At 49.8% G+C, this 243,793-nt stretch overlaps 14 protein-coding genes and 2 long non-coding RNA genes across 31 annotated transcripts in view; 10 read left to right on the top strand and 6 right to left on the bottom strand.

The window, feature by feature from the left end:
- Window positions 1–24,489: 24,489 nt before the first annotated feature.
- On the bottom strand, window positions 24,490–31,182 carry SLC2A10 (solute carrier family 2 member 10). 3 transcript variants are annotated; one of them, XM_064673671.1, is made up of 6 exons: window positions 31,097–31,162; window positions 30,373–30,850; window positions 27,487–28,863; window positions 26,329–26,451; window positions 25,586–25,721; window positions 24,490–24,926 (listed from the first exon to the last, which is right to left on the bottom strand). In XM_064673671.1, exons 2-6 carry the CDS (start codon window positions 30,416–30,418, stop codon window positions 24,830–24,832), a joined length of 1,779 nt encoding a protein of 592 aa, XP_064529741.1. In that variant the 5' UTR covers window positions 30,419–30,850; window positions 31,097–31,162; the 3' UTR covers window positions 24,490–24,829. The 3 variants fall into 3 exon arrangements, with proteins under 3 accessions (XP_064529741.1, XP_064529742.1, XP_064529739.1); XM_064673672.1 differs by lacking the exon at window positions 30,373–30,850 and having other exon boundaries at window positions 31,097–31,182; XM_064673669.1 differs by lacking the exon at window positions 31,097–31,162 and having other exon boundaries at window positions 30,373–31,041.
- Window positions 31,183–31,201: 19 nt separating this feature from the next.
- Window positions 31,202–34,783, top strand: LOC135423450 (uncharacterized). 3 transcript variants are annotated; one of them, XR_010434821.1, is made up of 3 exons: window positions 31,202–31,338; window positions 31,491–31,572; window positions 33,635–34,783. It is a non-coding gene; the product is annotated as an uncharacterized LOC135423450 (long non-coding RNA). The 3 variants fall into 3 exon arrangements; XR_010434819.1 differs by having other exon boundaries at window positions 31,217–31,338; window positions 31,495–31,572; XR_010434820.1 differs by having other exon boundaries at window positions 31,222–31,338; window positions 31,495–31,572; window positions 33,690–34,783.
- A 1,543-nt stretch (window positions 34,784–36,326) lies between these two features.
- Window positions 36,327–37,881, top strand: TP53RK (TP53 regulating kinase). The gene is made up of 2 exons (XM_064673673.1): window positions 36,327–36,660; window positions 37,275–37,881. Exons 1-2 carry the CDS (start codon window positions 36,342–36,344, stop codon window positions 37,751–37,753), a joined length of 798 nt encoding a protein of 265 aa, XP_064529743.1. The 5' UTR covers window positions 36,327–36,341; the 3' UTR covers window positions 37,754–37,881.
- A 6,235-nt stretch (window positions 37,882–44,116) lies between these two features.
- On the top strand, window positions 44,117–69,562 carry SLC13A3 (solute carrier family 13 member 3). Of its 2 annotated transcripts, none has more exons than XM_064673684.1 (13): window positions 44,117–44,270; window positions 53,507–53,772; window positions 54,130–54,293; window positions 58,099–58,165; window positions 58,899–59,084; window positions 59,964–60,089; window positions 62,426–62,521; window positions 63,826–63,930; window positions 64,866–64,963; window positions 66,212–66,324; window positions 66,662–66,823; window positions 67,174–67,311; window positions 67,910–69,562. In XM_064673684.1, exons 1-13 carry the CDS (start codon window positions 44,160–44,162, stop codon window positions 68,093–68,095), a joined length of 1,818 nt encoding a protein of 605 aa, XP_064529754.1. In that variant the 5' UTR covers window positions 44,117–44,159; the 3' UTR covers window positions 68,096–69,562. The 2 variants fall into 2 exon arrangements, with proteins under 2 accessions (XP_064529754.1, XP_064529755.1); XM_064673685.1 differs by lacking the exon at window positions 44,117–44,270 and adding an exon at window positions 45,029–45,179.
- Window positions 69,563–70,772: 1,210 nt separating this feature from the next.
- Window positions 70,773–80,110, top strand: OCSTAMP (osteoclast stimulatory transmembrane protein). Of its 2 annotated transcripts, none has more exons than XM_064673695.1 (2): window positions 70,773–76,275; window positions 77,260–80,110. In XM_064673695.1, the coding sequence occupies exons 1-2, from the start codon at window positions 75,232–75,234 to the stop codon at window positions 77,599–77,601; spliced, it is 1,386 nt and encodes a 461-aa protein (XP_064529765.1). In that variant the 5' UTR covers window positions 70,773–75,231; the 3' UTR covers window positions 77,602–80,110. The 2 variants fall into 2 exon arrangements, with proteins under 2 accessions (XP_064529765.1, XP_064529766.1); XM_064673696.1 differs by lacking the exon at window positions 77,260–80,110 and adding an exon at window positions 76,401–77,253.
- Window positions 80,111–83,131: 3,021 nt separating this feature from the next.
- Window positions 83,132–90,876, top strand: LOC135423457 (thyrotropin-releasing hormone receptor-like). Its single transcript, XM_064673697.1, has 2 exons — window positions 83,132–83,946; window positions 87,533–90,876. The coding sequence occupies exons 1-2, from the start codon at window positions 83,170–83,172 to the stop codon at window positions 87,917–87,919; spliced, it is 1,164 nt and encodes a 387-aa protein (XP_064529767.1). The 5' UTR covers window positions 83,132–83,169; the 3' UTR covers window positions 87,920–90,876.
- A 3,460-nt stretch (window positions 90,877–94,336) lies between these two features.
- Window positions 94,337–122,477, bottom strand: JPH2 (junctophilin 2). Its single transcript, XM_064673682.1, has 6 exons — window positions 121,673–122,477; window positions 114,802–115,585; window positions 101,751–101,869; window positions 98,802–99,595; window positions 97,627–97,724; window positions 94,337–96,853 (listed from the first exon to the last, which is right to left on the bottom strand). Exons 1-5 carry the CDS (start codon window positions 122,049–122,051, stop codon window positions 97,644–97,646), a joined length of 2,157 nt encoding a protein of 718 aa, XP_064529752.1. The 5' UTR covers window positions 122,052–122,477; the 3' UTR covers window positions 94,337–96,853; window positions 97,627–97,643.
- Window positions 122,478–125,813: 3,336 nt separating this feature from the next.
- Window positions 125,814–131,817, bottom strand: LOC135423459 (oxidative stress-responsive serine-rich protein 1-like). 6 transcript variants are annotated; one of them, XM_064673703.1, is made up of 5 exons: window positions 131,730–131,789; window positions 130,384–130,593; window positions 129,125–129,238; window positions 127,342–127,455; window positions 125,814–126,612 (listed from the first exon to the last, which is right to left on the bottom strand). In XM_064673703.1, the coding sequence occupies exons 3-5, from the start codon at window positions 129,202–129,204 to the stop codon at window positions 125,922–125,924; spliced, it is 885 nt and encodes a 294-aa protein (XP_064529773.1). In that variant the 5' UTR covers window positions 129,205–129,238; window positions 130,384–130,593; window positions 131,730–131,789; the 3' UTR covers window positions 125,814–125,921. The 6 variants fall into 6 exon arrangements, with proteins under 6 accessions (XP_064529773.1, XP_064529774.1, XP_064529771.1 ...); XM_064673704.1 differs by having other exon boundaries at window positions 130,384–130,591; window positions 131,726–131,787; XM_064673701.1 differs by lacking the exon at window positions 131,730–131,789 and adding an exon at window positions 130,689–131,175.
- LOC135423460 (oxidative stress-responsive serine-rich protein 1-like) lies at window positions 131,775–136,634 on the top strand. The gene is made up of 4 exons (XM_064673706.1): window positions 131,775–131,882; window positions 132,711–132,831; window positions 134,315–134,425; window positions 135,038–136,634. The coding sequence occupies exons 2-4, from the start codon at window positions 132,755–132,757 to the stop codon at window positions 135,720–135,722; spliced, it is 873 nt and encodes a 290-aa protein (XP_064529776.1). The 5' UTR covers window positions 131,775–131,882; window positions 132,711–132,754; the 3' UTR covers window positions 135,723–136,634.
- Window positions 136,635–140,664: 4,030 nt separating this feature from the next.
- On the top strand, window positions 140,665–154,256 carry GDAP1L1 (ganglioside induced differentiation associated protein 1 like 1). The gene is made up of 6 exons (XM_064673698.1): window positions 140,665–141,132; window positions 143,983–144,175; window positions 147,487–147,660; window positions 149,680–149,777; window positions 149,900–150,014; window positions 152,870–154,256. The coding sequence occupies exons 1-6, from the start codon at window positions 140,953–140,955 to the stop codon at window positions 153,211–153,213; spliced, it is 1,104 nt and encodes a 367-aa protein (XP_064529768.1). The 5' UTR covers window positions 140,665–140,952; the 3' UTR covers window positions 153,214–154,256.
- A 5,826-nt stretch (window positions 154,257–160,082) lies between these two features.
- FITM2 (fat storage inducing transmembrane protein 2) lies at window positions 160,083–167,201 on the bottom strand. Its single transcript, XM_064673707.1, has 2 exons — window positions 166,990–167,201; window positions 160,083–164,511 (listed from the first exon to the last, which is right to left on the bottom strand). The coding sequence occupies exons 1-2, from the start codon at window positions 167,160–167,162 to the stop codon at window positions 163,869–163,871; spliced, it is 816 nt and encodes a 271-aa protein (XP_064529777.1). The 5' UTR covers window positions 167,163–167,201; the 3' UTR covers window positions 160,083–163,868.
- Window positions 167,202–181,197: 13,996 nt separating this feature from the next.
- On the top strand, window positions 181,198–185,512 carry R3HDML (R3H domain containing like). The gene is made up of 5 exons (XM_064674472.1): window positions 181,198–181,547; window positions 182,857–182,975; window positions 183,502–183,634; window positions 184,697–184,812; window positions 184,918–185,512. The coding sequence occupies exons 1-5, from the start codon at window positions 181,287–181,289 to the stop codon at window positions 185,048–185,050; spliced, it is 762 nt and encodes a 253-aa protein (XP_064530542.1). The 5' UTR covers window positions 181,198–181,286; the 3' UTR covers window positions 185,051–185,512.
- A 1,477-nt stretch (window positions 185,513–186,989) lies between these two features.
- On the top strand, window positions 186,990–221,619 carry HNF4A (hepatocyte nuclear factor 4 alpha). Of its 5 annotated transcripts, none has more exons than XM_064673668.1 (10): window positions 186,990–187,198; window positions 207,617–207,791; window positions 209,602–209,696; window positions 211,458–211,564; window positions 214,087–214,246; window positions 216,536–216,619; window positions 217,136–217,291; window positions 217,572–217,808; window positions 218,447–218,569; window positions 219,216–221,619. In XM_064673668.1, exons 1-10 carry the CDS (start codon window positions 187,150–187,152, stop codon window positions 219,356–219,358), a joined length of 1,329 nt encoding a protein of 442 aa, XP_064529738.1. In that variant the 5' UTR covers window positions 186,990–187,149; the 3' UTR covers window positions 219,359–221,619. The 5 variants fall into 5 exon arrangements, with proteins under 5 accessions (XP_064529738.1, XP_064529737.1, XP_064529734.1 ...); XM_064673667.1 differs by lacking the exon at window positions 186,990–187,198 and adding an exon at window positions 203,746–204,028 and having other exon boundaries at window positions 214,087–214,242; window positions 216,532–216,619; XM_064673664.1 differs by lacking the exon at window positions 186,990–187,198 and adding an exon at window positions 203,746–204,028 and having other exon boundaries at window positions 207,614–207,791; window positions 214,087–214,242; window positions 216,532–216,619.
- On the bottom strand, window positions 196,173–200,178 carry LOC135423446 (uncharacterized). Its single transcript, XR_010434818.1, has 2 exons — window positions 199,802–200,178; window positions 196,173–196,645 (listed from the first exon to the last, which is right to left on the bottom strand). It is a non-coding gene; the product is annotated as an uncharacterized LOC135423446 (long non-coding RNA).
- Window positions 221,620–227,943: 6,324 nt separating the features above from the next.
- Window positions 227,944–233,769, top strand: TTPAL (alpha tocopherol transfer protein like). The gene is made up of 5 exons (XM_064673659.1): window positions 227,944–228,068; window positions 229,151–229,603; window positions 230,344–230,537; window positions 232,401–232,511; window positions 233,227–233,769. The coding sequence occupies exons 2-5, from the start codon at window positions 229,165–229,167 to the stop codon at window positions 233,500–233,502; spliced, it is 1,020 nt and encodes a 339-aa protein (XP_064529729.1). The 5' UTR covers window positions 227,944–228,068; window positions 229,151–229,164; the 3' UTR covers window positions 233,503–233,769.
- A 3,761-nt stretch (window positions 233,770–237,530) lies between these two features.
- Window positions 237,531–243,793, bottom strand: part of SERINC3 (serine incorporator 3) — an 8,160-nt gene continuing 1,897 nt past the window's right edge. Inside the window, exons 4-10 of the mRNA XM_064673658.1 lie at window positions 243,530–243,609; window positions 242,684–242,821; window positions 241,679–241,848; window positions 240,864–240,954; window positions 240,282–240,459; window positions 239,235–239,462; window positions 237,531–238,472 (exon numbers count right to left, since the gene is read on the bottom strand). Coding sequence (XP_064529728.1) covers window positions 238,334–238,472; window positions 239,235–239,462; window positions 240,282–240,459; window positions 240,864–240,954; window positions 241,679–241,848; window positions 242,684–242,821; window positions 243,530–243,609 — 1,024 coding nt within the window. The 3' untranslated portion in view covers window positions 237,531–238,333. The remainder of the gene's footprint in view (window positions 238,473–239,234; window positions 239,463–240,281; window positions 240,460–240,863; window positions 240,955–241,678; window positions 241,849–242,683; window positions 242,822–243,529; window positions 243,610–243,793) is intronic.

The raw sequence follows: 243,793 nt of genomic DNA, 5'->3' as shown, positions 1-243,793 counted from the left end.
ACTGTGCTTTAGCCCAGGGCTGTGTCCACCATGTACATACATATAAACCACTGGCCCTGACTATTACACCCAGAAATAAAAAAACAAAAAGGTATGGCTGGTGATATGAGTAAATTCTGTTCTATTCCCACTTGTGGTCAGGTCTAACTTAATTTCATGGCAGCAACTCCTGATTCATGGTGGAGTAAGGCAGAAAAAGGCCCTGGTAGAAGTGTTTATGAACTGAACTCTAACTGAAACCCTAGAGATGGAAGTCCAGCCACAAGCTTCAGATCTGGATCCAGATTTGACATGCCCCAAAGTTTCTGTGGGGTCAGGTCCAGGCTTTTGTTCTGAGCCCACAAGAGCCCAGTGAAAAGTCAAGTACAGTGTTTGTTCAACGCTCCTGACAGCACTTATTCACTGCTCTGCTGAGACTGCAGATATGAAAACAAGCACAACATGCCCTGGACAGCCTGGCTGGGCTCCAGCAGGGAGATTCATCCCCCTGGAAGGGATGGAAAGATGGCCTGAGCCAGGGTGCTGGGTGAGTGCCTGTGCCTGCAAAAGTACCTGAAGGGCTTTTGGCTTCTCTTTTTGAAATGAAAGGCAAGAGGAATATAGGGTCAAAGTTCTTTAAATCTCCACTGATTTTGTTTGTGTTTAAGCTGTGGACATTTGAGATGTGGGAATGTCAAAAATGCCTGGTGCAAGCCAAACTTTCTTACTTATCCCTTGCATATTTTGAGAGACTTTTATCTTTGTCCTCCAAGTCCAACTTTGGTCCCAGATGACAGGCAGTGAAACCACTTGCTGTTTATCCTTGCAGGGTGAGCTCTGTAGATAACTCTTGGTACTAAGGGATTCCTCTAGTTATTAGTCAAAGATCCTCTGGGGACAGAAGTTTTATATATTTATGTTGCTGTAGCAGGAGAGAAAGGGAGGCCACTGTGGAGGAATGTGTTGCTCAGCCCCTGGTTGCCCCAGGCTGTGGGATGCTGGCAAACACCAGTGGGTTTTCCCTGAAGAAAGATGGATCAGTCTCCTGCTGTTGTGTTGTGTTTTCCCAAACCAATAGACACCCCAAGACTTTCTTATTAATTACACATTTGTGTCTAAAAATAGGCCAAGCCAGAATGCAGCTCTAGGGTTGGCTTTGTCCCCACCATCTGCTGTGTTAGAGAGGAAGGGAGGCTCATGGGGAACTGAGTTGCTTCCATGGGGACTTGTCTTGATCTTATTTCCCAGTCCTCCATTTTTTTTGCCTGGTCTGAATCATATATTTCAGGTCAGCTTGTACTCCTGCAATTGAAAGAAATGTAAAATAATCTTTACTGTAGAATATATCTACGGACCTAATTTCTCTGTGCAAAATGACTTGAGATTTTGTTGAGTGACTCACCCAGCTTTATTTGGAGCAACTTATATGGCCCAGCTTTGCTGTTTTAAGCTTAAACTGTTCAAACAGCTCTGTCTTTACTTGGCTGTACCAGCAGCATCAAAGTCTGTCAACACTTGATAAATAAGATAGCACAGAGCCTGTAACTTTTAATGATAAATACTGCCAGTATCCTGTGATGGGCTTTTTTGGGGAGTGATGAACCATATTGTCATTGCACACAAGGAGAGAATATCCTGCAACTAAGAGCAGCTATATTTAGAAGACAACTGCAGCAGGCAAAGGGGAGTGCTGAGGTGGCTGTAACTGATACCCCAAAATAGAGGTCAGTAATTTGACCTTTCTGCTTGGCAGCCAAGCAGCTGAACCTTTTTGTTGTCTTTTTTGGACAAATTATAAGAGTGGAAGAGCTACTGCTTGTTCAGAAATGCTCTAATCAAGTGGCTATAAATAAATAAAGGAAGTATTTACAGCAGATTCAGTGAGTTCCTCATGTGCCAGGCATAACTGCAGGGCTTCTGCTGAAGGGGCAGCACAGCTGTATTTCCCCACCACCATGAAAATAAGCACAAAGTTAGAATAAACTTTATTGTGGGAAACAACTAAAAGCAGATATTTCCAAGAAAACCTTGTCTTTCAAATATTCTTTGTAACACCATGAAACAATCTATTTTGATCAAAACACGTTTCGTGAAGTTAAACTGCTTTTAATTTTTCTTCCCAGCTTTAAATTGAGAGATTGGACACGTTGGTTAGAATTGGCTTTTCAAGCTAAAGAGCAGATGTAGTTTTGGTGGTAATAATAATTAATAAGAGGAAAACATCCTTCCAATGTGGCCCAGCCCCAGAAGTTCTCCAAGTGGTTGGAGAAGGTCCTTGGGCCCACAACAGACATGGAGAGCAGTAAAATTTCCTCAGTAAGCCTCTGGCTGAGCATGGCCTGTAGGTGCACAGCCCAGGGAACCACTGCTCCTGCCAGCACAACCAAAATGGGAGAAGTCACCCAGTGCTTGTGCCCGGTGTGGTTCACTCACCACGGAGGTGACGTGGTGGTAGCAATAGAGAGGCATGCATATATCTGAAATAATATTGTTTACCTTTTGTACATGTCCAGGTAACTCTATTGCTGTGCTTTTCATCAGGTAAATTTGAGAGTATTGTAAAAGACCTGTTTTTGAGGACAAGAGGTCCTCATACTTAGCTGTTACATCCTGTACCATTCCCAGCCTTTCATAGACTCATTAAGGCTGGAGGGAGGTCCTTAAGTCTGAGGTCCTTAAGTCCAACTGTTAACCACTGTGTTCACCACTTACATGGCTAAGATTCATGGAGACATTAAAGAAATCACCACTTAGCCAAACATTAAAAAAAAAAAAAAGAAAACAGGGCTGGCAGGTGTGCAAGGATCACACGCAGGTTCTCAGAAGAAATATCTTCTCCCCTTTCATTGCATACTTACTACACTGACTTCTCACATACATGCTGCTGCTGGATTTCTTTTATTGGCCTTGTCCCTCCTGTGCTTTTGAACCTGAGCTCTAATTTCTCACAGTGCTCCTTGTGCCACTTCCCTGCCATTAATTGCCTCGCCCGTGAGCCCTGCGTGAGTGTCACCGCGTTGAGCTGCCAAGGTCTGTGGGATATAATGCATCTCTCTTGTTTTCTTTTCCTACCCTCCTGGCCCCCAGCCAGAGAAATGCCATCACCTCATCACTTGCAGCTCGCCCTTCTAATATCTCTCATTTTAAATTAAATCTCAAATTTTATTTCTCGGGCACGGCAGGAATTTTGTGCTTTAAAGAGGCGGCTTTGGCCGTGCCACAGACAGAGACGTGTCTCTCCAGGTGTCTGTGGCCCCTTTGCTTCATGTGCAGGGGTGGACAAGCTGATCCCCTGTGGATTTGGCAGGAGCAAACACTGGAATAGGATAAACTGTATAGGACAGCTGACTGAGCTGGCTAACCTGACTGGTGCCCAGCTCCAGGGGTGAGAAACAAGCCACGTTTGCTGCACAATTTCAGCATCTCTTCAGCAGGATCTGACAAACACTATTTAAGAGAAATTTAGGATATTTTTCTCTGTTTTTAAACTGGAGTTGGTGCTACTACTCAGCATTTCTTCATGTGCCAGTGGCTGCTCTCTGGGCATTTTACCTTCCTGCTTGGTAACCCAAGGAACTGAAGAGCAGACTACTGGTGGCTGAGTTGTGCTGTTAAACTTTTAATGCAGAGATCCAGGACTGGGCTAGGCTGAACTTGGGTTTGGAAAGTTTTTCTGTACCATGCTGGGCAGATATATGTTTGGATTCTCTTCTTGTTTATGTATTTTTCTTGGCCCCTGCAACTGCGTCTGCATTGTGATTAAAAAGTATTTAATTAACATACAAAAATAAAATTTAAAAGTGTAATAGTTATTGTAAAAATAAAACTGTACCAAACCACTCAGGCAAACAGCACCCTGGGGAGCTGGTAAGCTTGGAAAAGCTGGAAAAATACAACTACAACTGTAACAACTTCTCTCAAGAGGGGTACAACAAGCCAGAAAAACAAAACCCACCATCTACTACAGCCAACAACCACCCTGAGGGCATCAAGGCAAGGCAAATAAAACGCACACCCAAAGCTAAATAAGAGAAGTGCCTTTCCACACGCTTGCTCCCAAGGCTGGGGGTGTGACTGGACAGTAAAGCCAACTGGGATTTTCCTGGTGTGGCAGCTCTGGGAGACACAGAGGTGGAATTGTGGCCCTTTGAGCTGCAAAGCTCTTGCCACTTGAGAGCCAGCTGCTTTTGTCACTGTTGTGTTGTGCCTGGTTCAATGCCTTTGCCTCAGACATTTCCCCTCAGTTCCTCTTGTCTGTGTCTATGATGCAGCTGCAGGATCAGGGAGCACTGTTGTGTGACCACCCCTGCAAGCAGCAGAAATGTTGTGCCCTGAATTCTTGCAGTCTTCCAGAAAATCTTTGTCAGAGCTGTGTGACACTGAAAGGCAGTTTGAACAGTTGTAGTATTGAACCCACACTGCAGAGAGGGGCAGCATCTCCCCCAGGTACCCGAGGGCAACATGGGGCATCCAGGTCAGGGGCCCCGAGACCCTCTAAACCCAGAGATCATAGCCCTTGCACACCAGCAGCTCTTCCCTCGCTGCATTCCTGTATTTTTACTAGCTTTATTTCCAAACAGCAAGTTCTTATTTTTCTGTCCTGGCAGTAGGTGGGATTAAAATGCTTGAACAGAATTAGCAAGTGAATATGAGAAGCGGAGAAGGGCTTAGAGTGGGAAACCCAGGTCAGGGAGATGGGCTTTGCAATTAGTCTTGCATGCTGTGAGGCTGGGGATTGTCATTATCTCCCAAAGACCACGTCTTATCTTGAGCCCTTTGAAAGCACTTTTCTCCCTGGGCCCCCCCATCCAGGATGTTTCTGTTGGCCAAAGGCTCCTGGTCATCCCAGGGGACCAAAACTGTGCAGGGCAAGGGACCTCCCTGGTGCTGAGAGAGGGTGGATGATGTGAGGGGCTGCTCAAGGGGAGTGGGGGGATCTGAGCCCCTGTGAAGGGCCCTGACTGGTGGCACTGGGGCTGGAAGGGACCTGGGGAGAGTTGGGAGGATGCTCTGAATGTGGGGTGTGAGTCAGGGAACCCGTTTATGGGCAGAGCAAGCTCAGAGCACTCTCTGCCCAGAAATGCTTCTGTCATATAATTTCTTCTGGCCTTTTGCATTGCCTGAAGTCTCACTAATGCACCAATGCATCTTTCTTAACTGAGTGATTTAAACCTCTCTAAGGCCTGAATACATAAACTCTTCTAAATTGCTATAGCCACATTTTTACTCCCTTTAAAAAACAAGTGTAAATTCCTCATGGCCAGCCACTTTTTATGGATCCCTTCAGTGCTTTTGTGAATTGCAAGGTCCTTGGGCCCCAGCCATGAATATCAGGTTTGCAGCAACTGAATTATTTTCATGATTAAAGATAGTAAAGGATTTACAGGCCTTTTTTTTTTTTTTTTCCCATAGAAATCTCTGTTGGTTGCAGTTGTCCCGAGCTCTGTTGTATTTCACAGAAAATGAGATGGGAATTCGTGCCAAAGCAAAAGGTTAATTTCAAAACCACAGTAGAATTGGGGATATAATGACATAAGATTAGGTTTTATTTTTCCACTGGTGGCTCTGGAAGCAGAGTCCCTGTCTTCTGTGGGCAGAAACTCAACTTAACATGAACAATGAGAAAACATTCCTGCCAGGGGCATTACAATTAATGTCTTTTACCTACAAAAAGGAACGTTACCTGTCTATGCCCAACCCTTTTCTATAAACAATGTGCAGTGGAAATTATGTTATATTGTACTTTCCCCACACACACACACAGTCTTTGTGCTATTACTTTATTTTAAAACCTTTTCTGATGGGTTACTACTGAAAGGCTCAAGGAGGCACCTGCATGAGGGCTGAGTACAGAACAAGTGGGATGGGAGAATCAAAGCCTGGACTGCTGACTGAAACAAATCAGTCGTTTGATGTGACAAAACCATTTGGTGATTAATATCTCTGGCAATATTTGTTCCTGCAGCCTCAGGCCTTTCCTGGTGCTGGTCCAGGCTGGAAGCTGATGTACCAGGTGCCAGAAAGATCATGTAGAAGTAACCAAAGCCCTGTTGTCCCCTGGGGGCTTGATATCACCCTGCAGGGACTGGGCTGGTTCAGGAAAAGCATCCCTCAGACAGTGTGGCCTCCTTTCCAGACAGGTGCTACTTTTGGCCTCCCTACTCTATGCTACTAGAAAGCAGAGATTTATGAGTGAGCTCCACAATATATGGCATTTGATCCTTGTCCTGATGGCTTGCAAGAACTTGGACCTTGGATTGTATCTGATCCCTTGGCCCAGCAGTGCTGTGCTGGCACACCTCCAGGGCAGAATTTAGCAAGTCCTGCAGCTCAGGCCAGTTTAACTTTTTAAACTACTGACAAATGTGATCTTCCTTTGCTCCTTACCCTTGATTTGCCTCCATTTATTTTCCTGTCACTGAAATCCCTCATTACCCCCAGTCCAAGCCGTTCACAAACCTTGCTGAAATTCTCCTTTTTTTTTTTTTTTCCTTCTTTTCTTTTTTTTTTTCTTCAGGCTGAAACTTTGGTCTGGCCTTATAATTACAGCATTATTAATGTATTTTTATCATTGTTAATTATTTTTACATGCTGAAATTGATTCAATATGCCTGGAGCTGCCATGCTGGAACATGCCTTGATTCTTTTCCAAGCTGGAGCCCTCGCGCACCGAACGCGGAGAGTTCCAATGGCTTTAAATCACTGCAAACCTCACTGAGTGATTTAAGTTATTGGAGCGTATTCAAGTTTTTATAAGCCCTCGAATGTGAACCCTGCTTGAATTCTGGGTATGTACAGTGCAGAGGGACCTAAAATGGTTTGAGTGCTCGACATACTTTCTAAGCCCCTGGCTGGCTGGAGAATAATCGAGCTTGTCGGGCAGCGCGCTGCGCAGGGACCTCGTGTGATGGGAACCATCACGTTTTAAAAATGCTTTTAATTCCTTTAAATTGAAACATCCCTGCTTCATTTAAGGGGCTTTGGGCAGAGCTTTCTGTGTGGCTTGGGGGACCGGCAGTGCCACGAAGTGGGTTTCATCCCAGGGATGATGGACTGACTCGTGCACGAGGTCAGTCTCAAGGCGAGCCATCACCCATCCTGGGGACAGCCCAGGGAGTTGTCATCTGTGCCAGGACCCCACTGTGGGGTGAGCACGGGGCTGACCCCTCCTCTGATCTCCAGATCAAGTCCAAAGTCTGGGTCAGGTGGTGTCCATCCTGATCCTGGTTCCATGCACCAGGACAAGCAGTCCCTGGGGCATATTCTCTAGTTAGGAGGGCGGCAGGGAGGGTCATCAGAGGCCAACAGCTGGATGTGCTGAAACTTTTCAGCTCCTTTTTATTTGAGAAGGCCTCAGGTCAGGAAAAGACTGTGAGGGGTTGGCCACGTGGTGGAGGGAGGAGACCAACGTGGGTGTGAGAGAGAGCAGGGCAGAAGGGCTCCCTCTCACCCTGACTCTCACGGACGTTGCTCAGCACTACTTACACACCACGATAAACTTCCTGGGGACTCTCATTGGGCCACCAAGTGCAGAGTCCCGAGGTACCTGATAGAGCTCGAACACCTCCCTGAACTCTTTCAGGAGAGCCTGCAGCCCTCAGCTGTGTCCATCACGGTTTGTGATCCCCCATTCACCACAGAGCCCAGCCCAGGGAGGGCAGGGACAGGGACACTCAGCTGCAGCTCCAGCAGGCACAAAGGCAAGTGAACATGAAAAATCTTCTGAAAGCTCAAAAAGGGTCTTGGAGGAGACTTACAGCTCCAGAGCAATATGGTTCACAGCTCTGAGATGCTGACTTTGAGGCTGGTGGATTGGAGACAGCAGAGAATCCACAATACTGCAAAATATTTAGTGGTTTCAGATTTCATTTTTTATGGACAACTGTATAACATCTCTGCTATAATTCCTTGTCCTTGCAATCAAATAGCCAGCTCTTTTTATAGTCACAAGTGCAGCTGCTGAACACATTGCTGTAGTTGGGAGTTTTGCCTGGATGAATCGTTTCATTTGGTTTGATATCATTAGGTATGGATGGGGTTGTGTGTTAACCTGGGCAGTAAAACACCCAAGGTTTGTCCCCATAAGGCTGATTCCTGCTGCTCCTGCTCAGTAAATAATGACAGCTGTGAGACCTGTGAGTGCTGAGCAGTTTGGGTAATTCAAGTGCTTTTTGTTATGTATCTATATGGATTTAATAGTCTCAGTTGATTAAAGAGTAGTCTTTTAATCCTAATGAACTAAATTCTGCCCTGAATTGCTACACTTGAAGTAACTTATAATAAAACAGAGAAAACCTGGGTTTACCCACCTATCAGTGAGGGCAGAATTAGGCCCATCTTGCTGCTCAAATCTCATTTTAATAGTAAGAGAGAGTTTTATTAGTCGTCTTAATGACAGTGCAAACCCCAAACTACTGTACATTCAAGGACCAGGTTCTTATATTTTAAACAACATTTAATTCTCCTTAAAACCTCTTTTATTAAAAAGTTTTAAGAATAATATTAAATACATAAACAGCCATGTTAATTAGATTATATAGTTAATGTACATTGGAACTATGACTTATTGCAGAGTTACTGACCATGAAAGCACATTTTGATCATTCCAGGCTGTAATCCCCACTTAATCCATCCCCAGTCTGTCAATCAGTCGAATACAATCAGGATATTTATGATCACATCAGACCAGAGATCTGGAAGAATTTAGCAACTTTGCAGAGCTGAATCCAGAAAAGTAGAGGGGGAAAAATGTTTCCACTGGCAAAATGAACCGTTGCCAGGAAAAACATTATTGTTGACTTGGCCCATGTAATTGAATTTTCTACTCAGAAGTGACTTACAAACCAGTAACTAGGAGAAATTATCAATACTGGGAACTCTCACAATAACAAAGCAGAGGAGTTTTACCTGGCACAGCACTTTTTAAAATCATGTTTTGTTTTGGCTTTTTTCAACGTAGTGCTGTGGTTTTTTCCTCTCCCAGTTTTCTGCCATCATGAAATAATTCAAATCACTAGGGCAGCAGGGAAAAGCATCCCTTTCTTGGGCCTCTGCCTCCTGACATCCACCACAGGCCCTGCTCCAGTGATTGCAAGCACCTCCCAGCAAGAGCCAGGTCTCTGTGGACAGGGAGACCTGAACAGTGTTGGGGCACCTGATCCCCTTCCCTGGTTGGGGAAGGCTTTGGGATCCTTTAAACACCTGAATTGTATCTCAGTATTTCTGTAAGGGATCTGCAATTCAACAGCAAAATACGTGGCAGGAGTGAGGGTGTCCTACAGGAACGTGACACCTCTTGTGATGGGAGAGACAAGGGGCTGGTCATCATCTGGGATCTGCAATGGTTGTCTCTTTGGCTATTTCAATACCCTCCACCCTTGGAAACATTTTCCATGGAAAGAAATGAAGAAACAGAGACTTAGGAAGAAAGGAGGGAGGGGACTGGCACTGCTCAGCTTGAGGTGGGGGAGACTGAATGGAATTTTACAAAGATGGGGCATATGCACCCTCTCCATGCTTTCCATCAAACCCAGGATAATTCCCCTGTATCCATGATTCAGCTCTGTGACAGGATGTAGTAAATATCTTTTGTTATGGTCACCTTATTCTCCCAGTTTGAGAGCCAAAAACTGAGGTAGGAGGCTGTGGCATCACCTTCCTTGCAGCTGTTCATAGCTGTACATGGGGTGGGGTTTTCATGTCTGTTTAGACAACCAAACTGGTATTGCCCACTCAAAGCCACATATAAGAGCTTGATTTGGCCATTCCTGCCCTAAGTAATGTTAAGCAATATTATGAAGACTTTCACCCACTGATTGACTCTAAGCACATTTCATGCTTTGTCATTTGGTTGTGGTTTGGTGCTTTGCCTGGGTGGCAAAAGGCTGGATTCCAAAAATGTTTCTTCTGTGAGCTTCAGTGACTGGAGCTGTGCTGAGCTTGGATAGGCAATCCTCTGATGAACTTTCCAAGTTCCAGTTGGCTTTTTAACAAGCTCCTCCTCATTAAGCTGAGGAGGCCGTTGGAGATTGTGCTCAAAGGGTGAGCTTGCTGGGCTCTTGATGTTGCCTCCTCCAGGGCATGTTTTTTTCAGTTGCTGCTTTATCACCTCTGACATAGAACTATCACAATAACATTCTCTATGAAAAGTGGACAAATATTTCTTAGGGGAGGGGTTTGGTTATTTAAGAGAGAAATGCAAAATAGAAAACAGCAGGATAATCAATAATCCCTTACAGTTCACCAGGATCCCTCTGATAGAGGCTCAGTCAACATCCTCTCCCAGCTCTGATAGCAATAACTTAGTTGGAATGGAGCATTGTCAGGGGATTAGTCTTCTGCTTGTAAAAGAAATGCTTTAGCAGTTCGTTAGCAGCGTGATGCCATTATCTTGTTGACAGTGCTCTGTGTCATTGATACTGTCTCTGATGCAGCTTCTGTTCAGCCACAATTTGTTTTCATTAAGCTTTCATCTAAGCTCCCCTTCCTATAGAATGTTGGCCTTCATTTTCCTACAGGTACTAGAGCATCTCTTGGTAATTATGTAAACTGAAATTGCAGTGGGGGTGTTTGTTATTAAATAAGCACTAGAAAGAAAAGAGGTACCCAACAGCTTGGGACACTTTGCTGCCCGAAGCACGACACGGCTCCTCACTTGGGAACTTGAAATATGTCAGTTGCAGTTTGTTTCTATCAGAGTAATGTGGTAGTTGTGTACATGCCACTTTCCCAGGAATGTAAATGCTTCGTTAGTTCTGTCCCTGTCCTGAAAAATCTAATATGGCACAAATAAAGTGCGGTTAATGGCTTCATGGAAAGCAGATGTGAGTGGAAGCCCAGACTCCTACCAAGGCATTAGGGGACTTCAAAGACTGAAAGAAAGAGCTGAACAAAATATTCGACTGTGCCAAATTTTCACTGTTCTTGATGAAAGAGCAAAAGTGAGGAGAAAAAAAAAAAAGGGAAAATCTGGCTCCTTGTTTTAATTTTCTGCTAGCCTAGGGCAAGGCTTTTAGAAGGAATAAATTACAAGCAAACAGGGAGAGAGACTGAATGGAGCAACCGCTGAACAAAGGGCATTCTTGGAAGGGTCTGGTTTTAGAGAACCTAGAAATTGTCAGCTCGGTTATCAGGAGGCTGTGTCCCTCCCTCCCTCCCTCCAGCCGGCTGCTTCTGAGCAGCGCCGCGGCTCCCCGGGAGCTCCCTGCCTGCGAACGCTGTCACTGCAGGGCCACGGGGAGCGCTTGGAAAGTGTCCTCTGCAGGCGTGTTTTGTAGCACAGCCAAACGCAGAATGCTCTGAAAGTTTGGCAGCAGACGCGAACGCGACATAAATGATTGCAACCTTTAAAGTTGTTTTCCAGAACGAGCCGTTTGGGCTGGACTTGGAAATTATGGAGAATATACAGGATGGTATTCAAGAGGCTGAAACATGCCAGCTCTGAAAACTAGGAGAATTTATTCCTGTTGTTTTGGGTATCATGTACTACATAAGGATTAAAAAAAAAAAAAAAAGCCATGCACAGAAACAATCAGAATTTTTTTCTTCCTCAGACACTGTGTGGGAGTAAAGGCCATGACTTAAAAAAAGTCAGTCAGAAAACAGGGGAGAAATGTAAGAAACTGAGCCAAGTTACTTGTGGCAGTTTTATGAAATGATGCTTCATTTAAGATCTCTTCCATCCTTAATCCTTCCAAACTGCCCTGTAGGCTCCCTCCCTGGGGAAGGTTTGGTTGGCACAGTCTTGCTGGTGGGAGCTGTGGGGCTTTGTCTGTCTTCTCCACCAGAAAGTACCTCTGTTGTAGGTGCAATTTATGGAGCTCAGCTCCTGGTTTCCCTTGCCCCATGTGGGAGAAAGCTGCTGGAGAGTCCATCTACATGGCCAAGGATTTCTATGCAAGCAGATAGTGATAGGACATGGGGAAATGGTTTTAAACTAAAATGGGTAGATTTAGATTAGAGATTAGGAAGAAATTCTTTACTGTGAGGGTGGTGAGGCCCTGGCACAGGTTGCCAAGGGAAGCTGTGGCTGCCCCATCCCTGGAAGTGTCCAAGGTCAGTTTGGACAGGGTTTGGAGCAACCCGGGCTAGTGGAAGGTGTCCCTGCCCATGGCAGAGGAGTGGGAATGAGATGAGCTTTAAGGTCCCTTCCAAAACAAATCGTTCTATGATTCTGAGATCTGAGCTATGCTAGCTGAGATAAATATTACTCTCTCCACTTTTCCTGCTTTCTTTTACTTCCTTTTCCATCCCCTAAAAGGGAATTGCCTTTTAAGTAACGTTAATCCACTCTTAGTCACACAATTCATTGTTTATTCATATAGATGCTCATTGTGGCTGCACATGACAATGAGCTAATGGTTTGCAGAAATTAGGTGGACACATAGCTGTGAATTAGATGCGGGACCTCAAGGTACATTCACTGAATATATTTGTGTTGCTGAAAATAATTACATTTGCTTGAGTTTGGGCCAGGCTGCCTAAAGATTCTCCACATTGCAATGACCTGTTGCTGACTCAGCCTATGGTTTAGGTCTAAATATGGAGTGTTTTTTAATTTTTATAAGTTGTTTGTTTTTTTTTTGGTACTGATCATATAGCACAGAAAAAAACAAAAGGGAAAATAAGGCAGCTGAAGTGGATGAACTGAGCAGAAGAAAAACCTGGTAGTTACTGACTGCTTAGCTGATTTCCCACCCCATTTTCTGCAGTAGCCTGAATACCAGGCTGTATTTGTTTGCCGCTGCCTGCTGAAGCCTTCGACCTCAGCCTGCCCTTCTCTCCCTCAGTGCTGACAGTAAGTGAAGAAATGCGAAATTCATTCATCTGCCTGAGAACCCTTTGAAGTCCACCACTAAAAGCTCTATTGTTTTATTAGCTGTTAATGCAGCACGGGGGAATTGGGCTGTGCATAGCAGAGCCTGGGTGCGGGGGGGCCCTTCCTGGTAATTTGTCACTCTTTAGAAGTATGACACGCTCTGCTCTGCGAACAGGCTGGCAGGCTGGAGTGCTGGGGGCTGAGGCTGGAGCTGCTCGGTGCAGGGAGCTCCCACTGCCTTGGGCAGGAGCCCTGGGGCTGGGGTGGCCGAGGGATTGGGACAGGCTGAGGTCACACACCCTGGTACTCCCTGCTGGATGTTATGCAGGTCAAGGTCAGTGATAAATTAGAGATGGTGCACAGAGCCAACCATGCTGGCTGCAGCTGGGTACCTGCTGTCAAGAGCCTGCTTGTCAGAGTGGGCAAAGTGGGGGCTCAGAAGGGTCACGGAGGGGAGGCAGAGGTGGCTGCTGGGATCAGGGGTGTGTTGCCTCTTCCCTTTCCTGCATCAAGATAGTTTGGTAATGAATGCTTGAACTCAGCTACTCTAAATCCTTTTCCCGCCCTTTCTCAGACACAGGCACGTGGAGCTGCAAGGTGGTGCCCATCTCCTGGAAACTCTCAGCACCAGTGGTGCTCAGGGTTGGCATCACAAGCCAGGGGTGGCTGGGGGCCTTTAGGGGTGACCCAGTGCCTGAACATCAACACAGCTTCCTAACTAAACACAAGTACGTGCTGGGAATGCTGCTAAGCTGCAGGATGAAGCTTGTCTTTCTCCAGGCAAACAGTCGGTGATCCATAGGTAGTTGATAAAACACCCATTGCCTTCTCCTTTTGGCTTTATGTCACCTCTCTTCGAAGAAGGAAGGAGCTGCAGGAAGTTTCTGGTGTGTAACCAACTGGGCACACACACACTGTACAACCACGAGCTGGCTCCTGTGCAGGGCCTGAGCCCTGGGCACGACACACTTAAGGTGTGATGGAAATGAAGGGGGTGCAGCCTCGGGCTGTTTATTGCTCAGCCTGTTGGCAGGTACAAAGGGTCCCTGCAGAAGCCATCCATCACTGGAACTGCTGCTGCCCGCAGCACAATGCAGCTCATGGCAGGAGCTGTGTCCTGTAAACACAAACAGGAAGGCCAGCACAGCCCCCCAGCCCCGCTGCCCGCAGGCAGCTGCTCTATTTGCTTTGCTCTGCTCTGATTGCTTCTCACTAACTCAGCTGATCAGCCTGTCCCCACAGCCTTTCTTTTCGCCCTTCTTCCCAGAGCATTCTGTGGCACTAAAACTAAGTCAATAGAAATGCAAAACTTCTGTCTTATTCCCTCAGTCCGATGAATCTTGAGAACTGTGCCTGTAGCTCGGAGGTTTGCACAACTGCTTAACTGCACTGCAAAGTGAGCTCGTGTGCTGAAACACAGTCCTGAACAGAATGTTGTCCTGTGATGTAAAACTGCTGCTGATTGTTCTTGGGGGAAGTGACTCTCCCAGCATTTTCCCATGGCAGAAAGGTGAGGGGTCATGGGGAGCTTGTCTGCTAACACCCATAACGTGGGAGCGTGCAATCGATTTGAAATGCTTTGCCCTCACCTCTGCGCTGGGACGCAGGCAGGCAGGGTGGCACTGGAGCACAGGGGACAAGGGCACCTCCGTGGTGAGATCAGTGTTCCTCTTTGGCAGGGCATTTAAAATTCAGTGCCTTATAAAAGCACTAGGCAGTGACACAAAATAGCTCCTATTTTTTAAGGTCCTGATTCAGCAAATCGGCTGCGAGAATTATGCTTGTGTTCTGCACAAAACACATCCCTTGGGTTTGAAATGTATATTGATGCTGAAGCCCTTTTATAATGTTTATTGTTACTGATCACAGTTTTGCTGAAGGATAACCTTGCCAGGCAGTTGTTATACACCTAAACTCAATGCACATTAAGCTGCTCTTAAGTAGTTTAAAAACCAGTGGTCTCTTAAGGCTCTCTCCTTGCTCATGGATTTGACACTCTTACCAAAACCTTTGCAACCACTTTGGTACAATATCAGTATTTGTGAACAGCAAAAAATATTATAATAACTAAATAATAATAATTATTAAACTATTTATGATGTTAGAAAGCGTTCCTCTTTTGTTTAAATGGTGGCACTGATTAATCAACACGATATGTGTGTAATTGCATCACCAACCTTTGCATGTGGCCACAGCTACTGCAGACACAGGCAGGGGAAGCACCTGATGAGCTGTTGCTCCTTTAGCAATTAACGTGTTCTGGGCTGCTGTGGGACACCCCACGCTGCTACCATGCCCCTCTGGGTTTGTAAAGCCCCTCTGGGTTTGCAATGCACCTCTGGGACATGCTGCTTGACACCAGGAGGCAAGTGTCCCCCTTTACTGATCAAATCCACTGTGTTCCCAAGTCCCTGTTGTTGGCCTGGTGGTCAGATGGGAATTAGGTGTGCAGAATGCTCACACACTCCCCAGCTGCTTTTAATTACAAAAGTTTTAGGCTGACACTTCCCCTGTGAAGCAAAAAATGTCAGCCAGCCTTGGAAAGATGCCGTTCTGGGACAAACCCCTGCAGGCACTGTGCCACAGCTTTTGTGGCTGTGCTGGATTTCAGGGTTTTTATCAGAGCACACGTGGGTGCTTTGCTTCCCACTCAGTCAGCAGTGGGTGCTGACTCCCAGTTTGCCCACTGCACAGCCTTCAAGCCCTGAACTGGAGCATCTCTGCAGCAGGGCAACAGATTGTTTCCTCGCCACTCGCTTTCCAGAAGATTGAGAGAGATTTGAACTCTATCCCAAATTTTTCTGCTATAATGCTTGAAAAATGCATTTAAAGGAGGCATATACTCCGAATGCTGCTCTATGAAATGGCTCTTTCATCACGTTCCCATTAACCTTAGAATGCTTTTAAGTACTTTTTCTTCCGTGGGAATGAAACTGGTGAATATTTCCAGCTACTCAGAAATTTTTTATTTCAGCTCATGGGAATTGGTCAAACTCAAGATATCAGACAGAAACCAAACCTGACTGGCCTTTTGTCCTCCAAAAAAAACCCCTCTGCCCCATTGTTATGGCTGTGCATTCAGAGGCCTATTTCCCAATATAAAGCAGGGGTTTTTTGAAGGTCACCAACACTTCTGGTGCCAGCACAGTGCACAGAGTCTCTCTGCTGCGTTGGAAAGGCAGGTTTGTGCTCACCACACTGCTTCAAAACATGATATAGAAGACATTTTTAGAAAGCAGTTTGGTACTTTGAGCATCTGGCTTCCAGTGCAAAAACAATGCCATGTCCCAGGTGATTTGTGCCTCCAGAGCTGGGGAGGTGCCACTGCAGGGTCCTGGCTTTCTCCTGGAAAACAACCAGTGTGTGTGCTGGGGTTTTCTCTCTCTTTTTTCTCTGTCTTTAATCTTACAGCTACTGTTTAGGGTAACTGGAGGTGAGGCAAAGGGGAAGGCTGGGTGTCCTCTGGTGTAGCTCAAGCTGTAATGGCACCAGAAGGTGCCATTATGTGGTTTCTCCACAGACTTTGGTGTTGTCCTGCATGTTAAAGCAGAGAGTGAAGAGTGGAACTGATTCCAGCTTCCCTGATGTCTTTCAGAGAATTTGCAGTAAATGGAAGCATAATGTTCAAGTGGTCTGTGGTTGTAGGGGGTGTGAGGAGGCAGATTTTAGAGGGCTGGTAAAACCATGCTGCCCAAGGCAGGTATTTACACATGTTTCTCTGAGTTAGTTTTAGAAGAAGTGGAGCTGAGGAGTGAGGGAATTCAAGTTATGGAACTGCTGGCATCCAGCTGGGCTGCCTGGCACAGGGTCCATCCTTCCTCTGTTGTCACTTAGGAGGCAGCAGCTCCTTCCATGGGAGCTTTGCTGAGAGCCAGCTCACTCTGTGGGGGACTGGGAGCCGTGAGGAACCTGTGACGCATCCCATGGGGTTGCTGGGGGTTTATACCCACGAAATTCTTCTCTGTTTCAGTGGAGGGTTTGACGAGTTTGAGCCAAGAAGAGACATTTCCATCCTTAAGCCATGAACCTTTTGCAGTTGCAGCCAGCCATATTTCCAGATGGGTAAAATTCCAGAGAAAGGATGATGGATTTGACGCATCTCAAATGATGACAGCAGAGGTGCTGACTCCCCCTTTAATTCCTTCCCTTAACAGACAGGGTCTCTGAACCTGGCCCACTTCACCAACATGTGCAGTGCTTGTTTCTCTCTTGCTGCATGTCTGGTTGGCTTTGCCTCCCTCCCCTGACTCTTAACTCCCTGCTCCTTTCCTGCGGGAAAGATTAGGGAGGATAGGAAGTCGTCTGTGCAAAAAGCATCCCTAGCCAAAATAAATACAGGTCACAAGATTAGGCTTCATCAGAACTTTAAGCCTGGCCCAAGCTAAACAAATGAGCTGTCATGCCTTGGTAAAAGCTCCAGTATGACTGAACTGGCATGACTGCAAAAACGGTAAAGCAGTTAATAGGTTTTGCAATATGGAAGCTTTAAGTTTTGTTTTTAATGCCGCATTCCTGACAGTCAAGACTTGCACTGAACTTCAAATGTCACTAATTTTGTGTGTTGGCCTCTCTTGCTACTATGCAAACACCCTTCCCAAAGTGCAGCAACGGCAGTAAAACAGTACCATGGGGCTGGTCCACCCTTACAGTGCAGAGGAACAACATGGGGTGGTGAGAAACACCCTCTTGCAGCTTGGCAGCTCTTGTCTGTTGACATTCTGAGACTGATTCTTTGAATGAATTACAGATCTGTTTTGGAAAAACGTCTAGATGTTCAAATATCTAACTTTTCAAAGTCCAAATACCTACATAAAAAGTACCAACATGGTCATCAAGGAACAGTCCTTAGGCATTAGGTAGCTGTTAATGAAAAGGTTAGTTGAAGCAGTAGGTGGGTGCAATCTTCCCAGTTTCCCTATAAAGAAGGTATTTGCACTAAGGACTGTGAATTTTTTCTCTTGCAAGGAGCAGAGTCCAGGACATGGGACTCAGGTGTTGTCCTCTGGCTCTGGCGCTGCCCTGTTATGCATCTCTGGAGATGTTAATCCTCCTGAGCACTTTGGTTCCCTCACCAGCACAGTGGGGATGTCCCAGTGATGGGACAGCCACTGTGCTGGGAAAAGTATTGATGCTGCAAAGCCCACAGAGGCAGCAGCAATCTGGTGTCTCCAATAATTACTGGTAATAAACATTAAAAAGAAAAAGCCAAAGCCAAATCAACAAGCATTAAAAGTCTTCATGAAACAAAAGCCAGGCTTTTAATAATGTTTTAACATACTCGACAAAGCTTTAGTTCAGAGCAAAGGCCGGCCTCTTGCAAGTGTGCAAAGGCTGAGACAATTGAAAAACCAAAATACTTCTCCCAGTAGAGACCTTGCAGCTTATCAGGTAACTACAGACTGTATTTTGGCCATTTTTAACTGGGCATTAAAAGTCTTTTTGACACTTGCTTTATTCCTCTACAATAGACTCTAACAGCCCCTCCGAGGCCTTCTACAGCCCAATGTGTAAAACGTAATGGGGATTGGTTTAAAGAGTGGAATTTGACCTGAGAGAGATGTGAGTATTCAGGGACTACTTAGTCCTCAGTAGCACTTGGGGGCTTTTTAGTTTGTGGGGCACTTTATTACCCATTAGTGCTCGGGGACGCTGCGCTGTTCTCGTTACTGTTCTCTCTGGTGGCTTTCTCTGTTCAAGCACTGCTATGTTGTTGCAGAGCATATCCACCCTTCCTCCTCCTCCTCCTCCTGCTCATGGAAGGAGCAGCCAGGCCTCGGGCTGCTCAGGGATATTAGGGCATCCCTGAGTGGGTTTGTCCCGTTGACCACAAACATGACACCCATGGATGCAGGAGAGAGTCTGGTGTTCACACAGCTCTAAATACATGGATGAGAGACCAAAGCATAAGCACAGAGGAGTTGTTGGGGCTGTGCATAATCCCAATTCAAAACTACTTATCAATACATTCAAGAGAGGTACTTGTGTCAGCCTTGTTCTTCTGCTTCTCCTCATCCTGTTGGAAAAACCAGGAGCAAAGAGCAAGTCGGCTGCCCAAGCCAAGCCCCTCCAGTCCCTGCTCTGGCTGTGGTCCTGAGCCCTACAGCAGCCACTGCTGAAAGCAGAGGGGATGCCACGATGCTGGCAGACTCTGTTATTTTCTGTTTCTGCAAAAAAAGTTTGAATGAAACTGCCAAAACAACGAGCTGCCACTCTCTTGCTTTCCAGCAATGGCCAGCTGTGGAGACGTGGTTGTTCCTCGTGCATGGCTGTTCTCCCAGGCAGGGCTGCATGGCAGAGGGAATGAGGTGGGCTCAGGGATAGTAATTGTCTTTCTCACTTTTACTTTTCCCCTTAGCGTAAATTATTCCCAGACGTGTGAACTCAGCAAACAAGGATCAAGTTTTCTCCACAAGGCGAGGTTTACTCCAGGCCTGGAATAGTGCCTGAGCTTCCCAGCGGTCAGGAAAAAGCTTGCAGGGAGCAGATGAGCGATTCCTTTTGTATTTTCCATCCATCAGGAAAAGCTGCATCTGAAAAAATAGCTGCACTGGAAAATAAAACTAGACAAGTCTGAACAAATATGGAAACCATCCCTGGCCTGGTATTGGAAAAGTCTCAAATGCTGGAAAGAAGAGAAGCAGAGAGAGGGAATGGATAAGTTTTGGCTTCTGTTAGGAATATGGAAGGAATTATTTCATTCTTTTTCCCCATCTATTTGTTCTCTATATGGCACTCTGTGTGGTTAACCCTCCGTCTTTGTCATAAATATATGTGGCAGAGACAAGTTTTTTCGGAGGTCCCAACCAAACCATCTGTTTTGCATCTGTGGTTTTGCATATGTAAATATTATTATTAATAGTAGCAAAAGCCATCGTAGTGGCAGCAGGAATAGAAACACTATTAATAGCTGTAGTACTGACATTTTTATTTGTGTTGCTGCAGGAGGTCACATCGTGCACCAGCACTCAGCTGTGAGTTTGAGCGAGAACAAAAGGATGGTTGTTACCCCCAAGAGCTGTCAGTGAGCACAGGCACTGTCACGGGTGTGGTGCCAGGATTGTCACAGTGACACCGTGGCACCTGAACAGGATGCTTTGCCCCAGACCCTTGCAGAGGACCTTCACAAGGGGAAATGGCTCTTTGCAGCTCCTGTCATTGAGGCAAGGGGAAAATGATTCCCAGTGGTCAGAGTGGCTGAAAATACCTGGACACAACTGGGAAAACTCCCCAGTAAAGGGAATTATGTGATTCCTGATTATGGAGAAATTGAATTTGGCCTGGTAGGTCCAGGGGGCAAGCAGTGGTCTCTGTGTTGCTCAGTGCTCAGTGCTGAGGTCTCACTCCAGCCCAGCCCAAGATATCTTTCTCCGTACAGACAACAGGCTTTTCTGGGTGGGTGACCTGTCAGAGCAACTCATTCTGCAAACCTTTAGCACTCAGGTGGTTGAGGGAGACCTTCTTTCTGTCCCTGCTTTACTCCTATGATTAAAAGTGACAGCAACTCTCCTTCTTCCCTCTGCTTATTGAGTTATTAGACCACAGGGCTGGGGGAGCTGGGGCCAGAGGGAGGAGCAGTAGGAAGAAGTCCAGGTAGAGCAGGAGGAACAAGGGGTACCAAACCTGGGGAGCTTGGAGGTGCTCATGCTGGAAGCAGCACTTTGGAGAGGAGAGATGCAGTTAAAGGAGGAAGCACCCAGCACATTTTAGGCTCAGGTCTGATCGACGCAGTGCCTGGAGACACACAAACTAACAAAACACAGCTCAACACACCCATCTCCTTCCAGGTTCTCCCTGGGCTGAGCTGGTATCTTTGTTCCCATACAAGGACTGTTTTTTGTTCGGCTCTGGTTGTTCTGCTGGATCTGCAGTGCATTAAACAGCCCATCTTCTGGTTTGTATTTTTTCCAGTTATCGTATTTCATGTATTCTGGTTCCTTTCATCCAGCTCTGTATCCCCCCCGAGCAGAGACTAAGCAGGATCCAGTCCTTGAGCTTGCTGCCTTCACATGCACAAGCAGGATATGGATTCATATCCCACATTTCTCTGCTGAGTTGTGGGAATATTTGCAGCAGGGACTCACACCTTCCTCGGTGTTCAGTCTATCACCTAGATCATGTTACCACAGCTGGAGATCAAGGGCTCAAGGATGGTACATGCTGCCACTCAAACTTTACATCACCTGTGAACAAGCTGGTTCCTGAAGTCACTCTGGACCAGCAATAACAAGCCAAGGTTTGTACTTATTTTTCACATCATTCAGATTTTGATTATAGCACAGTACAGCAACACATTAAGGGGAGGGGGGGGTGGCCTGTAGGTGTTTTTCAAAAGCCTGCCCTGACAGCCACCTCCCCTGGGACACCAGGCTTTGCAGAGTCCTTCTGCCCGGCCTGAATCCTCCTGAAGACTCTCCTCTTCTGTTTTCCAAGAGATGCTCCACTAATTTTTTCCTGCCCACTCCGAGGAGCAAGCGGTGTCTGTGGGTGGGCTGGGCCCGGTGGGGCTTCCCCCCGAGCAGCAGTGATTATCCAGCAGCAACTCGGGGGGGAGGCAGGGCAGCCACTGCCTAATCCTTCCCTGGGCTGGATGTGTGCCTGGATCATTTCAGCGGGGCCCGGACGATGCGCACGCTCGGAGCACAACCCGCCTGCTCGGGAAGCTCATGGCACAGGCATCTGTCACCCAAACCTGTCTGCATGAAAGGCTGTCTGCACAACTGGGGCAAAAAGAAAGGCATGACAGCACAATTAGTGAGAGCAAATGAAAGGCTGTTTGAAGGGGAGGAGGGAGGAAAGGGGAGAGCCGCATAAATCCCTGGTGGGGTTTTGGGCTTGACATCAAAACCCCTTAACAGTGTATTACTTCAGCCCCCAATGTGGACAGATGTTGAGCTGTGGCTCAAAGGAAGTCAGAAATCTTTCCTTAGAAAAAATTTGGCTGGGAAACTAAAGAAAATATTGTGAAAGAAAAGGAAATAAAGGCCCACTAAAGAAGATTTATCACTGCCTCAAGCATTTCTGTATCCTCTAGTCTTATGAGGTCTCAGCCTCGGGGGAAAGCAAAAGAGAAACAGCCTGTTGCTATGTTAATGGGTCCCAAATTTGGAGTGGGGACACATTTGTCCAGTTAGATGATGATGATGGAGGGAGCCAGCTCACCCAGCCGAGCACTCCTCCCATCCATGCTGTCCCCAGCCAGCCCTCAGGGGCCTCTGGCACCAGCCTGCAGTGTTCCCTATCACATCCTTCCCTGCTGCCCTTTTTGCTCACACCTTTCCTTTTGCCAGGGTTTTATGGAGCCCTTTGTCAGTGGCAAAATGTTTTAGTTCCTAAAAGAGCTCAGTGTCATCCACAAACCTGGAGATTTTGCTGTCTGTTCCCTTGCCAGCGCAACAGCTGAAGGTGCCGAATAAAACCAGGCCCAGCAGAGATTCTGGGGCAACCCAGTTGCTGAATCTCATTCATTCTCAAAAGCTATCTGTTAAACCCTGCACTCTGCTACCTGCAAGACAGGAATATCTTTAAAGAGATTCCAATCCATAAAAGAACCATTGCTCCAATCCCATGGCAATGTAAATGGTTTTAAACTAATTTTGCCAAAATCTTTTCGAAAACATCCATCTGTTCTGTCTGTTGGGTTCTTCCTATCTGTGTGAACACTTGATACATTCCTAGAGTCCCAGCATGCTGGCAAGGCAAGCTTTCCCTTTTCAGCATCCTTGCCTGCTGGCTCCTTCCCAGCTCCCTGTCTGCCTGCAGACCCCATCAGCCCAGCAGGGACGGAGGTGACACTCACCCCTGCAGCTCCCAGGGTCCCCTTCCAGAGCTTGGCTTTTATGTGGGAACTACAATAACAACCTGCCAGCCCTCTGGTACAGTAGCCACTTGTAAAGTCACATTGATCCAGTTCCTCTCACTTGCTGGGTGTGAGGTTCTTCCAAATACCTGCAGTAGTGAAGACCAACACAGTCCTGCCCAAGCTGCCTCATCATGCCTTATCCTTCCTGGCACCCTGTTGCACCTTTGTATTGAGCAATGGCTCCCTAGCCAGCTTCTTTCTTCTGACATATTTAAGGAAACATTTTTAAAAGGTATTTGTAAGATATTTGCAGTATCTTCATGCTCTTTTTTAGCTCTTTTTTCTGTCTGCACTTTACTTGCTATGTTTTATGGGGTTTTCCTTTTCTCCTCATGTGGGAAACCTTTTCAGTTTTCAAACACTGACCTTCTCCCTGTGATACCTCCTTAACCTTAGCAGCAAGTCAGGCAGGGTGTTTTTTAGGACCTCTTAGCTCTTTTTGAGTTGTGGCACATGTTTTCCTTGGGCTTTAATGGAGCATTTTTTAATCGCCGCCAGACTGCTTGCAGGCTCCTTGCTTTCTGCCTGTTCCTTTTGGGTTTGTTGTTATTGACTAATCACCTTATTTTTTCATAGTTCCCTTTCTTGAAACTGTAGAGCCCCAGGCTGGATTTATTTGGTGTGCTCTCTCCCACTACAGCATTAAAGGTTGTTTTGTGGTCACCAGCAGAGAACAGCTCTCCCACAAACACCTTGTGAAGCAGGTCCTGTGCTCTGCTCCCCACCAAACCCAGAGCAGCAGCCCTTCTCATGCTTCCAGCACTGCTTAGTCCAGGAGACCCTTTGTTGTATCCAAAACCAGTTTTTATTCCTTCCTGGTGGATCACTTAGCTGACTAACTTCTCTAATCTCATTTTATATTTGTATATTTATATATTTATCCTGATCAGGGGTCAGTTATACAGCCCTGGCTCTAAATTTTTTAAATTGGGATGCATGATTTCCCATCTCAGGAAATCTGTGCTGGTACTGGGGTTGTTATTCAGGGCAATTGGAAAGCCTGGCATTATCTTATTTTTCAAGCTTCTGGTATAGGCACAGAAGCACAACCAGGTTTTGCCCTTGCTTGGTTGCTTCATAATGTTCCTGTGATTCTGCTGGTACCATACATGGCCAAATTCACCTGATTTACTGCAGCTGCATCATTTGGTTTCCCTGCTGCTCTCCCCATGAATACTGGCCACGTCCTCTCACAAGGGTGCAAGCCTGAATTTCAACACCCACTGAATTTTCCTCAGCTTTTCATTTGAACACTCCTTTATGGCTTTTCCTCGTTTCAGTGCCAGCAGCCCAGCTCTGCCGTGATGGAGGTGACAGTCCTCTACCTCGGGTTTACTGATCCCCCCTTACCAGGAGCTGTGTCTCATCTTCCCGTACTGTCGCCCCCAACACCTGGCACTGTCACCAGCGCTGTTTGCTGACCCCAGAGCTCTCGTGTGTCCTCCCAGCACATCCAGCCCCGCTCACTGCCCCAGCAGCCAGTCCCTGGGCCCCCTCCACCCCTCCCAAAACCCCAATGTCCCCATCCTCTCCCCTTCCCCTTGTCCCAGCACAGCTCCCGCCGCCTGCCCCGCAGGGGTACCGTGGATTCCCATATCCTTCTTTTCCGGCTCCATCAGGCCCAGAGTCACAGTGAGGGGGTGTGTGTGTGTCCGAAGGGTGCGGGGGGGTCCGAGGGGTGTGGTGGGCTCAGATTTTGGGCGCTGTGACTGGGGGTCTGTCCGCAGCCCGGGGTCCGGGCGGTGCGGCGATGCCGGGGCACCCACTGGCGGCGGGTCCGGCGCGGTGCAGCGCCGCTTCTTCTCCAAGAACCGGAACATAAAACACACCTCGCTCACAAACGAACCTGGCCGATGGGAGAGCACCGCCGGCAAAAGTTGTGCTTTAATCCCTGCGTACAAAAAAAAATTAATCTCTTAAACGATGGGAGGTACAAATGATGAAGAATTAAAGACGTCAAAGGAAGGATGTGCTCCCTGCCGGGGAACAACGATCCTCCAAGGATCCGAAGGACAGCTATCTGCATGTCCCCACAGCTAAGACACTGCAGGGAGAACTGTCTGTGAGCAGAGGTCACCAGTTAAAGGCCATGGAAAAGAACTGTCCTGATGGCCCAGCCTGCTCCTCTCCTGGAAAAGCTGCTCAGACACGGTGCTGCAGGCACGTTGATGGTTTCATGGGCTGTTGGTGTGCTCCACTCTCTGGTACTGTGCGTGTGTGCAGCTCGCTCCTCGTCCACGTCTCTGCTTGAACACCTTTCCTTCCCAAACCCTGCAGGGCAATGGTGAAGGTCAGTGCTGTGCCCAGAGAGACAGGCAGGACCTCACAGCAGTTACCCCTCCTGCCCCCCCAGGGGTGTTTGCTCCCTCCCCTGGGCCTCTCCCTGCTCCAGCAATGCCTGCCCTGCCACCTCCATCCCAACCAGGATGGCATAAGCACCTTTTGAGCTTCCCTAACCCATTACAGGCTTTGTCTGAAAACTACCAGGTGAGAGCCCATGGCCTGTGTTACACCAGGAGATCTCTCTGCCCCGGAGGAGAAGGATCAGTCCAAGACTATTCTAAGGTGAAACAAGAGGACTATCATCCCCTCCTGTCTCCTCCCAGTCCTGACCCGCTTGTCCCATGTTGTGGTCCTGCTTTCCTCTCCTCAGCCACAAGCCCTGGTTTTTAGCCCATTTCCTCCCAAGTGCCACTAGTGCCCTCCCAGAGCACAGCCACAAGGCTCAGGGCAGTGACTTGCTGATGAACAGCACTGCAGCTCTCACAACTTGTCCCAAAACCCTGCCACAAACTTGAGATTTTCTACTTTCTCAGTAGCACTGACTAGATTTTGTAACAGCCCTGAGCTGCCTGGTGCCACAGACCTCAGGAGCCACTGATGGGGAGCTCCCAAAGCCAGCACTCACATTGGGACAACAGCACACACACCTTTTCCTGGAGAACTGCTGGTCTATCTCCTCTAGGGATTGTCCTTTTGTTTCCGGAACAAAAAGGTAAATGAATATAACAGACATCACTCCCATCAGTCCATAGAGAAGAAACATCCAAGAGAATCCAATGGCATCTGCAGAGATTCGAGTGCATGAAGGTAGGAGGTCAGTCACATCATGGGATACAAAGGAAACTGGTTTATTTACTGTGAGGTGGTCACTGGTGCCTGATGGGCATCTTATTTTGTGAAGCCTTCAATAGATCTGGGAAACTGCTTATCTGCAAGGCCTGGACTGGGAATCAGCAAAGGAAAAGGCTGGTTCATGCCAGGCTTTGCCAGCACCAGAGGGAAGGGAAGGCAGCCGAGCTCCAGAGCCAGCAGAGCCCACCGAGTGCCTCAGCTGAGGGCTCTGCTAGAAAGAAATGTGGTAAAGCTGCCAGCATAGAAAGCAATGTGGTAAAGCTGCCAGCACAGAAGCTGCAAACTCCGTGGTTTGCTGATACTGTGGTGCTCTAGTGCAGCCCAGTGGGCAATGGGTGACTTTTACAAACAGCTGACAGAGGGCTCAGAGCAGTGCTGCTGGTGCCTGGCTTTCCTGCTCTCAGGGGCAGCAGGGTCACAGCTACTCCAGCCCTAAGTCCCCACGGTTCAAAATGCCACCTCATCTCCAAATGGCTCGTGGTGGCCACCCTTCCCTAACCAGCCGTGGGAGGTGGAGGGAGGGGGAGTGCCTACTTACCAATAAGGTCCAGGAAGGAGAGGCTGATCAGTAAATTAGCAGCCCAGTTAAAGCTGTTACAGAAGGCAAAGGCTCTTCCTCTTATCCCAGCAGGGTAAATCTCACTGAGGACCAGCCAGGTCACTGCATGGATTAGAGAGATCAGAAAGACAGTGTGGGAGTTAAGCAATTTGTTCGGGAAATGGGCAAGGGAGGTTTCAGCAGGGGGTTTAAACTCGGGCTTCACCCAGCGCCTGCTGCTGGTGGTGTCAAACATTCATTGACCTCAGAGATAGGGCACAGGAGAACACTTCAAACCTCCTGTGTTCAGCACTGCAGGAGGAATGAAATAGCAATGAACAGGCACAGGGAGCAAAGAAGAAAGTGGAGGAGTTTGTAATTCCATCCACGGGATGTGGAAAAGATCTGCTGTCAGGACATGCTCTTTGTAAAAAAATGAGAAAGGGGTGGAATTAGGGAAACAACATTGCATTTGGGCTAAAATCAGAGTTAAAGCAACATATGCCTTCAAGAACCCTTTCCTATCCTGGGGTTATTTAGCTTGAAATAATTTGCAGGGTCACTGTCAAACCCAGAAGACTTGCCCACTTATGTATTTCTCTTGAGTTAGATGATGTTTTCTCCCATCAAGGCATTTAAATGTCAGAAAATAGTAGAGCTCATATGGAAGCAAGACCTAATCTTTAATCTCATCTGATGAAAAATAATGATCTCAGAAAAAAACCCCAACAAAACAACGAAACTGATACTGAGAAACTTTCAAAGAGGTTCCACTTCCAGTTCTGCACTGACTTCCCTGTCACACAGCAGAAGCCCCTCAGTCCCTCTGCCCTTAGCCTTCTTTTTTTCTCCTCCCCAGGGTGCAGCACTTGTGGGATACTCTGATTTTGCAATGAGCTTCACATAAAAAAAAAACATTACAAGGGTAGTTACAGCATGGAAGAGGAAGTTATTCCAGTGCTGTACCAGGCCTGTAGCTGGCAGAGCTGCAGTGCTAGAAAGTGATTCAGTGGGCAGATGGGGACATATTTCCAGTTCCCAGACACCAAGCTGCTTGGTACAGCAGACACATAAGGAATGTTTCCAGCAGGCAGCTTGCAGGTCAGCCCTAGTTTTATTCTCTAGGTCAGTGCAAAGATATATAAACACCACACTTACTTGGCCCAAATCCAATTGAGAAGGCACTCACGAAAGCCATCATGCTCAGCAGTGTAATCCAGTTTAAGACTGTATGTCGTGCCCAGGGAGCACCAGTGAGAGGAGGGCCAGTGCTTCCCACTGTCCCTTTTGTGGACTGACCCACCAAGCCCCTTTTCTGCCTGAGGGAAGAACTGGGAACAACCTCTTTGCTTTGGGTACTGGCAAAAACTTTTGTAAGGCTCCTTGTGGCAGCAAAACCAGGGGCTGCCTGACTTTTGACAGCACCCGATGCTGGTGGGAGGGGTGACACAGCAGACTGGGGGAATGCAGATGTCAGGGGGTGCTCAGTGAGGCTGAGGGACGCGTTGGGGTCGGTGGGTGCCTTGCAGTCCCTGGCCATGGCCAGCGGGGCCATGCGGCTGGTGAGGCCGATGGTGGTGACTGAGATGGCCATCACCACACAGCCAGCCAGGAGCAGCACTCTCCTGCCAGCCTTGTCTGCCAAGGCCATTGCGACCAGCGTGGCCACCACCTTGATCGCTCCCAGCCCAACTGAGGCCAGGATTGCCGAGGAGTTGCTCTGGAACCCCACCGAGTGGAAGATTTTGGAGGCATAGCCCAGCACATTGGGCTGCCCAGTGAACTGCTGGAAGAGCACCAGTCCCAGGCCCACCAGAGTCCGCCTTCTCATGTTGTCTCTGGTCCTGAAAAGGTCAAGGAATGAGTAATGCTTCCCCTGACAGGGCTCCCGCTTTGCTGCTGCTCTGTCCTCAGTGTCCTGCAATGGAATGAGGCCCTTCTGGCAGTCCGAGTCCCACGAGCTTAATTTAACAGGGTTCACTGGGAGAAAGAGGATGCTGAGGAACTGCATGGCTGTCGGGGCAATGGCCAGCCCAAACATGTACCTCCATCCCTCCTCCACGTCCGCAAAGACATAATTCAGCGCGTAGGACAGCAGGATGCCCCCGGTGATACCGGCTTCGTAGAGAGACACCAGCAGCCCTCGCCGGTGAGCAGCCACCATTTCTGAGACGTAGATGCAGCAGGCCATGGATGAGACAGAGATGGCAAAGCCCACGGTCATGCGCCCAATGACCAGCACCATAAATGACCTGGCCAGCGTGAGGATAAGGCTGCCAACCAACAGGACCACGTTGCTGACCAGGATCGCTCTCCTCCGGCCGTGGCGGTCGATGAGCACCCCCCCGGCCAGAGAGGCCAGCAGTGCTCCGATGAGGACGGCGCTCACGACAACTTCTTGCTTGAAGCAGCTGAGGTGAAAGTCCACCTGCAACTGCAGCAGTGCACCAGAGATTATCCCCAGCTCGTACCCAAATATCAGCCCGCCCAGGAGAGACACCGTTGCGGACAAGAGCAGGACCATCACTGCACGACCTGGAAGACAAGAAAGTAATGCCAAGTTCAGTTTTCTGATGCTAGCAGGGCAGCTATCAGCATGCACAGGCTGGAAAAAGCTCTCGCAGGACACCCACAGTTTTCCATTTACAAAGCCATGATGCAGCTTTTCCCCATAGGTCACCAGGTCACATGTAGAGAGACACTTGCAGACAGTCACACAACCCACCAGGCAGAGGCACTCATTTGGGGTGCAGAACTGTGAAATCAGGGCTTTGTTAACAAAGTTAAGACGTGTTTTTAAGTAGAGGGCAGTGATTTGTAGTGCCCGGAGTTGTACAGGGGGATCCTCTGTAGTCTCCCTGGATTCAAATTACAAAACCTGTTCTGAGCAGGAAATGCAGCTTCTGCTTTCAGGTCATGAGTTATTCTGCATTATCATTTTCATGTTTCAGTGCACGTGGCACTGAGCCTGCAGTCTCTACATTTTCACTTCTGACCTTGGCATTAAAAGCCCTGCTCACAAAAGTTTATTTCTCCCACTTAATCTTGCCCTCTTGCCATGACTTTGTGAGGTGGCCCTGATTTCTTCATCTGTCCTTCTACAGCCCACAGCACCCAGGATCCCTGAGCCATGCACAGCCTCCTCAGGCTGGTCCAGGACCACAGGACAAGCTTCATCATGAGCTGAAAACCCCACTGTTGCCAGCCCCGAATACAAGAAGTGACTTTTTGACCTTGCCCATCCCATACAGATGAGCGTACAAGTTAAGTTTAGCTAAAACAAAACAAATAAAAAAACCAAAAGCCAGCAGCAAAAGCAACCCAAACCCAAAGCAACCCGGCCTAAACAACCCTACAAAAGCAAGGTTCTGCCTGCATATGCTTCTCACCATGGGGAAGGGATGAAAGGGTGACAATGTGAGAACCATGAGCCATGTTATAGCATCAGGGATTGCACTGGTGCCAGAGCCAGCATGATGTAGGGTTCTCTGGGAACAGCAGTGGCAGTGACCTCCCCTCCAGTTACAATTCTGAAGCACAGGTAGAGTGCATTAGCTTTGAGGTTTGTGCTGGTTTCCAGCATGTAATTCTATCTGTACTCTTTTGTTTAATTAGAAATATTCACATTTTCTGTAGACTGCATGTGGAAAAAATGTGGACACAACCACCAGACCGTGGAAACTTTTCTCACCCTGCCTAAGGGCTTTTTTCCCCCTCACAAGCTGTGTTTAACAGGAAGTGTCTCTGCTTGGCCTTTAATTACAGCTAGCAATAAAGATTTCTCAGTGATGGTTGTACATAAATAAAAATATTTGTATTTATTCTGTAACCCTCTGTGTTTCATTTGTGTTACTTACGCCATCCCAGTTACCCCAGTCCCTCTCACCATGCTCTGTGTGACCACCCACACTGCTTTTAGCACTCCTTGTGCACATTATGCAGATAATTAGAAAATTATCTGCTGAGAACAAAAGGCGTAAGTGCCCATCCCATTAGTTCCAAGCCACAAATTCTACTAGTCACAGAGAGTCCCACTATAAATACCACAGCTGATTTCATCAGGTTTTGCTGCATTTCTTGTTAACTTCATGAGCAGTCATGGTTTATGAACTTTGACTGAAATCCAGTTTCTATACAGTCTGTTCTGACATAGCTCGGAAATTCGAGGACTCTTCAGATCTCCACTTGAGGACTGAAAGTTTGGTGGGTCTCGGGAGGAGCTGTGGCAGGCGATTCCCTGCCTATGGCAAACTGGTCACCGGGTCGTGCTCCGGGACGGGGCAGTGACCGCCGGGCTGGGACTGGGACTGGGGCTGACTTCGGACTCTGCTCACACCAACGCCAAGACCAGGGAGCGCCGGACCACTGCCTCCAGCAACTCCCGCTCCACAGCAAATCCTGGTCCCTCCACACTCCTTGTACCCCGCTCTCTCAGCCGCCGGAGCGCTCCTGGGATGGCCCCAGGACCGAGCCGCAGGAAATTCCTTGGCTCTTGCGTTCGCTGTATGTGCTGCTGGGAGCGCTAAAAAAAAAAAAAAAACCAAACCAAACCCAAACCAGAAAGAAAGGGAGAGGGGCGTGGGATGCAGTCCCAGCCTTTAGGAAAAGTTGAAAACTTTTCTCTTTTTCCTTTAGGGAACTTTTTTTCCCCGGGGCAGCGCGCGCCCGCCCCAGTCCCCGCAGAGCCCCGTCCCCGGAGGGGCTGTGGCACAGAAAACCTGCTTCCCCCTCCGCCTCCGCGCCCCCCGCCCGGCCCGGCCGCACTCACCCATGGCCCGGCGGGGCTGAGCCCCCCGCGCTCCGCGGCCCGGGAGCGCAGCGGGGCGGAGCGGGGCGGAGCGGGGTCCGGCGGCCGGAGCGGGGCCGAGCCACGTCGCTGCCGCCCTGCCCCCGGCCGGGCAGCCTGGGGCTTGTAGTCGCCCTGCCCGGGGGTCCCGGGCCGGGGGGAGCTGCACCGCCCCGGCAGCGATGGCGAGGGCCGGGGAGCGGGAGCCGGATCCCGCGGGATGGGTGAGCCCGGCGGGGAGCGGGGCTTGGGCGTGTGAGCGCGCCGGGAGGCTGCGGGGTGGCCGGGGAGGCTTTACGGGCTAATCGCTCTGGAAACGAGGATATGGCTTTCGTGGCTGGAATGACAACTCTGTCCCCATTCTGTCTCATTTGAGCCAGGAACAGGGATCTCCTCGCTACCTGCTGACCTGCTCTTGTGCAGAGCTTCTCCCCCCACCCCAGGCGAGAAAGCCTCTGGTAAGTCCACAGGAGATTGACAGTTTGTTAATGATTTGAGGTAGCTCGGCTGGAAAGCCAAAGAAGCCTGCTAGGAAAGGGGTGACCATTTCAAAGCTAAAACTAAAAGAGCAGCAGGGGAGGTTTAGGTTAGATGGCAGGAAAAGGTTTTTCGCCCAGAGGGTGGTTGAGCACTGGAACAGGCTCCCCAGGGAAGTGGTCACAGCACCAAGCCTGACAGAGTTCAAGAAGCATTTGGACAACACTCTCAGACACATGGTGTGACTGTTGGGGTGTCCTGTGCAGGGCCAGGAGCTGGACTCGATCCTGATGGGTCCCTTCCAACTCAGCACATTCTATGATTCTGTGATTCTGTGATTAAGTTTGCACTCTTAACTTTCACTGGGACAGAAAGGATCATCTCTTGAGCTGATCTCCTTCCCCCTGCACAGTGCTCTGTCAGACAAAGCATTTCAGTATTCAGCTTCCCTTGCAATTAACATTCTTTTTCTGCTGAGTGGAACAGGAACCTTCCTGCTGTCCTGCATAAAAGACACCGGGACTTGCACTTGGATGCAAGATTTTTTTCTGAGTCTGAGGCTAATTTCATGTATCCCAAAGTCCAGTTTGCTAAACAAAACATGATACACCTCGAAGTGCTTTCAAAACTCTTTACCACAATATGCAAACATTCTCCCTCGGTGCTGTTCGTGCAAACAGCAGCTGCTGGGCGGGTTGAGCTGTGCTGAGGTGCACGAGATGTTCAGAAGTTTGCTGTGACCCAGCTGGAGTGGGGACCAGCGAGGGAAGATGTGGTGTCACAGCATCCAGCAGGGACTGCCCCTGAAGGGGAGGTGCACATGACCATGAACCTGCATTGTGAGCTGGCACTTGACTGCTGGTAACATTTTGTTTCATACTTATACTAAATTTTAGTATTTAAGATGTTATAACCACACAAGCTCCAGAGCAGCAGTCTGTGGAGTCTGTGCTGGTCAAGCTCTTTGTCACAGTACAAAGTTGAATTGGGACAGGTCTGCATCCGTGACCATTGTGCCTGTGGTGCAGGCACACCCCTCTGACACAGACAAAAATAAACAGGTTGGGTGAAGAATAAAGAACACAAGAACACTTTTTTTTTTTTTTAAAGAGCCCTTTCAGTCACCCCACATTTTGACTTAATAGGCCATTTAAGAGAAATATTTAAATAATTATTATTATTCTAACTATGGGTTTACATTTCTTGTCTCTGCTCTGCAGACCAGTGGTACCAACTCTTTTTGTTCCAACTCATAGTTTTGGGATGCTTGAGATGGGCCATGTTGGATCATGTGTATCCTTTCAACTTTAGTCTGTTGGATATCTGGCTGCAACATGGGCAGCAGCTGATCAAATGTTTTGGCTTTGTTTCTTCTCCAAGTTATGTATGAAAAGTGTTTCAAACCATCTACCAGGTTTACAGATTAAATAAATGCTTCCCATTCATATGCTCTAATTTCAATGCAAATAAAGTATGTAAAAATAGTTTTTCTAAGATCTTATATCTGGTACAGACTGACATTTCGGGTGAGCTGTGCTGTGAATTGGAGATGTCACCCATGCATGGTTCCCTACTATGCAGAGAGCCAGAGGGGACCCAGAGTCCTCATCAGGCACTGGGCAAACCCACCCTTGGCTACTTGATCTGCAATTTCCCTGAACAATTCCTTCCTTCTGAATTAAATTCAGTGTGAGAAGGAAGAAATTATACTTTTCTCCATGGTCGCTCAGCTTTTATTTATCTGCCACCCAACCATTCTCTGGAAGCTTCCTGGTCTCTGACAGCACAAGAATTATTATTATTAGCACAGACAACAAGGAGGTGAGGTCCTGGGGAGCAAGCACAGGCAGAGCTTTATGGTGTGTTTACAAAAGGTGGCCAAAAAGGTGACATCAGTATGTACAGAAATGCAGCTGCCACGTCGACACTGTGTGTGGCTGTGGGTTGTGGTCGTCTAGGAAAAAAGGTGAAAACCTACTGTGATGAAAACAGCAGGGATAATTTGGGCAGGAAAAAAAAAATCTTCCTTTGTTGTTCTTAAAGCACACCTTTCTTATCGCAACATTTGTGATTAATGGGTATTCTGGGCCTGCTGAAGTCAGTGCCTTTGTCCCAAAGATCCACATATGAGAAGGTCTGGAGTGGCGGATCCACCAGCGGTTCATGTGTGCCGGCACGTTTCTGTCCTGGCTCCCTCCTGCGATGCCTTCCTCCTCCTCCTCCCCTCCAGACCGTGTGCTTTGGCAGTGCCGCTTCCCCCTCTGATCCTTATCTCGCTCTTGGCTGCCGGGCTTGCGGGGCTCGAGGGCGCGTTCCTGCCTGGCAGCCAAACAGCGCAACCCCAGGGCTGAGCCGCAGGAATGCGCTTCCCAGAGAGCTCGGCGTTTGGAACGGCAGCCTGTGTTTGGTAACACAACCCGGCCGTGACTGCTGGAAAACGTTACCCTCCACCTCTGGGCCGGGGCAGCTAGAAGAGGCTTTAAAATCACAAATTAAAATACAAATACAACGGGGAGAAGGAAAGCCATCCTGGCAAAGGGAAGACAAGGTGATCAGACACGCTCATCACACACTTGAGCTTGTTTTCTCTGATTATGATTGATCCCTAGGAAGGGGCTTGGGGGCACCAAACTGACCAAGCTCTATTCAGTTATTGATGAACACAACCTCAGAGCCAGCAAGACCCTTAGATGGGCTCGAGGAGCCGCCTGAGCCTGATTTAGCCCAAATTCCCCTTTTCCCATCTGAGCTCTGAGGATGGCAGCCTCCATCCTCAAATTAGCTGGGGGGTGCTGGGAGAGCTGCTTGTAGGGCCAAGAGTTCCACAGGACAGCAGGAGGAAGGAGCTCATGGGACTCGCCTTGGTTTCCATTAGCTTGGTTTGCTGCGCTGCAATTTTTGACTTAATTACATTGTTTGCAAAAGGAGAGTTTGTAAACGCTTGTCACCAGGAGAACAAAGTTACATAATTAAACTACTTAGCAGAGTCTGTGGCTTCAGTGCAGTTCTCTGGGGTGATTCAGCTTTCCAATAAAAATACTGTGTGATACCATAAATATTGTAAATGGCTCTAGATGGTTTCCAAGGGCTATGTCAACTGCTTTTTTGCATTCAAAGAGAAAAGAATAAGTGAAATCACGGGGAAGATAAAATTTAAATAAATAAAATAAATGGGAAAATAAAGCAAAAATATTTTCTTTCATATTTTGAAAGCTCTGGAGGATGTTTTTGGCCAGCATGAGAGAAGACTGTCATGTTTACCAGAATAATGAACTGAGGATATCTCTGTGCACTTGCTTATAGGTTGTGTATGTGTGTCCACGGGGGCATCTGAGCACGGATGCTTAGATAAAATCTGCCCACAACATGGGGAAAAACCTTTTTTGTTATTTGAGTGTTTGTGGCATTTGCAAATTCCAGCCACAGAGACCAGGAATGCATATCTTTCCTGGCCAAGCTGTCAATCTCCTGTCACAGCGAGGGCAGCTGAAGGAGGATGCCACGGGTGGCCAGACTTGAGGGATTGGATTATCTGTATCATTGAGAACTTGGAAAGGTTGTTTAAAAGTTGTTACTGAAGAAAGACAAATATTTGCCAGGCATGATCCCACCGTGCAATGACAAGTAAGCTGTATGGAATGTGTTAATAAAATATAAATGCTCTGGAAAGGAAACAAATGTTGTGGATGTGAAAACAAGGGCAAAATGGACTTGTGGCACCTCCAAAAGCAACAATTGAGAACATATTTACATGGACTGGGCTGAATTCTCTTGTGTCTTCTGAGGAACATAAATTGCAGTGTGTGCAGATCGGCCAGTAGAGCAGTGGTTTTTCAGGGTGCCATAAAAACCCAAATACTGCTCCAAATATATTGAGGTTTGTCCATCTTCTGCTAAGATGGAGATGTGGGTCTTGGCTGCTCAAGGAAGGGGAGTCACCTGACTCACTGAATGAGTGGCCTGTGACAGACCTGGAGCGGAGGCTTTGGTGCTGCCCAGCGTGGGGACCTGAGGTGACGCCACGCCCTGCTGCAGGCTGGCAATCCCCTGCAGCCTACGGGCAAATCCCTTCTCTTCCCCAGCCACGAACGGGGCAGCTGCAGTGGATCTGCACAGGCTCCAGCAGAGGCTTTTGGCACATGAAGGGCCAAGAGCCAGTGGTGGATCATCCTGCTGCTGATGTCCCAGAGGTGGAGTTGCCATGGTGATGCCCCAGTGCTGGAGCATCCTGGTGTTGTTGTCCCGGGGGTGGTGTCCCAGGGGTGATGCTCTGGCAGGGGGCTCTGAGGTGGTGCTGGGAACACCTCGGGGGGGAACCACGAGATCCCACTTGCCACTTTGGGAAGATGCACATCCAACATCTCCCTCAAAGCCCAGGGGCAGCTGCTGGACTCGCTGTTGCACTGGCAGAAACACAGAATGCACTGGCTGGGGAAGGCTCAGGAACGAGTTCCACCATCCTGCAGCTACTCAGTATCCCCCCCCACGGCCGAGGCGGGCAGCGGGCAGCAGGATTTACGGGGAGCAAGCACAGAGAGGGGTTTTGTAAGAGGCGACACCGAGAACGACACGGACAAAGCGGCGCAGGGCGCGTTATAGCGAGGGCGGCACAGCCGGGGCGGGGGCGGGGCTTGGGGCGTTCGTCGGTTTCCGTCCCGGGGAACCGAGCACTGACGGAGATCGCCGGAGATCGCCGAGCGTTGCCGAAGCGGCGCCCCACGCATGCGCGGTGTGGCGGCGCGTCGCGGCGATGGCGGCGGCGCAGGCGGCGGCGGGCGGGGAGCGTTCGGTCCCGGCCGGTCCCGCGATGGGCGCTGTGGGGGCCGTGGGCCCTGCCGGGAACCACCCCGAGGCCGCGGAAGAGGAGCTGTCGCCGCCGCCGCTGCCGGGGCTGCAGCTGGTGCAGCAGGGCGCCGAGGCGCACGTGTACCGCGGGCTGTTCCTGGGCCGCAAGGCCGTGGCGAAGCTCCGCGTCCCGAAGCGGTACCGGCACCCGGCGCTGGAGGAGCGGCTCAGCCGGCGCCGCACGACCCAAGAGGCGCGGTCGCTGCTGCGGTGCCGGCGGGCAGGTGGGCACGGGGAGAGGCGGGGGAGGCGGGGCTGCCCCGGCAGAACGGACGGACGGACGGACACGCCGGGGCTGTGTGATCGGGGCAGGACAGACACACAGACACCCCGGGGCGGTGTGAGCAGGGAAGGACAGATGGACACTCCCGGGCGGTGTGAGCGGGACAGCCCCCGCAGGACACCCCCCCCCCCCGGTGCTCCCCGGCTGTGCCCGTGGCTCAGAGCAGATCGCAGGCACTTGGCCCCTCCAGCGCCATCCTGACGGGTGCGGAGGGCTCTTCGCATCCCGGGGTGACCCTCTCTGCTCGTCCTGAGCGGCCCCTAAAACACAGCTTGTCCTCGGTGTGTCCCATAACATGTTTTCCTGGGGAGTCTCACCCCAGGAGGGGCTGATCCTGTTATCAAGCTGGAGCTGCCAGCAGGTTAAAAGGCTACCAGTGCAGATGGGTTGGAAGTAAGTGTTGGTAAGGCCCTTCCAAGGTGTGGATTGGCAGTGGCTGGGGATGATCTCAAGCGGAGTTTCTGCTTAAGGCATTTATTGGTTGTGTTTTGTTGTTAGAATAAAGTTTGGAATCACGTAAATTAACTGTTAGCATTGATTTGCTCTTTTAAACAGGGATTCCAGCTCCAGCTGTCTACTTTGTGGATTATGTCACCAACTCCATATATCTTGAAGATATTGTAGACTCAGTTACAGTTCAAGATCATATTTACTCTGTACAGCGGAGTGGAAATGATACCAGCAGCCTCCAGGACTTAGCAGAGAAGATGGGTGAGCTGTTAGCAAGGATGCACGATGAAGATATTATCCATGGGGATCTCACAACTGCCAATCTCCTTCTGCGGCCACCCGTGGAGAAGCTGGACTTGGTGTTGATAGACTTTGGACTCAGTTTTATTTCAGGTCTTCCAGAGGATAAAGGAGTTGATTTGTATGTTCTGGAAAAAGCCTTCATTAGCACTCATCCAGATACTGAAGTGATGTTTAAAGCTCTGCTGAAGAGCTATGCTGCCACATCTAAAAAATCTGGTCCTGTGATCAAAAAGCTGGATGAGGTGCGACTGAGGGGAAGGAAGAGATCCATGATTGGGTAGAAGAGGGCAGGCTTAGGAATGGGGAAATATTACCTTCTGCAGATAGGGCTATTTATATTTCTAGTTGGGTTTATTTCACATATCACTATTTTGATAACTGTGTCTTCAAATAAATAAATTTGAACGAGTTTAAGCGTCGTAAAGTAACCAAAGTAATTGTGAGATGGGAGCACAGCCAAGAGAGAAACAACTAAAGGTCACTTCTTTCCTAAATGTTAAATATTTCATCTACAAAGTAGTTTGCAGTGTCATTCCACTCGTGTTCCTTGTGTGGTTATAATCATTCAGTCATCTTGCTCAGCCTGCAGACCATGAATTTGTGAGATGTTCTTACCTGGGGGTACCTGAGCATCTATAAAAGGTAACTGAGAAAGAGAAATGTGTTATTTTAATTAAAAAAAAGTGTTATTTTTCTCAGAAGACTTTACAAACGAGGCATTTAAATCCATTATAAATGACTCTACACGTCCTGAAATTTTTCTGGAGACCTGAGCAATGCTGAAACACAGCACTAAACATAACCCGGGTTTATTTTCTTCTGGTAGTAATTTTGGCTTTTTTTTTTTTTACTTTCAGTCCATAGTACTTCCTTAAGGAAATAAAAACTTCTTAATCAAGAACACTTTCCTGCTGAGAAACTTCCACTTTAAGCAAGAAGTCTGCTGTTAATTTCCATTTTTGATGCTTTATAAGAGGGACTGCTCAGTTGGCAGAGACAGGTGGTAATACTCTTTCTTGCAATGTTTTCTCTATATCAGTTCTTTTTCTGGGTTACTCTGTCTAATGTGAATGTAAGATGTCCCAGAGGAAAAGCCTTACACACCCTGGGTGGGTTACAGGATAACTGGCCCTCTGTACTATGAGCAGGTTGGGGTGCGAGTTGTGCCCTCGCTGAGTGCGTGAGCTTTATCATCTACTGCAGGTAGTGGTGGAAAAGAGACAGTGAACTCCTCCCTGAGCGATTTGCTGTGCTGGGCAGCCTTTACCCATCGGGAAAATCCTCTGTTCTCTGGTGCTCTGTCTGAAAATGGATAAGAGGGAGCAAAGTGTGCCTCACCCCTCCACATCCATGGATGTGTCCCGTACGGATCTGCATCCCTGGGGGAGAAGGCAGCTGCGAGAAGCTGCTCTGCCAGGCAGGAGAGAGGGTTGAGGGCTTCTTCCTCCGCGCTCAGAGCAACCCGAGCAAAGGGCTCGGGGCCGGCGGGACCCCCTCGGGATTTCTCTCGGGCGTGGAGCGGAGCGGGCGGCGCCGCGAACCACAAGGCGCCTCCGAGGATGCGCCGTCGTTCCGCGCGGTGGCGCCGGCGCAGCGCTGCGGCCTCCTGCCCCGCCAGTGGCCGGTTCGCGTCCCGCAAGTGTCCTAGCGCGGCGGGCTGCCCGTGCCCGGCGCGCATTCACCTCTTGCCAGAGGAGCCGCCTGGGCGAGTGCCCGGCCCCGGCGTGGGGTTCGGGTTCCACCGCCCAGCCACAGCTTTGGCTGCCGCTCGCAGCGAACCGGCAGCGCTGTGGTTTGCTTTTTATCGCCCGCGGGCGAGGAAGAGCCGTGTGCCCGGGCAGGGGCTGGTGCTGCCGGCGCTCTCCTGCCTTCCCGGGGAGCGGTGCCCAGCACACGGGCACTCGGAGCGGTGCTGCTGGAGCGGGGCCTCGTGGCGCGGTGGGAGCAGGAGGATGTGAGCAAAGGAGACTGAGCCGAGCCCCCCGTGCCGGAGGAGGCTGCACCCTGAGCTCCCTGCCCGCCGGCCAACATCTGTACAAACACCGCTCTCGCTGTCTCCCGGTGATGCCAGGATTGAGTTCTGTTTGCAAAGCCCTTTGAAGAAGCCTGTTGCTAACTATCGTGGTGTTTATTAAAACGCAGCTCCCCCCGCGGGACAGCGGAGCAGAAACAAAGCTGATCCACGGGGAGCTTTGGGGGCCGGCGCGGTGCTCTGAGCCGGGGCCGGCAGCCCGTGGTGAGGCCAGTCCTCTCGGGGAGGTGGTGCGTGGGACTGGCCTTCGAGCAGGGGCTCCTGAATTGGCCTCTGCTGAAATCAGCTCTGTGACGGAGCTTCAAAACAAAGCAGAACTTTACTGGTCATGAAAAGCAAAAATGTTTTGCTTTCTCACTGCATGATAAACTCCTTCTCGTTATGTAAGTGTTACTTTCCGCACATCTGTGTCACGGCTTGTTGATAATTCCTCTCCATCAGCCTGATGTGTCGTTTGGTTTGTTGTAGTGAATGCTGAGCTATTGCTGTTTGAGGATGGAAAAATCTCAGCAGGTGCTTGTCCAGCAAAGAGGACACTCCAGACCTGCAAAATGTCCATCCCACGTCTTCTTGCAGCCTCAGCTGTATCACTCCACCAGTCCATCAGGAGCTGGACTCGATGATCCTTGTGGGCTCCTTCCAACTCAGGTTATTCTGATTCTATACCTGCAGCAGTTCACTGGATGAAAACCACTGCTTCCCTGGCTGGTTCACAGGGCAGGTGGAGTTTCCAGTCTTTGTTTGACTGGGAATAGCCTGACATACTGCTGTGTTAGCTTTCTGTGCATCTGTGTGGTCATAAGTGACACTGTATTGTTATTATTAATAATATTTATTATTATTATTATTATTATTATCCATTGCATTATTAATTCTCAGGCTTTATGTTCAGTGCATGTGCATTCTCATAAGGAAAATGGGATTCCTGTTTTCTTCTCTTTTTTCACATGAATAGTTTATCTGCTGCAAATACAATTTCAAGCCATCAATGTTCTTTCAGAGTTTGGTCTGACTTCATAAAAACAATCCTTGCAACCCAGTTTAGCTCATTTGAGTTTAACTGGAGAACCAATAAAATAAAAAGTACTCTTTTAAGTGAGATCAAAACAATAATATTTGGAAAGAGGTAAATGAATGGAAGTGGGAAGATGACAGTCAGTCCCACCCTTTTCAGAGTACAGGTCTGGACACTGAGGATGGTGACAGCTCCGTGTGACACTGGCAGAAGTGATGTCCTGCCCTGGCTTACCCAGAGAGGCTGTTGTCACCAGCCCCAAAGGCTGTGTTGGCCTTCAGCCCCTCCAAAACCTTCCTGCTTGCCTTTGGGGAGACCCTGAGACCGTGGGATGTGAAGGGTGATGGCTCGTGGTGCACCCAACCACTGGGGGTCTCTCTGCCACCATCACTAGCACTGGGAAAATCTGTATGTTTAGGGAAAATCTTTGAACAGAATGTGTTTCCAGCTGTGTGCTGGATGGACAGTTGGTCACTCTGGCTCCTTCTGCTGCTTGAATCTTTCCACTTTTAAGAACAAATTGTTGTCTCGGGAGACCAACTTCAGACCTGCCAGGAACAGCTTCATTTCCAGGGGCTTCCTCGTGCCTGCCTGGACCAAGGTGCCACAACACAACGAGGTGCAGATAAGCTGCAGAAAGAGGAGTTAAAGGAAAGAGGGAAGAGAAATGAAATGGAAAGAGGTGTTTCATTGGCAGCATTAGGATTTTAGAGGGAATCACGGGGGGATGGAATTTCCTTTTCTGTTTATTTTGGTATCTGACCATCACCAGTGATTTCTGTGGTGGGACTGGGAACAGCTTGCGAGCTCATGGATACCAGCCTGACTTCAGTTTGGGGTAATTATGCTAAGCTGTGTTTTGCCCATGGATGCCATGAGGGCATCCCTGAACTAAGGGATTTTTCGAGATAAATGTGAGTTGTAGACCTATAGGAGCACTGGGACGAAAAAGGGACATGAAAAAAACCCCCCACATACAAGCAAGGAACAGGGATGAAGATACCGTTGCATAATCTGGGAACGCTGTTTCCTTGACTTTTGGACGGTGGCAGCTCTGTGCCTGTAATTACTGTGTGGATATATAAAAACTGTGCATATGCTGTAGCTTTTTCCAGTGAACTTTTTTTTCAGTCTAGGCCTTGATGTCTGCAGGAAATTGATATTTTCCAGTTTTGCAAGATGCAAAACACCGATAACCTTTTGCAACCCTCCTCTCCCATCAGTGCTGATAGGAAACCAAGTTAGTGCAATAAAAGCATAAAAGCTCATTTGTAACCCAGGGTTCACTCTGTGAGGGTCACTACAGATAAATAAAGCCTCTCCCTGGCCCAAGCACAAACGGTGTCCCACAGTGGTCCCTTTGGGCACCATGCAGCACCTCTTTCTTTTGCTAACAAACCAAACTTACTTTAAGTAGCAGAGAATAATGGCCCAGGAGTGCAGTGAGGTCTGATGCCAGTGATAGGGTTAGTGATAGGGCACAGCCAGGGCAGCTGCAGCCACTGCTGGCACTGGAAATGGGGGGGATAGAGATGGAGCTTACAAGAAAACAAATTAATTAAACATTTTTTCCCAGCTGAAGTCCGGGAAGGCCGAGTTAACCAGCATGTAGCCCCTGCACAATGTGCTCGGCTGGGAAGCACTGGAGGCTGAGCCAGCATCCACCCCGCTGAGCCGAGAGGGGCCGGGTGGGATCGGGGAAGGGACTGTCCAGGCAGGGACGTGACTTGTGTCTTGGAGGGGAATGTGCTGCCGGTCCCCTCGCCCTCCACACTGCCAGAAGTCTGTATCCTCACAAGAGAAAGAACAGACTGTGACATTGGCAGCTTATTATTCTTTTGGAGCTTTTTTTGACTTACAAGGTTGATTTTGAGAGAAGAAGTTTTGTAGAGCTCCTTTGCTCTGGCATGTGACACACACTCATAGAGGGGCTCCCAGCCTCTGGCTCATGGGTATTTTGGGTAAGCTGAACCTGTTTTAGGCAATTCTGCTTTCAGGCCGTCAGCCATCCATCTGCCCATCCTCTCCATCACACACCACCACCCGAGTGATGAGGCAGCTACCCCAGCCCACTGCAGCGGCACCGAGGCAGCGCAGCAACCTCCTACTCTTTTTTTTTTTTTTTTTCGTAGTCATGATAACTTCTTATTCACGTTGTTGAGCAGTTAAAGAAAGGCAAGATGAAAATCCCTATGGCTTTCCCTCGGTCAGCTCTGTGCTTTCTCCCGGGCCCGGCAGAAGGCGCGTTTGCCAGCGGGGCCGGGCGGCCGCGGGGCCGGGCGCCAGGCGGATGCCGGATCCTCGCGTTGCCAGCGGCCCCCGGCAGTGCCCGGCAAAAGCCTTTGTGCCCGTTCTGCTGTTTGAAAAGAGCCGCGGTGCTGATGCCGTCACCCTTTAGCCCCTGCCCGGGAGGGCTGCGGGGATTAACTGGTTTGGTACTATTTGTGCAAAATTATGTGTGTGCCGTTAAGGAGAGGGAAGGGAATGGAGGACAAGGGTGCAGTCCTGTCTCTGATGCTGGTTGTAACACCACACTCTTCCTCTCTAGTTTCTTGTGCCAGTGATCCATGGTTTGTATAAAGAGGACAGAGCTTTCTGGGGTCTGCTTTTTTATCCAATGCATTTGACTCCAACTTCCATGATGCTCTAGGAAGTAGTATCAAAGAGTAGTAACTCTTCAGAGAGCTGACTATTGGTGAAAGAGAAGGGTTTTTCTGCTGAATGTGAGTTTTATACATCTTCCATATATATAGGGCCAATTTACCCAAGATTTCAATATGTTTGAAAGCACTCAAAGGATGCTGGTGAAGTACTAAGGATGCTATTTTGCTTTCCCATTTTTCTCCTCATCACCCAGCTGCACTTAGCCTCCAGTTGTGAGAATCCAGGTGATGCAAAAAGCAGAGAGAAAACCCAGCTCCCTTGACTTTGGTCTCTTGCTCATCTTGACAGTGCAGCAGCTCTGTCTCTTGGGATGTTTGCTGCTCCCTGCAGTCAGGTTGAGACCAGCAACCTCCTCAGTGTTAACTGAAGTTCACCGTGGTCCAGGAGAGGGGATCCTGTCCTGTCCCATGTATTCCACCATTTTCTTTCCTATGGCCCCGAGACAGGGCAGAGCTGGCAGGAAAACCCTCCCTCAGAGTTCAAACCGGGCAGCTTTTGGGTTTTATTTTCGACTCGTGGTTGAAGCATCCTTAAGGTCCATCCTGATAGGACACCCAAGGGATAATCATATGCTCCTCGCTTGCTTGCTTGGGCTCACACTTGTGTGAGCCAAGACTTTGCCTCCTGCTTTTCTGCCATTTCCCATGGCTCCATCCCGCTCCGCACCACTGACCTTTTGTTTGGTTGTGGTCGCTTATTTTTAATGAAAGAAAAAAAAAAGGCAAAAAAAAGGCTGAGAAACCGTTGAGATGGGGGAAAGGGGGGGATATGAGGGCCGTATAAAGGGGGGGTAGCGGGGATGGGGGTCAGTATAGAGGGTGCGAACTGCGGTGGGGCGGTGCGGGGGTCCCTCCCGGTGGGCGAGGCAGGGCGGGGCAGGGCGGTGGGGGTCCCTCCCACCGGGAGGGGGCCCCGCCCCGGCCGTTCCCGGGGGATAAAGCGGGTGCGCGGCGGCGGGTGCGGTGATGGGCGCGGGATGGCGGCGCTGGGAGCGCTGGTGAAGAAGGCGTGGAGCGTGCGGCGGTTCGTGGTGCTGCTCTGCGCGCCCCTGGCGCTGGTACCCGTCCTGCTCAGCCTGCCCGCCAAGGTACCGCGCCCGGGCACCGCGGGGAGGGAGGGACGGGCCGGGCAGCGTGGGTGGGCACTGCGAGTGGGGGACACCGAGTGGGATGCGCTGACCGGGGACACTGACTGGGGGACACCGAGCGGGGCCACGGACCGGGAGCACAACCCGGGGGCGCCGACTCGGGACACGGACCAAGGGAATGAAACAGCCCGTGGAACTCAGTTCCACACCCCGTGGAACTCAGCTCTGGGGACACGGACCGGAGACACAGCCTGGGTGCTCTGTGCCACATCTCGCCTCGGCCCCAGCAATATTCGGCTCGAGAGAGGGTCGCCCTCCTGCCTGCCAGGGTTTGCCCGTGGAAGGGGGGGGACCGCAAAGCCTGTGGGCTGCCACAGCTCCTCACCCTTCCACACCACCCTAGAGTTCGAATGGAGGGGACATCCTGGGGTTACTTCAGCTTTTTAGGGGGAAGAAGGGATAGGTAATTGAGCTGTTTGTTACTTATATAGACATTGGGAGGTGGAACGAACTTTGGGGTCAGCATCAGCTCAAGCTAAGTGGCACTAACTAGTGTTGCTTGCTGGTACCCCAGTGCCTTGTTGCAGTTTTCATTGGTGGTGCCCAAATGGCAGCTGGGGAAACAGAGGTGAGGCAGGTCTATGGCCAGCATCCCCCAGAGAGGGGCTGGCAGAGCTCGGGTGGAAGGTAAGTGCCTGGCACTTTGGGACTGCCTGGCATCGCTGTCCCATCCCCTTAGGGAGGGGAGTGGCAGCGGGCAGAGGTGTGGGCAGGGGGAGAGGGACCTGCAGAGCTGGGGAATCGTGCCTGTGCTGCAGGGCTGGGGAATGCCAGGGAGCCACGAGTGCCACCCGCACCCCTGTGGGTGACTCCTGGGGAGACCTTTGGTGCCGTATCCGGAAAGGTTTTGTGAGTAAGATATTTGTGTTGGTTTGTAGGCGTGGAAAGACCGTTCTCCTGTTAAGGTTTGTACTTTAGCATGTGCGTTAGGCTGCACATTAAGCAACCTGTTGCAAAACTTTGCAGGCTGAAGGATTTTTGCAGCTGTCCCACATACACATCTCTTGTGCACCAGGAGCCTCTGAACCTTGTGTGGAAGTCCACGGGACGGTGAAGTCACTGTGGAATTTTGCGCCGTTGACTTCAGTGCGGGCAGGATTTCACTCTTACATTCTGACTCAGATCCATTTGAGAATGACTTTGTTTACATCTGACAATAACTACTGATCAGTACTTAGTGATTACAGGATAGGTCAGGTGCTATAAGGACACAAAGTTGGCACTGAGTCTGTACAATGTTTGTCAGGTGAAACCTTTTCATTTGAGATACAAAATAAACCTTTGAAATTAAAAAATAATATAGAATGATCGTTGCTTTATTTAATGACTTTATATTAAAAGAGAAATTTATTTGGATTTAATCTCCCTTTGTTTTTCTATTTTACATTATTGGCTGAGTTCTGAATAGGACTATATTAAATGTCTGCCTCAAAGAGCAGAAAGCACATTGCACAAGAGGTATTTAATTACTTTGCCAATTCATAAATGGAGTGATAATTACATTTCTAGGTTCATTTACAGTAACTGAACAAATGACGTCAAGTATATTTAATGGTATCTTGTTTGACCTCGGCAACTGTAAAATTGTGAGATATGGTTAGAGGGTGAGGAGATGCACTGATCATACAGTGCAAGCTTGTGTCTGGACCGTGCAGGGGCTATTTGTGAGAATAAATCACAGATGAACCCGGTTCTGTGGCAAGATCTAAATGCTCAGTGTACTGGTAGAAGTGTATAGTGTCACATAGGCTGTGGAAAGATTTGAGTGTTCAGGAAAGGGATTTCTTCACATGTACAGAAGAAAATGTCTCTACTAGTGCTGTTCACACCTGCTCCACTCCTGCTGATCACTGTGGGGTGCGATCCAGGGAGGACCTCATGCACAGTCCAGTCTGATCAATGCTGGTTTATCAAAGGAAAAATGGTGTTGGGAAAGGGGAAATGTTTGCAGCTGAGGGGGTGGCAAAGCAGTGGGGCAGCTGTGGGCAAGGAAGGAGACCTTGGCAGGGCTGGCTGCTCTGCCACTCACCTTAGGGGTCTGTTCTTTATTTTCCATGGGCACTAAATGCATTACTGGTGGTAGAAGTGAGACTCTCCAATACCTGTGCTGGTTCCTGTCTAACTCCGATGCTCCCGTGGGTGTTAACCATGTTTCAAGCAAGTCCAGCTGCAGCTTCCACAACTTCTCCCAGAGTCTGGAGTAGGGGTGAACCTGTAGCTGTGAGCTGCTGTACACAAGTGTATCTGTTCATATTCAGGGGTCAATGATTCATCCACAGTTTCAACACTAAACTCTCTCACTTGTTCAGCAAGAAAGGAAACTTGCTGTTGCACCAACAAGGGATTAAGTTCTGACGTCTGGAGCTTGCTTGAGCCCCCGTCCACAGCCCGAGCCGAGGGGGGCTGTGGGAGAGGAAGGAGCAGGTTACGCTTTTACCCACAGTGTGAAAACACCAAGGGGGAGGAACAGGCGAGGAGTCAGCAGGCAGGGGATCAGGGGTGGCAGAGTGTGGACGTTCTCCTGGCGCGTGACAGGAACCGCGTGCCCTCGGCTGTGCCCCTCGAGTCAGGAGGTTTGGCCCGGCGTGCCCTGGGCAGCTAGAGCTGCTGCAGGTGTTCCACTGACTGGGCTGCTGCTGGTGTTACTGGGAACCTGTCCCAGGCAGGGCATCCAGGGAAAGCAGGCTGGGGCAGGAGGAGCTCCTGGGTGAGGTGAGGTCACTGTAACCACCGTGATGCTGCTGAGTGCTCACACGTCTGAAACTCGGGAGAGTTGGATGGGCTGGAGAGCCCCGTGTTCCTGCTGGGATGGTCAGTGTGCTGCCTTGCAGGGTGTAAAAGAAACTGGTAGGAGATGAGAAGCAGTGAGGCTCAGCCTTTGCTGGTCCCAGGGTGAGGTTTCCCTTGTGGAAAGGAATCTTACAGGCATCTCTGCAGTACTTTCCTGCTCTGGGAATGCTAAAATATATTCCCATGTCGTATCATCATTTACCTTCTCCCCCCTGGGATGCTCAGCAATTTTAATTCTCCAAGGGATTGCCACCATAAAAAGCCAGCTGAGCTTTGGCTTCAAGGGCAGTGTTTCGCTTGGATCTGAAGACCAAGAAATCTTGACTTGAAGCTGATATAACAGAGAACCACAAATAGGATGTGGCTTCTTGCATTAGTGTGTCCTTTTGAGTGACACCCTGTGGTGTGGTTGTACTGGATCTTCCAGTGAAACCTGCACCTAGGTGACATCTCCCTAGAGAAAAATCATCCATTAATTCTGGTCTTGCTTACTGCAGATGGACTCCAGCATTCACATCTGCAAGCTGCAATTAAAGCTCTGGCTGGCTTTCACCCTGCAGTGGTTGTTCTCCAGATCTCTGTGTGAGTCCCTTCACAGAGGGACGGTGACAGGGCTGGCACTGGTGCTGATGTGATGTTAATTGCCCTTGTTTTTGTTTGATGCCCTTTGTAGGTTGCAGTTGTGGACAGAGAGACTTGCATAAGTGCTTTTGTCTACAGCCTCCTGTCTCTTATGTAGAGAAATGAAATTTCTGCTTTGTGAGTGGGTCTGCCAAGACCTCAGGGTGTGCTCCCCAAACCATGGCTGGAACAGTGGCTTGTGTCTGTCACATCAAGCAGCAGAAGGAAATGCTCTGTGTGGAGCCTTCTCTGCACGAGGGTCTGTGTGTCACCTCCCGCTCCAGTTGCTGCTGAAATAGCTGAATATTTGTCCCGTGAGTGGAAGTGCCTGTGACCCCCCTGCTCGGAGGGCTGTGAATGATTGCAAAGAGCTGGAGCAGGGCAGGAGGGGCTGGAGGAACTGTTCTGCTGGAAGGGGCATGGGGGGCACTTTTAATGAGCTGTGCAAAGAGCTTGTTCCAACAGCTTCTAATGAACTCAATGTCTACAGCCTCTTGGCTTGGTAACAGCTGAGGCAGCCAAATCTGCTAAAAGGAGCTCTGAGCAGGCAAATAGGGCCCAGTGCCTTCAGAGAACAGACTTGACTTCCTTGGTGGCCATAGAGCAATTTAAAATTAACTCGGATGTAATGAGTCCTCCTGGTTAGAACAAGGAGACTTTAAGAACTTCCAGAAGAAAAATGACATTGCTTGCTCTGGAAAGCAAAGACTGTGAAGGGTGGCTTTGTGGGGACAGGGGTGATGCAAATGTAGGCAAGTGGGGCTGGGAGCAGGGTGTCCTGCAAGGTGGAGTGGAACTGGATCCTGGACTGGAGAGCACAGCAGGAGCACAGGCAGGCAGGGAGCAGTGTAGGGAGCAGCCTGGCAGGACAAATAAGTGATTGTAGCCTGATTATACATTTCATACGCAGAGTCCATCTCTGCTGAGTACGTGCTTGGTGGTTTAGAAAGGCCAGTTTCACAAAACTGGGAACAATGGTCAGTTAAAAGCTGAGAAGAAGAACTTCAGTGGGGAAAGAGGGGTGATCACTGACAGTAGGGTGACTACCTTTATGATATGCACTGTGAGTTTCAGTTTGGAGAGAGGGCAAGCCTGGAGAAAAGCGAGCTGGCACAGGGAGGATGTGAAAGCAGCAATGCTTGGGTGGGGGGAAAGGGAAGTAGACAAGAGTCAGTATTAATTGGATGCTGAGGACCACAGAAAATATGTGGTCATGTTTTATGATCAACAATCATAAAGGTCTTTTCCAATCTCAACAATTCCATCATTCTATGGAAAGGAAGAACTGAGGAAGAACACACTGGAGAGAGTATTGAGTGATGAGTGTAATGGTGTGGTACAAAGGAATCCAACCCATGGTAATCTGTTGTCAGATGCAGAAAAAGCCATGTTCAGTGAAACATTTTTGTTCTGTCTTCAGCGAAGTGCTCAAAGTGCAGTCCTTTAGCATGAGAAGTTGACTGATAATGAAACATTTTTACTGTGACAGTGACTAAAGAGAAGTTAAAGTACATATGTCCAAACCTGGCTACTTTAAAATACACAGGTTTAAGTAGCTTCCATACCATAGTTTTGTAAGAGCTGCCCGAGGAGTTTTGTGAATAATAAATAATAAAGCAGGTGCATTTCTACAAGCCCCAGGGTGGATGGAGATCCCCAGGAATGCTGACCACGGGTCAGGCTGATTTGTAGCCCCCTGTTGGGAAGTAGATTCCAAAAAGAAGTGTGAGGTAGCAATATGTAACATTGAGATGTCATATCTGAACACGTGTAATATGTTCAATATTTAATTAGTTGGACACAGCAACTGGCCTGGCTGCCCACAGCCAAGAGGGTTAACGTGATATCTGTGTGTGTGGGACACATGCAAGCTGAGCAAGAGTAGTGTGAGTCTACCAGGCTGCTTTTTGCTGGGGCAGTGGCTTTTTGCCACACATTCAATTTGCCCACTTTATCTGAGCTTCAGCTGTCCTGTTTTAAAACAGAGAAAATTCTTCTTTTTTTTTTTTTTTCAACTACTAAATACTTCAAGTTCAAATAAAAGTGTTTAATTAGCTTTGTCATTTTAGCAGAGCAAAACAGGTTCCCTGAAGCTCCTGCAGCTTGTGGCCTTGTGTTACTGGCCCCTTTCTAGCTACTCTGGAAATAGCTGGTGGGAGCAAAATGACTCCACTGGCAGGAAGGCTGGCAAACAGGGCTTGGGTTAGGTCCAGATTACATAATGTTTGCAGGAGCTGTGTTAGAAATCAGATTCACACATCCATCCCACTGGAGAGCAGGCAGTGGGAGCGAGGGGGCCACTAGCACAGTGTCAGCTGTGATGTGAGAACACTCAGTGATTTTTGCACCAAGCAGTTCTGTACACTGCAGGTAGAACGTTCCTTTGTGGTAGTGGTGGCACAAAAGGGCTTGAAAAGCTCCAATGCATCCAAAATATCTGTTGGTGTTGGGATCAGGGTCCTGGAGGAGCCCTGTTTGCCTGGGTGGGGGTGGTGAGGCTCTGATGACCACGTAGCATCCAGAAGTTGGTGGGGAAAACCCAAAGCTTGGCAGTGCCAAGGCAGGGCTTCTCTGAGCGCTGAGTCTGCCTGGTGGGGAAGCTGTGGGCACTGGGGCTGATGGAGAACAAGGTCCAGCTCAGGATCCTGGTGGCTGGCAGCCTGGTGGCTCATGCATGTCCTGGTGCTATGTCTGGGTCAGCCAGCTCGCCTTATCTGACCTACATTCCCTGCCAGAACCTCCTTTCCCTGGGCACCTCACCTGCCCTTCCCAGAGACCTCCAGCTCTCCTGCCCACAGGAGATTGCCTCATGGCTTGGCTCCCTCTGCCATGGCTCAGCAGGTCCCCCAGTGTGGAAAATCTCCAGTGCTTTCAGTGTAGCAAAGACAGGATCTGTGTCTGGAGGGGCAGAGGTCGATCCCAAGGCTCTTGAGCAACAGGAAGAAGAGCTGCTGCAGTCCAGAGCCATCAGCACTTCCCTGGCAATCATTAAATGGTTATAAAATTAACCAAATCACAAGACCTATTTTAAAGTTCTTAGGTGCCACTATTTTTACCCCTGAACTTTGATAAACTAATGGTTGAAAAAAATCAATACAAAGTTGCAGGGAGATGAGAGAAGTAGGAGTCTGACAGGGATGCAGCCAAGGGATTGAAGGATAAAGATCATGTGGGGGTGATGGTGCCACTCACAGCAGCAGCTGCAGCTCAGCTCAGCTCATCCTGGGGCAGCTGTGGCCTAATCCCTAAAGGACCATTCTCCTGGCATTTGTTAGCATTTATTGTCTGTGTACTAAATAATTATACTGGGCATTGGGGGCATTAATTAATTAACATTTGCAAAATATCTTGAAAGCAAAAAACTTTCAATGTCCTATAGAGTTTGGTTCAATTTTATTAATGGCTTTACTTTTTTTTTTGTTGTTTTGTTTTTGGGAGTGCCTGGTCCAAATCAAAGTTTTATTCTGAAGTGATTTTGTTCATTTTTTTGTTTGATGACGGTCCTATTTTAAATTAAATACTTGTTTATTATATGTGCAATTTGTCCTCTTTTGGGGTAGAATAAATTGGAAAAACAGCACTGCAGCTTTCTTCAAGTGATCTGCTGATGACCAGTACAGGTTTCAGAAATTCAGGGAAACCCTCCTAATAGCAGTTCTTTCTGCCCTGTTTCAGTTCTACCCCTTGGCTTTTGATCTTGCAGTGAAGAGGAGTTATTAGATTCATGCTGTATTTCATTGCAATGTTTTCCAGAACATTTTCCATACACTAGAGAACAAATATCCATTACTTATAATTAGTTTTCTAAATTGTACTTCATCTATTTCATAATGTCAATTAAAGCCTTCACTGATATGCTCTTGTATCAAGGCACTGTTAAATATTTTCAGTTGCTCTACTCCTGTAAGAAGCAAAGTGTCTTTATTTTGAAGTTGACTTTGGTGCAACTTTCCTTCCAGGAAACGGAAGAATATTTTGCCAGTGGGAGAAAAACAATTATTTATACAGCCCTTAGAGATCAAATGGAAAAGGCCTTAATGAGAGCAAAGCTATTTCTTTGGTGTATAAAAAGAACCAGAGTAAAGAGGAATTATCAGTTGCCACAGGAATGAAATCACTAATCTAGTGTGCAAACACTTTAAAACATGACCCCTTATTTTTGCAAAGTTTGGCTCTGCCAGGTTTGCTGCTCTGGTCCTGCTGGTCTGGGGGAAGTGAAGCTGCCAGGGCTGAGCTGGGAGCCTGAGGATTTTACTTCACACTGTCTCATATGTCATTTTACTGGGATCTAAAATTAGGTCTGAAAGCGCTCTTTAAATCCAGATCTTGGGAACTTCGTGTGAAGCTCTGGCACCACTATAATTAATGTATGGAGAAAAAAAAAAATCAAGTTGTGCTCAGCTCTGCAGCGTTCATGTTTCCACGTGCACTGAAGTGCTGGAGCAGTACTGGCAGAACCACTTGTAAATGCAAAGCTGAAGTGCTGAAAGCAAATCACAAATTCTGTCATTTTGGCCACTTTTCAAACCCTCACTGCAGATGTATTGAAGGACAAATCCATGTTGGTTTTGACCCCGCTCAGCCCAGGTCTGCACTGGGTTGTAGGCAGGTGGTGGCTGTGCTGCACCCTCAGGCACTATGGCTGAGACCATGTTATCCCCAAAACTCAGCTCCCCGCAGTCCCCAACCCATGCTGCTCCCAGCCATGGCAGGGAGCAGAGCCATCCTCTCCCTCGCAGAAGCCCAGCAAACCCAGACCCAGTCCAGGGCAGGGAGGTCCCAGCAGAGGGACAGAGGTGGCTTTGAGTAGCAATTCAACCTGCTCAACAAGCTGGAAAAGTGATAAAATAAATAGTGCCATGGCTTCCAAATGATTCTCAGCTGTTATTTATAGTGCTGAGGGCACTCTGCCACAGGGTCACTGACAATATCCCTGGTGACCAAGCCCAGCTCTGGGCTGGGTTCCCCCCCAGGGCTCTCCCCTCCTGGGCTTGGGGCTGCTCCCCAGATTTCCTTCCATCACTCATTGCTTTGGGCATGACTGCCATGACAAATGGCTTTGGTCTAGTTTGTGCCTCCCGGGTGGATGGATGGGTGGATCCACACTGTGGCCTGGGGGCACTGGGTCTCTGCCAGCCTTGGCCCAGCCGGGGCAGTGCCAGGCAGGGCGAGCTCCCTGCCCGCAGGAAGCCGTGTGACACCACAGAGCTTGATTTACTGATTTCCGCGGGCACCAGGAGGGGTTGCCATGGAATGGTTTCTCACAGATCTCTCGGGAGGCTCCGATCCAAGGAAAGAAACCTTTCTGTGCACTGCCTATTGCAAATGGGGGGAACACGCACCTCCCAAGGCTGTTTGTCCGTAGCCATGCAGAGCACGGTCTGTGGAAGCTGGAGGGAAAGCACAAACATTAAATGGGTCAGATCCTGGGACACCTGAGGATGTTACCAGCAGTGCCTGCTGAGGATTAGACCCCAAACATGGCTCTCCAGAGGTTACTTGGTTGAAGCCCCTGTGCACTGCCACCCTGCAGCCCAGGGGAAGTTCAGGCAACCAAGGAGGGTTTGGGTTTTTCTGTGGTCTCAGGGAGTCAGTGCAAGTCCTGAATGCCTACACAATGCAGATGTTGTGCCTGATGGAAATGATTTGGGAGGAATATTATATCCTTGAAGGAGTAACTGGTGCATTTTGCTTGTCTAAGTGCCTCTAAGTGACAAAGTGCCTCTGTAATGTCATGTCTCACTTTTCCTCTCCTCCTTTTGCAGGAAGGAAGATGCCTCTATGTGATCCTGCTGATGGCCCTGTACTGGTGCACCGAGGCACTGCCCTTGGCTGTGACGGCTCTGCTGCCCATCGTCCTCTTTCCCTTCCTGGGGATCCTCCCATCTAACAAAGTTTGCCCACAATACTTTTTAGACACCAATTTCCTCTTCCTCAGCGGCTTAATCATGGCCTCGGCCATTGAGGAGTGGAATTTACACCGCAGGATCGCGCTCCGGGTCCTCATGTTGGTGGGAGTGCAGCCAGCCAGGTGACTGCGGGAGCAGGGGGATCTCTGGGGGGGATGTGAGCTGCAGGGGCTGGGGAAGCTGCTGTGCTGGTCCCTGATGCAAGTGTCTCCCATACTGGGGGCTGTCCACACCCCCTTTTCTCCAGCTTGTTGAGTTTGTTCAGCTGTTTGCCTTTGCTCAGAGGCCGTGGAGCACAGGGAGAATCATTTGGTTCAGCCCCATGTCTGTGCCCTGTCCAGTTACAGGATGGTCTCAGAAGTCCTTTTTGCTATTGGTTTTGTTATCCCTGCTCATGAGCTGTTCCTCCTATAGCTGTAATGTGTCAGAGAACTTGCCAAACTGAAGATATTCAGCTTTTCCTTTTTTCTCTCTTCCAGACTAATTTTAGGGATGATGTTGACAACGTCTTTCCTGTCCATGTGGTTAAGTAATACTGCCTCCACTGCTATGATGCTTCCAATTGCAAATGCAATTTTAAAAAGCCTCTTTGGGGAGAAAGACACATCTAAGGATATGAGCAGGGAAAATGAAGAAAACCAAGGTAATTGAGACAGGGCAGTAGTATAAGCCAGCTGAGTGGATTTTGGATTTGCTGCCATCAAACACGCCCCATTTTATCCACCTCACTGGCACAAGTACCACTTTCCTTAGCTTGCAGCTCAGTCTCAGTGCTGGTCCCACTTTCATGCACACTATTCCCACGGTGGAAGAGTATAGACATAAAACTCCTTTTTATCCTGCCCCTTCCTCATGTCCTGCAGGAGGAAATGCTTATGGGTTGGCTGGAAAACCAGGAAGCACTGATGCCCAGCCAACCTGCTCCACAAACCTGCTGCTGGCACAGGTTAAAGTCCAGCTCTGTGGCACGGTGGGATTTGTGGGGGTGCCTTGCTGAGGGGATAGCAGGAGCCAGGGAGGGCTGCAGGCAGGGCAGTGATGATGAGTGCTGTGCAGTGGTGCAGGGACAGGCTGGGTCCCTCCCTGTGGCATGCAGGGCAGCCCTGTGCTTGGGGCTGGTGCATTCTCCTCTTGTTTTCCTGTTTGTTCCCCCGTGAAACTGGAGCCTGAGCTGGAAAAGAAAACAAGGACTCAGGGGAAGGCTGGCCGGTTAAATACCTGTTTATTAAGTGCTTTTTGATTTTTCCATCTTGATGCTACTCTTTGGTGTCATTCCTGAGCAGGCCGTGGACAGGCTGGGTTAAGGGCATGTGGTCAGGTAAGGGCTTCCTCCAGCCCTCTCATTTAGCAGAAGTCTGGGCTTCTGGCAGGCAGTGATGAGAAACAGCAAGCCATAAATGAAGTCCTGAAGTCCCCTTGGCAGCTACTGCTGATAGCTGGAGCAGCAGTCACAGCTTCTCCTTGCACTAATTAGTAATTAATCTGTCTCTGTGATTTAAAAGCAATGGCTTTTTGGTTCCCACTGAGTCCTAAGGCAGATAAATGAGTCCCCAGAAGAAGACTCAAACATGCACACTCTAATAAAGTTATAATTAATCATTCATCATTAACATCTAGCAATCATGAGATATTTGCACTCCAGGTTGCTTTATCACATTTACTGTATGAATTTTTTACTGTTCACATCTATTAAAATCAACCCCCCTGACTTTCTTGCTATGATTTCCTGTTCTGTAGAAGCATTGTGTTTTGTCAGTCTGCTTTTAACCTTCTTGACCCCAACCTCCGAAATTATTTGACTGTGTAGTTGTGACTGTAAATACAGCAGAGTTTTGGGAACACATAAAAGGAAGATGCCCCCTTGTCCTAGACACTGTCAAGCACAGAATTAACATCCTTGACTGACAACACTTGCAGTGGTGAGAGAAGCCAGAAAAGGCAAAGGGAGAGGCACTCAGGTAGAAGAATGAATAAAGTGATGCTTTGCAAATATCATGGGATGGCGTGATGATGTATTTCTTTTTTAAGGTAGAGACTTTCAAAAGTCAGGGCTGTTGCAGTGAGGTTTTTTTCACAGACCTGATGAAACCTTGCTGAATGTAAGGAACAAGCATTTGAGAAAAAGGTATACTTGTTTCACAGTTCTACTAAGTTTTTATAATCCAACTGAATTATAATCTCTGTTCCAAAAAAGACATTTATTTGCTAAGAGGGCTGCATGTGGAAGACAGCTTGTATAATGGCATATGATAAGGTCAGTTTTCAAATCAACTTGGTTTCATAACCCTGTGGTAGAGTCCAGGAGATGAAAAAATACTTGGGTGGCTAAATATAATAATTAAAAATATATTAAAGAATGTGTCATGTAAAAGCATTTGATTTTATAAAGAAATCTCAACAAGGGTATGAAACCAGCTTTGTGAAGGGCTTTGCTTACACACACAGTGCCAGAATTTGAGTGATCTCTGATCAGTTGGTCACATTTTTTTCCTGATGAGAGAATCCAAAATTATCTACAAAGAGCATTTCTGTCTCTAAGGTATATGAGGTATTTTGGTGAAATGGCCACAAGAATTCTGCTCTGTGAGAGGTGTGCACAGCCAGATCCAACCTCAGTTATCCTTGATCTCTTCTGACTTACGGGCTTGTAATCATTTTCAGCTCCTTTTCATGGGTTTCGTAGGAAAAGCTCTGCAGTATGCCTGGCTTTTCTTTGCATGGTTACCTTTGCAAACCTTCCTTGAGAGAGAACTCACAGATGGTCCTGGCCAGATGGGATGGGAGTTTGGGCTTAGCAGGGAGAAAAAGAATTGAAAAACATTGAGGTAGAAGGAAATATGTCTTTGCAGAGCCAGGAGTAGGCTTGAGTTGGGACAGGAGTGTAAGAGACCTTGGACTAAATGCATTGGAGGATCAACAGTCAACCACAGGTTAATGTTCATCCTTCTAATTACATCCTTCCATCGTGGCAAGGTTGGGATGAAAGCTCAGCATGTGTGTGCCCAAGCCAATTAACTCCAATTCAGTAAATTAACAATGTGTAAAACATGACACTGCAAAAATCCTTGGTTCACTGGGCTGGAACGAGCTCGGTGTCTTTGGCACACACATGAGTGAGTCCAGAGACTTTGACCACTGGCTACTCTCCATGCCCTGCTTTAGGTCTCTGGGGCATAGTGGGTAGAAGAGGATGGTGTTCCAGGCTGAGGAGGGGTGCAAGGAAATTTGGGAACTGCTGGGGTGGCAGCACCAGGAATTGGGCTCTGCATGTAGGGGCCTGCAGAGCCCAGGGACGTGCAGGGACACAGACCTCAGGACCCAAAAACACGCAGAGAGCACAAGGAAAGGCAGCAGAGCCAGCTGTGATGGGGAAGAGACACCCAGGCTGAAGATGGATAAAACTCAAAAGTGCTCCAGTCCTGAGAGGAACATGGAAAATGGGGGTTGATAGCACACCTCCCAACCTCAGGAGGTCAAACCATGACTCCAAATGCCATGAGCCTTAATGTCAGGTCTGGTAACAAAGGATGATTGTATTGCATTTCCATCTTCTGATTTCTGAGTTCTCCCATGGGTATCTGTGGTTGAGTGGTGTGTAACTCCCAGTTTACTGCCAGAGAGCATTGGTGATACTGGTCAAAACATCCCTTTCCTCAAGGGCTCCTGAGTCCTGCTTGTGTTCCCTGTGGTTGGCAATGAGGACAGTGAGGCAGAGCCCATGTGAAGTGTGCAGGAGGGTCCCTGGGAGCTGGGTATGCAACAGAGTTCCCCAGGGTGGCCCTAAACTTGTGCCAGGGGCTGGCTCAGCCTGTGGGGTCTGTCATTTGTGGAGGGGATGATGGGCTTGGAATGGTCCCTGCTGCCAGGGTGCCTTTCGGAGGACCTGGTACAAAACCTAATCCCCAAATATTTTTAAAGAGGGGATCACAGCTTTATAGTGACTGCACTGGATGTCTACAGGGGGTAAAATTTTCATCCCATGGGAATGAAGCTCAGTGACAGGAAGTGCTCCTGCTGTACCCTGGGGAACCTGCCTTACAGATACATCAGGCCCAATAGTGTTTCTTCCTAAGAATGACTTACAGTTAATCCTCCCCCCCAAAAAAACCACCTCAAACCCATGACTTGATAAGGGATGCCCTGAAACTCCTGACTGTGTCAGAAGATCCCAAAGCCTAACCTGTGGCAGAAGTAGTAAAGGGACCAAGTGCCTGTGGGTGTTGGAGGAGGAGCTGGTGCTGTGGTGGGACCGGAGCGCTGGCAGGAGGAGATGGGCTTGTTCATCCCTGCCAGGGGCTCCTGACCCCATCCCCTTGGTGTGAGCTCACCCTTCGTCTGCACAGTCCCTCCTCTAAAATGGTAGTTGTTTCCTCTGTCCCTATGTTTGGGTCAAGGAGAATTTTCTAGATGCTTTGAACTGTTTTAAAGTCCTCATCTTTCTTTTTCAGCATCTTTACAGCAGAATAAACTTTACACTGTACCAACTGAGATGCAGTTTCTGGCAAGTACTGAGGAGTAAGTTAACTATAAAGTTTGTATTAGAGAGTCGAGAGAGAATTATCCCCTGAGCTAGAGCAAGTTTTAGGAATTTGAAATTCAATCATTGCAATGTTTTGATTATCCAGAACACCCCAGTCACTAGCAGCCTGATGACAGAAGCCCTCCTCTGTGTGTCCAGTGTCCCTCTGCATGTCCAAATTGTTGCAGAGGTTTTTTTCAGCCACTCTGAAATCATAGTCAGAGGTGTCTCCTGCTGGGGATTTTTGCCTTGGTTTTCTCAGGAACATCAAATGTGTGAAGCTGATGATTTAAACCACCCCCCCCACCCCCAGGATTTACACACTGGTGATGGCCCTGCTTTGATAACAAGGATGGGAAGAAAGCATCTTTTCAGGGACATGGGAACAGATATTTCTTTCCTCTTGGTGCTATCAAATGTTAGGTGTTTTTCCTTTTAGCAGTCCTGTGGACTTTATGCTCAGGGTTACAAGTTGCTGAGGGGCTGGGCAAGGCACAGGCACCCTCAGCTCCTCCAGATGGGTGCTGGGGGTGCTCTGCCCTCTGCAAGGCTGCTGGTGCCACGTGGAGGTTCACTGAGCAGGACCCCTCTGCAGCTCAGGTGTCCTTGGGGACAGTGTTAGCTTGGATTTTTAAAAACTGGGAATTTTCCTTCTGTCAAGGCTCTGAAGTGGTTGCACTGTATTTAAACCAGGGCTTTCACCGGATTCTCTTTTGGACTGTTTTAAAGCAAAGATCTGTCGGAGGAGAAGGAGATTTCCAGCGATGCTCTCTCAGACTTAAAGAAAGAGGAGGAATACAAAGCAAATATATGGAAAGGTTTCCTCATCTCAATCCCATATGCAGCCAGCATTGGAGGTACAGCAACACTGACGGGAACTGCACCAAACCTCATCCTTCTGGGACAGCTGAAGAGGTATAGCAGGCTATCCTGGGGAGCTTTGTAAATCCTGGAAGACAGAGGCATGTTGTCCATCCCTGTAGGCAATTCCCTTCTGTGCTGAGAGCTGGTCTGGAAAAGTCATGCTGCTCCAGAACATTTTGGAAAATGAAAGCAGAGGAGTGGTTGCAGTAGCCTTAGCTGTAATAAGCAGGTTTCCAGTGTAGCCAGGCAGGCTGTCAGCCAAACTGGAGCATATGTGCTTCACCTCATTGATGCTCTTAAACCCACTGAATTTAATGGGACTTGACTCCACGCCTGCAATTAACCTGCTAACTGTTTTGATGAATCAGGCTGTGCAGTGTTTTGTGAGCAATTATAGCTACTGCTGTATGGTAGAAAGAAAAATAATGAACCCACTACTTCTGGCCTGTTTTCTTAGTTATGAAAGATTCCTCCTATGTGCATAGGAGCAGAGATTTGTGCCAGCCTAAGTGCCCACAGATAGTTCTTAACTCTGCTGGCCTCTATAAATAAGTACCTGCAGCCTCTCCTGGGCACTGCAGCATCCCTGTGAGGTTCAGACTCTTCAGCAGTTGTTGTAGCAGGTTTTAATCCTGGGTGTTCAGGAGTAGGAAAGCACTGAAGAGAGATCTCCAGATCTTTCCTTGCAGGCTCACCCAGCAGGGCAGGGTGAGATGGGGGTGGCAGGGTATCCTGGGGGGTTGTCCCAACACAACGCTCCCACATCTCCTGATGCCCAGGTGACTCCTAAGGCACACCCAGCAATAGCTTTTAAATGCACAGTGGCAGGTTTGTGGGATATTTCGCTGCTGATTTCAGATGTTTGCTTACCCATAAATGCAAGGCTTGCTTTCCCTTCTTGCATTAACTTGATTTTTCCCATTTGCTTAGTTATTTTCCAGAATGTGATGTGGTGAACTTTGGTTCTTGGTTTATGTTTGCATTTCCTTTAATGCTGATTTTTCTTCTCATGGGATGGCTATGGATCTCCATCCTGTATGGAGGAATTAACCTGAGGTATGTTGATATGCACTGTACATATATGTAGTCTGGTTATACTGGCATTGTGAAATACATGTTCATCCTGATTCTCATCCTAAATCTACTGATACCACCCAGGATCATCTCCTGGAAGGAGGGGATTTTATAATTAACTCCAGCATGCTCATCCTATAAGTCATCTACTTTTAAAAAGCTGATATACAATAGGAAAGTTTTAAAGATATCTTATAATTACATATACTTTATCCAACTGAAACACATACGTGTACAGAGTATGTACTATATTAATTTAGTTAAACATACAGTTTTTAGTGGTTGTTTTACTGCCTGAACTGGGTCTGTGGAGGTCAGGGGAAGACTTTCACTGGAAAAAAGAAAAGTAGGATCTAGCTTGGAGGACCAGGATGAAATCTTGCTTCCCCTGAAATAAGAACTAAAAATCTCCTAGAACATACAAGAGCCAGGTTTTGTTCCTGGGGCAGAAACTTGGGTTTGGAACAGATTACTTCACAACAGGGCTTAATTTTACAACAACGTGTTAATCTGTAACTGAGAATAACATGTTTTTCCAGTAAATCTTTGCTGGATACATGCAACCCCCAGTGTACAGGACTGAAAACAATTGCAGCATTGGCATGCTGCTCATGTGGAGCCCTTTTTACCCCTCCACACTCTCATGTGTAATAGTAGCAGGGACAGAGTCCTGCTTCCTCCGGGGACCCTACGGAATTTGTAACATTTAGAAAAGTCTGTAATTGTTATTTTGAGTTTAAAATGCAAATGGTTGGTAGAGATGAGGGGAGGAGAGAAGAGGACAGGTGTCCAAATATTTACACTGTCTCAGACACAGGAAAAAGAAATCAGTGGGAAAGTTTTAATCCAGAAGATGCCAAAGGCCGGTCCTTAACTTGCTGGTGGGGCTTCTCAGGAGGCTCTGTGTGCTGCCCTGGGATGCTTGGCTGGCTGAGACCTGCTCTGCTCCACATCACATGCCCAGTGCTCGTGGAGTGTGGAGCCTGAATTCCCGTGTCCTGTGGTGAGGGCTGGGGCATTGTCCTGGCACAGCCCCTGACCATCAGGTGAGGAAAGAGGCCAAAGCCCCTGGTGAGATGCAAAGTTGCTCTTGGGCTTGGAGAACGTGCTGCTTTGTGTTTTGTTTGGCCTGTCCCTGCCAGCACAGAGCTCGGCTGTATTGGGATAGCTGGGCCAGCACAGATACCAGTGTTCCCCAGGGGCAAGGCACGTGGAAGAGACACTGCAAAGCTCCACAAGTACAGCCAAGGCTCCACAGGAGCCTGTTGGGATGTTTTGGCTGTGATGACTTGGGGACAGGGGCTGGACTCTCTCCTTGGTGTCTGTCTGCAGCACAGCCCAGGCTCCAGCAGCAGCTCGGCTTTGCTTGAATCCAAAAGCCATTAAAAGCCTCAGGTATGGATGGGCTGGCTGAGCTGAGGCTGCTGTTAATAACACCCCTCCTCCAAAAAGAAAAACAAGACATTGAAGGGACAGACAGAGCTACTTGAGGTGCAGGAGCTTCTGAATGATCATCCATACAGAAGATCCAGCCACGCTATCCCTTTGAAGCAGTAAATGAATTAAGGAAGGGCAGGCACCACAGGGATGGGCAGATGCATCTGATGCAGCAAATTGGGTTTGTAGGTTTAATCAAGGTCACAGGCAGAGTTAGAAACCAGGTTTCATTATCATGGGGTGTGATGGGAGATGCAGTGTGAGATATGAATATATCACTTGTATGCACATGGTACAAAGGAGCAAACAGCGTGTTGGGTCAGTGCAGCCGGGCTAAGAGGCTTAGCCAGGAGCACATTAACATTCCCGGCCACTTAGAAATTCCTCACATTTTTGTTGATCCTCAGCAGCATCCTGGGATCACCCAGGAAATTACAAGTGACTTGAGAAACGAAGGGACAGATTCATTTTCCCTGTCACCCTATCCCTTGTCGCCCTGCCCAAGTAGGTAACTGCCAGAGTCGAGGAATGTTGGGGCTTTCATCTGGCAATCACAGCCCATGCTGGAGGAAGCAGTTCAGAATTCAAATGAGAGGAAACGTCCTCACCTCTGCAGGGTCTCCTTCCTATGAATGCAAAGACAAAGGATGTATAAAATAGGGCCTTATTGCCTTTATCTCACCAGAGACCTTCACTGTTAGTCTTGATAATCTGAAGATAACACAAACTGAGCTGCCAGAGATGTGCAGCTCTTTGGACCTTGCAGAGCAGGCACTGGAGAAGCACACTGAGTCATGAATGTGCTGCAGCAGAAAATGCAGCATTTACTACGTGTCACATATGTCAGAGGTATGTAAAAATGTAACTGTGTTTCTTGGCAGAGGCTGGAAAACAAAAAAGTCAAATATAAGAGTGGATGCAGAAGCCCGAGCCAAGGAAGTGATAAAGGAGGACTATAAGAAACTGGGTCCAACAAAGTGAGTTGTAAACTTGGGATGGAAATGAGAAAGAAATTGAGTGGGTTTGGAAATATCCTGTCTTAAGAGTGGAGGACTGGCGAGAATGGGGTTTTTTTAGAAGAAAATTATACCTGTATTTCCACTCAGCCTATTTGTAACATGCTGGAGTTTTCTTTTTGCATGCTCCAGCCTCTTCACCTTTGCTGACACAAATAATTGCAAACAGCAGCTTGCACTCAAATCTTCTCAAGAATGACCTTATTATAGAGGGAATTCATGCTGGGTTGTTTAATTACTGCTTGTGATTTTTCTACTCCAGGAGCAAACCCAGTCCTGTGCATTAGGTGCTAACCAACACAGTCTGAATTTCCAAGGTTTGTGAATACCTGTCCTACAAAGCAGGAGGCATTTTCTCGAAAGGCTGGTGAATCATATGATGGATATGAATCATATGGATTGTGGATATACTTTAAGAAATCTTAAGTATATGGAAAGTAGTCAGATCCATGTCATGGAATACATTATTTTTTCTGAATAATTCCTTCAACTGTGTTAGCTGGGTGAAGACAGAAAAAGCTGGTCCAGATTGCAATGATGGGGATCATATTTTGGAGAACAGCACCAGCAGAAGGAAACATGAGTTTTAGACTTGGGAGAAATGTCAAAAAGAGGAGGGGAAGCAGGAAAAGTTGAGTATCTCTAGAAATCAACCTCTGGATATGTCCAACCAGCCACTGATATTCTAGTCAGCCAGGGCTAGTGAGGGTTGTTGAAACTGTAGGTTTTATCCTTAAATGATCTGTGTTTCCCCATCTGTAAAATAATATTTTCATACTCGTGGCAATACTGTGAAGATTCAGCAACGTTTGTGCCGTGCTATTGACATTGTAATTATTGCTGTTGTGTGGAACATGGAGTGGCTCTTCAAAGACAATTGTCTGTGCCTGTGCTGTAAATGAAAGAAATTGGTTTATTTGTTCCATTCAGTACATTATCAAGCAGCCTGCAAAATGTCTCTGAAAGAATCAAAGTCCCACTTTGAGATCTAGGAGTGGGCAAGTCCATTAAGCTGAGCTCTACCAATTTGATTACAGCCCCATAACTAAAAATCAGCACAAGCCGCCTCTTCCCAATGGCTGATATGCCCCTGCTTGTGCTCAGAGAGATTTTAAACATCTATTCCAATGTTTCACTGTGACTGTTTTTAGAAAACCAGCCTTCTTTCTCACCCAACCTGCTTCAGCTGGAGTTGGGTACTTGTCCTAGCTTGGATCCACCCTTTTAGCACATCAGCATTTTAAACTCATTTCTTTCCATTTCAGGTTTGCAGAACAGGCAATTTTCTTCTTCTTCTGCATGTTTGCAATCATGCTGTTCTCCAGGGATCCTAAATTCATTCCAGGTTGGGCAAGCTTGTTTGCACCAGGGTAAGACTTTATTTTCATTTCACTGTCCCATTTTTCAATAGCATTTCCAAGTCATTGAGATTCCTGGGTTTCTGATTGTACTGCTTAACACCATTACTCAGGATTCCTGGAATGAATTAAACTGAGAATCAAGTAGCAGAGCTGACTTTGTTTCTGTCTCCCAGAGGAGGTACATGAAGCCAGTGAGAAGTTGGGATGTGTCTGTCTGAGGCCATCCCTAGGACTTAACGTTGAGAATGTTGTTTATAGGTACATTTACAATGAAATACTGAATTCTTTATGCAATATATCGATTTCACTGAAGGTCTGAAGACTGAAAAGAGATGGCAGGAGCTGACCCCTGGGTGCTCTCCTGTCTGTTTGACAAGCTCATGGATACAGCAGCTGGGGAATGCTAAAGCTCTGAGAAGGTGTTGCTATTTCTTAACAGAAAAGACCTTCATAGTTTTGTCATTTTGTCAAATAAAACCCTAGTTTAGTAAATGATTCCCTAATATAACAAAGTAGTTACAGACTTTTTCTTCATCAGTTAACAGCTCCTTACAATCTAACACATGCTTAAGCTCTTTACTGGATGGAGTCTGAGAGTTTGAGCATTTTCCAAAGAGCTCATATAAATAAGCTGTTTTGGGCTCTGCCTCTCTTCCTCCCTGCAGTGAACTGAGGAAACTCCACAATCAGAACAGCCAGAGCATCAGTGTGGTGGGAATTAGATCTTGGTTTTTACTTTTGTAGGGCAGCTTTTCTGGGGGTTTCACAGCCCACCATAGAAATGCAGCTCAACACGGAATTAGAAAAGAAAAGAACAGTGAACAAGGAGCATTGTTCAAACCAGGTGGAAACTTGTAATCTTCTTTGGTAAATCCCTGTTCTCATAAACTTTGTAATTCTACAGGCTTTTGCTTCTTACATGTGTCTCTGCTGCTTTTGGACAGGTTTATCTCGGATGCAGTTACAGGAATCACCATTGTGATTATACTGTTCTTCTTCCCTTCACAAAAGCCTTCCTTCAGGTGGTGGTTTGACTTGAAAGGTGAGCAGGAGACCCCTCTGGGCAGGGACTCTGTGCTGGCCTGTGTCCTGGCAGGGCAGGCGTGGAGCAAGAGCCAAGATAATCCCCCCTTGGACCTGCCCCAGTCTGCAGCAGCAGCACTGGCTGTCTGGAGCAGCGTGACTTGAAGGTGCCATTTGATCCAACAGAGGCTTTTTTTCTGAAGTACCAGGAGAGCTTTAGCAGCCACTGCCCTGCTGCTGATGGCAGGAATGACTCAGTTGCTCATGTAGCTGCCAGGGGTGATGCCATGGTGGGGTAAAGCGAACTGAAATCAGTGTTGATTGTCTGTAGCAGACCTGATTGTGAAACAGAGGTTTGGTGTCTGACTCTCCAAAAGCTCCTGTCCTTTGAGGGGAGCATGAACCTCTGAGAGGGCAGAGCTGGGCTGGTTGTCCATACTCAGAAATAGGTTCACTTCCTCAGTTCCTAGAATGATTTAGAATTTAAACTCCTAAAGCTCAAACTCTCCATCAGGTTTTGGTACCAGGAGCCTTTTGATGTCTTGAGTTGCAATGAGATCAAAATTTTAATTCATTAGCCTCTTGGAATAAGAGATGGTCTTAATGTGGAGAAGCAGCTGATGAAGGCCCTTTGCAGATGATGGAGCATTGCCTGGGGTCTGTGGGAACGAAATACCGTCTGCTCTGAGTCATGCACATTTGTTGTGTTGTCCATACACAGGAAGATGTTTAATCAGGCCTCCTGTGGATAAAATATGTGCCCTTGTTCAACAGAAAATTACAGTCCCATTAGTGCATCCTTCCATATGACAGAGCTCACTTCATCACATATTAAGGGATGGCCTTCAGGGGAGAGGAACTCTCTGCTATAAAAACTCGCCGGCTGTTGAATGACAAGTGGAAAATTAATAACATCTTTGTAATTCAAATGGCAGAAAATGTCCTCCTTCCACGGACTCCCATCTGCTGAAGACAATGTTTATGTTACAGAGAGAAAATTAACCTGATATTAAATGTTCCCTCAAGAAAGCCCCAAAGAAAACTCTAATGCTAGAATTTCTTTTCCTTTTTTTTTTTAAGATATGATACAATTAAATGGTCTTTTAATTGTCTTAATTAACTTGAGAGGCTCCATATGTATATTTTATCAACATCTCAGAGTTAGTGAGCTTCAGTGTTGCTGTCAAGCCCATGATGTCATTCTGCTGGGTGATGACTGATGCTCTTCTTTGGGTGGGTGTGACATGGGGCTTTCCTCTTTGTCCAGCACCAAACACAGAGACACAGCCCCTGCTGACTTGGAGGAAGGCCCAAGAGACCGTGCCCTGGAACATCATTCTGCTTCTTGGAGGAGGCTTTGCCATGGCCAAGGGCTGTGAGGTGAGACCCACCACAGATGCCACATGGCAGCCATCCTGCCCAGCAGGGTTGGATTTTATCCTGGTGTCACTTGGGGTTCTCTTGGCTCTGGGAAACTTGTGCCAGTGGAGTCACCCCACTCGAAGGATATGTTTCTCAACCCCAAGTGACAACAACACACAGCAGATAACCAAGGAGGTTACAACTCCTTGCAAACTATTTGCTGTTAGACACCCCGAGGACACAGCGCAGAGGGGCTGGTGAGGGTCTCGTGTGTCATTTGCTGTTCTAGGAGAGGACCACTTCCCCTGCAGGGGTGCAGGAGGACGACTCTTCTTTTTGCTGTCCCCTTCTGCAGGAGTCTGGTTTGTCTGTGTGGATTGGAGGCCGCCTGCACCCCTTGGAGGGGGTGCCCCCTCCCGTGGCCGTCATCCTGGTCACGGTTGTCATCGCCTTGTTCACGGAGTTTGCCAGCAACACCGCCACCATCATCATCTTTCTGCCGGTCTTGGCAGAGCTGGTAAGGTCGTCCCACAGCAAACCCAGCTGCTCCTCTGGTCCCCCCCTTGCCCTGCCCCTTGGGTGGGCAGGTTTGTGTGGGGTCTGTGCTGGGACAAGCACTGTGTAGTTCTCCTGCCCCTGGGCTTCAGGCACTTCGAAATCCTTGGCAGCAACAAAGCAAGTGCCTGCAGCACAACATGGACACTGGAGGATAACAATCCTTCAGACTGTTGGTGAGATACACGATTATTTATGACAGAGTGTGGGACAGGACTCCCTATGGTGCACTGGCTGTTTGCATTCGTTGATTCATCTGTCTGTGACTCCAAATCCCCAAGGTGCCATTTTTGTTCCTTTCTGTTTTTCCAGGCAATTCGTCTGAAAGTAAATCCCCTCTATTTAATGATACCAGGAACTATAGGATGCTCCTATGCATTCATGCTGCCAGTCTCAACACCTCCTAACTCAATTGCATTTTCTTCTGGACACTTGCTGGTCAAGGATATGGTAAGTTCTTTTAGATCCAGAAAATGCTGAAAACAATCAGCCCCAGTGTTTAAAAAGGGGATTTTCTGGATTGTTAAAAGTTCAATATGTAGTGAAGTGAGAAGACAGAAGTCTGATATTGTTCTTATTAGTGTTTGAAGGCACAGGAATGTGGAAGGTGCTTATATGAAGTTTGTCTTTGTGAAATTTGGAGCCACCGTGGCTCCAAATAGTGACAAAATTGGTCTTGAATATGCTCAGCTTCTCCCAAACCCTGCTCCTGTTCATCTAGTCTCAGCAACTCAACTTTCATAGGTTTCTGGATACAGGAAAAGTTCCCCAGCTCAGTGAAATAAAGCTTGTGAGTAAAATCAGGCTTAGTCCCAGTTCTTGCTCACATTCCTGAGGCTGAACAGATGTTAATGTTTTTGATGGATCAAAGCTTGGTAAGCATCTGCAGAATGGCCTTTGTGGCTTAAAGCCTGCTTAAGATGCTGCTAATATTAACGGCAATGAAGCCTCCCATATTTTATAATGTTTACATTCAAATAGCTTCATGCTTCACATGCTGTAGATGTCCAGTCTAAACTCAACAGTTGTCTTTGTATTTCTTTTGTAGGCAAGAACTGGGTTGCTCATGAATCTTATGGGAGTTCTGCTTCTTAGCTTGGCTATGAACACATGGGCCAAGAGCATCTTCCAGCTGGGGACCTTCCCTGCTTGGGCCAACATCCATGCAGAAAATGCCACCTCACTTGTGACAGCTGTAGAAAATGTCACCTTAAGTGCACTAAATAAAATATGAACAAAGCCACCCCCGGGGAAGGACTCACTCACTTAGGACTGGGGCACTGGAATCGTCAGAGTATGCACGGGAGGAAAAGCCACGTGGCTGCTCACACTGTGTGGGACCTTCTGGTTCAAATTTATTTTTAGAAACACTGGTCAGTGTCACAACATCCATTTGTTATTTTCTCTGGAGATCTTTCCCCACCTTCTGCAGGTACAAATCTGACTCTCCCAGAGTCCTTCTGTCATAGGTGGTTGTTAACTGGACCACCCGTAAGCATCGAGCATCTCTGGGTAGATGCCTGTCCCCCCATGAGAGCTGGAGAGCTTTGCTACTCTGGCTTCTGATACCCTACCTCGTTTTGGAGAGCAGCCCTGGGAACAGGGTGGAGACAACTGGATTATTTATGCACAACCCAATGTGAGTGAGTGTATCAGAGCCTGGCTGGGGGGAAGGCGGCGTGGCCGGGCGCTTCTGGCAGGATGTGAAGGATGGGGCCTCACTGCCATCTCATGAGTGATTCTCTCATGGAGGATGAAGACTATCTCTTCAGGTTTGTGTGTGAAGGGAGGATTCAGGAGGTGTGCTGGTAGGACTCGGTGCATTGCTCCATGCTTTGGAAACAGGAAGGCAACAGTTTGTTTCCAAATGTGTTCAATGTTTTGAAAGCCCGGGACAGCGATTGCTGGCTGGTTCTTTGCACTGAGTACACAGATGGGGGTTTGGGACCAAATTAATTTCTGACGTAACTTTGGACATTGGTGGTGTTTCACCATTGGTAAATGTGGCCAGTCTTAGGTTTGTGAGATTGACTCACTCACAAATGACCCGCTGAGTCACAGGTCAGTGGACAAGTTGCATTGGAATATTATTGACATTTCTGAAAAATAGGCTTTGATTCTTAACGTCTTTTTAAATCAGATTGCTTGGGTACTTTCAATGAAAGCATTGCAAATTGACTGTGATTTTAATCACCATTTTATCCAATTCTTTTTATTTTTTTTTTCTGTAAGAATCTAAAATATTACATTTAAACGATCAGTCATTGAAATAGATGATTGAATGATAAACAGTCTGGTTCTTGGTTTAGGGTAAGTGAGTGACTGGATCCCTGTGCTGGGACAGGTTTCTCTGATGATGTAAACTGGTGAAGCTGACAAGATGAACTGTCCCTGAGTAGGGATCCAGTGCATCCCCCCTGCTCCTGTGCTGCTGATAACCCCCAGGGCCAGGTGGGAGAGCTGGCAGGGTGATGCTCACCAGCCACAACTGCTGCTGCAGGGGGTTCCTCTATAGGGGTTACCCTATGGGGGTTACCCTGGGGTCAAGTGGCAGGTGAGGACTTGAGGGGGTTGTACTAAAATGGCCAAAACCAATTCAATATGGAATTTTGATCAATCGAATTAAACAAAAAATCCTTAATGTTCAACAAAACCTTTAATGATTGTGGAAAACGTAAAATAAAGCACATTTGTTAGCACATCTCATCGTCCTGTTTGCTCTGTAGGTTGAGGGGAGAAAAGCAAAGCCGGAGTCTCCCCCTGCCTCAGCTTCACCCCTGATTTGGGCAGGAGGGAGGAGCAGGAGAGGAGTGAGGTCTCCCTCCTTGTCTGAGCAAGACAGAACCCTGTTAAGCAGCTGAGGAATGGGAAAGCCCCTTGCTCAGCATCTCAGGGCTGCTCTGCCAAAGAGCCTTTGCTGGGCAGACCCCAAGTTGCTGTCCCGCCTGGCTGGGCTGGGCTGGGGCACTGTCTTTCTGCAAGGATGATCCTCACCATGCCTTAGTGAAGAAGGGCTGAATGGGGAAGGGAAAATTGCTCCCTGCAGTTTGCTTTCTCAGCCAGCTCTCTGTGAGCAACACAGGATTGCTGTCCTGGGCCAGGGAACAGGCTGTGCCCTGCGTGGCCGGTGCTGCAGGAAGGAGCCCCGCTGTCCTGCTGCCCTGCACTGCTGGAGCTGCTGCTGCTGCTGCAGGGGATCCACCTCAGTCACTGGGACAGAGCTGCCTCTGTCCCTGCAGCCTGGGGGACAGACAGCAAGGGCCTTGAGATTGTCTAATTCCGAGGCTCGAAGGGTAACATCCAGTCCAGCTCCACAGCAGACGTTGGGGTCACAAGTTTACTTATGGTCTCAGCTCTGATTTGGTGCATCCTCATCAAATCCAGGAGGATGGTTTTTCACTTGGGCTGGAAAGAAGAACTGAGACCACAGAGTTTGTGTAGAAGTCTCCAAAAATCACTCCCAGTGCCCTGGCACGTCTGTGGCACTGCCTAGGCAGAGGTCAGAAGGTATTTCACAAATGCAGCCAGGGCAGGTTTATGATCTCTGTGCCAGCATGAGAAAGTGAGGCAGAGAGGGGACCAGTGACTAACCCAAGGTCCACAACAGGGCCTAAACAGACCTGGGAAAGGCACGAAAAGCACCTGGATCCTAAACCTCTTCAGACAAAGACCTGTCAGCTCTGTCAGCAGCCTCTGTTTCCCAGGGCTCCCCAGAGGATCTGGTTAAAAGCGTGTGAACGACAATGTTACCTAATTCTGCTCTTTCATATCCAGGCATCTGTGAGAGCAGAACTAGTCTGGTATGCCTGAGTTTGAATTTATTTTTTTTTTTAAATAGAGATTTTAATATTTAGTGTTTCTGGCATTCAAAGGTGAACAGGGCTGCATGAATAATTTCTGATTCCATTTGCCAAAAGCAGCAGTCTTGAAGGGTCTGTGATACTAGTAGAGATATGAAAATTCCCAGGAAAGGGTATTTCAAGTGCTGTACTAACCTTCTATAACTTTGACTGTGTTATTTTAAAGGAACTCTGCCTGCCTATGCACCATTTCTCTAGGAATGTAAAAATGCAACAACCATCACAAAAGCCATTCACATCAGCAGCCTCCTTGTGAATTTTAATTAACAGGAAATGCCACTCACACATTGAAATTCAACATCCAGAATATCTCTGCTTCACTCCTTTGATGTTCCCTGTCCAATCCTGGACCAACATCCACATGTTCTCCTGAGACACTTGGAGGAAAATCATTTTGGTTTATTTACAGTAGGGAAGCATTTTGTAGTGTCTTTTATCCCAGAAGCATTCAAGTCACTTTACAAACCGTTCACACAGAAGAGCTGCTCTGTGGGTCCTTGGAGCAGGGAATGATTCTGGGGCTGTGCTCAGCTGATCTGCACCCAGCAGCGATGCTGGAAGTTCAGAAGAGAAAGGGAAAGATTCACAAAACAAACAAAAGCCCAACATGACAGGGGGAATTCAGCTGTTGCAGGTCAGACAGTTCCCTTATCACAGTTATGCCTCATGAGTAACTGAAGGGATATTGCTGGGATTTTTCTGTATTTCTATAGTAGAAACCTAAGAAGACGTGATGTGGCTCTGTATTACCATAAGTTGTTAATTTGAATGTGATCTTAACAAGCAAAGAGCCACCACTAATTGGCTAATCTTTCCCACACCCTCATTTTCTTGAATGGGCAAAATAACGTGATCAGCAGGTGCTGATGATATTGCCATGGAGAAACACCTTCAGCCTTAGTGATTCTGTTTTAGCCCTCCATTCATCTTCTTTACCCAGTCATTTTCTTAAGCTGTACAGTTCCTGCACCCCCCACACTACCTGGGATTCAGCTGCTCCTTTATGACACACCCTCTCCCGTCACTGTCACCCCCACAGGGTCACCACAGGTTGAACTTGCAGGTATCTTGGACAAACCCACCCTGAGCACTGCAATCTGCAAAGCAGGGCTGGATTCAAAACCTCTGTCCTGGGGGGTACAAGCTCAGTCCCCATACCTAGTTCAGGTAAAGCCAGGCTCTGCTTCCTGGCTACGATGCCAATGAAACCCTCTGCTGTGTCATAGTTCCAGCAAGCTGCCTGCAGGCATGTGGGGCTCTGTCTTCTCCTGCAGTGCTAAAAAGTCGAAATTGGTGATATTAGAAAACTTAGAGCTTGAACTCTACAGAGACTGGGACTTGTCAAGAAAGCAAAGTGCCTTTATACCACCTGGGAGCCACACAGGGCAAGAAAAGGCACCTCAGAGCATTTCTCCTAATCTTCCTCGGTTTTCCTCAAAACTCTCCCACCCACAGACAGACTTCTTTAGTTTTTGAGTCGGAACGAGCCAGACCTCGAGGCCCTTGAGCAGCGTGTGACCACAAGATGTCACAGTTGCTTCGTTGCGGGGCTCGGTCCTGCCCTGCCCGTGTCCCGCTCCCAGCTTTCGCCCGCCGTTTCCCGGGTATCCCCATGAACACACGAGCTACTGCAGAGGATCAGCTCTGGGTATAAAATAGACGATATCCTACATCTAGCCTGTCCTGTAGTGCAGCCTGCAGGGATCAATTCTGAGTTGAGCCAGAGGAAAAAATCTAACTCTGACTTTGCAAACAAACACTTGTTGATGCTGCCAGAGTTATGGCTCAGTTTCCCAACAGACTTCAGGTGCCTTTGCCAGATGATGTAGCAGAGTCAGAAAAACACTCACCACAATGCTGTAGGCTTGAGGGTTTTTTGTTCTTTATAGCCTATTGCTAATTTTTTTTTTTTTTTTTTTTTTTGCTGCCCCAGAAAGCTGCCTGTGTAGCCTGGATGGGGTCCCAGGGGCTGATGTGAATATCAGTTTGCTCTGAAGTAGAGCGAGAAAGAAGTTTAGTCTTAGGAGAAGCTGATGAGCCTTTGCAGGATCCAGCTATGGGCCTTTTGGGTTAGTCCCTTATAGTTGAATTCAAGACCTAATTCATGGCCTGTGCAAGCAATTGCTATGGATGCTCCAAACAAACAGCACTTTCTTTCCCGCCCGCCTGGCTGGTGCCTCTTCCCGGCTGGAGCCAGGCAGAGTTTCTCATCCGGCCCGTGTGCTCCAGGGCACCAGGAAGAAAGCTTTGCTCCACCAGCCACACGGGAAAAACAAAACTTTTCACTACAAAGCGGAGCTGTTGAGTGGAGCAGCAAGGGCAGAAGGGGCCTTGCCTGGTGCCTGCAGGAAGGGCAGAGGAGGCAGGCAGAGGTTGTGCTCGTTACTCCGTGTCCTCCATGGGGTCTGGCCACATCCCCTGGGGAAGGTGCTGCTCTCCCAGCTCTCTCTGGAGGGCAGAGCCCCACGTGCTTTTTCCCCAGGGGTGGCCGGGACAGGGCTGACCTCCAGCCCTTTGCCCTTTCCCGCCCAGGGGAGCATGAGAACATCCCGGGGGCCCGGCAGTTCCCAGCCGGCGGGAGGGCTCGGCTCCGCACGGGACAGCAGGTCCTGGTCAGGAATGGGCTCAGCTGGCTGAGCTGCGTCGCCTCTGCCCACACGTGGTGGCTTAGCATGAGAGTGTCTGCAAAGGGGCAGGTTTGGTGGGAGCCAGGGAAGTTTCCTGTAAATCCATAAATGAGGAGCAAACACCGTGGTTGGTTCCTGTCTCCTGGTGAGCAAGTTTGGCGGCTGGAGCTCTGTGCCCTGCACATCCTGGGGGACCAGGAAAGTCAGTCCCATGGGGACTGCACCTCCTGGCCTGTACATCCGAGAGTTTCTCCACAGTTTGGGAATCCTGACTGTGGCTGCAGGGGATTTGCTGGCTATAGGGAATTGGGAAATGTTCAAGTTAGAAGCTTCGTTTTCCTCCGCCAGGACTGTGAGATGAGCCTTGAAGCAGCCTGTGAGCCCTGCACACAGTTTCAGCAGGGAGCAGCAGCCTGTCAGAACAGAAGAACAGTTACCAGCACATGGTTTGCTGGATCCTGCCATGCTCTTTGTGCCATGACTGATGTCTGGAAGGGGAAAAGCTCCCCTTCACTCTGAGAGAGATTCCAACCCTGCTGGTTGCTGGTGGGCAGTGTGAGGAGTAATCATCTGATTTCCCAACAAGGGATGGTGACACCCCACTTTCCATGTGATGCTTGTTCCATCTTTGTCAGTCCATATGTTATTGACTCATTTTTTCAGCTATGTGTCATGTAAATAAGCCTTGTCTGCAATAACAGTAAGACCAGAAGAGGTGTAAAGCCCAAGCAGTGCTGTGCATCCTGGCCCTGTTCCACAGTGGTGTTATTCCCTGGGCTTCACACACCAGGTTTGCCCCACTCACTTCAGGAATTGCCAGTGTTGCTGATCTGAATTGCCTTAAAACACATTTTTTGAGTCCTGGCTCTCTGGTGCTGCCTTGGTTTTTTTATCCTGCCTCTCCTGACTGCCACACCCGGGATCCTCTCTCAGAGCAATAAGGCACTGGAGCATGGAGAGGTTTCAAGCAAGTCTGGGGTACCTCACTGCTGCTGGGTATGTAGTCTTCTCTAAATCTCTCTTTCTCTCTGTCTTGATAGCTCTTGTATGGTCTTTTTCCACTGAAAACCTCCTTTGCTAGTCAAAAATCTCCCTCAAAGGATAGCTGAGGCTGCTGTCGAGCAGTAGGAGATGGGAATTGCCTGGCTGGGGGCAGGCTCTTCTTCCCCACCAGGTTTTCTGGTCTCCAGAGAGTCACTCCAGATGTAAGGCCTGAGAAATTATATTCTTTCCCAAATGTTTGTTTCCCCTAGACATTTAAATAGCTTAATGGGACCTTTCATCCTGTCTGTAGTGGCCAAATTCTTGTCCTTGGAGATTTCCTCTGGCCCTGCAGCTTCAGTGTGAAACTGTTTTCTCAGATCAGTTCTCTGTTCGTCACATTTAAACCTGCAGATCTGTGTTTGGCCTCCTCTTAAGGGGCAGAGAGAGCAGAAACCCCCCTCAACTGCCTGTCATCCATGTACCACCTTGTAAATACAACTTGACTTGTAAATACAGCAGCCAGGAGCCTCCTTTTTCTCGCTCCAACTTCCTCTAAATAACCAATAAAGACACACTCAGCCACTGCCAATGATTTGACCCCTCTGAATGGCTCTATTACAGTTTTTATAGAATAACACAATGCTTTCCTGTGCTTACATTAAAGGAGGAGCAGCTGCATCGTACTTGTATTTGATCTTTCAAGAAATGCCTTGAACTTCCCTGTCCTGCTGCTTCCAGGGGAGATCTTGGTCCCAACTACTCATCTTAGCAGGGAAGTAGAGAAGGATGAGACCAGAAATACTCAGAGAAGGACATTATAAGACCCATGAGTGATTATCTTGCGAAAGCCCCCTAACCAGTGTGTTTATGTACACCCAGGTACTTGTTCTTTTTACAGGATGAGTGCCCGCGTCTACTGTGAAGACTTTCTCTTGCCAAAGGTGCACAGAACCATGGCAGACCTATGGTGGGTTTACTCCAAACCTGTCCCAGCAGATGGCAGAGAGCTGTGGACCTTGTTTCTGCAGTGTTCCTGCATTACAGCACTGATAGGAGGCCTCTTTTACAACTGGATGTTTGCTTCCCTGGAGTACTCCTGGCATCTCTCCACTGCAATGTCCATCTCCTTCAGCCTGCTCCTTCTCCTGACCCTTTTCCTGGTGCATCCTGCCCGCTGTGTCTTCAGTATGACCATGCCAACGCTGGGCACCAAGCAAGGCCGGAAACTTCTCCTGTCGACCTGCGTGGTGATCGCGGTGGTGAACACAACACCCAACATCGTCAGCAACATCCAAACCATCCTGCAGGTCATCAAGTGCATCTGCAAGAATTCCTCTGACAGCCTTCTGAACTCCACTGCCCTGCTGCAGGCGGCCTCCCAGGAGTTTGGGGGTGCAATCCAAGAAGCCGTTTATCTGCTAACCTTTTATAAGCCCATGAATGGACGTTTTAAGTTTTCATCGCTTCAGAACACCTCCTCCATATACCAAAAAATGGACCTTGCAGGTGAGAAAATCAGTAGGGACTTTTTGTCTGCTGAGGTACTGGTCAAACACTCTGTACGAGTAGGCAACAGGCTGGTTGCTGGTTTCTCCATGCTCTATCTCTGTTTTGAGTCCAGCTGGTACTTGAAAAATTATCTCACCAACCTCCGCTTCAACAATTTTTACATCACCGAGAAGCTGGAGCGTTTGGCTGCAGACAGAAAAGCAGCTCACCTGCTGGTGGGCTCATCCAAAAACCTCATCCGACCGACAGGCTTGAAGCTGTCCCGGGAAGAAGGGCTGCAGTGCCTCGTGCAGGCCGTGCTGCTCACCGTGGCCCTGCTGCTGATGCTGCTGCTGGTGGCGATGGAGCACTTTGCCTTCAGCGTGGCAGACACTGCGGTGAGAAAGGCAGCTCAGTTCTCCGTGGTGCCCGTCACCCTCCACATCAAATACAAGGTGGGTGCTGGGGTGCCCTGTGCTGCCCTGCACAGGGACCCCGCTGTGTGTCACATCACAGGAGGTGGTGGTGGGGATTACAATCTTTGTACCCTTATTTATCCACTCCTGACTTCCCTCCCCAGCAGCCAGATGGACGAGCAACAGGCTTGGAGGGGAGAAGGCAGAGGCACAACCTCAGTTGCTCCTTGGAGTGCATCAAACAGCAGCAGACACCTGCTCCAAACTGCAGCCCCTCGGGAGCGAGGAGGGGAGCAAATAGTGCCTCACGCTGCAAAGACACTGCCAGCAGCAGGCAGTCAGACCTCCCTTCCCTGGGCAAGGTGGAGGAATGGGAGTCCCTGTGGCACTGTCCCTCCACTGCAGAGCAGGTGCAAGCCCAAAAGGAAGGGGGAAGCTGATGAACGCTGAGGATATCTCCTCATCTTATTGCACTGGCTGTCTTTTAAGTAGAAAGCCCTGCTCCCTGGCTTCATTTTTACCCCGTGCAATCCTTTTCACAAACCTCTCCAGTTTGTATTTCAATATCATTTATCTGGACTAGTTCTGGTTTGGTGTTTTAGCTTCCCTTTTCTGTCACACAGCTCGCCTCCCTCCCCAGCCTCAGGATCCTTAGTGCAGGCACCTGCTTACGATGGATTTACATGAAAATAATCAGGGCTTAGGAAAAGTCTCTAATATTCAGATATGCAGACACTAATACTGCTGTCTGGATGATGCCTTTCACCATAAATCTCACACAGTGAATACCTGTTATGATCTCTGTAGCAGCAGATAAAGATGACAGATAGGACTGGTTCTCACCGTGCCCAGTACTCAGCACCTGCACTGTTACTCTCACTCAGACTGAAGTGTACAGACACTTCAGTGTCCTTCCCCTAGTGCTGTAAGGTGATTCCACATCCCCAGGCTGATGTTTCTGTAGAAACCAGTTGATTTTGGTTTGTTCAGACTCCATTTACCTTTTAACTCTCTCTATTTCAGGCTAAAATAGGGATCCTGCCCTCTTTTATCGAAGGTTTCGGGTTTCCTGCTGAGGAATTACCACTTCGGGATTTCGAGCAGAACTACCACCATTATCTGATCTCCAGCTCTGCCCACTGCAGGATCAGCCCCCCAGTGCCTCCCAACCCCTCTGTGCTGCTCGTTGTAGGGCTGCTCTTCTTCATCCTCTACTCCACTGTGTTCCTGGAAACCTACGCACGCCGCCTGTGCCGAAAAATCGCCGCCTCCTTCTTCCCCAGCTGGGAGGAGAAGCGAGTGCTTTACCTCTACAGGAAGCTGTCCAGGAGGCAAAACAAGGAGCAAAGCTGTGTGAAGAACTGAGGGTGCTTTTGGAAATCGAGGGGATATCTGACACCCATGGTAGTGGCTCGGCACAGGCTTCTGCAAGAGCATCACACACTTAATTTTCCAGGGTTAGAGAAGTGTTGGAGTCTGGGGAAAAAACATTTGACAAAAAAAAAAAAGAAAAAAAAATTTAAATGTCACATTTTGCATCAATTTGAGAAAAATGGGCTAATATTTTTTTTTTTAATATCTAGAAGTTCTGGAGTCAACTGTTCCAGGAGGTGGGAGATGATGGCTCATATGATTTGGAGCATATCTGCAGCATTAGCCAAGGCTAACTGCTGACTGGGAAATACATGGGAGCTGGGGTAGGGGAAGAACTCATTCACCTCCTTCACCACATCCATGCTGGAAGAAGTACACGCTTCCTTTCTCAAGTTATACCTTCAGGCAGCAAGAAAGGAAACTCATTTGACTCGATTAATTTAATTTTCAAGGTCACCATCCCTGGAGGGATTTAAAAGACTTGTACATGTGGCACCTGTGGACATGTTTTAGTGGTGGCCTTGGCAGTGCTGGGATAACAGTTGGACTTGATGATTTTAAATGTTGGGTTGTTTCAAACTCAGAAACTATGCCATTGTATCCAAAATGCATAAATCCATCACTAGGGCAGCATCTGAAGTGTGTTATTTTTGAAAGAGAGGCAGATGGGACACCTCTGTAAGGGCAGGAGCCAGAGGGGGGGGAGATCCATCTGTGCCAGGTTATAAACAAAGCAACTTCACAGCTTCATTTCTTCGAAGCATCCCTATTATTTTCCTCCCTTCTTCCATTAAAGTCTTCATTAAGGTAATTATTCGACATAATGCACCTCAATGAGATTAAATGACAGAAGTGAAGTGGCAGCTGCTGCCAGATGCACCGGATTTTCTCAGCTTCCGAGGTACTTGAAGCAAGTAGGTCTGGATTATATTTTTTTAAGCATTTATCTAAGAAAACCCTGGTGCATTAATCACCCCAGGTTTCTTAATTTCCTGCTGTTCTTATGATTAATCCAAGCACCTTTTTGCCTCTGCAGCAATGGGGGGCTTTGTCGTGGGGTTTCTCTAGGAAATACTACTGAGTAGCCAAAATTATCTGGAGTTAGGGGTTAAAATGGAGCTGGGAGAAGAGAGGAGCACCTCTAGCCAGCTAACCATCCCAGTAGCATCTCCCCTTCCAACAAGAACACCTTTTTAAAAAGTTTTTCCTCGGGAAGACTCATCTTTTTGGCAGGAGATGAGCATTGGTGATGAGCTTGTGCAGCACAGCAATCACGTCGCCCCTGGTGCCGACTCGGGCTGTCGTGCTTTCCCCGGGCAGGGGAGCTGGCAGGAGGCAGAGCTGCTGGAAATTGCTTTGCTCTCCTGAGAGGTGTTGTTCCTCAGATAAAGGTGTGACAAAATAGGAAACATTACCATTATAGAGCTATATTGTGCCCTGGAGAGGTCAGCCGCCTCGTCAGGGTTTGCTTAATGGTGCGACAGAGAAATGCTGAACAGATGAACCAGCAGGCAACATTCATTTATTCTCATATTTTTTTATTAAGTATGACTAATATACAAGCCTTGTTATTTGCTAAGGGATTTTCATTCCTCGGAGCCCCTCCATACTCCCACTCTCACTCCTGCTCATTGTGGCTCTCGTTGCCTTCGTTTTCCCTCAGCACATCCCTCCTGTCCCACAGGCAAAAGGACACAGGGACCAAGGCTTTGCCCTGTGTCACTGTCACCCACCAGCCCCCCATGCTGGGTCTGGAGCCCTCAAGGTGGGTCCTGAGTGTCCACCTCAGGGAAATTCCTGCTGGTCAGTGCTGCTCCTACTTATTTACTGTCCCTGACTGTGTTCTGCAGGGAAAGGTTTCACTACATCTGGTTTCCAGGCTTGGTTATTCATGAAGTTTAAAGTTCAGGGTCAGACATTCACATGCATTGAGGTAGAGGCAGGGCTGGGGTGCTGTCGTGGGGCTGGGGAGCTTCCTTGAGGTTTGAGGCTTCTTAATTACATAGAGAAAAGTGTTAATCACAAGAGAGAAAGGCCCCTGGGTTGCTCTCTTCTCCAGGAGTGCAATAAGCCCCGGGGGCACAAAGTCACTCTTACATGGGACAGCCCTGAAAGCCCTGATTGCCTTGGAGTTCTGTGGTGTGTTTTAGTGGATTTTTCACAGGCAAAACATATGCTAAGTTCCTGCCCATGGCTGGCTGGCAGGCAAGAATGAATGGCCTTAATATACTGAGGAGCAAGTGCACATTATTTCACTCAGACAGTCTCTAGGAAAGATCTCAAAAACAGCCACAAATCTGCATCTACCAGAGCAGACAGCCAAGCAGACAAAAACCTCTCTCCTCAGGTGTTTCCTGATTTTTAAGCAAACTCCATTTTTACTGCATTTATCCTACCTACAGTATTTGCACTGCTACTGCTATGGAGAAGCAACACTTCCATGCACCAAACTTTAGAGAAGGAAGTATTAATGACCACAAATAAAAGCAAATAAAAGCTATTTCATAGCGCTCTGTGTGCAATTCATAGCAAGGGTTTCCCTGGTCCTGGCTCTTTCTAATGCAGATCATGTTAGGGTTTCATTCTGAACTCAATGCCTCACATTAGAAAATTTCCAAATTAGTTGTAACTAATTTCCAAATTAGTTGTAACAGTCCTTCATCCTGCAACAAAAACAGTTGAAATGGGGTAGAAGCAACATTGGTTATCCCAGAAGGCTGCTGAAAGCTGGGATGTGGATACAGAAGCCAATCCTCCAGCCACCCTTCTCAGTCCCCTGATTTCCAGGTTTCACTCTGAAATCACTGATTTCTCACTCTCCAGGCACTCAGAGAAGCCCCTCCTCATCTGCAATATCTGTTTTCATCCCTTTACTAATTTCTGTGAAGTGAGAGGCTTTTCCCTCGAGGTCTCAGGCTGCGAACGCAGCAGGGAAGCAAGGAGAGGAGAAGGGGTCATTTTCCTCTAATGTGTGAAAGTAGCCTCATTTTAAGGTCTTTAAAATTTTGGTTCCTTCAAAATATATTAGCTGAAGTATTAGCTGCAGAAAGATCACCAGTTCCTCTGTGTCCTCAAGGCATTTTCAAGACACGGTGCATCACAGATTCAATAACAACATCTTTTAAAAGAGAGATTATACAAACCAGAGAGAAATGTAACCAAAAGCCATGAGGGAACTGTGCCGGCCAGATGGGGAAGAGAGGAGCCTGAGATGACCTGCAGAGCTGCCTGTGCTCCCCGAACCTGCAAGTAACTAACCATCCCTGTCCTTACTTGGGGCTGGGAAAGCATCATTTCCCTGTGACAGCACTGCCCTGGGCTCGATGCTACAATCAGTGGTTGGAGCTCCTTAAGCCTGGCACCAGCAGGTCCATCAGGCACCCCCTGCCCGGTGGGAAATGCTGCCTGCCCCATTCCCCAGGCAAAGAGCCTGAAGATACTCTTGTCTTCAAGCCTGAATTGGTTTTCACCCATAGAAATCTGTATCACTCTCTTCCTCTTCGTTGTTTTGCATTCCCTTGTCCTTCTCTTCATCCACAAAGTTTTCCACATGCTGTTCCCTCCCTCCCACATCGTTGGCACAGATGTGATGCAGCCCAGGTCCGTGAGCTGGTCCCTCTGGGGCTGCTCACAGGAATCAGTAGAAAACCACCAGGTAGTTCAGTTCTGTGTGCATGTGGCACTGCCCGGTTGCTTTTGCATCTGTTTAATTCCTTCACAACTGCCTTTTTGCTTGGGTTTGATCTCTGAGAGCATTAACCCGTAAAGCCCCAGAGTGATTTGCTTCTTGGCTGTGACTCTGGAACACTGAAGGCAATTTTGCCAGAACTTCCCTCTCCTTTGTCTTTCTGATTGAGCAATAACTGCTGCTTCTGTGAGACTGACTCATAGTCCATCTCTAATAGCACTTGTCAGCCCTCAGAGCCACGAGCACCTTCCTTCCTGGTCCCTGTTGAGTTGCAGGGTGCAAAAGTGGGAATTACTTCCCCACCATCACTTGCAATTCAAAATTTGGCCATTGCCTAGGGTGCTAAACCCAGTAACAAGTCCCTGAAAACCACTTGTGGCTTCTGTCATTCCATTTCTCCACTGGCACTGTGTGGATGCAGCCTCTGTGTCCCAGCTCTAACAGCAGAAGTTTTATGGGTTTAATATTTGTAGGTTATGGAGCTCTAGGGAATGGAGAGGTGTTTTATCACAGATTTGAATAAGAGGATCACTTTCTCCCAGCTTTGTTTACTAAATATATGAAGTCATAGAGGTCTTTTCAGTCTTTCCACCCAGGTTAGTACAGACCAGGCTTAGAAATTTGCCAGTGAAATGCTAGACTTGAATCACCCAGCATCGGGATGATCCTACATATTTTGGATATGCACCTCAGTGTCTGGGATTAGCAGGACACTTCTGACTGTAACTGAAATCTAATCTAATAAAAAAAAGCAAGCTCTCCCCTTGTCCTTTCCTCCATCCACAGGTTAGGGGACCTTTAGCATTTAGCCCTGCAAACACAATTGCTCTTTAAATATGAAAATGTATTTTCTGAGTGCAGAGACATCAGGAGCAAGCACAGAGCTGGCAGCAAATTCTGGCTCCTACTGTTCATCAGGGAGACTCTGGATCTCCCAACCTGACCATCAGGGAGATACCAGACACCCCAGCCTCATCGTTGGAAAAATACAGGATCTCCTAGTCCAGAACTGGGTAAGCCTTTTCCCAAAGAAGTAACAGTGATGTGCTTGTCTGGGACAGGGATGGCTACGGGAAAGACAGCACAAGGAGGTCACTACCTCATGTCCAGGGAAGGCATCCCTCTGCCCCAGCCCAAGGGATACAGGAAAGGCCATGGATCTCAGTGGCATCGCTCCGGCCCCAACCTCCTGAGGAGAAGGAAGGAAGGAAGGAAGGACTCCTCATCCTCAGCTCTCTTTGCCCGGGTGGGGGGAACAGTGGAGCCCGAGGATCGGCTGGGGACACAAGGCACCCACAGCCCGGAGCCCTGGAGCGAACACACTGCTGGGGGACTCTCAGCCCCTGTGTCGCTGCACCCTGGCTTCTCTAAGCTGCAACCCCATCCCCTGCCTGGGCTCCTTCCTCCTCCTCCTCCTCTTCGGCTCAGCGGTGCGCTAGGACCCGGCGGGAGAAGGTGGGGGATGCCGGGGGGAGGCGATGGGGGGTCCCAGGAGTGGAGGTATCCCCGGGGGGGCTGCGGGCGGTCCTGAGGGAGTCCTGGTGATTCCTGCGGGTCCCGGCGGCTGAGGGGGGTCCTGGAGGCTCCCGGGAGTTGGGGGTCCTGGGCAGTCCCGAGTGGTTCCCAGGACTGGGGACTCCTGGAGGGTCTCGGGGACTGGGGGAATCCTGACCGCTCCCCACCCCTCTCGATGGGGAGTTTGCAGGGGAGGGGGGTGCAAAGAGCCGGGTGGCTGCAAGATTTGGGGTGAATCGTTGGAAAGAAGGGAGGGAGGAGCCGGGGTGGGCGGGAAGGCGGGGAGGGGGCGCGGGGGCAGCCCCGGCTCTCGCCGCAGGGTGCGCGGGGCTCCGCCGCGAACGGCTGCGGGGACGATGGAGAACGGCTCGGGAGCCGCGCTGGGCGGCAGCGGCAACCAGAGCCTGGGCAGGATGCCCCGGCAGCCCCTGGAGCTGCAGGTGGTCACCATCCTGCTGGTGCTGCTCATCTGCGGGGTGGGCATCGCGGGCAACGCGATGGTGGTGCTGGTGGTGCTGCGCACCAAGCACATGGTCACCCCCACCAACTGCTACCTGGTGAGCCTGGCCGTGGCCGACCTCATCGTGCTGCTGGCGGCCGGGCTGCCCAACATCTCTGAAGTGGTGGCTTCTTGGGTGTACGGCTACGCCGGCTGCCTCTGCATCACCTACTTGCAGTACCTGGGCATCAACACCTCCGCCTGGTCCATCGCCGCCTTCACGGTGGAGCGGTACATCGCCATCTGCCACGCCATCAAGGCGCAGCTCCTGTGCACCGTGTCCCGCGCCAAGCGCATCCTCGCCTCGCTGTGGCTCTTCACCTCCCTGTACTGCCTCGTGTGGTTCTTCCTGGTGGACACGACCCAGGTCACCTTCTCGGATGGGGCACAGGTCAGCTGTGGCTACCGGGTCTCCAGAAGCCTTTACCTGCCCATTTACTTCTTGGATTTTGCTGTCTTCTACGTCATCCCACTGGGGCTGGCCACTGTCCTCTACGGCCTCATTGCCCGCATCCTCTTCATGAGCCCCCTGCCCGCCACCCCGCAGCATTCCCACCTGGCCTCCGTGCACCAGGGCAGCTCCCTCGGGCTCTCCTGCCGGGCCAACAAGGGGGCCCTGAGCTCCCGCAAGCAGGTAGGGGCTCCCCGCGGTGCTGGGACACGCTGGGCTGCAGGCAGCACTGTCAGGGGCTCGGGGCTTTGAGGGGCACCCTGGCACAGGATGGGGTGCCACAGTATTTTGCTTCCCTTTGTGGGGGGAGTGGAGGGGGTTGGTTTGCTGCAAAGAAGCCTCCCCCAGGCCCAGCTGGGGTCTGGCAGCCCAGATGGGCTCCCCCTGCTTTGGCTGGGCTTGGTGGAGCAGGACAGGGCTTCAGCACCACTTGGGAGTGGCAGGAGTGCAGGCATGTTTGCTGGCTAATTAATTCCTGATTGCCTCCCCAAGGAGGGGAGGGCTGAGTCACCTTATGCCAGCGAGACTTGCCTTCAGGCAGGGTCCTGGGCAGGTGACCTCGGATTTAAAGGAGCAAAGGGAAAGGAGAGCTTCCTTCCCTCTGAGCCCAACCCGGGCTGCAGCCCCCACAGTCTCTGCAGCTGGGGAAGGTACTTGGATGTCACAGTGGTGTGTTTGCCTCTGGGTGATTCCTCTGTCATTCAGCTGCCTGCTCACTGCCCATATCCCTCTCCTTCCACCTCCTTCTGTCCTCATTCCTCCTCTTTCCCTGTACACATGGACAATCACTGCCTCATGTTCCATCTCTTTGGACAGGTCAGTATCTAGACATGGGACACTCCTGCCTGCCTGTCCACCGTCCTGCTGTTTGCAGGAGCCCATCCCTTTCTGGATAGGCAGAGACATTCTCTGTTTTAAAGGGAAGGGCTGATTCTGGGAGTTTGGTTTGAGTCCTTGAAATCATTAGTTCTGTTGTGATGTCCAGACAGCCTAAAACAGGCAAACAAACAGGCCTGCCCTAAAGTCCTTGTGTTTCCCACTCAGTGTCTTGTTGCCTGCCTTGCACAGAAACCTCCATTCCCCAGAAGAGACGAGTCAGAGTCACAGAGGGGAAGAAAACAGCCCACAGAACGTGTATTTCTTCATGCACTTCTAAGTCTTTCCAGTTCAGCTTTTCCTCCCTTTTTCTCCAGCACTGAAAGGTTTAAAGCGAGTGCCAAGTTCTGCAGAAGTATCTGCCTGCTCTCCCAGGGCCACTGGCTGCTGTGGGAGCCTCAGGCAGGGTGTTCAGCAGTGAGGGCTCTTGATACAAAGCGGGTCAATGGATCTCTCCTTCCAGAGCAGCTGCTGGAGGGGCTGTGCCTCTCCCCCCCCCGGTGCTGTGCTGTGGAGTGGCTGGGTTGCACAAAGCATGCTCCAGCATCATTAGGACAAGTGGCTGTTGGGGCTGGATGAGGGGCACTCCAGATCCTGGAAACATTTTGTGCTCTTTTTTCCTTTACACTGGGAGTTCACTCAAGATCATCATTACCTCCTGAAATATCTCAGCATGCAGGCTTCTCCTGGATGGCCTGGCATCACAGAGCTGGCATCGTTAAGAATAAAGATGGCACTGAGTTTTTAAAACTATAAAGCAGTTTTCCAGGGCTTCCTGTAGCTGAGAGTGTGTAGCTCAGGCAGTCCCTCTGACTGGAGTACAGCCTTCTCCCTCTGGCCTCTCTTTATAGAGGAAGTGGTTCTTCCAGGTCCCGTGCCCAGAGTCCCCTGGGAGAGGTCCTACAGGGGCTACCTCAGAGGTGCCCATTTTTCTCCCTTGACTCTAAAGAGCCTGGATGGCTGGGGGTGTTTTGCTGTGGCTGTGCTCCTACACAGCCCCAGCACTGCACTGCTTTCAGGGTGTGGAGACGCTGCTCTTCCCTCACTGGTGCCTCGAAAACATTTAAGTCCAGAGCAGGACAACACAAGGTGTAGGTTTTACTGTGTTTGTCACTGATACAAACGCCAGCCACCTCCAAGCACTTATTTCACCTGCTGGGGAGGGACCACTAGAGGGAGTGGGATTCCTAAAAAAAGGATATGCAGCTCAGGATGATGGTGCGGGAACCAGGAGGGGGGACATTGGCTGGGGAGATGAGCTGCCCCTCAGCTTTGGCATAGGGACCCAGGATGTAGTCAGAAGTGTGTACAGCAGATATCCTTGGCCATCTAATAACGCTGGTTCACGTGCTTAAAAGTAGTTTTCAGTTTAATATCAGCTGATCTGGTAAAACATCCCCTTCTGTCTGCAAACCCGTGTCTTGCTTCTATCCACAGCTCATTTACAGCTGTTCCGTGTGCACTGTGTGCAATAGAGTTGTGGCAGAACACTTGGAAAATTGTTGTCCCTGAGCTGGTGCTACCCTGAAAGATGCTTGAAGGCCACAAAACCTAAAACCAAAAGCTTGTGAGATGTGTCTTGCTCTTCTGGATCCAGCCAGCCCTTGTAAAGGCATTGCAAAGCTCTGAAGCTTTTACTGACACCACTTACACATTCTCTCATATCTTTCCCAAAAGGCAGCATACTGTGGCAGCAAACAAGCTGGAGTCTTAGCAACAGCCTCCACACTCATTGTATCACTGTGAGATCTTATTCTGGGAAGTGTCCTCACTTTTCCATTAAACCACACACAGCAAATCCCTTCTATTTTGGCCTCAGCTTGATAACAGTCCCTTTCTTGTAGGGAAAGTTTTGTTGCCACTACCAACCACCCCCCAGTTTCTACTCACAGCATTACAGGAAGGCATAGTTCCTTGTGAGGAAGTAAAAAAAGCACTCCAAGAAAACTTGAGAGACTGTAAATGTGATCTATGATTATTTCCATACCGAGAACTGGAGTTATTGCACAACTCCCCTCCTGACGTTTGCAACGCCACTGCCTTGATATGTATGTGGCATCAGTGTTTAGTCATATTTTCCTCCATGGGAACGTGTGTATTTTGTAAGTATTCGTTGCATGAGGATTGTCACCTCCCAGAAATAGCTGTTGAAATTATTAGAATCACTGAGGTTTCGGTACAAACACCCATTTTCCCAAACAAGCTTGTGTCGAGCTGAGGGCAATTACTGCTCACTTCTGAATTCTCAGTTTCTTCTTGTTCCCACTATGTTAATGTAGTACTTCCCCAGTGTGCTGCAAATTAAAATAACCCATGCCAATTAGCTAAGTAACTCCCATATCAGCACAAGGAGGAATTTCTTTAAGACTCCTGACTGTCTCCCCTGCCCCCACGTGTTGCTCTGTATCAGGAGCCTATTTCCTGGAACAATATATCTGATGTAGGAAACCAGGAAACCCTAGGCAGGGAGATGAGATATATCCTATGGCACTCCCAAAACTTAGGTCTCCACCTTTGGACAAGTATTTTCCCCATTGATTTATTGTTAGGCACAACTGTCAACTTTTTTTTTTCCTGGTACAGAAATTTCTATGATTATCCTAGCCCTCTTCCAGGATGGTGGATGGTTCTGAAGCATTTTAGAGGATCTTCAAGGGTAGATGAAAACCTATAATTTAAGGGTTTATTTATGCAAGATTGTTTCCTGAGAAAAATAGTTTCAGAGACGAAGAGCTCCATGGTTTGGGTGCCTATTTTAAAAATGCTTAAAGAGAGAAAAAAGCACTGTGTAGACTGAATGAGCTGTCTGCAGCACTTCTCTAGGAGGGAATGTTCTGCCAGAGGTTCAGCATCACCTGACTATGTCTCTTTTTTGCATATCCCCACCGGCAAGGTGACCAAAATGCTGGCTGTGGTGGTGGTGCTCTTCGCCCTGCTGTGGCTGCCTTACCGCACGCTGGTGGTGGTGAACTCCTTCATGGACCCTCCCTACCTGAACACCTGGTTCCTTCTCTTCTGCCGCATGTGCATCTACCTGAACAGCGCCATCAACCCTATCATCTACAACCTCATGTCGCAGAAGTTCAGGGCTGCCTTCAGGAAGCTGTACAAGTGCGAGGAGAAGCGCCCTGAGCCCCCTGCCCCGTGCGCCGCCCCGGCGCCCTACAGCGTCGGGAGGGACTGTTCCCACGACAGCTCCGAGCACAATGTCACCCAGCAAGAAAACCTGCACAGGCTCCCTGCCCCTGCAAAGAAGAACAAGCAAATCCTGGGACCCTGAAGCGAATCTTGGGAGCTGTGTGGCTGTGTTGGGAAAACGCCAAGGGGAATCGCTTTGGCGCTGCAGCGAGCTGCATTTAACACTTCTCCGGGGCATTTAACAAAGCACATTGTTAAAGTCAATTGGTTTGCTTTTCCTTCATGCTAATTTATTCTTGTTTGGTGAAGTGTTAGGCGCAGATCAGTGTTTAGCATCTTTAAAGCATGTATTGTAAATACAGCAGTGCAATGCCATTCTGCGTCACATGCAAGTGCAGTTGCTTGTTGAGCTGGGCCAAAGCACCGAAAGGAAACCCAGGAAGAGAAGAACATTCAAGGAAATAAAAAACAACCTCTTCTTGCTGGACCCATTTTCTTAGAGAGTGTGACTCCCCTACCTAAATTTATATGCCTCTGACACAGACACCCTATGGGAGCTGCTTCTCTACAGACCTTATAGAGTTAATGGGGACAATTAGGCACTTCTAAGTAGTGTCTCCTCTCATCTCAGCACAGTCCTCTGGGGAATACACAGCCCTGCTGAGGAGATCAATGCCTCCTGAGATGTGACTACTTCTGGTTGTAAAGGGATTCTCTCTGGTGGGGACACCTGCGTTAGGAATAACCAAACTTGGGTGTCATTAACCTCACGTCGTGTCTCTGGAAGCATCACAGTGTTGGTAGCACAGAAACCCAAGGTCCAAACCAGTTGAATTTGTCACATAAAAGTGAACAAACTAATACTGAGTTTTCCTTAAGGTAACAGTAATACTTTCAACATTGTGGTCTAAGTTTCTTTTGGATAATTTTACCTTTCCTGTCCAAATTCCTCTAGTTCTTTCAGTTGGAAACTGCACCCTTGTCCTGAAAGCCTCAGTGTGGTGCAGTTGTGTAGTGGAGAGCTCTCCATCCCAGCACTAGTTGCATTTCAATGGCAAGTGAAGAAATTTTCTTATTTCCTGAGAATAATTTGTGAAAGTCCCTCAAGTGTTTTCTGGTAAGTGACACAATTTATTGCTGCTGTCATCTTGTGAGCAAAGTGGATATTCATAACCTTCAGCATCCAAGAAACCAGCCCAAGAACACTTGACCCAGACTTGCAAGAGACTATCTGGACTAAGAGTAAAATGAAACAGATTACACACGAGCCAAACCCTAAGGATCTTGCCAAGTAAAACAAGTCTCAGCCACCAGTAACCCTCAAGTGACTGCAAAAAATTATTTGAACAGCCAGTGCAACCTCACTAGTTAACATTGGTTTTCAGCAAACTATAGTGTCAAAAGATCTTAGAATTTTGCATCCACTCAGGAAAAATATCTGTGTGATATGTTTAAGAGCATAAGATGTGGGTAACCATTCTGCATCACTTCACTGGGGGAGTCAGGACAAGACCTGAAATTCCCCTGGTGTGTCAGAACTGTCCAGGACCTATTTCATTGTGTGTAGGGTGGTTTTGCTTGTATGATTATTATATTGTGAGTTATTAATTATCTACTTTGCCCCTAAAATTACTGTAGGACGAGGGAAGAGAACATTGTTTTTTGCAATTATTTGAAACACAATGGATTTGGAATTTAAGGATTCATGCCACTTCTGCACTCTTTTGTGTATATTGTGTATACTGGGAATTGAGGCACAGAGTTCTTATTTATTGTTGTTAGGGAGGTTCTGCAGAGACATTTGGGATGGAAGTGTTTTTGCTAACATGGGAGAATTTGCTTGTAACAATATTTTCTCTGGTACAGATTTTGTTTTTTTCCCCTTAGAACAGATTTTTCCTTAGCAGCTCAGAATGAGCCATTGATAAAAGCATCAAACCAGAGCAGCAAGGATCAGGGAGGAGGAAGAGGAGCAGAAGGAGGAGGAAGAGGAGCCCTGGGCCATTGCTGGGGCCTCCCTGGGGCCTCAAGCATGGGCAGCATCTCCTTAGGGATGGGCTGTCCTGTGTCCCCCAGTCTGTCACCCTGAAGCTGAGGGTGCAGAGAGCAGCAGGGAGGGCAGCTTTGCCCTGAGGCCATGTGGGAAGAGGATTTACTGTTCGAGCTTGGAAACCCACTTGCATCCTGACCTAAGGCATTTTTCAGGCATGGGATGTGTGTTTGACAGACAGCCTTGATCTCTGCCAACACAAGGAGCAGCTTAACTCTGAAGTATCTCCAGAAGGATATTTTCCACCTCCTCATCACGTTTCCAGTCTTCACTGTTCCCATTTATGTTTTTTCCCCCCGGAGAGAGACATTCTAAAAGCGCTATTCTCTTAATTAAATTTCAGCCTCAGGCCAACAGTTAATTGATAGTTCTGAAATTTCTGTTCAACATACTTAGGATTCAATTAAAACCCAGTTCTGTTCTCCCCCTTCTGCCCTTAGCTGCCAAGTACAGCATGACCCTGTGTTATTTTTTGAGAAGTAATTGGCAGATAAACTCCCCTGGCACCACGAGTTCTCCGGCAAACGCACCAGAGTGTTAAACTCTGTAGATGAGGAATGAGTTCCTGCTCTTTCCCCCTGCATGTATTCTGACACTTCAGGAGGAGCTGAGAGAGTTTTAGCTGGAAGTGGAGGCAGAAGGTCAGCACTCAGCTTGCTAAAGAGATGCTGGCTAAGAGGACAGGCAGCTACGTGCTGCTGGGAAATAAATCACTAGCAGAAAGGAATTAAAAGAATTAACTCACCACTGTAACTTCCTCTGGATATCCAGGGTCTGAATTCCTTGTAAGAAGTCAAAGAGCTCCCCTCAGGCTTCAGCCTTCAGCCTGCATTACCTTGTACCTTGCAACATCCCACCCTGCTCGTAAAGTCTGAAGCTGTATTTTACCCTCAGCATTTATTTGTCTCAGTGGCATGAGTGTAGGCTGTGAGTTTATAAATATGCCATCAAATAAAGAATCTATTGCTCCCAAATAATCTACCACATTGAAGCTGCTCCTCAGGTTAATCTAACCTGCTACATTCCTAATTAAAGCTCATTATTTCTAACCCCTGCCCTTCCAGTGCCTGTTAACCTGCTTAAACACAGTCTGGTTTCTTCAATTACAAACAAATAAGTCCCCTGGCAGGAAAGGAGGGACCTGATGCTGCTGCAGAGCCTTGGGGAGAGGGGAAGAATTTGTGAGCAGTGCAAAGAGGGGGATGGAGGAGGCAGAGTCTTGGGGAAGGGCTGCTGGGAGAGGGGTGAGTAAGGTTTCTGGGCCTGAAGGACCACAGGTTGGCTGAAGCTCCTCGCATTTCTCAGGGACTTTCAGTCTAGGAGACACCACATCCAGCATGTTTACCTGAATCTGGCTGGTCCCAGGGACAGAGCCCACACAGTAAGTGCCTCTACACAGTACATGGGACCTCAGCAAGGGTTATGTACTCCTGCAAAGCACAAAAGGTTAAATAACTTATCAAAATCTTTAGTTTAAGCCCCAGTCAGATTGTCTTCTCACCTTGTCTTTTTGAGTGGTGGAATATTGGGAAAACTGGGCATCTATGCCAGCCTGTGCCAGAGGAGAGCATGGCCATGCTGATGGCTCTCTGGGAGAGCATCTCCCCTACAACACTGGCCAGCACTCCAGAAGCCAGCCTGTCCCAGGGCCACGTTAGGAAGCGACCCACAAAACACCAGCAGGTCCCTTAACAAGGGGCAAAAAGGCCATGAGGGTTCCCAGCACCTCCCTGCAACCAGAGCAGGCTTCGAGCACAGTACAGAGATCAAATAGTGGTACCTTTAAATGAACAATGCTCAGGTCACTGAAGAGGATGCTGAGCAATTCCTTAATTTTTTCAGAACCACAAGAAAGTGTGGACCACACATTAGGGAAGGGACTGGATACAGCACCTCTTCAATCTGGTCTGGCCCCCAGCTGTTTCTTTGAGCTAATTAGTTCAAGCAGGCCACAATTAAAGAGATGCTGTTAAAGCCGGGGGATAGTCCTACAGCAGTATTAATGTAATCACTCAGTAGTTATTTATTTTGCACTTCATGTGCACTTCAAAGCTTCTGGAGGGCTCTTGGGCCAGCATTGCCCCCGAACCTGCCTGTTCTCTGCACTGGCTCAGGGGGTGCTTCTCAGGACTCCTCAAACCAAGGTATCTGTTCCAGGAGTGGGCTGGGACACTCAGCAGATCAAAGCTTGTCAGTCCTGCAGGACTGACTTTTACTGAAATACCCTCAGTTCAGCAGTTAACTAGCCCTGCACATTTCTGCCCTGCCAGGGTCTAAATGCAGGCTCCAGTGGGAGGGCATTGCCTGTGCCCCAAATCCCGGGTGCTTTCCCAGCTATTGCCCGAGGGAGGGAACGTGACTGTAACACCACAGGGTCCCTCTGACATGGGTGTCATGTCACAGAAGTATTAAGGACAATCTGCTTTATAATTGCTGAATTTTCTTTAATAACCACCTTATGAATTGAGCTCTGAGTGTGCTGTTTCTATAGAGACAGGGGATGCTGTGACTGCACTGGTGGCCCCTCACTGCTCCTCCAATAGGGAATGAATGCCTGAAGCCACAAACTGGGAAGCTTTTAAAAGCTTTTTCCTCTCAGGGAGAAGGTCCTAGGGTCGTCCTGGTGATAACATGATTTTGAATTCCTCAGTGAGAGCCCAGTGCTCCCAGGCTGGCTGATCCTCTCTGTCCTTGTGGGCACAGTGTGAGTGGCTGCTCAGAGGAAATAAAATAAAAGCAACTTTTTCCAGCTGTGCAGTGCCAGCATTTCTGGCAGAAGAGAAGAGGAGAGAGTGGCCACTGTGGGGCCCCTTGATGCTATCCCCGAGCTGGGCATGGCATGCCTTTGGCTTTCAGAGCAGGCTGGGGCCAGGCATGGGAAAACACTTCACTGGAGTTGCTGATGGTGTCTGTTACTGCTCCTGGGACTCACACTGGCTTCCTCCAGGAAGGGTCCTGAAGCAAAGGCAGTGGTGTGGAGCCAGCCCCATTCCTGGCTCCTAGGCCAGAAAGGAACCCCTCTCCACGTTCTCCCTGCACCTACTCCCTGCCAGGGCCACCCTTACCCCAGCTCTGGCCCTTCCTCTTGTGCAAAGATGAAGGCCAAGAGAAAAGGTTGCTCCTGAGAGCCCCGATGCCCTGCAAGGACAGTGGAGCTGTCTCCAGGGTGCCTGGGCAGGTCACTCTCAAAGGACACTGGGGCTCAGATTGCACCTTCCCTCCTGCCAGTGGAGGGCAAGGCTGCTGCCCTTCGACACAGGATCAGGCCAGTGCCTTTAGCCAAGTTCTCACATATCAGACACCTCCCTGCCCGCCCCTGGGGACACTCAGATGGACACAGTGGGGGGGACACTACCCCTGAAATCAGCAGCTATTGAGCCACAGACCCCAGCACTGTTCCCCCTACCCTGGGGAAGGTGCAGGCTTCTTTTTCTGCCTTTATTAGTACTTTTAAAGCAACATGTCATTGCTTTAGCAACTGACCCACCTCCCTGCTGTCTCTGCCACACATGGGCCAAAGACCTGCTCCATTCATCAACCTGAGATTTATGAGGTGCACAGGGCTCCAGTTACCCTGCTGTCCCCAACTGATGAATGAGATGCGGCTGGTTCCTCGCATACCAGAAGCAAAACAAGCCCAGAGGAGAGTAAAGCCGTCGTTTCATCAAACTCAGCTCCTTAAGTCTCTACCAAGGCATGAAATCTTCTGCCACAAGACTCCATGCACTGAACAAAGCCAAGGGTGGCACTCCTGCCTGTGAAGACTGAGCCTGCATCCTGCCAGCCTCTCTGCACAGCCCAGCTTTGCTCATGTGAGACACTCCAGAAATAGAAAAGGGATTGAAGGTTTCAGCTACTCTGGATTCCTCAGGCCCCGGGGCTCTGCTGCCCTAGGCTGGTGCTGGGCTCTGCTCTTCCATCCTCCCCCATAAATCACCCATCTGCCATCTCCCTGCCCCTCGTGTCTGGCTTTCCTCTCACTTGGGTTGTTTCAAGAGGCTGAGTGAGAGGACGGGTCACAGGCAAAGGAGAATCACTCCTGCCCAAACCCAGGAGGAATGTGGCACTGGAGGAGCAGCCAGTGACGCACAGCTTGGAGGAAACTTGGCAGCAGCCCTGGGGTCGGGAGGCAGCAAAGGGACCTGTCAGCGGCCGCCTGCGTTGCCTGGGCAGGCTTTGGGCCAGTGTCCCGCCTTTCCTCCCGGCCCAGGACAACCTCTGCCAGAGGCCAGCAGGATAGTGGCACACAGAGTGTGCTCAGAGAGCAGGGGGTGTCCTCAGACTGCTGCCACCAAACTCCTAAAGAGCAGTAAGTGAAAACAGCTCTCCTTGCAAAGTACCCCCAGTCAATAAAAGAATGCAAGATTTTGAAAAGGGACAACTGGGGAAAAGCTGAAAAACATCCAGGTGCCACCAGTGAAATTCTGCAACACTCTCTCCTTTAAGAGCGGAGTGAATGTGTCAACACGGGAAAAAACCTGTGGATTCCCCTGCAAAGATCCACGTGGATAAAGTGAGCAGATAACTGTTTATTATTGCACGTAATCCAGCAGAACAACCGACAGAAAACTCTGGACAGTAGTACACAGATTGTAGTAAACAGCTTGCAAAATCTGTGATGAAGGTATTTTTGTGTGAAGAGCGAAAGGTATCTGCATCTTTGTAAGACCTGAAAAGTATAACACAATATCCTAGTCAGTTTTGAAAGCATGCAGTTTGAGGTAAATCTGGTATTTTGCATCTAAGAAAATGAAACCCCTAAGGGGCTCTCTCTCTATGTATATATATCCATATCTCGGTGCAATATGGATATAGTTATATGTCACATAAAAGCAAATCTACCACCTTTTCTCAGAAGGTTACTAGGAGGAAAGCACATTAATGAGTGCATATCACATGCATAAAAAATTGGGGGGAGGGGGAATTACCTTAGCACTCTTGAAAAAGATCCATTTTTGTGCTTAGTGATAAGTAAAAGCCCCTCAGGTCTCTGGATGGAAATTCTCTTGGTGGTGAATAAAAGCAGCTGGCATATTGAAACTGCAGAGCTGGCAAGTGAATGCCAGCAAACTGAGATAAAACGTCAAAGGCAGCAGAGCCTGGGGTTTGCAATACATTTATACTTAAGAAAAGGAAAAAAATAAAAGAGAAAAGAAGCAAATTGCTACTAAACTACGCTCTGTGGAAGTGTAGATGATGCTGCACAGCTTTCTCAGGACTGGTACAGCCACATGGCTTTTAGGGATCACATTCACTTCTCCCACAGTTAACACCACGTATTTGCTACTGTGGCAAAGTTCCTGAGCTGAATAAGGTTAAAAAATAAAATTGGTTCACAAAGAAAAGTACTGAATTATTCTCACTCTTTTATGCCATAGCTAGAGTAGATAAATTAGGCAGGTTTTGCCCTGTGTCTCCAGTCAGTGTAAACCCCTGCGTGTCTGCCACCCCATCTCTGAAATCCTTCCAGATTGACCTTTGGAGCAGACTGGGCATCTGTTTTTTTCCTTAACCATCATTTCCCCATTTCTTCCAGTCCAACAAGGTTTTCCCACCCAGTCCTGTGCTGTGGGACTTCAGGATACACAGAGGTGCACAACCAACTATAAATAACATCTCCGATTATCTTAAAAAGGGATAGAAAATACACATTGCTCTTAAAAGAAAGAAGAAACATGTCCAAGCACTCAGCCTCACACTAAACTGTAACTTCATCTGTGCTGACTTTCCAAGCTCACACTGCTAAAGATCAGAGCAGATCATGGTGGAAAAATCTCCTTTCAAAGGTCACTCCCTGTCGCAGCTTTGGGAAAATCAGTGCAAACCGCCCAGGCCTCAGCCTCGCACACAACAGCTGGAACTGCCCCACTGTACTCTGCCCCTGCTGAAAGCCTGGCTGCTGCATATTTCTGAGCCCAACACCCAAATACACTGGAGTCACTCGTGTCTCTGCACCTTTTTTCTTTCAGGAATAAGGTAACCTCTCCCACGACAGCCACCCTGCATCCTCTGGCTGGAAAGTCTGTTCGCTCCGTGCAGTGAGAGCCCAGGAGCCCCCCTGCAGCCCAAGGGGAGGAACCTGCAGGCATACAGAGGTATTTTCAGCAAGTACCTCCTTTTTACTGTAACTTGCAACATTTTCATAGAAAAAAGGGAGTAAAGGGACAAATTCAGCACACCTGCTTCCTTTTCCCGTTACAGCGGGAAGCCACCCACTGCAAGACGCTTCTGTGCAGAGCATTGTTGGTGGCAGGAGAACACTTGGACGGTGCCTGGTCCCAAAACAGGCACCATCTCCACCCACAGCACCCCCACATGCACCAACAGCCTTGGATCCACCAGTCCCTCACACCCCACCCCATGGCCCCGCCCGCAATGCATCGGCCAGCATGGGCAGGACTCGGGTTACACTTCAACAAGCCCAATTTCAACTTGCTCCCCCTCTCAGTCCTCCATATGTGGAAAATGACTCCAGGTGACGGGGGGAAAGGAAAGACTTCTTGTTCATCCCTTTGGATGACTTCCAAGCACGGAGGGTGACATCGTCCACCCCTGGCCATGGCGCGGCTCTCAGGAGTCATTCTGGTTGCTGTGTATCACTTCAGCTCCACGCCATGGGTGATAACCTTTGGAAAATCTCTGACACCAAGTCAACCAAGGGAGTTACAAAACACGTCAGTGTGCACGCATGAGACCTTCTCACTCGTTTTCCTACAGCTACAGATAAATCCCTCATCCCCGGCGTGGCAGGACAGTTGATGGCTTTGGTGAGAATAATTTAAGGCAACTGCTATTTTATACAAAGAAGGGAAGGAGACCACAGTGCAGAAATCCTGGCTTTTCCTTGGTAGATTGCAGAGGCCAGCCCCAGCCTGGGAGAAGGAGACTGAACTGATCTTCAGGTGCTCTCGTTTAAGGTTGATGTTTGCAGTGCAACCTTGGGATCTCAAGTCCTCCTCTTAGGTGTTTCCGGGTGGCTGAGCTTTAATCCCCGCCAAGGTCTGAGGTCTCCATCAGCAGCAACGCCTGTCCCAGACACAGATCAACACGAGAGTCAAGGGGGAGCAAGACACACAACCAACATGTAACTGCAGTTGTCTGCAAGGCTTTCACCTGCGTGGTCTGAATGGGGACTAATAACACGACACAAAGCAGTGTCCAGCAGAGAAGTTTCATCCCCCAGTAGGCCCCAGGAAGGCAGCCCAACACCCTCACAGGGGCTTGGGAGGTGCCTCTTTGTGTTATGTTTACATGAGGCTCAAGGGTCAGGTTCAGCCTTGATGGCAGATTTTTTTGAACTATTTGAGCTCAAGGTGAGAGAAATCTTGTTCAAGCCCAGGACACATTCCTGTTTGTAGGAATCCCACAGACAGGAAAAACTTCAAAAAATTTTACTGCCACCAAATCCATATTCAAACCCTCATCCCAATTCAAGCTCCAGTTTAACCTTAGTCTGACAGACATCTTGGCTCATATTTACCTTTAGTAAAGCAATCATGTAACAGCGGCTGCAGAACTTGCACTGGTGCAATTAAACTGCAAATTTCAGTTTCATATTTTCTATGAAAAATGAGAACCAACCACTGAAGTTACTCCACAAACCACTGTTGGAACAAACAAGGGGTAACTGAGAATCTCAATGCTTAATGCAAGGTAATTGCTTTATTGAATAAGTGCCCCTGCATTTTCATCACATGGGCATCTATCAGTGAATGATTTGCATGGATGGTAAAGCGAGTCAACCCTAAAACATCCAGTGAGGTCTACAAGTGAGGGTAAAATCTCATTCCTCTTCTTACCTTGTCCAAGAGGCTCATCATGTCAAAAAATGTACAAATAGGATGGCCAGACCAATGTTCAGTAAGATGACCATGCAGATCACGATTGTGTTAGGTCCCTGAAGGAAAAACCCAAAACAGAGTATTACACACCACAGCTCCAGCAGAGACAGATGCAGCTTGATTCTGCTGTTCAAAAATACCACAATCACCCCCTCCTGACAACCTGAAATCTGGCACTTAACAACCAGCCTGAATTTCAACCTAAGGGAACGTTTATCAATCCCTATTCCTACTTTTGCCCTGCAAACTCCTTAGAAGGAGGCTGAATCAGGCTTTTTCTGAGGCTAAATCAATTTAAAGGAGACCCCAACCACAGGCACATGAACTGCTGAGCCCATGTCAAGGTGCTCCTCCCAACTCCTTTCTGCACCCCCTAGGCCCATGTTTGTAAAGTTGCCATTTTTAAGATGAATGAAAGCACCCATATGAGATTATCGTAATGCTTTAATTTCGGACTGAAATATTTCCAAGCTGGGCTTTTCTAAAGTTGCATTGGAACCACTCATGTCCAAAGGGCTGCAAGATGAGACTCAGTGGTCTAATAAAATGTCTGGGTGTCTAGCTGTATTTGCTAACAGCAAAATTGAATTTCAGTGAGTGTATTTTAAACCTGGGAAATCAGCTGGTGATTTGAAACCACCGTTCAGCTCACTAGGTGCCCCTACAGCAAAAAAGTAAATGTAACAGATAAAAGAGAAACACACTAGGTTTTTTCCCTGCTTTTTTCCCCCCAATATTCAGATCAATGTTGGCTGGTAAAGTGGCAGGAAAAGGGGAGAAAAGTCTAAAACGTGATTTGGAAGATGCCTGTTTTCCCCAGATTTTGAAATAGGGATGTATCTGAAAGCATATCTGCCCTGGTGCAGAGAGGAGGTCAAAACAGGAGGGTTATGAATGCCAGCCCCAGCATCTGGAGCAGGGCAGGCTGGGACGGCGGCAGGATGGGGAACACCAAGGCTCTGCTCCAGCGAGCTCTGGCATTCCAAAAGGAGCCTCTGGGCACTGCTGGGGGCCCGCTGCAGGCTCAAGCCTGTGGGCTCTGCATCTCTATGGGTCCTGTCGGACCTCCTGGGAACAATAAATGAAAGGCCAATGTAGTTTCCTGGGGGACTCCCAGGGCTGCCCCACTTCACCTCTTCGCACTCCTCCACCTTCTGTGCTGCCACCACCGCCGCCGCCGCCACCGGGGCCAGGCTCCGCTTGGCCCCCGCCTTGGGCTCCGTCCGCCCTGGTGCCCTGGCCTCAGTCTTCCTGTCGGCCGTGGGCTCTGCCCGGCCCGTGGGCCTGCGCTCGGGGCTGTGGCGCTGCTGCGGCTCCTTGGGCCGGGGCGACCCTGGCTTGGCCTCTGCCACGGCCGCCAGCTTCTCCTCCCGCTCCTGCAGCGGGGCAGGGGTGCCCCCCCGGCGCTGAGGGTCCCCCCGGGGCTCCGGGGAGGGCGGCTCGTGCTCGGGAAACTGCTCCTCCTCATAGTCCGTGGCGGGGGTGACCGGGGAGGTGCGGACGGCGTAGCTGTGGTAGCCCTTGAAGAGCTCGACGTCGGGCTCGAGCGCCATGCGCTGCAGCGGCCCAATCTCCATCTGCTCGGCAGGGCGGGCCCGGCCCCGCGAGGCCGGACGGGCCTCACCCTCGGGGGGCGCGGGGCTCCCACCCGCCGGGCCGCCCGCCTCGGCCCAGCTGCCCGGACGGAGGGCACCGTCCTGCTGGGGAGCCGCCTTGGCGCGCTTGGCCTCGGGAGGGGTGGCGGCGGGGCTGGGGGCCGGGCTGGTGCGGCGCGGCGGCTCCTCGGGCTCGTGGAGCTGGGGGCTCTCAGGTGGTGTGGGGGGCGGCGGGGCACCCTCGGGCCGTGGCGCCTCCTCCTCCATGTTGACCGCGTGCTCTGCGTTCTCGATGATCTCCTGCAGCAGCTTCCGCTTCTGGTACTCGGGGCCTGCGGAGAGAGGGGTTGGTGTGAGGAGTCTCCCCAGGGTTGGGGGATGGCACACTGCTACCTTCCCCTCTGCTTGGAGGGGCAGTGGGGAAAAGGAGGGCACTGATTTTAGCTGCTCTGCCCTGCCTGCCCACTCCTGTCAATCAGCAGGTGACCCATTCAGGGCCATTTATTTCTGGCTGCCAGTAAGTTATTTGGAAGCCGTTTCAACAGTTGTTCAGACTCTTCAAAATAGGCTGCCTGCAGCTCCAGGCTCCTTGCTCTCTCCTGCTGCTTTCTTGTCTTCCTGAATAATTCACACCAAAAAAACCCAAACCAACTGCCTGGAGAGCACCACACTCACCTCCTCACTTTCATCTCCCAGCACAACATTTCAGGAAGGGCTTTGGCTTACATCTCTCTCCTCGAAGCTATTAGGGATGATACCCTAACTGAAATCCAGGGCTCAATACTTATTAGAGATAGGAGGCTTGCTGAGCAGGATTGTCTGTGCCAGACAGAGCAGGGTCTATCTGCCAGGATAGCAGGGAAAAACACAGCTACAAAACACTACAGGGCTCTCTTAGCTCTGTGACCAGGAGCTCCCAGTCCTACTAAAATCCAAGGGTGGACTATTGTCTGTTTGTTCCTGGATGGTGCAGCTGTACAAGAAGAGACATCTGCCCTTGTTGTGCACTTTGGGAATTTAGAGATGTAAAAGAATCATGGAAGAACAACATGCATCAGCAGCTAACAAGGCCTGGAGAGAGGGAGTCCAGGACCCAAGTGAGGCCCTACATAACAGCAACATCCAGTATCTGAGGAGCCAGAAGTGGAGGTCAGACCATTTCAATTGTCTCATTCAATCGACATGGGTGGAAAAAATAATCCAGCTGGATGTCCAAAACCTCCCATTGGGAATTCCAGTTTCCTTTGCCTCTGTGCTATAAATACCCCAGTGTGCAAAGAGTGAATGTGGAGTTGTGAGTGGCAGCTGGGGGGGCTTATGTGAGGATCAAGCAACGGTTAGCCATTGTTAAATGAAGTGCCACACGCTGGCTCATGCCCATGCCCGGGTGCTGTGGTGTTTCCCCACTCAAAGCAGCTCTGACAGGCCTTGCTGGGCAGTGGGGAGGAACAGGCAGCCCTCCAGCAGTCTCTCCCCAGCTGGTATGTGTCTCCCCAGAGCAAGGTGGGAGTACAGGGGATTTAGGCAAATCTGTCAGCATGACTCTCCCCAGCCAAGTGCTGGCTGTGAGCTGTTCCCTGTTCCCCCTGTGCTGGGGTGTAGTACAGGAGATGCAGACACCAAAATCAGAGCAGGAGCAGGTGTCAGGTTTTGCTGAGCAGGAGTCAACCTTTGGCTTCTAACCCCAGTTCTGCTGCTATGATAATCCCTTGTGATCCTGCCTCAGCAGCCATGGGGCACTCATTGCAGGCAACAAAGCCAGATAATAAGAAAGATGGGATGCAAATGTAGGCACTTGGAATCTTATTTTCTGCTCTGTTACTACCTTCCCTCTCTAGAAAGGAAAGTTTTCCAGGAAGGGCTAACTCAGTCTAGGGAAAGGTAATGGCATTCACAATGCTGCTTCTAATATTACACTTCCTATCTACTAATCCTCAGTGCTTGGTCTCACAGAAGGAACCTCCCAAGTGCTTTCCCAGCCAAATAATCAGCAGTGATGCTAACAAATAAATAGTGAATCAGGGAAATAGTATTTTGCATTAGCTGCTTTCTTATAGGATATTACAGCCCCTTATTAGCAGAGTCTGATTGTGCCCTTATGCGTTGTGGGGCCCCACAGGATATGGGCTTGGGAGGTAATGTGCAAAGCTGTTCCAAGAAAAAGCCACAAGGGATATATCTACAGGAGTGCTGCAAATAGCCCCAAGCTTGCTGCCTGTCCTGCCTGGAGTTCTGAGGGCTTCGGTGTGTGGAAAAAATGGGGAGAGGTTGAGGGACTGTGGGATTTTCCTCCAGTCTATGGTAACACAGTGGGTAAAACAGTGGTGTAAGGAGAGCAGCAAAACAGCCAGGGCAGGGGGCTGGCTGAAACCGAGCAAAAGAGACAGACAGGAGGGTAACTTGTAGAGTTATAAAGTGGGTAAAATATTTGAACAGATTCCCCAAGGAAATTGCAAAACCCCTCTTAGAAGATGCCTCTGATCCTACCTGGCTGGTAGAAGTCTGGGGAGAGCTCCCTGGCCATCATTCTGGCTATGCCCGACTCGTTGTTGGCTGCCTGAGCTGCCTGCTCAGACCCCTCAGCCTTGGCTTTGGCGTGAGCCGTCCTGTGGAGAGAAGAGGGGACAACAGTGAGCACCCTCTGAGCCAAGGCTGTCCCAGCTCGAGCAGCAAACCCTGTCCAGCACCAAAAACAAACCAGCCCATCTGGTATAACAGCGCTCAGCATTTGCCCAGGTGACCCCAAACCTGACAGCCAAGGAGAAAAGACCAGATTTTCAAGAAGGAAGGGGCCCAGCTGCTCAGGGAGAAGGTGGGAAGGTTGCATGTAGCTGCACAAGGGCACAGGGCAGGTGTGTTTGCAAATGTGAGCGTGTTCTTGTGTTGCAGTGAAGCAGCAGGTGCTGCTTGTTGCTGTGCTGCTCAGAGGAATGCCCAAAGCATCACACAGGCATCTCTGGAGCATAAAGGGGACAATATGTGGTGGCTGAACTCTGCTGTGCTCTCACCAGCCCTGAGCTGCTGCACCTCACCAGAGGCAGCGTGTCCCTGCCCCACACACCCCTAAGACAGGTTTTACCCCAAATGTCTCTCCTGTAGCTCTCCAGCAAACACCACACATTGTCCAGGGGCTCCTTTACTCACCACAGCCCATGGGGCTGCTCTCACCAGTGTAGGAAAGACAGAGCTATTGCCTCTGTCTCATCTTGGCTCCCTGAGTCCTCTCCACTTCTTTCCAGCACATCTTCTCCTTGCTCCATAGGGCTACAGGGCTATGGGAGTTATTTTACTGGCCAGCTGTCATATTCCTCACATGCCTCACGCTCGGAGCTCTGTGATCTTTTTGCTAAAAGCAGGGTGGCTTTACAGCCCAGCTGCTCAGTCTGGGAAGGAGCTGACTTCAAACAGCAAACGTGCACCTTAAAAATAAGGGTGGGTGAAGCACCAAATATTCATCTGCTTTGTTCCACCTGGAGCTTACCGAGAGCTGCCTTCCCCATGCTCTGACTGTCAGGTTTGCCAAGGCTGCCCATAGCTCCCATTTTACATACAAACCCACATATTTTTGTGTGAACAGTTAAGATAAGGAGTTAGCATTCCTCAAACACCAATTCACCCCGAATCACAACCTTTAACGTGAACTTAGGGTGTCTGATGAGCCCTTTTCAGACTTAGGTTGGCATCTGGTCATGTTTTAGGATAAAAAAAAGGGAGGAAAGAGGCAGTTCTCATCCCGGCAGTGAAAATGCTCCAGAGGAATTTTTGGACGGTTAGTCATGAAATCAGGATTAATTCTTTCCCATTAAACTGAGATGCAGTAGGCAGACAAGACTAGCTGTAGTCAGAATACTCAACAGGTGCAATGAAAAAGTGATAGAAATGCTGTTCTGAGAGCCTTGGAAGGGAGAAGATACACATATATGCCATTCTGAGTAGCTGCAAGGAAAGAATTAAATGTGGGACATCAATCCCAACTGACACAGGCAAGAGTGTGACTTGACAGGGAGCTGAAAACACTGTTCAGGGCCCTGCAATAGAGGAGAGGGTGTGGAGCTGCTGTGGCTCAGCCTATCCCTCCCTGGGATGACATCCCACTCCTCTGGAGCCATGATTCACCTCGCTGCCCACACTCATATGTTATCTCCCCGCTTCCTCTGCAGGCTGAGCTGCCTGGGATTGCAGTCATTCTTGGTCTTTTTATCCAAAATTATTACAGCTCCTGACAAACTCAGAGACCAGACATGATGAGGCAGAAAACAGCATTTTTAAGCTGCTGCTCACAAGCAGGGGGTCTGAGCCAGCTCCAGACAGAGAGAGCACCTCCTTTTTTGGTAGCATATAATCAGCGTGATTAATTCCACTATAATCTGGCAGGGGCCAAGGGGGATATCTCTGTGCTCTCCGTGCCTGGGGGATCAGAGTGGGCTGGGCACACTGTGCCTGGGGCACATAGCCTGCCTGGTGCTGGCCCCTGGGAACAGCCTTTCAAAAGGGGGCTCCAGCTCTTCATCCCAGCAGGATGGGCTCCAGCCCCCGGCTTTGTCCTGCTGCTTTTGGAGGATAAGACTCACCACAAGAGATAAAATTCTCCCTTTCAGTTGCTTGCTGAGCCGGGTGGATGCTGCCCTGACCAATTCCCAGCCAGCCAATCAGCCAGCTGGCCCCAGCTGGGGGAGCAGCAGGCAGCTCCTGACAAGTGCTTTCCTCAAAGTGGCTCCCAAAAAAGTCGTCTGGAAGTGGACTAGATGTGGAGTCTGCTCTCACTAGTAAGGACAGAGCTGGACTCCACGTGTCACCCAGCGGGTGCAGGTGGCTCCCACATGCTCAGCTCTCTCCCAGCATCTCAGAAAAACACAAGAGAACAGCCTGGGGGTGTTGGAGTTACAAGGTAGCTCCCAGTTATGCTTTTCTCCTGGTGGAGATTTCCTTTCCTCCAGAGGAGCTGCTGGATGCTACTTGGCTGCTGTGTGGGGCTTGAGTACTGCAATTCCTGCAGATGGCAAGACCAAGGAGATGCCAGCCTGGGTTGCAGAGCCTGCGGTGAGACCCTGGGGGGGTGGGGAGCTGAGCCACCACTGCGAGCCACCACGGCCCCAAGGCTAGAAGGGCTCTGTCATGAGCCCTCCTGGGCACAGAGGGGTGTCCAGCTTGGGTACCTCCCAAGCTCCACACAGGAGCGGTGGCAACAAGCTGAGCAACACAACTTTGGGATCCTGCATAGCTCCAGCGAATTCTTTGCAAGGAGGAGCAGCAGCCCTGTGCTGAGCTGAGGGGAGGTATGTGGGCAATGTCTGCAGCCCCTGTCCCAGCCCTGCTGCCGCTGCCTCCCGGCTGGCTCCCAGCGGGATGGGAGGGTTAAATGCATCTGCTGTTTTATTTGCTGCTCTGGCATGGCTCTAGTGCTCTAATCGTTTTTGTACTAGTGCAGGACAGAGAACCACTCCTGTCCTTCCTGGCCATCTCCCAGAAACACTGCCTGAATCATTCCTCGGGCTGCTGCTGAAATCCCTGTGGACACACGAGCCGCAGCCGAGCACCGTGCGAACAGGTGAGCCCAAAGCCCAGCCAGCATGCCCGGCTCTTTGGACAGTTTATGCTCTTTTGCACATCCACGTTGGATTAGACTGCAAATGAGATTGGAATTAGCAGAGAATACTGCAAATACCAGGCGGGGTTGGGGTGCCTGCAGGTGCAGCAATGACCTTGCTGCTAGAAATAGGGCAAGAGCTCAGCTCTCTGCCCAAGCTATTCCCATTTGCTTATTAAGGGAATGACAGACCTGTCCAGAACTGTCCTTCCTTCTCCAGGGTCTCCCTCCTCCCACTGATACAGCAAACCCTGAGCAAGGATCAACTGAACACCTTCTCCAACCCAACCCATTCTATGATTCTTGCCATTCCTGATATTAAGAGCTGTCAAAAAGACAACGAAACAAATGTAATTCATCAGTCAGCTCTGGGAAGGGAGACTTCTGCTGAACTCCCCTCTCCTGGAAACTGACTTCTCTACTCCCAGCCAAATCCCCGCTCCAGCATCCAGCAGGAATCATTTTGTCCTTCTGAAGAAACTTGAGATAACAGTTTGTCTTGGCAGGAATGTTTGCAGCACTCAGAAGGGATAGAGGGAAAGCTGCAGAAGTGTTTTTGCTGATGGCAACATGGTCCTTTCTGTCTTCACGATCGTAAAGGGCGAGAGAGCACAGACCTGACCAGCACACACCTGTGCTGAGGCTGGGACTGGATGATCTTTAAAGCTCCCTTCCAACGCAGACAATTCTGTGATTCTACATCCTGACCAGGACAGAACTTTATGGCTTCTCCATTTTCCACACTGTCTTTGGACTTGTGTCACCTCTAGGGCTGGGGCATCCCTTTCTTCCTGCTTAGTCCCAATCCATCTCCTTTGTGTCTCTCCCTCTGCATGCATGCAGACACCTGCAAAATTCTGCTACCCTCATTCACCTGTAACCAGCCCATGGGACTGAATTTCCCTTTTCAGTCCACCTCTCGTGCCACTTTCTCTACCTTCAGTCAAAGTCATCTGTGTGTCCCACCCCATAGGTGTCCTGCCCTGACAGACAGCTGGACTGTTCATCCTCCTTTTGCTCTTTTTGCTCCGTTCCTCACATGCAGTACCCACTCAGCTTGGACTCTGACATCCCTGGCATGCATGAGCCTTTGCTTCTTTATAATATGGACTCTGCAAGGGGCTATCTAATAATGTGTGAAATAAGCATAAATCAACACAATTTGCTTCCTAAAGAAAACACCTCCATACTACTGCAACAGAAGTATAAAAAAAGAAGTCATCCTGACCTTGCAGAGCAGCTCAGAGGTGCCCCAGGCTTTTCACTCTTGGTACCCGTACTTTCATAGAAGTGGTGGCACTTTGTACATGCCCAGGCTACTTAGCTGGATAAATCAGACCTTTTCTCCTTCCTTCCACAGAAAGGGCACGGCCAGGCCATTCAGCCAGGAGAAGAGCATCCTTTTCTGTGCAATGCTTCTGGATCACAGGCCTGGCAGAGCTCCCTGCCACCTAACGAGCTCAGCACGCATTAGCCTTTATGATTACTTGGTGAATTTTTAAAATGCCGAAACGTTATCCTTAGCTCTAAATAGCTCCGGGCCACTTGCATCTTTCACCGAGGGATACTTCCCCTTGGAACAGTTAAAGTGATATTAATCTTAGAGCAGACAGATCTGCAGCTGTCTTCAATAAGACGACAACCTACGCACCCCAGCCCCGCGTGTGGGAGGTTTGCCCAGTTAATCTCTACCACCCTGAGTGCCCCGTGAGTGAGTGGCACTGGGTGGCCAGCGGCCCTTGGGGCTGGGCTGTGCCAGCCTGCATGGGAGCCCACGGGCTGTGAGGAGCTGGGGGCACTGGCACAGGGCACAGCTGCTCTCTGTTCACCCCACAGCCCTGGGATGCCAGGCAGCAGCTGCCTGGAGCCGGCTCTAAATGGAGCAGAACAAGCCAGAGCCTGCCAGCTCCAGGGGACCAGGGACACTGCCCTGGCCTCAGACAGGCAGGACAGGCAGCTCCTCGCTCTGTTGGAGTCTGTTCCGCCAGCACAGCCAGGCTCAGAGCAGCTCATAAGAGCATCCACAGAGATATCTTTGGGAAAAAAGAGGGATTTGCTGCTGCCAGCTGGACCTCTTCCTCCTACCTCTGGATTTCAGGTCTGCTGTCCTCCCTGCTGCCCTGGGTGCAGATGGAATGGAGCTCCCAGAGCAGCACAGCCTTGGGGCTGTGCCCAAATGCCACTGATTTATCCCAGCTTCCAACCACTCCATCACCAAAGGGGCTCAGCTCTGGGGACCCTGATTTAATTGGGCACCACTGCAAGATGAAAGCAGCTGGGTTATCCTGCTGACAGCACACCAAAACATCTTCACAGCACATGTGCAATCAGGGTCTTCCAGCCTTTCCATCCCCTGTGTGCTCCTGCCTCCCTGCCTGTACCTGCACTGCTCCCTACCCTGCCCTCAGAATTCCCACTTCCAAGAAAACATCAGGGATGCAGCAGCCATTTGTTTCGAGGGAACCCAACCTCACCCAGGAGCTCCTGCTGAGGTCCAGGCTCTGCCAAACAGATGGATTCATAAGCTGAGCGTGTTTTACTCGACTGCCAGGTCCACCAGAGCTAAAATGGGTCAGAAAGTCTGTGTTTTCACTCTAAGATTGTTAGTTTTCTTCAACAAAAAGCTTTAGCAACTTATAATATAAATGTTTTCCAGATTTCAGCAATCCAAACCAAAAGAGTGAGGAACTGCTGTATCTGTTTTGTGGGGTTTTCCCCCAGCCAATAAATAAATAAATAAATAAATTTAAATTTTTTTAAAATTTCTTAAAATGTTGCATTTGGCCAAAACCCAAATTATTTATCAAAATTTAGGGTAGAAGCCTTTTTCTTCCAGCCCTCTGGTCTCTTGAGTAGACATTCACAAATCTGAGGTCTTGGAGAAAGAAGAGAGGGAGCTGGGAGGTGTGAGGGCAGCCAGCCCATGGCCTGGGCTGCAGCACCCGCAGCTCCCAGGCACCTGCACCCAAGGCTGCTGAGGGAACCCAGGTAGATGGGACACCAGGTCCCTCCTGGTGGCCACTGAAGGCTCATCAGGCTTTGCAGGAGCAAAATGAAAAAACTTGGGACTCAGAAAGCCAAAGGGTTCTGGCTCAGCACCAGGATAAGCTTAAAAAATTGCTCCTCCTCCAGGAGGAGGGAGGGTTTCTTTATCACTGGCTTTCTATTTTAATTGGACATTTTACTGAAATATTGTTTCTTTTTCAAGATAAGCCTGTTTCACATTCCACTGAGATGATGATAACCTCTGACCAAAGCCTGATTGAATCTGATGATTTTAAAGCCTGGCTCCCTCCCAGCTGATTCCAAGCATTTGGATGGGGGTCAGAGCCTTCCCACTCCACGCAGCACCAGATCAATTGAACGAGAAGCCATCATTTTCCACAGTCATTTTTGCAGATTAAAGTCCCACTTCATTTTTCCCTTTCTGTGTGTGTGTAAGGTGTTGAGATAAGGATTTCCCACAAGGTCGGATTGAACAGCCCATTAATTCCACTTTCCCTGCCTGGCTTGGTATCAGTCATACCCATCCCTGGGGCTGGCATCTTGCCAGCCCAACTCTGCTCCTCTTGAGGGGATCCCTGCAAGCCACAGCCTCGCCTGCTCCAACCCCGATAACCCGGGAAGCCCTGGAGAAAGCAGTTTGCTGCCCAGCAGATGCTTTCTCCTTGGAGCTACTGAAAGTGCATGTTCCCTCTTACCCTAATAGGGCATGAAAGTGCCTGAGGAAATTCTTGTGAGGCGGGTGGAAAACAGATAAAGCTCCTCTGGAGTCGCATCTCGGCATAAGGAGCACGGTGGGCCAAAAATGTGTCAGTGCTGGAACCGCAGCCAGCCCAGGCTGGGGATGGGGCTGTTCCAGGAGAGGGCTCAAAGAAAGGGGTGAAGGCATCTCAACATCATTCACCCAATGGCACTGAACCTCTCCAGCCCACAGCCCCACACGGGGGGGGACACACTGTGGGGGTCTCACAGCTGGGGTGGGTGTCTGATCCTGGCTCGACCCCAGTTCTGGGGCTCGCTGTCCCCAAGGCCACACGGGATCAGGGATGGAGAGGAGCTCACCCAAACCCAGAAGCCCTCTCCCTGCATGGCTCCGGTGTCCAGGTGGGATGAGGGTCAGGCAGAGGTGTGAAAAGGGCAGCACTTGTGCAGAGCTGGAGGCTGCTGTGCCACACAGAAGGTGGGAGAGTCCCGGCCCTGGCTTTGGCTGGTGCAGAAATATATGCCACCAACTGGGTTTCTGTTAGCCAGGAGTGATGAAACAAGATTATTCTCTTTATAAACACACCGAGCTCTGTGAGAAATGTCTTTGCTGGGACAGCAGCACCAAGGAACGTCCCCTCACTGCTGTGTCCTGGCCCTCAGCTATAGCAGGAGGCTGCTCTTGTCTCTCCCTGCTCATGTGTGCACTGGCTCTCTCTGAGCTCTGCCTGTGGAAGCACCGAGATGCAGATTCCCACTCTGGGGGCTGTGGGGCAGCCAGAATACCTGGGCCAGCCAGAATGCTCAGCCATCGAGGACCTGTCCTCAGCTCAGGCCACTCGACTGCCTCCACGTGTGGTTGCACCTTACTGGGAGTGAGCTGTGCCCTGCACCCCATGGGGAGGTGAGGGGTAGTCTTGTCCCACCCCTTCACCTGATGCACTTGTCTTTTCAGCCCCCTGAGAGGTCAGGCTGTGATGTCTTTGGTGTCTGATCATACAGCTGCAGAAATGCTGCTCCCAACTCGTATCTCTCCCTGGCAGCTCCCACTTGGAGGTAAATCACAGCCAACAACCCCACCAGGGTCAGGACAGGCTCTGCCCATCTCCTGCCTGCTGCTGCCTCCTCATCACATGTCCATCCATGACACGGAGGTGTGGGGTCCTGGAGCAAAGAGACTGTGAGAGCAGAGGAGCAGGGAACCCTCCTGTCAGGGGCTGCCTCAAATCACTGCTGCTGCCTGCTCTTCCATGGTGGCCATGAGCATCCTGCCCTCTGGCCTCTGACCTGAGGGTCTGGGAATGTGCTGAACTCCTGAAGTGTCTAATGCCTGTGCCACTGGCTAAAAGCCTGAGGAAAGCAGAAATCAATGCATATTTAAAAAACAAACAAAAAACTAAAACTTTCAGAGCAAACCCCAAATCTGATTCAACAGACCTAAAATCCCAGATCCGAAATCTGGCCTCGGGGAAGCTGAGTTGTGCTGTGAGCCCCAGGAGGGCCGAGGCCACCGCGGCCACCAGTCCAGCCCAGCTCTGTGCTGGACACACACTGTGCCTCACCAAAAGGTGACATCCCTTTGGCTGCCCACCTTCCCCACCTGCAGCTTGGACCCCCAAGAGCAGCGGGGCCAAGGGCAGGAGCTCGCCGGGGCAGAGCTGTGCCAAATAAAGCAGCTTTTGGTGGGAGTGTGTGGCCGAACCCCGGCGGCGTGGGCTGCCCCGGCCCCGGCTCTCAGCTGTCGCGCTCGGGCCGATAAAGCCCCGCTCTGCCTGCCCTTATTTAGTCAGGAGCCTCTGCTGACTGCAGCGATTTCAGGACGTCATTTGCACCACACACCCGCGTTCCCCAAGGAGCCGCTCGCTGCTGCCCGGCCGCGCAGCCTGGAAATGCTGAGCACAGGGAGACGGCGGCGCTGCCGGGAATGCGGCTGGGCAGGGGAGGGTTGGAAAGCGATACGGGAGCTGTGGAGCACTCTTGTAATTTGAAGGGAGAGCTAAGATGTGCCCCAAAGCCATGGGTACAGACAGAAAACCAGCTTAGGCTTTGAAACCAGGCAGCAGCTCACTGTGAACGATGCCCATGTGTCGCTGCCGGGGAAGCCGATGTGACTCCCGACACCAGCAGCCCTGCGGTGCTTCCACACGGCCCAGGCTCACCATGATGAGCAAACCCTACTTGATCAGGGCTTGATGCCCCACACTTCAGAATGCAGTCTAGAAATTCTTACAGATATCTACAGATGTTACATTAAAACAAAAATAAATCCAAAATGTATTCATCTCTAGTTGAACTCTCCAGGCAAAAACCCCTCAGGAGCTTCAGAGCCAGCACCCGACGACAAAAGGGTGAAGCCCAGCAGCCATTATTGCCTCTACTATCTTGCTTTCCTACTGATCCTGTGACATCTGGCAGATGTATCTGAGGTGTTATTGCCAGGACATGCATCCGTCAGAGGATCTCAGAGCTTGGCCAGGCCCGTGCCTTGCAGGACACATGGCCAAGTCCCTCCATTGACTTCAGTCCAAGTCACTGGGAAGCACAACCACGTGCAGAGGCAGACCACGTCAGATGCTGTTGCAGTGGGACAGAGGTGGGATTTGCAGCATTTACACTCATTTTGTCCCCCAAAAGCACCAGTCAGAAGGAAAACCCCAGTATGAGCTGCCCAGCTACTGAGCACACAGTTTTGAAAAAATCAAAGATTCCCCCTGCAGCCAAGTCCTACCCTTACTTTAGCTTTATTTTATTTTCTTTTGTTCTGAAGAGGTAAAAGCTGACCATTTTCACGCTCCTTCTCCCTGTATCCAGTGGGACCATCCTCCCCATGGGATAAGCAAGCACTCACTACTCCCCAGGCACCCTGTTTGGCACTAACCCACGTGCCCATAGAACTCCCATTACACACCTCGGGATGGCTTTGAACTGCCTCACTTGCAGCTTGGTGGTGGCTGCCCCCTCCTCACTGTCCTCCAGCCAGTTTATCACCTTGGCTATGATCCCAGGCCCTCACTGCTTTTCCCATCCACCCTGACATTTTTTCAATGATCCCCCAGTCAGGGTGGAGAGTGGAGAGACACAGCAGGTACCTTCACCCAGTGCCTCAGGAACAGCTGTGTTCCAGTTCTGATGGGAATCCCTTGGGATCACAGCAGGACAAGCCCTGGAGCACCAGCAGTGCTAATGAACACCAAACATGTGCTAACCCCAAGGTCCATTTGTGTCACCCCTGGGCAGGGGTAAAGCTGTGTCTGCTGCCTGCCACAGAGGCTGCACTCCAAGATGACTCTTCCCTAGAGTGACAGCAGCCTGGACGAGGATTCCTACCTCAGCTTCCATCAGCTCCATCCCAGTACCTGATCCCCAGCACTGCTGGCAGACATGCCCAGGGTTTGTATCTGAGCAGCACCAAGGGGCCTTGCCCAGGGTGGAGCTGGCTGGTCTGAGGGGGCTGCTCAGGACAGCAGGACACTGAGCCAGCTGATTTTCACATTTTGAAATAACGAAAAACAGAATGGAAAAAAAAAATCACCATCCCCTCAGCTGACAGTGAGATGATGTCCTCAGCTCCTTGCACAATAGGGAAAACAGCGGGATCGCCGAGCCAGGAGGATTCAGGAGGGAGCTGAGGAGGCCAGGGCAGCGCTGCTGGGGCAGGGCAGGCAGCAGCTGGCACCAGCTGGTAGGTGGGACAGGAGCTGTGAAGCAGCCTGGCACCTCAGACACCCTTGGAGTGGAAATGGGACAGGGAGGGTTTGGTGACCACATTGACCATCATCCCCGGCTGGCGCTGCTCTTCCGCCCAGCAGCCCCAGGCAGGGCAGCCCCAGGCAGGGCAGCCCCAGGCAGGGCAGCCCCAGGCAGGGCAGCCCCAGGCAGGGCTCCCGTCTCTGCTGCCCACAGAGCACCCCCAGAGCTTGGCACATGCCTGGCATTTCTGCGGTGCAACTGCCCTAGGCAGCTTCCAGCGCCTGGGCTTGTTTTCCTCAGGATTTCTATCCCAAAAGAGCCTTTTATGGTGCAAAAGGGAGAAATCTGGTCTTCTCCTAACATTTCACCCCCAGACAACAGAAGGCTGGATGTTACAGCACTTTAGCTCTCTATTGCAAGGGGCTCCCTTGAGTGTTAGAAGCAAATGAAACTCAAACATTCATATACAATGGCACAGGTATGCAGGGGTACCTGGGAACCTGCACAGCCTGCTGCGTCCTTCCAACTAATTCCTAGTTACAATCTTACATACAGATATGCCACATCTTCCCCCAGAAAGGGATTAGTGCAGCCTCAAAGGCACTTTTGTGGGTAAAGTACACACTGCAAACCGAGGAGAAACATGAATGCTCCATCTAGGAAACCCCACCTCGCAGTCACGAACTCGGGCGATGCTAATGATAGTGCAGCCCTTCTATAAACTGGAATAATGCATTTTCACAATCTGTCTGCAATTACTCTGTCCTGGGTGTGGAAACTCAGGAAGGGTTCAAGGCCAAAGCGAAAGTCAGTGGCAGAGCTGGAGATAACCTAAGGACCCTCTTGGGGCAAAATTGTCTGTATTTACTCTCAACCCCAAAACTGAGCTGAAGGGAGGAGGGAGGAGAGCACAAGTCAAATTTACAAAAGACATCAAGTAGAGAGAGTGGCTCTGCCCAGAGCAACATACACCAGGAATAAACACTGATGGAAACACTGAGTTATAGTTTAGAGGATGGAGGAGCCTGAATGCTCTCTCAGTGGGTCCAGCTCAGCTGCAAACCGGGCCACAGGAACGGGACTGGGGTTCCACAGTGCCAGGGAGCACAGCAACCCCTTCCCTGCCCCAGCAGCCACACCACTGCAGGGTCTGATAGCCCAGGGCTCCCTGGAGGAAACCGGCTCTCACGTCTTATTTCCTCCAGCTCCAAGGTTTCCTTAATAGGAAATTATTCCCCGGCACTGGGGAGGGATGCAGTCCCCCACCAGGGCAGCGGGCACATTCCAGCTCCTGATGGAAAACACTGCAGAGCTGCTTTTGATCCAAAGTGTAAATAGTGTATAATAAAAAGAGGTTTGTGTAAACCAGCCAAGCTCTCGGGGAGCAGCGTTTGCAGCTCCAGCCTCCTTATTCACACTACAGCCACACGCTCTTCCCGGGCACGGCGAAGCTGGTTGGGCTGAGCCTGCCCTGCCAGGAGGATCCAGCGGGCCCCACGCTGCCCCAGACTGTTATTTTTATCCCAGCTGGCCCTGCACGGAGCTTCACTTGCAATCCTGGTGGGTTTTCTCCACCACTCTCTGAGGCAACTGTGTTTTGCTAAAAAATCTCAGTCACGCTCCCCACAAAACTTCAGAGCAGAAACAGCAGCTGGGAGAGTAAAGCTGGGATCTTTTGGGGGGAGAGACAGGGTTTGGGAATAGGTGTCCTCCTTGCTTATTTCCCCTCTCTGCTTGATAATGAAGTCACTGATAATTAAACAGGAATTTAAAGGAGTGAGACAGGATAGATGTGGAGTCGCAGCCACCACCCAGCAGCTGAGCAAAGCCTATGTGGGGAGGTTTTGAGGGAGAGGCCAGGTGAAACCTCAAAATGTGTTACAACCACATTTCCCCAAGGAAAAGGAGAGGAACGGAGGCTCCAACCCTGCCTCCCAGATCTCTGGTCTTTGCCAGGTCGGCTCTGAGACTTGCAGGAATCCTGCAGGAGGAGGAGCATGCTGCCAACACAGCTCGGACATAGGCAGGGATGCAAGCTGGGGAGGGATAACTTCCCCTGCCCTCCCCAGGCAGACCCTGGAGCCTCTCTTATTTCCTCCCTCCTCTGTCCCAGGAGGGATGTTGGAGTAATGACACTGTGCTGCTAAAATTAAGTGACAACCCTAATGCATCCCACAAGCTCCCTACAGAGCCACACCAGGGGCTGAGCCGTGCTCTGCTGCAGCACCAGTTTGTCTGGGACACGTCTCACTGGCTGCTCGTGAGCCTGTTGGATTTACCACCATCAAGCCCCACTATTTGTCATGCTGCCCCATCAGTGCCCAGCAGCTCCAGCAGCCTGGCACAGCACCAGGGTGCTCCCCATCCCACCAGCTCACACTGCCTGTCCTGCTGAGCGCCAGGGCTGGTGCCAGTCCCTGCTGTCCAGCAGCATCCCCACAGACCGGAGCTGCAGGGGGACAAGAGAGGGGGCGAGAAAGAGGACAGGTCCTGAACAGGTGAGATGAGAACCACCACCACCACAGGGACCTGCACGTTGGAGCTCCGAGCACCCACCTGGACGCTGCAATCTCCGACTTCTGCCGGGCGATGGCCGCGGCCCTCTGAGCCCCCTCCACGCTCCTGTCCACCTTCTGCCGGATCTTGGCGCTCTTGAGGGGTATCACACGCTTCTTCATGCCCTTGACGAGGACATTGTGGCGGTACTTGCCCTCCTCCTTCTTGCCGTCGGGCAGGGTGGTGCAGCCGTAGCCGTGCCGCAGGTTGTCCAGCCACTCGCCCTCGTACTTCAGCCCGCTGGAGCGCTCGCTGACGCCGAAGCCGGCGCGCTTGTCGTTCTTCCACTCGCCCATGTAGGTCTCCGTGGTGGTGGCGTCGATGTCGGACTCGAAGGGGGTGTACTCCTCGCCCTCGGCGCCCTCGCCCAGGCTGACGGTGGAGGTGGCGTCGCTGGCGGCCGAGCTGATCCCGCTCTCGCTCTTGAGGAAGCTGACGCGGCTCTTCTGGCTGGCCAGGGACGACTTGGACTCGGACTTCTTCAGCTTGCCCAGCAGGGAGCCCCTGCGGAAGAGCCCCCCTTTCTTGGGCTTGCCGGCCTCGGCGTCCGCGTAGAGGCTGAGGGCGAAGCCGCCGCGGGTGATGGTGGGCGAGAGGGGCAGGCTCTCGGGGTGGGCGGCGGGGGAGTCCTGCTGGGGCAGGGTGCCGTTGCTGTGCTCGCTGCGCAGCGAGGACAGCGAGGTGCGCAGGGGGGAGCGCACCACCGAGGCCATGCCGTAGGGCACGCTCTGCCGCACGCCGTAGCCGTGCCGCATGCCGTTGGTGAACTGGCCCTGGTAGGTGCCTGCGGGAGAGAAGAGGGACGGGGTGAACGAGCAGCTGGGCCCCGGGAGAGCCAGTAAAGGAAGGAAGGTGGGCGGCGGGGTGGCACCGACCTAGGGGAGATGTACCCACCATCCCTCAAAGGGGAGCTCCAACTCCACCAGCGCTCACCCACACGCAAAAGCATCAGCCCCCAGGGAGCAAAGAGCAGAGGACACTAACCCAAGAGACTCTGCTGGCAGGTGACAGCTCATTGGAAAGGGGCTGGGGCATCAGGCAACACTGGTGTAAACCCAAAGCCACTTCCTGTATGAGATTTGCACCCAGAGCAGGGAGCAGCAGGCAGCCTGCACATGATTTTGGGAGAGCAGGCACTCCCAGGGTCCTGGGGAGGCTCAGGCAGGGCCAGGCTGAGATGAGAGGGTGTGACCCCTGTTCAAGGCATTCATCTGCCCCCTCAGACACCGTTACTGAGCCCAGGGATAACCCTGCTCCCCAAGGAGCAAATCCAGTTCCTTCTTTGGCGATTGTGGGAGTGCATATTTTACACTCTCCCAGGCCACTTCTGCAGCATAATCTCTCCTCCCAAGCTTCAGGTTTCGTTGAAATCCTCTTTGGACCCGCCTGTGGAGTGTTAACTTACAGTGCTGAGGGCCAGGAAAGACAAGAAGTGCCCAAGCAGGCAGCAGCTGCTGCCCCAAGTGAGCCACCCCCCACCAGCCCCTGCCGACCCCACGGCACGCAGGATTTTGGGCTCCCTGCAAACAGTTGGTCTCTCCTACAAAAAAAAGTAGGGGTTCAGGTAGTGAAGAGGGCAGCCAACCATGGGGAGCCATCTGCCAGAGCAAGGGGTCATTGCCTGGTTTCTTGGCAGAGCCTGAAGCTCTGTTAGGGAAAAATAAGGTGGGCGGTGTGGGTTTGGGCATGATCCAGGAGCCAAGAACCATCACTGGAGATGCCCAGGCACCTCAGCATGTTCCTCACCGTGGTCCTAAATCCCTCTCCATAAAATGGTGATGAGTCTCCCTAGTGAAAAATGAAGTTATAGAGACCCCCACAGTGCCCCCACGTCCCTCCCCACTGAGAGCTCATGAGGTCAGGGCTCCACCTTGCCCGCCCAGCCAGCCAGCAGGGCTGACACACGATCAGGGTGACATTGGAGACCTTCTCCTGGGATGGGAACAACTTCACACGTATCAGGCTGCAGCTGATAGTGTTGCCATGTTAATTCCCTGGAAAAGGAACTCTGGAAAAGTCTTGCAGGTTTAGGGGGGTTCAGCTGCTCCTTAGGAGCCATGTTGGAGCAGCCACTGCACTCCAGAAAGTCCCTGCCCCACTCTGTTCCCCTGGAAGCATTGGAGCCACATGGATGGGAAAAGTCACATGGCACAGTGGGTCTTCATGGAGCAGAGATTGGGTTGGCACTTCTTAGACCAACACAGAATTTGACACCAGCTCTGCAGGCTGGTCTGTGCTGCCTGATTTCAGCCCATTCAGCACAAGCAACGTTGTGTCTGTGACACGTGGTGTGACCAAACCTGCCAACCCCGCCTGGCTGAAGGGAGGGCACTGACACACGGGGAGCAGGCACTGCCAGGCCCCTGTCATGCTGCAATTCCCTGTCTGGCTGGGGCTTCGTGCCAGGGCAGGGCCATAAACCACCCCTGGAGTGGAGCCAGAGGCCGCTGGGAGCGGCTGGAGGCGCCGGGGGCCGTGTGTCAGGGCACGCAGGGTCTGAGAGGAGCCAAGCCCTGTCTCACCAACACGTCCCAGTGCAGCCAGTTCAAGAGACAATGGGGCTGTGCAAAACCTCTCTGCAGCAGGGCTGCACGTCCCTGAGCCACTGCCACCCCCCAGTACCAAAACAGCCTGGTTAAGGGGGGACAGGCAGGACACACAGCTGGCAGTCAGGCAGCCACGGGCTCACACGTGCCTGAGGTTCTGCAAAAGATCATTAAAAAGCAGTGGATGTGAAACAAATAAATCTCTTATTTAGGATGAAAATGGGACAGAGACCACTTCCCTGACTGCCCAGCCCTAAGCCTTTATTGCCTGCATTTTTACTTGTCATAATGACAAAAACCTCTGCAACCCCCAGGGATGCAGTTCATCACCTCTGCCCATCCCTGACCAAAGCAGGGGATGCTGCCCAGGTAACTTCATAGCATGGAGAGGATTCAATTGTGGGATTGATGGAAATGGCAACCCTGTAGACACCTCCAGACACACTGATGGGGTGGGAGAACCCTCTGCCTTGCCCTGGCAGCAGGATGGGATGGTGCAGAGCTGCAGCAGAGGTGCAGGTTTCAGCTCCTGGTGCCAAATGCCAAATGGCAGTGAGAGCCCACCACCTGCAGTGCCACACCTCCCTTTCCCAGCCTGCCTCAAGGCTCTCATGTAATTAGTGATGAATGTAAATAACACAAACAACAAGGTAAATAATGCAAACAGCTCAAATCGAATCCCTGCCCTACAGCCCTCTGCTGTCACCCAGATATTGCAAGGACAGATGCATTAGAACTCAGTGTTAAAAGAATGTTAAAAGAATGCACAGCACCACGTGCAAGATGGGCCAGCAAAAACTGAGCACTGCTTTTTGGTGCCAACTATACTAACTGATGGATTCTGCTGGAAAGGAAAGGTAGAAAAAAAACATTAGAGGGTAAAAAAAAATCACCATATTAATTCATGGGTCCCATTCAGCCAGGCAGGAGCTTCTCTACAGAGGCAGCAGACACAAGCCAGCACCATCTTGGCTCTCCAGAGCCCTTTCCTCCTTTCCCAGCTGCAGTCCCATGGATGCTGTTCCTTCTGTCCCAGCCCAGGCCACTTCCCACTGTATTTTCCCTGCCACAGGCACTCAGGGATTTGTGCTGCTCCATATCACCCATTTCATCTCCCCAGTGAAGCACACTTCTGCATTTCTCTTCCCCTTTTCTGTGGTCTTATGATCACTGACTGGTCTAATTGTTTCCTCATGGTTAATTGACACCACTGTTTTCCCTGGTGCCCTAGAGAACAAATTGCAGCATCAAAAATAAGTTGGTTTTAGGCTGCTTTGATTGCAAGTGAGTTTTTTGACCCATACAGATATATATAAGCAGTTACTTGTACAGCAAAGACAAGCTTTGGGCTGAATCCTGGGTGTACAGCATGATTTAGTATCAGCAGCGAGATTGCTTTCTGCAGTAACACTTCACTGGGTTTTGACTCAGAGTCAAACACAAAAAAGTATCCAAAAAATGAGGCCTTCCTTAGAGCATGGACAAAACTCACCAGTGGAAACCAAATAACTAGGTGTTTACTCATAGCTTATGTTGCAAAACGATGAATTCCTTAATTCTGTGCCTTTCACAGCCCCAGTCACCATCCACTTTAGCTCGAGCATCCTGCCCCTGTGAAGGGCTCTGACCTCTTCTCTGGTGACAGCAGCAGACACAAGTATATCCAGCTTGAATATCCAAAGATCACAGTGTCACTGCCTCTGCCCAGCCACACCAGGAGCTCTGAACCTCCTGGCTGATTTCAATCATTGTTACAGAAGGCTCCTTTAAACCATCAGTCTCTCTTAGCTTTCACAAAAATGGGCTTTTTGTAGCAGAGAGAAAGAGTGCATGACCCACACAGTGCCTGGGCTAAACTGTACCATGACTCTGCTTCTTACTAGACACCAAAAATCATATGGAATTTCAAAAAGCTTTACTCTAGATATGGGCTTTATTTAGCCACCAATCTTGGCCAGACACAAGACTCAAGCACAGACAACCCTATAAGTATATTTTAAGTGTATTTTTAAGTATAATTTTTTTATACGTCTCTCTCTATATATTATATATAAAAAGTTAAAGTCTATTTTAAAACATTAGAATCAGCTACATTTCCCTGAAATCTGCAGGCAGCCCAACCATGACCTAAAGTTTCTGCTGCCCTGGCAAGAGCTGCATATTCCCAGAGCCCTCTTCCTCATGTGGCTGGCTTCCAAGGGGCTTGGGAATGGTGTCCCCTAGTCGAGGGACAGCACATTTCCAGAGCCTTTCCAGATGTTTATCTTGGCAACCTCAAATTCAAATATTAACAGGCCCCATTAGCAGCCTGGCCACAGCTGGATCTTGCAGGTGGTTACTGGTGTGCAGGTGAGGAGAAAAGAGAAAAAGGTCAGTAAGACCATCACACCCCTGTCCTACAGAGGTGCTGCTGGACAGTGATCCCCACCCTGGCTTGGGATGCAGCTTCCTACATGTCCCTGTGCCATCAGAGGAGCTCACGGGTTGGATGAACAGCTCGGACCAGCCAGGATGGGAAGGCCCAACACAAGGAGCTGGGCACCAGGACACAGCTCTCGTGAGGCCCTGGGGAGAGCCCAGCTCAGCACTGCCCAGGGTGGCTTTGGCAGGGCACATCTTCACGGATCAGGACCTCACTGCCAACCTCGGGTGGCACCAGGGATCATGCAGCTGGCACGTTCTGGGTGTGGGACAACACCCCGGGGAGCTGTGCTGACAGAAGCAGTATATTATATATCCTTACAGGAGAAAACATTGACTCATCTTTCCTGCTCTCCTCTCCTGAGCTTCCAGTCCAAGATCTAATCAAATTCATATCCTTCATCAAGTTCTGCCTCTCAAAATTCTTCCCCATTAACTGGAACTCCAGTAGCCTTTCACCCTGAGAGGAACCTGCATTTTAGGAAGCAGTGAGGAAGTGGCTGTGCCAATTCACAGGAGACCTTGACATCTCCAGAATGGAAGTCCCAACGGCAGCCGTTGCTGACAGTGACCTGGTCACTGCTCCTCATTCATCAGAGCACACCTCACATGTCACCTACCCTTCTTATGGCCTCGTGGGAAGGTTCTGTGCACTGAACTCTCACTATGGCCCTGCATCCTGCACTTGTTAAACCCTTCCATGGCCACAGGACAGAGAAGGGAGAAAATTTAAGGAGCTGGAGGGATGTTTCAGTTCGTGTCTGTACCTACAACCGCCAAGGGTGCAAATAAAATGGGTCAACTTCAAGACTGCATTCCCAGTTTTAAAATTAGCCACAAACCCACGCAACTCATTGAGAAATATTTATGTAAAAGCATAACCCTGACAACCAGTTTTGAATTAGTCCATTTTTCTAATGCCTATAATTGTGATGCTTTTCATTCTGAAGATTTATACTATTACAGCTATTTTTCTTTATAAACTAATTCCAACGCCTGTCATAGATAAATATAGATGCGATTCTGATCCGTATTTTGAAGGGTGTTTCTTTCAAATCACCCTCTCTATTTAGCCATCCTAAATGTGGCAGCCTGGAACATCACAGTGCTGAAGAGCTACAGAATTACTTGCACAGAAATTCTTGCCATGTTTCTAACCCCCAAAATTGCCACTAATGCAAGAACACAATTAGACCGAGCATTTACAGCACACAACAAATATCTGACTACGTGGTGCGTTTCTGTAGTAGCAGGGGTTGAAAGCTTCCAAGTAATCAAAGGGATTTATTTTAGGGAAAGGCTTGTGACCACATATTCTAAACAGCTTAGATGGACTCAATCAAAACGGTTTGGCAAAGGAGATGCCCAGGCAGCCCGTCAGAGGCAGGCAGGTGGCGTTTAAGGCACAGGCAAAGAGCGCTACAGTGCCGTGGGTGGCTTATATCTGACATGAGAACATTCACAGCTCGCTGCCTGGGGAGCGAGGGAACAGCTCACTGTGGTTGTGCACCACCCAGGAGCTTCTGGTTTGCTTCAGGAATACCCAGTCCCTGGGGAACCAGGAGCCACAGACTACACAAGTCAAGTTGGTTGGTGTTAAATATCCATAGGGACACTCGAGAGCAGGTCCCGAGGGAGGGATGGTGGTCAGTGCTCCTGCTGCTCCTCCCTCGTGTCTGCGGACAGCGAGCCACGCACGCTGTGCCCAGCTGGGAAAATCAGGGCACACACAGTTGTGCCCCGAGCTCTGCTCCTTCACTGAAGCACCCCCACGGCTCATGGTAGACCACTGTGCCCGTCTCACTAGTGGGGACAGGACTAGGTCACCAGCAGGGACAACACACAACCTCTGCTGGGTGTCCTGCTGTTCAGCCCCCTCCCAGCCCCTCTGGAGCCACCCTCACCTCCGTCAGCGTAGGTCTCCGTGCCGTAGCCATCCTGCAGGCCGTTGTTCCAGGTGCCCTCGTACTTGGCTCCGCTGCTCATGCTCTGCCTCGCGCCGTACCGTCCCTTAAAGCCATGGGTCCACTCGCCTCTGTAAACCCACCGTCCTTTGGTCTCGATTCCCAGGCCGTGCCTCTTGCCTTGGGACCAGTAGCCTTCGTAGGTGTTGCCGCTGGGCCACGTGTATATGCCCACCACTTCGAAGCCGTAGTTCCAGGAGCCCGAGTACTCGCCCTGGCCCTTGGGGCCGGTGCAGATGCCATGCCCGTGGGCTTTGCCCCCCTCCCAGCCCCCGCAGTAGGCACCTCCATCATCGAAATCGAACCTGCCGCCACTCATGGTGCCCTCCGGTGCCCCTCAGCCGGGCAGCGTTCCCAGGGGCAGCGCTCCGGGGCTGCCGCATCCCCGGGGGGAGCGGGATGGGCACTGGGAGCGGCCGCTCCTGCCTCGCCTGGCCCGGCCGAGGGGCTGGGGCACAGGAGGAAGGAGAAATTGGGAGAGAAGGAAGGGAGAAGGGCGGGCCGAGCCCCAGCCCCCCCGTCGGGGCAGCCGCTCCGCGCCGGTACCTGCCCGGCGGGCACGGGCATGGGCCGCCCGGGGAGCCACCCCCGCGGCGGCGAAGGGAAGGGGGTCCCGAACCCCGCGAGGAAGGAAAGGGGGTCCCGAGCCCACGGCGGAGGAAGGGAAGGGGGTCCCGAGCCGGCCGCTCTCCCCGCCCGGCCGCTGCCGCCCGCCCCGTCCCGCTCCGCTCTCCTCCCCCGCCGGGAGAAAGGTCAGCGCTGCCCTAACAAGGCCATCGGATCCCAGGAGCTGCTCCCAAAAATAACCCCCCGGAGCCCGGCCCCCGCCTCGGGGCCCTTTTATGAAGGAGGGAGAGAGACACATCCCACCCCCCCCGCCGTCCCCCGCCTCGGGCAGGGATCCAGGCGGAGAAGAGGCTGGGAAAGTAAATGTCTGCTTAAAATAGAGCCTGGGAAGGGGCCGCCTCGCTCCCCCCCAGGAGCACCGGGAGCCCCGCGGGATGCGGGGATGGAGCAAAGGGGGACAGGTCACTCACACGGCAGAGGTGGAAGGAGGAGGAAGAGTACAGCCCTCACCCAGAGTGCAGTGTACAGCTCACGCTGCCCCTCTGCTTCTTTCAGAGTGACTTTCCAAAGCTGCTTTAGGGTAATGAAAGGAATTCACAAGCAGTCATTCACCTTTCTCTCCCAAAAAACAACACCAGCACCCCTGTCCCATTCCTAAAGACACTCACAGCAAGACCATGGGGAGATGACCTTCCCCTTACTGACCACCACGCTGGGAAGCTGCAGGAGCTGTGGGGTGCTATCAGCAGGCTGTGCCATTCCATGCCATGCCATGCCCTGCCCTGCCCTTCCAGGGAAGCTCCCAAAACCCACACCAAGCTCTGGGGCAAAGCTGCCACAGGCAGTGGTGAGTTCCAGACTCACACAACACCATTTTACCACCTGGACAACCTCACTGCCATTTCTAGGAGGAAGATGTATAGAGAAACCACACAATATATATAACTGCAAGAAAAGCTAAGTGTGTATAGACAGCACAGAAACACAGAACACCTGCAGACACAGGTGAGAAGGACCAAGTGCCCCCTACAAAGCTAATTACAAAAGGCTTCACTTCTATTCAGCCACAGGCAGGAAGGGGCACTTTGGTAAGGGACTCCAATGCTACTCAGAAGTGCTGCTTGGCAGAACCAGCCCTCAAAAGCTTTCTTAATTAAAAAAAGTCAGACTTTGAAATTGGCTCAAGTTTGATATTTTTTTTCCATAAATCCAAGCTTTTAGACTACTCAGGCATGTTTTCAAAGTTCTTGCTGCATGATCAAGGGCTGGAAATTCCTATTTTCTCAAAGCAAAACCAGAGGTTTTAGTTCTGTGGTTTCTGGGAAGACCAAAACATCTTGAAACACCTTGTAGTAACAGAAGGGAAAGTGTTAAGGCAGCAGTTGCAGCTACCCATGGTGTTCCAGCACTTATGAGCCCAGAGATGTCGTAACTGTCCCACGAGGATGCCAAGTTCAGGACCACGTAATTATTTACTTAGCAACTTTTTCTAATTACATAGCACAGTTGTGAACGGATTGCACACTTCAGTGTTTAAACACTTCATTTAATGTTTGTTTAAACATCAATAGCTTATGCAGATGTTGGCATTTAAAGAGCTTTTTTTTGACCACCAACAAATCCAAACCTCAGAAAGCCCTAACAGTGTGTGTGCACAAGGGCACCACACAGAGCTGGTCTTGTTTCTTCCTTTTGGCAGAAAAATTCAGGTTCTCCCCTGAAGGCTGAGCCCGTGTCAGCAGCCAACCCACACGGCCAGGACTGACCTCTAGTGGCCCAGCACTGCTCCTCTCCCTCCACAGTCACCACCAGTTCACGTCTTTCTACTCTGTATTTTTGCATTACCTCCTGGATTTCAAACCCCTTTAACGCAGTACTGGGCAGTGGAATCCTAAACCCTGCAGGTCTGTGACTAACAAAGAAATGGTAAAAAGCAGCTCGGTCTTAAAAGGCATTCTCAGCCCCACAATGGTGCCGTGGTTGGAATTTGCATTTGGGAACAGTAAAGAGAATAATTGTTTGAGAAATAAGGTCACTTTGCAGTCAATAGTTACCAAAACAGTTACCAAATAACTGCCTTGAATCCAGAACACGGTGGCAGAAATGTAGCTATGGAAGAGCAGGGACACGGAAAGGAGATGTGGGACCCAGGTACATTCTGCAAGGGGTAGATGACACTTCACAACTGGCAAAACAGGTAAATTTACAAGGCCACTTGTTCTAAGATACCAGGCACTGCCACAGAAACAACAAAAAAACCCCACAAGAGCAACACCAAAGGATTTCACAGGGAAATGTTAGTGCCTGTTTCTTTTCCAGACCTCAGAGTCAGAAAAGTTCAGGTACTGCAAACAGTGAAGACAAACCAAACATAACTCTTCTCTCCCTCAAGAAATTATATTATTTGATGGGATGCTCTTACAAAAGAGACACTGTGCTGATACACAATGGGTAGCAAGCTGCTTGCTTCCAAAGTAGTAAATTCCAGGAAGAATGCAAAGCTGGACAAGGCAGCTAAAGTGACAATGGTTTAGCAAAAAGACTGGAGTGGAGGAGAAAGAAAACACACTGTTCAAGACTTCCCTACAACTGGCAACTGTTCACTCAAGTCTATAGGTCTTAAAACTTGAAGGAAAGGTTATACTTGGTGTTGTTAGAGTAGGATGAAAAAGAAGCTAAAAAAACACCTCAACCACCAGAGCGTGTGAATTAAGACCACTGAAGTGAGCAAATGCTGCTTTGCCTTCATTAAAACTACACTGAACAGAGCCCACAGACTCGTTTTTCCTTTGGTTAACTGCAGCAATTCCCCTGAAGGACACAGGGTGTTTCTCCTGCTGCAGACAAGTCTCTAAAGCCTGCTGGACATTTAATAAAAGCTTTGTTTCCACTTTCCCACTATTTTCCACTGATCAATGCTACAGAGATCAGAAACCTCTTGAAACAATCTCGCTTTGATCACCCAAGTTTCCTTTCTCAACAGGTAGCCCAGCAAGGAAATGGTGTTAACCCAAGAGCATCTGACTACATTAACCTCATCCCAGACAGGGAAGGAGGATGCTGATCAGCCCATCAGAAATAAAGCCTCTTCAGGCACAAAGAAATACCACTGCCTCTACTCAAGAAGAGGTGACTCCATCTCCTGAATTTGCCCAGAGTGGTAACAGTACCAAGGGGAGATGGTCACAATCCTTTATGAAAAAAAAAAAAATCAGAGGCACAAGCATCCAAAACCACAAGCCTAAGTGTTGAAACCTGAGGTCAAAGTGATTTCAAAGAAACTGAATTACACCAGGTGTCTGACAATAAGGGCTCTAATCACCATGCAAAATAGGGACTCTTCCTCCAGCAAAACAAAAAGAGGATTTTGAAAACAAAAATAGAATTTCCCAAGTATTGGGTCTTAAGTACAGGCAGGTACAATCTAGGTACGTTTTACCTCGTTATCTATTCCAAGTTTAAATTATAATGCTGAAACTGAACTGTTGGTCCAGCTTAAATAATGAACATCAGCTGAGATGCAAAGAAGTGTTTTTATTGCAAGTGAGCAGGGAGTGGGTTGGATCTTCACATGAGTGTGACAGCAGATTTAAACCAGCCACCCTTCTGGCGCTCATTGCTGTCAGGTGTACATCATTTCTGCCATGTGAGACATTTTCTTTGGAATATACAAGTAATACTCCATGTATCCCGAAAGGTCTTCTATTGTCACATCATCCACAAAGGCCCTGGCTTGCTCAGAGCAAGAGCGTGGAGAACTTGAGGGAGTTCTTGATGGCAAAGGCTGTGAGTGATCCTCAGAAACTGTTCTGTCGGGTGCCAGGGGGAGGCTGTTTTGCAAGCCAGAGAATTTGTACACTTCCATGTCTTGCCACAGTTTGCACTGACAGGCTTTACCTGCACAGGCACACGGCTTACTCGTGTTCAGCTTGCACATGGACTGGAAGTCAGAAAGCTCCGTAGTCTTTAGGCTGGCTTTGGGCACCAGAGAAGCTGCAGCTGGAGAGTTCTCCTGCCTGTTCTCCGATGTCAACTGTGTAACAGAAACCCCCAAAGCCTCAACCTCAGCTCCCTTGTGGCCAAGGTCAGGAGCAGCGCTGCATCGTCCGTGTGCACCAGCTTCCCTGGAGACTGGCATCCCAAACCCACTGCTGTCGTCCTGGGCATCCAGCTGGCTCTTCTGCACCAGCTGGCTGCACGTGGAATGCGATTTTGTGCTGCAGTGGATGAACTTTGGAGGATGAAGAATGGGAGACTTGGAACGCCTGCGACGCTGGGTTCTCACGACTCCTCTCGGAGGCTTCTTCATAGACCTGCCAGGGAAGGACACAAAAGGGAGTGAAGATTCACTACAAGACTTGTTGCTGGGTCACAAATAGCACTGGGCAAAATCCCTACTGCATTCACACTGCATGCAAGAGCCTTAAACTCAGAGCGTTCTGCTATCTTGACTTTGTGCTAGTCAAGCAGCTTATAAAACACAAAAGGAACACTAGAGAAATGAACTCAAAAGAGAGGGTTTTTAAAGTTAGAAAATGAGTAAAGCATGTGAGACATGACAAAATAACCCCTAAGAGAAGGACAAAGAACAAGAAGGCAGCACAAAAGCAATGAATCCAGGGCAAAGGGAGCTTTTGTTTCAGATGAGCATGAAGTTCTGCACAGACACTCCAGAAATCAATTCTTTATTTTAATCTTGTTCCCAAGGCACAATGACAGCTTCTGCAATGTCAAAAGACGACTGAAAAAGGTGCATTGATCATTATCTGATTCAAAATCAGCAACTCACATTTGTATTGAGAAACATCTGTAACATTTAGCAACCTATAGCTGACCAGCATTTCACTTCACATAACTGTAAATAAGAACAGCAGTCATATATGAACAGAAAAAGGTGGGGTGCAGTATTTGAAACAGTTCTTTAATAAAGCACATTCAGGTTCCTTGTTTAGGGGGGGACTTACTAGAAACCTTGTCTATTTAAAATTCCCTTCCAATGCAGTATCATTTGAAGTAGTCTGATCATCCCGAGCTTCTCTTACCCATGCCAGGTTTCCTTTGAAGCACACACAGTCTTAGGTTTGGTTTCATCTGCCACTGTTCTAACTAGTGCTCTGGGACTTGTCCCTTCACCCACAGAGAGAGAAGTAGTAGATCTGTGAAAGACAGAATGAACAGTTAACAGCCTAGACTGGTTAGCAACATGATTATGAAAAAAACCCTTATGAATCTTCTTTCCCAGAAAACATTGCTCCATATCATTTAGAATGTGCCTTAAAATCCTGCCCATAAAGACCCAAATTAGAAGGATAAGTGTTTACATATTCCTATCTCAAAGGTTTGTATAACACTCTTTCACCAAAGGATGCCATTCAGCAGCAAACCCCAACCCCACGTGTCAATGACGAACACACACAATGACTAAACTTCAGCTTCCCGAGAGAGGGGAGGGGAAAAACACCATCACTGAAGAAACACGTCTCTTTTTCCAGAGACAAATAAGCCTTTCTTTCCTAAAAATAAATGTTCTTTGGACATAAATAGACTTTGTTTAGCTGAAGAACACTTGAGCCTCTGTCTAGGGCAACATAAGCTAAAACTCCTCATACTACTGAGCAACACAGACGTGTCAGACCTTCAACTTCTACTCAAGCCAGGGATCTCAGAATATTTACTAAATTTTCTGGTGCTGTAAGTTCATCCCAGACTCTCATTTGAAACGACTTGTAATAAGAACAATTTTTCCCAGGTGTGACTTCACACATTACACTGGAATTCACAAGAAAATTATTTTCTGAATCCTGTATTAAATTAGTTTGTAAGCAGGGTGGATAACCTGAAAAATGAAAATGAGTCCCCACACACGAATCTAGGAGGGGGTTAAGAGAATCCAAATCCAAATCCTTAAATTTCCATTTAAAGGATAGTGAATACAGAGAAGAAAACTGAAGGACACTAGTAAAAATTCCAAAGTAACTAAGTATGCCCAGCTAGGGGGTGGGACTAGAGATACTGAAAAAAGGAGAGGCAATTCACTACTAATGAGTTTAATTACTTAAAAGAAAGATAACTTTAGAAGCCCATCTACTCACAATCTCAGCTCTGTGGTAATTCCAGTTAACACCTTGATCTTTACGTGTTGCCTTACCTACACTTTCATTTCAGGGACTGTATAATTGCATCACTGACTGCAGCTTCCTGATCATAAAAACGATCAGAAGACACATGGTGTTTGTGTTCTCTTACCTGGGTCAGTGAGGGTAAGTGCCACGGGTCAGATCTCCCACAAAACAAGACAACACAAAAGGCATTCTTTCCCATGTAATGATTTTGGTTATAAATAGAAAATCTGTGACAGCAATGAAAATAGTTTGTGTGGGAATCATGCACTGAATCTAATGCACTCTTTCAGTGACATGGAAAGTTTCTCTCCCGGGAAAAGACGGGAGTTTATTCTCATGCCAGGCCTTCAGAGCCATGACAACAGGCTAACTTCAACAGCAGAGTTCTAGCATTGTGGACTCCAGGACTGGTGAACTCTGGCAGGCAGATTAATGCCAAAATTCACTTCAAGCATGCTGTCAGCTGCTGATGGTTGTGAGGTTTGTTTCAAGCTGCAAGCTGACAGCAATCAAACAAACTGCAATTCCTTGAGAAGTGCAGTCCACAGGTAGGGAATTCACTTCAGTTTGTTTAACTATAATGAAGGCTTTCCACGCTTAACCTTTTGCAGTTACCTCATTCCCTCAAATTTCACAGCAAGGGTGTTCCCCTCGAGTCCATTTGTAGTATGTTAACTCTGTGCCTCCCTGTGGTGTTACTTACCCAGCTGTGTCAACTCTCAGCTTTTTGAATGCTGTCTGCAGGCTTTCCTCTTCTCCATCCTTAGCTTCTGATTTCATCATTGGGATGGCCAGAAGGTGATGGAGTTACCATGTACTGCTTCGAGCAGAAAAAAGGCAGAAGAAAATAAAGGCCAAATCCTTGTTGAAAACATTAGTTGCCCAGCAGCACCGTAATACATGAAAATAAGCTCAAAATAGCACTGTGCACGCTAAGCTGAGGTCATTCTACAAGAACATTTTTGAAAGCTGATTCAGAACCAGCTTTATGACACCCAAGAATGAAACAAACAGTCTCTTGTAGCTGAATTAGCAATTCAAAGTAAAATTTGGTGTCAACAAGCATCTTGCACATCCATTACAGTCCAGTAAGTCTGCTACTTGTCTTACAGTGTTACCACAATAATTGCAGAAGAGGGGAAAGTGAGAAGGAGCACCACCACTAGAAACAGTCAATCTGTTACAACTGTTATTTCCTCATCTGGGACTCCATGTTACGCATGTATTTTAAAAAAACTCAAACCAACAGATTTTTCTTAGAACAAGATAAAGTTTTAAGCCAAACAACATTTTTTGACTTTATGTCTAGGCCCCAGCAAGAGCTATACAATCCTATCAGAACATGGTATTGCAAATAGCCATTAAAATGTTCCAATATCAGTTGGTGAACAAGTACAAATGCAAATGAATACAACCAGCAAGCAGCAAGCATTGTTTTAAATAATAATAAAAAATAAATTGATAAAACTGGCTGATGGTTGTTTTTTTTTTAATCTACCCTGGCTGTCATTTAATCTACTACACAGGAATCTCTAAATATTTCTAAATTTGATGCTCTCCAGGCTCTCTGGAGGTCAGAACCCCAGGGTCAAGACTGACCAGTCCTTTTCAACATCTTCATTAATGATCTGGCTGATGTGGCAAAGCACCTTCAGCAAGTCTGCTGTTGTCACCAAACTGGGATGAGTGGCTGATACACCAGCGGGACCTCGACAGGAACCTCATGAACTTCAACAAGAGGAAAGGAAAAGCCCTGCCCTGGGGAGGAACAAGCAGAAAAGGCCCTCAGGGTCCTGGTGGATACCAAGATGGACATGGGCCAGAAACAGGCCCTTGTGGCAAAGGGATTAAAGTATCCTGGGCTGCAGGTCCAAGGAGCTGATCCTTCCCTCTGTTCAGCACTGATGAGGCCACAGCTGGAGTGTCCAGCACTGGGCTCCACAGTACAGGAGACACACTGACCTGCTGGAGAGGACCCAGCGAAGGGCCACTGAGATGATGAAGGGACTGGTCATCTGAACCTCTGCAGCTCAGTAATTTATGCAGACAGAGAGGGGCAATCCCTGCTCCCTCAGCACCTCAATCCCGTTGGAGGTGGCAGCTCTCCCTGCTGTTGTTCTGGCTGCTCCCTGGGCTGTGATTTCACCTGGACACCCTGGATTGCAGACAGCTCTGATGACACACACAGAAGGATAATGTATCATAACAATTTCAAGGCACATGTTGTCCAGTGAGTCAGAGAGTGAGTAAACACGAGAGGAACTTACACAGACACTGACAACAGGAATCTGAGCAAGTTACTATTTCATATACTCTCTTAGCCAAATACTACTGCTCTGGTGAAACAGATGGTCCCTACTTCAGTTTTTTCCTTGGCCCCCTTAATCATCTTTAGATGATTCTTTAAAATAAAATAAAATAAAATTTTAAAAATCAGGCTACATATTTTTTCTTTTTTTTCCATACCAAACTCCTGTATTATATAACCTTAGCAGGAGGATGAGGGTTAAAATTTTAAAAATGATGGTACATGACTGAAAATATAGTATCAGTTTTAGATGAAATATTTTATCGTGCTGCCCTTCATCACCAACACAGCAAATGCTCAAAACAATGCAGAACAAGTACTTTTAAAACTTATATTTTAAAATTTTATCTTTTCAAAATTTTACAGTTTTTAAATTTCGTACCTTCAAAATTTTATCTTTCGGAATTTTATAGTTTTTGAATTTCATCTCTTCAAAGTTTTATCTTTTAAAATTTTAAAGCTTTAAGATTTTATACTTTTAAAATCTAATCTTTTAAAATTTTAAAGCTTCTAAGTTTTACACGTCTAAAATTTTACACTTTTAAAATTTCACCTTTTAAAATTTTAAAGCTTTCAAATTTTACACTTTTAAAATTTCGCCTTTTTAAAACTTTTGCTTTAAAACTCCCATTAAAATTTTTTTTGCTCATTTTTGAATTTCGCGTTTCTAAATCTTCCTTTTTTTTTTTTTTTTTTTCTTAAATTTGACACTTTCGAATCTCGTATTTTTTTTAAATCCCGTATTTTTAACACCCCCCACCCTCCCAGGACTCCCCTCCCCAGCCCACCCCCGACCCCCGCGGCGGGGCCAGGCCGTGACTCAGCGCGGACCCCGCGGGGCTCCCCCGACCCAGCGCGGGGGGAACCGCGCGGGAGGGGCTCGCCGGGGGGACACGACAGCGCTCACCGGCCCCGGGGCAGCGAGAGGGGTCAGGGACAGGGGATGAGGACGCGGACAGGGACGAGGATGAGGATGGGGATGAGGGAGCCCCGCACTCACCGCTCAGGGCCGGACCCGCCGCCTCCCGCCGCCCCCTCAGGAATAGGCGGTGCTCGCGCACGCGCGCAGCGGGGGCGGGCGGGGCCAGGGCGCGCCCTCGCGGGGCCGTGACGTCACGTCCTGTTGTGCTGCGCGCCCCCGGGAAGGCGGCGGGTGAGTGACGACACCGGGACCCCCGGGATACCCCTGGGACACCCCCGGGACACTCCCGGGACACTCCCGGGACAGCGGGATACCGGGACAGCCGCCACACCGCCCCCCGGGGATGGGGGCGCGGAGGGGCCGCCGCGGGTGTTCCCGCGCAGAGGCCCCGGGGCAGGGGGCGGCGGGGCCCGCGGGGCCCGGGCTCGGGTTGGGGCGCGGGGGGTCCCGGAGGGCAGTGCCGGCCGCCCCGGGGGGAAGAGGGTCCGGAGGGATCTCAGCGAGGTTGTGATGGCCGCAGGGTGGGCGCGGACGGGACAGGGTCGCTGAGCGGTGCCCGGGAGGAGCAGAGGCCGCGAACACGCCCCGACACACGGGAGGTGCTGCCGAGCGGGGGGAGCGCTTGGGGGGCCTGAGCCCGGAGCAGCTCCGCAGCCTTCCCTCCTTGGGGGTGTTCAGGAGCTACCTGGGCAGCCAGCTCGGGGTGGCCCTGCTGGAGCAGTAAGGCAAGACCTGCGGGATCTCCTCCAGCCTCAGCCAGCCTGTGGTTCTGTACCTTCCTGAGGCTCTGCTGCCCGTGCTCACAGCTCCAAGTTACACGGATTGGTAGGATCCATAAAATCTGTTCACTCATGGGTAAAAAGAAGCCCTGTTATTTTTGACACAGACTGTGCCTGCTCTGAGAAACTCGGGGTTCACAGTGAGCAGCCCTGGGCAGGCCTGATCACAAAGGAGTGGTGTTGTCCCCAGAAGAATGAGCACCCATGGCAGGGTCAGTTAGTTTTGTACAGACCACGTGTGGTCAGACCTCAGCATCAAATCCTAATCTCTGTATTTCAGTTTATTCTATATGGCACGGTTGGTTACCCACTGAGAGCTCATCAATGGACCTGGAAGCTAAAGATGAAGAGGAAGAGAGTCTACAAACAGCATTCAAAAAGCTGAGAGTGGATGCAGCAGGGTAAGTGAGCAACCAAAAGGGCCATGTAATCTGTCAGATTTTTGTTACTTATTTGTATTTGTTTGCTGTTATTTTGCATTTCAAAAAGAAAAACTAATTTGGTGAAAGTTTCTTTGCTCTTCAGGAGAAGACAACTGCATCACTTCAGATGAAATATAGTAATTATAACTGTCTAATATGCAAAGGAGTACTTTATTACAGACTAATTCTGACACAATACCCGACTGAAATTACGCAGTGACTTTATGGAAATACAAATGACTTGCCCAAAGCAATGAACCCACTCTTAACTGTCAGGGTAGATGTAGTCACCTGCTGTGATACAAAGCTTGTTTCTGGTTTCAGGGGATTTTGTGGAGCAAAGTGCAGCCATTCTGGTATTAAAAACTTGTTCCATAATACACTGGGCGTACTGATTATATGCAGGATAAGATTTTCCTTAAAAGTAGGAGCTAATAAATGTCTAACACTCTGTGAGGCAGTTCACTGGGAAGTCTTTTAGGAATTCACGGACACAGGAGAAAGCTTTGTATTGACATTGTTACCCTGTGAATTCATCTCCACAGCCATCAGTACTGCAAACTCAGGACTTCCCCTTCATGTGGAAATACACTTTGCTTTGCTACTTGTTTCCTCTGCTTCAGGAGGTCTTCTGAGAAGTGTGGAAAAAAATGGCTGTTCTCTAACAAGGAGCTGTGCTTATTAGACATCCCACTTCTGATGTAGTACCAGTGGCAGACTGTGTGGGATTCTGGGTGATTACTGATGATACCTTCTTAGGCATAAAAAGATCTTGTTTCCCAGCCTGTGTTTTGAACTGCTCAAGTCTTGTGAATCATCCCTTAAGATCAGCTTTGGGCAGAGTGCTGGGGCTCTTTGCTAGAATTTCAGCCTGGTTTCCTACAGTTTCCTATCCCGTGTTCCAAGTCATACCTACAGCCATCATAAATACAGATTCGTGTGCTGAGGCATTTATGTTTGTCATCTGGACCTCCAGGGTCATTCCATGTTTATCTGGGAAATTTAATGATAAATGAACCAGTAATCTGTCCTTATCTGTTGTACCTCACCCCCTTCCCCACTGACTCCCCCTCACCCTGCTGCTCCTGGTTCCTGACTTTGCATTTCAGATGAGTGGGAGTCTATTTTAACAACTATTGTCTGACCAGAACGCCTGGAAACCTGAGTTTACATTCCTTTAACGTGTCATTTTGCTACAAATAGGGCATGACATCAGCCTGTGGGCATTTTGGCCGCCTTTCATTTCATCTCACCTATCTTTAGCCACTTGACTGAGGCCAGTGTAGTAAAGAGGGGTCAGATAAATCCCTGTAAATGCCCTGTTTCTACCCACTGACTACAGAGGAAGTCAAGGCTGGGAATTTGACTGTGATAGCTGAGCATCCAAAGGGAACAGGCTGAATCTGAACCTGTGGAGCTGTGTGTTCAGGCATTGCTGTGACGTGGCATTTCCCTTCCCCAGATGCATTGCAGCTCTGGCCGTGGGCGACGGGACGATCCTCAGAACAACAGCAAGAGCAGCCGTGGATGGAGCCAAGCAACAGACTGTCTGTTCCAAGGAAGCGTGGCATGGGTAAAACATGAGACATTTAACAGTTGCAGGCTGCTTTCAGTGCCAGTTGTTGTTAATTAGTTGCTTCAACATATCTTTTCTCTCCTTTCTATTACAAAATTTTTCCATAATCAATATGATGTTTTTAAGGGGATTTCATCAAAGACTTCAAAACCAATATTGCCTCTTCTCTTAGAGGGGGTTCCTAAAACTTCCTTTTCCACTGATTTCCTCGGTAGTCCTTTGCAACCCCCTCTCACCTCATTCTTGGGTTATTTTATATCTGTATCAAAGTGTCTGGATATTCAGGGTGATTCTGCCAGCAGCTCCAACTGGTACAGGTTCTTTACTACAGTTCAGCTTGGGATGACAAAGTATCATTTGCTTAACACAGGAGATTTGGGGGAAGCACCTTAAATAAGGGCTGTTTGTACATGTCTTTCCTTTGGGGGAGCCCAAACTTTTTCAGACTCCTCCACTGTTCCTGTCAGAGATAGCAAGTGACCGGTCACCTGGTTTTTCTAAGCAGAAAAAAAAAATCTTCTGAAGCATTTTTAGCCACATTTTAAAGCTTGCTGAGCTGTGGTGTTGATTCTGCAGTTACCTACCTGCTCCCCTGTTGTAACCCTGCAGGTGTGTGAGGAAGCCTTCCCGAGGATCGGCGAGGGTCCCGCGCCGCCGGCGCTCCAAGTCTCCGGTCCTGCATCCTCCCAAATTTACATACTGCAACATGAAAGCCAACAGCCAGCTGAAACACAAATCCCAGGCAGACACATCGAAGGGCATCGTCAGCGCAGACGTTTTTGTCCCGGCAGAACACGGTACGAAGGACGGGCAGGATCCTCCCCTCGAGGCCAGCGAGGGCAGAACTGAACCACGGGAAGCTTTCACCGCCGAGGAGCCTTTGGAGAAGTCGAGAGAGCACTGCCCTGCTCCGCCCTCCTCCTTTGAAACCAGCTTGCATTCTAGCCAAACCTCAGATTTCCAGTCCTTATCCATGCTTAGCAACGGCAAGCAGTGCCCTTGTACGGACAAGAAGTGCCAGTGCAAGCAGTGGAGAACCATGGAGGTGTATTCCTTCTCCGGCCTCCGGAGCGTCCTGTCGGAGTGCGAGAAGGCGGTCCTGGGAGTCCATGCCCACTCTCTCCAGAGCAGGTCCCCTGGTGGGACAGCCTCGTCAAGCTCTCCCAGGTCTTGTTCCGAGCAAGCTCGAGCCTTTGTGGATGACGTGACTATTGAAGATCTTTCGGGATACATGGAATACTACTTATATATTCCCAAGAAGATGTCTCACATGGCCGAGATGATGTATACTTGACTGTAAGCAATAGAGAAGCCTGAAGCAGAGTTTGTTACAATGGTTGGGTTAATTGCCTTGTCAGTGCCATGTTTTCACTGTTGTGTGTTTGATTAAATGTTTCTTTGCCTCACACAGTTTAGTTTTCTAATAAAATGAAAAATTAAATATAGTTTCCGAGCTTAGTTCTAAAAAGAATGCACTAAAGTCTCTGAATACCTTAAGAAAAGCACTCTAGATCAGAGGAGCTCTGTTTGATTTTTGGTTTTTGCTGTGGATATTGAAGCTCTGTATGCTTTTTCACTATGTTTTGGAAAAAGAAAACCAAACCAAAACAAAAAAACTTAAGGGTTTTTTTTTCTGAAATTTTGCAGTGTTTGGAAGGTTCATTCTTAATGTGTCCCAGTACTTAGAGAAAAGTTTCACAGCTGCAGCTCTGTGCTTCTCATCCTGCTCTAGGAAGAATGAGAGGGCATTCAGCATTTTGGATAGGATGAATGTCCTTTCCTTGAACACTAGCTGGCTCCTTTTTAGTTGGATCAAATTGGGAATGCTGCTTCCTCACAAATTTTTTGGGAGGTCCGGAACCTGTGGGTGTGTGCTTGGACCCTTCCATAATCTAACTTGCTCACTCTTAAGCAGTTCTATTTTTCTGCAGATAAGTGAAGCTCTTAGAAGTAAAACTATATTTTGTTATTTGTGCTTTACAGATGGAATAATTTAGGGGGGAGTAAAGCAGGCTGACAGATTTTTGGGCTGTGCTGTCTCAGAAGTGGAGATGGTGGAGCCATCAGATTGTTTCTGAGCACGTCTGATACACAAAGCAGTGTGGAAATAGGGTGAACAAGAAGTGTGTATCATCCTGGCTTTGTGCTGTAGAGCTGTGACATTGCTGCTGGTTGAAAATACTGCAATAAAAAACTTTGTTGCCGAGACTTGCATTAATAAATGTTTGTCAAAACCCAGCAAACTAAAGACTGAATAATTTGACTTACACTCATCTCCCCTCAAGACCTTTTTTTTTCTAAAAAAACCCACAACAAACTGCTTTCAGTGTCAGCTGTGCATGCTCAACAACCATGTCTGAGTAAAGTACTGTGATGTTTACTTACATGCTTAAAAATGAGTGGTCAGCAAGCCAAGGAGTCACAAGCAGTTGTGTAAAAATAGATGATTGCAGATGTGGACAGTTGGCCTTGTATTCAGTGCTGGAGAAGGCTCAGGCATTGTAGATGATAATCATTGTAGATTTTATTCTAACCATCCCTAAAATTTACACTGCACATCCAGGAAGTTCAGATTTAAACTTCAAATAAATCAAAAAACAAGAATACAACTGAAACTGTTACTTTGCTCTTCAGTTTCATGCAGTTGTTTCGCTTGCAATATTTGCTCTTACTCAAATTAAATTTAACTGATTTCTCCATTTTCTCGGGTTAGTACTTCACTGTCTCCTTCATTTCCCTCTCCCAGCACTATCCTGTGATACCCACACACACACTTTGGGTTTTCTCCTGTTTGCCTTCTTTCTCCCTACAGAAAAGCTGGTATAATATGTACTTTGCTTTTAAACACAAATATTTAGTAATAGTTACCTTTGCTGCTGCTGCTGTTTCTGGAGGGGGGTTTCTGCTTCAGGAGAGAGAGTCTGCTCCTGCTTTTATTTATGTTTTGGTTCTGTGCCCTCCTTAAAACCATTGAAAGGTATTGTTGCTACACACAGGGTTTGGACTCAAACAGTTTCCCTGCCTCTTGGTGAGCATATCCCAGAGTCTGTGTGTGTGAAGCTGGGGCACAGCTCTTCCACAAGCACAAAAATACAGTTGTTTAAACCCAGTGTTGGTTGTCAGCACTCTGCTCCGCATTTGGAGCCCTGTGGAGGGGCACGGTGAGGCTCTTCCCCAGAAGGGTGGTGTAGCAGCCTGGCTCAAGGTCACCTCAGGCCTTTCCTGTTCTGCTCTTCAATAAAGCCTGCCCAACCCCAGGAATGTCTGGACTGGTGTTACATAAAACCAGTACTGATCCACCCTGTTGGAAGGGCACGTTCTCAGCTGTGGGACAGGACAACACGCTGTGTCCAGGGAGAGTGGAGGAACTGGGGAAATCGTGGAGGTTAAACTAGTCCAAGACGTGCCCTGAAACAGAGGGCTGAGAAGTGAATTCAGGTTGCCAGAAGGCTGGGTGAGAGGGAAAAATGTGAGAACAGGTTCTCAGGGAACGCTTCCATAGTGTCCTGTGCAGGACTGGAATAACTGGTAGTGAGGGGGGAAGGAAAAGGGGAAAAAAGAGACAATAACTCAGTGGTTTTGTGCTCTTCCTGAACCCCCATTTGTGCTCGTGTTTGAGCACATCTAGTGCTGCCTGTGGCAGAGGAAGGGCAGATATTTTGGTTCTTGACTGCAACTATGAGGTTTCCAGCAAATGTACTGAAACATTGCTGCTGACACTGGCACAGCACAAACCAACCCCTTGGGGTGAGTGATGGGCCCTAAGAGAGGCCTCAAGCCCAAACTTCCTGTGTCCTTTGAAGCTGCCCCAGCTCAGCTCATCCACATCACTCTGACAACGCAGTGACTCCTGCTTTCTGCCTGCCTGAAACCTCAAGATTTATTGGAAAACTGCCTCTCCTCTGGGAGTGCCTGCGCAGCACCATCAGCGTGATTGATGAGCAGAGGTGTCCCAGCACAAACAGTGCTGAGCACAGCCTTGCTGCTCCCAGCCCGCTGCTGTCCCTGCCCCAACAAGCCTGGGGATATTTTCTATCCATGGATTCTCTAGGACCTGTCCCTAGACAAGCTACAGAACAATATGTCTAAAATGTTCTGAGAAAACACCAGTGGGCTTGCAGTGCTTCCAGGACTTCCCTCATATTGGATCCCACCTCTCTATTTCCTGTCTCAGCAGATCCAGCCTGGGGGTTTTCCAGCAGCTTCCCCACTCCAGGAACTTTACAAGTTCTTGCCCCTCTAGTATCAGGACTAGTTCAACCGAAGTGGGATGCAGAAGGGCACCCTGGATCAATGACAGCCAAACCAAATCCAAGCTAAGCTTTGCATTGGCAGATGCTGAATCAGGCCACCAGGAAAAAAATCAATGGAGCCATTTCTACAGCCTGATTTCCACCCTCTCCTTCTAAAACAGGGAAGGTTCTTCTGTGCCTGCAAAATGCCTTGACTGACTCCAGCCTCCTGTTCTCTCCTCTCAGTAAGCTTTGCATCAGCTCTGAGACAAGACACCCTGGATTATGTATTTCCAAACCAGCAGCATCCACAATCCTGCTCCAATGGCACCTTCTGCCAGAGCTCTGCCAGTGCCACCAGGTCGGGCTGCACAGCATCCCTTGAGGCAGCCCCACACAGGCTGTGGACAAGAACTGAGGATGATCTCAAGGTCACACAAGGTCAGGGCACCCCTAAAGGGGGCTGTCACCCCTCCTGTCCTTCAAGCCTTGCTCAGTTTAGCAAGCCAAAACACCTAAATAAATAAGCCCCTCCAGAGCTACCATGTACTCCCAAGACCAAGACAGATGCAGTGACCTGTCATTTTTTATTCCCCATGGTACAGCATTGATTCATCACAAAATATACCACTAGATGGGGCCTTCCAGACAGCAATTCAGGGAGAACCACTGCTCCCTGGTAAATCTGCTTTTTGCCTTTTCTAAACCCAAAGTGTCCCCTTCCAGCAAAAGGAGCTCCAAAAAATGCTTCTTGGGCAGAAAGGGGAGGGTAGGATGGTGCTGCATGGTGGGGCCAGATCTTCAAAGCTCAGTTTTCCATGAGTTTGCAGCCTAAAAGCAGAGGCCAAGCAAGAGCCTGGCCCTGTGGGTGTCCCTGAGGCCAGTGCAGGGTTTCTGGGGATGGGGATGGGGGATGGTTTGGGGGGCTGCAGCCTAGGGGGGAGAAGGCAGAGAGGAACCAGGGCACAGCACAGCACTTCCAGTCTCACTCCTCCCATCACCCTCCTGCACTCCCTCAGGAGCAGGACATCACAACTTCAGAGAATTCATTTTCACCTCCCAGTGCCCAGAAAACTGCTCCTTGCAGTATGTTCAACTGGGTACCAGTTTGCCCCCACTCCCCCTCGGTGCTCCTGGGTAAAATGTGCCTCAGTTTCCCCACTCGAACCAGCTCTTCCAAACCCTCCCCTGTTTCCAACCTCACCAGCTCCAGTGGTTTGCACTGAGAGCCCTTGCACGGCCCTCAGACACAGGCTGGCTCCCTGTGCCTGCAGAGCCCTCTTCCCCATCCTCTCCAGAACCTGCTCCTACAACCCCCATAACTGAGCTGACTTTGACCCACAGCACTGGCAACAGTTCCAAGTGTGGGAAATTATCTCCAGGCTTCCAGATTGCTGGAGATGGAGCATGACAAAGCCAAGTGTCATAAAGCACAGGTCCAGATGTCCAGGTCACTGTGTCCAGAAAGGGGTCAGCTGCCTGCCTACCTTTACCTGCAAACCATTGGGTGATGCTCATAGGACTTGGATAGCAGCAGTCCCAGAAGCCCCAGTGCTCTCCAAGTCTCCTGGCTGGTTTGGAATTGCGACACACCTTGCTAATTCTGGAAGTGACCCCCAGCTGTGACTACTTTGGCACAGGACAGCAGTCCAGTTTGGGCAGGCAGTCCAGTTTGGGCAGGCACCCCAGGGCTCCAGTACAGAGCAAGGGCTCCTGGGCTCTACCCCAGCACGGGCTGCATAACACCCGTTGGGCAGAAATTAATCCGTGTTCTCCAAAAATCACTGAATACATCTAAAGAGCCATTGCTGCTGCTTCTTCCCATGAAGGCTGCAAGGCAGGCAGGACACCTTCTAGGTGTTTTAAAGCCAGTATCCATCCCTGTGGCTATTTATTGCACCTCCACCATATCTAAAGCAGTAAAAAAAACCCCTCTTAATCTCTGCTGAAAAAAATGTTCTTAAGGAGCCGCAGGGGTCGGAGCTGCCCCGGATTGCCGAGCTGGCGAGCAGGCGGGCAGCAGGAGCCGCGGCTGCTGACTCCTCTGTTGAAGCGATGCCTGCACGTTTCCGTGGGAGCCCCGCCACGAGCGGGGACGGGCTGCGAGTCCACCCCCAGCACCGCCGGCGCTGCCACCACCCCGTGCTGTGACCCCGGCACCCACCGCCCTCGCTGCCCACCCCGGCCGGGCGGCTGGAGCTGCCCCGGGAGTGATGCTGCTGGAGGAGCCCATGTGATGCTGGGCTGGCGCCGCTCGCTCCTCGTCCCTCTCCCGCTCGCTCGCAGGCTGTCATGGCGACTCCCAACAATGTTACTCCCACCAACTGCAGCTGGTGGCCCATCTCGGCGCTGGAGAACAACGCGGGGAAATCCACGGAGGGGGAGGAAAACCAGGACCCGACGGACCCCGCTCTCAAATCCCAGGACAGATTGGTTTTGTACCACTGGACCCAGTCCTTCAGCTCACAAAAGGTAATGAAAGACCATCGCTCGGCCGGGTTACCGGGGGAGAATCACCTGCGGTCTCCAGGACATCCCCTTGCCTCGGGAGGATGGATGCACTCGGGGAAGAGCGAGGGGCTCAGCCCCGGGGGCTGGCGAGGGCAGCAGCGTGTGGCCAGGCAGCTCTTTGTACCTTTTAACAGCATCTGCCAGGGGACAGGGATAGTGATGGGGATGGGGATGGGGGAGCTCGGTCAAAGCCTGCCTTTGTTTTGGGATCACGGCTTGCACCGGGAGCCGCCTCGGCTTTGTGCTCGCTCGCAGCCCCACACTGGCGTGGCCGGGAGCGCAGACAAAGGCTGAGCCGGGCCCCGGGACCACCCTGCTGCTGCTGGGAGAGGGGAGAGGCAGCCCCGAGCCAGGCGCGCGTCAGGGAGCGGATCCCGGACCCCCGCACGCAGCGATGATTCACCCCTGACACTGCAGCAGTGCCCTGGAAATTCCATTCCCGGGGTGCCCCAGCCAGAAATCCCGTTTTCCAGACAATAGTAAATGCTCATTTTGCAGCACGGCAGCCGTGTAGCAAACCCAACCTTCTCCCCAGCCCCAACTCCCCCCCCCATAATTCCCATGCCATTGATATACTATACGGAGAATGGGCTATTCGGAGGGGTGGGGGAACACCAAGTTCCCCGGTGCAAGGGCCTCCTCGAGCCCTTCAGCCCAGCGGGAAGGCGGGGGCAGAGGGGCCCGTTCCTGCGTGCGGGCACAAAGGAGGGAGGATGCCCGATGCAGCAGGGTGGGTGCACAGGGTCGGCCCCGCCGCCGCCGGCAGCAGGGGACTGATGGGCTTCGGATCCGCACTGGCGAGGGATGCTCGTGGTGCTCCCCCCCCCGCCGGGCTTGTTGTTATTTTTTGTCTTGCTTATTTGGCCGCCAGCGGCGGGAGGCAGCGGTTGAGACACTTCTCGTGCTGGGTTTCCTACAATCGACCTCATTCTGTGGGGCAGGGGATAGGCCTGGGCAGGGCAAAGGGCAGGGCAGGGGACAGGGCAGGGGACAGGGCAGGGGACACCTAAAGCCACTACACCTGCTGGCACCTGGTCTCCGGCACTGTGTCAGGCTTTGCTTTTGAGGTCACTTGCAAGGAAAAAGCACTTGCTGTAAGGAGGAGGGGCACAAGCTGGTCTGATGGACATCACAGGGTGGGGAGCAGCGGGGCTTCTACAGGACCCCCATGCACAGGGGGTTTGCTTGGAGTCAGCTACAGGCAAAGCTTCCCCTGCTCTGCCCCGGGAGCTGCCCAAAACTACCCTCTGTGAGCACAGGGCTGTTTGTGGGAGCGACTCTGAGCCCCACCAGGACCTGGCCTTGTCTGCAAAGGGATTTTTGGAGTTTTACACAAGATGCCAGCCATATCCTAGTGCTGTGGGAACTAAGAATGTATCATCATCACCCCTGTCTTGCCTTAAGGCTCTGGGGTACCCTGGGAGCCTGTGCTGCCTCGTGCCCAGCAGCTGCCTCCTGCCAGGCCTTCAGCCTCAGCTCCTGATAGAAGAACAGGGAAGCACAGGGAGTTTGGGGCTGGATACCCCAGGTGGTCCGGGCCAAGGTTTGTTTATCAGCTGGGAGGAAAAGGCCAAGTTGCAGCTGAGGGACTCAGGCTCTCTCTTGTTTGACTTTAAAAGAAAAAATTAACTTGCCAGCCCTGTGAATAATTAATGACTAATTCCCCAGGAACTCTGAAGTACTCATAGAAATGCTTATATATGTTAAGTTGTATTTTTAGCTGCTGCTAGTTGGATGAAAACAAGCACTTTTCTCTCATTCAGTGTTTCTGTAAATTGTGGCTTTCTCACATCCCCCGAGGGCTTTTTTTTTGTGTGTTTGACATACTTAGTTCACAATGGTCAGGTTTTACAACCCAGAAGCCTAAAATGCCATCCCTGAGTACATATTCAACACCATGTCACACACAGAGCAAAGCAGCGGGATCAGCCCCGAGGGCCAGCAATTGGGATGGGGATGGTGTCCTACATCCAGCCCCACTCCTGCCTCATCCTACCCTTCCACAAGGCTGGACTCAGCTTTCCCACCCATGAGACAGGTGGGTGCCCCCCCCGGCAGTGCTGCTGGTTGGCCCTGGGCTGGAGGAGGGCAGTGGCAGGGGAAGGGGGAAGCAGCGGGTTTGGCACAAGAGCTGCAAAGACTGTGGGTGATGCCCTCAGGCTGGAAGCAGCATGGAGAAGGAGGGGGGAGGAGGAGGCATGTGGGGCAACAGGGGCTGCTTGAAATTCCCCACAAAACGGAGCCTTCTCCCTGCTCAAAGTGTGCTGCCAAAGCCAGAGTCCACTTCTGAGAGTGGGACACACCTGAGTCAGCATCCAGGTCTCCTTCAGCCAGGCAGCAGGACCCACTGGCTGCAAGTGTGAGGCACAGCACTGCTGCAGCCTCTGCTCCCTACTCTTCCTCCTCCTTTTCTTCCTCAGGTATGTGCTGGGATCCACAGCAGCATCACTCATTCTTCCCATCTGGGAGGAATTGGCTCTCAGTCCTCCATCCCTCCAGTCCCTCTGCCTGCCACACAGTCCACCAGCTACAGAGGGAGAACGGTCCATGATCCTGAAAAGATAGGAGGGGTTTGGGTGTCCCCTCCTTGCTGGGAAAGCAAATCTTTTCTTGGCTGCCTGGATTTTGCAGCTGTCCCACGCCAGCAGCTGCTTGGCTCCCTGCAGGAGGAGCACATGTCCTGGCACATCGTTGTGCTTAAGCTGCAGGGGAGGGTCTGGGGGTGCCATGGGGTGGTGGGGGGCACTGAGGGCACTGAGGAGCAGCTCGGTGTGTGGGGCTGAGCCCTTTCTCCCTGGCCTCTCGCCCCAGGTGCGGCTGGTCATCGCAGAGAAGGGGCTGCCCTGCGAGGAGCGGGATGTCAGCATGCCCCTGATGGAGCACAAGGAGCCCTGGTTCATGCGGCTCAACCTGGGGGAGGAGGTGCCCGTCATCATCCACAGGGACAACATCATCAGCGACTACAACCAGATCATCGACTACATGGAGAAGAACTTCACGGGAGGTAAGGGAGGGGTGGGCTGTGTCTCAGAGGAAACTCAGGTCTAGCCCAGATGCTGTTTGTCAAACACACCCACTTTTTACTTCAAAGTTTCACCTTCACCCCAGAAGAGCAGCAAGACACTATCTCTCCGCAAGCTGCTATGTTTTCCCATGAAATTGAAGATTTTCCAGCAGAAATCCCCAAATGTCCTGTGCAATGCTGCGAGAGGGTTCTGAGGGGTGCATAGCTGGGTCCCCCTTTTCTGCCTTGGAAGCCACGCTCCCAAACCAGACCATTTCCATCGGTTCCCATGGTGTGTGGTGGTGTCTCACCAGAGCCAGTGCTGGGACATGGCCCATGGGAACATTTCTGGCTTTGGCCACCTTTGTACTTTGGGCTTTGGCAGTTGTACAAAAGTGGCCATAAGAGGCCCTGCTGAGGTTTAAACGAGGTGCTGCTGCCCCTCTCCCCTTCCTCAAAGATCCCTGGGCTGACTGGCCCTGGGCAGGGGACCCTGCTGTCCCTGGTGCTGCTGTGCCTCAGAGAAAACGGCCTCTTTAAAAACGCAGCCAGTGGTGCTGGGGACCATGGGAGGATGATGTGACACAAACCCAGAGGAAGGGACAGCCAGGAGAGGGAAGCTCTTATTCCCCCTGGAGCAGGGCTGCAGGCAGCGGCCGGCTGAGTGCAGCTCCTCAGGGTGTTGAGACAGCGCTCACAGTCAGTTGTTTGCTCAGCTGCTGTGGCGAGCAGCCTCTCTCTGGCATCTTGCACCCCTTTGCTCTCCCCAAACCTGGGGGCTGGCGGGCTGGGACACCCACCAGGGAGGCTTCAAAGCTGAGCAGGGAGCTCAGGCTGTGCCATCACGACGTTCGCCCCAGCATCCATCCCCCTTGCAACAGAGACATCAAAAACATCTCAAAATAGCTCCCGAAGCAAGGGCGCCTCGCCAGCTCAGCTGCTGTCCTCTCCCGGCCCCGCCACCGTGCTGCTGCTCAGGGGAGGCACGGAGCTCCCTCAGCAGTGGGGCAGCAGGGGTGGGCTCTGTCAGGAGCATCCCACACCAGCAGCAGGTCCTAGGGAATGGCAGCTGCCTTCCCGCCCGGCAGCGGTCCCAGGACCAAGGGGCATCAGGGAGTGTGGATCCACAGGGCTGCGGTCCCCGCACAGCCTCACCTGGTCTCTGCAAAGGGCAGGTGGTCCGACATATGTGACAACAGGCTGTCCCCAGCAGGAGGGGGACACAGAGCTGCCCGAGCACTGGAAACTCCTGACGTTGAGATTTTCCAGCCAGGTGCAGTTTCTTATCTTTTTGCTGAGAAATGGAGAGGGAAATCTCCAGGGAAGAGGGCCCAGAGCATCACTCCCTGCTTCATGCTCTGCTCCAACCATTGCCCAGCAATGCAGCTGGCAAAAGCACTATCAGGATGCTGTGGCATTAGTCTGAGGGGGAATCACCCACCTTGCAGAAACATGTAGAGCTTGAAAAGGCCTTTACAAGGTGTATTTTCTGAGGTATGTTTTCCCCTGGGCTGGGAGCATGATCTCTTCAGCTGCTCACACACACTGAGGGTCACAGTAAAGGGTGGTGTGATGAGAAATTGTTTCCTTTCCCCAGAATAGCAGTGAATAGTGCCAGTAAGCCACCTTTGAGGGTGCTTCTCACTTGGGCATTGCCCAGCAGCACCCAGAAACCACCAAAAAGTAGACCAGGATAATATTCCCCCTGGGCAAGGGTCTCCTCCAAGGGCTGCTCCCACTTGCACAGCCCATCGCTCGCTGGCTTTATGCAACAGCAACCCATACATGCAGGCCTGCCATGGCATGCAAAGGCAAGTTGAGCACCATCCCACTGGAAAACCTCCCTGGGACATGCTGAAGGACACAGGCCAGCAGCCAACATGCCACAATTTCATTGTGGTCACTCCGTCTTCCTGCCGGATGGGGCAGTCACTGTGGATGTGCTGCTTTCCAGCCTCTGCCCCGGCCCTTTGGTGCTGACCAGGAGCCCTATGGAAGGAGCACACAGGCTGTAGGTCAGTTATTATTATTTCATTCATCCAATGGCTTTTTTCGGATGGAAAATCCCCACTTGGAGAGCTGGAGCCCAGGCAGCTCAGGCAGCAGAGAGGAGCTCTCGAGACCTCCCCTCGCTCAGGGGACAGGGACACTGATGCCCCACGGTGGGAACAACTCCATGGAGCCTTGCAGCTGAGACAGTCCAGATCAGAGCTATGAGGAGGTTTGCCATGCAGGAGCTGCCAAAATTTCCCTGGCTCCCATCCATCCACGGACACCGGCAGGCACAACGACAGCAAGGCGAGATGTGCATCCCTGCCAGGAGGGCATTGCTGTGCCCCCTGGCAGCAGGGCTGGGCAGAGCAGAGCTGTCATTTCAGGCCCTGAAATAAGGGGCTGCATTGGCCACACCTGCCAAAGTCCTTCTGCCAATGTGCCCTGGCTCAGATGGAGACACCGGCACGCGGATGGCTGTGGGCAACAGATTCACTGAGTCCTGGTGGCAGACTTACCACCTGTGAACTGCTCTCTGCAAACACCATAAACATTTATGGTCCCATTAAAAAATGGACCTGGTGTTCGTGGAGGAGGCAAGAGCAGCACATTGCTTCCTGTGGTGTCATCTGTGTGTATTTTGAGCTGAAAGTGTAATAAAAAGGGCACGATGCAAACTGCCATCCATGAGAAGTGAGTAAAACCCAACAAGGCAGGGAGAAGCAGAGCTGTGTGGGGTAAGGGATGCTCCTGCAGCTGAGACACTGGCTGAGCATGGAGGGAAAATCCACTGGGCTCCTTTGGTCACCCTGATTGCCCATTTTGGGATTTACAAGGAAGCCCAAAAGAATGAGCTATCTCATTGCCACTGATGTAAAGAGAGTGTAACTCAGGAGATCCCAAACTCAAAACCCTGTCTTTTAGCTCTTTTGTGCAGATTATGAAGATTTTACTCCTGTTCTAAGAGATATGAAATCACAGTGTACAGATTCAGGGGCTGCAGAGACCCAGGGCTTCCTACACTGACCCTCGGGGATATGGGGGCTATGGGGGTGGGCAATGGTATCTATACACTTCCCTGTAGTCCCATGGGTTTGCCCATCTCTGGGCACGGGCTGGATGTGCTCCTGGACGGGATGGGCAGTGGGGAGAGGGCAGAGTGCGGGTATGGATTTGAGTGGATGCACCGCCTCAGCCAGCCCTGCTGGAAGGTATCTCAGGCAGGACTTCACACCGGTGTCCAGCGCAGGCTAATGAGCCACTAACGAGAGCCTGAGCACCCTCAGGTGTCACTAACAGCTTTCCCTTTGTCCTGGCAGAGAATGTCACGCAGCTGATCCCGGAGCCGGGCAGCCTGCTGCACTCCCGCGTGCTGCAGTACCGGGAGCTGCTGGACTCGCTCCCCATGGATGCCTACACGCACGGCTGCATCCTGCACCCCGAGCTCACCACCGACTCCATGATCCCAAAGTACGCCACCACTGAGATCCGCAGTAAGTCGCCTTTCCAGCAGGGCTGCCCAGGGCTCCCAAGCTCCCTTCGGCTGGGATTGGTTCCACAGCCCAGCCAGACACCCTGCTCCTGCTCATTACCCCTTTCCACCAATGCAGGCAGGGACAGAGCTGGGAAATGGCAAAGCACAGCTGATCTGAGAGCTGCAGGCATTCTGTAGAGGCTTCCTGACTTGGGGGGTGTGGAGGCTCCTGTGGTCCATGCACGCTTCTCCCCAGCTCTTTTTGGGGCACAGGAATTAGTCCCTCTCCTCCCAGAGCTCTGAGGGCAAAGGCAGGAGAGCACAGCCAGGCTGAGTTGCAGGCAGTGGATGAATCGGCATAAGTGTGTGTACCTGACCTTCAAGTGCTCATGAAACATTGACGATGCTTAATATAACTCCACAGCAAGGATTGCTCCTGGAGAGAGTTCCTGGCCAGAAAAGCGACCTTGTCGGGAGGGTATTGGCATGTCCCACATCTCTCCCTTCCTTTAGGCTCCAGCTCCAGGCAGCACCCATAGAGAACACTGTTCCCATCCCCATCCCTTGAGCTGCCTGGGTCCCAGATAGTTCCCTAAGGTGGGATGTACTCGTGCACAAAGAGAAATAGGCAGTTCCTGAGGTGTAGCTCGTGGTCTGCCCTGCCTCTGCTGGCACCTGTCACAGACAGCGCTCCCCATGTCAGCAAGTGTCACCTTCACCCCCAGACCTTGGGCAGATGCAGAGCAGAGCTTGTCCCCTCCTCAGAGGGCACTGCTGTGATGGCTTCAGCCTGTCTGCCTCACATCACCTCCCCAGCACTCTGCTGAGATCCCTAAACACGTCTCCTTGTCCAAACCTCCCTCACTGGTGGCATTTTTCCTGAGCCAACAGAGGGGCTATGAGCAGGTCCGTGGGCCCATGGTGCCCTTCCTCCCCAGCACATCTCCTGCACCCAGGTGATGACTCAGCTGCTCTGTTGCAGTGGGTGCTGAGGAAAGTCTAGTTGTGTCCCAGGGAGAGGGTGAACCGAGGGCCAGGCACTCCCAAGGGGAACCGTGGAACAGAACCAGAATGATATCCAGGTTTCCATCTGAGTTGCAGCCCCAGGAGAGTTGGTTGGCAGCCTTAGCAAGCACAGGCTTGAAGGCTTGTGGCATAAAACAGGGAGTTTCACCATTTTATGGCAGCATAGAGCCTGCTGCTGGCTGCTTCCCCTGCCCACCCTGCCACCCTCTGCACCCTCACATCAGCAGAGCCAAGCCCTCGTTTGAGGGAACAAGGAGGGAGAGACAGATGGTCCCTAACAGGAAGACATTAGCCCAGCTTCGGGTAATTTATGTTGTCTCTAAGGTGTTACTCTGCCTCTCATATTCCTTTCTCCCTTTGCTCCTTTCCCTCCGTTACCTCCCTCACAAAAAGCCCTTCCCATCCTCCCCATAGCCAGGGAGGGAGGAGGGTGAGTGTCTCTCCCGTGCTCCCAATGGGCTCCTCGCCATGGAACTGCATCCCTGGACACCGAGCCAGGGCAGGACAGCTTCACTCGGGAGGGAACATCCCCTCCTGTGCCACTGCCTGCTGCACTGCCCTCATGCACACCCACATGTGGGCAGCCAGCTCCGACATCCCAAAGGATCAGCCAAGTTATGGGGAAGCTCAGGGATGTTCTCAAAACAGTAAAGCCACAGATAGATCTTCCAGTAGGTCTCACAGGAATTCAGCAGAGGAAATTAAGAGCTGGGACTCCCCAAGGCCAGGGAGGGGGACCTGCTGTACCCTGCAGCCAGCACTGCCCTCTGAGTGGATGGCAGGGCTGTCAGAGCCACAAGCCCTCAAACACTGTGCAGTGCCCCAGCCACCACCCTATATGGCAGTATGGCAGAAGCAAGCCATGAATTTGTCCCAATTTGGCTCTTTGGGATGTTTTTCTTGGTGGTAAAACAATATTCAAATGCAGGACAAGGTACTTTGCTATCGGATACAAGGTCACCCCGAACCCTGCCAAACACAGCCCCCAGCCCCTCTGTCTGTGTCCCCCCAGGACATTTAGCCAATGCCAGCACAGATCTGATGAAGCTGGATCACGAAGAGGAGCCACAGCTCTCTGAGCCCTACCTCTCCAAGCAGAAGAAGCTCATGGTGAGTGGATCAAAGCCACACAGCTGGTGGGGGGGACATGACCCACAGACCTGCCGTGGGTAACAGGTGCCTTTTGTCCCTGCATCCATCCATTGCCCATCCTACCCCTGCTCTCCACCCAGGCCAAGATCCTGGAGCACGACAATGTGAACTACTTGAAGAAGATCCTGGGAGAACTGGGGATGGTGCTAGACCAGATTGAGGCTGAGCTGGAGAAGAGGAAACTGGAGTACCAAGGTAGGCACTGGGCTGTATTTGTGGGGTGTTTTTTGAGGTGCAACACCAGGAACAGCCAACAGCTTTGTGCCTGATGAACATCCCCCATGGGGAACCACTGGTGGGTCTGGGGCTGCCTCTGGTCTCTTCTGGTTTTGGGTGCACTGATGTCATTGCAGCCATTCAGCTTAACATGGTTACTAAACTTGCTAATCTCCAGCAAACCACCCCTGCACCCCTTGCCACAGGGGATAGCAGGACCCCTGTTCTCACAGAAGGTCTGTGGGAGCCCTGAAGTCATTCCAGGGTGGTTTCAGGCCCTCTCTGCCCCAAGGAGGTGCTGAGAGTGACTGATGGTCTGTCTGGTTTAGGAAGCAGCAGGCTGGCCCCAGGCACTTGCACCGGGAGGAGCACAGGCTGCTGAAAGTGCAGGGCTGGGGACATGAGCTGCAGCCAAGCCCCCTCTGGCCACAGGGCTGTTGCACATCCCACATGGAACACGAGCAGGGAAACCAAGGAAGCCGAGGGGTCCTGGAGTGGTGGGAGCCGTTATGGAACCTGCGTCACACACCAGCAGGGGGGAGAGAGTGACACCAGCCATCCCTGACATCAAAGACACAGTGCTGGCACCTGCCGAGAGTCACCCCAGTGCCCTGGCAGTCAGGGGTGCCTGGGCACAGCTGGGCAGAGCTTGTCCCAGGATGACACCGTCCTCCTCCTGTCCTCTCTGCTGGCAGGGCTCAAAACCCCCGCCCTGAGAGGGCTGGCAGCTGCCAGATCCAGAGCAGAGCCCAGCCACAGTTAATCAGGGGCTGCCCCTGCCCTTGGGGACAGCCTGGCCGTGGGGAGCCGTGCGTCACGCTCGGGGCTGCACTGAAGGGCCCTCAGAGGTGCCAAGGCCGGGCCCTACAGGGCAGGGGGCTGAGGATTTGCCAAGAGCCCTGATGTGTTCACAGCAGCCCCCTGTGTTGCCTTAATTTCCTCCAACACCCTCATTAACTGACCCAAGGGCTGGGACAGCTCAGCAGAACTCAGCCTGGCGAGGTGCCCTCGGAGGACATCCCAGGTGCCCGGAGCAGAGGGGTGGCTGCTGCTGCTGCTGCTGCTGCTGCTGCCAGCACCCGGGTGCTCTGCTGCCTTCCGTCCTTGCATGCTCCTCCTGCCCTCTGCTCCAGGCCCCAGAGGCCCCTGCCGTGCCCAGGGCCAGGTCAGGATCTCAGCAGTGGGCACAAGCACCAGCCCTTTGGCAACGCCCCAGGATCTGCAGTGCAGCAGCTCTCCTCCCACGCAGCCCAGGCTGCCGGCGATTCAGGCAGGGCAGGGCAGGCGGCAGTGGGGTGGGAGATGCTGCAGGAGCACTGGGAGACCCCTGCCACGGGTACCCCGTTCAGCTGGCACAGGCTGATCCAAGCTGGGGCTGCTGTGGATGCAAAGGGGATGAGTTGCTTTTGCCTGTGCTTCTGCCCCACCGTGGTGCTGGGAAGGGCTGCGAGGGGCTGGGGCATCCCACAGCCAGGTCCAGACCTCAGCAGCAGAGCCAAGAGGGACAGGGGTGGATCTCTCCCGAGGTCACCATTCTCACACGTGCTTTCTCTGTCCCCTGCAGCAGTGTCTGGGAGTCAGGCAGCCACCTCAGCTCCGCTCCCCTCACCTCGGAGCTGCAGCACCCACAAGGTCCCTCTGCACCCAGGAGGCTCTAGCTACAGCACCCCCCCAATTCATTAGTCACCAAAAACATTTATTGACTAATTAGGCACAGGCAATCTGTCCAGTGCCTCCAGCAGGATTAGGCAGGCTGCCAAGCAGCTACAAATGAGGGCTGCTAATTACCCATAATTGCCCTGGCCCGGTCTTGCAGGCAACCCTGAAGCACCAATGCCTGCACTGGGGTGCAATACAGGGGCCTCTCTCCCCTTTTGTGATAAAATAGCCACAGGACAGTGGAAGAGCCTCAGAATTAAGGATTTGGAGCAAAGCTGGGGGCTGAGGCTGGATGGGAGCAGGTTTTGTGCCTCTTCTGCTGTTCTTCCTTACCTGCACCTCCCTCAGCTCCATCCTAGCCCTGCTCCTCAGTATTGAAAGGGCACTGAAGGAGTGCTTAACAATCCTGGCCTGAGACTGCTTTTTCCAGCCTAACAGCAGTTTGGTTTATTTCTAGATGTCTCTCTGGTGAGGTTATTTCCAGTGTCACCCGTTATCAGCAGCTGTCAACCCCTTGGTGTCTTTCTTCATGCCCCACACTCACATCCAGCTCTGCCTCCCCCAAAAGCCTGGCTTTTGGCACAGACATGCTGCCTGTTTTGGTGTCCTGGAGCAGGGTCCCTAGTGCAGGAGAGAGAACAAAGGCAGAACCCCCCCAACAGCACACAGGGATAGCAGCCAGGCCAGCCAGCAAATGGTTTTGATTCCTGAGGATTTCTTGCATCCCTAAAATAGGACAAGTTGACGTGACACTCCCGAAACAGCTCCTGGTGCAGCCAAGGGCAAACACTGCTGCTCTCCCCCAGCACCAGCACAGCAGAAGGGGTCACTGCATCTTCCAGGGCTCTTTTCCAGGGACCTTCTGGGTACAAGAGGATGTCATCTCCTGCTGCTCTTGACTTGGGGGAGAGGCAGCAGAGCCATTTTGCAGACAATGATTTGTATATTCACTTGAGCTATAAATTATCATCTCATATTCCCAGCTTTACAACCCCACATACCCTCTCTCCCATAGCCTGGTAGATGGGGTCTGATCTCTTAGCCCATCAAAGAGCTGGGAAAAAACATCCCAGAATGAAAACAAATGCTCCTGCCTCCATGGACCTTTTGAGCAAGGCTTCAGGTGCCCACCCAAGGGATCCTCACCTTACCTGCTCTGTCTCTTCTCTCTCCAGGGCAGAAGTGTGAACTTTGGCTCTGCGGATGCGTCTTTACTTTGGCTGATGTCTTGTTAGGAGCCACCCTGCACCGCCTCAAGTTTCTGGGACTCTCTAAGAAATACTGGGAAGATGGCAGCAGACCTAACCTACAGTCCTTCTTCGACAGGATACAGAAACGCTTCGCCTTCAGGAAAGTTTTGGGAGACATACACACCACGCTCCTCTCTGCAGTGGTACCCAACGCCTTCAGGCTGGTCAAGAGGAAACCCCCCTCCTTCCTTGGAGCCTCCTTCCTCATGGGATCTCTGGGGGGAATGGGATATTTTGCTTATTGGTACTTAAAGAAAAAATACATCTAGTGCTGACTGCTTGGTGTTTAGTTTGGTGTCTCTGTGCTGTGTGAAATTATGATGAAGCCTCAGTAACTGTAATGAAATTTGAAGCAAGGTAATGAATAATTATATTGTTTAATGTAACATTCCATAGTCTAGAAGTAGAAACCTATATTCAAGGAAATAAGACAACAACAACAACAACAAAAAGTGTCAACTTGTAAATGCCTTTTTTAGGTTTAAGTGTTCAACTCCAGTGAGAGGCTCAGGGGTTCACGTGCCCACTGGGAAGTGACGCCGCCTCCAGCACCAGCTGGCTCCAGTGGGAGACACAGGAATCCCAGGAAGCTTCCTGACACCCAGGTTGACTAATGGGACTTGGATACTTGGTCCTCTACGTTTGTGTTTCCAAATTGTTCACCGGCCACATTTCACACATGCAGGTAGTGGGGACTTTCTTCTTCTAGAAGGCGTCGTGTTGTGCTCAGAGGCTTTCCTGGGAGCAGGGTGCAGTAGCTGGTCACAGTCAAGGTGGATTTCCATTCTTCAAGTATCCATTTTTAAAATTATTTTCATTGAAAGGAATATTTTTTATTGAGCTACTCTTAGAACGTATCCCCTTTCTACATCTGGTTTCGGTGAGATTTTTTTTTTAAGGAATTTAATGTCTGTCTTTAACTGCTGCACTTTTTTCTTGAGATAAATCATTTCGACTTCCATCCCGAATTTTGGCACACGAAGGAGTTTATTGGTTTAAGCCTTTTGGCTCCGTCTCTTGAGTTCTCCTTCATGGATTTGCAAAGCATCTTTCACCGACTGAGCATATGTGGACTCTGAAAAAGTACAACCATTTTCAGAACTTTTCAGCACTTTCCTGAAGGCGCTTTGGCTTTCTTCCATCCGGGGCTCCTTTCTGTCATTCCCTCGCTGTGTGTTTTCTTAGGGACACTTTGCACAGAATCACATTGATGACTTTCTTGTGCCTTTTGCATGCTGGAAAGAATAACGGGCCTCACTGCTACTCGTGCTTTGGAAACTGAGATCCTCAATAAACCATATGGGAGGAGTAACGGCCTCGCATCTCTGAATGTGTTCCACATCCTCCTCGTCCCAGTGCAAGGCATGCCCAAGGGCAGCAGGGTGTGCAGGTGGTCAGTGCTTTGGCTCATGTACTGCACTGGTATAAAACTTACATGGAAAGAGTATGTATTCCTCTTCCAAGGCACTCATTTCTGTAAGCACTCAGCCTGCTAGGATCTACTCTGGCTGGCTTTCTGGGCACTCCAGTGATCCCTAGCGAGCCATGCTGCATCTCCAGGCTTGGGAAACGTGTGCCAAGTGTGGCTGAGATAATATGAATTGCATTTGCCTCTGACTCAGAAGTTATCTTTTATGTATTTGAAAGCAGCAAGCTTTCCCAGGAGATTTTAATACAACCCAGCAGCCACAGAACTGGGAATATTTGGCAGGAATTACAAGGAATGAGCACGTAGCAATTAGACAGTGCAAAACACACACATTTATACTGTGCTTGTCACAATCATGTGGGCTGGCCTGACATACTCCTGGAGTACAACAGGCTGTGTAGCTGCAAAGGCTCTGTGTTACCCATGTTACCCCCCAGTGATCAGGGCTGCACTTTAGGGTGAGAACCCTAATTCACCATCAGCTCATGCACCTGCAGCTGAAGCTGCTGAGTGAAACCTTGCAGACACACATCCTCCAAAATACATTCAGTGTTTGCTCCATGGTACCAATGACTTCAGAAGAAATAGTTATTTCCCTTCTTTTTGAAGAGGGAAGAAAGAGGGTGCCCTGAGGTCACTCCTTTTGCTGAATCTGAAAGAGGCAAGATGAACTATGGGTCATCATCTATTTGGTCCATTAACTGATCCTCACCTCCCCAAGGGTTGATAAAGATACACCGACATGAAACCCTTACCAGGACTTCATCCTTTTACCTTTGTTCGTTGTCCTACACACACATTGCCTGGTGATCTCCAAAAGCTGATAAAATGCACACAACAGGTGTAGAAAGGAGTATTAACAGGGTACAAGGCCAGGAAACCCTGAGGGAAAGAGAACAAATACTTGCTCCATTCCCAGGATTTTAGCCCAGGAATGAGGCAGAAGGAAGCTGCTTAGCAGGACTGCTGCTGGTCACTTTGCTCCTTGATTTATTTATTTTTTTTTTTTAAACCTCAGAATAAATTTAAAATCATGGAGCATATCAGAACTCTAAACACTGGAGAAAATAGGTGTTTGTTTTGCTTGGAGCACACTGTTAAAATACGACTGTTACAAGGAAACCAGACACATCCAGCAGCTGGAACCAGGCACAGGCTGGTTTAGATCTGTGTGTGACAGCTCTCATCCATGCTGCTGCTGGGAAGCCACAGATGCTGTGGTGAGGGGTTTTTACAAATTCTCAGCTAGGAATAGTCACTAACAAGCCTTTGTTTTGTAGCAAACTAAAAAGAAAGCAAATATTGGTGCCACTCCCAGTCCCTAAGCCTTGTTTCCCTGCCTGGGTAATGAAAAGGTAGCAGGACTTTGCTCCAGGGAAAAGCAATCTGTGAGAGCAATAACAGACAATTACTGTGGCAGGCAGAGGCTGGATTGATGTACAAGACCCTGGACCAGGAGAGGAATGTCAGCACCTCGATCCATCCAGATTAGCCAGTTGCTATAAGCAGCCCTGTGGTGATCACAGGCTGTCATCATAAAAAGCTGGTCTTGCTCTAGGTGATCTCAGCCTAATCAGACCTTTTCTGCTCTAGTTCCACTGCAAAGGGGAGCCCACCACATTACCTGGCCATGAGCCAGGCACTGGCCCGATCTTGGCTGCCCAGGGCATGTTCTGTACACAGAAATATGAAAATGATGGCAAAAATCTGTTTTCTCACTCCAGGACTTCATGCTTTGCTCTCAGTAAGGTGTGGGGTAACACCAGCGCTCGAGGGGTGAGGCTGGGAGGTGAGGCACCTCAGAGGGGCTATTTTATATTTCAGACACCAGAGGGAACGGCTCCTGCTGCATCCTGCACCAAACACTCCTGTGTGCCTGATCCCACCCCAGTCAGGGTCCTTCTTAGGCTTTACTCTAGAGGTACCTATTTACCCAAGCAAACTTTTATCCTTAAAAATCCCTGTGTTTCAGAGACAATTGTGCTTTTAGGTACCTCGGGGCTTTAAAATCTGTATCTGTGCTGAAATGCAAAACTTCTACTTACCAGAGGGAAGAAAGTCAGGGGCTTCATGTCATGTTTAAGTTTCATTACACGGACTGAGATCACAGGGAGAGGGCTCTCCCTCCTGCCTCCCAAGCCCCCTGTTTAATGGGCTCCCAGTGGTCACATTTGCAGAGCTGCAGCTCCCGAAATCTTTTTACTCCCGCAGGATTTGCTCAAAAGACTCAATTATGAGAACTGAAAACGTTGGTGTCCATCTCGCAGCCGGCTGGCAGCTTTCTCCTTTGCTTGGCAAGGGCTGGGGAAGACCTCTCCATGCAGAATAAAGGATTTCTACACCCAGCTTGCCAGAGGACAGGGAACAGTGCACAGAGCCCGTCACAACCAGCCAAAGAAATCGAGATCTGTGGCTGCCTAAGCATACCTGGTGACCATCTGGTGGCCCCCTCAGAAATTATTTGCTAAGTCTTCCTCTGTTTCTGAATGAAAAAAACCCATCCTTATCACCCAACTGTAATTTCAGAATCCAGGCTAAGGAGGGAAGAGAGATGGTGTAAGGGCTGCTCCTTCCAGTGAGGGGAAACTTTCTTTCTGCTGTGAAAATAAATGAAGGATTTCCCCACATAAGGATAGCAGACAGAAAACATTAAAGCTTGTGAAAATATTTAACATCAGGTTGTGTTTGGTGGCATTCACTGCCATCATTAAGATCAAAGCCAAAACCACCCAGACTGGATTCACAATGCAGGCAATGACAGCAGATGAATTTCTCAGGCTTCAGAAAGATACATGGGATTAAAATAATATGAGATAATATGAAAAGAGTATTTTGAGAGGGATAATATAAAATATGATAATATGAGATTAAAAACTAAATAACCAAAGAACCAGTAAATCATGGACAAACCTAAGAGCCAACTACAGTAAACCCCTACCTGCACTTACCTGTGGCATAGCAGAGGATAAAAGGGCAATTTCACAGCTGTTCACACCATCAGCAAAGTTGTTCTTGCTGCATGAGTCTGTAGAAAAAAAAGCTCCTTCTGCCATAGTGGGACAGAATAAAGTCCCCAGTCCTCCCCATCCCATCCAGCACCCAGAGAAAAGTTCAAACCCACGGGTATGAATGAGAGTGAAAACATCTGTGTATGCGGTGAACAGGAATAGATTTGTACCCCTGAAGGATTTCTTAAGCAGGGCCTCAGTGGACAAATTGCAGAGGTTTCACACCAAGCCATTCTAATTCTCATTCTAAAGTTCTAAACAGTAGCAAAAACACACAGGAACTTGTATCTCAGATAAAGCACATTCATGACAGACATATTTCCTGTTATTTCTCTCAGGCTAATCCCCAGCTCTGCCCAAATGACATATTCACTATCATTGTCTTTCCTTCTCCTTTCAACACACTTTCCCCTGAAGGATTAAACAGAGAGGAAGCAGCCTGCACTGAACAGCTCCCAGGGAAAGCAGGGATACCAGCTATGCCATAAATAACGTGGATGCAGAATTGCTCTGTCAGAACACAGGTGTCCATCCCTGCAGCAGCTGTGGGTACTGTGCTGCTGGCCAGGCTCTACCTGCAGAGAGAGCAGATTATTTCTGCTTCCACATCACTTTGATGCTGAAGAGCATCGGTGAGCGAAGTGTCAACCCCCACCCACTCCCTGGGAGCTCCCGACAGGTTTTCTTCTTCCTTTTTGTCCCCTCTGCACAGTGACCTACTTTCAGCCCCGTTTTTCTTTTCCCCTCTGTGCTGTGCTACCCCTTTCCTCTCTCCTGCACTCCCTGATGTCCCTCCCCTGTCACAGACAGCCGGCGATGTGTGACCACCTTCAGACTCGTTTCTGCTGTCAGGGGCCCACGGGCTGGGAGTTCTGCATCAGTGGACACAGCACCTCCCATTTCCACCTTCTGAGGATGAATTGCTAAGAAATGAAGGAGATGGGATCTTGCTAAAAACCTCTTATCAAACAGAACAGATCAATGGCTTAGAAAACATTTCTTTAAAAAGAACACCATCCACCCCCCTACCTTCATTGCCTCCTGCCTCAGCCCTTTCCTACCAGCACCTCATCTCTCCAGCGACCTAAATCCTTTTTAGCTCCAGGAGAGTTATCCAAATAAAGCTACTTTGCAATCAGAACAGAGTGTAACCCGGTTTGAGGGTGCTGTGTAATGCTGCAGGCAGTTCTTGACACAGAACCAAGTATCCTGCATAGTTAAGTGCTGTTTTGCACATGCTCTTTACATCACAAGGTCATGCCATTCCACCACCCCCCTCCTGAACACTCCTCTATTTTCGATTACTGAAAGCAATTTCTTTCCATTCCATGCCCTTGGAGCCAACCACTACACAACAGCAAACAGAGAGGATGCTTGGCCACAAGGAAAAAGAAACAAACAAAAAGGTCTGAAAACAAACAAACAGAAATCCCCAGGAAACAAAATAAACAAACAAAAAACCCCCACTGGCATAATTTTTTTCTCTTAACTTCCAAATCAGGATGATCAACAGAAAAAAACCCATATATACTTAAAAACCTTTTGCAGGGCTTTCTCCCTCACAGCCAGCTATGCTGAGCCACAGCCCACTGAGCTGAATTCTCCTCGGTGGTGAGTCAGGACGTTAAGCCCGTCACAGATAGTCACACCACTTGTCACCTCCCGGCACAGTCCCCACGGGACGGGGAAGGCTCTGCAGGCAGCACAGGATGGGGGAAGGCACTTAGAAGAGCTGACATTTACCTTGAGGATGTGCCTCGTTATTGCTCAGGCCCCGACTGTGCTCCCCACAGATTAAAGGCATTAAATGACACCACTGAGGGAACACACGACCCAAAGCTGCAAACAAATGAAGCCAGACTGGACACGGGAAAAGGCTTCAGAGGTGTGTGAGAAAAACATAATCATCAGTTGTATTTATACTTGTTCCACACTTTCCTGTCTTCAGCCTTCACCACTGGGGAGATCCTCAATACAGCTGCAGATCTTCTGCCATTGGACACCTTGTCTGGAAAAGGGTATTTTTCTGAGTGATGCTTTAACATGATATCCAACCCTCCTGAAGGGCTGGTAAAGCTCTTCACCTACCTCTTAATTTCTGTGCCATGTTATAGTCCCAAAGCTTTATGGAGAAGTTACTCAGCTTGTTCTGATGCACGTGGCATTGCCTGTGTTTTGTAATGGGCAGGAGGCAGTTTAAAAATAAATAATCTTTCAGACTAAATATTACAATTACATAATTGGCTGAAATTTCATGGCCTGCACTCAGCCCTGACAGTCACTTGCATTTTTCCTCTTCCAGCTTGTAACCTTTATGCTCTCATTCCATGCCTCATTTAAGCACTAAGGTACTCTTCCCATATTCAAATTAATAACTTCCTGCTAAACGCCCTTTACTGAGGAGCAGTGATTACTCCCCAAAGACAAGGGTAACTCTACTAATGTGTGAGCTGTACTGCCACCTCTTTCCTTCCCCAAGCTCAAGCACATCAGGTGTAGTTCTGCTTCAATAAATGAAGCATGTGCTATTTTCCAGGTAAACACCATTACAGTGACAGACCAGCTCTGTTTAACCACAGCTAAACACGAGTTCAGAGTCACAACAGCCTTTTTTTGCTTCTGTTAATTGCTTTCATCTTGAGCTTTGTCAAAGTACTTAAAAGAAGGGAAGGCGAAATACAGAGAGAGAGCACACATCAAGCAGAGGTGAAGAGCATTTATTACTAATCTGTGCTCCAGGAGGAGAGACGAAGCTATGAAAAGAAATAATCCCAGGAAACAGGTTTCTGAGCAAATGGAGATAAACACAGGCTGATCAAAGAGCTGGAAAAGGCCGATTGCAGAGAAGCTGCAGGGATTTACTTTAAGCTACAGCGGAAAAATCAGATACTGTTTCACTGAGGGAAGTGACCATAGACTTGTGCTCACAACTAAAGGCTGGTCTTCCAAATGTTTAATCTATCCCAGCAGCCGTTACAGTTCTTCCCATTGAAGTGCACCTCAGGGCATGACTGGGTGTTTCTCACTCTCCTGAGTTGCCACACACCAAAACAGAAAACAGGATTCTTTTTTTTTTTTTTTTGCAGCCACCCACAACCTAAGTCTCAGCACACACAAATAAATTGGCAAAGGAATATCATTTAGCACCAGCTGAAGGAGCGTTCATGGACCAAGTTCACTTTGAACAAAGACTTTGAGGAAGAATCAAACCCTGGGCTCAGGTGTGTTTAAAGTCTGAACTCTCACGTGGCTCTTACGAAAGACCTCAACTTTCCTGTTTGCTGGTCTTGCCTCCAGTGATGCAAACACTTGAAAGAGTCCCAGGTAAGTGAAGAGTGAAATGAATCCCAAGCCAGTTACTCATCCCACTGTGTTCCAACCAAGACTCCTCTCCTTGCTGTTCCCAGCAGAGGAAAAATTTCAAGGCACCAAGACTTGCCTTGGCCACATCAGCCAGGCCAAATGCTGCTTCTGTGAAAGAACTGTGACACAGAGCCCAAAAATAGGCCAAACACAGGCAGTGGAAAATTAGCAGACAGATGTTGAAATAAATAATATGCTAGTAAGATCTTGGGAGACAAAAATTCCCTAAGTAATTCTACAGACACACAAATACAGCTCTGTGGGAATAAGAGGGATACTTTAATGCAGAAAAGCAAAAAAACAAAACAACCTAGAACATGAAACAAGTCAGTAATACCTGTTGACAGCTGATTTGTGTCCTTTGGCACAGGACACCAAATCCAGCTGCTCCCAGCACTGCTTCTCTGTGGCTACAGATCTGTTGTAGAGGCTGCATCTTTCTTTTAATGATAAAAGTGCATTTGGGAGAGGAAAGGAAGTCAGACAAACGTGATGGGAAACACGTGAGCAAGAAATTTGCAACCTTTAGTTTCCAGCTGAAGTGCAAGGAAGCAGATTCCTACTCTGGAATAGAGTCAAAAGGCACAAAGAAAGGTGTGGAGCTCACGGGAACCCTCTAAGGCAAGAGCTGGCACACGGTCTCTGGGTACTGAGAGAGACACCAAGATTTCCAAACTCATAAGCATTCTTACAGCCCACGGGAATGTTCTCATATATTTCACTGGATTAGGCTTTCACTTTGCTACAATAAACCACTGAGCATGTCTATGAAATGAGCTGCCTGGTGTAACAGGCCCACATTGGGAAACTTGCTTTAGTCAGCCATGGCTTTGTTCCATTTTGTTTCTTTTTATACCCTGCACTCCTGAGAACCTGTGCTCTGTTAACCTGTTCAAATACTGCAGAATTATCAGTGTCAGTTGGATCACACAGTTTGATCATTTTGTCTCAGCAGCCACAAACACACAGGCAGGCTGGATCATCCAGGGAAATGAAGAGCAACAGCAGCATCTTTACAGATATCAGAAATGGATTCTCAAAGACACAAACACTGATAAAGTTTTCAAATGTTTTTCTTTCATTGTTTAAATAAAAGTTTTGAGACTAACCATATCCCACATTATTTCCATTAAAAAAAACCCAAAACAATCTGTATGACACTGGTTAAAGTGGACAAAAACATCCACAGTGATTGCACAAAACGTTTGTGAAAATGAACAACATTTCAGCAAGTCAGTTGGTTTAAGCAAACAGCATTTCCTTTTCCAAGGGCTTGTCTCTACAGCAAAGTTACATAAAGACAACCTAAAATAGAAACTTAATGAAATTAATCACAAAACCTTCTGGGTATATAATCCTTTTTCATGGTGAGAGTGGCTTGAGGTCTATCTTAACTCTACTGGGAGCAGGCTTACATTACATCAAAAGAATGTCTGCAAATAAATTTGCATTGTTCAAACAAATTTAGTTAAACCCAATATGAGTTAATCAGTGCAATTTTCAAAGAGTCAGCTTAAAAGGCAATTTAATACAAAAACCAAGAGGAACTTGACAGAAAATACACAACCCCCTGGACAGCTTCTTTCCAAGAGGTGATTTGTTCTTTCTAAGGACACACAGCGACTCCCACTTGCCACCAAACTCAGTGGGAATTCCAGTGAATTCAGCTCTGCTCAGAGGCAGAACCCAGCATGGAACTAACCCTGCTGCATTAACTGCAAATGCTTCCACTCTCTTGCTGGAAGAGAGATATGGAGATGGCAAAATGTGCCAAGATTAACCTACAGTGCCTCACACCCTCTCTTCAGCAAACAGGCACTCTGGAGCCACACCAAGCCCACTCTGGGGTCAGTGCAGGTGCCAGACCTTGCCCACAGACCTTCCTGGCTGTCTTGCTCATCACTGTCAAACACATTTTGTGCAACTGTGTTGTGAATAAGCCTTTGTCAGATAATAAAAAGCTTTTCAAGATAAAAACTATGCTAAACATCTAATTGATATGATGGATAAACCCATCTCACCCCTATTCATTATCTAGTAATAGTGTTTTATTCAGTAGTGGGTTTCCAGCCACATCAAAAGTGGTCATGGCTTTATGTGCAACCAAAATTAAGTAGCTTATTGATATTGCTGGATAAGCAAGAACAAATATTGCTTCAAGCACACTCTGCTTTGCAGCTCCCAGGATAAACAATGCATTTCACTTATTACCAAGCAGGCTATTGGGGAAATAGCAGGCTAAGCTAGCTTGTTCAGAACACCAGAATTTCATTGTTCTTCTAGAAGAAAGAACAAAAAAAACAAATTGTTGTTGCAAAGTGTGCAACTCGCTAGATTTTTAAAAAATTAAAACCCCAATCCTCATAACTAGACTTTCTAGCAAAACTTCAGGAAGGAGTTTGTTTTTTTCCTCTCAAGAATAAAATCACAAAATATTGTCTCTACTTCACCTAAGGAGAAAGTTAAGGCTTGTTTTTTCAAGAATTTCCTTTTCAGAGGCAGGCATGAATTTAAAGTCACAGTCTGCTTAAGACATTATATCTCAGATTTACTCTCTGTTGCAGGAGGTGCAGACAGCTATGAGACTTTTGTGGCAAGCTAGTGTTTTTAACACTTGAAAACACAGGATGTTCCAGTTTCACAACAGGACTGCTTTAACAATTGATATTTTTGCAATGTCATTATTAGAGCTTTACCATAAGGCAATATAAACAGGAAAATTACAAAAAAAGTATGAGGTTTGGATCATCCACAATATTTTAACATGAACCAAAAAGAAAGAGGGAGAATTAATTGTGATCAGTCAAGCTCTTAAAGAGCAAAGATCTCTGTTGGCCTTGGGTCTGCTCCTTCATTTATTAGTAAGAGAAACAGATTCAACTTCTGATTTCTTTGCTGCCAATGCCAGTCATCAGCTCCTAAACAAAAGTAGACATCTTCCAGTACCATTTTTTTTTTCCTCCCAAGGAAGAAGCTCATTACCACCTGCCAGCCACTGGCTAGTACAGATTTGGTTTCCTCCAACCCATCACCTTGCTCCTTACAGTGGAAATACAGTAACCATTCCTACATTCAACTACTCCAGTACTGAAAGCAAAATCCAAACTATTTTAAAAAACCCACTTTATCTGCTATAGCTGTACTTCTTTGAACTCAAAGGTATATTTGGAAGAGGTAGTCCAGGAGAAAAGGGTTTCAAATACCAAAACCTGTACGTCCCATACCAGCCCGACAGACCTATCAGCACCCCGAGAAGCTTTTGACTGAAGTCGTGGAAATACAGGGCAGTGCAGAGGAACATGAACACCCAGATCACGGTGAGGAGACACAAGGAGACGAACAGCACGTTGACCACCACGCGCAGCCTCGAGCTGTGGTCCATGGACAAGCCCTCCAGCACGGCCACCTCCTCCAGGATCATCAGGGCGCAGTAGGAGAGCAGGAAGCAGTGCCCCGAGATGTCGAAGCCGTTCCAGACCCCGCTGTCCTGGTGGCATTCCCGCTTGGTGGCGTAGATCCGGGGGGCGTCCCCGGGCTTGGCGGGCACGGAGCACTCCCCGGTGAGGTTCTCGATGTACACGAAGAGCTGGGTGCAGCAGAACCACACGGCCGTGCCCACGGCCAGCCCGCTCAGCCGCCGCAGCGCCAGCAGCGCGCTCCGCGTGCGCCCGTACAGCAGCTTGGTGCGGGCCAGCTGGTACGTGGTGAGAGCGATGAAGGGCAGCAGCAGCCACAGGGTCCAGGCCCAGGCCACCTTCACGAAGTACCTGCCAGAGACAAAAGGCGAAAGAGAAACGAGCACGTGTCAGACGAGCGCGAGCGAAGCTCCAGGCAGCTGCGGTGCCTCGAGTTTTCGAGATCAGCTCAGAACCCTCCAAACCAGACGCTTGTGCCCTCCCCCCAAAGCACAGCGTGGCTAAAATCTTAACCCTCTCCCCGGTACCTCCCTGAGGCCCAACACCTGGACACTTTCCCAGCCAGGTCCTCGTCCCCCAGGCAGTGCTCCCCTGGCCCCAGAGCCCTCGTTTGTTGCAGCAGACTCGCAGTTCAGTTTTGCAATCACTTCGACCCTACAGACCTGCTCAACTCTGCCCTACTCAAAATGCAGCTGCAAAGGATGTATTTTTAGCTTGCCACCCTGACCACAGTAACCCTTTCTCTGACCCTTCCTCCGTCTCAATTATCTTTGCTTCCAAAGCCCTTCAGAACCTCAACCTCTTAACACTGAGACAGTCAGAAGGGCTGGCTCTTTCCCCTAATCAGTCCATGAAGCTTTTCCTCCCTCATGTCCTTATAAATAAATGAAGCAGCACGATGTTCCTTTGCCATCCTCTCAGCTGCTGAGAGCTTTCCTTTGGCTTACACAAATCCTTCCATCTCTTAAATTTACTCTCTGCCTTGAAAATGCTGGAGACAGCACTGTGTAACTAGTCCTCTTTTCAAATCTTAAAGTGGAGTGTTTGCACGTGAATTTACTAATGAGTTAAGGAGGCTACAGTCCAGGATTTTCTTTCTCCCATCAGCACCTTCCACTGGATTTTGCTTCCTACCAGCTGGTGGGAAACAGCCCCCTCATCACCCAAAGCCTGGTTTGAAAAGAGAGACAGCAGAATTCTGCTCTGTGGCTGAGCTATGGCCAGACACACACAGTCATCATTTAATCCTCACCTCAGCATCAAAGACAAAGCCAAACAGGACTAGAGCTCTGTATCTTCTTTAAGACCCTAACAAAACTACCAGGGCCTTGCCCAGGATTTTAAGGAGTTCCTCCTTCATTCTTTAATTTTACGGGAGAAGTGACATCTGTGCGGCAACTACAGCTGCTACCACGGAATAGTAATTGAAAATAAAATCTCCATTTTATTTAAAAGCAAAATAGGCTTTACTTTCAACTTTACTGCTGACAAACCAGCAGGCAAGTAATTTGTAGAGATAAAAACTTCCTTCAGGAACTGTCAGTGCAGATCACCTTCCTCTGTTTAAGAGGGAGAGCTGAACTGTAGTATGCTTTTACTGTAAGATCAATTTTCTCTGTCTTCCTGTCAATGCTCTTTCAATCACACTAAAAGCAGCTCCTCTCCAACATGTCACCAAATGACAGATCTGAATCAATAAAGTACAAAACTCCCCAAGTCACAGGGGAGAACAGCAATTTCAGCTTCACTTTCTGACCTGCAGCAGGTACAGCACACGTGCTCTGGCCCAGCTCATCACTTCCTCATGCCCTTCCAAAACGCTCAAACGCAGTTTTGCAGAATGACTAAGCCAGTTAAGTCATTGCCCAAGTGCTAAAAGAGGATGGTTGTCACTCTGCTTCTAGGAAAGATGCTAAAGGGGGTGGTTGGGCACTGACCAGGCTCCCCAGGGCAGTGGGCACGGCCCCAAGGCTGCCAGAGCTCCAGGAGTGCTTGGACAACACTCTCAGGGACAGGGTGGGATTGTTGGAGTGTCCTGTGCAGGGCCAGGAGTTGGACTCGATGATCCCTGTGGGTACCTTCCGACTCAGCACATTCTACGATTCTACTATTCTAAAAGACTTACTTTCTGCAGCTCAGAAAATTATTTCCTTTACAGATCAGTTCACTCAAACACGAGGAATTACCTGGGAGTTACAGAAAGAAAAAAAAAAATCCTTTCTCCCCCTACCCTTTCCAATAAAAACCGAGCGACAAACCCCCCAACGTCTCGAAACCTGCCAGTCCTGCGGGGTTGAGATCTCACGGGGAACATCTCATTTGAACCACAGAAACGCCCATTTAAAGCACAGAAACACCAGTCTGAAGCCCAGAAACACACTTTTAAAGCCTAGAAACATCCATTCGAGGCACAGAGACACCCATTCGAGGCACAGAGACATCCATTTACAGCACAGACACATCCATATGAAGCACAGAAACACCAGTCTGAAGCACGCAAACACCCATTTAAAGCCCAGAAACACCCATTTAAAGCCCAGAAACACCCATTTAAAGCCTAGAAACACCCATTTAAAGCCTAGAAACACCCATTTAAAGCCCAGAAATACCCATTTAAAGCCCAGAGACATCCATTCGAAGCACAGGGGCATCCATTCGAAGCACAGAGACGCACATTTAAAGCACAGAAATATACATTTAAAGCACAGAAACATCCATTTAAGGCACTAACCCCCCTCGCAGCCCCGACCCACCGCGGGTCGGGCCGAGCCCCGTGTCCTTCCCGGACCCCCCCCGGCCCCACCGCGGGCTCCCCCCGGCCCTGCTCACACGTTGAGCGGGTTGCGCTTGTTCCGCAGCGGCGTGTCGGGCACCAGGTCGCTGTCCTTGAGCGCGGAGCCCAGCAGGGCGATGGCGAGGAGCGCGGCGGGGAGGCGGCGGCGCACCCGGCCCCCGGCCAGCGCGGCCCGCAGACACCGCCCGCAGCGCTCCAGCCGCTCCATGGCGGGTCCGCCCGGGCCGCGGATCCGCCGGGACCGCCCCGGGCACCGCCCCGGTACCTCCCCCGGTACTTCCCCCGGTACCTCCCCCGGTACCTCCCCCGGTACCGCCCCACGGAACCGCCCCCCCGGTACCGCCCCACGGGCGCCCCCGCCCGGCACCCGCCGGCAGCGCCCGGCGCAGGCAGCTCCGCGCCCTCTGCAGGGACCCGCGGGAGCGGATCCGCGGGGATGCCGCGGGACAACAGTCCCTGCTCCTGCCCCGCGGGAACGAAGCCGCGCTCAGGAACGCGTGTTTTCCCTCGCTCGCCTGTTAAAAGCGAGAACGCACACGCGCTTCTGCATCCGCTTCCAGGCGGCGCGGTGTTGCTGGAGCAGAGCATCAAGAAGAGATGCTCCAAAAAATACATACATATATATATTTATATATATTTATATTTATATTTATATTTATATATTTATATTTATATTTATATTTATATTTATATTTATATTTATATTTATATTTATATTTATATATTTATATATTTATATTTATATTTATATTTATATTTATATTTATATTTATATTTATATTTATTTTATATATTTTATATATTTATAATAATTTATAATAATATATTTATAATATATATTTATAATATATTTTCATATATTTATAATTTTATATATTTATAATTTTATATATCTTATATATTTATAATTTTATATAATTTTATATATTTATAAAATTATATATTTTATATTTTAATATATTTATATATATTATATATATTTATATTTTTTTATATATGCAGTTCAAAGTAACCAAACTCCCGTTCAGGTGCCAAAGTCTAAGCATCTGTTCATTTACAAAATGACAAAAGCTCGCCGAGGGCTCGTTTCTAACGGAATTGCAACATTTTAATAGTGAATGTCTTAAAAACAACTGAAGTACAAACTTTAACCACCGGCTTGAAAAGCAGATTCTGCTCCTAAGCGAAGTGGCATTAAACATACAAGGAGTTTTGAACAGGACCCTGGAGTTACCAGGGAGTGTTAGCAACTCTCACTGTTGCTGGTTGCCCGAGGGAAGAGATCAGTGTGTGGCCCCCAACTTCCCCTCAGGAGGAAGCTGTAGACTGAGATAAGGAATCACAGAATCATTTAGGTTGGAAAAGAATGATAAGATTGTCAGGTCTAACTGTTAACCCAGCACTGCCAAGCCCTCCACTAAACCATGACCCCAAGCACCACATCCACATGGCTTTCAAACCCTTCCAGGAACTGTGACCCCACCACTGCCCTGGGCAGCCTATTCCAATGCTTTATAGCCCTTTCTGTGAAGAAAGTTTCCCTAATTTCCAATCTAAACCTGTCCTGGTGCAACTTGAGCTTGTTTTCTCTTGTCCTATAAAAAAGCATCCATTACTTCTAAGCAGGGTACCAGCACCTCTGAAAGAGAGGGTCTAACCACAATACTCAAGAGGAAATCTGAGAATTTTCTTGCTCAGTAGAATTGTTTTAATTTCTCCTGGGGCTTAAGAGAGAGGGAGAAAGTATTTCTGGAGCTGCTAAGGCTCCCACGCCTTTTCACTGTCCATGTTTGTGGCTGAAAGTGGTGTCCAAGCACTGGCCGTCACTGTGGTATTTGAGACCTATTTCATCTATTGAACAGCTGCCGCTGTCATTTCAGCTTAGTTTTTAAAATACAAGAAAAGCATCAGCAAGCAGAGAAATGGCTCAATGAACAAAGAGCCTTTATTCATCCCAATGGCCTTAGTAAGAAAAATGTGAGAGCGGGGGGAAAAAAAGCAGGCCCTATCTGAGATGGGACGGGAAAGTGTTTCTTGCCAGAGCGCATTTCAAAGCTGTTTCACTGTCATCATCAGCAGATCCACGACAACATCTGGGCTGAGAGGGCAGAACAACACATCAAAGCAGCCCCAGCAGATACGGGGTGTTTCAACTAAGGAGGTTATCCAGGGTAAATGGCATTTGGCAATTTATTAGATGTTGTTTTTAATAAGGCTGCCACGGCCTCGTCCAGCACTCCCAGCCCCGGCATCGCACCCCGGATTAGAAACGACAGGCAGCTGCGTCCACTCAGACGAGCGAGGATGAGAGGGGCTGGGAGCAGGTTTCACAGAGTCCGTCATTGTCTGCCTAAATCCCTCTGCCTTTGAAACCTTGCCTCTCCTGTGCTTCCCAGGTTTGGGCCCGTGATCCCCAGACTGTTTGCAGTGCCGGTGCTGGAGGTGGGAGCTGCTCAGCTGGCTGCTAATGAAGCGTGCTGTGGTGTCTGCCACACACAGCAGGATTTCGTAAGCTTGGCACCTGCTCCAGATGAATAGGAGTTGATGGCACGGGCTGGAAATGTGTCTATCCCCAGCCCAGCTTGAAATGTCTGAGGATTATCTCTGTAAATCACCGATTCTCACGAGTGCAGTGAGCAAAGCTCAGCCGGGTCCAGGTGTTCTCCAGATTTAGAGTAAATCTCTACATTCAGGCTGTGTTTTTGCTGCCATGAGCACCAGCCAAGGCCGACAGTCCTTCTGAGGAACCGACTGCCATTCCTCTGTAAAGAACCAGAGAAGCAGAATTTAGGCCTTTTAAAACTGCAGAATAAGGTTTTAATCATAAGTAGGGAATAAGGTTTGCTTTAAAGGGATTGCAGAAGGTTCCTAAAGACCTCTCACAGACACTTGGTCAAGCTGTGACAGATATAAACCATGCTAAACCAAATTATTTTGTCAGGTATAGCAGATGTGGCTGTCCTTCCCTTTCACTGTATCTTTTTCCTTAACCTCACCAAACCACAGCCTGATTCAAGCTGAAATCTTTCAGACTAATTGATTTTAAAAATTATTTTCGGTTTTTCCTTATTTACTTTGAACCAAGACCTCCAACAAATCACTTCTCTTTGAGAAATCCCACTTTGCCTCTAAAATCCACAGGGATAGATTCACTGGAGGCTGAGATTTCTGGGTCCACTGCTCTGCGTTGTGACCAAAGAAGGATGCCTGGAGAGAAACGTTGCACAAATTTTGTTACAAAACACACACAATGGTTCTTCTATCCCTGTACTGGCCATTTACTTAAGAGTTGGACTCGATGATCCTTTCCAACTCAGAATACTCTGTGATTCTCTAACTCCATTTTGGGCTAAGGTAGGTTCTCACAGCCCAGTCAACACCAGAGGGAAGGTGTGCTCCAGGGGCACCAGAAGGAGATGGTGGGTGCCCATCCAGGCATCCAGCCCATCAGGACTGGCAGAGTCACCAGCCTGTGCCCACACACTCGGTGGGAATGACTTACCCCTCTACTAACAGCCCATTTGGATCTGGGAGACCTGCTTTCTTCCCAGCTTGTCCTCCTGCCTCACAGCAATTCCCACAGCCCTCTGGCACCTGCTCACCCACCCCTGCCTGCCCAGGGGCCCTCACAGCCCCCAGCCCTTCCCCTGAAGAGCCAGGTGCTCATGGCAGCTCATTCCTGCCAAGCCCCCCCTGCTCTCTGTTTTCCTTGGTGGATTCTGCTCACATCTCCATGATTGATCGTGTTTGAGTTTGATCCTGGAGCGTCCCGGGGTGTTTGCATGAGAGGTGCTACATAAGCATAATTTGGGCTGAATTTTCTTTGCCTAATGGGAGCTTAAGCCTGGAGTTGAAGATAGTTTTGGCCCTTTGCTGAGACGCCGTTCATCAAAGCCAGTGGTTTGAGCTCCGCAGCCTTCTCTATTCACTGGCGGCTTAGAAAAAAAGATCAAAAAAATAATATTGTGCTTTGTTCCCTTGTGTCAGTGATGCCTTTGAAATGCAGCCCAGGGTGGAGGCGTAGCAGCCTTTCCCTCACAGGGGCCTGGATCTTTGCTGCCCATCTCTGATGGGAAGGGATTCTCTTCCTGCGAGCCCCAGACTTGGTCCAGGCAGAACCAAGGCTGACCTGGGAGTGGATGATGGGTTATTTACAGTGGAGATGCTGAGTCGAGACACAGAAAAAAGACATTGGTAACTCACCACCTGTGTGGCTGCACAAATTAATGGGAAAGGTCTTTCCCTGTGCTGAAACCCCAAGAATTTTAGAAAAAGGTGTGGAAATTAACCCCAGACAATTTGTACAGACTGAACCATTGCTGAGCCCAGGCTGAAAACCTCTGCAGGTTACACATTTCCCCTCTGAGTCTCCTAAAGTGAACAGGAAGGGTATGATCTGAGCTGCAGGGAATTTGCAGCTTGTTTAGCGGTTACATCCAAAGATCAAAATATTTTGGCATATAGGGCAAAATGTAAGAAAGAGCCAATTCAGTTTTCAGTGGCTCATACTTTATTAATGCTACAAATTAATACCTACTGCTACAAAATATTTACATTTCTTGCTTGGCACAGCCAGATCACAGCAGAGCAGACTAATGATGGGGTTTAATTCACAGGAGAGAATGGTCTTGTGATGAGCATGGACTCTGGGGAGCTGGGTTTCATTTGTGACTGACAAACTCCTTCTCCAGCCATAGGCAAGTCCCTTAATCTCTGTATCCCCACACCCTGAAAAGAATACGGGACAGGTTCTGTTCTTCTCCTTCCTGAAGTTCTTTCAGAGAAAATGATGAGGTTGCAGAGGGCTGCAATAATGGTCTGAAGAGCTTCAAAATAAGCAGAGTTCACAAAGATGTAAAATAGCCACTCTGCCTACAATACAAATTAAGGAGCCCATAAACAGATGAAGTGGGGATGAGATCACAAGTGAAAAAAATACATAATTCATGTGATTAAGTGTACATGTGCTTGGGCATAAAATGGCCTTAATTAGTCATGTTTATCTCAAAGTGCCTGACTTCCTTGAGTAGCTGTGGTGGCTGCACTTGCAACTCCTTGCTGAAACATTCCCCTTTTTTCGCACAGTATATAATTCACACCTTCCATGTTTGCCAAAGAAACTCCCCACCCCCCCCACCTGCACGTTTGAATTAATTTGATTCTCGATGTCTTTCAGGGGCAGCTGCTGAGCAGGCAGTGCTCTCCCTGCAGGCTGAGCAGGCAGTGCTCTCCCAGCAGCAGTTACTGGGAGTTAACTCCTGCCCAGACCAATTAACCTTTCTGTTGGCCACCCATAAAAAGCATTATTTGTTGTTTATTCCCTTTCTATAAGGATTATCAATCCTACATAAATGAACACCTAAAACTCAACAACAATTTCCACAAAATCCTTTGCTGGGTGGCCCTTGAGCCACTGTACCAAAACATTGCCCTTTTTATTAGATGAAGAAACTGCCACTTATTGCAACTGATCAAATATGGGACAGAAACAGTCTGTGCTTATTAATTCAAATTCAGAAATATGAACTTTGCAGACCTTAGTGGTGCATTTTTAGCTCATATATTTGCAGGAAAGAATCAGTCATATACTCAGGTGTAAAATTTGGAAGTGACTTTGTGTTGATTAACTGCAGGACCACAGTTCACAGTCCTGGTTTCTTGACTGGATAGCTGGTACAGCCAGCCACAAAACATGAGCTGTGTCTATTTCAGTCCAATATATAATTACAAATATTTAAGTGTAAAACTAAAATATATACATACATAATATTTAATCTGTGCTTTACTGGCTTGGATAATGATAAAAGTGTTGGCTGGAAGTGTGATTTGGATCTGTCCTGACCATAATGACCATTGAAATGCTCTGCAGATAAAAAATAATAATTACAAAAAAGTTCAAAGGGTGTGCTGAAGAGCCAGTGCACTTAAGATTGTTGTAGGTTTGACTTAGATATGCAATATAATTTTGTTTTTAACTATTTGTTCAGTTTTTTACCCGTGTATTCCCTGTGTTCAGTAAGCTCAACACCTCTGCTCACCTTGCCCTGCTCTTTCACCACATCTCAACCTTCAGCAGAAGAAACAAGATGCCCCAGGGTGTGGAGTTTATTGGTGTGGTCATCAACCATGGGTGTCATCTGAAAGCCAAGACAGGCAGAAAGACAGTGAGGTGGGAGGACGTGTCGGTGTGAAGGGTGCTGAGCAATGCCCAGCTCAGCCATCCCCAGGGTTAGGGAAGGAAGGAATTTGCCTCAAGAAGAAGCCCAGAACTGCTGTGGAAGCACATCCCAGTCTGAGCATCTCCCAAAATACATCTTACCAAGTGCAAGGAAGGTATGAAGGTGGTCAGCAGTGCACAGAGACCACCCCCTGGCACCAACAGCCCGAGGAGGAGGAGGAGGTAGGTGATGAAGGTTGTGCTCCTGCTGCTTAGACTCCATCTGTTCTGAGAATACACAACATTTTTTTTACTCCTCAAGCTTTAAATCTGGTGAAAAATAAAATTAAAGCCAAGTCCTAGTGCTTTAACTAAATCAGAGCATTTACCAACTTCACGTAAAGAAACAGGATTCTTTTCACAAGTGTTTATTTGCACAGTTCAAACAAGCTATTTTTTAAAAATATGACCCCACCACAGATGTGCAACTCAGCCCAATCTCTGTTGACATCATTCAGAGGTTAGGGAAAAAAAATACATGAGAAGCATACTCTGCTTCTTTGCTGGAAGAAGACCTTTCTTTGGGCTGATTATTTAACGTAGGCCCCAAACAATTGGCAAAGCAGCTCTTACCCTGGTGAGGGAAGATGAGCAGGACCCTATGAGATGATGGAAAATACCAGCACTGCACCAGGTGCCCAAGGAGGAGGATGGGGGATGCAGTTCCCCTCCTTGTAGAGCAGAGTTTTGCACGCTGGACAGAGCTCGCTCCTCCCAAGACGTCAGAGCTGCTGGGGCTTTGAACTCCACTTCAAAGCTGGGGCTGGAGTGAGGTTTCTGTAAACCCAGAGAAACAGGTAAATATTTGTCAGAGTCAATTAACCCTCCTCATCACCTCAACGGTCATCTGTGTGAGACAGCTGGAGGGGTTTCAGCAGGCACAGAGGGGAGCCTTGTTGATTTACTGAACCACTTCGGGAGGTGGGCAGACACAGCACACTGAGGCCAGGAGACCTGGAGGTTTTCCCCTTAGCACGGTCCATGAACTCCTGGAGACGCCTCATCCTTTCCACCACTGGAGGAAGGTCTTTTTCTTGTCCAGGGAGAAGACCAGTCCCGTTCCCAGCGCTGCTACTGTAGCTTTATAACTTTATAACCACTTCACTCATCCCAGTTACTCCAGATGGGCATCAGCTGTTCACAGAGCCCCAGAGCACACTGGATCTCCCTCCTGCTGCTGCAGGTTTAATGGTGAACACTGTGTCATCTATTCCATGAATTCATCAAATTCTAGTTTCTGACATCCCCCCAACCCACTTACAGGGGTTTGGGGTGTTGGTTTTGGAAACAGGGCTTTGCTGGACCACTCCATGTGTCATGTCTGTACTGCAGCAGCCAGTGGAGGGGGAAATGTGGACACCCATCAGCCAGCCCCAGACTCCAAACCACCCACCAGCGCTCCCAGGCTTCCCCCTGCTTATCAACACAGCATGAAGATGCAGCTTAAATAAGAAAAAGGAAGGGAAAAAGTAGAAACAGCTGAGCACCAGATGAGAAGGATGAGCCTTGGCTCATTCCTCACCCCCTGCCCAAACCTGACCCAGAACCCTTCCTGCTTGGACATGGGCCCTGGGGCAATGCCACCCTCCCTTTCTCTCAGCCAGGAACCTGCAGCTGGATGCTGAAAACACAAAAGAAAGTGCAGGGGCTGTAACGGGGTCCAGCTGGGAACATGCACAGCCCTTGAGGGTGTCTTTGAGGGACACGAGCTGGGTGTGCCCCCATCCCAGTGCATGGGGAGAGGAAACACCTTCAGGAGACCCTATCCCAACACTCCAAGGCATGACAAACCACTGCAAACATTCCCCTCTTCCTTCAGAGCCAGGGAGGAAAAGCGGCAACTCTTTTAGCCCCACCCTTATTTAATCTGAGCCAAACAAACAAACACCGGCAGCGTTTTTCTGCAGCAAAAAAGTTTTGCAGCTGGAGACAGTGAACTGTGCACTAGTGGGATGGTCAGAGGGTGTTTGCTGGTGCCCCAGCGGAGGCCTGGGCACATGAGCAGTGGGGCCACCCCGAGAAGAGCAGCAACGGGAACAAGACCTCCCTGTGCAGCCACGAGAAACCTGCACGTGAACTGGTGCCAGGTGCTCAGTTTCTGTCTTAATTTTGGTCTTGGAAAAAAAGGGAATGGAGTGAATACACAGGGGCTGCAGTCAAGCTGTGGCACACCCCCGGCCAAGCAAGCAAATTACATGGTGAGGTTGCCAGGGTGTCCTGACTTCACTTTGCTGGGTCTGGGCTTTCGGGGCTGTGATCCACTACCCCCCATCCAGCAGCTGATCCAGCCCTTTGCTGGAGTCACAGCATTCCCAACCACTCCACAGGTAGCCCCTACTGTGCCCAATGATGAGGGAAGAAATGATCTCAGCTCACAGCAGACGGTGCCCTTTTGTGCAGACCGGTGGGATGAGGAGCTCCAACCAGAACCTCTGGGTGGGACTGATGGGTTTCCCACCACTGAGCCTGGGGAGCAGGCAGCAAGCACAGTAAACCCCCTCCAGCACCATGTTTCCAGGGCTGCTGTTTGTGGCACATTTCCATGGGTGCAGGCACAGCTGGATGTGGGCTGCAGCTGAATGGGCAGGCTGTGGGTCTGCAGTGGGGATGGGGTGATGGGCACAGCACTGTGGTGGAGCAGTGAGTCCTGGTACCAGCCTGCATGTGGCTGGTGAGGAGGTCACAGCTGATGTTCAGCTCCGAGGTTTGGGTCCATCTCAGTTTCAGCTGACTCGTGGTGTGATGGGTCCCTCTTCCCACTGAGCTGTGACATTCTTCTCACCCTGGTGGAGAGCAGCGAGGCCATCACACATCCAAAGTGCTGGGCCAAGCACCAATTTCTTAGCAAACAGCAAACTAACTATCTTCCAAATTGTGCTGAGAGGAGCTTCCATGTTATTTAAGTGAATTTCTAAACTTAGCCCAGTTACCGTAAAAAATACCTTTGCGAGAAACTACCGTCCACAGCACTTGACTTCAGAGACATTTATTTCTAGAGCCAGCAGAAAAATTTCTCACCTTTCAAAGGCTCCAATTATATCTTGGTGCTGGCTGGAGCCAGTGGCCTTCAGAGCTCCCTCACAGGCAGTGTCTGGCTGATGGTGGGAATCACAGCTCCGACAGTGCCACGGGAAATGAGGGGAGTGGTGAGGGGCTGACACCCAGCTATTGACCCAGGAGTTCATGTAGGATCAAATTAATCTTGATGGACACCTCAGTTAACACCCCAAAACTAGTGTTCTTTACTTCACGACACTAAAGCATTACTCTTCTAGTGTTTTCAGCCTGGGTTGCTGCTGGTACTAAAGGCTCTAAGAATCAGGCTCCTGTCAGGACCTGGCCAGCAAAAGAAGCAAATCACAGCTCTCAGGGCTGGGCCAGTGCCCAGGTGGCCTTTGGAGAGGGGTCAGTAGCCAGGCTGAGGGCAGGGCTGCTCTGTGCTGCCCTGCTGAGCCAGCCTGGGTGGTCACACCCACATGTGCAGGATCCTGCCCACGCTCTCGACTGCTGGCTCCCCACAGCATGGCTATATATAAAATGGGAAAGGGTTTTTTTCCACCTCTATTTTTAGTTTTTCTCATGTCCTAGCAAATACACAAGCAGAAAGAGTGGGTTATGAGAGGACATCACCTCTGAAGCAAAGCCAGGTGCTGGGCATTATATGAAAGGCTCCAGGAGAACCCAACTGCCTGTCCCTGTTGATGGTCACGTCTTCAGTGTGAGATTGGACTTTTCCAGTACCTCTTCCTCAAGGTTCATCTTGGTTCCACAAAGGCATTCAGCATTTACAAGGATCTGGTCCTAATTAGCAAGAAGGATGACTCTGAACTCCTCAGACTTCAGGACTGATCTCACTTGTGTTACAGCTCAACAATGTGTTTCATTCCCAGGAGATCCCAAATTAATGTACAGGAGCTCAGCCTGGGTTCTTTTACATCAGAAGATACAAAGATCAAATTTTATGACCTTTAAGTCAGAAGGAAGATCTCCTTTAATGATGCATTAGAAGAAATCAAGCTCTGGATGTGTTAGACTTCTACAGTGCTCCAGAAATGCAAAAATCCGTCAAAAGCCTCACTCTCCTTCCCTACCAGGATGGGCACCAGGGTAGCTGGAGCTCTTGGTGGTGTTTTGAGGTGGGATTGGGGGGAATTAACAGCTTTTACTGAAAATGGAAAATGAGCCTTTCTGTCTGTTCATAGGAGGGAAATATTTTACTGCAGCAACAGAGTTTGTGCATTGCCTGAGAAAAGTTTTGTTCAGACAGAATTTTGGTTTTGTTTTACTTTACCTCAAGTAAAGAGAAAAGTAAAAATTCCCTGCTATGGAAATCCACGTCAACCTCCTCCAGGCATCAGAATGCTCAGAGACCAGAGAAGATTCTGACTCTCAGCAAAAGTCAAAGCCCTGCTCAGTCCTGTGTGGGCTCATGTCACCATGATGGGGGATGCCCAAAGCCAACAGATGGGAGAAACAAACATGACAGAGAAATCCTTCCAGTCCCTTTATGGCTTATTCTGGAGCGAGCTGCTGTGTCTGTTGGTCATAAAAGCATCGGTGGGCGTCTCTGCCAGGAGAGTGCTTGAACCCAGTGATTTATCTCTTTTGTTCCCCCCTTCCAGTGCTCATTAAAACGGGAATTTGCCGGTGCTGCTGTTGTATCCAGCTGAATGCGTGTGCTTCTTGGCTCCCAGCAAGGTCCTCGCTGTAGATACCGTGTGCTTTGGCAGCTGGGCCAGTCTGGGCTGCAGGATATTACGCCTGGCAGGGACACAAACCCCTTCCAGTTCCTGGAATTTGGATTGTCTCGCAGAGTGCTGATTAAGCAGTGCTTTCAATCTGCACCCAAGACAAAACCCTCGCCTTGCCCCTGCACAGAGGCTCGGCTGCTGCGTGGCACTGGGACCTGCAGTGGGTTCTCTCTCCCCGAGCTCCAGGGACACAGAAAACTCCAAAAAAAATCCCAGATGAAAAGCTTTGCAGTTCCCGGGGCTGGATAAGCATATGCTGCTCAGGGCTCTGTCTTTTGTGAAATAATAAATCACCAAAAAACCACCCCCTCCACAACACAGCCCCAGTGCCCTCCCCACCTTGGTGTGCACTTGGCAGCAGCTGCACCTCCCAGTCTGCCCAGTTAAGACATTCACTGCTGCATGTCCCCATCTGCCTTTTTAATCTGCTGGGAGTGAAACTGCCTTTACCAGCCTCACTAATGAGAGATTTGATAGCTGGGGTTGAGCAGAGGGAGGCAGCCTCAGTGTGTGCCACCCTGTGCAGCACGAAGGGCTGTCCTGGCCCCTGGAGCTGGCACTCCTGTCTGCATTCAGGAATGTGAAATAGGGGTGTCAGCAGGACTGGCAAACTGGAGATGGCACTCTGCCCAGCACCTGCAGAGGTGTCTGGTCCTTTGGGGTGGCCTGGTGCTGGAAGGTGAAGCTGAGCTGATTAGACCCCTATAACAGGCAGCCTGGATAGTTGGAGGGCTCTGAGAGCCACCTTGACACCCTGACATGCCCAGTGCCAGCATCCACAGCACAGCACAACCCCCCACAGCGTGTCCAGCCCAGCTGGGTCACAGGGTGCTGCTGCTCTCTGTGCTGAGGGATCCCCTCCTGCAGTGCTGCAGTGGGGCCAGAGATGCCTCAGCTGGGCTTTGTCTCCTTCCTGGCACAACTATCATCCCATCAGCTGGGTGGGGAGTGGATGGAAATATCCCCCCAGCACATGTCTCAATGTGGGCCCCAGGGCCTGCAGCATCTTGAGTTGCTTTATGTGAGAGAGGATGCCAGGAAAAATATACAGAGGGGGCTCTTTCAGCAGAGGCTCCCAGCAGGGTGAGGCTGTATTGATATAGCACATCAGCTCAGCACCTGGGTGTTATTCCCACTCCATGCTCAGATTTGCTCCTCCCTGACCTCCTAATCAGCTTCTGTTGCACAGCAAGTCTCTGGGGTGGCTGAGTGCAGCTGGATGGACTCTGGGATGGGCTGTCAGTCACCGCATAGGCAGGAGTTGTGTGTCTGGGATCCTCAATTCTTGTCCCAGTCAAACCTGTGAGGATGACAAGCAGTGATGGGCTGCTGCTGTGGGACTTTCTCCTCCCCACACTGTCCCAGCAGTGTCACCCTCCTTGTCACTCTGCTTGAGCACCAGCTTTTCTCTGGGCATGCTCTGGTCTCATCTCCATGCTTCCCTCTCCATGCCTCCCACCAGCTCAGGGGAGGGACTTCAGCCTTGGTGCTCCTCTTCATTCAACTGAAGAGCCAAATCCTGGCTCTAAACTGGCCTGTGCCCTGGTGAAACCAGGCCTAGTGAAGTGCAGGGTGAGCACCTTGCTGACCTGAGGCACTGTGGTCCACGGGAATGATGGCAGCAAGCCTTGCTGCAGCTCACACGTGGCTGCCCACGCTGGCTCTGAGCACACTGGGAGGAAGATGTGATGGGCATTGCAAGCAGCCCCTGCAGCCAAACAGGCATCTTTGTGACCTGCAATAACTCAGTTGGCCCCTGGCATTGTGACTGTGTGGGATGTTGTAGGGAAACACACTTGATGCCGGAGGATAGTCCGTGGCTTTCAGACTGCTGTCCCCCCCTCCCTGGGGACAGACACAGTGCAGGGAGCACAGCCCACCGAGGCTCTTTTCCCCTGAGATGCCCCTGGCTGGGCACTGCCAGCACAGGTCAGTGGTGGGGCCATGGGCAGGGCCCCCGTGGGCTATGACATGCCCTAGTCCTTGGGGAACAAGCAGGTGGCAGCTCCCAAGCCAGCAAGTGGCTTCATCTCTAACAGAGAGAGCTGCTGGCCCAGGGACACACCTGGCCACCAGGTCCCCTCCCAGCCGTCCCCAGAAAGAGACATCTCTGCCATCTGCTCAGCCCGCACCAAAGCGGGGTGACCCCGGGGCTCCCGGTGAGTGCCGGCCCCGCCGCTGCCCTGCCGGGGCAAAACCCCGCCTGCATCCCTCGCGGGCCTGGAGCCGCTTCCCTACCCACGGCTGCCAGCAAGACCCCAGCCTGGGGGGATGAACAGGGCAGACATGACCCTGGAAATCTCTCCCTTATAAGTGCATTGAACAACGCCCCAGCCAAGAGCGAGGAGCAGCCCCCGTGCCCGCTGGAGCGGCGGGCCAGGCTCTGCCCGCTCCCCCCGGCCCCGTGCGGGGCTCCGTGTGCGCCGAGCCATCCACCAGCCTATAAATCTCCTGGCACGGCTCCTTCCAAACTTCAGGACATTCCCCGGGGGAAGAGTTAAGATGCAGCCTGTGCGTCAGCGGCCGCAGCGGGCTGCCCGCCGGGGCTGAGCCGAACCTCCCGCATCTGCCCCGGCAGGTTGTTCGTGCGGGTCAATCCCAGCGCTCCGCTGCTCCTGGCTCAGTCCTCACGGTACGTAGTCGGGGGAACGTCCTCCCCGCTGCTCCGGGAAAGGCTGGCAGGGATGCTCGGAGGTGCATCGGCTGACGGATAAGGGCATATTCCAGCGTTTTCCTTCCTTTTTTTTTTTTCTTTCTCTTTTTTCCTAATTTTTCTGCTTTTGCCGTGGTTATTTTTCTTTTCCTGAGATAAAAGAGCCGTTAGGATTTCTCGACGACGGTTTTAAATCTTGCCGTGCGTTTCTTTATCTGTGTGAGATTTCTGTTTGTGCCGGGGATTTATTCAACACACCAAATTCCTGGGAAGTTACAGGGCAGGCGGCTGCAGCGAATCTCTCAGCATGCTCCTAATTAGCCCCTGCCCCGCAGGTACGTGCCATAAGTGAAAAAAATGGGGGAGATTTTTTACTGATTTTACTTTTTTTTTTTTTAAAAAGAAACAACAAGAAAACCAATCCCCTAGACATATCCCTGACAGTCACGGGGAAACTGCTGTGATAAATAAGGTTATTAAAGAGATTAATTTAAAACATTTATTTTGAAAAGTCAAAAAAAAAAAAAAAAAGAAAAGAAAATTAATTTCCGTCTTATTTTGGGAAGTGGGGCTTGCAATCCTGAGCAGTGCCTGTGTTGTTTTCTCTCCTAGATCCACCTGCCTGCAGCAGGGACTGGCGATCCCCCTTGTCCTTGCTGAACTCCGGGCGGGAGCAGAAAGGTGCCGACAGGTCCCAGCAGGCGGGCTGGCATGGCTGTGCTGCACTGGCACCTGTACCTCAGCGCCCTGGGCTGCTGGGTGACACAGCTCTCCAGCTCCTTCCTGCTGCCCAATGCCACCGAGCTGCTGTCCCCGCCCGGGGGCACGGCCGCGGGGCTGCTGTGGGGCGCGGGGGTCCCCCGGAGCCGTCGGAAGCGATACCTCTCTCCCCACGACATGAGCGTGATTTTGGATTACCACAACCAAGTGCGGGCTCAGGTGTCCCCCCCTGCTGCCAACATGGAGTTCATGGTGAGTCAGGCTCCAGATGGGCAGTTTGGGGTCCAAGGCTGTGGTGGGGTCGAGGGGCTCGCTTTTGGGAGCCCAAATTAGTAGGGATGGAGCATCCACCCCATGGGGATGTCGGGATGTTTCATGTCCCCAGGGCAGGGCAGACACATCCAGCCTCTGCGCAGGAGGAGTGGAGCTCCAGAGGGAGATGCTTCCACATGAGGGTAGATGTAGGACCTGTGGTCCTGTATCTGGGACACCTGGGAGCTTGCTGGCTGTGGGATGGCAGGATCCCTCTAGCTGAGCTGCAGAGGTAGCACTAGAGGAAGGGAGGTGGCTACAAGCATGAGAAGCTCAGGGTCCAACCCAAAGACCAGGTGGGAGCCTCTCCCCTAACTGCAGCTGGGAGGGATGACCACATTCCAAGCTCCAGGGTCCTTTGGGAGTGTGCCCAGTGATGCCAACCCCTGGGAGAAGAAAGTGCAGCAGTGGGTCAGAGAGGGCCTGGGCACCCTCACAGGGTCAGGCCCCTCCAGACAAGGGTCACCCTGAGCAGAGCTTTACCCAAGTTGTCTCCACCCTGGTTGAAGCTCCTAACCCAGCCCACAAGGGAGGAGAAATGGGGAGCCACCAAGAGGAGGGGTTTCCAGCCTGCACAGGGTGGGACTCTCGAGGCAGGAGGTGCCATGTGCAGCTCTGCTCCCAGGGAAGGGACTGGAGCTCCGATGGAGCACCTGGGTGGTCCCTGGATGCTGGTTTGGGAGAAGCATGCAGCAGCCTGGTTTGTTTGGTACCAGGTCGGACATGCCCAGGAGCATCCTGTGCTTCTTCTTGCTTGGCCTCAATTCCTGCCTTCCAAAATAACTCACAGAGGCATCTCCCCAAAGCAGTTCAGGATGGGTGAGGAAGCTTTAAATAATGCATGAAGGAAGCAGCTGTGCTCACCGGTCAGTCTGTGGCCAGGGCGGCACTGAGGGGTGGGGGCAGCTGTGAGGACTGCAGCGTTTCACCCCTGGGTGCAGCTCCACCTTCTTCAGGAGCCCATTCCTGGAGGGAATCACTCACACAGGGCTTGCATTGCTTCAGGGCATCCCTGCTCTGCCTGGGCAGTGGGCAGTGCCCAGGAGCCGTGGTGGCAGCGGGGGAGGTCCATCACTGGGCATGCTGCTGTGCTTCCCCTGGGCACTTCCCAGCCTGGATGCACATGTCATATTTTTTGGACACTCATGGGTGCTCAGAAAGCCCCCTGAGCACAATGGAGCAGGTTTCTCCTCTTCCCTCCTCTGGGAAGCCAAGATTCCTGGCTGCCCTTTTCCTTTCCCCTGGCCAGGTGTGGGATGAGCGGCTGGCCAGGGCAGCAGAGGCGTGGGCTGCGCGTTGCCTGTGGGACCACGGGCCCCCTGAGCTGATGAAATATGTGGGGCAGAACCTCTCCATCCAGTCGGGCAGGTGAGTGCCCTGGGGGCAGAGTGAGCTCCTGGGAACCCCCCAGACCCCACAGCAGAGGAGGAGTAGCAGCAGCCCTGTGGTCAAGAAGCAGAGAGGCTCTGAGCTGGGCTTGCACAGGACTGGGATGCAGCTGAGAGGCACACCAAGCCCCTCTGGGGTGGAGAAGGGTCCAGCTCTTGCAGAAGGGTAAATATAGGAAAGCAGAGGTGCCCTCTGCTCATTTGAGAAGTGGGGCATTACTCCTGTCTCTGCCACGCACAGGGACCAGGGAGATGTGGGTCCTAAATCTCCACCACATGGCTGAGAGCTCAGGTGTCTCCATGAAGGCCCAGGTCTTCTGGCCTTGGGCACAAGCGGGCTTGGCACAAGGCTGTCATTGCCCCCTTCTCCCCCAGGAATGCTTGGTCCTGACAGGCCCTGGCTCCAAACTGTTTCTCTCTCCTCAATGTGGAGCCTTCCCTTCCTCTCCTTCACCCACGGCCTCTGGTGTGGGGGAGGTCCAGCTCACGTGGAGCGCCTTTCGCAGGTACCGCTCGGTCACGGACATGGTGAAATCCTGGCACCAGGAGCAGCAGCACTACTCCTTCCCCCACCCCCGGGAGTGCAGCCCCCGCTGCCCCAGCAAGTGCAGCGGCTCCGTCTGCAGCCACTACACGCAGGTGAGCCCTGCAGCCCCCACAGCCCCCGGGACCCCAGAGGGGGGCCCTGTGCAGCTCACAGCCCCTCTCCCAGCAGCAGCTGGGATCCAGGATCAAATCCTGGCAGCTGCCAGCTTCAGATCCTGGCAGTGTGTCTGCTGGTGGCAATGCCTTTCTGTCCCGGAGCCTTGCAGGATTCAGGCTGTTGCAGAGAGGTCCCAGGGGCTCACAACCCACTGAAGAGCAGCTGGGACCTTCTGGCCTGTTGACAAGGAGGTTTCCATTACTTTTTTTAAGGCTTTTTTTTCTCTGCTTTGGCTTTTTTTCCCTTACTACACCACTGGCAACTCGAAGGTGGTGAGTGAAGAGGAAAAAAAAGCCCCTTTGTACTTTGCCAAGCGTGAGCCCTCTCCTCTGTGATGGAGCACAATTACAGCACCCAGCTGTGTTCACCTCCCCGAGAATGCAGCCCATTCATCCCCTGGCACATCCCCCAGCAGCCTGGCCAGCACAAAGTGAAAAACTCCCCTGCTCCTGTGCCCGGTAGCAAAGCTGAACCAAACCCTGATTACCTCCTCTGCACAGCTCCAGCCTTTACCTGAGCACATGCATCCCCGTGTGGCTCCTCTATGGGGGTGCTCAGGGATTCTCGGAGTTGCAAAAGGGCAATATACACTTTTTAAGGAAGAAAGCCAGACTGGGGAGGCTTTAGGAGGAGCTTCTGTCTCTGCTCGACCTCCCTGTGTGCAGGGTAAGCTGCTGGCCATGATTCAGGGTGAGGTCTGGGAGCTAATTTGGGTAAATTGGAGAAGTGACCCAGACGCTGCTGCTCACTCCTGTGAGCTTGGCAAGGCAGCCCCTTGTAGGGCAGTGCAGGCTGCAGGCAGGAGAGGGAGAGCAAAAAGTCACCCTCTGGTGACAAAGCACTGCCCGTGATGGGACAGCACCCAGCCAAGGAGACTCAGGCAGGTGGGCTGTGATGCCCTGGTGGGACAGAGCCCTGTTCTGGGGTCTCGAGGTGATGGTCTGCGGGATGTCTGGGTGGATGGACACCTACAGTGCCTGTTCTCTGTCCTGGAACAGATGGTGTGGGCAACCTCCAGCCGCCTGGGCTGTGCCCTGGGCACCTGTGCCAACGTGCAGGTGTGGGGCAGCACGTGGCGTCACGCCATCCTCCTCGTCTGCAACTACGCCATCAAGTAAGTGCCTGGAGGGAACCCCCCTCCCCGTGCCATCCTCCCTCCTCTCGCCGGTGACAAGGCGAGGTGCTGGTGCTCAGAGGTGATGCCCTCCTCTCTTTTTAGGGGCAACTGGCTGGGAGAAGCACCGTACAAGGTGGGGCAGCCATGCTCAGCCTGCCCCCCCACCTACGGCCGGGGCTGCTCCAACAACATGTGCTTCTCCGGAGTCAAATCCAACCAAGTCAGCTGGTTCTAGGGCTGCAGCCCCAGGAGGAACCCCCGGGAATGGGGTCAACCAGAATTATTTATAACACTGACCCCCAGCAGCCCGGCTGTCCAACCTGCTTCATCCCCAGTGCCGCGTAGGAAACTGCTTTTCTAACCCACCTCTCCAGCAGTGCTCACGTCACCTGGCTGCTTCCCACTTTGGGGGAACTAGGGACAGTTCAGGTTCCTATTTTCTGAAATAGGGAAGGTTTGGGGGTGCATGGAGGGAGTGGGGCTGGCTGGCGTGGTCCCTGCTCTGCAGACTTGGGAGGCTTTCCCCACTGCCCCCCTCGGTGCTAAGGCAGAGTCTGGTGTAAGCAAATACCAAGATGTTCCCTCATGGTGAGCAGCTGGAGAAGTGGGGAACCCTGAGCGTGCCCCTGCTCCACAGCAGCCCTTCCAGTTATGGGGACCCAGCTCTGAGCCCCCAATAAAGCAGCCTGGAGACCCCCATGCTCGTGTCGGTCCTCCCTCACTCACAGGCAGAGCCTCGGGGTTACACCAAGCCAGTGTCTTTGCTCTGGTTTGGGGGGTAAACTGCAAAGTGGTGCAGAAGCCTTGGGTGGGGCCACGGGCTCTGGGCACAGGAGATGCCTGGGTGCTTTGCTCCATCGTGTGGGAGAAGCTAGCACTGCTGGGACACCAGGTGATGGTGATGCTGAAGGGTCACGAACTCCCTGTCCCACCCAGGCCATCCCATGTGATCCTGCTGCCCTACCTCACCCCATTATCCACATTCCCTCCCTCTCTGGAACCTCTCAGCAGTCAGAAAACTCAGAGGCCCCCAGATTTCCAGACCTTGGATCTGAGCATCCAGCTGTGTATTCCTATGCCACAGCCCTCTGCATCCTGGCAGCACTCTTCCCACTGCACACTCCCTTGGGATTTGCTTTTCCATTCAGAGGAGCAGATGTCCTAAGTTTATCCCCTCAGGGCTGCAGGATTTCAGTAGTTGAGGTGCTGGGGGGTCCTGGGATTGATGGGGATCCCTTTGTACCTCCTTCAGCCTGGCCCTGTCCTGAGATGTGCAGGGGATGTGGAAGGCTCTGCACTGCTGGACAATCACTTTTTCTGCTCCAGCTCTGAATTCCCCATATATTTGGTGTCCTCTCAGCAACCCTTCTTGTATGTGGTCCTGCTTGCCTCAGGGCAGCCCCCAGGAGCCTGGACTGCTCCTGTCACAGAGCCACCGGTGGCACAGGGGCTGCCACAGCCCCACGGGGAGTTTGGGGACCCCACTCACATATCTGCCACCATGAGGTCTGGGGTGCTGCGGTCCCGAAGGGAGCACAGATGTCTGTGAGTGGCTGGGGCACCCTGAGAGTCCCTCCAGTTTGGGGAGCAGAGGGAGACAGGGAGGAGCTGCAAACTCCCTGTGCCTGGCCCAGCACTCAGGGTACCACCCTGCATCCCACCACAGCATCCCTGCAGCTCCCCATCCCCAAACAACCCCCCCAGTTCAGCACCAGGCAGACAAGTCCCAACTCATGGCCGAGGCATTTTGCCCCTTGTGCCTCAGCCAGGCTCCACTCTGCCCCTGCCAGCCCCCACACTTGCCCCACAGCCCCTGGCCCCCCGTGCCATGTTTGCCCTTTGCCACAGGTGGGCTCAGACATGGTTTTCCCACCGTGGGTGGGTGATGGCACAGAACTCGGCAGTGCCTGGGGCGCTGCAGAGTTGGATCCAGACGCTCCATCTCCGTGGCCAGGGGTGAACCCCAGCCCAGCCACTGCCCCGGCCTTGACACTGTCTGCAAACGGGAGCCCCAAAAGAGTCCAGTAAAAGCCATGTTTGAGTTTCTAGCTTGGCAGCAGTTACTATAGCTACAGCAACGGCACCTTGCAGATTGGTTTCCATAAGAGCTTGGTTACTATTTAACATCTCCACCCACATTAGCCCTGATTAAGCGAATCAATAAGATAACAGGAGAGGCAGGTTTCCTCGCCCTGCCTCTCCGCTGCTCCCTCCTGCCTTCACCCAGTTCCTTAGTGAGAGACATTTTTATTTATTTATTTAGATTTCTTTTTTTGTTCCTCTACTTCCTCTGGTTTTTCCACCCCAAGTCCCCATAGCAGTAGCCGGCGAGACATGGTCAATGTAAGCACCCAGCTAAGCGCTAAGATGGAGGCTCCATATGGTGAGTACGGCGTTCCCATCGCCCGCGCTGCCGTCCCGGCGTCGCTCGCGGGGACCGGGGCTGCCAGCGGGCAGCAGCCCCCAGCCCCACGTCCCAGCCCCGCCACGCTGCCTGGCCCCCACTGGCTCAGGCGCCTGCAAAGGCTGGAGATGGAGGCAGGAAAAGGGTTCTGATTGATTTTTTATGCGATGTGAATACATCTGTATACGCGATTTCTCTCTCTCCCGCTCTACTTGGCCCGAAGAAGAAGGCACGTGCCCAAGCCGGCAGAGGGGCTGCTGGAGGGTTGGCAGCACAAGTGGCAGCAGCTTAGAGGAGGTGATGTGCTGCCTCAGGACATGCAGCCAGCCCTGGTGCTCGGGCTGCGGGCGGCCCGTGGCACAGCCGGGCTGTGTGAGCGGGCACAGCGGGCACAGCCAGTGCTGAGCTCTGCCGAGGGCCGGGGCTGAGCCGTCGGTACAGCTGGGCAGGCTTCCCAGCAGGGAGTGCAGCACCTGGATGAACAGCAGCCTCCAGCCTCTGTGGTGCAGAGCATCAGGTGGCACGCTGCTGCCCAGGCTCCTGGCCACAGGGAATGCTCTCTAGGCCTGTGCCTGTGCTCCCTGCATGGCTCAGCGGGCACCATCCTGGAGCAGCCCTGCACCACTTTGCTTCTTGGCTGTGCTGGGTGCCAACTGCCAACAAATGCACATGGGCACCAGGGCACAGGTGCCCCTGCCCAGGCTGACATCAGCTCGCTGTTATCCTCAGGACAGGTCAACTGTGCCTGTGCTGCTGCACAGCAAAGGGCTGGGGTGGTTTGGTCCCATGTGATCTGGGAACACCAGTTCCCTGGACGTGGCCAGGGTGTGGAGTGAGGCCACAGCGGTTGAGGTGTCACAGCTATGAGGCTCTCCATCACTCTCCATGGCTCTCCATCACTCTCCATGGCTCTCCATCACTCTCCATGGCTCTCCATCACTCTCCATGGCTCTCCATCACTTCCTGTGGCTCTCCATCAGATCCTCATGGCTCTCCATCACTCTCAATGGCTCTCCATCATACTACCTTGCCTTTCCTCTATTTTTCATGTCCTGCTTCTCTTTTCCTTTACGAACATGTGCAGCCCCTCCAGCCCACCTTCCAGCCAGGTGCCAGGAGGGCTTGTGGGACTCCCAGGCCACCTCCTCACACTTTGCTCATGGCCTCGCTTTGGGTGGTGGTTTCTCTTGCTCCAGACCTGCAGCCTCCCGTGGGTGCCACCTCCAGACCTAACCCACCCCTGTGGTGGCATCCACGCTGCCCTGTGCATCCTGGCCCCAGTCCCCAACACTTCAGTACTCTGCAGATCACTTTATTTCAGATCACATCTCCCCATGGTGAGCCATGGGCTCATCAGCATTTTGGTGGATCCATGGCCTGTGGCAATAGAAACATGTAGGAACTGCACAGGGTCTGTAGTAGTGTCACTGTGCTGGGCTGGACCAGGCAGCTGTGGTCAAGCAGTTATGAAATGCTGAGTTTTAGCCTGTTTTTATCAGGTTGCTCATTTGTGCATCCCAGGCCCATAGGAGCCAGGGCCCTGGAGGACCTCCGTTCACCCCAGCCTCTGAGCTGCAGGATACAGAAGTGGGACTGGGCCTGACACAAAGCTGGACTCAGAAAAATGCCCAGTTTTTGGTCTGTTCAGTGCAGGTTGTGGCTTTGTGTCCAGCTGGTGCTTCTTGGACAACATGCAAGGAGCCATGTAATTCAGGATGCTTGTGAACAGGTGGAACAAGGGCTTGATGCCTCTGAGATGTGCTGAGTGTCAGATCCTGGAGCGAGGGCTGGCCCAGGAGCAGTGAGTGCTGAGCATCCTCCGTGCTGAAGCCCCTGCTGCTGGTGGGAGATGGCTCCTGGCCCACCCAGCTCGCTGGGACTGACTTGAACCTCCTTTGCAAGAGAAGGGGAGGCTCAAGGGCTGTTCCCATCAGCCTGGGAGACATGGTCGTGCAGGATGGCTGGATCTGGCTGCCCCCACATCCAGGGTGCCCGTGTCCAGCTTTGCCCCAGGGTGCAAAGCCAGCCTCATTTCTGTAGCGAGCAGCCAGCTTTGCCTGACAGAAGCAATGCAAGGAGCTGGACAAGCCCTTTAATCACTTAAGATGAAGTTACTCTGCCCACTTGCATCTGGCTCTAATGGGAGCAGCCTCTTGCCAACCCTGGAACATCAGGGACCTAAAACACAGGCAAGCAAACATTTCCGATATTATTTTCCTCCTGATTTTTTTTTTAATTTTTTTTTTTTTCCAATCCTGGTTCTCTCCTAATTTTTCAGTCTGCGAGTCAGTGACTGAGCCACATGCTGAGCTTGGGCAAGTGCAGGCAGAGCCGGGTGCCGTTGGGTGGACGGGGAGGAATCGCTGCCCATCCCACCCGCGGCCGCTCTCCCATCTGCTCCCGGGGCTGAACAAAGGCTCCGGCCGCTGCCTGCGAGCCTGGGGCCGTGCGAGGGGGAGAGAAATAAAAAGTGTAACAAAGCGAGATGGGCCTCCCAGAGCAGAGCGAGAGGAAACTCAGAGTGTTGGCAGAAGGAGGGGAGCCCTCATAAATAAAACGGGTGAAAAAGTTATCCAAATAGAGGCGAGGAAGGGCTGGAGGGACTGGGGACCGGGCAGTGCTCCCCTGGCAGCCTGCAGCACTGCAGGGCTGGGATGGGGGTGGGCAGCAGGGTGGGCACAGCAGCCAGGATGCATCATGGCAAAGTGGTGGCCAAACCCTTCCCAGGGTCACTGGCAGTTTTATTCCTGTGCAGAGCAATGAGAGGGCTCACACAGTGGTGGTGGTGCTGAGTCCCAGCCCAGCCCATCAGTGCTGCTCTCCCAGCCCTGGAAGGACAGTCATTTCCAGCTGGCATGGCTGGTAGATGCACACCAGGGTTCACCTTCAGCACTGGATGAGCCTTCAGCCTTAGAAGGGTTGCACAGTTGTCTTCAGTTTCCTTTGATAGATGGAAACATTTTCTGATTTTTCCTTCTCCCCCTCCATCTCGAGGGCTCTGGGATTTCAGCCTCCATCTGAAGCCAGGGATATATTCAAAGGGGGAATCTGGGCACTGGCATTCAGCCTAAGGTCTAGCCCTCTCTTGGCACTGGTGGCATCAGTAAGAGCAGGGAGTGGGGCATCCTCCCACTGCAGTTACTGCAACCCTCCCATCCATCCCCTGCCCCAGACTGCCATCAGCATTCCCCCCAAACCATGCCTCGGGGGCACTCTTTTCCCTCCCATCAGACCTGTGCCTTGTGGAAGGGATCCAGGGGATGCCCTGCCAGGTGGTGACAAAGGTGGCCTGTCCCCAGCACCCTGCACTGGCCCCTGGCCAAGGGGGGAGTGTTGCCACAGCTCATGGAGAGCCACGGAGCTGGAGCACAGTCAGCATCCTCACTACCACGTGCTGAGGACAGGCTGGGAGCTGGAAAGGGCTCCACTGGGCAAACTGGTGCTAAATCCCCATGGGAATCTGCAAATGGTTGTGCAAGAAGGCAGGGGATGGAGAGAGGGCGAGGGCACCATCCTCTGCTGGGCAGCGAGGAGGGGATGAGCCCCTGGCTCCACCTTCATCCTCCTGATGACACTTGGGCACAATCTGGGCAATTGGTCTCAATCCCAGTGCAGGCAGCACTGGGAGCAGCTCTGGGGTGCCCAGGGCTGGTGGTTACAGCAGGGCCCAGCGCATGATCAGGGCTGGCCCTGATCAGTAAAGCAGCTTTGGAAAATAGCTGAAAAATGTGAGACGTCATTGCTGCTCAGGCGTTCTGGTCAGATGTGGGCAACAGTTTCAACTGAGGAACATAAAAGGAGGCAGAATTTCTGAATATTTTTACTTTGCATTGTGAAGCAATTATTTTTCACTGCCAAATGCATCTAGTTTTTTACAGCTTTGCACTAGATATGACCTGAACTGAGCTTTTCCTCCTTGATTGCTCATGTCAGCTGCTGCTTAATTCCTCTGTTTACACCTCGTGCTCTGTGTCCATGGCCCGGAGGCCATCAGGGACCAGTGGGTGTTAGGACACCTGAGACAGCCCCCTTCCTTGTCTCCATTCCTGCTGTCCTTGCTGGCTGTTGGGGGAGGCTGTAACACTGGTGTGGCAAGGTCAGCACTTTCCGGTGCCTGAGCAGGGTCTTGATGCAGGCAGGAAGAAGCACAGGTATTTACTGGGATGCAAAAGGGACAATCACTGCTTTAGTCCCTTGGCCTGATCCCGAGAATTATTTGCTGGTGCTTGGTGAAGGTTTCCCTGGGGAGGAGCTGGGGATGCTCCCCCCATTTCAGGGGCTGCAGGGATGCTGCTCAGTGTCACAGGGCAGCTGCACTTGCCCACAGGACTGTGACTTCTGCCTCAGCCCAGCTGTTCACTGGGCCAGGGGAGTGAGCCCAGAGGGCTGCTGTCAGTGGGAAATGAGCTCTGGCTCTGCAAAGTGAGCAGCAAGAGGTTCTGGAAGGCTTGAGGAGTGTCTGAGATATGTTCTGAGCTTGGCAGGGCAGGTGTAGGTCTGCGAGTCAGACATACTGTGTTAGTCATCTGCTGACATCTCTTGAATGGAATTAAAAATGTTTACTTAGCATTAGTGCAAAGGGATGGTGAGCAATGGTGGTCCCACAGACAGCAAGGGCTGGGTGAGTTTTGTTTTGCATATAGCAGTATTTACAGCAGGGCCAGCAAAGGGGCTCAAGGCAGCACACAGGGTAGAGCCAAGGGGTGTGTCGGGCAGGGGGATGCCTGCAAGTGTCTCTGCCAGCAGGCCTGGGGTCAGAACAGGGCAAAGACTGCAAAAAAACATCCACGACTGTTTGTGTTCAGGCTCCTTCTCTGTTTGCTTTCCTCAAATATTCAAGCAAACAAGGCTCCTGGCAGAAATGTATGTGGAAATGGCAAGTGTTGCAGAATTTTCATGGAAGGCAGGTTTCGAGGTAGTGGTTGTATTGTGAACCTGGGGCTGATGGCTCTGCTCTCCTGTGCTGGGCACTGGCACCACATTCCCAGCTTCAGCCTGAGCATGGACTGAAATTACCCAGCAAATCCCTTCAGGAAGTACATGCCTCAAAAAATAAAGGTAGGCTCAGGATGCTCCACTGAAGTTATGAGAGGAGCAGCTCCATGCAGAGCAAGGGGCTGTGGAAAGGCACCAGCAGTCAAAGGTTCCTGGCTCCAAAAAGCTGCAGGGTTTGCGAAGCCAGACCAGTCTTTCTATCCCAAAATGCTGCAGCCACCAGAGGGACTCCAGCTGCATCCACACAGTAACAGGAGCTCTGGTGCTGAGAGGCAGACAGGGACCATCACTATGGGCTCAAGCCCCCTGAGCCCCCAGCACCAAGGTGTCACTGAGGGCACAGCCAGTGCTGGCACCTCCTGGTGGGAAGAGGACTGGCAGTAGGGAATGGATGACACTACATGCCTCCTACTGTAGGTCACCAAGCATGGCCCATCTCCTCTGTGATGGTGCTCTGGGAGCCCTGACACCTTCTCCTTCTCTGGACATCCAAATGGGTTTTGACATCCCAATTTCATCGCAGCCCTACAGACCTCTGACTTTGCCCCGGACTTCCCAGGGCAGCACCTTCCCTCAGCTTTGCCCATCCATCTGCCAGGGTGGGTGGCTCAGCTCCTGCCACTGAGCACAGGGCACCCAAACCCACCAACCAGTGGTGGGGACCAGTGGGCACCTTTCACCTGCCTCTGCACCAGAAACCTGTCCCAGCCATGGGTGTGTGTGAGATTTTATAGGCGATAACACCTGGGAAAGTGGGAAACGCAAGGAGAGCCGTACACTCAACTTCCTGGCATGGCCCAGCACTCTGGTTGGGAGAGCCAATGTCAACAGATAGACCTGAAGGAAGGAGTAAAACCAAATACCTGGGCACTTCTCAGAACGAGAGCTGTAAAACCTGCACAAACCTGAACAAGTGCCACAACATTGGTTTATGTGGTCAGAATCAATAGTCAAGCCCACTCAGTGTGTTTGCTGACACATAAACGACAGCCACCGTGCCATGTTTATGGCCCAATGCCCTTCATGGAGGCTCCAGAGCCCGGCTCCTCTGCCCTGCTCAGCCACTTCTCTCCCCCTCTGCTCCCAGAGGAGGCTCATCATTTTGCTGCACGGCCCCCAAGATAAGAGGCTGACACCCCATGGCTGACACTCCATGGTAAGAGACTGCTGCAGCTCCTCTCCAGTGTTCCAAGCTGCCCTGGCTTCCAGCTGGCTGGACAAGTCCTGCATCCTACCCCATTGCCAGGGTGGTACTGTCCACCCCACCACTCCAGTGAAAAGCAGCAGCTCAGCATGGGAAGAGGATTGTCTGGTGCTACTGTCACCCAAGGAAATCTGGCACTGGGCTGTGAGGCTGGGCAAGGTGTCAGGTTAGTGGACAGGGCAGCACCAGGGAGCTCAGCAGAAGGCATAAAACAACACACACCCACATTCATCCCGTGGAAAAGGGCCCTGCCTGTGCTGCAGTTTCCCATCCAGCCGCCTGGCCTCTCGCCTGCAGCCACCACGGCTTGTGAGCAGGAGCAGGCCCTGCCCCAGGGATGGGCAGGCTCAGCCAGGTGGAGGTGCCCGGGCAGGGAAGAGTGTGCAAGGCACTGATGGATTCCCAAGGGAACCAGCCTGGTGTCGGCAGGGCAAAGGCGGCATCAACAAATGAAGGGTGGAATAAGGAAGCAGGAGGGGCAACAGGACAAACACCCAGATCCACAGCCCTGGCTGCTCTCCTGCCTAAAGTCTGCTGCCATTGAGGACTAAATGGTGGTGGGATGGAGGGGGTGGAAGCAGAGCCAGGTAATGCCTGTGGCTCATCCATGGGTGTGTGCCTGGGGACTGCCATCGGCTGGGAGAAGTCTGTGTTGACTTGGGTGTGTTTCCCTGTTATAGGCATTAAAAGCTGTGTGGAAACAGAGGGGTGAAGGGAGGTGTCATGGGGTTACACACAGTTCAGTCCCAGCCCTGCCCTTGATGCTGCTCCCTGCTCCACGTGGGAATGTTGGGCATCAGTCCCCACTGCAGCAGCTTCACCTCCAGAAAAAAGCCCAGAGAGGGCAGCACTGGGGTGGCAGAGAGAGGTTTCTTGTAGTCTGGCAGTTGGAAAATCCCTTTTCTCCCAGTGGGCTTGTCTTGGATGGGCTGTGGGACAAGGCACAGCCGAAATCTCAGGTTGCCTGGGATAGGGAGCACCGGGTAGGCAACTCCCTCCTGCCATGCTGCTTCATCCCTATGCCTCCTATCCCACACATCATGATGGTGGCTAGAAGGGGAGACCAAGGTTGTTGCTCAAGGATGTGGTGTTCTGGGTATTTATATAAAAACATTTTAAAGAGAAAACAGTCAGCCCCTCCCTGGAGAAGGAGTCAGACCCACTCCCGCTGTCAGACACACCCAGGCACATTTTCTGAATCAACCTCCAGAGCTGCATGTGTGGCCAGGCACCCCCTGCCCAGGAGAAACCCAGTGGCAGGCCAGAGAGCAGGGTGAGGGCACCTCTGAAAGGTGGCCCAGAGAGCAGCAGGTGCTGCTGCGGGTGCGGCTGCAGGGCACAGACCCAGGACCACCTTATAATTTTCCTCTGGGTAGCGGCCAGAACCCTTTAAAACCTGCAGCTCTGCAGCACAAACTCCTGCTCCCCATCAAATCTCATTGTGACCAGCATTAAGGGATTAGCCAGTCCCTGCTGCTGCGCTGCAGCCAGCTCCTGGGCATGGCTCGTGCCCCGCTGCCCACGGGGGGCTCACCCACGGCTGGACAGCCCCGTCCAGGGGCAAGATTCCCTTAGCTCTGCCCACGGAGCTGAGCACCTCTGGAAGATGAATGGCAGCAGATACGACCTGCTCCAGGAAACTCCAGGTACCCCCCGCGCTCCCCTCGGCGCTCGCAGCACGGAGAGAAGGGGCTGCGTAGCCAGGCTGTGTGAGTGAGGGGCACCAGCAACCCCCAGGGCCTCCCGTGGGGATTTGAGCTGCCAAAATGTGCTTATTCCCACTGGTATTGCTGGTCCACACCCGATGGGACCCCGCACATTTTGCTTTGTGCGGGGTGAACGTGCCAGGTTTGTGGGTGCTGATGGCTGATGTCCCCAGGCTGGTTCTGGGGCTCCAGAGAGAGGCACCCCAATGTGGGTGGCATGTTGGTGGGGGCTGTGACTCCTGGGGGAAGAGGTGGTGGAGTTAGGCTGGCATCCCATGGACACTCCAGTGACTACCTGTGCTGTTTGCAAAATGATTTAGTCATTCTCAGCCCAGCTCCCAGTGTCTGGCATTACTGCCCTGTGCTGCAGTCTCAGCAGGCCTGGGGATGGATCCTGCCACTTGCAGCACAGCCTCTGCTCCTGAGCCACATCTGCAGCAGGACTTACCCAGTCCTCATAATGAAAGCTTAAAAGCAACTAAGAGAAAAACACTTCCAACTCTAACATTACCAGTTGCACGGAGTTCTTACCGGAGTACATTTTGGTTCCCCCTCCATGGCCCCCTCCAGAACTTGTCCCCCTCCAGCCAGCTCTGTGCTCAGCCCCAGCACTCACAGGGACCTTGGTGAGGAGGTGAGGAAATGAGGAGGTTGAGTGGGTTCAGGGTGCTGCCGGAGGGGCCGCAGGCACTTGGACATGTTTTATTCATCCCAAGCCCTGCACCCTTGTTGCCTCATCCCCAAAACACCCTGACATACCCCCTCCACCCTGGGGCACAGCAAAAACCCTGGGGCTCCTCTGGCTTGATCAGTTCCCCCCAAGCAGGGCCTGTGCTGGCAGTGGGGTTGGTGCCTCCTGTCCAGCCTGCACTCGTCACCACCCCAGGGGATGAGCTCCCCACGCCAGGGCTGAGTGGGGAGCCACGTGCTGGGGGCTGCTCCCAGCAGTACCTGAGCTCTTTATCAGCTGGCAATTCATTTAGGAAAGTTCATGGCTTCGGTGTCCCGTGATACGTTCGGTAGAAATGGTTCATTTCCTCAAATGATGTAGTTTATGGTCATAATATAGTTTAATATTTTTATGATACAAAAGGCCAATGGCACTGGGTCTTACAGGAATGCAAAAGGAAAAATAATAGTGTTATCCAGTCTTGGAGACACAGGTCAAATACTCAAAGGCTAATTAGCAGTTTCCCATGTTTGGTTGCAGTTGGCACTGCAGTGTCCGTGCCATGGGTTCCTGGGACTGTGGAGACCTGTGATCCCCTTCCCTTGCTGTTCCCCAAGTAGGAGACTCCCATGTTCCCAGACCTTGCTTTCTGCTGTGTTTTTGTGTCACTGGCAGTGGACAGGATGGTTGCCTTGTACAGGAGGGTGTGTGGTGGCCACGGGCTGCAGGGCTGCACAGCTGCTGTGGACACAGAGCCCCTGGGTCCTGTTTGGCTCCTACTCACCCCTTGCTGTGCTCTGGCAACTGGGACACTGGGGACAACACAGGCTGTTCAGACACTCTGCACACTCCTGCAGAGAAAAAGCATTTTGCACTAACTTGTTTCCTTCTGTCTCCAGAAACTGGAATCTCTCAAATTTTAACTTAGAACGCCTTTGTGTTTTCTTTTTTCCCATGCCCAGCCTACCTCTCCCCATTCAGCCCTGCCAGTGCTCCCACCCACAGCAGCTTTTGGCCTTCCTTTTGCTGCCTCCCATCAGGGGCCTGCTTGGCCCTGTCCTGAGATGTTCCCCCAAAGTTCAGCTCCCCAGCTGAACTCCCCAGCTGGGAATGACTTTGCCAACCAGCCCAGGGCAGGAGGAGGGCAGCTCGAGCAGCCCATAGCTTGGGGTTCAGGAAGACACTTTCTGCCCTTGAGGTGCCCTTGCTTGATCCTCCCCTGGGGCCATTGGCTCAGACTGTCCCCCTGCTACCCCTGTCCTGCTGCAGCTCGGCCTCCACCCTCCTCCAGCCCCCCCAGCAGCTTTGCAGATTTTTGCCTTGATTTTGAGTGAGGGCTGATCCCGAGAGCCCCAGCAGCCCCTGGAGGTCACTTCCAGGCGTGGCTTGCTGATGCATCCACCTTTGCAAAAAGAAATTTAAAAAAAAAAAAAAAAAAAGTAAAATTTGATGTGTAACCACTGTTGATTTTGGCTGTTCTCCTCCCCCTATTGCTCCACAGCTGGAACGATTCAGGGGCTGTTTCACGTGTGTACAATGAACATACAATGTCAACGAAACGCAAGAGCCCTGCAAACAGCTGGCAGGGCTGAAGGCAGGGACTTGCTTGCCTGTCAGACTGTGAGCTCAGTAAGAATCCTCATCCTGGGAAGCTGCAAGATTACTTCAGGTCCAAAGGGATCACATCCACCTGCTAAACAAGTTCTCTCCAGGTCCAGAGTGGGCTGCTGAGTTCCCTGCCACACTAAACGAGTGAGCTGGCGAGGCATGGAGGGCAGTAGGTGCCTGTTGCTGGCAGCAAACCCTCCTCCAGAGCTGCTGCTTCCCTGTGGCTTCTGCTCCCCCATTTAAATGGGGCTTAAACCACAGGCAAGCAACTGCCAGTGCAGACAGTGAATCCAAAACAGCACATGGCAAAGTCAGAGATTTTCTGGATTTCCTCCCACATAGGCAGGAGAGCGTTTTGCAGGAAAGTGGCTGAGTCTTCACTGGGTTGGGATTTGGATGGAGTGCAATGCTCCTGCTGTAGGGGCCTAGGGGGGCAAGTGGGATCAGTGGTGGGAGCTGTAACTCGAGACAAATTGCAGCCTGTGATGTAAAGGAAGGAGATGAATCTAGCAGTTCCTCTTCCTCACTTGGTCTTGGGCTCATTGGGCAATTTTACATGAAAACAGAGCAGTCAGATTTCCACAGCCTCAGGTCCCAGAGGCCAGATGCTGTTTTCAGGGGCTGCAGTACAGGCAGGGTGATGTTGATACACACCAGTAAATGCCCTGGCATTTTTGAGCACAGCTACCCTTCTGGGAACAGCTCAGACTTACTGTCCTTGCATAATAACAGCTCCTAAGGGAAATAATAATTACTTCCTCAAGAGTTCAGAGCCTTTGTTAGGGCAAGATAATAAACCCCTTTCTGGTCCTGGGATGGAAGGCACACACGGTGTTATTGCTAGAGCAGTATATCCTGAAATGGTCTGACTGTCCCCAGGTTTGCAGTTCTTTCCCTACCACATTTGCAGAGCAGCTATTTATTTAACTCCAATAATTGTCTCCAGCCTCAACATCCATCCCAGCTTCGGCTGAAATGCACATGTTGCTTTTGGAGAGGAGTTCAGGCAGAGTCTTCTACCTCCTTTGAAGTGTCTCTTCCCATGCACATAAACTGCCTTGATTCTCCACACGGGGCTTTTCGTTGGTTTGGCCCCATTTTGATAACTTTGGCATTGGTGAGAAACAGCCTGAGGCTGCAGACTGCCTCTGTCACTCTGAGCTGTGCTGGGGAGCCTGGGCTGCCACCACAGGTCACAAGCTCATCAGTGACAGTGTGTCTGGAGTCTGCTCAGGGACTGCCTGTCCTGGGCATCACCCCAGCCCCAAACCACATCTGTCCCAACCTCAGTGGCAGGTGCTTCAGCCCTGGGGAAAGTAAATCACCAAGAGTGACTTGCTGTTTAACAGGACAGTAAAATTGCCCCTTCCCCCAGGCATGTGGTTCTGGTCTCCTCCTGCCTGTTGGTGCTGGAGCTTTTTGATCCTCCTCCCTGTCTGGAGCTGGTGGATCATTTTGGTTCACCTCCAGAAAGTGTTTTGCCAGGACATGGATGTGCTGTTTGCAGCTGGCAAGGGGAAAACAGACCCTAAGCAACTTCTGCTGAATCACCAGTTTTCCTGGAAGCTTCTCGCTGCTCCTGGGGGGATGGACACGGGAGCAGACCCCTGTCTGTGTGTCTGTCATATGATTGCCCAGAACAGAGGCAAAGATCTGCTCCTTGGACTGGGGGCTTGTGCAGCTGCACTGACCTGTAGGCCCCCAGCCCCTAACAAATTCCTTGGAGCTGCTTATTAACACCCTGTCAGCTCTGCTCCAGAGTCACATCGAGGTAGAAGGCAGAAGGGTTTGACAGTGTGGCCTGAATATCCCTGTTTACAAAAGTCTGACAAAACACAAGCCCTTGGCTTTATCTTTCCCATTTGGAAAGAGTCACAGAGCAAATATACTCATGGCATGGAGGGAGGGGGATTTATATTGACTTTAGAAAATGCTGTTCTTTAAAAACAGGAAAGAAAGCTCATCCTCAAGCTGTGCAGACTGGCTGTGAGACCCAAAAGTCCTGTGTAGAGGCTTAAAGCCTGCCTGCTAATCTGTAGCAATTCTATGTGAGCAACTCAAGCAGTAAACTGCTCTCTGTTAATTTTTTAATGCAGAACAAACAGGTCAGGAAATGATTAGCATGAGAATAAGTTGAGCTTAATTGGGAGAATCAGAAAAGATGAGAGGGAAGAGGCAAATTGGAGTTATCAGTTAACCATACAGAGTGGCTCTGCCTCCACAAGCTCATGTTCCCTCTTGCTTTTCACCCCCTCTGAAGCTGCTTTTTTTTCCCCCTTCCCTTATTTAAATCATGAGATAAAATTGCTGGTATAAGCACAATGGAAGTCCTTGTTTCACTTTCTCGGTTTCTATCTGTAGTGACTGGTCAAATGAATTGCAGGTGATAAAACTCCTACCTGGTTATTCCTGATGGTCCTTCCCAGAAAGGGAGCTGCTGACATTAAGTGCAAAATCCTCTTTGTGCAAGTACCAGTGCTGTGCTCCAGTGCAAAATTTCGGCACGATCCTGGCAGATCCAAGGACTGAGCAGAGGCATCTGTGGGCAAGGGGAAGAGCAGTCCTCGGGACTGCTTGGACTGGAGTTTGGTCAGTGGTCGGAGATCTATATTCTCAGATAGGCAGGACTTTGTCCACAAACTGGAATTTGAAATTTCAAAGGGGAAAAAAAAAAAGGCAGAAGGGACCTTTGCATGTGTGGAGATGACTCTGCTGGTGACGTTCCCCCAGGACTTTTGTTCTTTGTCTTGTAACTGGGCTTCCTGCTTCCCCACGGCTCGCTCGGTGACACAGTGATGGGCTGGGCAGTGGCCCTGACCTTGTTCAGGGTTTTGCTGCTCTAGAGAGGTTTCAGACCTGAGCCCATCTCTGCTTCACTTGCATGCCAAGAAAAAGCCATTCCAGCTCCACAGTGGCCTTGGAGCTGCGAGTGACATGAGACAGGATCTGCAGCAAGGACATCACCAGTGAAAGATGAGGTTGGTCCTGCTGGCTCTGGGCACTGGCATTTCTACCAGGCATTCCTTTAGTGTGGGGAGCTGTGAGAGAGAAAAGCAAAGAGTGTGAGGGTCCCAGGCTCCTGGCTGCATCCTGGTCACTGTCCACGCTCAGAAAGTCTGCAGGTGATCCCAGACTGGGGTCCTGGTGGCTAACACTGTCATGCAGGGCTGTGCTCTGCATCAGGCTGGAGAGGTGGGCCAGCAGGAATGGTGGGAGCATAACGTACACAGGGGCATTGAGAGGACGAGGCCAGGCTCCTCACAGGGTGTGTGGCAGGAGGAGATCAACAGGCATAAAAACTGGAGACAGGTTCAGCCAGTGGCTAAGGAGAAGCTTCCCATTAGGACAGTCAAGCATGAGCTGCCTAGAGAGGCTGTGCACTCTCCATCCTTGGAAGTGTTCAAGACCCCACTAGATAAAGCCCCAAGCAACCCATGCTGCTCTCACAGCTGCCCCTGCTTCCAGCAAGAGGCTGGAGTAGAGACTTTGAGGTCCCTTCCAACCTCAATTATCCTCTCATCCTACAAGACCCTGTTCAAGAAGTGCCTGAGGAGCCCTGAGAGAGGTGCCTGATCACCCACTTGACATGAAGAGCTCAGATGTAGCTGATGGCATCCTTACCAAAAATGCCCTTTTAAATACTCTATTCCTGATTCTCATTTACTGAGAAGCAGAGATCTTATTTGCAGGGAATCCCCTTTAGCATTGCATGAATTTACCAGTCAGGGATATATAGATAAGGCAGAATTAGTGTCATGATGTGCCAGTGTGGGAAAGGATTTACTGCTCAACAGATAAAAATTAAATACTCACTTGGCATAGAACACTTCATGCCCCAGAGCTGTCATGGTCTCCTTTGCAGCCATCTCCTGACACAGGAAACAGTGGGTAGAGGGACAGGAGGGAGGAAGGGGTCTGGGAGCAGAACTTCCCTGGAGCACCTGATCTGGGAACAGCCTTCACCAGCTAGTGGGATTTTGCCAGCTATGAGTTGTCTGTCTTGGACTAAAAATGACAAAACATCTTCTGTAACCAGAAGTGTTTGAAACAGCCCCACAACCAGCTGCTGACTTGAACATCTCCAACCTAAAACATCTGTGGGGCCATGGGGTCCTGTTGGTGAGTCCAAGCCATGACTACATTGGCAAGCTGTCCCAAAACCCACCACACAAGGATGTCAGGGGGAGACAAGGACTCCCCAGGCAGAAGATCCCAGGGGAGACATCATCTCCCCCAAGAGCCTGTGCCCAGGGAGCAGCCGACGCATCTCCATCAGAGCCCATCTCTAGGGCATGGTGTCCTTGGCTGGTCTGGCTGCAAGAAGAGGGATTTGGGAGGAGGCACTGGTGACCCACAGAGGATGGTGGCAGTGAGAAAACAACAGTGAACACAATTCCAGGCGGAAAACACCACGTCCCATTGACAGTCCCAGCCTTATGAGCCACCTAATGCTCTCCAAACTTCCCCGCTCCTTATCTGCCGCTCTCCCGCACACGCTGCCTCTCCAATTTCTATTCCTGGCCCTTTTAATCCTTCCTGCCTGGGGAGCAAACAGCCTTTGCAGCCTCCTTGCTCAGCAGGCTATTGAAGTAAAAGGTTTGTTTTGCTGAGCAGAGCAGAACGGGCCGTGTTTTTACAATATTTTACCAGACGCTGTGGCAAATCCTGCACATATTTGACCTGGTGTCTGTAGCATTTATCTAATCAAAGGGATCATTGTGGCCTGGCCAGGATTGGGATGGAGGTCCCTGGGATGAGGCTATGGAGGGGGCTATGCTCCACCTTAGCATCCCCATCCCAGTTTGCACATCGTAAAAACAATTTTTGGCCAGGACTCTGTCTGCTTAAGGGAAGAGCCACGTGAGTGCAGAGAGCTCTGGCCTGTCCCTCAGGAGAACTGGCCAGATGACTGTTTTACCTGCAGCAAAGGGTCATTTATCACCAGCCCCAAGTGAGAAGGCAGGGCCTCTCCCCTGAGCTCAGATTCACTCCTGCATACCAGAAGCCTCAGGGTAGAAGAGCTGTTTAGAAGTGTTATGTAGGTCATTGTTTTGTGGGGGGCAAGGGCTGCTTGAACAATTCCTCGTCCTCCTAAAATGTGAATAGCGAATCATCACTAGCATCACTGCCCAAAGGCATGAGCTATGGTGGAGCCAGAGACCTTGGTGTCACACCGTGGCCCAGGTGGCTCAGCAGGGCTGGCACTGCACTGGGGTGCCTGGGAAGGACAAACACAAGCAAGTTGGGAGCTCAAACCAACAGTGCTGGTTGCGAAATCCCAGGGATGTTTTCAGCGCAGAGCGAACTGATACCGGGTCATTAATTGCTGGTTCTCTTGTTCAGTGGTTGATTAAATCCCCACTCAATGATCTCACAATTGCACTGAAATGTCTCAGTTCTGGCTGAAGTGGAGGAGTGATGTGCTCAGGGGCAGCTGGGGAGGAGAGCACCCAGGTTTAGCAAGGAGGAGAGCACAGGCAGCTCTGCTGCTTGCTCCAGTCAAGGGGGTCCAGCACCAGCAGAGTCAGACCCGAGGTCTGGGCAAGGCAGCAGAACCACTGTTGGTGTACCTGCAGAAGGAAAAATCCCACTGCAGAATAGAGCTCTGCTGCGTTTTAGCACGTCTAATTTATTATTGATTATTTATTATTTAGCACATCTAATTAAAATTTTAAGACACATCAGTCAAATCCCGAGGCTGGGGGTGTCCAGCATGGAGTGATTTCAGTCATGGGACAGGAGCTGCCCCGGTGATTCCCAGGGTGCCTGTGCCACCCTCCAGCCCCGCTCACTGCTTGGGCACGGAGAGTGGGATCTGTTTATGGGGCATCCAGACGCTGTAAAAACTGATTTATAGGGAAGTAAAAGGAGTCATACACTTTGCTTTACATAGCAACGTGTAAATTGCCAGGCAGGAGCTGACCTTCCCTGACCGTGAGGGAGAGAGAAGGAGAAGGAGTGGGAGGGATGGAAGGAGCAAGAGAAGGGAAGAGCAGGGGTGAAGGCAACCAGTGGTGGGGAGGGGAAGGCAATGACAGAAGCCAAGAGCAACCTTGTTCTGCTGGTAGGGTTTTCTACAAGTTTTCCATCCCAGACACCATTAAGACCAACATTCAGCATCAAGGTCAATAGCCTGGGAAGGTGTTCCACTGCCGGTGAGCGCCTGCTCCTGTGGTCCTGCCCGTGCCCAGGAGAAGCCAGGATCAGCAAAGTGCCTTGAGATTCCATAATAAACAGTCAACAACAATCACTGCAGCTCCACCAAAAAAAAAAAAAAAAAAAAAAAGCTTAGCAGCATTCGGCAGTGGGTGAGATGATTAAAGATTAACCCCTGCCTCCTGCCTCCACCCCTCTGGGGAGTATAGGCCTTGAGGCTCAGCAAATCCTTTCAGAGAAATATCTGAAATAAAAGACAACAGATAGGGGACGCAGCCAAGGCAGAGGGAGGCAAGAGGGCCAATAGCCTCGGACAGGGGAATCGGTACAATCTGGCCCGTGTTTGCTGATGATAATGCGCCTTTCCAAAGCCCTAATAGACATGGAGATGGCAGATTATAGCGCAGCGCTGGACCCGGCGTACACCACCCTGGAGTTTGAGAACATGCAGGTCCTGGCCATGGGCAATGGTGAGTCCCCTCTGCTGGGGTGGGATGAGCCGGGGGCTGCCGGAGGAGAAGTCCCTGGGGTGGCCACCAAAATGCTCCCAGCGGGGCTGGGGCACGGCAGGGGTGTCAGACGGGGGACCCCCGGCAGCTCATGGGGGGTTTCTGCTTCCCCCAGGGAAAAACAGAGGTGTCAGAGCAAAGGTGTGTTTGGGGTGGGTGGGATGGTGCCCTGCAGCCCAGACACCTCGGGAACAGGCACACAGCAGGAGCTGGGTGGAATGAGAGGTCCCCACCAGACATTCAGCGCAGGGATTGGGCCTGGGGCTGAACACGGTGGGGTCTCACCTCCCCCAGACCCCAGCCAAGAGAAAAGCCTGGCCAGAAGATTTTGAGTGAAATGCTGCTGATGGTTCACCAGACAGATGACTCAGCCTGTGGCTCCAGAGCGGAGAACCAGCCCCAGTCCAGCAGCAGCTGGAGATAGGTTTTCCTGGAGCAGAAAGGCATTTAGCACCTGGCAAGGGTGAAAATCACTATAAGAAGTGATTTAGGTGCTGTCCCCACAGCTGCTCCGAGGCCATGGCCCTTCCCTTGTGCAGTGCTGGGGCGTGGGGTGGCATCCCCTTCCCTGGCAGCACTGTGGGGCCAGGAGTCTCAGCCCCCAGTAAGAGGGACAAAGGGACATCGAGAGGATAGACAAATGTTCCCATCCCTTCAGATGGGTATGATCACACTTAAGTGTTCACACTGGCCCACCCATTTGGGGACCCAAGAGTCCTGGTGATTAAATGCTCAAAGATAACAGAAGATTCCCCTCCAAGTCCTCCCTAAAGTCTCTCTAAATGTGAGGTTAATGGCTAAATGCAGCACACCTCAGAGAGCAACCCTCCAAGCCCTTTCCTCCTGTGTGTTGTGTCACCGAGGCTGCTGGGCACCTCTGTCCCAGAAGGGCTGTGCTGGTGGCGTAGACTCTCCCATCACAGCCTCTGGGTCTCCCCTAGGTTATGCTCTGCTCCACCAGGGATGTAACACCGTGGTGCCAAAGCAGCTCTGCTGTGCCATAACCTGCCACCACTCTGGGTCTCAGCCCCCTTCTTCACTCCCATGGTCTGGTCCTACCCACCCAGGTGCCTCAGGGCCAAAAGCTGCCCCCTCCGGCTCTGCTGATGTCCATGGACACTCAGGGACAAGCCCAGGCCTTGCTCCCTCTCTGTGTCTCTCTCCCAACCAGCAAGCATTTGCACAGGGGGCTGTGAGTCGGCTCCCCTGGACCGAGGGCTCTCTGGGGCAGAGAAACACGATAATTTTATATGACAAGCTCAGGTGTGATGTGACACACACTCCAGGGGTGGATGAGTCAGCTGGGGCAGGCAGCAGCAACTCCTCTCCTCTTCCTCTGCCCAGCTCCAGACCAGGGACAGGTCTCACTTCCAGGGCTGCTTTGCTGTGCCCATGTCTCTGCCTGCAGAACCTCCACCTGTAGAATCTCTGCCTCCTTTTCTGGCCGAGGACCCAGAGCTTGGTCCCTGCCCTGCACAGTTCTGCAGCTCCAGCCCTGAGGCAGCTGCTCAGCAGGGAGTTTGTCACCATCACAGGCCAAAACTAGTCCTGTATTCAGACAGGCTCTGGGACCTCTCGAGGAGCTCCTGTCCTAACACAAGTCTCAGCTTTGAGGTCTCAAAGCCCGTTTTTTTCCTTTCCCCCATTTACCTCAACTCCAAATCAATCCCATGAAGAAATGCTTGACTGCAGCTGCCAGCCCACGTTTCTGGCACTACAAAATAAACTTAATTGGAAAATTATCTATTAGGCAATGATTTCATTGTTGTTGGCTGTTAGACCAAGATGTTGCAATTTTTTTGATAACGGTGCCAGTTTTTCCTGCTCTATGTTCATCTGATTACAGTGTGATAGACTGCTAAAAAGGGATTTATCTGGGCTGTCACAGATACACAAGTAATGTGATTACAGGCAGATCAGCCCTTCCTCTCTCATCGAAGTCCTACATTTAGCTGAAAGTGGAAATTTAACTTTACTTCTGGAATGACCTGCATGCAGCTGAGCCCTCAAGAGGAAGGATGTTTTTAGAGGCAAGCTGCTCATAGGGACAGGAGACAGCCAGAATGGCCTTGGGAGGAGCTCAGGACTTAGGGAGTGGGAAGAGGAGCTTTGCCCCAGTGTTGCTGCATGCAGGGAAACGCAGCTGTGTGACAGGGTGTGCCAGGCAGGGACATGGAGAGGCAGCCAACTGACTCAGAAAGAAACACAGGAGAGACACAAGGAATTACAAAGACAGAAAGCAGGCAGGGAAATGAAAGATACTGCCAGAGCCAGGGCTGGCTCCAGAACCCTCCCATGCTAGCTCACTGCTGGGTCCACGCCAGTCACTCCTGCTGAGGGATGGCATGAGCAGGATGTGCAGCACCTGCTGCAACACATCTTCTTCTGCAAAACAGAAGTTAAAATTGCAGCCCCGCCCCAGACAGCCTTGCCTTGGCTTCACCTCCCCCAGCACCCACACTCCAGCTACCACTTGGGACCAGCTTTTTTATGGCACCCAGCCCCTTTCTGCTGGGTGCCAAGAGGGAGCAGCTGTGACCCTCCCAGGGTGAGCGTTAACTGTGTCCCTGCCAAACCCAGAGACCAGGGACCAATAGACTCAAGCATTAAAAATCCCAGCAGTTTCTATGGCTTTGTAGATCCTAGGTATTATTTGCAACTGGCATTTCCACTGAGGCAGGGGAATGTGCCTATGCTGATACAGAAAACATACATGGGAGGGGACAATTAGATCAACTGAATTAAGGGCTGATCCCTTCAGCCTTGAGGTTTGTTTGGCTTGCTGGAGGGGTTTAGTGTAGGTTTTTAGCCTTTCAGATGTCCTTTCCTCCAGAGGCTGCTGCAATTCCCCATCCTCCCAAAAAAACCCTGCAAATGCCAGTCCCCCTTGGTCTGTAAGGACTGCAAGACAAATCAACCTCCAGACTCCGGGTAGTTTTTGCCCACGTGAGTTTTCCAGCTGAAGTCATTTGAGTTTGTTATGTACCTAAAGTCTTGTTCTCACAAAGAAGTGCTGTGCAGGCTGGAGCTGCAGGCCTGGCACTGAGGCTCTCTGGGAAAGGGAGCTGGTCACCTTGTTTCTGTAACTGCATCTGCCCAGGGCTGGCTTGGGCTCTTTCAGTGCTATAACACAAACACCTCCCTAATACACCAGCTGCTTGCCCTGAGCTGTAATACCTCAACTTTAACTCTGCCTTAGCTTTTTCTCTGGCCACACTGCTGCAGCCCCAAGGCGTCTGCAAATCCCTGAGGAATTTTGGCTCCGCTCTGTGACTCCTGCAAATGGGCCTTTGCTTTATCTGAAGGCCTTTGGGAAGAGCTGTCTCACCCTAACACACAGGGAGCTTTTGCACACTCAAAATGCAACGACTCCAGCACTCAGAGCACCCACCCACTGCTCCTTACACACCTCTCTGACCGGCCCTTGTCACACAGCCTGGCTGCAGCAGCCTCGTTCCTCCAGAAATCAAGTTTCTCACTGGAAACTGAGTTAGGAAATGTCGGCCGTCTGTCTCACTGCTTTCTTCTTCTGTGTCCTTCCCCAAGCAGACACGTCTCCATCAGAAGCAGCCAACCTCAACACTTCCAGCAGCATCGGGGTGAGCGCGCTGTGTGCCATCTGCGGGGACCGCGCCACGGGCAAGCATTACGGAGCCTCCAGCTGCGATGGCTGCAAAGGCTTCTTCAGGAGGAGTGTCAGGAAGAACCACATGTACTCCTGCAGGTAAGGGCAGAGGGGGCAGAGTCACGTGGCTGAGACAAAACAGTCCCCGGGAGTTGAGCAGCAAAGCCCTCAAAGCGCAGCAGCACCGTCCTTCGTCCTCCTCATCCTCCCTGCGGCATCCACCGCTTTCCCTGACCTCGCCCCCCAGCTGGGAGGGGTCAGGGACTGCTCTAAGTTTGGGATTGCCCTCCACTGATCAGTGGGTAAGATTCTGGGAGGTCTTGCCCGTACTTCAGGGGCCAAGCACATCTTGCAAATGGATATGTCCCGCCCTGGATGTGGCAGAGAGATGCTGGGAGAGAAGACGTCACAGGGGCTGAGCACCTCACTACTCAGTGCTCTGAGTGCAGCACAAACCTTGCTCGCTCCCTGGGGGCTCTCCTTCTCCATCATGAGATGGAAGGGTGCCTGCCATCCACCTAAAATGCTGTCACTGCCTGTGACATGATACAAGAACATCTAAGGAGCACCAAGCTGGGCAGCATGGTGGGCACATCTCTGAGGATGAGGCACTCATATTGCTCCTGCAACTCATGCACTGCACATTGTGCCATGGGTGGTGGCCCTTGGCTCTCCTGTGCCACCAGCAGCTGTGACCCACTCGTTCCCTGCTCTGAGTAACCCACACATAGAGAGTCACAGAGGAAACTGAGGAATCCTCAGCTCAGAGTGTCTAAATCCTTTTGGCTTTTTGAGTGAGTTACTCCTGAAGGCCTGACAGCCACTTGGAGAGCGTGAAGAGCAACATGACTCTAAAATCTGGGTGACAGAAGGAAGATCTGGGTTTAAGAGTGCATGTGAAACACATTATCACTTGCAGCCTGGGATTATTTAAACTGCCTGCCAAGGGAGCCCTCTCCCCACAGCTCCACCAGAAAAGCCAAGGTAACCAATTCTTTGGAGGCTGAGGCTTTTATATGTGCCACAGAAATGCTTAAAAAGCTGCTTTCAGGCATCCATTTGGGCAAATCTTAGCTTGGGGCTTTGAAAAGCACTGTAGAAACAAGCCTTTTCAAAAGCTACAGAACTCGGCGTGGCTGGGAGCCCTTTCCCAGCTCTGTACCCCTTTGTCTTTACTCTGCAAATTTGAGTGAATTTGCAAGTGAAATTCATGCTTCAAGTGGCCACCAGGCATGTGCTGCCTGCAGGAGCCACACACATGGGAGATCAGTGTTTGCCCTACCAGATGCAATGGAGGTGGTGACAGTTTAGAGGGAAGGAGCTGGTTGACTCCCAAGTCCTCTCTCAAATGCAAGTGGCAGCAGAGCTGTTTGCACACCAGTGATGCTGTCCAGAGGTCAGAACCAACCTGTGAGCATCCCAGACACAGCCCTGGAGAGATGCAGGGATTTAAACTGACTCCTTAACCTTACTAGCTCAAAAACAACCCTCTATCTGCTTTTTATTTAGAATAAATGCATTCTTCCTTTATTCTAACTGGGATCTAACTTAAAACAGAGGCTACCAAATTGGTTCTGACCCTCCTAGATCACACTTTTAACTTCCCTGGGACTTGCTAGTCCATTATGGGCATCCTATGCCTAAATAGTTAGTAAGACCAGCAGCCTGAGCTCCTGCGTGCGGCTCTCAGCTCTAGTCTGTCCTTACTGAATATCCTGAGGGAGAGTACAGAGCTGACATGTTCAGTGCAAAGAAGAAACTGCAAGCATGGAAAAGGCACAGACCAGAGCTCCTTTCTCAGGATGAGCCTCTGGGAACCTGCTCTGAGCACGTCTTGGAGCTTAGGGCTCTGCCTTGTCCTGCCTTCAGGCTCAGTCCTGCTGCTCCTCACACCTTTCTTTCTTCCCAGGTTTAACAGGCAGTGTGTGGTAGACAAAGACAAGAGAAACCAGTGCCGGTACTGCAGGCTTAAGAAGTGCTTCCGAGCGGGAATGAAGAAGGAAGGTGGGTGATGGTGTGGCTTCCTGCTCTCCCCCAGCAGCAGCCACGCTGGCTCTGTATGTTTGAGGAAGCCCTCACAGACCAAGGCCAGGCCCTGCCATGCACACCCTTGTCCAGCCATCTCAGCCCTGTCTTCCCTCCACAGTGCTCACCTGGGCACAGATCCAGATTTAGGGAGAGTTTTGACCTCCAGTCATGAGCTCGGCATGTGCCCTTACAGGGCTGCATGACAGGAGTCACCGCTCGTTTAGCCCTGCTTCTCAGGACTGGCAGGAAAACCTGGTGGCCCTAATGATGGTCCTGTTAGACCCTGCTGGTGACCCTGCTGGTGGCCCTGTTGGTGGAGGGACACACTGCCAGGAGCAGCCCAGAGGAGCTGTCAGCCATCCCACAGAGCTCAACCCACTGATGTCTGCAAAGGGACAACCGGGAGGCACTTGGTCCTGTTGTTCCATACAGAGAAATTAAACCCTGTGCTCCTCCCAGTTCACACCTGCTCAAGGAGAAACTTTGGAGTAAAAGGTCCTTGAAGACAACAGGGAAGTACCAGTGGTACCTGGGTGGCCTGCAGGAACACCTCTGGACAGGAACATTTCTTCTCTGTTAAAGGGGATGAGGTATTGCAAGGAACTTGTCTTGGCTTTTCCTGAAGAACATAGGAATCCTCTTCTCCCTGCAGCGTCCGCTCATCCCGTGCCCAGAGCTGTGCTGTTGTCTGTTAATATTCAATAGAAGTTACATTAGGTGCATGACCAGCTAATACTGAGCAAACATTTGGAAAACATCATGGCGTGACTGAACTCGGGGGCCTGCTACTGATAACAAGCAGCATAACCTTGAGAGCTCCTATTTACAGCCGCTGACTGCAGGGCTTTTCTCCTGGCCCAGCCTCATTATTGCTTTTTATCAGGTGGATTTATACATTGAGAACGTATCAATCCAGAGAGCCACCAGCCCAAGGCAGGCACTGTTCTGGTTCCTGTGCCACCAATCAATAGCTTATTTGAGCAGATGCCTTTGAGTGGCATGGCCAGGGTGAGTTACATCCAGCCCGTGGCCTCGTGACAGACAGACAGGCAAATCCTCCCCTTTGGCACTACTGCTGCTGCTCTGGCTGCTGCCACCTTGGACTCAAAGCCCAGGTCCTCAAGACTAGACCAAGCAGGGAGGCACACTGGGGTCAAATCTGTCCTGGCTTTACAATACAGGATGAGCAACGCTTTTACAGCAAGGTGAGCTCTGTTGCTCTGGATAGATGAGTAGGAGTAGTTCTGCACTTCTTTCCTTATTGTAGCTTAGATGGAAGTTTACCAACTGCACCCTTCTGGTGCAAGAGCTTCCCAAAAGGACTCGCAGGAGTCCTGTGGACAAAGGAGCCTTGCAGGTACTCGCCCCCTTCATTGCACACGTCAGCTTTGGGCTGCACACGTGAGCAGGGCCACCATTTCAGACCCTGTATCTTGAAACAAAAAAAGCTCAGACCCCTGGAGAGGAAATTTTCCCATTGAGCTCTACAGGTGTTTGGGTTCTGAACTGACCCCATCCCAGGGAAGTCTAATAAAGCAAATAGGAAATCAGAACCACCAGATGTAGTGAGCTCTCACAGGCATCCCGTCACGAACCAGACACAGCTGCTCCTCCACCCTGCCTGGCAGGGAAGCTGGGAAACTGCAGCTAAGGAAGGGGGATGCCAAGAGTCTGTGCTAGTTTTTGGTGTGCATTGCCATGAACGACCTGCAGCTCAGCCAAAATACTTTCTTGCAGCTGTACAAAACGAACGGGACCGAATCAGCACCCGCAGATCGAGTTACGAGGACAGCAGCTTGCCCTCCATCAATGCCCTACTGCAGGCAGAAGTCCTGGCACAGCAGGTACCTCTTTCTTCTTTACCAAATACAAAAGCATCAGGCACTACCTGGCTCATAGAGCCAGCTGACTATTTAATAGCTGAGTCTTGGAATTACCACCTCTGTTCTAAGTAAGTGACTTATCTGCCAACTCAACACTGTCTTTTCAAAAACCATTTGTTACCTGAAACCACCCCTTTTATTTCTCCTTGGTCCAGAACTCAGTTGTAACAATATGCAATGATTTGTTCTGCTCTGATGAGACACATGAAGGCTGGAGAGCCTGCTGGAAGAAAACAGGGTAGAACCACTGAAATCCAAAGAGCTGTGGCTGCCTAAGTCCACGAGGGGCTGGCCCTGCATGAGCAGCCTCCCTTCCCCCTTGGCCATTAGGATCTTCAGATTCTGGCTTCCTGCACAGTTTCACAAGGAGTCGGTTACATTCTTGCTTTATGTAGATATCTTTTCCAGTTCTTGCTGACATTCCCCATCTCCACTAGCATACTGCCAAGATTTCCTAGAGTTTCAGAGCTCACCTGAAAAGATGGCTCTGGTTTAAGAGTCTGGATATTACAAGTGGTGAACACCAGCTCAGCACTCTGTGGGAGGACACAGGACAGGATGGATGCACACTGTGGGGAGGGTTTGTCTGTGAGCACAAGTGATGAGGATGGGGCTGTGCCGGTGGCAAGAGCTGCCACTGTTCATGGGAGCTGGGGAGAGCAGCAGTTCGTGTCCTGGGGAAAATGAAGAGGGGTTTGTGTTGGCAGTCCATGTTCTTAATTGCTTCAAGGGTCATGTTACCCTGAAGGCTACCCTGGGAGGTGCTCCAGGACAGGATCTGCTGTGTCTGGGCTCCACACGAGGCTCAGGCTGTAAGATCCACTTCCCCGAGGAGGTGATGTGCCAGAAGGGCCAAGGACCAATCCTGTACACAGGAAACACATCCAAACTCATCCCCCATCTCACCTTTTCCTATGCAGGACCTAATATATCTACATATCCCATAAAAATAATATTGGTGCTGCTCCCAGAGGTGTGAGATAAGGGGGTCTCAAGTCATCTCAAGGGAAGGACATTTCCGGGACTCGGAGTCCTGCAGTGGCATCACATGTAAACCTGTAGCAGAGTCTGCTGATGAAAACTACCACCATGGACAAATCCAGAGCAGCTCCTGCTCCCCCACAGAGCACAGAGAGACTCATTAAACAAGGCAGGCTCCAGCACGGTAATTGGTAACTTTTATGTGCCTGGCTAATTAGAACAAGATACTGCTGAGGAGCTGCTTTCTCCAAGATCTAGGGTCACTCACTCAGAGGTCTTTATTTATTTGCTAAGCCTTCCGGGCCCACTGATTAGGGTAATACATGGTGAGATTTTTACAATCTTATTTATTCAACAATAGCTGGTGATCTGGAAAGCCTCCAGGTAATGCAACCTGCAAAAAAAAAAAAATGCAGGTGGCATTTGAATTCCATTTCCTTGGAGAGGCTGGCAGGGTCCAAGCTGAAAACGCTGGCAGGAACAGGACAGGAAGAGCTGATGTACAAGAGCACAGAGGGCAGGCAGAGGGCAGCCATGGGGTTGAGTTAATTGCTTACAGAAGCATAAGGATAAAGTAGTGACTAAGGGCAAATTTTTAGATGGCCTGGGTGAGCAGCTATGCATGAGAAGCAGGCAGGAGGTTGGGTGCCTGGTTTGGGGGAGATGTCCTGTCCAGCTCTGTGTGACACTACTTGCAGAGCTTTCAGGCTTGTCCTTTGCAAATGAAATGGCCCCATTTGCCTCTCAGTCACAAATAATTGGTCATGCAACAAACGTGGCCTGTGTTGTGGGCATGCTTGCACTTGTCCAGTTTTGCCAAAGGACCTAAAAGCTGGTGGGAGGTGGGAGATTGTTGTCTTTGAAGTCTGTCTTTAGTAATTCAAAGTGGGTAAGGTCAGATAATTTATGACCTGGTGCTCACAGAAAGCAATGTCAGACCTGGAAAGCTGCCTTGAGCAGAGACTTGGTGTGCTCATGGTGACTCAGGAGAGAAGCAGAGCCTGCATGTCTCCAGCTCTGGCCAAGCACTGGCTCTGGAGCAAGGTGGAAGGAGGAGCAGTTCTCTGCCCTTTGGTGGGACCAAGTATCTTGTGCAGCAGCACTGGGTGGACACTTCCTTGCTACCGGTGAGGCCGACTGCTACACCATCCCCTCTGTTCCCTCCTGAGTCTTGACTGAGCACATTTGTTCAGTGGGAGGTAGATCCTGGCTTTAGAAACATTTCTTCTGTGCCTTGCAGTCTATTCAAGGCATTACAGTTTACCAGGATGATCCCCAGCCTCGGCTCTGAAGCATTCCATGTTCACAGGTCCCCGGGCTGATCTCAATTTAAATGAGTTATGTTGGGTCACCTATTCTGGGGGCTGGTTGTGCAACAGAAAAAAAAGTAATCTAATCGTTGATGCTGGAGTCTGCATGAGCACAACCCAGGGGCTGGGGATTTTCCTGTCTGTGTTCCCTCTATGGCACTGAAAGCTGAAGGATCTCTTCCCTCCTTCCAGATATCATCTCCAGTGTCTGTGATCAACGGAGACATCAGAGGGAAGAAGATTGCCAGTATCTCTGATGTGTGTGAGTCCATGAAGCAGCAGCTGCTGGTGCTGGTGGAGTGGGCCAAGTACATCCCTGCCTTCTGTGAGCTGCCCCTGGATGACCAGGCAAGTCCCCCTGTCCTTCCCCGGGGAGCCAAGGACAGCTGAGACCTTCAAAGAAAATGTGCATTGTCCACTCTGTTATCCTGACTGCTGCAGCTGATTGGGAATGGTATCCATACAATGCCAGCACGGGCCAGGCATCCATACAATGCCATGTGCTGCTAATCAGCCGATGAGCACAGCCATGATAACACTGAGCTCAAATTAGGAACACTATCAGATGCACATTTTGCAGGGGTCAGCCAGCCAATTGTTTATCAATTACAGTTTGAGCAGCACTTTGAAAACCTGAAGTGCTATACAGATGCTTGGGGCAATCAGAATTAGCAGGACAGATTTCTGGCCTAAGGTCTGCTCAAGACTTAAAAACTCATATGCCTGTCTGTCTGTCTTTCTGTTTTTCACCTGGGGATGTGTTTGTACCCATAGTGTGGAATTGTTTAAGCTAAACACTAATTTGCTCCTCCACAGGCTCATCTCGACTGAAATAGTTCTGTTATAACCAGCCATCCCCCATCATGAGCAGTTCCCAACCTGTCCCAAAGGGCTTGAGAGGAAACACTGCACTGCATTAAAACTAATCAATGAATGCCATCCGTGCTTTTGAAGGACAGTGTGAGAACTGTACCAGCAGATACTCAGGGGAGTGTGGGAGGAAGGACAGAAATGCCAGGGAGTAGGAATGAACAAAACTGTGAAAGGCAGCTGCCCAAGGGGCAGGACAGCCAGTCAAGAGGTGTCCAGTGGGTGCATACAACGTTGGGAAATGCTGTTACATTGCCATTAAAGTGTTGCCTGAGAATGAATCATCACTGCCAACATTTTTATAAGAAAGGTCATACCCAACCCATTATTCTTCTTCAACAAAATGTCAGAGTACTGGGTTTGGTGGGACAAAGCCATTTCATCTCAAAGTTAAAGTTCTACTTTGTTGTGTTACAACTTTTATATTTATCCTAGTTCACAATGGAACGATGTCTCTCAGGTTCATCATTGCAAGAACAAATATCAAATGAGGTGGCTTTGCCTTGTTGAAGTAACTGACTTTAACCCTGCTCAAACAAGCAAATTTTAGGGAAACAAAAAGGATGGTTACAAACTGAACTTTCCTGAATTTTCATTAGGCAGGAAATTTCTGTGTGAGAGCTTTGCTCCTCCCTGGGACTTGCAGTTTTTTCCATCCTTCTCAAAGTTTTGTCAGATAGGGAAGCCCAGTTTTGTGCAGCTCTGGTAATTACAAGCAGCTCAGCCAACATATCCACCCATGTTTGGATAGTGATAGAGAGAGGCTAGATTTTGGCATCTAGATAAAGACTCCCCAGTGTCATGTGTGCGTAGTCTTTTTGCAAGGATCTCCACTCTGTTTATTTTGCATAACGTTTTTCACCGTCTGCAAAAAACAAAAATTCCCTCTCTCAGCCATCAGCATCTTTCCTAACCAGAGCTCTCTTCTATGGGTGACACATTCTCCTGGCATTTCTGGTAGGGTAAGACTCCTCTTGGCTTTGTCAGATGCTGAGGGATAACACACTAGAAAAAGGGACCATTCCCACCAGGACATACTTTTCAGGATCTATTAATGTTTAATGATTGTTTTCTCCAGCAGAAGCTCCTGGCAGGACATTAAGAAGCCTCTGTGTCAGGGTGTCCAATTGTTAACTTCCCTTTCTGCCTATATCTCTGAAATTTTTAACTGAAGGAGGGCAAAAGACTCAGAACATTCTCAGGAGCCGCTGGAGGGTGTAAAATTAAACACTTCAATCATTAACGTCAGGAGAGAAAAACATGCCTTTGGCTTCCCTGGCTCCAGTTCCCATGGCTGGGGAGGGAATAAGTGGCCAGAGGGTGACCAGACGTGGGTCCCCATGAGCATGATTTCAGTGGGAGGTGGGCACAGCCCAGAGGGAGAGCAGCTGTCCACAGCAGTGGATTGTGCTTCTCCCCAGTTCTCAGGATGGAGCTTGGTCCCTGGTTCTGCACTTGACAGGAGTTGCCTTGTCTGCTAACAGCCCCCTGTAAACATGTCCCACTGTCCTGGGACAGTCTGGCATGGTCTTGCTCATAACATGTGTCCTGAATATGGGATGCTTCAGGTGTTGCCAATTATCTACTGGTTCTGCTGCACCTATAACAGGTTTTGCACAGAAGTAACCCATTTTCGAGCTTTCTCTCACTGTGACTGCAGAGGGGCTCTCACTCCCCATCCTTGAGTGCAGTACAGGAGCTCTGGGCTTTCTCTCTTGCTTGTCTCTGCCTCTGCATCACCCAAATAACTTCTCCCTGCCCTTGCAGGTAGCACTGCTGCGCGCACACGCAGGGGAACATCTGTTACTGGGAGCTGCCAAGAGGTCCATGGTGCTCAAGGATGTCTTGCTGCTAGGTAAGGAGTGCACTTCTGCTCCCAGCCCATCTGCTTCTGTGATGCTTCCCCCCTGGGGTGAAGGAGAGGGTGGTTCAGTGTTTGTGGACATCCTTTTTGCAGGGTAATGGCTAGAGCCCTTCTGTATTTTAGCAAGCCTAGCACAACCTTTGGGTGCAGAGAGGCTTGGCAGGCATTCACATCAAGGCCATGGCATGTGACAAAGCTGGGAAACTGTGAACATTCCCAGTGCACCTCCAGGTTTGTGTAAGCAGGCTGTGGTGTGATTGAGAAAAAAGCTCTCACTCCTCAGCCAGCTTCTCCTCACCTGAGTGGCTCCCATGGAATGAGAGGCTGCTCTGGCAACACAGACAAGTGTTTCTGGTGGGCTGGGACAGGGAATGGGCAGAAGGGGGAACTTCTTAATTCCTCCACCCTCAAAATTATCTCAGTGTTGGTTGCCTGGGTTTTGTTAAGTCACCCCTGATAAGTTTTGAGCAATGGCAAGGTGATGGTCTCTGTGCTGCTTGTCCAAAGGAAATGACCACATCATCCCACGGAACTGCCCCGAACTGGTGGAGGTGAACCGTGTGGCCAACCGTGTCCTGGACGAGCTGGTCCTCCCCTTCCAGGAGCTGCAGATAGACGACAATGAATATGCCTGCTTGAAAGCCATCATCTTCTTTGACCCAGGTACTCTCCAGCTTGGGGAGGGTTACCCTCAGAGAGGACAGGTCTGGGTTATGCTGACCAATACTGGCCCTGAGTTGTGGAAATGCTGCCTGGTCTCCTGTCTGGGCCGAACTGTTCTTAGAGGGAGGGGAGAATTCAGCCTGAGAAGAGAAAAAATGCCCATTACAGCAAAGAACACGGAATTGGAGACAGCCTGCCTCAGGCTGTGCCCAGACTTCACCACAGGCTGCTCCTGGGGAACAGCCTGGATAGCTTGGGGTGTGTGTGTGTGTTGTTCCAGATGCCAAAGGACTGAGTGACCCGTCCAAGATCAAGCGGATGCGGTACCAGGTGCAGGTGAGCCTGGAGGATTACATCAACGACCGGCAGTACGACTCGCGGGGCCGCTTCGGGGAGCTGCTGCTGCTGCTGCCTGTGCTGCAGAGCATCACCTGGCAGATGATAGAGCAGATCCAGTTTGTCAAGCTCTTCGGCATGGCCAAGATTGACAACCTGCTGCAGGAGATGCTGCTGGGAGGTGAGTGCTTGAGGGTGCTACATGAGGCCTCTCAGTGAGGCCCTGATCACCCTCCCCTTGAGAACCTCCACAGTGGAGAACATCCACTGCTCCCTACCTGAAAAATTTAGGAGATAGCCTGTATGCAGGTCAGCCCTTGACTCACACAAAATCATCTCCCCAGTCACTGGCAGTGGTAACTAAGGGTCCTCTACTTCTCCTCACCTAAAGAAGTGCATTAGCTGTGTATCTATTTACAGAGAGGTGTCCCCAGCCCTCTGCACATGGACAAGATTTGCTGTGCAACCCCAATCTCAGATAGAAAAGTCTGAAAGCTCAAGTTGAAAGAGTGTCACAGATTTTCTAGTGGGAGCATCCAATGGGACAAAACAAAATGAAAAGTTGCCACTGTGCTATTCTTTACATAGAGGTGACTCAGGTGACTCAGGAATATGATCCTGTATAAAAGGAAATGCAGGCAGCACACAAGGGTTAGGTGGCTCAAGGCATTTATGGAGGAAAAGGGAAAGGTGTGCTCCAACCACCTACACACAAGCTGATTGTGCACAAAGCCTTGGACCCTTTGGTGCAGTGGGTCTGCCCATCTGAACTGTCTCCCTCTGCCATTGTGGAAACAAATGTCATATGCTGCATTTTAGGCTCATCAAGTGAAACACCGCACGCCCACCACCCCCTGCACCCTCATCTGATCCAGGAGAACCTGGGAACAAACGTCATTGTGGCCAACACAATGCCTCCTCAGATGCACAACGGGCAGATGTGTGAGTATTGCCAGAGGGACACAGAGCTCCCAGGAGCTCCCAGGAACTTTCCAGCTTACCTGTGGAGGTAGTTTCTACCTTACAAGGAAATTTCCAAGCAAGACAGATTCTCTGGTAATGAGTGTGTGAGAAATTCCTATGCAGAAAAGAGGGAAAGACAAACAGAGACATGGATTAGGTTAGATTAGATTAGGCTAGACTAACTGATTCAACAAGATATTCCTTGTCAGACTAACCTTTACATAGCCCTTAAGGGATGAATGATCCTATCCAGTGCCTAGTGAAATCAGTGGAAAGGCTCCCCTTCCCTTGAATGGTTTAAACACATCTCAATTTTCCCTCTGCAAAATCACAGGAGAATCTGGTCCACCATATGGGGCCACCCCTTGGGAACTTGGGCTGAGATGACTTTGGCTGACCAAAAAAGTGGCCAGTAAGGGTCAAAATGCCAGCAGGTCCCCTCATTGTTATTGTGGTTCTTCTGGGGCACCAAACCATCCCTGTGTGTCTGAGCTGCCTTACAGCAAACACACAGGCCCTTAGGAACTTCTGCTGTGCTGACACCTGAACCCCACAAGTCTGAGGACAGATCCCAGTGCTGCCAGGTCCATGCGGCCCTCTTCTAATGTTGTTTCTCTCTCTGTAGCTACTCCAGAAACTCCACAGCCATCTCCACCTGCGGGCTCAGGACCAGAGCAATACAAGCTGCTGCCTGGAGCCATTGCAACTGTGGCAAAACAGCCCACATCCATCCCACAGCCTGCCATCACGAAACAGGAGGTCATCTAGCAACCTGCAGAGCAGCTGGCCTCCTCTGGAAGGCCATGTGGGAGAAAAGCCCAAACTGACTCTGTCACTGTGAAAAGAGAAGCCATCCAGAGGTCCCTGGGCACAAACACACGGACTTGCTGATTGGACTAGTCCACCACCACCAAAAGCTGTCTTCCTGCAGCTATGGACAGAATGTGCCACGGGCAGCCCTGAGTCCCAGAACTGAGGCTGAAGCCTTACTGAAACCCTCAGTCCTTGTCAGAAGGGCCAGATTCCTGCCTCCCCCTGTGGGGAGATGGCAGTGACTAGCTGGGGACAGTGCAGCTGCCTGTTCCCCCACTGCCACCTTGGCCCTGGTTCAGCACACACCAGAGCCTCCCAACAAGGAATTCTCTGTGCTGTGTGAACGGAGAGCTCCCCTCCCACAGCTCCCCAGACAGTCCCTAGTCCAGCCAAACCTGATGGAGATGGAAGCTCCCTCAGGAGCATCACAGCAGGTGAAGCACATGGGATTTGCCCAGAACTGCTCCTCAGCCTTGGCTAGTCCCAGGTCTCTGTAGGGTGTCACCTTCCAGCACACTAACCCCCCCCCAGCCAGGTCTAACAAATCTTTTCAGCTCATACTGGAGCAAAGTCTGGCCCACCAAGATTGTCCTCTACTTGGATCCTTCTGCCTTTTGAGGGGCTTTGTAATTTCTGTGCCATGCATGCCCTCTCACCACAAGGCTCAGAGAGGAAACCACTGCCAAATCCTTCCCTTACACCACTTACTGCCTCCTGGGCTGGGAATTTGGGGGACCATGGGATTCCAGAGATTTCAGCTAATGGAATGGGGTCATCCTCACACAGGCTGGTGGCACTGGCCCAAAATATCACTGGCCTCACTACTGTTCCTCAGCAGTCAGAAGACCACAGGATGCCTTTTTGGAAGGAGGTGGGGGGAAGGACATAAGAAGGGGAGAGACCTGTGAGGATGAGAAGAGCTTGAGCCTCACAGATTGGACCCAGGTCTTGGGCTGCCCAAGTGCTGGGAGCATTGTGACTCAGGATCTCAGTTCAGACCCAGCTTTAATGCTAAGATGTGCCATACTATCCACTTCTCCAGTCCAGTGCCACTCTTTCAGCTCAGAATGAGTGGCTGATAACAGATTTATAGGTCTTCATAACACGATAAGAATTTCATTGCGACTCCTTCAGACCTCAGAAGGTTTGAGGGCAGCAACCTCAAAAATACAATGCTCTGAGTCCTGCAGGGACGAACAAGAGGCCGAGGAACAGCCCTGTCTCACCCAAGCCCCTTGGGTCTGCCCCAGCCTTGGGTCTGCCCCTGCCTGCTCTGCTCCCTCCTGCCCCCAGCCCTGTTTCTCTGTGCCTGCCTGTGCCAAAGCCCCGTGGATGTGACCTTTGGTTTACAGCTGGAACCAGGAAAGGAGCCCTCCCGCCCTCCCACCTCGCTGGGGGCCAGCAGGGCTGGAGCTCTCAGAGCCCTGCACGACCTGAGGCCTGAGTCACTTCTGGCCTCTCGGGATGGGGATGGTGGAACCACAGCTGGTGGGGATGAACCCAAGCCAGCTCAGCCAGAGGAGCTGCAGGTCTGTCCCTTGATTTCCAGGGCAGAAATGAACCACCTCTCCTCGTGCTGACGGTGTCGGACGGGTCCCGTCGCCTCAACGCCGCTGGCATCGCACCCAGTAATTTATTGCAATGATGAATCCAATCATTTTCTGTAAATTATTTTGTAAATCACATTGATTATTTATAATTGGGAGATTAAATGCAAAAAAACCCACCCCCCCCGGCTGTCTTTTCCAACTGCAGCAACCTTTTATTCTGTATGTAGACATGTTCAGTGGGGAATCCTTTTTGGTCCATTTGCACCAAGTATTCCTCGATATTGTACATTAATTTTTGCTGTTTTCTGCCTTCCAATGGAAACAGGAATATTTCTTCACTAGAGTTTGTATTCTAAAAAAAAAAAAAAAAAGGAAAGAAAAATAAATGCAAAAATATTTTCTAACTTTTCCCAGACAGATGGATTTCTTTCTCCTGGGAGGATTTATTGTAAATCAGGGGGCTCACCTCCCTGTTGCTCTGAGCACAAAGCATATGTGTATTGAGGAAAAAGCCCAAACAAATGTTTGATGGTGTTGCCAGCTGTCACTATTTCCTGGCAAGCCTAATGCTAGCTGGTGTCTGTCCTGAAACCACGTGTGCTGGAACCATGAGATTGAATAACAACCCCAATTTTCATTAAAAGAAAAACAAATGCGAAGAATAAATATTTGCTTTCATGATTCCAGGGAGCTTAAAGACTTGAAGTAACCACATTCTGAAAGCCAAGAAAAGGGAGCTAAAATATGGTATTCACACTTCAAACGTGTTCATTTTTATGCCTTTCTTGTATTTCAAAGGTAATTTCTGAGCACTTTGGGGTGGTGATTGTGCTTTGGTTCCCACACAGCCACCCTGCTGCTGGCAGCAGGTGAGAGCCTGATTGAGCCTACAGGTCACAATAAGATGATCAAGTGAAAGTCAATTTGTCACTGGTTGTAAAGGTGAAGAAATACACCACAATTAGAGAAGGCTCGTAATGACCTGCTCTTCTGATCACAGGGAGCCTGTGCTCAGCTGTAGCATGCCCAGGAAGATAATAGGGAGATAGGAGAGAAGTCTAGATGGCTGTAAAGATTAGGGCTCTGGGAGGAACAACATCCAGCATCTCCTGAAGCTCAGGTCTGCAGGAGATGGCCCTCGTGTTCCTCCATCTCCTGCCCCTGATGTGAAATGAGGTGGGCAGTCTCATCCCAGAGACAAGGGATGAGAAGCAGCCTGATTTTCCACCCCATTTGCACAAATCCAGTGGCTTCCCAGTGATAGTCATACTGGTGAAAAATGTCAGCAGGGATGAGATGCAGGGATGAGATCCAGACTATGTTTGAGGACCATGTGGAGACAGCACCTAGAGCCTGTCTCTAGTCTGGAGCCAAGGGAGAATAGGACAGACCTCAAATCACATGCCCTCACTATCTGTGCACCTGTGATGATCCAGAGCCCCAACACCTTTGCTGAATGCCTGAACAAGGGCAGCAAAGGCAGTCACAGGACATGTGTTAACCCAGAACACACAGGACTGGTTAGTCCAGTCAAGACAAAGAAAAGGAGATGGTTCATTCTCTTTAATGTGGAACAAAAAACCCCAGGACTCCTCTGCTGTGACCCATGGTTGGTTTTACCTGCCCTAAAACTCCACATATGTAATATCAAATCTTTAAAGCAATAAATTCTCCTGGATTCCTTCCCATGAACTACACTATCAAGGTTGCACTTTACCTGGTTAATCTTAAATCAGTGCAGTTCCTACAGGAGATTTCTTATTGCTGGGTTCAGCTCACTTGGGAAAAAACCCCATGAACTGTCCCAGAGACAACCTTGTCCTTAAGTGGTGTCCTTGATCCCAACCCTCACCTCTTTTATCACTCCAGCCTGGAATCATCCTGAGACACTGCTCTTGTCACTCGTGGGCTGTGTTTTACCCTACTGGGTTCCCTGGAACCCACAGGCAATGTCCCATGTCACAGGAGATGGCTGTTGTAAGTATTGGCCTTTGAGACACAACTTCCTTACATTGTTTTTGAACACAAGAGCTTTCTGTGCTTCCAGCCTAGCCTAAGGATGATTTCCTGGAGAGCACCATCTCCAGCTGCGGAATCTTTTCATGATGTCCAAGCAAAGATCTGTGAAAGTGGTATTTTTAGGTCCTCTGGCCACTATGAAATACATTCTTTTCATATTCCTTATATAACCTCCATCTGAAAGAGCCAGCAGGCTTTGGAGCCTTTCCCACTGCTTTCATATCTCAGTGGGAGCGGAAAAAAAAAAATGGCAAACTAGTTTTATGGCCTGCATATCATCTCTGACAAAAGCAACTATTGCTGCTATTAAACTTGCAAGTGCACACACAGGCACAGATAATCATGAACACCAAGAGGCAGCAGGGACGGCTCAGCAACGTGGCACTGCTGAGCCAGGCAGTTCTGTGTGCCAGGCTGGCCAGTTCCCTCCAGGCTGGAGGCAAATATCACCAACCAGTTGGGGAACTGAGGCCACACACTGCACAGCCCCCTTCCACACAGAGAGGCTGGAGGAGGCATGGTAAGGTATGTTTAAAATCCTTCTCCCCATTCCTAATGGAGGTGTGACCCTGCCGATCATAAACACACCCAGCACCAGGCCAATAAACTGGCAATATACTGCCAGCTTCGTTAGGTGGGAGCAAGCAGGACAGCTTGGCACAAACAAGGCTGCAGTCATGACCTGCAGTTCAGTGTCCTGTGTGTGAGAGAAGAGGCTGCTGGGGTCAACAGAGTGCTCCCAGCTCAAGTCCAGGGGGAGAAGAGCTCTGAGTCTAAACCGGGTCTGGGAAAGAAAGTAGTTTGGGAACTGTATTTCCAAGGTTTACTCTGGCTTTGGACCTGGAGGGATGCCAGGCTTGCCTGATCATGACTGCCTTACCAGCTTTCAGAGGTCTGAGGCCACCCCTACCTTGGGAGACCAGTTGTGGATGGAGACATGGTTTCACAAACCCCCAGGCTCTGCAAGCCATGCTCCACTCCAGTGTCCTGTCTGTCAGGAAGGACATGGAGGTGCTGGAGCAGGTCCAGAGAAGAGCAACAAGGCTGGGGAAGGGACTGGAGCACAAGTCCCGTGAGGAGAGGCTGAGGGAGCTGGGGCTGTTCAGCCTGGAGAAGAGGAGGCTCAGGGGAGACCTCATCACTCTCTACAACTCCCTGACAGGAGGGGGAAGCCAGGTGGGGGTCGGGCTCTTCTTCCAAGCAACGATTAGTAGGACAAGAGGGCATGGTCTTAAGCTCTGCCAGGGAAGATTTAGGTTGGATATTAGGAAGAAAATCTTTACAGAGAGGGTAATCAGGCATTGGAATGGGATGCCCAGGGAAGTGGTGGATTCTCTGCCCCTGGAGGTGTTTAAGATGAGACTGGATGTGGCATCAGTGCCATGGGCTGGGAACCACAGTGGTAGTGGATCAAGGGTTAGACTTGACCATCTCGGAGGTCCCTTCCAACCCAGCTGATTCTATGATTCTATGATTCTATGATTCTATGACTAGTGGCTCTCTGCTGATGCTGAGCTGCCCAAAAGGTTCCTTTAATTTGTGGTGTCCAGAGATTCCACCTGCACCCCAAGGACCAGAGCCCCTCCTGGCCTGAACTGCACATAGATTATCTTTATTACAGGACTGTTATGTTTGCACAGTTTAGTGATTTAATATCAGTTTAAAGCCTTCTCTGTGAGCAATGCTGTTTGAAGTCATGCTCTCTCTTTTCAGCTCAGCTTGCCAAGACTGTAAAACCTTTATTGCTAATGGTGGAAAAGCTTAAAGAAGCCAAGATAACTTTCCCAGGCTGGGTATTAAGACTGGGTTCAGATGAGTAAATAAGTGAAGAGTATTACATGGACTTCATTAAATATCAACCAACACCAACAGCCACTCATTTATAACACAACGGCAGGGCGAGGGAGCACCCAGGAGAGAGCTGGGAAAGGTATGAATCACATGGGATAGGAGAGATGAACATGAGAAAGGCTGGAATTGCCGTGGAGCTCCAGGTGTGGCTCCCAAGGTCACAACACAACTCCTGACTGAAGCTCCTGCAAAGACTATAGATTTGGAGCTGATGAAGTGGCAGAGTTGGTGTGGTTCATCTCCTCTCAGCTGGGGAGGGCTCTGGGCATGTGGTGTGCATGTCCTTCTCCCTTCTGCCACAGCGGGTAAGGACAAAATTCTCCCTCCTAGGAGGGAGAATTTAAATTCAAGCTGCAGCCAGCACATCTCCCGGGACTGTCAGTTCTTGGATGTTTGTTTTTTAGCTTTTACTTCCTTATAGACAGCTCCTGCCTTTACTGGTTTCTAGTCCCAGGGTGCCAACACCAGGAAGAGTAAATTACAGAAAGTCTTGCTACAGTTCCTGTGATTTCCTGTGCCAGTACTTTAAAACTCCCCCTACAACTTGGCTTGGTGTTTGAAACCCCTCTCTTCCATTCACCATCCACTGCTCTTCATGAGTTCAACACTCCCCACATAAGAAAAACTGAGGTAAGGACCATCCCCAAATTATATTTCACTTCCAGCCCTTCCTCATTATGAAGTACTCTAACTTCTACTTTCCTTTCTCATTTTCTCTCACCTGCCTAAGGCTCTTGCTCTCATTTTAATATCCTTTTTCATATCTCTCAGTGTGATTGCTACTGATTCTCCCTGGTTTCCTGCCCTTCTTGTTCCCCAAAGCAGAGCTTCCTTCACACGTCACTCCTTTCAAACATCCCTGCTTACTCCTAACACCCTGTTGCAGCAGCCATTAACCAGTCAGGACTGGAACTGTCACCTCCCTGCTAAATTTTCCTCCCTTGTTTGAGAGGTGCAAATTCCAAGCTGATTTTGCAACCTCTAGCATAAATTCCCATTTGCAGCTCTAGTATCTCCCAGCTGTTTGGTGTTTTGAAGCCTTTTCTCAAACCAGCAATGAGCCAGATCAGGTGATCCAGGAAACTCTGTCATGTTTTCAGCTGTGAGGCCACAGATTCATCTCCCCAACACACATCTTCTTCCTCTCTCCAGACTGTTTGTAGCTGCCAGTTTCAGGCTCTTATCTCTCCCCTGGGACTCCAGGGGCTGCTTCTGTCACACTTGTGCTGCAGGAGCTGTTTGAATGGAAATGGGATCAATGCAAGTTCTCTTGAGGTCCCTTCCAACCTCATTTTTTCCCACAATCTGCTGGGGAGGGCATGGAGCAACATCACAAACAGGTCTAATTCACACAGATCCAAACTGGTCCCAGCTTCAAGCACCATCTTGCCAAGTTGCACCCAGGTCTGGGCTGGACTATCACCACAGGGTGGAATCAATGCACTCCTCTTCTCTGGAACGTCTCTGTGACACACTCAGGTGGTTTCCATGCTGGCATATCTCTTGCCAGGTGCAGTGCCACTGGAACATTTTCCACTTTGGAAGGGTGAGTTCTTGGGAGAGAAATAAATCAGAGCTGAACCTCTGATGCTACAGAAGGGCCTTGATTCCTGCTGCGGGTTCCTGGGATTCCCGCTCTTTGTCCAACTATCTTTGGCTCCCTCTCCTGGCTGAAAACACGGGTTACAGCCAAGAGAAAAGAGCAGAAACCACCACGCTCCGGGGACCCTCCAGCCTGCGGACAGTCCTGATGCTGACTAGAGGATGCTGAAGCGTTTGCAATCTAACTTTGCATCCCTTGATCAGTGGGGTTAGACATGTTATTTCCCCTTCCCCAGCACTCCCTGTTGAACCCTTTTTAATGCAGCAAGCCTGGGAGTGACCATCTGTTTTATTTTTATTGCAAATTCCACGCAGGGATGTCAGGCATCACCACCTGAGCTCCTATGGGATACGGCTCTCTGCCCTCTAAGAAGGAAAACCAAAGCCAAACACCCCCAAAAATCTCCCTTTATTAACATTTAGTCCCTCTGTTGGCGTTTAAATTCAGAATACATCCAGCACATCTCTTGGGCCCCGCTTCCATCCAGCTGTGCTTGCCTGGCCCCTGCTTTGAGGCTGCCCTAACCCCAGCCAGGTAATTCCACGGTTGCTCTGGCTGACAGGGAGCAGCTCCAGGGCCCGCAGATGGTGCTGTGACCTTATTCCCGGCTGCCTTTCTCCTCTGCTCCCGGTCTGGGAGGTCGCTGCTGTCTCACAGACACCGACTGAGTCACAGATGGGGACAGTGGGCTGGGAGAGACCCTGGGGACATGTCAGGTCATCACCTGAGTGCTCCTGCTCTCGAGGGTCAGCTCTGGGGCGTCCTTTTATATACATACATACATACATATATATACACACACACATACATACACACACACATATATATATGTGTATGTATGTATACATATATGTGTAATGTATATAGTATTTATTTATAATACATAATAACATAGCATTACATATAATAAATTGTATATACTGTATGTATATATATTAAATATAAATAGCACATACTATATGTATGGTATGTTATACAATATTATATTAAATATATTATATATATTATTATATAATATATAATATATATAAATATATATATTACATATAACATATAAAAATATATTTATATATAATGTATGAATATATATTATACATTATGTATATATAATATATAAATATTATATATTATGTATATACACGTGTATGTTATGTATATACACGTAATATGCACATATGTACACATATGTACAGATACATGTATATAATGCACGCATCATATTAAAATACATTATTTTATATTTTTACACATTATTATATTTATTACACACACAACTGTGCCTTCGCGGCTCGCGGCCGCAGGCGCTGACAGGCCGTTCTGCCAGAGGATAAGGTGGGAGTAAAGGGCAGAGTGGCCGCGGGGTTCCCTCACGCTGCGACGGGCAGATGCCAGCGATGGAGGAAAAGGCGCATTTTCGGTCCAAGGCCGAACACGCGAGGATCCGGCGGGAGCTGCTGCTCCCTGAGGGAACCGGGACCAGGACCGGGACCGGGACGAGGACCAAGAGCAGGACCGGACCAGCACCGGAAGCGGCCCCGCCCCGGGCCCATCGCGCAGGCGCGGCCGTGTCGTCACTTCCGGCGGCCGGAGCCGTTCCGGGGCGGCGGGGCCGGGACACGGCGCTGCTGCTGCGGGAGCTCCGGTACGGGGGGACGGGGGAGCCGGGGCCGTGTGTGGGTAATGCTGGGCAATCCTCGCTCCGCCCGCCGGGACAGGCACCGAGGGGGTGCGTCCTGCCCGTCCCGGGCTGTAACGGGGTGAGACGCTTCCCTGGGAGCGGTCCCGGTGCGCCGGGACCTCCCCGAGGAGCCCGGGGAAGGCGAGGCGGGAGTGTGTCGCCGCAGGAGGAAGGCGGTGGTGTGGGACAGGGGTTCCCGTGTGACAGCCAGGAGCGCTGTCATGTGCTGTGAGGGGCTGAATGCGAATAGCTCAGCAAAGTAAAGGCATACTTTGTCCCTTTCCAGCCCCAGGTCTAGCTACAGGAATCATGCCAGGCTTGCAACAGTCTAATTTTACATTGTTCTCTGTCCACCTGTGACTGGATTTGGAAATGCAACCCCCAGTTCAGAAACGCTGGCATGCTGCTGAAAACTAGATTAAGCCAACCTTAGTACCCATGCAGTGCTGGCATAAAAGTCTGCAGTTTTCTTAACCCGCTCATCCAGTCTGTGCAGTGCAGCCATTTCTTACGTTCCTGAATGCAGCTGCTCCTGAATTGCTCAAAACGTTCACGTGGGCAGAGATGCTGATCAGTGCCTGTGTTTGCCAGAGGCTCAGGACTGTTTGGGCTGAGCTGGGAGAGCTGCTCAGAAGAGGGTGTAATTTGACCAGATGTGAGAATCCTGCCTAACTCTGATGTGTTTGATTTGCTTTAGTTTCCAATTGAACACAGGAAATAAACATTAAGGTGAATTAAATTCTGTATTTCTGCAATGAAGCTGTGTAATTTTGTATTTTAAGTTCTGGTTGATTGGTTAGGTTTCATCTGAGGTAGTTTTCTACCGGCTAGGCAGGATAAAGAGATTAGAGAAACCTGCACTTTCTAATCCTGGTAAGATAATTAAAATGTCTGGACTGTGCATCTGGTTGTAGCACTGGTTCTTTGAAAGGCAGCATCCTTAGCAGGGAAACAGAGGGATACAGAGCATAATAAACATGTAAATCACCAATGTGGTTGTTGGTCCGTGGGATTGTTTGTCATGCGCAGCACTTGGTTTTTGACAGATTCCTGCTGCATTATGTCAGGAGACAGCGACTGCACCAGGACAAGTCCATCAGCAGGGTCTCCATCAGACAACGAGCTCTTGCCGGATCGGCCAAAGTATGTTTGTTCACTGTCTCCTGATCTCGTTACCAAAGCCCGGGAAGAGCTCCAAGAGAAACCCGAGTGGAGGCTCCGTGACGTGCAGGCGCTCCGGGATATGGTGTGCAAGGACTACCCCTCCCTGGGGACGTGCCTGGACGATGCTTTTCTGCTGAGATTCCTCAGAGCCAGGAAGTTCGATTACGATCGAGCGCTTCAGCTCCTGGTGAACTACCACACCTGCAGGAGGACCTGGCCCGAGGTGTTCAGTAACCTGAAGCCATCTGCAATAAAGCCTGTCCTGGAGTCAGGCTTTGTCACTGTGCTGCCTCATCGGGACCCGGAGGGACGTCACGTCGTCTGCATCCGCCCAGGTACTGAGTCAATGCCTGAATGTCTTTGTTCTCCGGCCTCGAGGTGTGTCTGGGCCAAATACTTGTTCCCTGCTGCCCTGAACAGTGGAGGCTTGTACAGAGTATGTGGGTTCTCTCTGAAATTTGAAAAGCTGGCTTGTGAAGGGACACGCTGGTCGTTAGCCAGCATTATTCCAGTTCCTTTTCCTGTGTCAGCAGTAACTGCAGTCATGTCAAAATGAAAATGCAGTGAGGTGGGTCGATGAAATATCAGACAATTCAAGGAAAACTAATGTGTAGTAACTCAAATTGAAGCAGGGCTGTTGGCCTACACTTAGAAGCTTATGATTTGCTTTGACAGTAAGCAGAGAGAGGAGCCTATGGCTCTGGCTCCCATGTAAATAATCAGCCTTCCATGTGCTTTTGGTGCTACCAGGCTTGCTGTAAATTTGTCTTCATTCATTCTCCTCTTTTCCATTTACCTGCTTTCTTTCTGAGCTGAAACTGCTAATGAGCTGTGCTGTGTGGAGAACGGGGTTCTGAAAACCATTGCCTTTGCTCCCTGAAGTAAACATGAGTTGCCATTTCCCTCTTGCTTAAGAAAGGTATATTTCCTAATATACAGTTCTGCTCTGGACTAGAACTGTGGCTATTAGAGACTAGCTTTTAAGAGTCCAGGAGAACAGAAATTCAGTTTTTGGAATGTGTTTTGTTAGCTTATATTTACTCTCCGACTTACCATCCATGTCTTGTAACCTCAGACAGATGGACACCCAGTAATTATCCGATTACTGAGAACATTCGTGCCATATACTTAACCTTAGAAAAACTCATTCAGTCCGAAGAGACCCAGGTGAATGGAATTGTAATCCTGGCAGACTACAAAGGAGTCAGCTTATCTAAGGCGTCTCATTTTGGTCCTTTTGTAGCCAAAAAAGTGATTGGAATTCTTCAGGTAAGACCTGAACTGGTGGGAAAATAAGCTTGTGCATTGTAAATGACTGCTTCTGTGTCTTAGCGTTCTTGACTGTGTCACCACAAACTTCATCATCTTGGCTTTTGCCAGCAGAGTTAAACATGTCTCAGCCCAACCAGTTTCTCACACCCTTACTGCCGATTTACCTCACTTGCCCTTTTTTTTCTTTTTTGATTTTTGCATCCCTAAAACTAAATTTGCATTAGAAATGCAAACTTCTGAGCTGGAACAGCAAAAAGCAGTTCTGCTAGGTGGTGGTAAGGAAGAGAGAGAGCAGAGAATAACAGTTAGAGAGGAGACAGTGAGGAAATGGCTCGTTGTTTAAAGGGTTGCTGTTGGCAGAGATGGAGCCAACCCCTGGGCAAGTGAAGGTTCCAGTTCAAGTGCTGCTCAAAAAAATTTGGCAGAGAGGACTTTTGTATAGGTGTCATTTGAGGAGGATTTCTATCCATGCCCTGAAGGCAGAGAGACTTCTCAGCATAGAGATGGCAAAAGAGACAGTAATAAAAAGCATCTCCTCCTTGATGTCTGGCAGGAAAGTGGTGGAGAGCAAGTGTAAACACAGTGGAGTTGGACAAAACAAGGTGAAAGGAGTGAGGGGTAACCTGGCCAAAGTGGCAGGAAGGTCTCATGATTTCCCTTGATGTTGATACAATCTGGGGGGGTGAGATGAGAAAACTTCTCTTGAAGGGGTTCATGCCCTCATTACTTTTGTTCTGGCCTGACTGGTTATGTTCTTTGTTGTATCCATGGGGGGGATAAGGAAGGATAGAGTGAATCAGGGGAGTTTGCAGAGATGAGACCAGTGAGTTTAGGAATGCCTTTATAAGAACTCACTCCTTTAAAGTATGATCTAAATGTGTCATTTAACTGTGAGCCCATATTTAATTTGTACAAATAAAATGATGGATGTTACTAGTGGAAGCTGCTCTTAGAACAACAGCTGAACTTGGGGAAGGACATAAAGGTATGGGTGGTATTTAAATCTGTTGCACCAGCCTTGCTGAGCTGCAGCTCTTGTAAAGAGGAGCTAATTCACTGACCTTCCCAGGGAGAAAAATCCTCCAGCAATGCATGTTATGTGCTTTTCACTCCAAGCATTGACTGCTTGCTTTTTATAGGTAGAACTGGTTATAAGGGAAAGGAGCTTCACTGTGGCACCTGAGACCTGAATTGCTGATCATGAGCTTTTCCCTTTGAAAAATATTTCTGCAAATAAATTTCTCCAGCAGAAATCCCATGATTAACTGTTGTTTTAAACTGTCTTGTATAGGAGATCCTGTGTGTGTCCTGCTGGCAGCAGAACCTGTTTGTCTTTCCCAGGTAGTGTGATAGAATAGCTGGAATGGCAGGAAGATTGCAATATTAGATTCCTTCTTTACATAAAAACACATTTAGGGTGTCTTGGGCACCAGATCTTGTAGCTGGACACAGTGTTGGAAGCAGCTGCTCTGGTGCTGAGTGTGGTGCACTCCTCAGGAGCTGGAGACCACTTTGTCAGGGCTGGGAATACCCAAAGGACAGGGATTTTCTAAGTGTTTTTGTCAAGGGAGATGGAGATCAACATAAGAAATGAAGATTTACTGACAACAATGTGTTTATTGATGGAGGATTTTCTTGCCTCTTGACTTTGTTTTTATGCTCATAGATCTCATCCTAAGACTGTTCCCTGTAACAAGTTGCATTTCTGTTGCTGTATTGGTTTATGTTGGTACCTCAGATTAAAGTTTGGGAGCCAAACTTTAATGGGATGTGCTGGCAGTCAATCTCAGGAGATTTAGAAAAGAGGAAGGTGGCAAATGTTTTTTAAACTGCATTACAAAAATCTTCTTTACCCTTCAGGATGGATTCCCCATTCGAATAAAGGCTGTTAACATAATAAATGAGCCTCGTATATTCAAAGGCATTTTTGCAATCATCAAGCCTTTTCTGAAGGAAAAGATAGCAAACCGGGTAAGGATTTGTGTGTGATTTTAATGTTAATATTAATGTTTGTAAGTTCCTTGCTTGGCCATTCTAAAAAAAAAAAAAAAGTTGTAAAACTTGACAGCTGGAAAAACATTGGTGCCATTTTACTTGATCTAACAGGTGCTTTCTGCTTTAATTTTTAAAAATATGCTGTTGGGAAAATTCTCTGTGAGAGAGAAACTTTGAGGAACTTAACATGGGCATAATATTAATATGGAACTTTAGTACATATGCTCTGTATTCAGGACATAAATTCAATCCCTGCAGTTGGATTATTTGGGCCAGTAGCACTTCAGTTATGAGGTGGTGTCACAGGAAACCTGTGTTGCACCTTCCTCGCCCTTTTCCCTTATGCAAGTGTCCTGTATGGCACAAGTACCCTCTCCACAGGGCTGGGTGTGGTTGCCAATGATTAAGGGTTTTTTTCCATAAGGATAGGTACTTTCAATCCCATGAACAAACTTGGTGATGAGTTGAATTTGGAACCTCAGCACAGACAAATGTCAGGTCTCTGTTGCTGGGAGTTGATCTGCACTAGATGTGAGTTGCCTCAAGGAATAAGGACTGTTGTGTGCCCATAAGGACATCACCCCTAAAATTTGCTCTTTAACTGGGAATAAGCTGGTTAGCTGACTGCTTCAGCAATTTGCTGCAGAGTGTTCGGTGTGCACTTTTAAAGCTCTTTTGCTTTCTTCTTCAGTTTTTCCTTCATGGCTGCGACCTGAATTCCCTTCATCAAAACATTCCCCCGGTGATCCTTCCCGAAGAGTACGGTGGCACCGCGGGCAAGCTGGACATCTCTGCGTGGAACGAGCTGCTGCTGGCCTCTGAAGAGGACTTCCTGCACGACTTCTCCCAGCTGGTGGTGCCCTGTGACAGCTCCCCCCACGACATGCTCGTGAGTGGGGATGCCGATGAAAAGCAGTGTGATGATTCTCTGCGGGGCATGAAACCTCAGCTCTATTACTGCTACTGAGAAACCAGGGCAGGGGGGTTTGCCAGCAGTTCAGGTCTGCTCTCATAGGTGATGTTGTGAACTCTGCCTTACTCCTAAACCTGCAGTTTAGGGACAGACTGCTGAGGCACTTTACACTGTAGAACCAAAGGAAGCTGGAGAGGGCACAATGGGGGCAGGGCAGAGTTCGGGGAGAATAAAAGCAAAGAGCACAAGTTATGTAGAAGACTTGAGGCTCATCAACCTCCAGGTGAATGATGCAAATGGCCTGTTCTTTCTAATGATAAAGGGAAAAAAATATTGCAGGATCATAAGCTTGATATTTTCTTATCCCCTCCCCACAGAGGTGAAAAGTGACAACGATGATTTACTAACTTTGTGATCATCTGTTCCCTTCCCCTACACCAGTAACCCAAGAAAAGAAAATGGCTTGTGAACCCTGCAAAATACAGTTCTGTAGTGAAAATTGCATAAACCCATAAAAGTCTTAACTTGGCCTGTCCTCTGTCACATGGTTCAGATTGTGAGTTGGCATTTCTGAAATATCTCAGTAAATATTTGGCTTAAATTAATACAGAACAAAACTTATTCACGAATACCTGTATGGAGAACATCTCCAAAACTTCCTCACTGTAGGAGGAACTGTGACTGATGGATTAACTACTACAACATCTATACCATGTTTGCACAACAGGTGCAATCCTCACTTTCAGAAAGCAGGAAGTTTTTCAGATAAGTCCTTTTAACTAGACAACAGCTTCAAATAATGAGGTTCAGGACCAAATAAAAAAAAGCTGTGTCAGGCACCTTCCCACATTGTCAATTCTTTTCTGGTTGTGATGAGGAATTGGGTAATTACCTCTTCATACCCAGAATTCATGAGGAGGCTTTGTAGCAGTTGGCATGTGATGTATAGAAGGCAATACTTCATTGTAAGACAGCAAGGTGCTGCTTTAGCTTGTTACTTTGGGCTGAATTTGAGTTTAAGTCTGTGAAACCAAATGCAGACAGGCTTTTTAAAAGCACATTCCTAAATTTCCTGATATTGTAGCATTTTGTTCACTGTGCTTGTTGGCTCTTTTGTGAAATGTTACAAGTTTGTTTTTTTTAAACTGTGTTAACCTCTTTTGTCTTTGGTTGTCATGTTCCTGTATGAAGTTAGACTTGAGTCATCTCTGTGATATTTACTCATTGCTTGTATGCCTGTGCTTCTAGGTCTTTGTCTAGAGACAGAACTAAGACTCCAGTGTCAAGCCAGGGTAAGATACTGATGTCTAAATAAGCTGTTCCCACTCCCCAAGCTCTTTTTGTTTAATGGTCTTGACTTAGAACTTAACTCTCAGCACACTCTTTGCACACGTTTTTCTGCACTATAATGGTGTGGAGATGGGAACCTCACTAGGACCAGGAAAGTACACCCTGTCACTTCAAGGTGAGATATTTCACTATTTGGTGGAAAAGAATATCCCTTCTAATTGGGGACTTACTTCTAGAGCACTTTCTCTGGATGAAATCTTGATTTAGTGCCAAATGGGATTATAGGCACCAGTTATGTTTCTGTAAATATAAACCTAAAGCATCTTGAGGATCTCAGACATACATTTTTCAAAGTGCCAAACTCTGTTTTGGATGTCTTTCTTCCTCTCAGTCCCCTTACAGCATAACTGCATTGCCAAAAAGAGCCAACTCTACCCCTGTAATGACTTCCTGACCTGGCAGCAGATCTCATCCTGGAACGAGGGGGTAGCAAATGCCATTCCTGTCATCCAGGCTTTATAAAAAGAGACTGGGTCTTGCAAAAGGGGTAAAACCATGAAGCTTTTTTTTCCTGGGTGGCAGTTCAGAATTTGTGGAAGCAGAGGACTCATCACATGAACAGAAAGGTGGGAAGAAATTAATTTTCCTTGGTGAAATTAATTCCTTGATTTTTCTTACCTTTGTAGGTCAATTGAAACTCCTCTTTGATAGCTATTACATTTAGTGTGGAGATAAAAAACCAAAATACCATTTTCATCTACTTGAACTAAGGTGAGAGTACTGCTAGCCACCTCCTCCTTTGTGACCACAATGCTCTGTGTGTTTTGCAGAGATTAAATCAGATTTTTGCCTCACAGCAAGGCAGTAACACACAGGACTTAGGGCAGGTCAGTGGCTGCCCACGCTGCTGAACTGCCAGAACAGAGAGGATGGTGTTTTTTTGTTGTTCTGCTGCCTCTTAATTCCAGTCACAATGTACAACTAAAAAAAAAATAAATAGGATGGACCATTTTTCCTGGAGATGAAGGCCTGACTGACAGTGGTGCTGAGGGGTTGGAAGTGGTGGTATTTCAGCAGTTAACTGTAGGAACAGCTGCTTTGATCCCCTTATGGAACTACTAGAGAGGGAGTTGGAATACTCAAAATTCAGTGTCCTTCAGAAAGAAAGGAATCTAGTGGTGTTCAGCAGAAGGCTGAGGAACCTCTACAAAACCCACCCCCTTTTCCAGGCTTTTGTACTCTCCTGCATGCCTTAAATAGCAGGCAGCCTAGATCCACCTCACCCTCTTCTTTCCTCTGCTCACAGAGAAACTCAGAATAAATAACATGATTTAAAGGTAATAGATAAGGCCAGGTGGTTGTGCTGGCTTTGGGTGGGGTAGAGTTATTTTCTTCACAGGGCCAGTCTGGTGCTGTGAGAGCCAGCAGCCCTGTGGTCCTTGGTTGCTGGCTGGAGTTAAACCCCCACAATTATCAATGCTGAAAACTGCCAGTCTTGTGCCTCCAGAAATTATTTCTCTTAAAGCTGCCTGCTGGGCAGTTATGTCAGGATGCTTGAGCTAAGCCAGGCTTACCTTTAGCAAGCATCTGTTATTTCTAATTTGCTCTTTCTTGGCTTTAGAACTTGGACAAAAGTTGCAGCTTCACTGAGCTGTGTTTCTCACCCTGAACTGTCTCGAAAACCAGGCTTACAGAAAGCACAGCTCTGTGTTCTGTGCACCTGGCTACAGAGCTGAGAATGTTCTTTGAGCTTTAGCACTTGCTAGTAAAGAAATCAGTTTGTTCCCAGAATTTCTCGTGTCAACATTTGGAAAAATAAACACTTGTGTTTTAAATATAAACACAACTCTCCTTATATTTAAGAGAACAGCTAGGAAAAGCTTACAGGCTGGGGGTGTTTTTTGCTTGGGGTGTGTTGTTTGTTTTTTTTTTCTTACAGCACTACAACCAATCATTTTTCCCCACTTGAAATAACTTTGTTTCCAGAGGTTATATGCCTTGCCCAGTACATAAGCCATCCCTGACAAATCCAAGACATAATAAGGGAATATACTTGAACTTCATTGGCATGAGGTGGGACAAAAGGTAGCTGCAAACTGTACATTAAAGTACTTGAATTTATACTCTTGCAAACGGGTGTTAAGAGCCCTGAGGTATTTTCAGGAACTGGCTTAAGTATTGTTTTTGTTAAATCTCATTTTGGCATGAGTTAAATCGTAGTGTTACTCAAGCTAGTAATTTTGCCTTCTGTTGTACGTGGGCCTAGAGGTGTTGGGTGGTTAAGTGTACATCTTATTTTGACAAAATTTATTTTTATATTGCATTTTATAAAATGAAGTCGTCAAAAATGTGTAATTTTATGATGCATGACTGGGTAATTAAACACATTGTAACAGCTGCTAATTTGATATTTTCAATATGTTTGCCTCGTGTCATGTTGGGATATTTTCCTGTAAAAAGTCAACAGCAACACACAAGTTTCACACTAAACACACAGTTGCACCTGAGTATAATCACCACAGCACTGAGTTAGCAAAAGGTGTTGCTTTCTACTGCAGAACTGAAGTTTACTTGAACAACTGTACCTGAGCCATTTAAGGGATGGATTTGACATTCAGAGAATCACATGGAAGGTGCTGTTTGTTCCAAAAGAAATATTTTATGACTTACTTATTTGCTGCACGGAGAAAACACCCAGTCCCATCCCACTGGACACTGCAGCAGCTGATCACTGTGGGTGGTATTTTCCACTGGAGAATTAACTGCTGCTCAACAATTAACAACTGGGCCACTTTCAGTAGTTAGTCTGCTTTATTCAAATGAGTTTACAGTGCAAATGCCTTAGTGCCAATAATAATAATATCATGTACAATATTTTTATAAGCCTATCAGACAAGTCGCATTAACCAATCAATAAGCTCTATTTTTCCAACATAATCATAAATTTGATTTAAGCTACTGATACACTTACCACTCTACCTGACAAACATACTAAAAAACAAGTATCCATAGAAGTTGCCCCTTAGAAAGGGCAAGTTTGTTCTTAAAAAGAATTAATCAGTTTTTCAACCTCTGAGTTCTGTTCTTTCAGTGAGGAACAAAGGGCTTTTTTTTTTTTTTTGCCACAACAAAAAGTTAAGTAATTTAAATAAAGTTTTCCTTTAAATAAATTTTTGCAGTGGAATGTAGAAATCAAGAAGCATGGCTTACACTTCCAGATACTGAAGCATTAGCATACTAGTGCATTATGCTGAATATAAGTGTTCTTTAAAATATATTACTTCATATTTAGCTAAATGTTACTTCTATTCAACAGAAGGTTGTGGCTACTGGACAGAACAGATAATTTCTTTTGTGCTTTAACAGCACAGCTGTAGTGAATTTTAAAAATGCAGTAACAACCCTGATGAAGGTTAAAATAGAAAGATAACTGATGATAATTTTGGTGCTGCATCAAGCTTTATGCAATATATAACTTTCTATCCAACTGCATGTTAATATCAACGTAAGACACAGTAACTAAAGCAATAAATGAACATTTTGGCTTTCAGCAAAAGAGTTCCTCACTTTTGTAAGCTCAGACAGGTGCAGCAAGTTAACTGAAGTCTCTATTAGTAAGGACAAGAGGAGCCACTAAGGTCCAGAGATAGAGAAGCAGACAAACCCAGCTGGAGGTTATCTTCACCCACACGGCCGGCCACTTGCTTGTCATTGTCTTGAAATCTGCATCAGGGCTAAAAAAGAAAAGAAGTCAATTAGTAGATAGAGAAAGCACCTCCCACTGCTCCTTGCTAGCTCTCTATGAATCTGAAGTTCAGGCAATCATTTGGGACACTCCAGTGCAAAAGCCTTTGTGAGAACACAGCGAGACAACTAAACCAGCAATTTCCTGTGGCTCCTTCACAGGCCTCTTGTTCTTGGGACCCAGTTGTCAAACCTGCTTGCCCGTGCTGATGTGCTGCTCTTGAAGGAAATACCTGCATGAGCTGAGCAAGAGACCCCTGATGGCTGCTCTCTAAGTGTATTTGCTGATTTATACCATGTGCCAGTCCTGGGGCAGGTGGTTGTGAGCTGCAGCAGCAGAGGGTATGTCCAAGTGTTTCCAACAGATGTAGGAAATGACATCTCTGATGCACAGCACGTATGGCTGTCCCTGCACATCCTTCCCAGGGTGAAGAGCCAGCAACATCAGGCCTCTGACAAACTTCCCAGGAGGCCTCCTGGAGCCAGTTTCATGTGTATCCTTCCTGCTACTTGCTCATCTGAAGGATGGCAGCCCCACTGTGCCCTTGCAGTCCCCCAGGCCCACAGCTGCTGATTGTGCCTTTTTACACCTTCATTCAGTTACACAAAACTGAGAAGGCACAACTCTATAATGAGCTGGCACAGGGACAGCACTTAAAGGAGCTTGGCAGGATCAGCCTACAGGGCAGGAGTCTCCTACCCACCTGGGAACACTGGCTGGCACATACAATCACTTTCCATCTTGCTCCTACCTGTACCAGTTGGTGAGTGTCATCATGATGTAAAGAGAGGCAAGAAAGAGCATGAAGTGGAAGAAGGTGTAGCTGTACTGAACACCCTCCTTCTCGTTGTCCGTGACACGGCGCACGTCCCCCTCCTCCGCAGCCCCGCTCCCCGTCCCCAGGGTCTCCTCCAGGATGGCAGTGTCACTCCCAGACAGGGTCAGCTTGTTCACCTGGCTGTTACTGGAAGAGCGGATGCTGCAGTGGAACAAGAGAGCCGTGGTGAGAAACCCCTTTGACAGTTGGCTGTTTGCTAATACAGCAACAGAGCACACGGAATGTCTGCAAGCAGCAAATGGGATTTTTTTAAATCTATCTGGAAAAATAAGGGAACTCCTCAAAGAAAACTCTTCTCATCCAAGCTTTTGTTAACCTAGGTAAACAGCAATCCTAGTCCAGATCATAGAATTGCCTGGGCTGGAAGGGACCTTAAAGATCTAGTTCCAACCCCCCTGCTGTGGGCAGGGATACCTTTCACTAGACCAGGTTGCTCAGAGCTCCATCCACCCTGGCCTTGAGCAATTCCAGGGGTGGGCCATCCATAACTTCTCTGGACAACCTGTTCCAGGGCCTCACCACCATCACAGTGAAAAATTTCTTCCTAATATATAATCTAAACCTACTCTCAGTTTATGCCATTCCTCCTTGTCCTGTCACTACATGTCCTTGCAAATAGTCTCTCTCCATCTTTCTTGTAGCTCCCCTCAGGTGCTGGAAGGCTGCAATTAGGCCATCCCTAAGCTGCCTCTTTTCCTGGCTAAACAGTCCCCATTCTCCCAGCCTTTCCTTGTAGGAGTGGTGCTCCATTCCTTTAATCATCCTGTAACACATGTTCTGTTGTCTGGATTGGGGCTGATAAAGCCTCTCCTCATCCACAAAGCTGAATGCAGCTTTATGGGCCTGAGACAGCAGCTGGATGTGAATAAATGCAGGTACATTTTGCACTAGACCCAGGCTCTAACAAAAGAGGCAGACAAATCCCAACTGTTTATCACTGGATAGCAGTGCAGATCCTACCTGGAATACAAGAGGCAAAGGACAAAGATAACCAGTCCAACAACACTCTGGGCATCCCACCACTGCAGGGACTTGGGCGGAGCAGGAGTGGCAGGTGGGACAGTGGCATTGGCTGGAGCAGCTGTGGGTGCAGCTATCTGGGTGATGATGTTCAGCAAACTTGGGTTACAGTTTCTTTCTGAAAGGGATTTCAAGGCAGATTAGAGAAATGAGCTTTGCCAGCACTTAACTAAGAAAAGATGACAGGTAAGCTTGCAACTTCTCATTCCCTTTAACTACTGATCTTTTCCGTTCTCCAGAGGCAGAAATGGCCTGGAACATTTTTCCTTCCTATGAGCTGGGCAAGGGTGTAATAAATAAATAAAAATGTAAAATCAGAATGCCCTAACACTGGTTTATTTTCCTCACAAATACCCCAGTTTAGTTCTGCAAAAAGGCAGTCTGATGGTTTCAGTAAGGTCAGCTTTCCAGCCTTGCTGAATTTTATCTCGACAGGTCAGCAATCCCCACACTGTGATCTGTAACAACCATCAGCAGCTTCTGCTTTCACCAACACATGACTTGAGACTGTGTGTTGCTTACCAGGCTCGTTGGACATGGCTGCCCAGGTGAGGTACATGGTGTAGAGTGTGATGACAGAGGACTGGAGGAGCCCGGAGCGAGGCTGATGTTCCTGTTCCAAAACAGAAGAGCAAGCCAAGGTCAGAAGGGCAAGTTTTACCTGGGGTTGGATAGTTTTACCTGCTGCCACAGAATCAGCAGTTACTAGCAGGAAAAAACTTTGTTTTAGAAATGCATTGGGCTTTGCTCTATGTTCAAAAGACTGGGAGAAACTCCTTAGTCATGTAACTTATGCAGGAAGCAACTCAAGCATGGAAGGAATAAGCAAACCAAATTGTTTTTCTGTGGCCAATACTGTTATGGATTCTCACTGAGCTAATCCCAGCTTTTTAACCAATGCTGTAGATGTCAATCTAGCATGTGACTTGAGCAATACCAGTTCAGAATCAAGTAACGTGCAAGTGTCCTCTTGCATTAAACAAGCTTATCCATAATTTCAAAGCCACAGTACTAAGCCAATAAATCTCCAGCTTATTTTGCTGCTCCCTAACAGGTTTCTCTGTTCTGCCAGAACCTTCACCACTACAAGTATGTCAGCAGCCCTCCACATGGAAACAAAGTCCAAAACTGTGTTAGCTAAAAAAAGCCTCTCTTCAGAAAACATGTCACTACATAGTGCATTGGTTTCAGAGCAAGGTATTTTTTTTTTAAAGTTCCTAGCTAGCATAGCTATTGTAGCCACATTTTAAAGTTCTTATGTCTGACTGAATTGGTACTACATCATTTCCACTTCTGTGCTTTATATGTTAGAAGAAAATACCAGAGAAAAATAATACCTGAACTTTTGGAAGGATAGAAACGATGGAGACAGCAATGCACAGGATCATGTTAAAGCTTATGAAGAACTTGTTCTCAGTGCAGTCATCAGGCTTCGTGTAGAAAACGTAGAAGAGAACAACAAACACCAGGGACAAGGCGTAGAACAAGCTTGTACAGGACAGGAGAGCTGCAATTGTTACAACACAGTGCAGTTTTAACAGTACATCTGAAGTGATTCAATGTCCAGCTACCACTGCAATCAGACAGTCCTCACTTGGCAGGCTGGGCCAGAAAACTAAAGTAGCACAGTGCATTTTTATTAGGGATGGTTGAATTTCTGCTTGGGCTTCCTAAGTGGTGTAGCTCAGAGGAAAGCCAGTGCTGCCATCAGGGGAGTAAGGCTTGCCTTTCAGCATCAGTTTTAATTAGTTTAACTGATGTCAAGCCACAGTGACAAAATGAGAGTACATATTGCACACTTCTCACGGGCATTTATCAGCCCTGAATTCCTCCTCCTATGCTAGAGGCCACCCATTTTCATTTCCCCTCTGTTATGTTCTTTGTAAGAAGCTACAAAATGCTGTTGCAGCACTCTTAGCTGTGTGCAAAGAACCGCAACAATTAGCACTTTGTAATTAGTGGCCAGCTGGGGAGCACGTGCCAAGGCACACTTGGTGTGGCTCTGCAGCCACTGCCAGACACAACTGAGCTCCTGGGGACCACAGCAGGGGGGGTGGCAAAGTTTAGATTTGAAGAGAACCAGGCTCTGAGCTCTGCACTCGCACTGCAAACCAGGCAAGGGTGTTTGTTAGCACTGCCAGACCTGCTGATCACAAGGCTAAAATATTCTGCATTTTATTGAACGAGGAAAAGGCAACTCTGCAGCTACTTATTCCATGTGTTTGCAGCAGTGACTCAAGGACACTGTGGAGTGTAAGTGTAGGTACATCTACAAACTAATAAGTGATGTTCTCAGAGCACTGGCCAGCAGAAGCAAATCCTTCACAAGTTCAGATTCCTACCTGCATACCAACATTTAGCATTTCCCTCATCCATTCTATCAACCCAGCTCTCATTCCAGGAGTGAGCAAAGTCCACAAGAAGCACCAGCTGGATAAGAATGAAGAAGAAGGCTCCAGAAACACCAATCCAAAACCAAGCTACAAAAGGGAGCAAGGAAAACAGGGTTAGCTTCCATCATTTGCATGTTACCTCAGTTTAAAAAATTAAAAGTCCCTCATTATACTGCAGACAAATAATGAAAAACTCTGAAACTGTATTTAAAAATGCAGATGCTGTTAATCACTCTGGCTCCCATCCTGCAGAAGTGTGCAAGGAGCCCCAGGTATTCAAGGCTGCAGCTCATCCTGGTCAAGCTGAGCATGGGAATGCTTAGCCCAGCATGTTTTCAGAATGAACACAACAGGCAACACACCATAAGTTTGTGTACATAAATGCCATCATGCCACATTTCTTTAGGGGACAACAACCCTTTAAAGTTGCTGTGATGTGAACAGACAGTAAAAGTTTCTCACACAGATTTTTCAGACTCTGGGGAAGTATTTAGCACTTGTCAGTGTTCTGAGCTGCCTCCAGTCTAGGTAGTGTCAGAAGACTCGGCCCAGTAACGACTATCTCATGGAATACAAAAATATTAATACCCAAAACCTATGCAGGTGAAAAGAGACTGCTGATTGCCATAACTTCAGCTGGTCACTAAAATACTGGATGAACCAAGATACTCTAAAGAAGTTGGGCAGAAACTGTGTCTTCTGCAAGAGAATTTTCACTATTACAACTCTAGCCTGGTAAGTCTGTGAAAAGGTTTGAGTTTACTCATCAGAACCCACAGTGAGTATTAACTGTACCTCTTGTGAAAGGCCCTTCAGGGATGTAAAATGCTCCAACCATGATGGCCACAATGGCAGCTATTTTGAAGAACCAGAACCTTTAAAAGAAGACAGAAGTTGTAAATACTGGTCTTAATCTGTACACAGTAGTCATGTGCTACATGATCTGCAAGCAGCTTGGTCCTGCTCCAGCCAGGGATTTGGAGCACATGATCCTGTTGACCAGAGAGGTTGAGGTTGTGGAATCCCCACCCCTGGAGGTGTTCAAGGCCAGGCTGGATA

The sequence above is a fragment of the Pseudopipra pipra genome, chromosome 17 (assembly GCF_036250125.1).
Source record: "Pseudopipra pipra isolate bDixPip1 chromosome 17, bDixPip1.hap1, whole genome shotgun sequence".
NCBI classification, from domain to species: Eukaryota; Metazoa; Chordata; class Aves; order Passeriformes; family Pipridae; genus Pseudopipra; species Pseudopipra pipra.
The sequence above is the reverse complement of the archived record's forward strand: the minus strand, read 5'-3'. Positions and strand labels throughout refer to the sequence as shown.

Coding starts and splice junctions, on each gene's coding strand:
- SLC2A10 (XM_064673671.1), bottom strand. CDS start 30,418: ATGAAGTTAACAAGAAATGCAGCAAAACCTGATGAAATCAGCTGTG. Junction 26,452..27,486: donor CTCAATTGGATTTGGGCCAA/GTAAGTGTGGTG, acceptor TAATCCATGCAG/TGACCTGGCTGGTCCTCAGT. Junction 25,722..26,328: donor CTCCTTCCTGGACCTTATTG/GTAAGTAGGCAC, acceptor GAATCTCTGCAG/ATGCCATTGGATTCTCTTGG.
- R3HDML (XM_064674472.1), top strand. CDS start 181,287: ATGGCTGTGCTGCACTGGCACCTGTACCTCAGCGCCCTGGGCTGCTGG. Junction 182,976..183,501: donor CTCTCCATCCAGTCGGGCAG/GTGAGTGCCCTG, acceptor CGCCTTTCGCAG/GTACCGCTCGGTCACGGACA. Junction 184,813..184,917: donor GTCTGCAACTACGCCATCAA/GTAAGTGCCTGG, acceptor CTCTCTTTTTAG/GGGCAACTGGCTGGGAGAAG.
- GDAP1L1 (XM_064673698.1), top strand. CDS start 140,953: ATGGCGACTCCCAACAATGTTACTCCCACCAACTGCAGCTGGTGGCCC. Junction 147,661..149,679: donor CGCCACCACTGAGATCCGCA/GTAAGTCGCCTT, acceptor GTGTCCCCCCAG/GACATTTAGCCAATGCCAGC. Junction 150,015..152,869: donor GAGGAAACTGGAGTACCAAG/GTAGGCACTGGG, acceptor TTCTCTCTCCAG/GGCAGAAGTGTGAACTTTGG.
- LOC135423459 (XM_064673705.1), bottom strand. CDS start 129,204: ATGATGAAATCAGAAGCTAAGGATGGAGAAGAGGAAAGCCTGCAGACA. Junction 127,456..129,124: donor CTGAGAGTTGACACAGCTGG/GTAAGTAACACC, acceptor TGTCTTTCACAG/ATCTACTACTTCTCTCTCTG. Junction 126,613..127,341: donor TCAAAGGAAACCTGGCATGG/GTAAGAGAAGCT, acceptor CTTCCCTGGCAG/GTCTATGAAGAAGCCTCCGA.
- LOC135423457 (XM_064673697.1), top strand. CDS start 83,170: ATGGAGAACGGCTCGGGAGCCGCGCTGGGCGGCAGCGGCAACCAGAGC. Junction 83,947..87,532: donor CCCTGAGCTCCCGCAAGCAG/GTAGGGGCTCCC, acceptor CCCACCGGCAAG/GTGACCAAAATGCTGGCTGT.
- LOC135423460 (XM_064673706.1), top strand. CDS start 132,755: ATGGACCTGGAAGCTAAAGATGAAGAGGAAGAGAGTCTACAAACAGCA. Junction 132,832..134,314: donor CTGAGAGTGGATGCAGCAGG/GTAAGTGAGCAA, acceptor TCCCTTCCCCAG/ATGCATTGCAGCTCTGGCCG. Junction 134,426..135,037: donor TCCAAGGAAGCGTGGCATGG/GTAAAACATGAG, acceptor GTAACCCTGCAG/GTGTGTGAGGAAGCCTTCCC.
- JPH2 (XM_064673682.1), bottom strand. CDS start 122,051: ATGAGTGGCGGCAGGTTCGATTTCGATGATGGAGGTGCCTACTGCGGG. Junction 101,870..114,801: donor TCGGAGATTGCAGCGTCCAG/GTGGGTGCTCGG, acceptor TTCTCTCCACAG/GACGGCTCACGCCAAAGCCA. Junction 99,596..101,750: donor CCCAGACTTCTACCAGCCAG/GTAGGATCAGAG, acceptor CTCTCTCCGCAG/GCCCCGAGTACCAGAAGCGG.
- OCSTAMP (XM_064673695.1), top strand. CDS start 75,232: ATGAGTGCCCGCGTCTACTGTGAAGACTTTCTCTTGCCAAAGGTGCAC. Junction 76,276..77,259: donor CCCTCCACATCAAATACAAG/GTGGGTGCTGGG, acceptor TCTCTATTTCAG/GCTAAAATAGGGATCCTGCC.
- TTPAL (XM_064673659.1), top strand. CDS start 229,165: ATGTCAGGAGACAGCGACTGCACCAGGACAAGTCCATCAGCAGGGTCT. Junction 229,604..230,343: donor CGTCGTCTGCATCCGCCCAG/GTACTGAGTCAA, acceptor TTGTAACCTCAG/ACAGATGGACACCCAGTAAT. Junction 232,512..233,226: donor AGGAAAAGATAGCAAACCGG/GTAAGGATTTGT, acceptor TTTCTTCTTCAG/TTTTTCCTTCATGGCTGCGA.
- SLC13A3 (XM_064673684.1), top strand. CDS start 44,160: ATGGCGGCGCTGGGAGCGCTGGTGAAGAAGGCGTGGAGCGTGCGGCGG. Junction 60,090..62,425: donor TATGGAGGAATTAACCTGAG/GTATGTTGATAT, acceptor GTTTCTTGGCAG/AGGCTGGAAAACAAAAAAGT. Junction 66,824..67,173: donor TGCCGGTCTTGGCAGAGCTG/GTAAGGTCGTCC, acceptor CTGTTTTTCCAG/GCAATTCGTCTGAAAGTAAA.
- FITM2 (XM_064673707.1), bottom strand. CDS start 167,162: ATGGAGCGGCTGGAGCGCTGCGGGCGGTGTCTGCGGGCCGCGCTGGCC. Junction 164,512..166,989: donor AAGCGCAACCCGCTCAACGT/GTGAGCAGGGCC, acceptor TGTCTCTGGCAG/GTACTTCGTGAAGGTGGCCT.
- TP53RK (XM_064673673.1), top strand. CDS start 36,342: ATGGCGGCGGCGCAGGCGGCGGCGGGCGGGGAGCGTTCGGTCCCGGCC. Junction 36,661..37,274: donor GCTGCGGTGCCGGCGGGCAG/GTGGGCACGGGG, acceptor TCTTTTAAACAG/GGATTCCAGCTCCAGCTGTC.
- HNF4A (XM_064673664.1), top strand. CDS start 203,908: ATGATAATGCGCCTTTCCAAAGCCCTAATAGACATGGAGATGGCAGAT. Junction 204,029..207,613: donor GGTCCTGGCCATGGGCAATG/GTGAGTCCCCTC, acceptor TCCTTCCCCAAG/CAGACACGTCTCCATCAGAA. Junction 209,697..211,457: donor AGCGGGAATGAAGAAGGAAG/GTGGGTGATGGT, acceptor ACTTTCTTGCAG/CTGTACAAAACGAACGGGAC.